The following is a 288,358-nucleotide window of genomic DNA, read 5'->3' as shown; positions in this document are numbered from 1 at the left end:
AAATGCAATACCACTCCCATAAACAATTATATTAAAGTAGTATGCAAATGGAATGTTTCATGCATTTATTCAATCAAAATATAAAAGATCAAATGTAGTGGAAAAACATCAACAAGGGAAATCAAGAAAGACTGGTATTCGGGCATTACACAAGTTATCTGGATGACCCAATGTCACCAATAACAAGAAAAATGTAAAAAGTAACCTATATAGTACAGTGGTTTGGAGGAGGCTGGCCTGGTTCGTAGTGGGTACCTATGGTACGTACACCTTATACCAGGTCCAGTTATCCCGTATTAGTGAAATGTAGGCAGTGTCTAGAAGCCAGGCTCTCTAGGGGTAGTGTGGATGAGCAGCCAAGTCCTAACTAGGAGACATGCAAACCTCATGCAATACCACTGTAGTAACACAGTACTCACACATGAAAGAAAATACTCAGTGTACAAAAATAAAGGTACTTTATTTTAGTGACACAAAGGCCAAAAATACCATAGAGACTATACTCCCTTAGGAGGTAAGTAATACACAAATTATATACACTAGTATGCAGAAATAGGCATAAAAACTGTTAGAAAACAGTGCAATTAGTGAAAATCACAATAGTTGGAAATGGGCCTGGGGGAAACACAAACCATATACTAAGAAAGTGGAATGCGAATGTCAGTTTCCCACCTGGGCAAGTGTGGTGTGTAGAGGGTCGCTGGGAGTATTAGAAAACACTAAAGGTAAGTAATAGAACCCACCTCAGAGCCCAGGAAAGCAGGTGTAAATCAAAGTAACTTTCCTAGAACACACAAGAACACGAGAAAGAAGATAATGAAAGAACCAGAAGATACTTCAAGACACAAAGGGTGGATTCCAGGACCTAAAGACCTGTGGAAGAATGGGACCAAGTCCAAGAAGCTCAGAAGAGTCCGGGGAGGACTGGAGCCCCTGCTAACCCGAATCATGGTGCAAAAGAAGAACCTCTGATGAAGAACTACAGTCAGTACTGCACCCAAGAAAATGGATGCGGGTTCCTGGTTGGTGCAGATGATATCCCACACCGGATGGATGATTGCAGTCTGGTTTGCATCGCTGGATTCCACCAACAAGCCTTGGCACACGCAAAGCTCACGGTTAGCAGAAAATGGCACTGCCCGGGACCAGGAGGGACCTGGTGGACTCTACCCAGGAGGAGGAGGAGGAGGGGGCTCTAAGCAACTCAGAGAGCCCACAGAAGACCAGCCAGTGCACACAGGAGGTCCCCAGCACGGGGACAAAGGAGTTGCAAAAGGAGGCCCACGCAGTACAAAAACAAAGGATCCCACGCTGCCAGAGAACCACTCAGGAAGCTCTGCATCACAGGAAGGAGTGCTGGGTGCCAGAGCTACATTGTGCGCAAATAATTTCATAAAAGGATGCCAACAAGCCTTGGCAACTGAAAAACACGTGGTGCACAGAGGTACTGTCTTACGTGGGAAGGCAAGCTCTTACCTCCACCAAAGTTGGACAGTAGGACGTCAAGACCGTTAGGACCACTTCAGTCCACCACCCGTGATGCAGGATCCATGCAACTCGGCAGGAGAGGGGACACACGCAGATAGTCGTAGTTGGAGAGAGGTGCCTGCTGAAGCTGACTCCTTCAGTCCAAGGGAGATTCGTTCATTCTTCTGGTGCAGGCTGAAGACAGGCTGTTCTCTGATGATGCACGATCGGGAAACAGTTGCATTTGCTGGCAAGAGCTGAAGATACAATGTTGCAGAAGTTGTCTTTGCTTCGTTGTTGCAGTTTTTGGAGTTCCTGGAGGGTACAGATGCAATTTCATCGGTGAGAAGGTGAAGTAACGGATGCAGAGTATTCCTGAGGGAGTCTTGCAATCTGAATCTGAAGAACCTCCAAAAGGACAGACCCTAAATAGCCCTGAAAAGGGAATTGGTCAGCTAAACCGATAAGCACCTATCAGGGGACGGCTCTGACACCACCTGCTGGCACTGGCTACTCAGATGCTCCCAGAGTTCGCTGCCAACTTGGAATCCAAGATGGCGAAACCCAGGGACCCTCTGGAGGAGCTCTGAGCACCACCCCTGGGGTGGTGATGGACAGGGGAGTGGTCACTCCTCTTTCCTTTATCCAGTTTTGTGCCAGAGCAGGGACTGGGGGTACCTGAACCGGTGTAGACTGGATTATGCCAGGAGGGCACCAAATGTGCCCTTCAAAGCATTTCCATTGGCCTGGGGAAGGAAGCTACCCCTCCCAAGCCTGTAACAGCTATTTCCAAAGGGAGAGGGTGTAACACCCCTCTCCCAAAGGAAATGCTTTGTTCTGCCTTCCTGGGCTTGAGCTTCTCAAGCACCAGGAGGGCAGAAACCTGTCTGAGAGGTGGCAGCAGCTGGAGCTGCCTGGAAAACCTCAGAAGGCTGGAATTGCAATACTGGGGGTCCTCGAAAGAGCCCCCAGAGAGCATGAAAACATACAACCAATGCTTGCAAAAGCCTTGGGGTATGATTCAAACATTGTTGATACCAAACATACCTATGTTCGGAGTTACCATTATGTAGCTGGGAATAGGTAGTAACCTATTTCCAGTACACGTGTAAAATGGCATCCCTGCACTCATGAAGTCTGGGAAAATGGTCCTGGAGGTCGTGGGGCCCCTCTGCTAGTGCAGGGGTGCCCTCACACACAGGTACGCTGCACCTTGCCCTCAGGGCTGGAGGGCCTGCCATAGGGGTGACTTATAAGTGACCTGGTGCAGTGTAACTGGCAGTGAAAGGGAGCATGCACCTTTTCACGCAGGCTGCAATGGCAGTCCTGCAGAAGCCTTTGCATGGGCTCCCTCTGGGTGGCAAAAGAAATGCTGCAGCCCATATGGATCTCCTTGAACCCCAATGCCCTGGGTACCTAAGTACCATATACTAGGGACTTATGAGGGGGCACCAGTATGCAAATTTTGGGTGAAATACTGGGTTACCAGTATGCAACAACCATCATTTAAGGGAAAGAGTATAACTACTGGGGTCCTGATTAGCAGGATCCCAGTAGACACACTCAAACACACTGGCAAACAGGCCAAATGTGGGGGTAACCGACCTAGAAAGAGGCTACTTTCCTACAAGGTTAGCATCCACAATAATGATTTGCAATGTCTTGTACACCGACTTTTACAAGAATGACTCAAATAGTGAATCAAGAAGTAATTAGCTCATAGTACCTATGCTTTTGCCAACTTATGTACAATATCACAAATTCAAGTCAAGGTACTTAGGCCGACGATATTTCGATCCCCTAGACAAGTATCAGGATCATCCTAAGCCTTTGTTAAGCTTGAGTTAAAAGGGTTACAGAGTGCTTGTAACCAAAACGGTGAAGAGAAATCTGACTCACGTCTCATGAGTGAGAAGGCAATCATTGGAGATCTGAATATCTAATCAAGCGCCAATGCCATAAAGTAGTAGTAGTAGAGTCGAGTAGTGTCACAGTGTAATAGAGTGTCATAGAGTGGAGTGGCAGAGTGTCGTAGAGTGGAAAGGCATAAAGAAGAGTGTACTGGAGTAGAGTGAAGTAAAGTAACGTGAACTGGCATAGAGAAAGTTGGGTAGAGTGTTGTTGAGCATAGTACATAGTTGTATAGTGGAGTGGCATAGAGGGTTGTGCAGTGGCGTTGAGTAGAGTATGATAGATTGAAGTGGCATAGAGTGGTGTGGAGTGTCATAGAGTGGAGTAAAGTGGAATGGAGTGGCGTATAGGGAGTTGTGTAGGGAGTTACAGAGTGGAGAAAGTGTTATAGTTTAATGGAATAGAGTGTCAGAGTCTAGTATCATGGAGTATAATGTCAGAGTGAAGTGTCAGAGTGGAGTTAGGTGGTCTAGAGTGAAGTGGCATAGAGTACAGTGGTGCAAAATAGATTGGTGTAGAGTGTAGTGGTATAGAGTGCATTGGTTTTGAGTAAAGTGGTGTAGAGTGCATTGGCGAAGACTGCACTGGTTTAGCGTACAGTGCAGTAGCGTAGAGTGGCGAAGAGTAGAGGGGAGCAGAGTGGAGTGGCACATCATAGATTGCAGTGGTGTGGAGTGCAGTTGGGCAGAGTGCTGTGTCATAGAATGATGCTGTGCATGGCAGAGTGGAGTGGCACAGCATGGATTGTAGTGGTTCAGAGTGCTGTGTCATAGAGTGATTCAGTGCATGGTAGAGTGGAGTGGTGCAAGGTAGAGTAGACTGGTGTAGAGTGCATTGGTGGAGTGCAGTGATGCAGAGTGGCATAGAGTGTAGTGGCGTATAGTACATTGGTGTAGAGTGCAGTAGAGTGGCATATAGTGGAGCGGTTCAGAGTAGAGTGCCGTGGTGCAGAGTAGAGCCTAGTATAGTTCAGTGGCAGAGTGCAGTGTTGCAGAGTAGAGTGTCATAAAGGGCAGTGGTGTAGAGTGGCATAGAATGCATTGGTGTAGAGTGCAGTGATGTAGAGTGATTCAGAGTAGAGAAGAGTGGCTTAGAGTACAGTGGTGCAGAGTAGAATAGAGTTGCATAGAGTGACGTGGCATAGAGTAGATTGCTGCAGAGTACAGTATAGTGGTGAAGAGTAGATTGTTGCAGAGTGGAGCATAGTGATGTAGAGTGCAGTAGCATAGAGCAGTGCAGAGCAGATTGGAGTGGCGCAGGGTACATTGGAGTGGTGCAGGGTAGATTAGACTGGCATAGCATAGAGTGGAGTTGCGTTGATTGCAGTGGCATAGAGGAGATGATTTCAAAGTAGAGTGAAGTGTCCTACAGTGGAGTGGTGTAGAGTAGATTAGAGTGCAGTGGTGCAGAAGAGAGTGCAGTGGGACAGAGTACAGTGGCATTGAGTGCAGTGGTGCAGAGTAGAGTGGCGTGGAGTTCAGTGGCAGAGAATGCAATGTTGTAGGGTTGTAAAGTACAGTGGTGTATTGTAGAGGGGCATAGAGTGCTGTGGCGCAGAGTACAGTGGCAATAAAAGCAGTGGAATAGAGTGCTGTGGTGCAGAGTAGATTGGCATAGAGTGCAGTGGCATAGAATGCATTGGTTTTGAGTAAAGTGGTGAAGAGTGCACTGGCAGAGTGCAGGGGTGTAGTGTACAATGGTTAGAGTAGAAAGCATAGATTGCAGTGGTGTAGTGTAGAGTGCTGCAGAGTAGAGTGGAGTGGTACAGCATAGATTTCAGTGGCGTAGAGTAGCACAGAGTGGAGAAAAGTGGTGTAGGATGCAGTGGCATAGGGTAGATTGTTTCAGAGAAGAGTGAAGAAAAGATAGAGAAAAGATAATATACTTCAATATGCTGAAGTATGTAAAAATAACAAAAACATAAATAATAACTAGGCATAATTGCCCAAAATGAAATATGGCTTCTCCCTGTTAGCCACGCTGTAATCAAGCCCTTCATTACCTAGATAACAAAACGTTAAACATAAATGTTAGAAAAATAAACCCTTCTAATAGCTAAATTGCTGTGTGAAAAGGTAAAATCTGGGCTCAATCTCGACTTCACTGTTTCACCAACTGGTGTGATCTTAGGCAAATACAAATATTGTGTTTAGCAGAGTCTCCTTTCTAGCCTGCAGGCACCAGGCTGAGTGGGACTCTGCTTCCTCTTTAGATCTTCCTCATTGTTCTGCAGCTCCTCTTGAAGGCGTCCTCCAGTGCTCCTCTTCAAGGCGGCAGCAGGTGATGCAGACAGTAATCATCCAAAACTCCTTCTCCTCCTTGTGCCCTTTGTTCTTATGAGCACCCTTAATGCCCACAGCTGTGAGCAGGACAAACAAAAGGGCAGAGGGCGCAGGGGGCCTCTGGACTCACCTTCATTCTGTTCCCATCAGATTGGAGGATTGTCCGTACAGGGCTATTTTAAGTAGCGCTTTTGTGCGCTAATGGCCCTCTGAATAATAGATGTGAGAGGGGAAATAATTTTGTCCCCTTGTCCCCCCCACCTTCGTCCCCCGTGTCCCCCCCTCCAAAATCTGGGGGGGATACATCCCCCGCATCCCCCACACTTCCTACGCCCATGGATACAGGAACGGTTCAGTGGGGAAACATTTGGTGACCTCTCGGAGGGGGAAAGAATGGAGGGAAGTCTACCTTGATAAAAACAAAGGAATAGGCAACTCCTGGAGTCCAGGAAAACCCACTGGACATTAGCGAGAATGCAAGGTGGGCTGGTTTAGACCCAGGGGAAGGTCGGGAGTAATCTTTCTTGATTTATTCACAAAAACAACTACAGGTGAGATGATGGTGTAAATGTCAGCGGAGATTCCTAGATGAAAGACAAAGAACCAACATCAATCATAGAGGGAGGAACAAAGAGACGGACACTGCAGGAATCACAACTTAAAACCTGAAGTATTACTCATATCTCACTGTAAAAATAGTAAACTTCACCATTCTGAAACATATGCAGCCTCTTTGCTGTTTTTCTGCCCTAGCCTCCTACAGGTCTGCTTTAAAATATTTTATGAAGAGCTTTTGGAAGGAGATTTTTGATTGGTCCATTCTAAATGCTACAGTTTGGTTAATTGAAGGTGAATGCTGATGAGTTAGCAAATTTTGCTGTTAGAGGGAGAGTAGTTTCTGGGCAGAGCTTGCCCCTTTTGTCTCTCCCTAAAGGCTTTTTCAAGAAGGCTGACGAGAGCCAGGTGCAGGGAATTCATACTGTGCGTATCACAGCAAAGTCTGTATGAGCTGCTAAAAAACAGGCATTTTCTCTTATAAATATAAGCAGCGCTGACTTGCTGATACTTATCACAAAACTCATAATTTCTGTGTGCTGTAACAGGAGTTACCCCACTTTTTGAAAAACCTGGACTCCTTGTAATTAGAGCCTAGTTGTGGCATGGTAAACATGCTGATCTCATAATTATGTTTACTCTAATGTCTTCAAAATGTAAAGGGACCTGTTGAAGCATAATGTCTGAATCTGGTTATTGAAGGAGCACACACAAAAACTGATATGTGTTATCTGAACAGAAGATACCACTGATCCTTTGTCATCAAAGCATCCTCTTTGCTGCTTTGAATATTATTTACTAGCCCTGGGATTAGCGTGTTGAGTTTTGCTCCATGGAATTTCATGGAGTGCCAAAAAAGCTCTGCGAAACCCCGCAAGCAGGCAGAAGTGTGCATCTGACTGTTAGCAGTACTTTTTTACAGACAAGTAGCGCGATCTGCACTTCTCTGCTGAAAAATCAGCATGAACGCCACCATGCGCCATTTTGTTATACCTGTTTTCTGTTCCTCGTATTTTTCTGAGCCTGATTTTTTAATCCATTTGAATCCTCCCCATCCCGATCATCACCCCTCATCTATCTTTCGTTTTTATGAGTGTGTCTTTGTGTTAGTGTTCTTTACGATTTTCTATTTTCCTATTCTTTTTCTGTGGCTTTTTGTACTTTTTTGTTTTCCCTTACTTTCCTTTCTATATCGCTCTCTTTTCTTACCTCCTTTCTACTTTTTTTTACCTATTCCTTTCTTACTCCTAGCCATGTCAGAGGAGCAAGGCTAGGCTGGAAGAGGGGTGCCAGTACATTTTCTAGCCACGCACCTTGAGGCTTCTGGCACCACCAAGGGGTACCGCCCTGCCCCATTTATTCTGAGGCAGAGGTGTCCACACTTAGGAACATATTTACAAGGCCCTAGTGCCACTGGAGCATCACTTTTTGTGACGCTCCAGTGATGCTGTACACTGGCCCTTATTGCAAGGTGGCGTTAAGCCACTTTGTTTGTGGCTTATCACCACCTTGTAAATACAGCCCTGTAACATGCAGCACTTTGCATGTAAGGGGAGTGCAATGGGTGTTGTTTTGGGAGTTCCACAGCAACACCCATTTCATTTTGGCACTGTCCCAGATTTGCAAGATTTTGTAAACCTGAGGCAGTGCCAAAATCTAACGCCACCCCACAAGTTTTATTAGCATGGCACAATGAGGAGAAATGCGTTTGTTTCATCTCGTTTTTTTGCTCTTTCTATGTGTGCTGCATTCTGTAGCACCCATAGGAAGAGGAAATCTCTATTAAGACTGTTTTTATGTTGGAAGGTCTCACTTCCTGTACAAAAACAATCTCCCCTGCAATGCCGCCGTCCTTGCAACATGGTGCAAGGGTGGCTGCATTGGCACTCGGCAGCTAATTTAGCACAAGGGCAGGGAGAAACACAGGGATGCACCATAGTCTTTCAAATAGGCAAATCATTGAATTTCAGAAGTGACACAGCGGAGCGCTGCCAATTGTGGTGCAGTGGGTGTGCTGCACAACTTCCAGTAAATATGCCCCTTATTTTTTTGTATGCAGCACCACTTTCCCTCAAAGCTGGCAGCAAATGGCAGGACTAGGCTTTGAGTTATGCACTGCAGGAGTATCGGCTGGTGTGGGGGAGACTGTGCCAATGTGCGTGCTGGAGCACTGGGGTCCAGCACCCTCAGCAGCAGCGGATGCACCGCTGGGCTGACATTATCAATTTTCGAACAGGACCTGCCCGAACAGCGGGATGGTTGCGGGGCTCGCTGAGTAATTATTTATTTTTTGTTTTCTAAAATGCTAATATATTTGTTTTTAAACAGAATGCTGCTGACACTTAGAGGTAAGATAAGGTACCAATATTATGTGATGCAGCTTAAGCTAGCCAGGTGCTCAGCACTACCTAATCGTACTTGTTGGCGCTCGATGACTAAGAAGTCATGCAGAGGCCGCTGCCAATGGATCTACGAGCCTCAGTAAGTCCTGTTGTTATTTATTTCCATAACTTTTACTTCTCTACATTTAGAATAGTTTTGCCATGTTTATTTTTTTTACACATTCTCCTTTTTTGTCAACTCCTCATCTATCTAATATTTGTTAAATTCTTGTAATCCAAGCATTATCCTTTTTTTTCAGTAGCTGACTTCCTTCTGTCCGAACTAGTCTGTAGCTTTTTTCTGACTTTACTAAGCTTTCCCTCTCCCCTTATATACCTTGTGGACCAGTACTGTAAGACTAAGAGAAGAGAGTTTAGGTGCTCTACTAAGTAAGCTGTTTTTCTCTAAGCATGTTTATTGGGAAGGCTTTCTTTTCTTGCTCATGCTTATACAGTAGACAAGAGAGTGGCCATGGTGGATCCCCCCAATGCTGTGTTGTGTTTGCATTCATTTTATACGAGTAGTTTCCAGGACCGTGCAACATGGCAGGAAAGTAGTATGAGGCCAACCAAGGCCATATGTCCTTCCTTGATCAATTTATTCCATCCCTTCATTTTATTTCAACAGCTCAGGGTCATCACCTCTGCCCCTCCATTATGAAAAGTTCTTAATTGGCTTGACTACCCAGCTTTTCTAACATTGTCAACCAACAAAATGCACAAAGTGACATTTTATATAGCAGTTACTGCTAATCGAACTGTAGTGATGTATTGTGGATGTATTTTGGTAGAAAAATAATAAGGGGAGGTATATCTGGCACCTATTATGTGTCATGGTCTTTCGAGCAGAACAGACAACCAGTGCCAGTGGCAGTGCCAGTGCAAAAGACGTGGCAGTGGAGGTGGTTGAAGGGGGAGTACCAGCGATGGCAGGGATGGGTGGGGGCAAGTCACATTTCTTGTCTATTGACAACAATTATTAGTATATACTCACTGTATTTGTTAAGCGAGGCAACTATATATCACACCCATCATCATTCATCACCTTCCTGCCCATGCCTTTTTGCTATTCAGGACTCAACAGCAGCATGGTTCAATTCAGCACTGCAGTGATGGCTGTGCAATGTGCGTCTGCTTCAGTTAATGTAGCATCAACGTTTTCAATCCATTGCAAACTGAAAACAAGGCAGGTTTCTCTCCCAGTGCCCAGTCAGTCACCTCCTAGTACTTTACTTATTTATTCTTAACTAAGTTCTGTCCCAGCCTATCAAAAAAATTGAAATATCCATTCTTAACATGCACCACAATTTTCTTTCTAAGTCATTTATGTACGTATATTTCATGGCTTCCAATACAGATTTATGCCTGTTCAATTTTTTCCATTTCGAGTTTTGACATTCGTCATTACATCAATTGACTAAGCCAAAGCCTTTACTAAGCCAAAGCTTAGCGCATGATGATCAGTGACACCACACTATTCTATAACAAAAACTCTACCTACCAGGCTTAATCCCTCTAACTTACCCTGCAGTAGAGTAAGTAAAGATTCCTTTCCTTACTGCCAAGCAAATGTGTTTGTTGAAAATACTTGGCAGTGGAGTGTGGGGCCAGGGAGTAAAGTGGGGCTAAGTGTTTGATTCTGAGTTTTGCAGATGGGATACTCTGTGTCAAACATGACAAATAAAATCTGATACTTTTCCTTTCCGTGTACTGCAGCACTGATGTGTGTGACGTAGCATATCATTATTATTCATCTACTTCTTTGAAGGCAGGGTAGAATTGAAAGGCATTTGGGAAAGAGCAGGGCCTTTGGAATTAAAGTAAGATAATTGTCCATTACAGCTGCCCCAGCTGCAGTCTACAGAGAGTAGCAAAGTATCTGACGTGCTAGCATACCTCCATTACTTTAGCACAACCTTAATTGCTAATGAGAGGTAATTTATTTTTATTTTTGCACACAAGGTGCCTTCTTACTTTTTTACTTGGAAATCATTCAGAAGAAAAAAAACGCTTTGTTTTTAATCTAGTGGTATTATATTCTGGATTAATTCTTTGCAGTCAGTCAGTGCTTTTATGCGAGGCATGTGTGGGTAAAAATGTCCTTGTGAGTCCTAATCACATCAAATTCCAATGGCCCTGAAGGGGGCAGACATGTACTGCTACTGTACCAATATGAAGTTTTATTTTAAACAGCTGTTTGCACAGAGCACTGTTTAAAATCTGGCTTTTTTATGTATTTTTACTTTTTTGATATAGCTACTCCTGCTGGTCCACCAGCACCATCTGTGCATTGGGAGATAGCAGCTTGGCTGCGGCAGGAGAGGATGGTGGCCAACCAGGAAGGATACTGCCACCTGGTGGATCTGGGGGAGGAGGTTGCTGAATGGCCATTAGACACTGCTAGCTCCCCAGTTACTCCAGCCAGCCACCAGGACCTCCATCCCGGGCTCAACATTACCAGTGCTGCTAGCAGCTGAGAGTCACCCAAACCACCAGTGCTGCCCCCTCATATGCAGACCAATTCCAACCGGTATGCTGTACGAGCTGGTGCTACTTCATCAGCAAGTGGCAAGCCTTGAGCAGGAGGTGGGAAGACCCTGGGCCCACATTGATGATGACCTCTTCTGAAGCCTTTTTTTTGTTTTTTGTTTTTGTTTTCTTTTGGTGTGATAGACTTTTGTTGTGAGTGGAGAGAATGGAAATTCGGAAGGGACTGGGACTTTGGAAGTTTTGTGAGACTACTTTTCTTTGGACATTTTGTTTGGACATTGGGTGGGGAGAGGGTGATTTATTTGGGGATAGCGGTGGGCCTGTTGTGGGTGGAGACAGTGAGATTTTTTTAATTTATATTGTTGAACTTCAAACTAAAAAGTAAAAGGAAAAATTATTCTTCTACTTTATGCCTGGAAGGGTTTTTGAGTTTTACCTTTAGTTTCCACCACTGCCTTTTTGTGGAGCATTTTTTAAATCGGCTTTTAAAGGTGCATACCAGTTAGTTATAGTCAGTTATATCATTGTCCTACTACCCTCTGTAACTATATTGACAAGTGAGGGATATGGGGTCATTGCCTATATTGCCTACAACAACCTAAATAGCAAAAACGTCTGCAGTAAAAGTTAGCTACTTACTAACTAAGCAAGTTCATTTCACCCCATTGTTCTATTACCAGAATAGATAATAAAGTGATGACTGCTACCTCTCTCAATCTTCCAAAATCTTACTGCAGGGTTTTGCAAGGTGCTTTCTTAATGGTGGTGGTAGTAGTAGCACACTAATGGGGAAGGCATCACAAGCAAGGTCCCAGTCCCACCTACGTGAAATCCAACTGTAGAAAGAATCACAAGGATTATCTATCTCAGGGAACTTGTTTGAAAGAAAACAGTTAGTGGGTTATATTTACATCATAACTCTACAAAGACTGTGACCAGACTACCACCACGACACAACAAAGACCTTATATTGCAAAACAAACTAGCAATAGTAACTTTTTGTGAACAATGGTGTGTTAGTATTTAATTGAAACTAAGCTCACAACATCCTCAGGCCAGGATATAAGGACTCAGAGTTAGGAGTCATGGGCAAAGCTAAGCATTTACACAGGCCAAGGCTGATGATGTTGGTGAGTCACAAATGGTGTTATATATCTAAAATATGGATCCCTTTCATGTTTGGGTAGTAAAGTGCAGCTGGTGTGAGCTATTGCTCAGAAAATAGAAGTCCCTGAAGTGAGTTGGTGTTGCTTTCACCATATGCACCCCACCAAGTGAGTGATCCATTTATGTTATATATTAAGTCACACCTCAATAAATATCACACAGCTAGGGGAAAAATGATTAGAGGTTTAATGAAGGGTTGGGAAAGGGGGGGGTAATGCTGTGGCAAAGACAAACACTACACAACAACAATATTCATCAGGGCGATGAGCAGCACATCGTCAATCTATTGTGAAACGAAATTAAGGAATAACACAGTTCAGTTAAATACATTGCAAACACTCCTTCAGCTACAGAGACCCAAATTATATCTAAACATTATTTCACCTAGGTTTGAAAACTACAAATTATGGAGGACTGAACAATCATAGTTCTAAAAATGATGATTGTTAAAAGAAAGATGATACTGTAAATGCCAAATTGGGCAGTGCACCTGCTTTCTTCTTGGAATATCCTTCTTGGGTGCCTGGCTGAATCAGTCCAGTAAGGTAAGCAGGAGTGTTATGGAGCTTTCACTTTTTATGCAGGAGAAGGGAAGACATGTGCATTGTAAAACAGAAACAATATTGTAGGGTTAAGAAGGGTAGAAGGTAAGCTTCCTGAGGAGTGTTCCAAGACTCAGAGGCAGGGCAAGAGCATAGGCTGCTGCAGTCATCTATTTTATGACTTCTGTACGATTGATTAACTGAGAAGTGAGAACAATTTATCACCAATCAATGCATGTACTTGTCTGATCACTTGTCTGATCACTCTCACAGCTGTCATCATAACATTTAGCCAAGTGTGTGCATCATGTGATGATGATGTGGCATCACAAGTCTGTCTCCTATTACAAGCAATTGCCTTCCCGACCACAGCCACATGAGAGGAGTTGCACATTTGAGCCAGCACATACACTTAGCAGCATTTTCCAAATCAGCATACCTCCAGTCCACAGAGGTGAGTAGGCCTCAAAGTCTTTATCATGTTGGTTGGTTTCCCTTTGAAATCGATAATGTCCTTCTTCCAACCTATCCTAAATCCTTGCTTCCTCCTCCTGACTCCGAGTAATGAATCAGTCCAGCTCAGTCCAAATCCGAGTGAGATAGACCTGTTGTGCACTGCTGTTAAAGAGCAGGAAGAGAAACTGCATTTTAGTATTTTGTGTAGATATGTGTTTGTAAACTAGTGATGGTGTGGCCCCTGAAGAACCAGAATCAAGGAGTGGACCCTGCAAATAAATCTCACTTAGCATGAATGAGCCAATCAGCATCAGGAAAAAAATTATCACCCATCGGAGCCAAGCAGTGCAAATCATCAAAATCAAGCTTACAAATTAGTGGAACACCCGTCCTCATTGCCTGCACCAAATAGATCATCACCCACAATCACGGAATAATAATATATCACTCATTGGTCCAATAGTTACCTGTTCCAATACAAGCCTAGTAGTATACAATTGTATATACTCCTTGATGTAAGCAAGTACCACATTGGAATTTGGCAGTCTTGTAAGTCAAAAGATCTTTACTAGGGCAGACCTGTTAGGGGATGAAAAAAGCATAGGTAGGCATTATCTCTAATGTCCTTGAAGGGAATGGGGAGGGACTGGTCCAACTCCAATCTGGCCATACATGTGCCTACAAATGGTGGGTCTGCATAAGTCAGATGCAAATAAAATAAATAATGTTCCTCTAGCTATAACCATTTTTTTGGTAAAGTACTAAGCAGTTTGATGATAAATAATTAAAAGGTTCTATGGTGGCCTACTCAGTCAGGAAAGAAGAATGTCAAGCACTGACCTGTTTGTCCCTAATTCTACCTAAAAATTGTTTGTCTCCCGCGTAAATACACATGATCGGCACCGCAACATCCCGGGGGGAGAAAGGAGTGGATGAAAGAAGGAGAGAGACACTGGATGATGGTTCTTGAGGAGCCAGTCTTTATTATGATAAATTATACATCAGTCAAATAACTAATAACTCATAATCCCATGTATACTGTTCAACTATGATGTGTAAGCTAGATGTACCTGTTGGGGTCCCCATTCCCGCTTTTGGTGGCTCTCCCTCTCTCTAAGAATGTTTGGAAACTATTTGGATTACCTGTAACTAAATAAGAGTCTTGAACCTCCAGTACAGTCTATAATTACTCCCACTGTGATTCCAGATTAGTCCCTCGTCACCTCAGTTAAGCCTACCTAGATGTTCCTTGACACTCAGTGGATATCTTGCATGTTTGACATTGATGAGGTTTCCCACGGTGCAGACTCACTTGACTCATAGACATTTACATAGGCAACAGTAATAAGAACAAACTCTCAGAGAATTAGATTATCTAGATATTCATGGGTTAATCATTGCACTGTGCTAGTATTGCGAGGAACACACGTCAGTGTTTAAATCACACTGAAAACCTAGGGTTAATATCAAGGGTTATGGTTCATATTGTATTACTACGAAAACATTGGGTTAATCAATAGCGTTCAACTTCATGAACAACCAGCTTATCACTATTACATCACAGCGTAATTTTGGGCAAGGATAAGCTTCAACTTTGTTTAGGCGCCAATCACAGAATGTTCTGCATCACCAGCAACAATTTGAAATAATGCAAATGCTACTTTGAACTGAGCAATAATAACCATTTTCACAGTACATTGTATTGCTAACACCATTAGTAATGTCACATTAAACTCAGCGATAAATAACATATTCAGAGTATATTGTTTTTATAATAATTGTTCAATACAGGACTCCTTTCTGTGGTATTATGCAAGCAAATTCAATAAGCATTATAGCATGACAAGCGGCGAAGACCCCAATGACCTTAAAACTCAAAGATGTGCCCTTTTAGGGGCATCGCATCCTGGAACATTAGATTACGTACAGCACGTTATAACCTTTTTAAAGGTTAATTCCCTTGGTCTCTTCTTCTCCAAGAAGCAGCCTCGAAGATACTGGACAGAACAGAACATGAAGATCAAAAGCGGAGGAGCAGAGTTCCTTCTCTGCAGCCGGTGACCTTTACTGCAAACAATTCACTCAGGCCACGTCTGGTTTAAATACCTGCCGCATCCGGCCTCATCCAGTCTGAGTCACAGGGAGCCACACCAAGTCTGAGTCATAGGGATGCTGGAGGCTTGTGCAACACATGTTTCCCAAACAATCATTACTCTCTAACAAGCATTAGATCCAACAAGCATTGATCTCTGCAAACAGTGATTGGTCTCTGTAAACAAGAATTGGCCCCTGCAAAGGCAAATGATAAACTCAGAAGTTTTTTACTGGGGCATATTTGGCTTTGCAGGCCCAACATAGAGTTCATCCTCAATCTCAGGGGGTTCAACCAGAAGTTGGTCAGCTAATGCACTTGAGTCTGATCAATCACCATCATCTTCCTCCTCCTCCTGTGGTGTTTCAGGAACAGTGTAATCTTGAGGTATGATGTGTTGGTTCATTTTGATCATGGTCATCAGCACTACCCTCGCTGTAGGTTGTCTCTCGCTTGCTCAACAATCCATGACTTGTGCAGTGAAACATACACTTCTGAAAAAGGAATTAAAGTGTCCAGTATTTGTTTGTAGTGTGGATCAAGTATTCTGGCACAGATGTACACTCTGGAGGACACAATGGGGGTCATTACAACATTGCCAATAAAAGCCGCTTACCACCGTGCAGAAGACCGCCAACACACCGCCGTGGCTGCGGAATTCCGCCACGGTCATTATGACCCACTGCTCGGAATCCGCCAAAATTGAGACACCCACACAAGTCCGCCACACCAAAGGTCAGTGATACACTGGCGAAAACAAAACCTCCACCATCACGCCAACAGAAATACACCCACACTATCACGACCCACGAATCCAGGTGGCGGTCTTTCAACTGCGGTATTCCATTGGCAGTACACGCAGCCACGCTCAAAATACACACACATTGACAAAACACTGCCACATTGGACAATTCAAAATACACACACCTGATACACATACACACGCCACTCCCACACACTCAATACAATATAAAACACACACCCACATCACCCACAAACCCCTACGACCAAAATACCGAAAGAAGGCCAGAGAGAGACACTACAAACTACTACCAAGCATCCCCAGGCACACAATACCATCACCCACATAACTTCCACGCACCTCACACAATACACCACTAAATATCACCCCACTTATCACTACACACACCACCCCACACATCACCCACACCACCCCATGGCACGGCAAAGACACCCCAGGTTCTCTGAGGAGGAGCTCTGGGCCATGGTGGAGGAAATCAGGAAATTGTCCAGGTAGAGCCACAGCTATTCGGATCACAGGTGCATCACACCTCCATAGCTAAGAAAATGGAGCTAAGGCGAAGAATAGTGGACAGGGTTAACGCAGTGGGACAGCACCCAAGAAATAGGGATGACATCAGGAAGAGGTGGAACGACCTACAGGGGAAGGTGCGTTCCGTGGTCTCAAGACACCACCTTGCGGTTCAGCGGACTGGCGGCAGACCTCCACCTCCTCCCCCACAACTAACAACATGGGAGGTGCAAGTCTTGGCGATTCTGCATCCTGAGGGCCTCGCAGGAGTAGATGGAGGAATGGACTCTGGTAAGGCAATGCGTTACTACTATATCCCCCACCATACCATACCTGCATGCCATCACATGCCCCCACCCTCGCCCTCACCCCCATCACTCCAACTCCTCACAAATGTCCCAGTATCACAAACCACACATCCCAACACCAAGCCCTGCATGCAACAACAAAGCATGGGCACCCATCACCAAACCATGGCCACTGCACATACTCATAAACCCCCCTAAACCAACATCACACAAGGTCCCACACAGGAATGCAAGCACTGGGGTACACGGTCACCCAGCCATTGCACACCATGGCACACACAGATGCAATAAACATCCTTTTATATCCCTGCAGGACCCCTACACAACGTCACCGAACAGGAGGGTCCACACATGTCCACACCACCAACAGAAGAGGCCCACAGTGATGATAGCAGCTCTGTCCAACTGGATCAAGATGACCAGCCCGGCCCATCTGGGACCTCAGGACAGTCGGTTCCCCTGACACAGTCACAGGCCACCACAGAGCTTCCCCCCTCTGGAAACACCAGCACAGCACCCACCCAGTGGGCCCATATGTCTGTCCCCAGGACACGTCAATCAGCAGTGTGTCCACCACTACAGGGAACCCAGACTAACCCACCACCCCAACGAGAACAGGGACCTGGAGGCAGTGGCAGTGGGCACACGGTCCAGGGGGCAGAGGCCCAGGAACACAGGGCAACTGGGAGGGCTGCTGTGCGACAGGGGGAGGACAGGCCCAGGGAACCCACTCTCCACGAGGCCCTCTCCAACATCATGGGAGCCTACCACCATTCCCAGGAGACAATGGCAACAGTACGGGCCAAGTTTCAGAAGACCCAGTGCCTGCAGGAGGAACAGTGTTTGGGCTTCAGGGAGGAACTCAGATCCATCAATTCCACCCTGGGCACCATCGTAGGGGTGCTGAAGGAAGTACTGAACACCAGGAGGGACACTGTGGCACAACAAGGGGCCCCTGACAATAGCCTGGACGATGAACTGCCCATCACCTCCACCGGTGTGAGTGGACAGGAGGCATCGATCGCCACAGGACCACCACACCAGCACCCCACCCCCTGCAGAGGGAGAACCACCCCACAAATGGTCCCTGAGATCCAGGACAAAGACAGAGTACGATACCAAGACCCCGCCAAGAAATGAGACCACCTGATTGTCATCCATCTGTCCCACCTTGTCACCCTGTCCATCCTCACACTGCCCCAGCTCCACTTCCTATACCCAATATGGCAATGCACCTGTGAGACTAATAGACTGGACTCTGCCATGGACATTCCTCCACCATCACCCCTCACCATTTTACAGCACCCTCCAATATTGAGCACTTAAATAAACACCCTTAAAGCACAAAACAATCTGGAGTCTGTCTGTGATTTCGAAATAGTGTATTAGCAATTACAGTGTCAAAATGCTCTTTCAATTGTAATGTCAACATACCTATGTCACACAGCTCTAGTCCATGAGCAAACAAAGCAGATGTCACACAGTGGGACCCACATCTGTGAAATCACATGGGAAAGTAGTGTTAAAGTACATGTAGTAGGCAGGTTAGTATTCTTACCTGTGTCTCACAGGAAGTATTGCAGGATCACCGAGTTCCTGTTTTTGGTGTCCTCTTCTTCTGCTTCCTCGTCTTCACTGCCCACAGGCTCCACAGCTGCCACAACACCTCCATCTGGACCATCCTCCTGCAGGAAAGGCACCTGTTGTCACAAAGCTAAGTTGTGAAGCATACTTCAGACCACGATGATCTGGCACACCTGCTTTGATGAGTAGAATAGGGATCCACCTGTCATATGGAGGCACCTGAACCTGGCCTTCAGGAGGCCGAAGGTCCGCTCTATAATCCTCCGAGTTCGCCCATGGGCCTCATTGTAGCGTTCCTCTGCCCTTGTCCTGGGATTCCTCACTGGGTTCAGTAGCCATGACAGGTTGGGGTAACCAGAGTCACCTGCAAGTGGCGAGGGACAACTGTTAGATACACACTAACATGTAGGGATATCCCCAGACCCAGACAACTATTCCCACTGACTTGCTTCCAGGTGCTCACCTAATAGCCACACACGGTGTCTCTGGAGTTGCCCCATCACATAAGGGATACGCTATTCCGCAGGATGTAAGCGTCATGCACTGAGCCAGGGAATTTGGCATTCACATGGGAGATGTACTGGTCTGCCAAACACACCATCTGCACATTCATCGAATGATAACTCTTCCGGTTTCTGTACACCTGTTCACTCCTGCTGGGGGGGTACCAAAGCCACATCAATGGCACCTATGATGTTGGGGATATGTCCCAGGGCATAGAAATCACCTTTCACTGTAGGGAAATCCTCCACCTGAGGGAAAAAAAAATGTAGCTCCGCATGTGTTTTAGCAGGGCAGACAACACTCTGCACAACACGTTGGAAAACATAGACTGGGACATCCCTGATGCTATGGCCACTGTTGTTTGAAAAGACCCACTTGCCAGGAAATGGAGTACTGACAGCACCTGCACTAGAGGGGGGATTCCTGTGGGATGGCGGATAGCTGACATTAGGTCTGGCTCCAACTGGGCACACAGTTCCAGGATTGTGGCACGATCAAGCCTGTAGGTGATGATCGCATGTCTTTCCTCCATTGTCGACAGGTCCACCAGCGGTCTGTACCCCGGAGGATGCCGCCATCTCCTCACATGTCCCAGCGGACGGTGCCTATGAAGGACAACAGCGAGCACAGAGTCAACCAACTCAGAGGTACGTACCCACAGCTTACACAGAACACGATTCATAATCTGAATTTTGCATGTATGAGTGTTGAGGCAAGGCCTAGGTATGTGTGCCGCAGTTAAAAATTAAGCCATGCGGGCCCCTGAAATGGCGGCTGCCTGACCTGTAAAGTGGGACAATGGGATGTGAGGTAACTCTGTGGCGGTATGCGGTCGAAGACCGTGGCGCAATTCTGCATTGGTTAACATTGGACCCTATGGGTCCCAGGATCCAATGACGATGTACGCCGGCGGTGACGGTATGCACCGCCGCGGACGTGACCGCCATTTTCTATCTGTTCAATCACTCGATACCTGATCTTCGAAAGGAGAGGACCTACACTGCAAGTGCTGCTGTGACCTCAGTCTGGAAGAGACAATGGCTCGTGCGTCTGGGGAAAGGGCCTCTGCCTTCACATCGGAGGACTTGGACAAACTAGTGGATGGGGTCCTCCCCCAGTACACGCTACTCTACGGTCCTCCAGACAAACAGGTAAGTACACTGGGAGCATGCTGTATGGGCTATGCCTGTGTGGAGTGGGGTGGATGAAAGATGTGGGGGGGAGATCGAGGCGTGCATGAAACAACGGTGAGTGCATGTGCATCATGGCAAGGGTAGGGATGGGGGCCAATGACTGTGACAGTGCAGTTGGTAATAACTTTTCTTTTTCCCCTGTACAATTCATGTAGGTCAGCGTCCACCAGAAGAAGGACATCTGGCGTGCCATCGCCAAGGACGTCCAGACCCTGGGGGTCTATCACAGATGGAGCACCCACTGCCGTAAGAGATGAGAGGACATTCGACGCTGGAGCAAGAAGATGGCGGAGGCCCAGCTGGGGATGGCCTCCCAACGTGGGAGGGGTGCCCGTCGCACAATGACCCCCCTGATGTTCAGGATCCTGGCAGTGGCATACCCGGAGTTGGATGGGCGCTTGAGGGCATCACAGCAGCCACAAGGGGGTGAGTACACTCTCATTCAGCTGATTCAGCACGCAGTGGAGGTGTCTGGTGGGGGAGGTGGGCTGTTGGTTTCCCTAGGCCAGGGCGAGTGTGCTAGTTAGGTCCCCTTCTTCTGGCAGACCCTGTGGCACCCCACCCCACCTGTGTACAGTGCCAACTACACCTAGTCAGGCTCCTGTGACATCCATGTGTGCAGATGTCGGCCATAGCCTTGTAGGCCATGTCCCAGGGATTGAACAGTGGACCCCAAGTGCGCGGAGTAGTGCAGGAGGCTTCTGTGTCTGTTGTGTCCGCCAACGGTAGTGGTAATTCATGCACTCAACATGTCTTTCTTCTGTCGTCCCCCCCCTTTTTGTGGTCTCCCTGTTCTTGTGTGCATTAGCATCATCAGGCGGAGGAGCAGTGGCACTGGAGCAGGAGGGAGCTGTATCCCACATGGTCCTGGAGGGTGAGACTACAGACTCGGAATTCACCAGTGGGACAGAGGGCGAGGGGAGTTCCACAGCGGGGACAGGAGCTGACACCAGTGATACGGACTCGTCCTCTGATGGGAGCTCCCTTGTGGTGGCAGCCACATCTGTGCCCCCCGCATCTACAGGTACAGCAGCCACCCCCCCCTACCAGCACCACCCTCCCGCAGCCCCTCAGCCTTTGCCCCGTGCCCGCTCATTCAGGAGGGTGGGCATCACCTTCGCCTCAGGCACCTCAGGCCCTGCCCCAGTCACCCCTGCTGCTCTCAGTGAGGAGGCCATTGACCTCCTCAGGTCCCTCACTGTTGGGCAGTCTACCATTTTGAATGCCATCCAAGGTGTAGAGAGGCAGTTGCAACATACAAATGCATTCCTGGAGGGCATTCATTCTGGTCAGGCAGCCCTTCAGCGAGCTTTTCAGACTCTGGCCTCAGCACTGATGGCAGCTATTGTCCCTGTCTCTAGCCTCCCCCCTCCAACTTCCTCCACCCAGACCCACACCCCTGTACCTCAGCCTACCCCAAGCACACCATCAGACCAGCATGCACACACCTCAACACACAAGGGAAGCTCTGGCAAACATAAGCACCACACATCCCACAGGCACTCACACAAGCATCACACACATGCAGACACACCAACATCCACTGCCTCCACTGTGTCCCCCTCCTCCTCATCTCCCTTCTCCCTCCCAGTCTCATCTCCACTCACACCTGCATGCACTACATCTACAGCCACTACTTCCATCACCAGCACACACACCACCACACCCCGCTCACGTGCAGTCACCACCCCCACTACCATTCACACGTCTCCTCTGTCCTCTCCCAGTGTCTGTGACGCCACCTCCCAAGATGCACAAACGCAGACACACACCCACTCAACAGCCATCCACCTTACAACAGCCTCCAGCGCATGCTCCTCCACCCAAAGTCACCAAACGAACAACTCCTACAACCACAACCTCTTCCTCCACTCCCAAACCCCCTCCAGCTACCTGTCCCAGTGTTCCCAAGAAACTTTCCCTGTCCACCCTTGACCTCTTTCCCTCACCCCGTCAGTCTCCTAGGGCCGGACTCTCCAGGTCCCAAACTAGCACCTCAGCCACAACATCTCCGGGACCAGTGGTGCCAGTAGTCACTGGATTCTGGAGTGAACCATGCAGCAGGGCAGCCAGTGTGGCAAGGAGCCACAGCATGGACAGTCCCCACCTTTCAAGCATCAAAAGTTGGCCAGTGCCCGGCGGGAGAGGGGGAAGACTCCAGCCACCAAAGCCGCTCCCAGGTATACAGGTGGGAGTGTGGAGTCAGCTGCAACACCTTCCAAGGTGGGGAAGGGGCACAAGAAACCCGGCAAGTCTGGGAAAAGCATCCCAGCGGAGAAGACCGCCATCATCCCCGCTGCCCAGGAGGCCACCGTTATCATCCCCCCTGCCCAGCCAGGAGGCCACCGCCATCATCCCTGCTGCCCAGGAGGCCACCGCCATCAGCCCCGCTGCCCAGGAGGCCACCGCTGCCCAGGAGGCCACCGCCATCATCCCCGCTGCCCAGGAGGCCACCGCCATTAGCCCCGCTGCCCAGGAGGCCACCGCCATCAGCCCTGCTGGGCCAGACAGGACTGCCAGCACCAGCCCCACTGGGCCACACAGCACCACCAGCACCAGCCCCGCTGGGCCAGACAGGACCACCAGCACCAGCCCCGCTGGGCCAGACAGGACTGCCAGCAGCTTAGTCACTGCTAAGGACCCCGCCGCAACAAGCACCGCGGAATAGGACACCGCTGCCACAAGCACCGCTGAACAGGACACTGCCGCCACAAGCACCGCTGAACAAGACACCGCCGCCACAAGCACCGCTGCCAAGGACACCCCCACCACAAGCACTGCTGAACAGGACACCGCCGCCACAAGCACCGCTGGCCCATGAGCGCCAAGGGCACTGACGCTACTGAGTCCGCCACGAGCAGGATGGAGCACTCTGGGCACAAAGCCCCCTCCAGAACCAGTGGAGAAAGGCATCCACTCACACCGTCCTTGGCAGGATGAAGCACTCTGAGCACAAAGCCCCCTCCAGAACCAGTGGAGAGATACATCCACTACCTCTGTTCTTGGCAGGAAGAAGCACTCTGGGCACAAAGTCCCCTCCAGAACGAGTGGAGACTGTTATCCACTTGTGAGACTGTGGCTTTGCACTCCCCAGGATTGAACAGTGGGCAACCCACCCACTGTAGAGACTTGAGAGACTGTGGCTTTGCACTCCCCAGGATTGAACAGTGGGCATGGGGCCCCCTCGTTGATTTGCCATTGTGCACTCAAACGGCTGAGGTGCCCCCCCTTTCCCTTCCCCCTGAGGTTCCTGTTTTATTGCTATCTGATGCCCCTGCAGTGTTCGCTCCGTCATGTTCGGGTATTGAGTGTGGGCCTCGGCCATGCCGTGTGGGCCCAGTGTTCCACGGACTTCAATGGAGCAATACCTCCACTACTATTCTTGGTGTATATATTTGTTTATAGTGTATATATATTTTTGCGTACTGGATTTTAATATATTACAATGGTCACACTCATTTCCTTTTGTCTTTGCATTCTTCCGGGGGGTTTAGGGGGTGTAACTGTAATGTATCAACATGTATTAGTGTGTGTGTTGTAGTGGGTGAGGGTGGGGGTGGGGGTGTTGCGTGTGTGTCCCTGTTTTTTCCCTCCCCCCTCCCCTGTGTCATAGGGGCAGTAGTCACTGTGGTCTTCGCCGCTGGCATTTGTGCTCCTAGTAGAGGAGCAAGAAGATAAGGGCCGGGAAAATGTGAAGCTCTGGTTCCATGGCATCCTGGTTCCTCGTGGGGTGTGTAGAGGTGAGCGTTTTCCCTTCGAAGTCCTGTTTCCGCTGTGTTTTTGTTTGCTGTGAATCCACCCCGGAAAAGGTGGCGGATTGGTAGGTTGTGATACTGTGGGCGGTACATTGCCCTCCGTCTGTCTGTTGGTGGTGACCGCCATGCTGTTTGTTTGTACCGCCGTGGTGCTCAGAGTGTTAAAGTGGCTGTCTTTGTTGGCGGTTTCCGCCACGGTCGTAATTCCATTTTGTTTTTCCGCCAGCCTGTTGGCGGTCTTACTGCCGCTTTAACACCATCCGCCAGGGTTGTAATGACCACCAATGTCTCTTTGAAGCCTTGAATTAACAGGATTAAGCTCTCAACCCTCCCATGCTCTTCTCTGTTGCTGTTCACAGTGAAGAAACTTTGCAACACTTTTTTTAACTGGTCTTGTAGCAGATGCAGGATTGCTTGGCTCATTGTGCGGTCCTGTTTGCTGACTTCCCATGTGAAAACCTCGGAAGGCAGTAGCATCTGTGTCACGCATTTGACTATGCCCCATTTGTCTACATCCATGTTCATGTTTGGCCAATTGCATCTCCTCCTCTTTGAATGAAATAGTAACTGATTGGTGTGTGCTGCTCAAAGACGTTGCAACATGTAATAGGTTGAGTTTCAATGGGTTGGCACCTCCTGTATGAGGGCTTTAATTGGTATGCTATTCACATGCTGAATGATCCTCACCTGCTTCTGGGCTTTAAAAGAATGGCTGAAATGAGTGCTAATTCTTCTGCAGGTGGACAGCATGTTGCTGACTATGGCCCTCATTATGACATTGGTGGTAAATCCCACTTACCGCCATGCCGACTGCCACCAACATACCGCCTCAGCAACAGATATCCGCTAACCATATTATGACACACACACACCAATCTGTCACTATTCAGACACACACACAAATCCGCCAGCCCAAAGGTCAGTGATAAAGTGGCAGTACAAAACCCACACTGTTACGTCAACAGAACAACGCCCACAACATTATGACCCACGAATCACCACGGTGGACATTCAATGGCGGTAAGCTATTGGCGGTACATACCGCTGCACACTGACACCCATACACACACCACATCCACACACACCACTATAAAATACACACCCAGAGTACCCACAAACATTTACGACTACAAACCATTGCCAACAGACTGACATCACGACTACTGACAAGACCAGACCCATACAACACCATCACCTATATACCACCCATGCACCTTACAACACACACCCCAACACATCACCCTACACACCCTCACACACACCACTCACACTACACTGATGGCACCACAACGACACCCCAGATTCTCTGAGGAGGAGCTCAGGGTTATGGTGGAGGAAATCATCCGGGTGGAACCACAGCTATTTGTAGCACAGGTGCAGCAGATATCCATTGCTAGGAAGATGGAGCTATGACGGAGAACCGTGGACAGGGTCAACGCTGTGGCACAGCACCCCAGGACAAGGGATATTAGGAAGAGGTGGAACGACAAATGGGGGAAGGTACGTTCCATTGCAGCAAGACACCAACTCGCTGTACAGAGGACTGGCGGTGGACCCCCACCTCCTCCCCCACAACTAACAACATGGGAGGAGCAAGTCTTGGCAATCATGCATCCTGAGGGCCTGGCAGGAGAAGCAGGAGGATTGGACTCTGGTAAGTCAATTCTCCATTTCTATCGACCCCCTACCTGTATGCCATCACATACCCCCACCCTCACCCTCACTTCCATCACTCAACCACTTCCCACACACCCCACCATCACATCTCACTCATCCTAATGCTAAGCCCTGCATGCTCTACCAATGCCTGGACACCCCTCACAGCCCTGCATGGACACCCATCACTAATGCATGCACACTTGAGATAATCAGCTAGCCCACCACATAACAACTCACACAAGGCAAAGCTGCCAGGGCAATAACAACCATAGAGGGCAACTTACCCATGCACAAGATGTCACACACCGAAACAATAACACTGAATTTACATCCCCACAAGTATCCCACCCTCACTCCCATCACTCCACCACTTCCCACACACCCCACCATCACATCTCACTCATCCCAATGCCAAGCCCTGCATGCTCTACCAATGCATGGACACCCCTCACAGCCCTGCATGGACACCCATCACTAAAGAATGCACACAAGAGACAATCAGCTAGCCCACCAAATAACAGCTCACACAAGGCAAAGCTGCCAGGGCAATAACAACCATAGAGGGCAACCCACCCATGCACAAGAAGTCACACACCGAAACAATAACACTGCATTTACATCCCCACAGGTATCCCACCCTCACTCCCATCACTCCACCACTTCTCACACACCCCACCATCACATCTCACTCATCCCAATGCCAAGCCCTGCATGCTCTACCAATGCATGGACACCCTTCACAGCCCTGCATGGACACCCATCACTAAAGCATGCACACAAGAGACAATCAGCTAGCTCACCAAATAACAACTCACACAAGGCAAAGCTGCCAGGGCAATAACAACCATAGAGGGCAACCCACCCATGCACAAGAAGTCACACACCAAAACAATAACACTGCATTTACATCCCCACAGGTATCCCATCCAATGTCACCGGAGAAGAGGTGCCAGCAACATCCAGTCCCCCACAAATGAGGCCCACAGTGATGACAGCAGCTCTGCTCGCCTGGATCTGAATGACCAACCTGGCCCATCAGGGACCTCCGGACAGTCGGTTACCCAGCCACAGTCTTACACCACCACTGATCCTCCCCCCTCAGGAAACACCACTACAGCACCAACCCAGCGGGCCCATACCTCTGTCCCCAGGACACGTCAATCAGCTGTGTGTCCACCACTACAGAGACCCCAGGGCACTCCACAAACCCAGGACAAGCAGGGACCTGGAGTCAGTGGCAGTGAGCACACGGTTCAGGGGACAGAGGCACAGAACAACAGGGAAGCTGGGAGGACTGCTGTGTGACAGGGGGAGGACAGGCCCAGGGAACCGACCCTCCAGGAGGCACTCATGTGATCCTGGGAGCCTACCAACATTCCCAGGATATGCTGGGCCAGATTCTGGACAAGATGCAGGAGAACATGTGGCTGCAGGAGGTACAGTACCTGGGGATCAGGGAGGACTTGAAGTCATTTAACACCACCCTGGTCTCCATTGCAGGGGTGCTGGCAGACATGGCAACAGTATGAGGGAGGCAGTGACACACCACCAGGCCCCTGACACTAGTCTGACTACTGAACAGCCCTCCACCTCTGCTGCCGCTAGTGGACAGGAGGCCCCGCCACAGGACCAGCAGGTCACCAGCACCACCCCAAAGAAGGTGAACCACCCCACAAACATTCCCTGTAATCCAAGCATAAGCAAGAGACTATTGCCAAGACTCCCACCAGGAATTAAGACTCTCCTGATTTTCTCCCTTGTGTCCCACTCTGTCACCCTGTCCACCTTGAACTGCCATTGCGTCCCTTCCTATGCCCCCTTGGACCCTGCACCTGTGATTCAAATGGACTGGACTGTACCCTGGACTTTCCTCCATCATCAACCCAGCCCATTGCACTACCCCCTCTTCTTCAGAGCACTGCAATAAACACACTTTGAAAAAAAACAAGTATGGTATATGTCAAATGATTTCAAAATGTATTTGTTTAACAAGGTTCAAACATTGCAATTCAACTGTACAGTAATGTTTACATAGGAAAGACCTGTAGTTGGTTGCATTGAACGCACCAGGAGCAATAATGGGGCACCAATTTCTGCAAACAGAGATCTCAAAGGGTACAGTGAGTGGGCATAGAAGTAGGAATTCAAAGCCTGCAAATGACAATGTTAGACATCAAACTGTAAATGAATTGTGAAGTTACACAGTCTTACCTGTGTGTCATTGGAAGTATTGACGAATGACTGCATTTCTGTTGTCCTCATCCTCATCCTCTGCCTTCTCATCTTCACTGTCCACAGGGTCCACTGCTGCCACACGGCCATCTTCAGCCTCCTCCTGAGGCAAGGTTGTGCAACATACAGCATGCCACGATGATCTGCCAGACCTTCTTGGGTGACTAGCACAGGGATGTACCTGTTAGATGGAGGCAATGAAACCTGGCCTTCAGTAGGCTGAATGTCCTTTCTATTATCCTTCTTGCTCACCCATGTGCCTGTGGGAGGCTGGCCAGGCTTATAGTGGGTACCTGATGGTACTTACACCTTGTGCCAGGTCCAGTTATCCCTTATTAGTAGTGTTCTAGCAGTTTAGGCCGATAGAGGTAAGGTAAGGTAAAAAAACCACAAGTTTATTAGTTAATTAAAACCATAAATCTTTCCTTCCACATAAACATTTAACAGAACAATGTTAGTGCAAAAAGGCAATTACAGTTCTTTAGCTTAAGGTGAAGTGGTTAGTGAGTTTTTCTTCTATATACAGATTTTAAGAAAGGAACATACTGGTGCTATGAGTATTAATAATGAGACAACAGAACAATCTTTCTTTTTTTTTATGTAAAATGAATACAACGCCGGATAAAATCCTATGTTTAAAATGAAAAGCTATATGAGATATCGTTCCCCCGAGATATTTAACGAAAACAGTGGCAGACAACTGAGACATTGGTAAAAATAAGACAAAGTTGGGGGAGGCCTTCCATCGATTTTATCTACCCCTACTTACGTCTGATTGTTGAAGCCGGACTTTATTATGACACGAGCTAAGCAACTCTGTGAACTACATAGGAGCCTTCCCTTCTTTAGGATATACAAAGCAGATTATATGAATTTCGCTATCGTTTCTGCTCTCCCTCTATCTGGACATTTCGAGAGGTCTTGGTTTTATGAGTGAAAATTTCCAGAAATTGAACCAGCCTAATGTTCAATATAGTATTTTGAGGGTTAAAGGCTGCAATTAGTGCTTGTCTGCAGGATCTAATTCTTAAGACGTTAAATTATTTTTTCAGCAAGAGTCTCCTTTCGGCCGCCAGGGCTGGACAAATGCAGACCACATGCATCAGGTTTTCATCTGCTAGATGGCAGAGACGGCACTCCTGGGAGTCTGCTTGCCGCTTCTTCAACCATTTTGGCATGAGGTCTAAGGTAGGGACCTCACCCAGCCTAAGTCTGAGAAAGGATTGCTTGATTTTCCGTGAGTACGGGCCCGCCATAAGTGGTGATTCTTTAAATGTTTTGTAGGAGTTAAGGATCAACCAACTATGTCCCCTTTGGGACAATGAGGTCTTGTCTTCTAGCCGGCTCTGTAATTTACTCGCTTTATTCACTACTTTATTGAAAATGGGGATGGGTAAGGACCTGTTCCATACCTCATCTAATTTCAGAAGACTCTTACTCTCTTCTAGGAATTTTATGTAGTTGGAGTTCCCTCTTTCTAGGATCATTTCCTGCCAGACTAGATTGGCTAAAGACCCCTTTGAAGCGCGGCTCAATTTGTAGCAGCATTTAATGTATGCCGCCGGACGGGCTAACGATTGTTTGACCAGCATGAATTCCAGTCTGACCTGGGCTGGCGATGCATGCCCAGGTAGCCGAAAAACACGTTTATAGGTTTTTATCAGAAGCTTTTCCAGAAGACCTACTTCCATCACCCTCATTATTTCGGTCCCATAGGTGATAGTTGGAAGAAGCTTCGCTCTCATTACAGCTGTTAATGGGTTCAGAGCATGACCACAGATTGAAATTGCTAGCTTACAAAAGGCGTAAGTAAGGGCCTGCGTTTTGTTTTTTATTGCTTCTTTTTGTGCCGTGTAATTACCTCTAGCATCCACCACCAATCCTAGGTATCTGTATGATGTTACTTCCTCTAGGGTTTTCCCATTCATATGCCATTTACCTTGGGTGGATGGCCTGCGGTTGAAGGTAATCATTTCAGATTTTTTTATGATTAATTTCTAAATCATTGGAGCCTGAGTATTCTTCTAATGCCTTTAACAATTTCTGCATTCCTATTCTGGTATTACGGATTAGTAATAGGTCATCTGCATATAGTAGGTTGGATACTTGTTGGCCGCCCAGTGAGGGAGAGTGAGATGAGTGACCATTTAACTTGGTGGGGAGGTCTGCTATGTACAGGTTAAAGAGTGTTGGGGCCAATACACAGCCTTGCATCACCCCCACTGTTGTTTTGACTGCCCTGGATAGGTGAGAGCCATCCCCAAGTTTAACCTTCACCCAAGTATCAGAGTATATCATTATGATGGCATTTAAAATAGAATGTGGCAGCCCCCACTGAAGTAGTTTGGCCCACAATTTGCCGCGGGAGACGCAGTCAAAAGCAGCTTTAAAATCAACAAAACATAAATAGGTTGGAGTCCCCTTTGCTTTTGCTCTGTTTATAATCAAGCCTAGCCCCATAAGATTTGTTAATGTTCCTTGGTACTTGGTGAAACCGGTTTGATTGAAGGGTAGAATATTGTTATCTGTGATCCAGGCTTCTAGATGTTTTAGCACACAGCAGGAAAAGTATTGTAGGTCAACGTCTAAAAGAGAGATTAGTCTGTAGTTGTTTGGGGAGAGCACGCACCCACCCTTATATATGGGGTGGATTACTGAGCCTTTCCAGGATGCCGGGACGTTGCCTGTTGTGATCACGTCATTAAACATTGCTGCCAGGAAATTGGCCCATCTTTCTGTTTCTTGTTTAAATAGTGCTTGCGGTAGGCCATTTGGGCCGGGAGCGCAGTCCATTCGTGACTTCCCAATGATTTTTAGTAATTCTGGTGCCGTAAATTTCAAAGGTTCCGGGATGTTGGGATCCCAGCTAATCATGTGCGACTGAATTTGAGGGCCTTCTTCGATGATCCGTTCTTTTAGGTGGGACTTTAAATGGGATACCCATACTTCCTCTGTTATGTTTGTGTTATTGCCTGCTTTTGCGCCATTGTCTATTATATTGATGATTTTCCAAAATCTTTTGGAATCAGATGTTTAGTCGCAAAATGTAGTTTGGCCCACAAGACCTCCTTTTGGGCTTTTTTAAAGGTCCATAGATCCCTTTTGTACAATTTCCTTTGCTCTCTCAGGGCAGTTAGTATTGATACATTATCTGGGGATTTATGTAGAGACCTTAGTAATTTACCTACAGCTGCTTTCCTTTTGCGCACTGGCAGCGGTAGAAGTGAACTTTGGCGATGATTCAATTGCGCTCCCTTTCTTGTGTTACATAAGGAATCTTTTTTAGTGAGATCTAGGGCAAAGTTCTCCCAGACTGTTGTCAGCTTTGCCCCACTTGTGGTATTTGATTCTAGGTTTCGTAGGGCCTCTTCTGCCTGGGTGTTGATGGTGTCTGAGGACCATTTGAGTCGCTTTAGGTTTTCGGTGCCTAGTGTCCCGTTTAGGGTTGCCACTTTCTCCGGTTTTTGCGGTGATGCACAGATCCCCAATACCTGTGGCTTATGGTCGCTTTCCGTACGGTCTATGATGGTGAAGGTGTTTACTAACTTATATAAAGCAGGGAACACTAAAGTGTAGTCTAGATAGGAGACTGATTTCCGGGAGAATCTTGTCCATGCCGGTGGGATATCGGGGCATTTCCGTCCGTTTAGCGCGAAGAGGCCTACTAATTCACAGTTTTTTGGGGAGGGTTTGGCTAGGCATTCTTGCCACTGTTTGGGTGTGATCCTCACTGGGGATGTGAAATAAGTCGAGATTGAAATCGCCCGATATTAACCAGAATGCTGATTTTACTGTACCTTTTATCCTTAATAGTTGCGTTAAAAATGTATTTGCTTCGATGTTTTTATTTTTAGGATTGATGTATGTGTTGACCAGAATCAATGGCTCCTGTGTGTTTTTCCCCCAATCGTCTAGCTGGAGAAATTGGAAAGGTTGGTTTTCCTCCTTACGCTCAGAGATTTTTACTAAAAGGCTGGTACTAATGTAGATGGCAAGGCCTCCCTTTGGTCTACGGGCCTATTTGTTTTCGTTGCTGGGTTATGATATCCCATGAATCCGATTATCTGTATTGTTTCCATTGCCCAGGATTCCTGTATGAGTAAGATGTCAAAAGTGCTGAAAAAATGTATTACTGCGGGATCCTCCAGTTTTGACCGAAGGCCACCGATATTCCAGGAGCAGATGGATAAAATGCCATGTGCGGGTAGATCCTTACCAATTCAATTGTTGCCCATCGGTCTTGGGGGTAAAACCGTCGCTACGCGTTCCCTTTCTGGGTACTTTTGTTGACCCAAAACCACTCTTTCCCTCCCTTCTTCTCTCCATACTTGGACTGTCAGCGGGTGTGTAGGTGGGTTCTCCTCACTGCACCTTTCTTCGATGGGTCTGCTGGCCTGATGTACTCCTTTCAGAACCGACCATGTGCCTTTGGAGGTTCCCAGGTATTGTGGGGCTAGTAACGGGGTTGGATAGCGGTCTCCTTTGTAGATGGTTACCTCAATGCCCCAGTCTTTCAAAAGGTCCTTTTTTTTCATGATCCGCTTTGGGATATCTGGAGCCGAGAAGATGGTAAGTGTTGGATCTGTGTGTTGGTTGCCTCTTGCTTGAATACATTTTATAGCTGTGAGGTCCTTCGAGGCCACAAACTGAAGATCCGGTAAGGCTTTTATGATTCTTAAGATAGAAGATCGATTAAGAACATCTGTGGAGGACCTGGAGGTGAATTCTGGAATCCAGAGTAACTGGAGGGTATTTGTGTCTGTTATAAGTGACTGATTTTGCTCCATGTGCCGGTCTTGAACCTTATAGTCATCTTCTCTCTGACTAATTGCAGTCTTGCTGTCCACATTGACCAGTGTTAATTGGGGGGACAGCGCAGGCGCAATTGGTTTTAATTTTTTGCTCTGCTGACCCCTTGTGGGGCTAGGTCTTACGTTTGTTGTAGTGCCAATTGTTTCGTGTGGTCTCGGGGGGAACTTTGTTAAGTGGGTAGTGTCTGCTGAGGCGGGGAATGTTATCCCATCTACTATTGTGTTAGAGTTTGTACTTATGTGGGTGATAATGTCTCTATTGTACCCACCATTTGACGTCGCCTGGTCTTTAGGTGGATCCTTTGACGAGTTGAGTTGATAAAGTTGGGCGGACTTCCTTCCCTTCCTTGCGCGCTTTCGTTCTCTTTTTGAGAGGGTCCGGGTTGTGGTAGACTCAGGATTCCTGGGCTTATTGATGGACTGTAGCGGAGGATGATTCACCATAGGTTCCATTCGAGCGCTTGCTATTTGGCGGCTGTCAGCCAAAGTTCTCTCCTCACTTAAAATTGATGGAGCGGGCGCCAGGGAGGGAAGGGGCTGCTGCTCTTTTTGTTTCGGCTCCCTCGGGGTGGGTTTCAGAATGGTGGCGAGCGGTTTAATACATGTATATTCATCCTTCCTGGTGGAGCGGATTTCTTGAAGTATTCCCTCTAAGATTTGCGGCAGTTGGGATATCTTTTCTACTACCTCTTTACAGGAGCAGATTGTAAAGTCATTGGAGTGATTGACTTGCGCCCTTGTTATAAGTGCGTTTAATTTTTCCAACTTACTGTCGATCCCAGAGACAAATACTGCCAGGGTGTTTAGCAGGTCAACTTGAATGTCCATTTTATTTGAATGAAATTGCAGCGCCATGACCGTTGCTTGCATTGAATTTAGGATTGCAGCCCACATTTCTTCTGATCTGACTGCCCCTGGGGCTCGGGATTTTGAGTCGGGTTCTTGATTATCACTTGGTAGTACTTTGTTTGATGTTGTTTTATGGGGGGCTTTCTGTGCGGCTGTCACTGTTTCTGCTTTTGCTGGTCCGTTTATGGGTACCTGTTCTATATCCCAGAGGTCCTGTTCTTCTTTTTCACTGTTGGACGTTGGAAATGAGTGAAGTTTTGGACTTTGACAGAATGGGCCACCTTCCTGAGATTCTTGTTCTAAATGTTCTGCGATTGCTACCAGTTCTGAGTCCAGGATGGGTAGTATCGCTGGGCTAGATGTCCATTGGTACTTAGTGGCGTCTAGGGGGTTATTAAATAGAGTTATGTCTTGCCTAGGATTGAAGACGAATGCTGGTGTAGGAGTTGGTGGTACCACATTGTCCTGGACTATACATGATGCGTATAGTTTCGTGGTGTGATTTTTCCTGATCACTACTGTTGGCGATAGGGGGAGGTGAGGGGGTGAATTCATTCTGAGTTTCTTTTCACTGCTTCCTTGCTGTTGCCAGTCTTGGCATGGTGAGGTTATTTCCCCAAAACTTGTTTGGGATGGACCCAGGGAGTCGATCCTTTTTCTGGTGGTGTTGGTGCCAGTAGTAGTGAAATAGTCAGTTATCTTGTGATGTTTGTGAGAGACTACGGACTCTGGAGCCCCCTCCTGCGGGGTCGCTTCCTTCCAAAAGCCGGGTTCTCTCCAGATCGTTTCTTCCATGCTGGAATTTTGTTCGCCTCCCCCGAGTGTGCCCTTTGTTAGGTTTTGCCTCCTGCATGGGAGGGGGAGATCCTGTTCGCTGCTTGCTCTCCTTTTTGGGGTTGCTTCATCCGGAGCCAGGTCTCCTTTCCTTTTTCTCTTTCCTTGTTTTGCTGGACGGTTTGTAATACTGCCTCGTGCGTTGCCTGATCTCATGGTCGGTAGGTTTTGCTGCCTTTAGAGCGGGGTGATTTTGAGCAGGCTGTTGGGGTGAGGGAAAGAGCCTTGTTGTTTTTTTTTTTTGTTTTTTTTGTGCCCTTTTGTTGTTTAGAGGCAGTTAAGGGTGCCGTCCTTCAAAAAGAAACTTTAATGGACGTTTAAATTCTGAGTGTGTGATCACCACCGGGGGGGTTAGGAGCTTTTGAGGGCCTGGGTCCTGGGGAGGTGCAGAGAGTACAGAGTTGCTGGACCGTGCCAGTCCTTGGTGGACCGTGATGGTGGTTGTGGTGGTGGTCCCTTCCGCTCCGCTCCTGGGCCCGGCTACCCTGGGGAAGGTGCCGGGTGCGGGGTGCGGGTGCGGGGGCGTGCGGGGGGAGCAGGGCAAAGGGGGGATGGGGTGAGGCAACGAGCTGCCTGGTGGGAGTACCGGGGGTGTGTCAGGGGTGTGTCAGGGTGAGGAGTGCTGCACGCCCTGGCGGGGAATCGGTGCCAGACCCTGGTACGGCCACCCCCCCCTGTTGCCCTCCTGTTGCCCTCCTTGACTCCCCTTAGCCCCTTTCTGGCCTCTGTTGCTCACCGCACACTTGCCTCCTTCTGGGGGTCACGTCGCGGGCAGCACCTGGAGCAGAGGGCCGGAACCTGGTGGCCCGAAGCCTGGCGTCGTCCTCGGAGGGGCCCTCCTCTCTTGCCACCAGAAATTTGTGGCCCCTAGCCCCTACCTCCTAAGCCCCACCGCAAGCCGCACCCGCGATCGGGCCGCTTCCGCGGGGGTCCGCAGAGGGGGGGGGAGGGGCACCGGCAGCTCGGGTGGTGCAGACCCCCGTGCTAGGAGGGGCAGGAGCGCTGGGTTGCTCCGCTCTGTGCTCTGCGCTCCGGCGCGCTGATCCGTGCTGTCAACCGCTGTTGACCCGGAACCGAAATTCGAGAAAGTGCCGCAATACCTCCGTGAACGATAGAGGTAGCTATAGCAGAGCAGCTTAGGCTGAACTAGGAGACATGCAAAGCTCCTACCATACCAGTTATATCATACAGCTCTATGGCCCTCATTACAACCCTTGCGGTAAATGCCGCTTACCGCCGTGCAGAAGATTGCCAACATACCGCTGCGCCCGCGGAATTCCGCTACAGCTATTACGACCCACAGCTCAGAATCCACCATAATACAGACACCCACACAAGTCCGCCACACCAAAGGCCAGTGATAAACTGGTAATAACAAAACAACACCGTCATGCCAACAGGAATACACCCACACTATCATGACCCACGAATCCACACGTTGAAAGACCACAGTATTCCACTGGCAGTACACACCGCCGCGCTCAAAATACACACACATTTACAAAGCACAACCACATTGGACAATTCAAAATACACACACCTGATACACATACACACACCACAAACAGACACCCAATCCAATATAAAACACACACCCTGGGGACTGGGCTGCCCAGACCCCAGGAGGGCAGAAACCTGTCTGAGGGTTGGAAGCAGCGGTAGCTGCAGAGAAAACCCAACAGAGATAGTTTGGCAGTACCCGAGGTCCATGCTGGAGCCCCGGGGATGCATGAATTGGCAACCCAATACCAGATTTGACATGGGGGGACAATTCCATGATCCTAGACATGTTACATGGCCATGTTCAGAGTTATCATTGTGAAGCTACATATAGGTATTGACCCATATGTAGTGCACGCATGTAATGGTGTCCCGGTACTCACAAAATCCGGGGAAATTGCCCTGAACAATGTGTGGACACCTTGGCTAGTGCCAGGGTGCCCTCACACTTAGTAACTTTGCACCTAACCTTCACTAAGTGAGGGTTAGACATGTAGGTGACTTATAAGTTACTTAAGTGCAGTGTAAAATGGCTGTGAAATAACGTGGACGTTATTTCAATCAGGCTGCGGTGGCAGTCCTGTGTAAGAATTGTCTGAGCTCCCTATGGGTGGCAAAAGAAATGCTGCAGCCCATAGGGATCTCCTGGAACCCCAGTACCCTGGGTACCTAGGTACCATATACTGGGGAATTATAAGGGTGTTCCAGTGTGCCAATTAGAATTGGTGAAAATAGTCACTAGCCTGCAGTGACAATTTTAAAAGCAGAGAGAGCATAAACACTGAGGTTCTGGTTAGCAGAGCCTCAGTGATACAGTTAGGCTCCACACAGGGAACACATATAGGCCACAAACTATGAACATTGGGGTCCTGGCTAGAAGGATCCCATCCCAGTGACACAGGCAAAAACAAACTGAAACGCAAGTAAAAATGGGGGTAACATGCCAGGCAAGATGACACTTTCCTACAGAGCCTCATTGTAACGTTCCTCTGCTTTTGTTGGATTCCTCACAGGGGTCAGTAACCATGGGAGGTTGGGATAACCTGCAAATATCGAGGGACAACTGTTAGCCACACACTCACCCTTAGGGCCGACAACTTAACCATACACCAACATCCAATGGGTAAGAACCAGGGCTCACCTATTAGCCACATACTGTGCCCCTGGAGTTGGCCCATCACATTTGGGATGCTGCTGTTCCTCAGGATAAAGGCATCATGCAGAGACCCAGGATACTTAGCATTGACGTGGGAGATGTACTGGTCCGCCAGGCACACCATCTGAACATTCATGGAGTGAAAACTCTTTCAATTTCTGAAGATCTGTTCATTCTGCCGGGGGGGGACAAATGCAATATGTGTTTTATAATTTGCCCCAATGATGTTGAGGATATGTCCCATTGTATAGAAGTCAGCTTTCACTATGGCCAAATTCTCCACCTGGGGGAAAACGATGTAGCTGCACATGTGTTTAATCAGGGCAGCCAACACTCTGGTCAAAACTATTCAGAACTTTGGCTGTGACATTCCTGCTGCAAGCCCACTGTCACTTGGAAAGAACAAGTTGCCAGGAAATGGAGCACAAATGGCACTTGCACAAGAGGGGGATCCCGTTGGGGTGATGGATAGCAGATAGTAGGTCAGGCTGCAATTGGGCACACTGCTCTGTGATTGTGGCCCTGTCAAGTCTATAGGTGAGGATAATGTGCCTGTCCTCCATTGTTGCCAAGTCCACCAGGGGTCTGAACACGGGGGATGTCTCCATCTCCTATTCATCTGCAGCAGTTGCAATCTATGTGGGAAAAGAGTGAGCAGCTGGTCATTATTTGCACATAGCAACCACTACAGTTCTATGCAGATTGTGATTGTTACATTATTTAGGTGTGATAGGTCCAAAATGCAAATTTGTGTAATGTGACGCAGTTAGGATCCATGGCCTGCACCCCCCCTTAAATGGCGTCCACCCGTCCAGTATGGAGGGACAGGTGGAAGTGAGGTAATTCCGCTGACGTTGTGCACCATTACGGAGGTGGTCGAGAACCGCCGTGCAACTCCTCATTAGTTATCATTGGACCCTATGGGGTACAGTGGCCAATGGTGATGTATGCCGGCAGTGACGGTATGCACCGCCACGGTCGTGACCGCCAATTTCTATCTGTTCACTTACTTACCTTCAACAGTAGAAGGCTACACTGCATGTGCTGATGTGTCCTGTGTCTGGAACCGACCATGGCTCGTGTGACTGGGGAAAGGGCCCCTGCCTTCACCTCGGCTGAGTTCGAGAGACTGATGGATGGGGTCCTACCTCAGTACCGATTGCTGTATGGACCTCCAGACCAACAGGTGAGTACACCGTGAGTACAATGCATGGGCTATTAATGCATGGAGTGCTGTGTGTGAAGGCCTCGTGTAGGAGGGGTTGATGGATGGGCCCTGGGCAGCGTGCAGCATGTATGCTGGGGCATGTCTGTGCTAATGGGTATGGGAAGGGACATGGTGGGCCTTAAGTGTTACAGGCAGGACGGTCAGACTAATACCTTTCCCTGTGTGTATTTCCCTGCAGGTCAGCAGCCATCAAAAGAAGGGTATATTGCGTGCCATCGCCAACGAAGTGCGAACCCTGGCGTTCTACGGCAGGTGGAGAACCCACTGTCAGAAACGGTGGGAGGACCTGAGATGCTGGGCACGGAAGACGGATGAGGCCCAGCTGGGGGTGCCCTCCAAATGAGGAAGGGGTGCCTGTCGAACCCTGACCCCCCCCTCATGGCCCGCATACTGACGTTGGCCTATCCGGAGCTGGAAGGGCACTTGGGGGCATCACAGCAGCAACAAAGGGGTAAGTACAGTGCCCTTCATTACAAATTACGCCTGGTGGGGTGGTATCCCGGTGGGGGGTGTGGCCCATGTGGGTGCCCCTAGGCCGGGCCTGACATTGCAGAGTAGGTCCCATGTTGAGCAGAGTTCTGATTTGAAGGTTCTCCAAGCAAGCTACTAGGCATCCACTACTGGGCAGGGGTCTGTGGGTCTCAGGTATGCTGCAATTGGCTTTAGGTGTCCCTATCTATGGGCTGGTGACTAGCATTCTGACTGGTAGTGCATTGCCCAGTACGTAGGGCTGTTCCCTGTGTGTTGTGTATGCCAACGGTGGTGTTGGTGCTGGCATTGACCAAGTGTATCCTTTGTCTCTTCCCCCCCTTTTTGTTTTGTCACCCTGTCCTTATGTGCATTAGCATCATCTGGCGGAGGACCAGAGGCACCGGCGACAGAGGGAGCTGCATCCCACAAGACCCAGGAGGCCGAATCCACCGACGGTGAGGGCACCAGTGGGACGAAGGGCGAGGGGAGCACCACAGCGGAGACTGGAGGGGGCAGTTCGGGCACGGATACTTCCTTTGATGGAAGCTCCCTGGTGGTGGCGGACACCTCTGTGTGCACCCCAGCTACAGGTACAACCACCACCCCGTACCAGCACTGCCCTCCCAGCAGCCCCTCAGTGAGTTGCCTGTGCCCGCTCACCCAGGAGCATGGGCATCTCCTTCGCCCCGGCACCTCAGACCCTGCCATAGTCAGCCCTGCTGCCCTGAGTGAGGAGGCTATTGACCTCCTTCGATCCATCTCTGTTGGGCAGTCAATCATTGTGAATGCCATCCAGGGGCTGGCAGCCCAAATGCAACAGACCAATGCATTTCTGGAGGGCATTCACACTGGCTTGGCGGCCCAACAGAGATCCATCCAGGCTCTGGCCTCTTCTCTGATGGCAGCCATTGTCCCTGTTTCTACTGTTCCCCCCTCCAACTTCCTCCACCCAATCCCATTCCCCTCAACCCCAACCTATCCCAAGCACACCGGCAGACGAGCATGCACACAGGACAACACACAAGAGTGGACATGGCAAACACAAGCACCACACTTCATCCCACAGGCACTCACACAAACACAATCCAGATTCAGACATACCAACCTCCACTGCCTCCACTGTGGCCCCCTCCTCATCATCATCCACCTCCCTCCCAGTAGCGTCTCCACTCACACCTGCATGCACTACATCCTCATCCATTACCACCATCACCACCACACCTATTAGTACACACCCCTCACTGGCAGTCACCACCCCCACATCCATGCACACATCCCCTGTGTCTTCTCCTACTGTGTCTGTGCCCTCTCCTCCCAAAGCACACAAACGCAAGCACTCAGACACCCAACAGCCATCCACCTCACAACAGCAACCAGCCCATGCACCTGCACCCAAACACACCAGACTGACCCCTCCTACAACCACTCCCTCTTCCTTCACTCCCAAACCTTCTCCTTCTTCCTGCCCCAATGTCCCTAAGAAGCTTTTCCTCTCCAACACTGACCTCTTCCCTACCCCTCCCCCCGTCACTCACGTCAGGCCAGGTTTGTCAAAACCCAGGCAAGCACCTCAGCCACCCAGTCCATGGACACAGTAGTGTCCCTAGCAACTCCGGGTGGGAAGGGATCCCGGCCATTAGCCAGCAAGACGGAAAGGGTGCCTGCCCCAAGTGTTTCAAGGAAGGGCAAGGAGCCAGCCCCAGCTGCAGGAAGGAAGGGAAAGGAGCCAGCTGCAGGAAGCAAGGGCAAGGAGCCACCCCCAGCTGCAGGAAGGAAGGGCAAGGAGACAGCCCCATCTGCTGCCAAAAGGGGCAAGGAGCCATCCTCAGCTGCTGCCAGGAAGGGCAAGGGGCCTGCACCAGCAGGCAGTAAGGACAAGGGCCCCAGTGCTGGGACTTAGTCAGAGCCCCCACCACCAACCATGGTGGTGCAGCCATCCGAGGCTGCAGGGGATGAGCTGGAGCCTGCCCCCACCACCACTAGCAGCACCGCCACCACCACCACCAGCAGCCCCAGTGGGCAGCCGTCCAAGGCTGCAGTGGATGGGTTGGAGTCTCCATCCACCAGCAGCAGCACCGCCATCACCACCAGCAGCAGCAGCCCCAGTTGGCAGCCGTCTGAGGCTGCAGGGGATGGGCTGGAGCCTCCCTTCACCACTACCAGCAGCAGCACCACCACTGCCACCACTGAACAGCCATCTCTGGCGGCAGGCAGTGTGTAGTCCGGCATCCATAGGCTTTTGTGCGGCCTGGCCACTGCAAATCATGTGGGTATGACACCCAGCTGAAAGACTGTGACTCACCCCATCCTCCCAAGGAATAAAGCTCACTGGGCACAATGCCCCCTCCAGAAGCAGTGGAGAAGCCATCCACTCGAGAAACTGTGGCGTTGCAGTCCCCACGACAGAGTAATGGGCATGTTGCCCCCTTCAAAGCCAGTGGAGAAGTCATCCACTCGAGAGACTGGGGCCTTGCACTCCCCAGGACAGAGCACAGGGCATGCAGTCCCCTCCAGAGCCAGTGGAGAGGTCATCCAGTCGAGAGACTGTGGCCTTGCACTCCCCAGGACAGAGCACAGGGCATGCTGCCCCCTCCAGGAACAGTGGCATTGTACCATCTTCCGGCTGAGGTGCTCCCTGTCTCTGTCCCTCTAAGGTGCCTGTCTATTTTCGACCTAATGCCCCTGCAGTATTGTCTCCATGTTGTTGCAGGGGTGAGGTGGGGCCTGGGACTTTGTGATGTGATCCTGTTGCCCACGAACATTGAGGACTGGGCAGTGTCCCTTGATTTGTACATATGTATATACTTTTTTATTTGGATGTATACATTACTACTTTATTTATCTTATTTGTAGGAGGCTGGCCTGGCTTGTAGTGGGTACCTTATGGTACTTACACCTTGTGCCTGGTCCAGTTATCCCTTATTAGTGGATTAGTAGTGTTCTAGCAGCTTAGGCTGATAGAGGTAGCTATAGCAGAGCAGCTTAGGCTGAATTAGGAGAATTGCAAACCTCCTACTATACCACTCCTATCATATAGCACTATGGGGGTCATTCCAACCCTGGCGGTAGGTGTTAAAGCGCCGGCCAACCCGCCAACAGGCAGGCGGTCCAAAAAATGGAATTCTGACCCTGGCGGGAACCGCCAACACAGCCCGCCACTTTAACACTCCGACCGCCACGGCAGGACAGACAAACAGCGCGGCGGTCACCGCCAACAGGCAGGCGGCAGACAATGTACCGCCCACCCTATCACAACTCACCAATCCGCCTCCTTTTCCGGGGCGGGAGCCCCGCCGATAAAAACACGGCGGAAACAGACTACGAACGGGAAAACGCTCACCTCTATACACTCCACGAGGAAGGAGGACAGCATGGAACCCGAATTAAACATCCTACCAGCTATTGTCTACCTGCTCATCTACCAGGAGTACGAACGCCGGCGCAGACGACAACGGTGAGTACTGCACCTACGACACAGGGGAGGGGGGAGGAGGAAAGCTTACGGGCACACACATACGCCATACACCCACCCCCCCACCCCAAATACCTACACCCCAAAGCAGAGCAACAAGTCAGAGTGACACCCCTCAAACCCCCCGGAATAATGCAAAGACATAATTAAAATGATCTGTAAAATTTATGTATAATATAGCTCTATTGAAGTTATGGGAAATATGCAATATGAAAGATACAAAATAAAGAATGAACATAGTGAAAAATATATACATAGGAAATAAGTCCTGCACATTTTGTCAAAGTTCCATAGTCCGTGGGCCAATGTGCACAAACACATGGGTAAAGCCCACACAGGAGACCAGATACCATTGGAGAGAACACTGCTGGGGCATCAGATGATAAAACTACAGGCACCTCAGGAGGAAGGGAAGGGGGGGCACCTCAGCCACATGAGTCCCCAACGCCAGATCCACGAGGGGCCTCCATGCCCACTGTACCATCCTGGGGAGTGCAAAGCCACAGTCTCACAAGTCTCTACAGTGGGAGGGTTGCCCACTGGACCATCCTGGGGAGTGCAAAGCCACAGTCTCACAAGTCTCTACAGTGGGAGGGTTGCCCACTGGACCATCCTGGGGAGTGCAAAGCCACAGTCTCACAAGTCTCTACAGTGGGAGGGTTGCCCACTGTGCCATCCTGGGGAGTGCAAAGCCACAGTCTCTCAAGTCTCTACAGTGGGAGGATTGCCCACTGGACCATCCTGGGGAGTGCAAAGCCACAGTCTCTCAAGTCTCTACAGTGGGAGGGTTGCCCACTGGACCATCCTGGGGAGTGCAAAGCCACAGTCCATCAGATGGATTACCGACTCCACTGGTAATGGAGGAGGCATGGTGCCCAGAGTGCTTCGTGAAGCCCTGCTCGACACAGAACCGGCACTGTCAATGGGCCAGCAGTGCTTGAGACGGCGGTGCCCAGCGGAGTGGTGCTTGACAGGAAGGGCCCAGCGGAGCGGTGCTTGAGACGGCGGTGCCCAGCGTAGCGGTGCATGACAGAAAGGGCCCAGCGGAGCGGTGCTTGAGACGGCAGTGCCCAGCGGAGCGGTGCTTGACAGGAAGGGCCCAGCGGAGCGGTGCTTGACAGGAAGGGCCCAGCGGAGCGGTGCTTGACAGGAAGGGCCCAGCGGAGCGGTGCTTGACAGGAAGGGCCCAGCGGAGCGGTGCTTGAGACGGCGGTGCCCAGCGGAGCGGTGCTTGACAGGAAGGGCCCAGCGGAGCGGTGCTTGAGACGGCGGTGCCCAGCGGAGTGGTGCTTGACAGGAAGGGCCCAGCGGAGCGGTGCTTGACAGGAAGGGCCCAGCGGAGCGGTGCTTGACAGGAAGGGCCCAGCGGAGCGGTGCTTGTCACGGCGGTGCCCAGCAGAGCGGTGCTTGACAGGAAGGGCCCAGCGGAACGGTGCTTGACAGGAAGGGCCCAGCGGAGCGGTGCTTGACAGGAAGGGCCCAGCGGAGCGGTGCTTGAGGCGGCGGTGCCCAGCGGAGCGGTGCTTGACAGGAAGGGCCCAGCGGAGCGGTGCTTGAGACGGCGGTGCCCAGCGGAGCAGTGCTTGACAGGAAAGGCCCAGCAGAGCGGTGCTTGACAGGAAGGGCCCAGCGGAGCGGTGCTTGTCTTGGCGGGGCCCTGTTCAGCGGTGCTTGTCACGGTGGGGCCCTGTTCAGCGGTTCCTGTCACGGCGGGGCCCTGTTCAGCGGTGCTTCTCACGGCGGGCCCTGTTCAGCGGTTCTTGTCACGGCGGGGCCCTGTTCAGCGGTGCTTCTCACGGCGGGGCCCTGTTCAGCGGTGCTTGTCACGGCGGGGCCCTGTTCAGCGGTTCTTGTCACGGCGGGGCCCTATTCAGCGGTGCTTGTCTTGGCGGGGCCCTGTTCAGCGGTGCTTGTCTTGGCGGGGCCCTGTTCAGCGGTGCTTGTCTTGGCGGGGCCCTGTTCAGCGGTGCTTCTCACGCCGGGGCCCTGTTCAGCGGTGCTTGTCCTGTGTTTCTAGGGAGCCAGACCTGGCCAAGACTTCCCGCTCAGTCGCCATCCGACCTTGCGGTCGCGGGGCCCTCCTGTGATGGAGTCCTGGGCCCGTGGGTGTCGTCCGTCACACCCGGAATGGGGCTGGTGGGGCCCTCTTCGTCAGCTCGCCTGCTGCCTGACTTCTCCGCCCTGCTGCCCTTGCCCTCCTTCGCTGAAGCTCTGTGGCCCTTGCCTCCCTTTGATGATGTGGCAGGTGACGGGGCAAGGCTACTGTCCTTGGTGGCAGCCGTCTCAGGCTTGTCGCGCCGGCCCTTAGTTTTTTTTGTCCTCTTCCCAGGGGGTGGGCTGGCTGTCCCCTTGCTGCTGGCCGATGTTCCTGCCCTAGGAGCTGGTGGACTCCAATAGCCCTGCACTATGGTCCTAGTGGATGCAGGGCTGGTGGTGGCTGAGGTGCTCTTTGGACTCTTACCAGATGGAGGGGGTGGGTAGGTGGTTGGAAAGAGGTCAAGGTTGGAAAGGAAAAGCAATTTGGAAAGACAGGGACGGGTAGGTGTAGTGGGTATGGGAGTGGAGGAAGAGGATGTGGTTGTAGGAGAGTCAAGTGTGCTGTATTTGGGTGCTAGTGCTTGTGACGGAGGCTGTCGTGAGGTGGATGGCTGTTGGGTGGGTGGCTGCCTGCGTTTGTGTGGTTTGGAAGAGGGGGTGACAGACACAGTGGGAGAGGACACGGGACGTGTAAATGGCAGTGGGGATGGTGAATGCACGTGTGCGGACTGTACTGGAGGGTGTGCTAGTGATGGAAGTACTGGCTGATGGTGGTGTGCATGCAGGTGTGAGTGGAGACGTCACAGGGAGGGAGGAGGGAGACGAGGAGGTGGGGGACACAGAGGTGGTAGTGACTGTTGGCATGTCTGCATCTGGATGTTGCTTGGGTGAATGCTTGTGTGATCTGTGGTGCTTATGTCTGGATGAGCTGCCCTTGGGTGTTGAGGTGTGTGCAGGCTGGTCTGATGGTGTGGATGGGATAGGCAGAGGAACAGGAGACTGGGACTGGGTGGAGGGAGTTAGAAGAGGGAGGCTGGAGACAGGGACAATGGCTGCCGTCAGTGCTGAGGGGCAGCCTGACCCGAATGAATGCCCTCCAGGTATGCATTGCTCCGATGCACCTCCCTTTCTACACCCTGGATGGCATTCAAAAGGGTAGACTGCCCAACAATGATGGTCCTCAGGAGGTCAATGATCTCCTCACTGAGGGCAGCAGGGGTAACTGGGGCAGGGCCTGAGGTGCCTGGGGCGAAGGAGATGGCCGGCTTCCTGGCCAAGCGGGCACGGGCCGAACGCTGAGGGGCTGCTGGGAGGGCGGGGATGGTGCGCTGGGTGGCGGCTGTACCTGTTGTGGCGGTGGGCACGGATGTTGCCGCCACCGCAAGGGAGCTCCCTTCCGAGGACGTGTCGGTGTCGTTGACGTCTCCACGGGTCCCCGTTGTGGAGCTCCCCTCGCCCTCCGTCTCACTGGTGTACTCGGAGTCTGTTGCATGGCCCTCCGGGGCCATGTGAGCTGCAGCTCCCTCGTGCGCCGATGCCACTTCTCCTCCGCCTGATGATGCTAATGCACACATGAACAGGAAGACAAAGAAAATGGGGGGGGGGAAATGAAGACAGGTTGAGTGCATGCATTGGCAACACCGTTGTCGGAGAGGACAGACACAGAAGCCCCCAGCACTAGGCCTCGCAATCGGGGTACACTACTCAGTTATTGTGACTAGGCCTACAGGTCTATGGACGACAAATGCACACATGGGTGAGGCCGGACCATGGATAGCTGTACTTGGCACCCTACAGAGGTGGGGGCACAGGGCCATGCCTAACGGAGGGGCCTAGCCTACAGAATGCACCCTGGCCTAGAGATACCCACAGCCCTCCTCCCCCACCCAGACACCTCCACTGCGCGCAAAGATAGCAGAATGTGCTGATACTCACCCCCTTGTGTCTGCTGTGATGTCCTCACACGCCCATCCAAATCGGGGTAGGCCACCGCCAGGATCCGGGACATCAGGGGGGTCAATTGGCGGCTGGCACCCCTCCTACGTTGGGAGGCCATCCCCAGCAGAGACTCAGCGGTCTTTCTGGTCCCGCGGCGGATGTCCTCCCACCTCTTTCGGCAGTGGGTGCCCCGTCTGTTGTGGACCCCCAGGGCCCGGACGTCCTTGGCGATGGCACGCCAAATTTCGATCTTCTGATGGGCGCTGACCTATGTGACATGCACAGGGTGGGAAAGGAAATATCATCACTTTTCTGCCTGGTCAATGTGAGTGGCCCCCCCTCCCCAACCTTGCCATGTGGCACATGCTCTCATCTGTCGTGCGTTGCACTCCTCATTCGCTCACCTCCCCACCATCTTACATCCACGCCACTCAACACAGGCATAGCCCATTCAACGTGCACCCTGTGTACTAACCTGTTGGTCTGGAGGACCGTAGAGTAGCGCATACTGGGGGAGGACCCCATCAACAAGTTTCTCCAATTCTTCTGAAGTGAAGGCAGGGGCCCTTTCCCCAGTCGCAGCAGCCATTGTATCTCCCAGACCGAGGTCACAGCAGCACTTGCAGTATAGGTCCTCTCCTGTGAATGATCAGGTCTCGAGTGATTAATCAGATAGACAATGGCGGTCACGCCCGCGGCGGTGCGTACCGCCGCGGTGCGTACCGCGACCGCCGGCGCACGTTGTCATTGGCTACTGAAACCCATAGGGTGCAATGTTAACCAATGCGGCTTAGCACCGCGGTCTTCGACCGCCTACCGCCACGGTGTGCCACGCCAGCGCATTGACCTCACATCCCACTGTCACACTTCACAGGTCAGGCAGCCGCCATTTCAAGGGCCCACATGGCATAATTTCTACTGCGTCACACAGGCCTAGGCCTTGTATTGCCACTCATACAAGCCTTTCAATGCATAGCAATTCGTGTACTGTGCAAGCTGTGTGAACGAACCTGTGGGTTGCTTGACTCTGTGCTCCATGTTGTCCTTCCTAGGCACCGTCCGCTGGGACTTGCGAGGAGAAGGATGAATCCTCCCGTGTACCGACCGCTGGTGGACCTGTCGACAATGGAAGAACGACATATCATACTTAGATACAGGCTTGACAGAGCCACTATACATGAACTGTGTGCCCAGCTGGAGCCAGACCTCATGTCCCCCATCCGCCAAACCACAGGGATTCCCCCTCTGGTGCAGGTTCTGTCAGTACTCCATTTTTTGGCAAGTGGGTCTTTTCAGACAACAGTGGCCATGTCATCTGGGATGTCTCAGCCTATGTTTTCTAAGGTTTTGTCCAGAGTGTTGTCTGCCCTGATGAAATACATGCGGAGCTACATTGTTTTCCCTGAGGTGGGCAATTTGGCTACAGTGAAGGGTGATTTCTATGCCCTTGGACATATCCCCAACATCATTGGTGCCATTGATGGGACCCATGTGGCTTTGGTTCCCCCCAAAGAAAGTGAGCAGGTGTACAGAAACAGAAAAAGTTATCATTCGATGAATGTCCAGGTGGTCTGTTTGGCTGACCAGTACATCTCCCATGTAAATGCCAAGTTCACTGGGTCAGTGCACGACGCGTATGTCATGCGAAATAGCAGCATCCCTTATGTGATGGGACAGCTACAGAGACACCGTGTGTGGCTATTAGGTGACTCTGGTTACCCCAACCTGTCGTGGCTACTGACCCCAGTGAGGAATCCCCGGACCAGGGCAGAGGAACGGTACAATGAGGCCGATGGGCGAACTAGGAGGATCATAGAAAGGACCTTCGGGCTCCTGAAGGCCAGGTTTAGGGGCCTGCATATGACAGGTGGATCCCTAATGTACTCACCAAAGAAGGTGTGCCATATCATCGTGGCCTGCTGTATGCTTCACAATCTTGCTTTACGACGCCAGGTGCCTTTTCTGCAGGAGGATGGTCCAGATGGTGGTGTTGTAGCAGCTGTGGAGCCTGTGGAGAGTGAAGAGGAGGAAGACGACGGGGACGACACGGACAACAGGGATACAGTCATACAACAATATTTTCAGTAGCACACAGGTAAGAATCACCCACGCCATTTTACATTTACTTAAGGCCTCATGCGTCTCTACTGTCTATGTTTCCCCCCAGTTCCTGTTAACTGATTTGTGACTTTCCCTTTTCAGAGCTGTATGACCCACTGCGTGACTTCTGCTTTGTTTGTCCATGGACTAAAGCTTATTGACATTGGTATGTTGTCATCACAATGTAACTGAACATTATTGCACCGTTATGTGTAATACATTTGTTAAGAATACAAGCAGACTCCTTGTATTTTAAGTGCAAAAAGTGATTTATTTCAAGTGCTACATATAGGTACATGATTGTAAAACGGTGATGGGTGGGGGTGGAGTAATGTCCATGGCAGAGTCCAATTCTCAGTCTCACAGGTGCATTGTCCATATGCCTGTGGAAGGATGGAGCAGGGGCAGTTAAAGGTTGGACAGGGTGACAATGTGGGACAGTGGGATGACATCAGGGGGTATCTTATGCTGGCGGGGGTCTTGGCATCCTACTCTGTCTTCTTGTGAGATCTCAGGTTCCGCTTGCGGGGTGGTTCTTCTTCAGCAGGAGGTGGGGTTCTGGTGGCCTGTTGTTGTGTGGGGGCCTCCTGTCCACTAGCGCCGGCGGAGGTGGTTGCCTGTTCCTGGTCTAGGCTAGTGACAGGGGCCCTTTGGGGGGCCACATGGTCCCGCAATGTGGTGACTATCTGGTTAAGGGCCACGACGATGGTCCCCATTGCGGAACCAATGTTCCTCAGTTCCTCTCTGAACCCCATGTACTGTTCCTCCTGCTGTGCCTGGATCTCCTGGAACCTGGCCAGTACCGTAGCCATCGTCTCCTGGGAGTGGTGGTATGCTCCCATGATGGAGGAGAGGGCCTCTTGGAGAGTGGGTTCCCTGGGCCTGTCCCCCCCGTCGCACAGCAGCCATCCCAGTTCCCCTGTGTTCCTGGGCCTCTGTCCCCTGGACAGTGTGCCCACTACCACTGCCCCCAGGTCCCTGTTGTTGTTGGGGTGGTGGGTCAACCTGGGTGCCCTGTAGTGGCAGACACTCCGCTGATTGACGTGTCCTGGAGACAGAGGCATGGGCCCGCTGGGTGGGAGCTGTGCTGCTGTTCCCAGAGGGGGTTAGGTCTGCTGTAGCCTGTGGCTGTCTGTGGGGAACCGACTGTCCAGAGGTCCCCGATGGGCCGGGCTGGTCATCTGGGTCCAGGGAGACAGAGCTGCTGTCATCGCTGGGGGCCTCTTCTGGGGGTGGGATGGACATCTCTGTACCCTCCGTGGCGGTGTGGTGGCGTTCGGGTCCTGCAGGGGTATAAGGGTATGGTTATTGCTTCTGTGTGTGGCATTTCGTGTGATGGGTGGGTGGCCGTGTACCCAAGTGCAAGCATTCCCTTGTGGGGGCTTTTGTGAGGGTGGCTTGTGGGGGTGATGTGTGTGTGCAGTGGGCATGCTTTGGTGATGGGTGTCCATGCTTTGTGGTTGCATGCAGGGCTTGGTGTTGGGATGGGTGGGTTGTGATGGTGAGACTTTTGCAAGGAGTTGTTGTGATGGGGGTGGGGGTGGGGGTATGTGCTGGCATGCAGGTGGGGTGGGGGTGGCAAGAAGTAGTTAAGAATTGACTTACCAGAGTCCATTCCTCTGCCTACTCCTGCGAGGCCCTCAGGATGCAGGATGTGCAAGACTTCCTCCTCCCATGTTGTAAATTCTGGGGGAGTAGGTGGGGGTCCGCCGCCAGTCTTCTGCACCGCAATGTTGTGCCTTGATACCATGGAACGCACCTTCCCCCGTAGGTCGTTCCATCGCTTCCTGATGTCATCCCAATTGCGTGGATGCTGTCCCACCGCGTTGACCCTGTCCACTATCCTTTGCCATAGCTCCATCTTCCTAGCAATTGTGGTGTGCTGCACCTGTGCCCGGAAGAGCTGGGGCTCTACACGAACTATTTCCTCCACCATGACCCTGAGTTCTGCGTCAGAGAACCTGGAGTGTCTTTGGGGTGCCATGGGGTGGTGTGGATGAGGTGAGGGATGTTGTATGTGTTGTAGAGTGTGATGTGTGTGGTGGTGTTTGGTGTTTTGTGCGTGGTAATTGTGTGGGTGATGTTGTGATTTGCCTCTGTGTGATGGTCTACTCTAAGCAGTGCTGTCTCTCTCTGTCCTTAATTCGCAATTGTGGTCGTAGGGGTTTGTGGGTGATGTGGGTGTGTGTTTTATATTGTATTGGGTGTGTGGGAGTGTTGTGTGTATGTGTATCAGGTGTGTGTATTTCAAATTGTCCAATGTGGTTGTGTTTTGTAAGGGTGTGTGTATTTTGACCGCGGCGGTGTGTACCGCCAATAGAATACGGCGGTTGAAAGACCGCCGCGTGGATTCGTGGGTCGGAATGGCATGGGCGTATTTCTGTTGGCGTGATGGTGTAGGTTTGGTCATCGCCATTTTTTCGCTGACCTTTGGTGTGGCGGACTTTTGTGGATGTCGGGTTTTTGGAGGTTTTCAAGTAGCGGGTCAGAATGACCGTGGCGGTTTACCGCGACCGCTGCGGTGTTATGGCGGTCTTCTGACCGGCAGTAAGCGCCTTTTACCGCCGAGGTCAGAATGACCCCCTATATAATAAGAAGCACAATACTCAGAGTTACTAAAACTAAAGGTACTTTATTTTTGTGACAACATGCCAAAAGTATCTCAGAGGATATACTCCCTTAGGAGGTAAGTAAAATACACAAAATATACACACAAACCAAAATCAGGTAAGTAATACACTTAGAAAAGTAGTGCAAACACTGTAGAACACACTAGAATGCTATAAGAGACAATAGGCCTGGGGGCAACACAAACCATATACTCCAAAGGACGAATGCGAACGACAAATGGACCCCAGGCCTAGTGTAGTGCGTAGAGGGTCACTGGGAGTGTAAGAAAACACTAAGGGTGTCCAAGATACCCCACCCCAAGACCCTGAAAAGTAGGAGTAAAGTTACCCTACTTCCCCAGAAAGACAGTAAAGTTGAGATAGGGGATTTTGCAAGGGCAACAACTGACTGCAAAGCACTGAAGGTGGATTCCTGGACCTGAGGACCTGTAAAGGAAGGGGATCAAGTCCAAGAGTCACGCAAGTGTCCGGGGGGGCAGGAGCCCACTAAACCCCGGATGAAGGTACAAAAGGGCTGCCTCTGGGTAGAAGAAGCCAAAGATTCTGCAACAACAAAAGGTGTCAGGAACTTCTCCTTTGGTAAGAAGATGTCCCTCGGTGGGCTAGAGGATGCAGAGTTGTTTCCATGCAGAAAAGCCACAAACAAGGCTTGCTAGCTGCAAGAGTCACTGTTGAAGATAATGGGTGCTGCCCAGGCCCAGGAAGGACCAGGAAAACGCCCCTTGGAGGAGGAGACAGGGGTAATGCTCAGCAATAGAGAGAGCCCACGCAGAAGCAGGCAACACCCGCAGAAGCACTTGAACAGATGTTCAAGAAATCTGAGCACAGTGGTCATCTCAGCACAACAAAAGAGGGTCCCATGAAGCTGGAGGTCAACTCAGTGAGTTGGGAAATGCAAGACAGAGTGCTGGGAACCTGGGCTGTGCTGTGCACAAAGGAAGTCTTGCAAAAGTGCACAGAAGCCCCAGCAGCTGCAGATCACACAGTACACAGAATTACTGTCTGGCGTGGGGAGGCAAGGACTTACCTCCATCAAATTTGGACAGTTGGACCACTGGACTGTCACGGTCACTGGGATCCAGCTCCTGTGTTCCAGGGACCACGCTCATCAAGATGAGAGGGGACCCAAGGACCGGTGATACAGAAGTTTGGTGCCTGTGGTAGCAGGGGAAAGATTCCATTGACCCACAGGAGACTTCCAGTGCAGGGTGAAGGCAGACAGCCGTCAGAGCATGCACCACCAGAAAACAGTTGAGAAAGCTGGCAGGATTTGGTGCTACAATGTTGCTGGTAGTCTTCTTGCTACTTTGTTGCGGTTTTGCAGGCGTCCTGGAGCAGTCAGCGGTCAATCCTTGGCAGACGTCGAAGAGAGAAGTGCAGCAGAACTCTGGTGAAGTCCTGTATTTGTTATCTGAAGAGAAACCCACAGAAGTGACCCTAAATAGCCCTCAGAGGAGGATTGGCTACCTAACCAGGTAAGAGCCTATCTGGAGGGGTCTCTGACATCACCTGCTGGCACTGGCCACTTAGAGGTCTCCATTGTGCCCTCACACCTCTGTATTTAAGATGGCAGAGGTCTGGGACACACTGGAGGAGCTCTGGGCACCACCCCTGGGGTGGTGATGGACAGGGGAGTGGTCACTCCCCTCTCCTTTGTCCAGTTTCACACCAGAGCAGGGGCTGGGGGATCCCTGAACCGGTGTAGATTGGTTTACGCAAGGAGGGCACCATCTGTGCCTTTCAAAGCATTCCCAGAGGCCAGGAGAGGCTACTCCTCTCAGGCCCTTAACAACTATTTCCAAAGGGAGAGGGTGTAACACCCTCTCTCAGAGGAAATCCTTTGTTCTGCCTTCCTGTGATTCAGCTGCCAAGACCCCAGGAGGGCAGAAACCTGTCTGAGGGTTGGCAGCAGCAAAGAAAATTTGGCTTGGTGGGGCAAATCCATGATCTTAGACATGTTACATGGCCATGTTCGGAGTTACCATTGTGAAGCTACACATAGGTATTGACCTTTATGTAGTTCACGCGTGTAATGGTGTCCCCGCACTCACAAAGTCTGGGTAAATTGCCCTCAACAATGTGGGGGCACCTTGGCTAGTGAGGGTTAGACATATAGGTGACTTAAAAGTTACTTAAGTGCAGTGTAAAATGGCTGTGAAATAGCGTCGACATTATTTCACTCAGGCTGTAGTGGCAGTCCTGTGTAAGAATTGTCTGAGCTCTCTATGGGTGGCAAAAGAAATGCTGCAGCCCATAGGGATCTCCTGGAACCCCAATACCCTGTGTACCTAGGTACCATATACTAGGGAATTATAAGGGTGTTCCAGTATGCTAATCAGAATTGGTAAAATTAGTCACTAGCCTGCAGTGAAAATTTTGAAAGCAGAGAGCAGAAACTCTGAGGTTCTGGTTAGCAGAGTCTCAGTGATACAGTTAGGCACCACACAGGGAACACTATAGAGGCCACAAATTATGAGCACTGGGGTCCTGGCTAGCAGGATCCCAGTGCCACAGGCAAAAACAAACATACACACAAGTAAAAATGGAGGTAACATATCAGGCAAGATGGTACTTTCCTACATTATTACACTCACTTTAATCTATTGGAGTTGTCCTTGCATTATTCCTGAGGGGTACAGGGTCAATATGTTATGTTACTGCATCTGCTTGTGTGTATGGTGTTGGGAGTGGGGGTGTTGCGTGTTGCATGTCTATGTCACTCTCTTTTGCCTCCCCCCTCCCCTGTGTGCTAGGTGGCTGTACTCACCATGGTCATCTTCGCCGTCTCTGGTGTTCGTAGTGGAGCAGCACATAGAAGAGCATGGGAAAGGCATGCAACTCAGGTGCCATAGCGACGTGGTTGTTCCCAGAGTCTCCACAGGTGAGTTGTTTCCCTTCTGTGCAGTATTTCCGCCAGGCTTTTGATGTCGTTGGTACCACCCCAGAAAAGGTGGCAGATTGGCATGTCTTAATACAGTGGGAGGAACATTGTCTTCCGCCTGGCTGTAGGCGTTACCGCCGTGGTGCCTGTTGTTTCTGCCCTGGCAGTTGGTGTGTTATAGTGGCTGTCTGTCTGAGCTGTTTCCGCAGTGGTCAGAACTTGGCGCTAATTACCGCCGGCCTGTTGGCAGTATTAAAGCCACTTTATCACTGACCGCCAGGGTTGTAATGAGGGCCTATGTCTTCTTTTTTGAGAAATTCCTGCACAACCTGGTTGATGCAAAGCACCAAACACAGGACCCTCAAATAGCCACCATCTGCCATGGCCTTAACTATATTACTACCATTGTCCATGGCAAAAAATCCACTTGTCAGATCTCAGGGTCCCAACCATTTACACACCTTGCTGTTTCTCAATAGAGAATATAGCTACTGCTGCATTCCACTCAACACCCTTAAAAGTTTCTTTAGTGCTGAGACCTGTAGATAGCTATTGCCTAACCACCACAAAAGTGATCCAGTGTACACTGAGACACATGTAATCAGTTGCTTCACAACTGGTCCACATGACTGTTGTCAGGTGGATAGTGTGAATAGCACTCTGCTGCAAAGCTTGTCCAACCAATTGCAGCACACATTGATGGAGCGTTGGAATCCAACTCTGGCAAAATAGGTCTGACTTGGAATATTTCATTTTGGGGAGATATCTGCCATAAATTCATAAACTCCCAGGCCTTCAGCAAAAGAAAAAGGGAGGAGGTCCAGCATTAACATTTTAGCCAGCTCCCATTGTGCAAACATGGTATTGAGTGGTTGCATTCACAGGGCCCCTCCTGCCTAAACATATCCGTAATAGTAGCCTGGATTTTTTTATTTTCTGGTCCCATTTATGCAGGTGAGTTACAAGAACTGGGAGATGGTAGACTCAACGTGTGTCGTGGGGCAGTCACTCTTTACTGTGGTGCTCCTCTTACTTTTGTGCCTTTTCGAGTTTGCTGAGGTCGGTGATACTGGTGCACTGCTGGAGACAGGCTGATATGTGTAAAGCTGTCACTCCCTTCTTGCTCATCAACTTCACTTCCCACTACGGGCAGAGCTGATTCCCCTCTTTCATCACCACCACCATTTACAGCATTTTTTCAGGTGCTTCTCCCACCGGATTGAGTGATGTTTTTTCATATGAGTCATTTGGCCTCCGGTGCCATAGTGTGAACCAGACTTACCTCAATGAACACTTGTGTGGCAAATGGGGCATATTGTAATGTTATCCTCCTGCTTGCTAAAAGTAAAGAAATTCCCAACTGGGGAGGAGAACTTTTTTAGTGGGTCACTGGCACCACTGCCAATGCTCACAGAATTGGAGGTAGGCGGGTGTGTTGACGGTTGCCTCTCTGTGGTGCATACTACAACTGAGGTAGTGGTGGATTCAGGTCTCAGCAGGGGCTTACAAACATATAGGCTGGCAGTGGTCAGGGTACCAGTGCCGCGTCCCTCAGAGCAGGTTAAATAGGAGGGTAATGTTGGTATCCTCTGAGCCAGCTTCCATGACAATAACTGGCTTGCCCACATCACCTGCCATAACTGTAAGGCTTTCAAAAGCTTACCTTTTCCCTTGTCTCTTGTGGCAGGTCTTAGGTTCAGCTGGATTTCAGTCCATGTCCAAATCATCAGAAGAGAGGCTAGGAGAAGATGGTGCCCTTCCTTTTTCTTGCTTGAGATCAGGAAGCCAATGGTTCCAGAAGAGGTAAGCTCAATCTCTTGTTGTTCTCCTACATCAGGAAGGTCTACTATTGCTGGCTGAGGCTCCTGTTGTCCGCTCAGTTTCCTGCAATGATTGGGTACTAGTTTGCAGTTGAGCCAACTTCAATTCAGACTCAATGCTAGTCACCATAATTGCAGTGGCCGCCTCACTAAGAGACATGGCCTTGGGCTTAGGTTGCGATGGTGCTGTTGATGCAAGAGTGCTGTTCCCAGCTTCCTGGCTGGAGGGCGGTGTGGCAGTCTACTAAAAACGGTTTGTGGTGGCAAGCCAGTAGTGGGAATCTGCTTCTTCTTCTCTTTCTGTCTTTCTTTGGGGCCTTCTTCAAGCTATGTTATTTAACAGTGGCACTTAGCTGCACAAGCAAAAGAGACTGGAGGACTCACGTGTTATGGTCACAACACTTTGTGCCAGCCTTCCATCCGGCAGTAGTTTGTGGGTGTTATCTCTTGTGCACCTCAAAGCAAACAAGCAAGAAAAACATTTAGTAAAATGTGGTATTTTTGCACTTTTCCTTTAATTATTCATAGTACAGACAATATAGTTTAGTGTAGTTAATGTATCCATTCCAAAGTCAAACCAAACTGCATCACCATAACGTATTTAATTTTCAATCAAGATAACAACATACAGATGTAATGTTTTTCTTTAGGTGCATCTAAAGGGAGATATCTATGGCAGGCAGGGGGTTCAGGGGAAACTGGAATAATCCTTAAAAATTAATGCTGATGTGTGTGCGACTGTGCGCCTATGGCAAGCAGCGGGTCCAATGGAAAATGAGTAATACTAATCCTTAAAAAATGAATACCCATGTGTGACAGGCACACAGGGGAGGCAGAGGGTGGATGGAGGACATTTTTGTTTTTAAAAAAATAATAAAAAAGGTTAAAAACTGTAAAAAATAAATAAATAATTAAAAATATTTTTTTAAAGTAAGAAAGAAAGAAATACTTTAGAAAAATAAAAGTTGCTGATGTACTAGGGGACTATGAGGAATCAATTGGGATTTGGGATGCAAGGAGGTGCAGGTGCAAAATATGAAAAAATGCATAAAACATTAAACATTGCTCAAACATGTACTAAAATGATCCTCAACCATATTAATTGAACTGATATAAGAATACATGCAGGCCTACAGCAAAAGCACATCTGCTGCCTACACAGAATAAGGACAAGAAAGAAGAACACATGCAGGCCTATGGCAAAAACACATTGGCTGGCTGTTCAAAATGGCCTCCGGCCACATGGTCAAATAACATGCAAGGAGGCACGGACAACAAAGGAGAACACATGCATGCATATGACAAAAGCACGCTGGCTGGCCACTCAAAATGGCCATCAGCCACATGGTCAAACAACAAGCAAGGCGGCATGGACAACAAACATGGACACATGCAGGCCTATGGCAAAAGCACACTGATGGCTCCACAAAGTGGCCCTGACCACATGGGCAAACAACATCAACAACAGCAAGCAAGGAGGCACTGGAGAACAAGGACACATGCAGGACTATGGCAAAAGCACAATGACTGCCTATACAAAGTGACCGCCAGCCACATGGTCAAACATCAAGCAAGGACTCAGGCTTGGGTAACAAAGAATACATGCAGGCTCATGGATAAAGCACACTGGCTGGCTTCACAAAATGGCCACAAGCCACATGGTCAAACAACAAGCAAGGAGGCATGGCCAACCAAGAAAAACACAGCAGACCTATGTCAAAAGCACATTGGCTGGCTGCGTAAAATGACAGCTGGCCACATGATCAAACAGCAATAACAGCAAGCAAGGAAACCTATGGAACAAAGAAGACATGCAGGCCTATGAAGAAAGTACACTGACTGCACAAAATGGCCGCCGGCCACATGGTCAAACAACAACAACAAGAGCAATCAAAGAGGCATTGGAGAACAAAGAACACATACAGGCCTCTGGCAAAAACACACAGACAGCCTACACAAAATGGCTAACAGCCACACTGTAAAACGACAGCAAGTAAGGGGGCATGGATAACAAAGTAAACATGCAGGCCTATGGACACGAACTACACAAAATGGCCTCTGGTCACATGGCATGGAGAACAAACAAAGACAAATGATGGTCTATAGTAAACACACACACACAGACACACACACCTACGCACACACACACACATGCACACACTGGCCAGTAATAGGAGGCGTGACAGCAATAAAGAGAGCACTGCCATTAATTCAGCAATGCTAAAAATGAAAATTAAGGGCCAGGTGTATGATCATGGCCCATTGCGATTCGGTAATAGCGATTTTTAAGAAATCGCTATTACCGACTCGCAAAGGGCCATATATCACATTTGCGAATCGGTAATAGCGATTTCTTAAAAATCGCAAATGCTATTACCGAATCGCAAATTGCGATATCGGCCCCATTCGCAGCTATGGGCCTGTTGGCCCATAGTTGCAAATTTTTTGCATTTCCAAAATTGCGATTTCTGAACCAGAAATCGCAATTTTGGAAATGCGAAAGGCCGGGGTGCTGGGGCCTAAGGCCCCCTTTCCTGCACCCCAATTTTTTTTTTTAACATGTAAGGTACACACATGCCAAAAGGGCATATGTGCTTTACATGTTCAATTTAAAAATGCAGTTTTACTGCATTTTCAAATTTTGCACCAGGTTACCACCTGGTTGCAGATCATGGTATTTTGCATGTGCAAAATACCATTCTGTGAAAAATCGCAATTTGCGATTTTTTGCAGCATTGCCTTGTGACCTGGATTTTGCGAATTGCGATTCGCGAAATCCAGGTCGCAACGCAAAAAATCACAATTTTTGCGATTTCTTCTTTGTGGTCTGCGAATGCCTTTCATGCATTGCAGACCACTATTTTGCACTCGCAAACGGCCGATTTTACCGTTTGCGAGTGCAAAATATTTTCATACATCTGGCCCTAAGTGAGCTATACAACTTTTACAACATGCATCCTCTCAAAGCACCAAACACAGTCCCACCAATGTACACTTTTTACAGAAAAAATTTGAAATACAAAAAAAAAACATTTTTCATTCAATGTAATCCCTGGCCTAATTGATGTTTTAAAAAAAATATACCACTAAAACAATTGTTGCAGGTACCAATAACCAGTACTGGCTGTATGGCCCACAATAAATGAATAGTGCAAAGTTAACAAACATGGAGAAAATTTACTGAACTGTGCCACTCTTTTCCCTTACAAAAGATAAAAAATTAAATGCAAAATAATAACTAGGGGCCAGATGTAGGAAGGCATTAGCACCTCGCAAATGGCAAAAAACGCCGTTTGTGAGGCGCAAATGCCCTCACGCGATGCAGAAACACATATTGCGAGTTGGTACCGACTCGCAAAATGTGTTTCAGACTCGCAAATAGGAAGGGGTGTTCCCTTCCTATTTGCGAGTCGCACCGCGATGTAGAGTTGATTTGTGACCGCGAAAGCGGTCGCAAATCAACTCGCAGTTACCATCCACTTGAAGTGGATGGTAACTCATTCGCAAACGGGAAGGGGTCCCCATGGGACCCCTTCCCCTTTGTGAATGCTCACAATAATATTTTTTCAGAGCAGGCAGTGGTCCTATGGACCACTGCCTGCTCTGAAAAAAACCGAAACTAAAAGGTTTCGGTATTTTTTCTATTTGCAGCTCGTTTTCCTTTAAGGAAAACGGGCTGCAAAGAAAAAAAAAAAAACAGCTTTATTGAAAAGCAGTCACGGACATGGTGGTCTGCTGTCTCCAGCAGGCCACCATCCCGTGAGTGCCTAGACTCGCTATGGGGTCTCAAACTGCGACCCACCTCATAAATATTTATGAGGTGGGTCTTTGCGACCCCATAGCGAGTCGCAGAAGGTGTCTGAGACACCTTTCTGCATTTCCTTTTGCGAGGTGCAAATTGCGAGTCGCTGGGACTCGCAATTTGCACCTCGCAAAAGGAAACCTACCTACATCTGGCCCTAGGCCCCTATTGTTACTCCAGGCCACCCACCACAACCACAATCAACTTTAAAAATTGAATAAAAATACAAATAAATACTCTTGCATGCTCTTTATGAAACACACAACACCCTTATGCAAACCTTTTTCAACTTACTTGTGATATCGCAAAAATAAAGTCCAATGGTTTATATGCCACAGGAATCACATGCAGGGAGAGAGATACTTCCACCTCAAAATCTAAGTGAAAAGTGACCAGGAGATGGACAAAGTACTGGGAGGAGCCTGCTGGACAGGAAGTTGGAGTCTTTGGGGCACTTCCTTCCTGTTGAAAGAAAAAAGTAAAATTAAAAAATGCTTTTTTCACTAAAAGCAAACTGAATGGTCCATTGGAAAGAAAAGTCACTCGACAATGCTTTTTCAATTAGATGAAGCTGCTTCTTAAGTGGAAAATCTGCTCAGGATGCAGCTATAGTGTCTTGCGCTCCCTATCATCATGAAAATGATGCAAGCGGCCAGAAAATCCTGAGTGTGGTTTCTAATGGCTGGGAAATATCCTACCGCTTACCACAGCACACCTACACAACTGCTGTGCACACAAGTGGAAAAACATTGTGCCACACGCAGGATTACAGAATTTAGTGGGAACTCCGCATTACACCTATAATTCGGAGTTCCCGAATCTCATTAACTCTGCCTGCGGAGTGGAAATTTTCACCTACTTCTAATGTTTCCTATACCAGTACACATGCATGTTCATGTAAATGTGTATAGATAGATAGATAGATAGATAGATAGATAGATAGATAGATAGATAGACAGATAGATAGATAGATAGATAGATAGATAGATAGATAGATAGATAGATAGATAGATAGATAGATAGATAGATAGATAGATAGATAGATTTCTAATAATTAAATGCTTTGAGTTTATTTCAACTGTATAGAAATGTGTTTTGTTTGTGCAAAACAGCATTAATTCCAACAAATTTGTATGGCTTTAAAAAAACATTATGGCACTAAACAGCACTTTGGCACAATTAAACACCACTGCTTATGTTTTCAAGTCCAGTATGTGCATACTGATAATTTGAATTTACCATAAGGAGTAAGCTTAATAGAGCACACAATCAAAGACATTATTCAGTCTGTGAAATTATTATTTCACATGCCCCTACCTAGATGATTTCTCAAGCAGCATTCTGAAAATGTTTGACACAGTTTCGACCCAGATGGCAGCTAAACGTCCAGTTAGGAGTCTGAAAAAGAAGCAACAAAAACATACATGTAGAGGATGGACATCAAGGTCTGTAACTGTTCTTTTCTCCATCTGTGCTAGCAACACACTGCACAGATTAATAAAAAGAGGTCAGTCATCCCTTCCTTCCCTAAAACATTATAGTTACTCATGAAGTACTTAGGCAGGTTGAGACATGATATGAGAGAAGTGATTATAGAGGGGAACGATTACAGCTAATACTGGTCTCAACATCGTAGTTACACTAGGCTGTTTAAGAGGCATAAGCATAAGGAAGCATGCATAGTGCCGAGGAGACACTGTTTTAAGAGCATATACATAAGAGACTGCTCTACAGGGAAGACTTTGCTGAAAGCAATTGTAACAATATAGGTGGTCGTTACAACATTGGCGGTAAAAGGCGCTTACCGCCGTGCAGAAGACCGCCAATACACCGCTGCGGAGGCGGCATTCCACCACAGCTATTATGACACACATCTTGGAATCTGCTGAAATTCAGACACCCACACAACACCGCCACACCAAAGGTCAGTGATAAACTGCCGGAAACAAATCCTCCACCTCCACGCCAACAGAAACACGCCCATGCTATTACAACCCACAAATCCACGCTGCAGTCTTTCATCCGCGGTATCCAATCAGCAGTACACACCGACGTACTCAAAATACACACACATCTCCAAAACACCGCCACATTGGACAATTACAAATGATACACCTACAAACAACACTCCCACACACCCAATACAATATAAAACATACACCCACATCACCCACAAACCCCTACGACCAAAAATTAGAGACGAAGGCGACAGAGAGAGCACAGAATAAACAACCCCACTACACAAAGGTGCACAACACCATCACCCACACAACATCCACGCACAAAACACCACACACCACTACACTCACTACAACCATCACCACATACACCACCCCACACATCACCCACACCACCCCATGGCACGACAAAGACACCCCCGCTTCGCCGAGGAGGAGCTCAGGGTCATGGTGGAGGAAATCGTACGGGTAGAGTCACAGCTATTTGGCTCACAGGTACAGCACACATCAATAGCCAGGAAGATGGAGTTATGGCGCAGAATAGTGGACAGGGTCAACGCTGTGGGACAGCACCCAAGAAATAGGGAGGACATCAGGAAGAGGTGGAACGACCTACAGGGGAAGGTGCATTCAACGGTCTCCAGGCACAACATTGCGGTACAGTGGACTGGCGGCGGACCCCCACCTCCTCCCCCACAACTAACAACATGGGAGGAGCAAGTCTTGACCGTCTTGCATCCTGAGGGCCTCGCAGGAGTTGGTGGAGGATGGGACACTGGTAAGTCAAATCTTAACTATCATATCCCCCACCCTATCACCCAAACTCCTGACTAATGTACTAATAACACAAACCACCCATCCCAACACCAATCCCTGCATGACACAACTAAGCATGGACACCCATCACTAAAGCATGCCCACTGCACATACCCAGTACACCCCCCCAACCATTACCACACAACCCTACACACAGGAATGCTTGCACTGGGGTACACAAACACCCACCCATTGCACATCATTACACACACATATGCAATAATCACGCTCCTATGCCCCTGCAGGAACCCGAAGGACCATCACCACACCAGAGGGTCCAGACAACACCACTCCACCCCGAGAAGAGCCCCACATTGACGACAGCAGCTCTGCCCTACTGGATCCTGATGACCAGCCCGGACCATTGTGGGCCTCGGGACAGTCGGTTCCCCTTGCACAGGTACAGCCCAACACCGACCTTCCATCCTCTGGTAACACCAGCACAGCACCCACCCAGCGGGCCCAAACCTCCCTACCCAGGACAGGTCAATCAGCGGTGTGTCCACCACTACAGGGCACCCAGGGTAACCCACCACCCCAACAACAACAAGGACCTGGGGGCAGTGGTAGTGGGTACACGGTCCAGGGGACGGAGGACAAGGAACACAGGGGAACTGGGAGGGTTGCTGTGCGACAGGGGGCGGACAGGCCAAGGGAACCCACTCTCCACGAGGCCCTCTCCTCCATCATGGGAGCATACCACCACTCCCAGGAGACGATGACCACGGTCCTGGACAAGTTGCAGGAGACCCTGCGCCTGCAGGACGAACTGTATTTGGGGTTCAGGGAGGAGCTCAGGACCATCCGCTCCGCCCTGGGCACCATCGTTGGGGTGCTGAAGGACATACAGCAGACCTTGAGGGACACCGTGGCACTCCAAGGGGCCCCTGACACTAGCCAAGACGATGAACAGCCCACCACCTCCGCCGGCGCTAGTGGACAGGACGCCCCACCACAGGACCAACACACCAGCACCCCACCCCCTGCAGACGGACAACCACCACTCAAGCGGTCCCTGAGATCCAGGAACAGGACAGAGCAAGATGGCAAGACCCCCGCCAGAAAGTGAGGCCACCCTGATTGTCCTCCCACTGTCCCACTTTGTTAGCCTGTCCATACTTTAATTGCCCCAGCTCCACTTCCTATGCCCATATGGGCAGTGCACCTGTGAGACTAATAGACTGGACTCTGCCATGGACATTCCTCCGCCATCACCTATCACCATTTTACAACCCCCTCCCATTTCTGAGCACTTCAATAAACACCCTTGAAACACAAAACAATCTGGAGTCAGTCTGTGATTTAGTAAAAATGTATTATCAATGACAGTGTCATAATGGGTGTACCATTATAAGGCTAACATACCTATGTCACACATCACAAGCCCTTGAAGGATGCAAGCAGTTGACACGTAGGTAACCACACCTGTGAAACCGTAATGGAAGGGTACAACTCAGTTACCAAACAGTGATTTCAACCGAAAAACAGGAGTAGACCTGTGAAAGTTAATGTAATGCTAAAAATGAAAATGTTCTCACCTGTGTCTCACTGGAAATATTGTATGTCTTCTTCATCAGCTTCATCCTCATCACTGTCCACAGGTGCCACAGGTTCCACAGCTGCTACAACACCGTCATCTGGATCATCCTCCTGCAGAAAAGGCACCTGGCGTCTCAAAGCCAAATTATGGAGCATGGAGCAGGCGATGATGATGTCGCACACCTTCTTCGGTGAGTAGAATAGGGATTCACCTGTCATATGGAGGGACCTGAACCTAGCCTTCAGGAGGCCGAAGGTGCGTTCGATCACCCTCCTAGTCCGTCCATGGGCCTCATTGTACCGTTCTTCTGCCCTGGTCCTGGGATTCCTCACTGGGGTCAATAGCCAGGAAAGGTTGGGGTAACCAGAGTCCCCCAATAGCCATACACGGTGTCTCTGGAGTTGACCCATCATATCAGGGATGCTGCTATTCCGCAGGATGTAGGCGTCATGCACTGAGCCAGGGAACATAGCATTTACCTGCGAGATGTACTGGTCTGCCAAACAGACCATCTGGACATTCATGGAATGCTAACTCTTCCTGTTCCTGTACACATGTTCACTCCTGTAGGGGGGGACCAGAGCAACATGGGTCCCATCAATTGCACCTATGACGTTGGGGATATGTCCCATGGCCTAGAAGTCACCTTTAACTGTAGGCAAATCCTCCACCTGAGGGAAAATGATGTATCTCCTTACGTGTTTCAGCAGGGCAGACAACACTCTGGACAACACGTTGGAAAACATAGGCTGGGACATCCCTGATGCCATGGCCACAGTTGTCTGAAAAGACCCACTTGCAAGGAAATGGAACACTGACAGCACCTGCACGTCAGGGGGGATTCCAGTCGGATGGCGGATTGGTGACATCAGGTCTGGCTCCAACTGGGTACATAGTTCCTGGGTTGTGGCACGGTCAAACCGGTAGGTTACTATGACATGTCTCTCTTCCATTGTCAACAGGTCCACCAGCGGTCGGTACACCGGAGGATTCCGCCATCTCCTGAAATGTCCCAGCTGACGGTGCCTAGGAAGGACAACAGCGAAGAACCAGTCATTTTTCCTCCAGGTATGTACCCACACTTGCACACAAGACTACACCACTCACAAAATCCTTCCTGTATGTGTGGTGAGTGTAGGCCTAGCTATGTGTGACGCAGTAGTAAATGAAGCCATGTGGGCCCCTGAAATGGCGGCTGCCTGACCTCTAAACTGGGACAATGGGATTGTGGGGTAACAGCGCTGGCGTTACACACCGTGGCGGTAGGCGGTCGTAGACCGCGGCGCAATGCTGCATTGGTTAACATTGGACCCTATGGGTCACAGGAGCCAATGAACAGGTGCGCCGGAGGTGATGATGCGCACCGCTGCGGACATCACCGCCGCGGACGTCACCGCCATTTTCTATCTGTTCATTCACTAGATACCTGACCTTCGACAGGAGAGGACATGTACTGCAAGTGCTGCTGTGACCTCGGTCTGGAAGCGACGATGGCTGCTGCGTCTGGGGAAAGGGCCCCTGCCTTCACTGCACAGGAGTTGGAGAAGCTAGTAGACGGGGTACTCCCCCAGTACACGCTACTCTACGGTCCTCCAGACCAACATGTTAGTACACAGGGAGCACGTTGTATGGGCTAGGCCTGGGTGGAGAGGGCTGGTTGCAAGAGGGAAGGGGGCAGAGTTCATAGAACATTTATGCATGGGAATGAATGGGCCACATGGCCAGAGTACGGAGGGGGCCACTCACAATGACGGTGCAGTTGGTAATGACTGTTTCTCTTTCCTTGTGCATGTCATGTAGGTCAGCGCCCACCATAAGAGGGACATTTGGCGTGCCATCGCCAAGGAGGTCCGGACCCTGGGGGCCCACCAGAGACGGGGCACCCACTGCCGTAAGAGATGGGAGGACATTCGCCGCTGCAGCAAGAAGATGCCGGAGGTTCAGCTGGGGATGGCCTCCCAACGTGGGAGGGGTGCCCGTTGCACCATGACCCCCCTGATGTTCCGGATCCTGGCGGTGGCCTACCCAGAGTTGGATGGGCGTTTGAGGGCATCACAGCAGACACAAGGGGGTGAGTACAACCTCATTCTGTGGACTTTGCGTGCAGTGGAGGTGTCTGGGTGGGGGAGGTGGGCTGTGGGTTCCCCTAGGTCAGGGCGAGTTAGGTAGGCAAGGCCCCTCCGTAATGTAGGCCATGTGGCACTGTACCCCACCTCAGCAGAGTGCCAAGTCGAGGTATAGTTGCCCCTGTGGCATCCATGTGCGCCGATGTCCACCATTGTCATCTAGGCCATATCCCAGAAATTGCATGTGCAGAGGGCAGGAGCACGGCGTAATGCTGGGCGCAGCTGCGTTTGTCTTGTCCGCCAACGGAAGCGGTATGCCATGCACTAAAACCCTCTTTCTTCTGTCTCCCCCCCTTTTTCTGCTCTCCCTGTCCTTTTGTACATCAGCATCAACAGGCGGAGGTAGAGTGGCACCGGAGCACGAGGGAGCTGCATCCCACATGCCATGGAGGGCCACACCACGGACTCTGAATGCACCAGTGGGACGGAGGGCGAGGGGAGCTTCACGTCGGCCACCGGATCACCAGCCAGGACACGGACTCGTTCGACGATGTGGGCTCCCCTACCAGCACCGCCCTCCCAGCAGCCCCTCAGCATTTGCCCCGTGCCCGCTCACCCAGGAGGGTGGGCATCACCTTCGCCCCAGGCACCTCAGGCCCTGCCCCAGTCACCCCTGCTGCCCTCAGTGAGGAGGCCATTACCTCCTCAGGTCACTCACTGTTGGGCAGTCTACCATTGTGAATGCCATCCAGGGTGTAGAACGAGAGTTGCAACACAGTAATGCATTCCTGGAGGGCATTCATTCTGGTCAGGCTGCCCTTCAGCGAACCCTGCAATCTTTGGCCTCAGCACTGATGGCAGCAATTGTCCCTGTGTCTAGCCTCCCCCCTCCAACTTCCTCCACCCAGACCCAATCTCCTGTACCCCAGCCCATCCCAAGCACACCTACAGACCAGCATGCACACAAGTCAACACACACAAGTAGCTCAAGCAAACATAGGCACCACACACACCACAGGCACTCACGCAAGCCTCACCCACTTACAGACACAACAACATCCACTGCCTCCACTGTGTCCCCCTCCTCCTCTTCTCCCTCCTCCCTCCCAGTCTCGTCTACACACACACCTGCATGCACCACATCTACAGGCACCATGAATCGCACAAGGACACCCAGCACCACACGCCGCTCACCTGCACTCAACACCTCCACTGCCATTTACACGTCCCCTGTGTCCTCTCCCAGTGTGTCTGTGACCCCCCCTCCCAAAGTACACAAACGCCGGCAATCACTCACCCAACATCCATCCACCTCACGACAGCCTCCAGTACCTGCACCCAAAATACCTAAAGTGACACCTCCGACAACCACCTCCTCTTTCTCCACTCCCAGACCCCCTCCAGCTACCCATCCCAGTGTTCGTCAAAAACTGTCCCTGTGTAAAGTTGACCTTTTTGCCCCCACCCCCCCTCCAATTCATCAGTCCCGTCGTAGCGCCTCCTCCAATACCAGTGGTGCCAGTGGTTCAAGGTTTTTGGAGTGCACTGGCCACCAGGGCAGGCAGTAGGACCCGGAGCCAAGGCACTGGCAGCCCACCCCCTGTAAAGGCTCTAAAATTGGAGAGTGGACAACGGGACCCTGTGAAGTCTCCTGGTGGGAAAAAAACTGACATGGGTTCCAAGGGGATTGGAGAGTCAGCTGTGACTCCACCAAAGGTGGGGAAGGGCCAGAGGAAGTCTCCCCAGCCTGTTGTGAGTGTCACGGCGGAGAAGTGCGCCATCATTTCCGGCGGTCGAGACACAACCACCAGCACCGTCGTTACTGTTCCAGAGACCACCGCCATAGTCACAGCCCAGGAGGGCCCCACTATTGTCAGTGGTCCAGAGACCACCGCCAGAGTCACAGCCCAGGAGGGCCCCACTATCGTCACTGGTCAGGAGACCACCGCCACAGCCGGAATCATAGCCCTGGAGGGCCCAAGTATCGCCACTGGTCAGGAGACCACCGCCGGAGTAAGTGCCCAGGAGGGCCCAAGTATCGTCACTGGTCAGGAGACCACCGCCGGAGTCAGTGCCCTGGAGGGCCCCGGCTGCCACAGCCCCGCTGGGCAATGATGATACGTCATGCCACACACCAATGTCCTTATCAGAATCGCCATGTCAAATCACCGCTGAACAGTCCTGAACCCTCCATGGCAAAGCACCACTGAACAGTCCTGAACCGCCATGGCAAAGCACCGCTGAACAGGGCAAAGACCGCCATGTCAAAGCACCACTGAACAGGGCAAAGACCGCAATGGCAAAGCACTGCTGAACAGTCCTGAACCGCCATGGCAAAGCACTGCTGAACAGGGCAATGCACCGGGTAGATATGAATGGACCGCCACATCAGGCATCCTTATCCCATGTGCAGCTGGGACAGTGACAGGACACGACCTTTCATGGGGAGACTCATCTAGTCTGGGCACCAGTCCCCCCCAGTACCAGTAGAGCCCTGCATCAACTTGAGAGACTGTGGCTTTGCACTCCCCAGGATGGCACAGTGGGCAACCCACCCACTGTATAGACTTGTGAGACTGTGGCTTTGCACTCCCCAGGATGGCACAGTGGGCAACCCACCCACTGTATAGACTTGTGAGACTGTGGCTTTGCACTCCCCAGGATACATCAATGGGCATGGAGCCCCGTCGTGGATCTGGCTTTGCAGTCATCCGGCTGAGGTGCGCCCCCTTTTCTTCCCCCTGAGGTGCCTGTAGTATTTCTATCTGATGCCCCAGCAGTGTTCTCTCCGATTGTGGTCAGGTATCGTTTGTGGGCCTCGCCCATGCATTTTTGGACTGATGGTGCACAGACATTGTTATGTACATATCTGCACTACTTCTCGTATTGTATCTAATTATGACTGATTTTCAAATATATATCTGTATATTTTTGTATGACATGTATATTGGCACATTACATTGTTTGACCGATTTTCACTTTGTGTTTTCATTCTTCCGGAGGGTTTGTGGGTTGTTACTGTGATTTTTGTGGATGCATTGGTGTGTATGTTGTAATATGCGAGGGTGGGGGTGTTTGGTGTGTGTCCCTCTGCTTGGGGCATGCATGGTGCAGATGGGCTTGCCCTTGGAGCAGATTTGGCTCTGATACACTAATAAGCAACTAACTCTTGTAGCCCGCAATAGCACCAGGGCATGGCTAACTCCGTTATGTAATGGCGACTTGGTCAGTGAGCTTGGGACAGTAGGTCTGGCTATTAGTCATGCCTTGCACCCCACACCCCATAGTCATTTGGCCTCAATTATGCAAGGCCTTTGGCTGTACACATTGGGGGTCAGCCATAGGACCCGACCTGCAGATAACCCACCATTGGCAACCAATTTTCTCATCTTTGTTCCTTTGTTTGCTTTGGTAATGCCCTTATGTTGGTGCATTGATTGAGAGAAGCTTAATATTGTCACTTTAGGTCATGCTCAGTGGGTCCATCCAGGTGGTGGTCAACTGATTGGAGGGAAGTTGGACCTGGTGCCACCTTAAGCTCAGTGCAATGGGGACTCCTCAGTCAGTGAAGCTGGGCCTGGTGGTGTTCCTTGTGATTGATGGCAGCTTGAGGGGGCCCATATTAAGCACAGAGCAACAAGGACGGAAGATATGCTCAATTGGGCCCTGATAGGCAGAAGCCCTTCAGTGAGTGAAACTCAGCCTAGTGCTGGTCAATCAGTTAGATGGAGCCCTTCTTTACATAAAGCTCGGCCTGGTTTTGGTCTAGGTTAGCTGGAAGCTTGATATAGTATTGCAGCGGACCCAACACAGTAAGGTCCCTTCATTCAGTGAAGCACAGCCTGTGTTGTAGTCAATTCAGTCTTCAGTCATTGCATCTGAACCTGGTGGTTTTCTACCGATTGGTGGGAAGTTTAGTGTGGTTCCACCTTAGGTCTGCTGCAGCTGGGGTCCTTCGGTCCCCGAAACTTTGCCTGGAGATGGTCTGTCATGCAGCTGGAAGCTTGGCACAGTACTGCCCTAGATCGATCACAGGAGGATCCAATCAATTGGTGAGGCTGCCAGGTGGGTGGAAGATTGGTGCAGTACCACCTTGGGCCAGGCGTAGTCGGTGAGGCTTGGTGTGGTATTGCCTTGGGCCAAGGGCGGCATGCGTCATTCCGTCAGTAAGGCTCGTCCTGGTCAGTTGTATGATGAAAGAACCCATTCCGTTGCAATGCATGCCATCACCACACATGCATTACAACGTAAATGCCATTACCACACATAACTTTTACCATGCATTTTTTACAATGAAGATGTCTTTACCACACATGCCTTTACAATGAATTTCGTTGTAAAAACATGAATGTTAAAGGCATATGCACAGTAAAGGTTTTCCCTGCCCTAAAAGCAGGCCTGTGGTGCGACCCTCCCCTCGGCCCCCAGCCCTTCTAAAAAATACCAGTCCCCTGCCCTGAGCCCTAAAACCAGACCCCTGCCAACCCCCTGCCCACAACCCTTAAAAAAAATACTAAACCCATTCCCTGAGCTCTCAGCCAAACCCCAGCATCACCCCTCCGACCCCCACCCCTTCCAGGAAATACCCGACCCCTGTCCAGAGCTCTAAAGCCGGACCTCAGCACAACCTCCAGCCCTTCTAAAATATACTCATGCCCTGCCTTGAGCCCTAAAACTGCCTCCCTGTCCCCACCCCAAGCCCTAAAACTGTACCCTTCAGCACTGCCCTAAAATCATACCCACGCCCCAGGTCCTAAAACCGTACCCCTGCCTTAAAACTTTAAAGCCCAGATCCCAACCCCAAGCCCTAAAACCTCGCCCCCTTCCCCCATTAAACCTTACCCCACCCCAAGCCCTAAAACCATACCCCAGCCCTAAAACCGTATCCCGCCCTAAAATCGTAACCCAGCATGACCCCCCAAACCCCCAGCTGTTGTAAAAAATACCTGACCCCTGTCCTGAGCCCCAAAACCGGAACCCAGTGCGACCCCCTGGCCTCAGCCCTGGTAACCTACCCTTCCCTGAGCCATAAAACTGTCCTCTCAACCCACCCCCTGCTCTAAAACTGTACCCCCGCCTCAAGTCCTAAAACCATAGTCCCACCCTAAAACCGTAAAGCTCCCCCAGCCCCCACCCCAAGCCCTAAAACCGTACCTCTCCTGTGCCCATAAAACTGTACCTCCCACCCTAATCCCTAAAACCGTATCCCCTGTCCCCACCCCAAGCCCTTACCTCACTCATCACGACAACAAGCCAGCTCTTCTGAGGCACAGCTCAGGTTGTAAAGAGGAAACGGAAGGGTCTCTCCGTTTCCTGTAATCACGCCAATAGCTTTTACCTCGTCGGTGTCTTTACCTTGCATAACCCTTACCACCAGTACAATGCATATGCCCTTACTATTCACGCTTTTACAACGAAATTCATTGCAAAGGCATACATAGTAAAGGCATGTGTGCTGTAACAAATTGAGTGGTAAAGACCATGCATGGTGCATGTGTAGTAAAACATTTGTGGTAAAGGTTATGCGTCGTAACTGCTGCATTATAATGGCTATGTCCCATCCTGGTCATGGTCTGAGAGGTGGCTGTAAGCTTGGCACAAAGCACCATGGATCTGGTGTACCAGGGGCCCTAAAGTCATTGAATCTCAGCCTGGCAGTGGCCTACCAGGTCAGATGGAAGCGCGGCACAATACCCACTTGAGCCTTGGCATGCAAGGTTAAATGAAAGCTCGGCTCTTTACCAACTTGGGCCCTGTTCCTTACGTCTCAGATGTTCGGCCTGGCAGTTGTCTGCTGGGCGGATGGAAGCCTGACAACCATAACACCTTAGGCCCGGTGCAGCGGGGGCACTTCTGCCCCTGAAGCTCAACCTGGCAGTTGTCTGTTGGGCGGATGAAAGTTCGAAGCAGGACCACCTTGACAGATGGATGTAAGGATGGATAGATAGATGGATGAATGGATGAACAGGTTGATGGAAAGAATGTGAAAGACCTTTCAAGTAAGCAATTGCTAAAGGGAGCTACCTGAACAAGCAAATGGCGGAAGGGGGTTGAGCCAATGCCCTACTCTCTATGTATTTGTGTGTGTTTATCACCATGTTACTAAAGCTATCTACTGCTAGACCTAAACAAACGGTGCACTGTGAAGATCATGTACTATCTCTTTTGATGGAGTGTTGGAGGTGGCACATTCTTGTTGGCTGAGGCAAGGCCTTAGCCAGACAGAACCCACCATTCTCATCAGGGGTGGGTGATTACACTCAATTTATAACCCTTGGGTAGCTTGGCACATAGACATCTGGCTTATGACAGAGGGAATGTGTAATGTGTGGATGTATTGCGCTTTGGCACAATACATCCACACAATAAGAACACCGAGCATCACAAACAAGACTTCACACGAGGTGTGTGTAAATAAAGTTTGCACTCAAAACACACATGAATTAACACCATGTAAACACCATGTAAATTGGAGCATAAATCACATTCAGAAAGATCACTAGTAGTACAAGGCTCAACATGCTTAATAAAACATCAGCAGTATGTACACATGAGAATAACAATACTTTCCCTCCTTGCACCCACATGAGGTACTACCGCTTTGGTAGCTTGAGACCCACCCCAGCGATCATCTCAATTCAATATAAAATAGTTGTAGGATGCATTCCAGTTGCCAATTATAGCAGCAATGCATATTGCATTCAGAGGACTATAGCACTTTAGAAATACCTCTGAGGCCTAGATCGCACAAGTAAACGTCAATGTCAACCAGTAATTTAAACAGTGTGCACAGCAACACCACTGTATAGTGAAATCAAGCTCAGACACGCTCACACTCTCACTCTGCACCACAATGGTATCAGTCACACAATCACGCTAATGCGGTGCTCTGACAGCCAGCGGGGGGGTGTAAATGAGTTTGCAGACCCCTCTTGGGCCTAAACCTTCCTCCAGCCTCCAACCTATTCCTGCTCCTTTAGAATCAAAAATGAAGCAACCTTTCCCCAGATATTAGGCTGCTTGCAGCTGGTGGTTATACTTAGTCGGGATCCCAGGGCAAAGGAATGGAAGATGAACGAGAGAATGGCTGATCAGGCAACAGTCAGCAAATGGAGGTTTGGGCCCCACTCGGGAAGTTCACTCAGAGGTCTCCACACTGGCCTTCCGGTTCCCGCCCCGTTCAGCAAAGCACTAGGGGATGGTTGCCATGGCACATGCTGTTCACAGTGGTGCCCAGACAAGCCAGACACTCCACTTCAAAGATAGTTAACAATTCGGTACCTCCCAGGACAGGCAGCACTAGGTCTGGGGCATGATGACTTGAATCGCTAAAGGGGGCCCAGTTACACACGAAGAGATTACCAAATTCTGTGCCTTCCTAGTATGGGCAGAAGATCTGATTCACGTTTACCTGAGTCACATCAGACACTTCTGAATGCACATGCTAAGTGCTCAACGCAGGGCCTCCCGGAGGTGAGACCCAGCATCTGGTGCACAATGGCTTGAGTTGCATCAGACATTCTGGCTTCACATGAAAAGTGAGAGAGAGATTGCTGGAGCTCAGTTTGTGTTTTACTTTTTGCCCCTTTGTTTTGGTGAATTCAAGGTGGCTTTGCATTTGCTGAGGCTGGTCACACCCATCACCATGCTCCCATACTAGACTTTTTAGTTGACTGACTAGTGAGTCTGCCCAGCATTCTCTAGAAAGAGCAATCTTAGCGCATTTGTTATCCTTGTCATAGGCCACCATCGGGCCCTTTTTGGAGGTGCCTGGCTTTCTGGTTTTGTAACGCTCCACAACGGGTAATCACCCCATTTTAGATTCCTTTGATGTTTTCCTTTTCTCACGCTTCTGTTAATTATAGTTTGATTTTCTGTTCTCAGTGGAGCCTGTACAGGGGAGGGAAGGGCTGCTGGACCCCAGTTTTTGTTTTACTTTTCACTCCTTTTTTTTGCCACCTTCAAGTAGTCTGTGCATTTGCTGAGGCTTGCCACACCCATGGCTATGCCTCCTATGCCAGCCCTTTCAGGTGACACATGCAGCAGGTGTGTCTCTCGGTCACTGAACTTGCACCAAAGGCAAGCCCGTCTGTGCCTGTCCACGGCTGGATCGCGCCAAGGGCCAGAACCCCTGCCCATTTTTTGTCTTATGCCTGGAGGAACTTTTGGGACCTCGAATGCAGAGGAGAATGTATTGGTTGTGAAATTTGTAAATGCACTGATATTTCTGACCTATGTAAATGCCATAATTGTGATTATGTTTTAAATCATTCGCCCTCAGGAAGTAGTAATGGCAAAACTCACTTTAACTTCATAGGTAGTTCTCAAGGGGTACTCTACTGGGGGGCGTCTTAGCTGTGTGTTATTGAATGTGAGATCCCTGCTAAAGAAATACTTTTATGGGGTACTTTTGTCCTGATTTAGTCTTCATTACAGAAACCTGGACGAACTCTTCATCAGACCATGATTTGGAAGCTGTTATTCCAGAAGGGTATGAAATTCACAGTGTAGATAGGCAAGGTGAACATGGAGGGGTGACTGTTATTTATCACAACTATATTAAGGCAACTTTTAGTTCTATCATACATCTTGACAGTGAAGTATTGTTATTTACTTGTAAATTTAACAATGCAACTGTTTTTGAGGACGCTTTACTTTATCGGCCACCTTTACCGAAAGCCAGCTTCATGTCACCCGTTCAGGCATTTATGGATTCCAGTACTGAGTTGTTTAACTTCACTATCCTAGGAAATTTTTATTTTCATTAAGAGCTCAGTGAGAATTGGGATACCAGGCTCCATATTGACTGACTCTGCAGTTTCGACATGCATCAGATAGTCCCTCAACTAACTCACAGTGCCAACAACAAGTTGGATGGATTTTGTATGAGTAATTCTGCGCTCTCTTTTAACAAAGTTATCCCCCTAATCTGGACAGATCACAGGGCAATCTTTTTTAATCTCAAGTTCCTGTGGAGAGCCACAGCTATTGCAATTGTCTAAAGTTATCAAAACTTCCTTGTGGTGTAGAACAGACAGCTCACAGTTTGAGGAGCTGCTGAGTAATAAAAGGTCAACCTTAGAATTTAATGTTGAAGAGACCACAGCTAACTTCACATGTTGGTTAGATAACATGCCTAAGAAGCTAGCATCTGAAAAAACCTTAAAAAGCTTTAGGAAAAATCCCTCTGCCCTCTGGAATACTCCAGAATTAAAATCACTTAAGCAGAAGTACATAACTCAAGAAAGGAGATGGAGAATAGACCACTGCAAAGAGGAAAAAAGTCAATATAAATTAGTTCTTGAACAATAGAACAGATTGTCTTGGAGAAATCCAGATATTTTACAGAAAAACATTTGTGCAGCTAAAGCTTCTAACAAAGAACCTTTTAATACAGTTATCTCTCTTGCTAATTGCAATACTACGCAAGTATTTGTTCCTACCCAAATATTTTGTAATATGCTGGCAGAGTTCTTTCAGGAAAAGGTAATTAGTGTCTTTGAAGAATTCTCCTCAATTTGTACGACTAATAATCTGTGCAATATTTTTCCCCTCTTGTCACCACCTCAGAAACCACAAAAGGAGGTTTGATGTAGTCAGATTATTCTGGATAGCTTTGCCCCTTTCACTGAGGAGAGAACAATCAGATTTCCTGAGACAACTAAATCAGGTTAACCACCCAATCCATGTCCACCTTTTGTTTTTCATATGGTCTCTAAGACATCTGATAGGCAATTTACTGCACTCCTTAATATGATTTTGTCCGCATATTAATTCCCAGCAGAATGGAAGTGGGCATCCATTTGCCCATTACTGTAAAAACCCTCTTTGCATCCTAAGAACACTAAAACCAATTGCCCTATATCTGGACTACCTTTTTCTGCTAAAATTCTGGAGAAGGCACTCAATGAGGATCTTATGTCATTCTTAAATACTCATAATATCCTTGATCCGTCTCAGCATGGTTTCAAGCAATTGCACTGCATGGAATCTGCATTAACAGTGGCTACCAAAGATATTCACAGGCAGGAGGACTCAGGAAGTAGAGCTGTATTGATTGTCCTCAATCTCTCTGCCACATTCGACACTGTGAACCATTATCTGCTTGTCAACCAGTTAGAGAGTATTGGGATTGGGGGTGCAGTCCTTACCATCCTTAGTTCCTTTCTCTCAGGTAGAGAACAAAGGGTGGCTTTCAGAGATTTTATCTCTGATCCTTTCCTTCTACCCTGTGGAGTGCCTCAGGGCTTATCATTGTCCCCCACGTCATATAACATTCACGTCATCCCGTTTGCTAAACTCATGGGGTCCTACGACTTTGAAGCAGTGGCCTATGCTGATGACACACAAATAGTGGCATCGCATCCATCTCATCAGATGTGTCTGAAGTAGCTAGTCAATTTACAAGCTGTGAAGGTAATCTTCTTCTTCATATGCAAGATATCTGTCTAAAACTAAACTCAGAAAAGACAGAGGTCATCTTATTTGGCTCTGATACCTCTTTTTGGAACATGCCTTGGTGGCCTTCTAACATCCGCCCTCTTCCATGTCCGGTGCAGAAAGTAAAAAACTTAGGAGTGCTGTTCGATGGACAGCTCTGTTTTTCCAGTCAAATAAATCAGGTCACATTCTCCTGTTTACATCTTCTTAGGGTACAAAGGAAAGTGTTTCAATTCATCCCCTTGGAATTGCAAAAAATGTAATCATTGGTTTAGTACTATCTATAAACGACTATTGCAATACACTCTATCTGGGGATCCAGAAATTATATTCATTAAAGCTCCAGTCCCTTCAAAATGTGGCTGCTCGTTTGCTGCTTAAAGTTCCCAAATATATTTTGATATCTAAAGGTTTGCAGGACCTACATTTGTTGCCAATCAGTGAAAGAGTGGAATTTAAGGCCCTCTGTGTGGTCCATAGAACTCTAAATGGGGAAGGCCCATCCTACTTCTAAAAAAAACGTTTCTTGGCATGTTCCCTCTCGTAAACTAAGGTCAAGCACCACCAGGCTGGTGGCTGTCCCCAATATAAAGAGAGGTAGATAGGAAGAAAGAAGTTTCTCTTTTTTAACATGCAGACTCTAGAACACCATGCCTTTTGCTCTCAGATCTCATTCTAATGGAGCAACTTTTAGAAAAATGCTTAAAAAATGGCTCTTTTCCAAGCTCAGTAATTAGTTAACAGCCGACTTTGTAGAGAACACTAGCGCTAAGACGCCTCAGCAATTGCGCGCTTTATAAGAGTTTTACTTACTTACTCTCCAGATGACACAGTAGAAGGTGCAGGACCCTCGCTGGAAGTCCTTGATATCCCTGAGACCTCCCCACAGAACAAGGGCCAAGCCAACAGGTTTTTGGAGAGCCCACTTCAGAGTGTCACACTGCAGCAAACATTGAGCCCAGGTCAGCCACGATGCAGGAAGGGTGCGCAATCCCTACCCAGGACAGTAAATACTCCTGTGCACAGCAGATTCCTCTGGCAGCGTGCACCACACAGTTCAGGGACTCTGTACTACATTTCTGCAAGTGCATCTCTAAATTGCTGAAGAGTGGTATCCCTAGTTATACTCAAGTGTGCTTTTAAAGTTGGGGGTGGTTCAGAGGGTTACCCTTTGAACCATAGATATCTTCCCTAAATTTCAGACCTGTCTGTCATGGGGCCATGGAATGTGATCTTTACCTTTAGTGATGCCTTGATCTCACTCTGAGATGCCAAGTGTCAAAGCCTCTCCCTCCAAATTACACAGCAAGGTCCTCAATTGACAGAGGTCTAACCTTTCAGTTGCCAAAGTTTTATAGCTGTTGCTGGGGAATGCACAGATGTGGTTTCCCCAGCACCTGTGGAATGAAGCTTGAATTAAAAAGGCTTACAAAAGGAATTTTAGAACATGGAAATGCCTATTTTCTAGAAGTGGCATTTCCAAGGTATTACTGACAAAACCACCTTTACCATTGGAAAGAGTTGGTCCTTAGGAATCTAATGACAGTAAACATTATGAGGTTGTTCCACTGCAATGCACTATTGCAGCTAGGATTAATTATAAACTTTACCCCATCTTAACCTATTGGCAGAGCAGCTCTCAATGGTAGTGAAAACACACACGATCATTCTTCACTCCGTGAGCACATGTGCCCTGGTGCATGGACACGCCAGCAGTGGCAAGCTGAATGCCACCTTTGAGAACAACACAAGGGTGCAAGTGCGCCCATACAGTCCTGCTGTGATGGGCTCAGTATACACATGAAAACACCAATGTGCAAGTGTACACATACTGGCAGGAGCCATTTCCTATCAGATGTAGGAAGGTCTCATGCACTTTCACACTGTAATCACAGTGGGAAAGTGTCCAGGGCCCAAGAGCAACTCAAACAGATTCAGCACAGCCTCTTAGAAAAAAACAAAAAAGTTGGGGTAACAACTAGACTTCTCAGGTCTTCTAATATGAAGTCTGCTGGTAATCAAAGAGGCAGTCCACTGTGAGATCAGCCATCAATACTTTGTATTGCACAAGGTAATTGTCAGGTCAGAATGACACACAAGCTATTTGCTGCGGAGAGTAAGCCTCATTAGAACTTGGTGTGATAGCACACCACAAACACTTATCTCAGAAAGATAAGTTGCCACTTTTAACCCCCAAACTTTTCCATGATTATTAGCTGGAGATGTTTTCTGTACATGTACCACAGAAAAAGTACAACAGCACAGGTAAACTTTTGTAAAAGCTTTTTGAGATAGTGTTGCTAAACCTTTTTCACACACTACTTTTATGATTTATACCTTTTCACATAAAACTGTGTTAGCGCAGTTTTGCGTGAAAAAGTATAGCGCAGCTAGTGCCATTCCAAGATGCCGGCTGGATGCCATATTTATGGAATGGCACTATCCGGCGCTAATGCCCTGTGAGCGTCCTTGCAAACAGGGAGGGGGGGTGTAGGGGAAACTGGAGCTTGTGCGCTGAATTATGGCGTTACACTATTTAGAGGCAAATAAATGCCTCTAAACTGTGTAGCGCCATTTTCTGGCGCACAACCCCTATGGACATGGGTAAAGACAGGAGGCATGCCCACCACCCCAATGGCCATGCCCAGAGGACAGGTGCCCCTGGGCATGGCCATTGGGGCCAGCGCCATGCCATCCAGGGCCCCCTGATGTGAAAAAAATATATGTATATATACTTACCGGGACTTACTTGGTAAGGGTCCCCCATACGGTGGTGTCCCTCTGGTGTGGGTGAGGGTGCGTGGGGGTGTCGGTAGGGCCAGGGAAGGGCACCTACAGGTCTCCTAACACCTGCCCATACCCAGGCATTAAATAATGGTGCTAAGCAAGCATAACGTCCTTTTTGGATGGGAATGCCTACCTTGCATCTCATTGACTCAAGGTAGGTTTTCACGTCCAGAAAATGACATTAACTCCATTACTTTGTCGCTAGAAGTGTCTAGCGCCAACGTATAAATATGGAGTTAGATTTGCGCTGAATTAGCGTACAAAAATGACGCTAATTTAACGCAAACTGAGTATAAATATGGGCCTAAGTCTATTGAGTCCAATAGGGTTGGTCCTTGTTTCCACAGAGTAGGGCACTGTGACAATGCAGTGCATTTTATTGTTCAGCGGCCATGTAAGTAACACGGAAGCGTGAAAGGTATGTCATGAAACAACATCATACACCCACACGCCCTACGCCAACCCCTACATGCCTCACAATGCCAGCGCACTCACCAGCAACAACAATACCACTACCCACAACACCTACACCCCCCACAACAACACCATCATGCACCACAACAACACCAAAAACACCCACACACCCCATGCCACCCCCAACAAGCCCCACAACAACACTAGCACGCTTTACAACAACACTAGCACAACACACATCAACACCAACACCCCCTCATAACACCATCATGCACCACCACAACATCAGCCCCCGCAACCACCTCAACTGCATGCTCCTAAACACCCGCTCCATACACAAACATGCTATCAAACTCTGAGACCTGATCACATCACACTCCCCCGACATTGCCTTCCTCACGGAAACTTGGATGAATCCCTCATCCGAGCCCGACATAGCCTTAGCCATCCCAGACAGCTACAAAATCCATTGTTGAGATTGTCTAAACAAACCAGGAGGTGGCATTGCCATTGTACATAAAAAGACCATAAAGATCACCACCAACACACTCGACACCCTTGACAGCGCAGAACACCTACACTTTCTCATTCACATAAATGCCAACACCACCCTCAGAGGTACCCTCATTTACAGACCACCGGGACCTCGCCCCTCCTCTGTGACACCATCGCTGACACCATCAACCCCCACACCCTCAGCTCCACAGACTACATTCTCCTTGGTGACATCAACTTCCACCTGGAGAACCACCACAACCACAACTCCACATCCCTTCTAGACAATCTCACAAACCTAGGACTCAAGCAATTAGTCACATCACCCACCCACTTAGCAGGACACACGCTAGATGCGATCTTCACTTCCAGCAACCACATAACCTTCACACACACCACTGAACTCCACTGGACCGACCACCACTGCGTCCACTTCTCTTTCTCAAAACCTCCCACACACCACCACCACCACACCACAACCTACCGCATGTGGGACAAGATCCCCACAGAACACCTGAACGCCCAGCTCTCACAAAACGCTTCCCCTAACACCAACGACCCCAACATTGCTGCCCATAACCTCACACAATGGATCACAACCTGCGTAGACTCCCTCGCCCCTCTTAGAAGAAACATCACCACCTGCAACCATCAAGTACGCCCGTTGGTTCACCATTGAACTCCAAGTATCCAAACACGAATGTCACAAAACAGAAAAAGCTTGACACCAGGAACCCTCCATGACCAACTTCTCCACCCTCAAAACCACCATGCGCAAACACCACCAATTCATAAGGAGCACCAAAAGGGCTTACTACAAGGAACGCATAGACAGTAATTCACATAACAGCAAAGAACTCTTTACCATCATCAAAGAACTCACCAAACCCAAATCCTGCAACATCGACCCCACTCACACACAGAACCTCTGCAACTCCCTCTCCAAACACTTCCACTCCAAAATCCTAGACATACACAACAGTTTCACAACACCAGCACCCACCACATCCTTCACTGACACGGCCAACAACAACACACCTCCCCTCCTCAACACACTACACACCTGGGCCCCCACCAGCGATGAAGAAACCGAAGCATAAATGAACTCCATCCACTCAGGCTCCCCCTCAGACCTCTGCCCTCACCGCATTTTCAACAAGGCCAGCCCAACCATCGCTCCCAAACTTTGTGCCATAATCAACAGCTCCTTCAATGCCGCCACCTTCCCTGACTCATGGAAGCACGCAAAAGTAACCGCTCTCCTCAAAAAACCCAAAGCAAACCCTGATGACCTCATGAACTACCGCCCTATCTCCCTTCTCCCCTTCCCCGCCAAGGTTGCCGACAAGTTAGTGAACGCCCGCCTGTCTCACTTCCTAGAGGAAAACAATGCACTCAACGCCTCCCAGTCTGGGTTCTGCAAGAACCACAGCACCGAGACCTCCGTCATCGCCTGCACCAACGACATCAGAACCAGAGTCGACAAAGGCGAGACCATCGCACTCATCCTCCTGGACCTCTCCGCAGCCTTCGACACTGTCTGCCACCAAATACTCCGCACACGCCTCTACAACGCAGCAATCCAACACACGGCCCTGGACTGGCTTGCCTCCTTCCTCGCGGAAAGGACCCAGAGAGTCCGCCTCCCTCTCTTCCAATCTCCAGCAACCAACATCATCTGCAGAGTTTCCTAAGGGTCCTCCCTCAGCCCCACCCTCTTCAACATTTACATGGACCCGCTCACCAACATCCTCCGCCCACGCGGAATCACCATCATATCCTATGCAGACGACACCCAGCTCGTCATCTCCCTCACCAGGAACCCCACCACCTCCAAGACCAACCTCCATGCCGGACTCCTAGACACTGCCAACTGGATGACAGCAAGCCACCTCAAACTAAACTCCTACAAGACCGAAATCATCATCTTCGGCCCCAACAAATCAATATGGGACGACTCCTGGTGGCCCACCACCCTAGTACCTCCTCCAATACCTGCCACCCACGCATGCAACCTCGGAGTCATCTTAGATTCTTCCCTCTCCATGACCCAACAAATCAACTCGATCACCTCCTCCTGCTTCAACACCCTCCGCATACTGCGAAAAACCTTCAAATGGATACCCATACAAACTAGAAAGACAGTCACCCAGGCACTCATCAGCAGCTGGCTAGACTACGGAAATGCCCCCTACACCAGCACCACAGTCAAGCTTCGGCAGAAACTCCAGAGGATCCAAAACGCAGCTGCACGCCTCATCCTGAACCTCCCATGCCATGAACACATCTCTACCCAACTCAGATCCCTCCACTGGCTTCCTATTGACAAAAGGGTCATCTTCAAAGTCCTCATCCACGCACACAAATCCCTCCACAACAATGGACCAGCCTACCTCAATGAAAGAGTGAACTTCCACACTCCCACCCGCCACCTTCGCTCCGCCGACCTCGCCCTTGCCACAGTTCCTCGCATCCAACGCACCACCTCAGGAGGCAGATCCTTCTCCTACCTCGCACCCAAAACCTGGAACTCCCTCCCCACTGACCTCCGCAACACCCAGGACCTCATGTCTTTCCAAAAGCTCCTCAAGACATGGCTCTTTGAACAGTAAATCGGCCCCCTCCCCCCCTCCCCAGCGCCTTGAGACCCTCACGGGTGAATACCGCGCTTTATACATTTTTTTGATTGATTGATTGATTGACTACTTTTATGATTTATACTTTTTCACAAAAAACGGTGTTAGCGCAGTTTTGCATGAAAAAGTATAGGGCGGCTAGCGCCATTCCAAGACTCCAGCCGGGTGCCATATTTATGGAATGGCACTATCCGGCACTAATGCCCTGTTAGCGTCCTTGCAAACAGGGTGGGGGAGGCGTAGGGGAAACTGGAGCTTGTGCACTGAATTATGGCTCTACACTGTTAAGAGGCAAATAAATGCCCCTAAGCAGTGTAGCACCATTTTCTGTTGCATAACCCCCATGGACATGGGTAAAGACAGAAGGCATGCCAACCACCCCAATGGCCATGCCAGGAGGACAGGTGTCCCCTGGACATGGCCATTGGGGCCAGCGCCATGCCATCCAGGGCCCCCTGATGTGAAAAAATATATATATTTATATATATATATATATACTTACCGGGACTTACTTGGTAAGGGTCCCCAATCCTACAGGTCCCCTAACGCCTGTCCATACCCAAGTTTTAAATAATGGTGCTAAGCAAGCTTAGCGCCATTATTTAAGGCCCCAATTCCCCCGTTATGGATTTTAGCATGGGGATAAATATGGCGCTAAGGCCATATCGTCCTTTCTGGATGGGAACGCCTACCTTGCATGTCATTGACGCAAGGTAGGTTTTCACGTCCAGAAAATGACGTTAACTCCATTACTTTGGCGCTAGAAGTGTCTAGCGCCAACGTATAAATATAGAGTTAGATTTGCACTGAATTAGCGTAAAAAATGACACTAATTCAACGCAAACCGAGTATAATTATGGGCCTAAGTCTATTGAGTCCATTATGGTTGGTCCTTGTTTCCACAGAGGAGGGCACTGTGACAATCCGATGCGTTTTATTGTTCTGCGGTCATGTAAGTAACACGGAAGCGTTTTGGACAGACGAAACAGAAGTGACGTTTGTTTTACTAAAATGTGTGATGTCTGTAACCTTAACGTACATGCCCCGTTTTTCATGCTTCCTGTCTAGGCAGTGGTGAGTGTGTTTCTAATTGCTACAAAAACAAACAAACAATAAATCGTGCAGCAGTCCCCCTCGGAATATGAAATAATATTTAGAGTGTTTCCAAAGTCGTGGCCCTGTTACGGTTGCAAGCAGCTCAAATGAAATGTCAATTCGTCTCTACTTCCAAGTTCAGAGGTCTCTGTCAATCTATTGAGACTTTTAAAAATACAAAAGCATCACATCCGTGCCTAGGGACTGGTGATCAGTGCATGATCCTGTAGGTCACAGGGTAAAGAAATGCACTGTCGGTTCACCCAGGCGGCCCATCGATCATTCGAAATGTGACCCAGGTGGCTAGTTGTTCAAGGTCATGGCATTTGGAGGATGTTTTGAGGGCTCTCATTAAACAACTGGACAATTTCTTCTGGGAGGCACTAGGTGGGCACTGCTGTCAATAACAACATTATCACTGTTGTCAAATGTGTTAAGTCTTAGCTGATGTTACAAAGATTGACTGATTTCCTGTTCTCGCCTTTAGCCCTTCAAATACCAGTGTTTTAGTATTTCTGTAAATGAGCAATATTTATTTTAAAAAATGGCATTATGTTCTACTACAGTTATAGTCTGTTGTTTATGTTCATTCTCAAGCACCACGTGGTACTGATGAAGCAGAAAATGAAGGTTTTGAGTTATTAACGCATAAACGTAGTGTGAAATAATCATGTGTGACTTTAACCGAACTAATAAAGATTGTACGGGGACAAAATGTGCCCTCAGATTAGTTTGCCAACATTTATAAGCGTGCTTTATATAACGTGGTGTATTAGAATTGCACTAATCCGACATAATCGTAAACGTGTGCTATGATTTGCTCGTTTGAAATGTTTTAGCTTAGCATTACTTTAGTGCAGGCTTCGGCCTAGTGGCCTGGTCTCACGGTTTAGATGCTCGTATTTTTCCAATGTGCTATTAAACGTGTATTTCTGCTTGAAGCTGTACTTTTCCACAGAAACTGTTCACATGCTTATCTTAAAGTTTCGTGCCAGCCTGGCATATTTTCACTTTACTTCAAGGTCGACTTGCAGGTGCGGACAATGGAGGCTCTGAAAGTGAGTTAATTGGTAGACAATGTTGCAACTTGCGTACCCATCTCCAAGGATAATGTATGCTTAAGTAAAAGCTTGAGAACTGTCGTTTTTGATTGGACAATTTGAAGCTAACCTATGAACCCTCCAATGGAGACCCTACTGGATTCGAACTGTTGTCTATAAAAACCAGGTGCACGAGAAGAAGGTAGCCATTGCGCTATTAGCGGCCATTACCCGGACACTACGCCATTTTGTAGACTTCGTAGCTATTATGGCCCACTTTGCTGCGACGCCATTTTGAGAGACTTTGATGCTTTCTCTAATCGAGAGAAAGAGACTTTAAATGATTCTGGCCCTAGAGACTTTAACTTTGATTTGTCCCTTTGCATGAAGTGGTAGTTTTACTTCGCCGCCGTGAGGCAATTGTCCCGTCCACCCTGCCCCTTTGTCCCGTCCCATGCTGATCGAGAAACGGTACCTGTGAGACGAAGACTTCCTTGTATGCTGATCGTAATTGGTAAATATGAAAGGAAATTGTAAAATTGCATTGTGTTTCTTTTAGGTAACCAACTGCTGATTTGATAAGAGCCCTAGCTAGGAGTTTTTCTAAATTAATGTTGCTAAATTGTTTTTGCATGAAGTCCCACATGCCGATGCTAATTTGAGGTTAGATGAGGATTCCATATGTCGCACGATGCAATTTGAGATCTTGTTATGCTGACTAAATGTATGCAATTAGTTCATTACAGATTATCGTATTAGTGCTTTGCATTGCCATTATCGAATGCCTTGTGATTCAAATGCTACATAGATTACACTTGTTTCGCCGTTATGGACAGCTATTAATGTTCATTTATGTTTATCATTTGGTGTTGAGACACATATATATTGTGCTAGCTTTGTTAATATAGGGAAATAAATTCACTAACTATGCAATAAACTGGTGTGGTTATTCCTGACTGAAAGGTCAGGGTTCGCCGAAATGTATTCTGGACTAATTGTTAAGTGTTATGTTGATCAAGGTATTGCTTATGTTCGTTATTGATTATTGATTTTAATGGAATTGATTGATTAAGAGTACAGAGAGTTCCCACTTAGTCAAAAGATTCATCGGCCTAAAGAGCGTCCGAACACAGGTAAATTATTACTACGGACCGCTCTATCAGTAGATGGTAGCAGAGGACGGTTTCGTCTTTTGGGACCCTGTACTCTTAAAGTACATGGTGTTGAATTAACGGTTACGCATTTTGAGACCCCACTCGAGAAGTTGAATTAGATTTTTTCTTGGATTAAACTGATTGACAGAATGATGATGGGCTAGGTCCACCGCGACTTTCCCGGGATCTCGGAGCTTGCGAATGGAGAGAACGGAGGTGTGGAAACAGCGTTGGCGGTACTAGTGATGGTATGAGTGAAGTTAGGGTTTTGCGCTTGCACAGCTTATTGCCGCAGGGTGTGTGAAAAGGGTGCGAGGGATTTTTTTCTTTAAAGGATAGCGGAGGTGCGACTCCGAGTGTAGAAGTAGAGAAGTCGTCGAACTTCATAGAAATAGCGGAGGTGCGGCTCCGGGTGTGAGAGTAGGGAAGTCGTCGAACTTCATGTGCGTGTGGCGCTTTGTGCATAAAAAGGTCCACGTGGTTGTTGTTGTTGAGACGGGCCCTGCGAGGTCAAGAGACTCCGGAGTATGTTGATCCATGTTGTGGTCTGGGCGGTTTAGTAGGTTGATCGGGCGTGGTCAACAAGTCGGTACGTGTGTTAGGGAGTGAAAGAAACTTCGACTTCGGGCTTTGACAAGATTCTAAGTGCACTAGAATAGATCATTGACAAGTTGAGAGTAGGTCTGCAGGTCAGATTTGCTTGCGAACGTGGGGACCGAGAAAGACGGAATAGCGGCCGAGGCTGGTGAAAGGTCCCTAAGGTCCTGAAGCGACTGTGTTACCCTTCCTGTAGTAAACCGACAGATCTGTTTTATTTTTGGTAGCTCGCAATATATGCAAGAAGTTGTTACGAAAAGAGGTGAGTGAAGGAAGACTAGCCGCGAGGCTTTGTCAGCCGCAGTGTGTGTGAGTGTGATGTCACTAGGAGCCGCGCTGGGATAGGTTGGTTGGAGAGAAGGGTCGCGCACGGTTTGGACGCAGTCCGTGGGGCTCGATTGCAAGGGGAAAGGCAGGCGAAGAGTATTCCGGGAATTAAAGTCACCTATTGATTACAAATTTTGTGGAATAAAAGTGACCTATTGATTATAAACTTTGTGAAATAAAAGACGAGAAAATGAAATTCCTTAAAGCATTTAGGAGTGCGATGAAGGGGGAGTCTTACATCAAAGCGAGCGTAGGAGAGGAGACGCCGCCCGAGGGCACACCAGCTTACATTGTAATGGAGGAAAAAGGGGTAGCTCCGTGTCTTTGGCTAAAGCAATGGCACAAACTGACAGAGAAACATGGGAGCGAAGCGTTCCCGATACATGGGACATTCAATATAAGGATCCTAGAGAATTTGAGATTCACGATGTATGACATGAAGGTGCCTCCGAGGCCAGCCCAGTTTGAGGCTCTAGCGATCTGGGAATTAATGGCTAGACAGCAACAGAAAAATAAGTTTGAAACAAGGATGAGGAAGGTAGAAAAGACACTAGCGGATGCTAGGTGGGATAATGCGCAGAAGGTGTGGAGGTCAGATGTATTGCAGGGGATAAAATTGTTTCCCGCAATTACTAAGGAAGAAGAGGAGACAGGTAAGAAAGCTACCTGTAAGACAGACAGGAAGTGTTCCAAGGATAGAGAGGACGAGGAAAAATTGAGAAGAGAAGAGGAGTTAGAGGATGAGGAGTTAATAATGCAATTGCTGAACGACCGTCCACCACCTTATGCAGAGAATGGACAAGGTCCAAGTACCAGTTCTGCCCCTCCGGCATCGGTACGGAACAGTGAAACTCAGAGTTCAGGAGCGTCATCGGGATCTAAGGACCCGAGTTTACTGTTTACCCCGCAGATACCGCAGGTTAGGAGAATATATCCAGATGTGCCCATGTTGAAATCAGCAGAAAATTATCAACCGCAGATGCCAGGGTACTACAGCAGTGACAATAGTGGAGGAATGGTTCTAGAACAAACCGTAAGGGGAGTACAGAATGGTCACAATCCAACAATGACACAGGCTGAATCAACTCAGTTTATGATGCCTCAAAAGCAGATGCAGGGAGGAAACGCACATGCTCAGATGACGGGGAGTCAGATGGGCATGCCGGCAATGATGACCCATAGTATGGGAATGAACATGCCTCAGAACATGGGAAATGGACAGAACCCAGATGCGATAACACTACCCATTACTGTAGGTCCACCGGTACCTCTGTACAGTCAGCCTAACTTAGGTATGAGCGGTCAGGGATCAATACTGCAGAATGGGACAGAAAGGAGGTGCATAGAGAACACTCCAGGGATAACTCCTATAGTGGCTCAGCCAAATGGATCTGGATCATTGATGGAGTTTAGTCCCATATGTGCTCAGTCTACACTGGTGAGGTCGAGTCCCCCACTGATAATACCTCTAACATCGAATACTGAAAAGTTGCCGCAACCATCAATGGCAGTCGATGTGAATGCTACACTGATGGGGGTAAATGCGCAACAGCTGACACAGTGGTTCAACAGTTCAAATTCCACACAAAGTTCAGCCAGTGGGAAAGGAGAAGACTATATGAATAGGGTCAGGTTGAACATGGAAGCACAAGAATTGGTGGAAGGGACTATGGGTGTAAATAGGTTAGAGTCCTACACGGAAGAAGAGCTGAGGTATCTATGTCCCAGGATTACGAAGGAAGTGAACAAGGTACATAAGAGCTTGCAGGAAGCAGCTGACAGAAACGGGGTTGACATAGACAAGATGAAACACTTGAGCAGAAGCTACAGGTTGGATTTTGGGACCACAGATTTTGAACACATGAGGTCAGCAGGCATGAAGACACACCTCAGAGAATTGCTACAGAGTGCACAAGTGTGGAGGTGCTTAGACAAGTGGGAAAGCAGATGGGTAAAGAGGAAGGAAAAGAGGAGGGACAGTGCTACAGAGCATAATGAGAAAAGACCACAAGCAGCGAGACAGTAACCATGTTACCAATGAGGGAGACAGCAGGGGGAAAATTAATACATGTACCATGGCACAGAAGCGACATTCAGTCATTATCGGATGATTTTCCCAAACTGAGAGAGAAGCCGATTGAATGGTATCAACAGACTGATAGGTTTGTGAAGCTTGCAAAATGCCTCTGGGAAGACCTGAATACTCTCTTTGAGATTGTGGTTCCAGCAGATTTGTGGGAGGATTGCAAAAGAGCTGTAGGTTGGCCGACAAGTGAACCAGAGAGAGACAGGGAGACGGGTGCACCATCACCTATGGTGATGAGCTTGTACTATAAGGTGATTGAGCATTTGAAGACGAAGGTAGCCGCGAAAAATGTGGATTGGCAGAAGATTGATCGAACTGCCCAAGAGGCTAAAGAATCGATTCATAGTTACTATGAGAGGTTGTTGAAGGCGTTCAAGAATTACAGTGGCACGGAAACAATCGAGGCGAAGGATATGCTTCATTTTGTGTTCAGATTTGTGGAAGGGTTGAGACCAGAGATAAGTCAGATGATAAAGTCGCATTTGATTTGCTGGCAGTCGAAACCGATTGATGAGGTCTTGAATTATGCGAAATACTGTAGCGACGAGATTGAGGTGAAACAGAAAAAGCTGAAAGAGAAGGTGATGATGATGCAGCTTAAGGCAGCTCAGACAGGTCTGCAGGGTCTGCAAGGGATGCAAGGATTCCAACAACAGGTACCGCAACCGCAGCCGCAGTTGCAGGGAAACATGCCGTTTCAGTCACAGCCTAGAGGCAGAGGCAGAGGAGGTTTTGTGAATAATGGTCCGGATTTGAACACTGTTGTGACGGGTGTGCAGGCAATGAAGAAGGTGATGCCGTGTCACGTGTGCGGAATTGTCGGTCATTGGAAACGCGAGTGCCCGATGGTGGTGCAGGAAGGTGCAGGTGCAGGTGCAGGTGTAGGTGTTGGTCAGCAAAACAATGATGTCAATACATTTCAGACAATGAGGGGACCGAAAATGAGAGGTCCAAACCCAAATTTTCAGACCATAAATCAATTGCAGGGATTACAACCTATGCAGCCGCAGCAGATGCAGATGCCTCGTATGCAGATGACGCAAATGCAGCCGATGCAACAGCAGTTACCCATGGTACCTAATCAGCAAATGCAAATACCTTTGGCACCAATGAGTCAGCAGCAAGTGATGGTTCCTCCACAGGTCTCGGGTCAGGTAATGAGTACAAATGGCACCGTACAACAGTTCCCATTACACAGTGAGAGTGGAATAAACAATGTATGGGAGAGTGAAAGTTCAGAAGAAGAAGGAGATTGTGTGCTTGCAGCATCCTTGGAAGTTGATCAAAAGGGTCCGTACGTAGAGGGAAGAGTAATGGGTCATCGTGTTTCATTCTTGGTGGACACGGGAGCCACACGTTCAACTGTTAAGAGCAGTGAAGTACCAAATTTGCCACTCTCAGGGAGGACAGTTCAAGTGGTGGGAGTAGCAAACAGGCACCTGACGAACCCAATAACAGATCCGGTACCAGTCAGCATCGGTAACTATCAAGGGGTACATCAGTTTGTGATATGTGACTCAAGCCCGATAGCACTGTTAGGGAGAGACCTATTGTGCAAATTGGGTTGTTCGATTATGTGTTCGAACGAAGGAATAACGATACAGACGAGCAGTGATGGGGAAGAAGAGGATAGTGTAGAGGGGGATGAGATGGAAACGGTAGATGAAGAATATCCTCTGATTTGTCTTTTCCCGATGATAACTGAAGAAGATATTCCAGCTGAATTACGGGAAACAGTCAGAAAGGAGGTGTGGGACATGACAGGGAAAGAGGTGGGATTGATGAAAGGAGTGGAACCAGTGAAAGTGACTGTAAAGCCCAATGCAATCTTTCCCCAGACCCCACAATACCACATGCCACAAGATACCCTCATGAAAGTTGCCCAACTCATTGACGAATTTGTAAAACAAGGAGTACTGAAAGAGGTGTTAAGCAGTCCATGTAATTCACCAATAATGGGACTAATAAAGCCAAGTGGGAAGGTCCGACTTGTGCAGGACTTGAGGAAAATAAATGACATCATAGTCAAATGCTGCCCAGTAGTACCGAATCCAGCTGTGATAATGTTTCAAATTCCTTGTGATGCCGAATGGTTCTCGGTCATCGATTTGTCACAAGCATTCTTTTCTGTGCCTCTTCATGAGGACAGCCAATTTCTCTTTTGTTTCAAGTTCCTAGACAGAGTGTACAGTTGGTGTCGAATTCCTCAAGGGTTTTCTGAGTCACCGTCAATCTTCAATCAGATTCTAAAGAAAGACTTGGAAGAGTTAGAATTGCCATTCGAGTCAACCCTAGTACAGTACATTGACGACTAACTGGTTGCATCAAAGACAGAAAGTGGCTGCACGGCCGATACCATTGCTCTGTTGAACCATTTGGGAAGGAATGGACACAAGGTGTCTCCTTCCAAATTGCAGTTCTGTCAGAAGAAAGTGAAATACTTGGGTCACCAGATAGAGAAGGGGTCACGGAGAATAATGAAGGAAAGAATAACGAGTGTACTTCAAATGAGTCCACCAAAGACAAGGAGGGAAGTGAGGAAGTTTTTGGGAATGGTGGGCTACTGTCGCCAGTGGATTCCCAACTTCTCGACTCTAGCAAAGCCTTTACTGAAGCTGACCCAGAAGGATGCCTTGGATCAAATTGAGCTGAAAGGAGATGAGATGGATGCTTTTGTTGAACTGAAAGAATGCATGTGCAGGGCTCCAGCTTTAGGTATGCCTGACTACACAAAGCCTTTCACATTGTTTTGCCATGAACGTGATGCATGTTCTTTGTCTGTCTTGACTCAAGCCCATGGTGGCGTAAACAGACCAGTAGCGTATTTTTCAGCTACTTTGGATCCGGTCGCAGCAGCACTCCCAGGGTGTTTGCGCGCTGTAGCAGCAGTTGGTATCAGCCTCACTCAGAGTGAAGGAATAGTGATGGGACACCCAGTAACAGTCATGGTCCCTCACTCAGTTGAGATACTTTTGACCCGCTCCCGAACGCAACACATGACTGGAGCAAGACTCACAAGGTATGAAACGATTATTCTGGGCTCACCGAATGTGCAGCTGAAAAGGTGCACTACGTTGAATCCAGCAACCTTGCTTCCTGGAGAAAATGCTGAAATTGAGAACGCTGAAGACGTCGAGCATGACTGCCTTCAGGTGACTGAATTTTGCACAAAACCTCGACCGGACATTAAGGATACTAAACTTGATGAAAATGACCAAATTCTTTTTGTTGATGGTTCATGTCTAAGAGACGGGATGGGGATTTTGAAAGCAGGATACGCTGTATGCACTGTAACAGGGGTCTTGGAAGCGGGATGGCTTCAAGGAGTCTATTCTGCACAAGTAGCAGAACTTGTAGCCCTTACCAGAGCATGTCAACTGTCTGCATTGATGAAAGTCACCATTTACACTGATAGTCAATATGGATTTGGGATTGTGCATGACTTTGGACAACTATGGTCACAGAGGGGGTTCCTGACTTCTTCAGGATCCCCAGTGAAGAACGGGGAGAGGATAAGGGAATTATTACATGCCATTCAAGTGCCAGCCGAAGTTGCAGTGGTAAAGTGTAGTGCTCACACGAAAGGACAGGACTATGTTTCTCTGGGAAATGCATATGCGGATCAGGTCGCAAGATTTTGTGCCCTGAACTGTATATTACTCAGAGATGAATGGAATTCAATAAGTGAGCCAGAACTCGAACCAGCTGAAGCATTTGCCTTGAAGGTCGTAGATACAATAGAGGAACTAAAAGCACTACAGAATAATGTCAGGGAGGATGAAAGAGATTCCTGGATTAAATCACAATGTATAAAGAGACCAGACGAGTTGTGGGTTTCAAATGAGGGAAAATTTGTTTTGCCAAATAGTCTCTTATCACAGCTTGCGCGGTTCTATCATGGGCAAGCTCACCTAGGGAGAGATGCCATGATAAGATTGTTCAAAACTGATTGGTTTAACCCCAGATTTCGTCAAGCTGCAGAAGCAGTTTGCCATCGATGTGTCACTTGCCAGCAGATGAACCCAGGAAAGGGAACGGTTGGGAACGCGAGTCACATTGGTAGGGCAAGCGGGCCTTTTAGTCGAATGCAGATGGACTTCATTGAGATGCCTGTGCATGGAGGTCTGAAATATGTGTTGGTGATTGTGTGCATTTTTAGTCACTGGATAGAGGCATACCCAACACGTAGAAATGACAGCCTTACAGTTGCAAAGTTATTGTTGAGAGAGTTAATACCACGTTTCGGATTCCCGATCTCTTTAGAATCAGATAGGGGAAGTCACTTCAATAACGAGGTGATAAAGTTACTTTGCGAAGCGCTGAACATTGAGCAGAAACTGCATTGTAGCTATCGCCCTGAAGCATCAGGACTGGTGGAGCAGATGAATGGTACATTGAAATCAAGAATGGCGAAAATATGTGCATCGACAAATTTGAAATGGCCTGACGCATTACCCTTAGTGCTAATGTCAATGAGAAACACCCCTGATAGAAAGACTGGATTGTCTCCGCACAAAATTCTCATGGGCAGGGCTATGAGACTTCCTGCAGTTCCCGCAAACGCGCTTTTGAATATTACAGATGATATGGTGTTAGACTACTGCAAGGGTCTGGCTGACGTGGTTCGCTCTTTCTCTCACCAGGTGGAAGCAACCACCTTGCCACCGATCCAAGGTCCAGGACACGCACTGAAAGCAGGTGACTGGGTCGTGGTAAAGAAGCACGTGAGGAAATCGTGTCTGGAACCCCGTTGGAAAGGCCCTTTCCAAGTGATCCTGACGACAACTACCGCTGTGAAGTGTGCGGGGGTTCCCAACTGGATTCACGCCAGTCACACAAAGAAGGTGTTGTGTCCCACAGATGAGGAAGTTGAAGCGCTGAAACTGCCAGTGCCTGATAAAACAGTGCTCAGTGCTGAAACAGCACAAAACTGAACTGAAAGCGAACAGGCAGAAGCAGGAGAGAAAGAGATATTATTGGAGGACGAAGAGTCCGACTCACTTGGAGAAGACCAAGGAGAAAGTTCAGACAGCGACGAAGAAGCTACAGGTGACAAAGAACCTGAAGCAGCTGAGGGTAGCAAAGAGCCTGAAGCAGCTGAGGGTGAAAAAGAACCTGAATAAGCTGAAAGTGATACTGAGCCTGACGAAGGTAACGGTGACGAAGGGCTCGAAAAAGGTGAAAAAGCAGGAGAGCCTGATCAGAGGAGGGCTTTCCCAGAAACAGACGATACAGAAAAAGAAAAAGAGAACGTGATCGATTCCCCTGAAGGAGGGGACAAGGCAGAGCAGAACGAAAAAGTTCAAACCTCTACAGAAAAGGTCGCAGGTCCATCAAATGGACATGGTGCAAAGAGGAGACTAAGTATATCACCAGTAAAACAAAGGTCCGGAGAAGGTTTGAACGACGGAGAAAGGCCAAAAGTAAAAGAGAAAAGAAAAGAAGTGTCTGTCGTGGTACCAACCTCGAGTGAAGAAAAAGACTTGACAAAAGAGGAAAGTACCAGCGAGGCAGAATCGAAAAGAGAAGCAAAATTGAAAAGGAAAAGGATACCGAACAGAAGGTATTCCGGTCCAGAATGGGCATATGCAGTCAATGACGATTGGACTGACGAGTTTGTATCTCTAAGCATCGAGAACGAAGAAGAGGAAGAGATACCAATAGAAAAGAAAAGTTTTATGGACAGTGTTGATTGAAGGGGTGATAAATGATATTGCTTGCTACAATCTAAAGTGAAATAGACAACCAGCTGAGACATTGCTAAACCGGATGAGACATTTGCTAAACCGATAAAGACTGAGTTATTGCCGAATTGAGACAAGTGCTGCTAACCGATAAGTGACTGGCCTCTTGAAGAAGACGGTGTGAACATTGCGCTCGCTCAGCTTTGTAACAGAATTGCTAAATAAGTTTCATTTATAAGTGCTTCTAGCTCTCTGATTCTATACAGATCATGACGCAAAACAATAGAAAGAAATATTGTAAATATGTGTGTATAGGCTTGGTAATTACATGTGTACTAATAGTAATGGCAATTATGCTTGGAATACGTGGTAAAACTGAGAATGAGAGAATTGAGGCTTCTACTTTTGCTCCTGTTACTGTCACTGAACTAACCGCATTGAAAAGGCTAGCGCTGGATGAAAGACTCTTGCATGATAGGAAAGAGCTTTCGTATAATGTTTTCTATCGCTTACTAACGGAATATGTTGAGACAATGGATGCGAAAGATTGTTATGTGTGTACCCAGATACCGACATCAGTGAAGGAAGGGGTGACATATCACCACATGCCTCTTACATACGGGATTACATGTAGTATAGTAATGTCTAGATTTTATGGTCAAACTAACATACAGTATTTTTACTCAAATTATGATGTTACCTTTGCTTATGTTCCTATAATAGCGCAGCTAAGCCAGACTGCAAAAGATTGGGATGCAAAAATTATGAGGGAATTTTTCGAGCCAATGCAACCTTTTGAAACGGCTCACGCTCATAGGGAAAATCTTACCTGCTCGCTCTCTGCAGTAGAAATAAGCTTTTTAGATCGCACAGATGATAGAAGGGCTCAAATGAAGGCGAAATTAGAAAAGGAGTTACATAAGAGGACTTCAGTAGATAATTATGATTTTGCTGCAATAAAGACACAAGGGAAAATTGCTTTAGATGCTTGGCATGTAGGGAAGTTTTGTATATATCGAGGTGAATCTTATTATGACAACATTTTTGTAGGAGCGAGTGAGTGTAAACACACGTTTATCTTTAAGGCCAAATGGACATTCATGATGGACGGACTTGACCCTGTCATTCCAGGTGTATATTACATTTGTGGGTATAATGCCTATTATCGTCTTCCGAAGGGATGGTGGGGGAGATGTTATTTGGGTATAGTGTTCCCAAAGGTTTATCAGCTGGATGACCTATCGATGATTCAAAAGACATCTGGATCCCATCGTATCCAGAAAAGAGAGACCGCAGCTGCTGTGGTAGGTGATATATTTGGAGCCATGATTCCTTCATTGGGAGTTGTGCTGAATTCCATCAAAATAAGAAAGTTGTCTACTATAGTGGATAACATGCTGACAAAGTTTTCAGGCGCTATAATCCTGATAGATGCTGAACTTGCAGCGGAAAGAGCTATGACTCTTCAAAATAGGCTTGCTTTAGATATTCTTTTAGCAAAGGATGGCGGTGTTTGCAAAATGCTTGGTGCACGACACTGTTGTACCTATATACCTGACAATAGTGTGAAAATTAAAACTATGCTTGCTAATCTAACAAAAGAAAGTGCAGATTTGAAGGAACTGAAAGAACCAGGAGTGTGGGAGAAGGTTGGAAAAGGACTTGCTTCAGTGGGACATTGGATTGGGGGAATTTGGAATGGAATATTGTTAAAAATAATAGAGGGAATTTTAATAGTGATAATTTGTGTATTTGGAATTTGGGGAATAAAAAGGGGAATAATAATGATTATGGAAAGAATAAAAAGAAGAAAGGAGGAGAAAATTATGAAAAGAATGGCAGAAGAATACAAAGCGCAAACTAGGGGAACTAAAAGGAAAAGAGAACTGACAGAATTTTAATGGAATAAAATTTGTGGGGTTAATTTGTGTGATGACAAGTAGTCATCAGAGGAGGGATTGATGAAGCAGAAAATGAAGGTTTTGAGTTATTAACGCATAAACGTAGTGTGAAATAATCATGTGTGACTTTAACCGAACTAATAAAGATTGTACGGGGACAAAATGTGCCCTCAGAGTAGTTTGCCAACATTTATAAGCGTGCTTTATATAACGTGGTGTATTAGAATTGCACTAATCCGACATAATCGTAAACGTGTGCTATGATTTGCTCGTTTGAAATGTTTTAGCTTAGCATTACTTTAGTGCAGGCTTCGGCCTAGTGGCCTGGTCTCACGGTTTAGATGCTCGTATTTTTCCAATGTGCTATTAAACGTGTATTTCTGCTTGAAGCTGTACTTTTCCACAGAAACTGTTCACATGCTTATCTTAAAGTTTCGTGCCAGCCTGGCATATTTTCACTTTACTTCAAGGTCGACTTGCAGGTGCGGACAATGGAGGCTCTGAAAGTGAGTTAATTGGTAGACAATGTTGCAACTTGCGTACCCATCTCCAAGGATAATGTATGCTTAAGTAAAAGCTTGAGAACTGTCGTTTTTGATTGGACAATTTGAAGCTAACCTATGAACCCTCCAATGGAGACCCTACTGGATTCGAACTGTTGTCTATAAAAACCAGGTGCACGAGAAGAAGGTAGCCATTGCGCTATTAGCGGCCATTACCCGGACACTACGCCATTTTGTAGACTTCGTAGCTATTATGGCCCACTTTGCTGCGACGCCATTTTGAGAGACTTTGATGCTTTCTCTAATCGAGAGAAAGAGACTTTAAATGATTCTGGCCCTAGAGACTTTAACTTTGATTTGTCCCTTTGCATGAAGTGGTAGTTTTACTTCGCCGCCGTGAGGCAATTGTCCCGTCCACCCTGCCCCTTTGTCCCGTCCCATGCTGATCGAGAAACGGTACCTGTGAGACGAAGACTTCCTTGTATGCTGATCGTAATTGGTAAATATGAAAGGAAATTGTAAAATTGCATTGTGTTTCTTTTAGGTAACCAACTGCTGATTTGATAAGAGCCCTAGCTAGGAGTTTTTCTAAATTAATGTTGCTAAATTGTTTTTGCATGAAGTCCCACATGCCGATGCTAATTTGAGGTTAGATGAGGATTCCATATGTCGCACGATGCAATTTGAGATCTTGTTATGCTGACTAAATGTATGCAATTAGTTCATTACAGATTATCGTATTAGTGCTTTGCATTGCCATTATCGAATGCCTTGTGATTCAAATGCTACATAGATTACACTTGTTTCGCCGTTATGGACAGCTATTAATGTTCATTTATGTTTATCATTTGGTGTTGAGACACATATATATTGTGCTAGCTTTGTTAATATAGGGAAATAAATTCACTAACTATGCAATAAACTGGTGTGGTTATTCCTGACTGAAAGGTCAGGGTTCGCCGAAATGTATTCTGGACTAATTGTTAAGTGTTATGTTGATCAAGGTATTGCTTATGTTCGTTATTGATTATTGATTTTAATGGAATTGATTGATTAAGAGTACAGAGAGTTCCCACTTAGTCAAAAGATTCATCGGCCTAAAGAGCGTCCGAACACAGGTAAATTATTACTACGGACCGCTCTATCAGTACAAATACCGAGATTACCAGTGACTAGGATCGAAAGCATTAAAGCCGTTTCAGAATACTGGTCACATCCTGCTTATATTAATGGGAAGTTCACAGGTTTGAGTGCCTGTCTCACAATGCCAAGACTCCAAGGCTTGCTCTGAATTGAATGGCAAAATGATATAACTATTCAAATAGTTCTGTTTCACTACTATTTATGACAATAAGGAGATTTACCTTAGACAAACGATTACCTACTGCAAAACATCACAATGGAAAAGGCACCGCACATCAGATGGATGAAGGGAGGGACGAGCCGACAGATGGATTACTTCGGATGGTTGGAGTAAACCTATTTAGATTGAGCCATCTTTATACGCAACCATGAAAAATATATGACTGGGAGTCCCCCAATCACGTTTTCATTCCGCTTAGCAGTCATTCAGTACAGTACGGCCAGTCTGTCAGTATTAGGCGTTTGCCACATAAATGCTAGTGAAGTTGGCCAATGAAAGTACTCAGGAATGAGGCAGACTAAAATTAGGGTGCGATTGACAAAACTGTGAAAACATTTAATTAGAGAAAAGTGCAAATATGTTATTTTGATATTTTTTACATTCGTCTGGTTATTAGGTGCTATGAAGTGAACATATTAAATGTGTATCACAATCTTCATTGTGCCTTTTTAGACGTGTGGGTTGTAAGCGAAATGTACCTGATTTCTAAATGAATATGTTTGCCCTGCACGTTAACTCTTAGTGTAGGGAGGGGTAGCACTTTTGCATCTGATTTCACATATTGCTTCCTGTAACTACTGTCCTGACGTTCTTATAATGCAAACATTAGTAAGTGTGTTGTCCAGTAAGGAATTGCCAGCGTCTGCCTAAAAGGCAAGACTTCTCAACTGTGACACGAACGCACATTCTGCTTGTGAGAACAAATTAGAACAGCTGAATGGTCACAGGCAGCAACCTCACAAAGTAAAGAAGTGGCAATTGCCTCTTCCTCATATAGTGTAGTTGTGTTGTAAGACTTTCCAATGCGCATCGCGGTGGGTAGCGCGCCGCAGAACTGATACGACTGCCAATTAGATCTCATGTCACATGGGACTTGAAATTTCACGTTCCTATGTAAAGTTTACAGAGCTATAGTTCATACCACGCTTGCTGGTTTTGGCAGGATAAATGAGGAAACGCAGACAAGTCAGCCTGATAACATGGAGCTAGTTAGCGGCTATGTGCAGGCCTCTCTCCAGTTGACCAACACTCCCATTAGCGGCTTCTGCATTGTCCACTTAACATGGACATCTAGTGAGGGCTGCGCGATGCAACAGACCACATTCATTATAGCCAAGCAGACCAGACTGATTGATACTTGTAAATCCACAATATCTTAAAAAAAATAAATGTTAATTTTTAAAGTGCCCTTCTGTCCAGGACAACTGCTTGCTTTAAAAGTATTACAGCTACATAGCTTCATTAATACCATCGCTCCTGCTCCTTCAAAGTGCTCGATACAGCACGGAATTGTCCTTCAACATCTGGATAAATTGGATCTCCTGTACTCACATCTGGATCTGGTTCTGTAGCGTGTTAGCAATAACCCAGCTGGCTGACAGGTCACGACATAGATTCCAAACTCCTTCTTACACCAAACCACATGTTATAGCACATTGAGCCTTGTTTCTTTCTTAGCCCTACCTCCAAAATACCTTCATCAATAATTTCATCACATCACAGTCATTTAATTGTCCATTTCGTTTAAATAATACAATATTTCTTTAGGTCGATGTCCTTGCAGTAAGTATGCAGCATGCATTATTGAGTATTATTCCCCTCTCCTCTCTTAAAGTTATTCCAACTGAGAGCACAGTCTAGCACCTGCTAGGAGCTTGATATTTGTTAGAGTGATCATTCACACTTGATTGTCTTTATACCCAGAACAAAATGAACTCTTGTTTGCGATTGTACCTAGAATACATCTATATAAACACGCGCTGGAAAAGTCAATAGATCTGACCTTTTTATGGGCGAGCACAAAGTGCTCCGTCCATTCTGTAATCTCTCATTGGGCTTGAAACCACGTCCATGCCACGTCAATCACTTACATTGGTTCGTGGCTTTGCCTTTTAAAATCAGCTTGCTTTCATTTGTGAAAGGCATGCATACGTCATGCCTTTTCCGGTGTTTAGCCCACCTACACAGCACTGGTAAAGTACCAAAAACACAAGAGGTTCGATGTTTTTAGCCTGGAGTCCGGGCTACTTTATCTATTTATTTTCCACGCAGTGCGATCGTGCTGCATTTTACATAGCGCGATTGCACTGCATTTTGTTTTTGCTTTACAACACTAATAGCTCTAACTCTAACAAATGCGAGACCCGTTGCATTGAAAATGCTTGTTACGATTGATAGCAAACACAGAATTTCTCTCATACACGCCAACATAACCTTACACCCACAGAGTACCACCAAATGAACAGTGCTCTTACACACATAAACACATGAGAATATTGGATTGTGGTAGTGCTGGTAATAGTGGTATTAGAAGGATTGATAGTGGGGATAGTATTGGTGGTTTATTAGTAGTACTAGCTCTAGTTCTGCCATAGGTGATGATAGTGCTGGTGATACTAGTGGTGCAGCTATCAGTTTTGGTGGTGATGATAGTGATGGCAATGTGAGTGGCTGTGGTGGCAGTAATGGTGATTGTGAGGGTAATATTGCTATTTGTGTCTGATGTGGGGATGGTAATTATGTTTACTTTAATGTTAGTGGTATCAGTGGTGTGAGGAAAAGCATTCAATAATTGCTTCTTTTCTTATCTGGGTAGTGTAAAAGTAAACCTCCCAATGCACTTTTCAGAAAGCTCCTTCAGAACGGATGGTTTGATTTGCATTATTTCCTCCTTTATTGCAGCTATCACTTCTACATTTACAGAAGAGCCCTTACTATTGATTCCATTCTCGCTTCTTCACAGTTATTACTCACAAGTAGCGTGTCCTCTTATTCGCGTGCATAAATTTGCATTAATATTTGATAATATAAACTTGCATCTTCCACCAAAGAACTGCAGCAAAATTACTATCTTTTGCATGATGTCTCCCAAGATATTTCCCCTAACTGTACCCTGCTAACCAGTGATAAAGTGCCTGTGCTCCTCCTTTCAAAATGCTGAAATTGGCATACACCTTACTGGCATATTTAATGTACTTACGTCTTGCATCCTACTCAGTAAATAAAGTGAATACCATTAACATGGGTAATAGTACTAACTGCTAATTACTGTGCTTAGACATACCACAGTTCTGAAGTTCCACATACAGAAAAAGTTATTATTACCACAGTGTCTGGGGCAGTTCTCTATTTTGTATTTGTGTCCTTGGGAGACTAGATCTGAAGGACCTCATTACGAGTGTGGCAGTCCGAGGACCACCACACTTTCACTGACATCGGACCGCTGCACTCCGGGCAGTCCAAACGCCCAATTACGACTGATAGGCTGATGGCGGTATTGGTTGTGGTCAGCCAGGGCGGTGCTGCACTCAGCGCCACCTGGCTGATTACAACCTTGTTCTCTGCCAGCCTTTTCATGACAGCTTCCCCACCATGAAAAGGCTGGTGAAGAACAAGTGCTGGGGGCCACAGCAGGGCCCTTGCACTGCCCATGCCATAGCATGAGTAGTTCTAGGGCCCTCTGCCCAGGACAGTCACAATGCACACTGTCTTCTTTGCAGACAGTGCACATTCCGAGGGTGCTGGACGGTCCCCTCTGTACTGCAATATAGCACTCAGCTCCCTTAAATGAGCCGAGTACTGTATCATAGCACAGTTCCCACTGGACTGACCAGCAGGAATGCATATTGCAATGTTCCCACCGGTTGGCCCAGCCAGATCATTGTAATACGCTCAAGGGTGATGTCACAGCCATGGCGGTAGCAAGCTCCCCGCAAGTTTTGCAGTCCTGTGGTGGGATCACCAAACTCGTACTGAGGGACTATGTCTCTCTCAGGCTTTCCTCTACGTACATTCTGTTGCTGCTGGGTAAGCATCAGAGGTGAGGAGACCTGTTTATATCCAAACATGTGGGAAACAGTCCTGTAAAATCTTCTCATATAATATGTATTCTTCCAAAAAATTCAGTAGCAAATGTACAACAATACCAGTCAAATAATTACAAGAAGAGAAAAAAATTAAAACTAGGATGCAAATAGTGGTCTAAATATGTAGTCTTTGAAAAGTATTAGGAGCAAATCTGCAATAATTTCAAGAACAGCCAAAATGAAAACCAGGATGCAAGCGCAAGTCTAATTTTAAAGCCTGAAAATAAGCTTAGAAACAAATATTAGTTATACAAATATTAGAGGATTTGTGTTTTAAAAAAGACATTGTTTTAGGATTTATGTGATTGGGTATCTTGACTAGGATTTAGAGCAGCTGAAAATGCCTGAGCAAAAGAAAAGATTCATAGTATTTAGAGAAGCTAGGGATGTCCTACTGTCCCCACCAGCAAACCTAATTTCTAGTAAATTAGAAGAGTTGGCATGTACATCATCATGCTTGTCAAACCAATCATTTGTCTCTGTATGGAGATTGCCAAAGGAAAGAAAAATAAGTGGGTGTACTTCTTTAGTGTCTACCTTCCACTGGGAATTAGTCCAATCTTTCCAGTCAAATTACCTGATCTGGCCATGTCTGAATGAAATTATACATTTTCTACAATCTAAAATCCAAGATGAAGATGATGATGATGATGGGTATTATTATTTTTATTATTGTTTTTATTATTATGATGATGATTAGAGAGTAAGAAAGCCTTCACAAGTGTGTAATCTGTGATATAAAATTAACCATAAACACAGTTGTGGTGAAGTTTCATATTGAAATTAAGTCCTTTTTGTTTATTCTGTGAGATTGTGATAATGTGTCAGTTTACTTTAGGGCAACCATTTTACCGATCTAAGGGCTAGATGTACGACCTTTTGTTTTGCGACTCGCAATTTGCAATCCATTTGCGAATCGCAAATTGCGAGTCGCAAAACAAGGGGCCAGATGTATCAAAGTACTGTTTTGCATTTCTTAAATAGCAAATTTTAAGAAATCACTATTTAGGAAATGCAAAATGGCACGTATGAAAATAATGATTCCCTAATAGCAATTCCCACAGAGTCACAATTGCAATTAGGGAATCACTATTAAGAAATGCAACTCTATTCATTCCTATGGGCCTTGGCCCATAGGTGCGAAAGCTTGAGCATTTCCTAATTTGCAATTCCTTATTAGGGAATCACAAATTAGGAAATGCAAAACCAAGGGTGCCGAGGGTCTAAGGCCCACTTTGAGGCTCCCCAAATTTTAACTTTGCACAAGTGAAGTGCACACATGCCCTAGGGGCATGTGTGATCTACATGGCTCCTTTAAAAATGCATTCTTAATGCATTTTTAAAAATTGCACATGGTTACCACCAACGTAGAGTTGGTGATAATTGCATTTCCTGAATGCCCAGTTTGCATTTAGGAAATGCTTTATATATGTGCATAGAAAATCGCAAATAGGAATTCTCTATTTGTGATTTCCTATTCAGGGAATTGAAAATTGTGATTCCCTATTCGGAGTTGCAATTTTAGGGAATCGCTAAGAAGTGTGATTCTCTAAAATTGAGCTTCAATGCCTTTCATAAATCGTGAAAGGCCATTTTGCATTTGCAAACGGTGGAAACTTATGACTCACACTATTTGCAAATGCAAAATGTCTTGAGACATCTGGCCCAAAATGTACAACAGAGTGAACCACACTGTTTGCGATTCCCAAATGAGTCGCAAGGGACCTGCCTCATTAATATTCAAGAAGCAGGTTGCAATTTGTGACACATTTGGGAATGGCCACATTCAAAGGGGCTGCAGCCTGCTGTGCTCAGCAGACCACCATGTCTTTGACTACTTTTCAATAAAGCAGTTTTTTCTTGTTTGAAATGCAGCTGTTGGCCTTAAAGGAAAACGGGATGCATTTCAAAAAGAAAAATGAAAACCTTTTGTTTCATTTTTACAGAGTAGGCAGTGGTCCGTGGGACCACTGGCGGCTCTCAAAAAACATTCTTGCTACTATTTACAAAGAGAAATGGGTCCCGTGGGGACCCCTTCTCATTTGTGAATGGGTAACACCAATTTGAAATTAATGTTAGCATTCACGGTCACAAAACAAACATATATACCCCTGCGACTTGCAGTTCAGAAGGGACGCCTTCCTAATTATGAGCTGCAATAATTATTTTGCAAATCGGTAACTGCGTACCGACTCACAAAAAAGGGATGGCACATCCAACGAGGCAATTTTGGGGTCACAAACTGCTATTTTCAACTTTTCGACCACAAAATGGCATTGCACATTGGGCCCTAATTGTTTAGGCATATCATTGGTCCTAGGGCTACTTTCTGTGAAGTTCTTTGTATCAAAGGCCCTGTGAAGGCTCTTCTGCTGACATCATCAGAGTCTAAGGGGGTGTAATGTCACTTATTGTGATCTCATCAATTCTGCTAAATATATTATACCATACATGTTTAGTCTGGGTGGACTAAGCTCTGAAACAGCTTCTGAGCCATTCCAACACAAGAGGCACCATCTATGCATCCATTGTGTTTCCTTATGTAGCCCCTTCACTCTCCCCTTTATGCTATGCACTAGTTTCTCTGCTTGATGTCTGGATTTAGACCCCAAAAGTAAAACCTCTGCCGATCAGCTATTGTGTATGCAAGACTCCAGCTAACATTCATTTATCCCCCCTAGCCAGTCTCTCACGGACACCTTCAACCCTCTACGTCAGGCCATACCTGCTGAGAACGGCCACCACAAGAGTTGCAAACACAGTGTGCAGTTCACTTGCTAAGAGCAACTCTCCACCATGCTATGCCTGCTGTCTTTAATGGAATCATTCTGGTCGTCTACCTGGAACCTGCACTGCTACTGCACACGCTGCAGTTCTACTATGTGAGGAATATAATCCTCACAAGTGGATAATATGCTTTGAATGCATTTGGAGGCATCAGTTTGCTTGTACCACTTGCTGATATCCCTGCAACCTGTGTGTTGCTCCTAGCGTGTTTGGTGCAGTAAGAAGCAAAAGCATTTTCCTGCCTTTGATCCTGTTGCTTAGACTCCATACCCACAGTGCAGCTTGTTTTTGCACCCTGAATTGCAGTTTTGCACCCTGCACCACTCCTTGAACCATGTACTGCTCCTGTCTCTAGTGCACCTTAAACCTGGCATTGCAGTTCAAACCTGCTTCACCCTCATCCACAATGCACCTCTCCTCTTGCACCGTGCCTGCTCTCCTCCTCTACAACCAACATTCCTTCCACGTATCACTGGTTCTCTACACTCCTCTACTAGTGCTACTGATTGTCAGGGTCAGACTGGAAAAAAAAATAGGCCCTGGAACCAAAATAAAAGTAGCCCTCATTAGCAAAGCAGATAGCTAAAAGGTGATAACATAGGGGAAACAAACTGTAAAAGCCGACCGCCTTGCTATTGAGAGAGCGTAATTTAAATATTACATGTTATAGACGTGAAAAGCTTATGTTTAACAATGCTGCATTAATAATTGAAATGTATTCATAAACGTAGAGAATTGTTCACCTGTGTAAAACTAATGTTAACTAGAAGAAATAATCATTTACAACTGAGCACATTAACACGTATAAAACCGCATTCATTAGAACTCGTATATCTTAAGTTAGCGTGAGTTGAAAATTAGCTGTGTAACTCTCATATTGAAGCATATTTTTCTGTTTCTCCAGTATGCTGACTTGCAAAAGACCATGACCCAGCGATTGTTCTTTCTTCTTATTTATTCGCAACAATACCCAACTCTCTCATCCGCATGCTAGTAGCTTTATTATAAAATTTATAGGCTTTGCAACAAACATGGACACTTTCAAGAACAATAAAGCGAGGAGAAGAGAACTCTTGACCCGAAGTGTGTGCCAAGGAAATGAAGTAACCCCGGATATGCCACCTACGAAAAACGTCAATTATGAAGACCAATTAGGTTTTAGAGAAATATCGAGAAATGACAAATGCATTACTTAATGTATAATTTGATTGGTTACCAATAGTGGGGTATAGTGACTGACCAATAGAAATTTGGGGGAAGGTATCCTCAAAAAGGGATAAAAACCCATGACACGGGAGACTCGTGAGACCTAGGGAGGGAATGATATCGATTGCATCCAGAAACTCTGTCACTCTGTTTGCTGACTTGAGACTTAATGAACCATCCTTGCCCATAGACTGCCCTGTTGCACTTTTCCCCCTTAAGGGGAGAGTGTCCCTTGCTTTTAACTTAGATAGACTGATGGCGATCTAACTGATGTCCTGAAGACGAAGACTAATCCTGTATGCTGACCTATTTCGAGGAGGGTAACTATCATTAATGAAATCTATTTTGCCTTTTCTTTCTAGGTGCCAACTGCTGTATAATTTTGTTTGGAGACCTTAGCTAGATGTTTTCCAAATTGGTGTTCTAAATTGTTTTTGCATGAAGCCCAACATGCCGATGCTAATTAGTGGGTAGATGAGGCATTCATCTTGACTGACAAAACTGACAAAACTGACTTGATGTTATGCTGAACTAAATACTTACGAGGCTTTACGCATTAGATTTGTTAATCTTTTCATGTTACTATCCTCTGTTGGAGATCTTTGCATTATTGTCGCAATCATGTTTATGCCTTTGTTTCTTGATTATTCCATTTGCTATTAGATTGTAATCAATAGGGAATAAAATTCACAAAACTTCAATAAGGTGCGGTTATTCATGACTGAAAGGTCATGGTTGCGTCGAAAGGTTTAACTAATGTGTAAAGTGAACTATATTGTGGTGTCATATGTTGAAAATGTTATCAATGTATTGATTGGTATATTGATCAGTTATCTCGTCTTACGGTGTCTCACCACTGGGTCCAAAGATTCATCGGCCTAAAACGAGTCCCGATGTGTATAAATTAACACGGACGACATGTTAACACTATAAAATCAACCCACAACCTCTAAAACAAGCATTTGCAGTGCAATGGGTCTAGCTTTTGCTCATGTTAGAGCTATCAGCGTTGTAAATTCCTAACTGAACTTTTCGTGCCACATAAATTGAAAATGAAAAGTAAAACAGTTGACATAAGCAGCCGAATCAAAGCGCCACAGCCGCCATGAGCACGAAGGTGAGACATGAACGGAAAAAGAAGTTTGTTCGCAGTTAAAAACATCAGTAAATGTGCAATTATCCATATAACAGGGTCGGTGTCCTAGGCGGTAACAAAACTGCCCCAATGTGGGACAAACGTAAAGCCTTTTCCACTGAAAATAATAGATTCTTGAAAGGCAAGTCAATGAACGAGTGATAGTGATGAGCGTGCGGTGAGCATGGGTAAAAGCCCACAGATGGATTACAACAGGTCAAAGCGCTTGCGCGCTCGATCTAAAAACGTCCCACACTCTGATTAGTCAGCCCGATAGGCCAATCTGGCTCTGCTGATTGCGGCTTTTATATAGTGAAAGTATATTCATCAGCTTTCATTAACAAATAACACAAGGACTCTATGGCTAGCAGCTGTGCGGTATTCCCTCACAAAACAATAGACACAGAATATACAGCTGCATTCTGTGCTTCCTCATGCTAGGGGCAGGTGAAAAGGAAAACATCAATGGTTAAAAAAAACCTTAGGAAATTGGTTCAAAAAGAAGACAAACTGCTCAGGGAGAGAAGAAGAAAGCATGGAGGACAGGGACTGCCTACAGGCAAGGAATGCAGAGGCTGAAACTACTCCTGAGTTAGTAAGCAAAGCAAAAACTGGCGAGTCATAAAAAAATCAGTCAAAGCTGTAACTATTCACAAAGAGAGAGAAATAGGAAAGCAGAGACGGAAGTACTTTCACAGCAGGAATGGCAAAAGAAGGGAAAGCGAGGGACTTTTCATACAGAAAATATTAGGTGTCAAACAGTTAAAGGAAGGAGAGGAGAGCATAATAACACACTCTAATAATTCTGGGGAGTAGAGAGAGTACAGTATTTCAGACTAACATAAATTAGCTGGCCATGTCAACAATGCAAGCTTCTATAATAATTAGCGTCAGAATTGTGTAGTTTAACAATTAAACGGCGTCTATACGTGTTAACATAAAAAAATAGTACACAATGATCTGACCAACTTTCCATTAAAATACAGATAACCAAATGGATTTGTAGGAAGGATACGATAAAAAATAGTTGAAAAATCTCTCGCACAGACCAAAAGACGCTCAAGCACCCATGCATATAGACCAAAACCCCCCTACACAGACGAACTGAGTTTTTACCCACTCACACAGACCAAGAGGCACGTGCTTTAAGTTGGTTACTTCTATGCAGTTGCAAGAGTCCCTAAGAGATGCAACAAAAGAGTAGGAAGGAGTAGAGGGTAAAGAGGAAATGAATTTGTGCCTCCTGGACCGAATGTTCTTCTCCAAAACTGAATGTTAGTTGCCTTGGAACCTTTGTCATCTGGAAAGCAGGGGAAAACATTTTGCGGGGGATTGGGAGAGAGGTTGAGGAGTCCGGAGACAGTGGTGTAACATAAAATGATGCCTCCTCCCCGTGCAGAATGTGAACAGGGCATGGAGGTCAATTCACCAAAATGCCGGGGGTAGCAGAAGTAATCACGGGCCCTTTGACCTCCAATTTCACTCTCAGACACTTGCACACACTTTCACACTACACACACACAGTCTCTCACATAAACACACTCACACCTGCAAGCACACATACACCATACATTTAAAAGCATGTTTACTTTCCTCAGATGCCAACTGCTTAGAAAATGAAGTAATATTAACAGATTAGGTCCCCATCTTTCATTATTGACTCAGTGGGTGGTCCCCGGATTCCAATAATGATTCATTTGGGGTCCCTGGGTTCCAGTAATGATAAGGTTGGGGTCCACAGAAGTCAAAAGTTTGAGAACCACTGCTCTATAGCATTTGACTAGATGATTATTTTGAATGATTACGTCATGAGATAGAAACTCTGACAATTTATATGTTGTTCACCACACGTTTTAAATTTAAAGATTGGCATTGCTGGATTATTTGTGAAACAGCACCCTGCACTGAGTGTAGCCAACATCTACATATGAAAAGGCTGAAACATGCGACTAATTTATTGAATAAGAAAACAAAAGTATATTTTTTATAAAAAGCAGGGAGATGGCATGGGTGATAAATATTTTTTCTGAGATGTTGGCACTGCATCTGAGTTATCAGGAACATTTGTAATGAGTTCTGCATAATGAGTGCTTGCATTGTGAATATCTGACAATGCATGTCAGTAGAGGGGATGTTTACATATTTACAAATCTTCCCACTTCAAATGTCTATTTTTCTACCAAAGTTTTTTAGAACTGGAGCTCCCCCAAGACTCCCTCGAGCCTCTCCAGGACCCAACTATCCAGATATACAAATATTTTTGAACCTTAATTTCCCAATAAATAATGGACGGATTTATCCCAAATCACAAAAAGCACAAACTGCGTACCACGATATAGCATTGTGCCAAAATTGGTGGCATTTCGTTCAGAAGTTTCTGCAACAGGACTTTTTAAAGAAGTCTATGAAAAATGCATGGGGATTTGGTGTTTACAGACCCACTTCTTTTCTTGACTCCCGCTTGACAGGTCACCCCAAAACTTTCCATGCATAAACTATTCTAAAAGTAACATCCTTTTGGAACATTTTGTGAGGATTTGTCAAATAGAGCCAAAGTTGCTAGCAATACAATAAACACTTTTCCTATGAAAGAGCTGACCTAACCCCTAAATAGTCAGTGGTGATTGTCACTGGGAGATATATGTGTGTGTGTGTGTAGAGAGATAGATAGATAGATAGATAGATAGATAGATAGATAGATAGATAGATAGACACACTCGCACATATATATGCACATATACATGTATATGTGTATATATATATATATGTACATACTTAAACTGCAGTTAAAACAGTACAAATTCTAAAGTTAAAATCATACCTTAATTTTGTAACTTATGCACCACTTTTGAATTTCTTCTCAGTCACCTCCGTCACAGTGTAGTCAGTATGTTAGCCACACTACATGAAATATTACTCGCCACTCTACCTTGCACAGTGTTCACATAAAAGATTGTATTAGACATGTCATGAGTCTTGTTAATCCCTTAGCTGCTAGGCTTTTCCCCAATGCTGAGCCCTTTTTTGACTATTTGGGGTAGTTCACGTTTAGGCCTTCATAACTTTTTGTCCACATAAGCTATCCATGCCAAATTTGCCTCTTTTTTTTCCAAAATGCTAGGGATTCTAAAGGTACCCAGAGTTTGCAGGTTCCCCAGGAGGAGACCAAAAATTAGCCAAAATACAGCAAAATGTTAGTTTTGTTCAGAAAAATGGAAAAAAAGGGCTGCAGAAGAATGCATGTGTTTTTTTCCCTTACAATGGCATCAACAAAGGCTCTGTGGTGCTAAAATCACCAACTTCCTAGCTTTCAGGAACAGGCAGACTTGAATCAGAAAAACACATTTTCAACACAATTTTGGCATTTTACCAGGAGATACCCCATTTTTATATTTTTTGTGTGCTTTTAGCCTCCTTCAAGTTAGTCACAGAAATGGGTATGAAACGAATGCTGGATCCTGGACAGCTAAACAATTCTGAAAAGTAGACAAAATTACGAATTCAGCAAGGGGTTATTTGCTCAGATACTACAAGGTTTTCCTACAGAAAAAAACAGGTGAAAAGAAATATTGAAATTGAGGTGAAAAAAGAGCCATTTCTCTCCACGTTTTACTCTGTAACATTTTCCTGTGATGTCAGATTGTCAAAAGCAATAAACCGTTATGTCTGCTGGACTCTTCTGTTTGCAGACCTATGTAGGGCTTGTAGGTTCATCAAGAACCCTAGGTATACAGAGCCAATAAAGGAGCTGCACCTTGTAATGGGTTTCCATTATATACCAGGTAAACAGCAATTCATTTGACTTCTTTTTTACACACTGTCTTACATTTGGAAGAAAGAAATGTAGAGAAAGACAAGGGGCAATAACACTTGTTCTTCTATTCTGTGTTCCCCCAAGTCTCCCGATAAAAATGGTACCTCACTTGTGTGGGTAGGCCTAGTGCCCGCGACAGGAAACCAACATGGACACATCACATTTTTACATTGAAATCTGACGTGTTTTGGGGAAAATGCCTAGCTGTGGATTTTGGCCTCTAGCTCAGCCGGTACCTATGAAAACCCACCAAACCTGTGTATTTTCCAAAACTAGACACCTAGGGGAATCCAGGATGGGGTGACTTGCAGGGCTCTCTCCATATTCTGTTACCCAGAATCCTTTGCATACCTCAAAATTTGGCAAAAAACAATTTTCCCTCAGATTTTGGTGCTGCAAAGTTCTGGAATCTGAGAGGAGCCACAAACTTCCTTTAATCCAGCATTCCCCCAAGTCTCCGGATGAAAATGGTACCTCACTTGTGTGGATAGGACTAGTGTCTTCAACAAGAAATGCCACAAAACACAACGTGGGCATATCACATTTTCCCAAAGAAAACTGACCTGTTTTGTGCAAAGTGCCTACCTGTGGATTCTGGCTTCTAGCTCAGCCGGCACCAAGGAAAACTTAGCAAACCTGGACATTTCTGAAATCTAGGCACATAGGAGAATTCAGAATGAGGTGACTTGTGGGGCTCTCACCAAGTTCTATTACCCAGAATCCTTTGCAAACCTCAAAATTTGACAAAAAAAACCTTTCCCTCACATTTCGGTGACAGAAAGTTCTCGAATCTGAGAGGAGCCACAAAGTTCCTTCCACCCAGCATTCCCCAAAGTCTCCCGATAAAAATGGTACCTCACTTGTGTGGGAAGGCCTAGTGGCTGTGTCAGGAATGCATCAGACAATGGTCAATGTTAGTCCTTACATGAGGGCATCTGTTGACCCTGGGGTGATCCATTCCTGATACAGGCACTAGGTACAGGCACTCAAGTGGGGTAGTATTTTTATAAGGACAGGTGGGGAAACACTGGGTGGTAGGAATTTTGTTGATCCCAGCATATTCCTGTAGTTTGTGTGACAGAAATGCAAAAAATAAATTAGAGTTTTTATTCAACATTTTACCTTTGCAGGGTATTCTGGGTAAGAAGAACTTCAGGAATTCACACAAGTCACACCTCTGTGGACTCCACCCGGGTGTCTAGTTTCCAGAAATGTCTGGGTTTGGTAGGTTTTCCATAAGGGCATTGAGGCCGAGACCAAAAATGCAGGTGCCTGCCTTACAAAACAAGGTTGTTTTGTGATAGATAATTTTGATGTCTCCACAATATGATTTGGGCAGTGGAATTTGGGTCTGAACTAAATTGGGAAGCTCCCAAGAAAGCACTCTCTCTGTGCTTGCCGCCACATGCACCTGCTTCCTGGGTTGAGCTAACAAGCTATTGTCCCGCTGCACAGACTGTGCTTGCAAAGGGACAGCAGGACTGTCCTCATCATCTCCCTCAGAATCACTGGAAGAGGAGTTGTCAGAAAAATCACTCCCAGAGTCTGTGCCATTGTCTTATCTCTCAGATGCTGTCTCAGTGTCTGTTGTCTCAGTCTCTGATCCTACGTCAGAGCTGTCCTCTATAACCCGAGTCAGGACTTGAGCAGCAGTCATCCAACAAGACGCCATCTCTGCTACAGGCTAAACTGTCGCTCTAAAACACTAGCCTATGTAGACAGTCACAAAATTGCTGGTGGGTGTGTGTGAGATGCGTGCAACATTAAAGGTCAATCACCTTACCTTTGCTTCTTCCTTCAATCAGCATGTTCTCTCAAGACATTTAAAAACACAAAAAAGACACACTATTACTTCACCTTGTCACATACCAATCGCCAAAGTCTTTAGCGCCTCTGGTGCCCAGTCCAACAATCATTATTGGCGCTCCCACAACCTCCTGCTTGGATTCCCTCACTACCACCCAGCAAAAGTGCCCTTCATCTCACCCCCCCTCGCACATACATTTCATTTGTATTATAGCGAAGGTGATGGCTGGCTTTACTAATCCACTCAGCTATTCACATAAAATACAGATTTGATCTTTGCAGTAGGCATCTAAACCCTCTGTGCTACATATATACATATATACATATCTATATATATATATATATCAAATAAATATATATATTCTCCACCAAATGACACCAGGTGGTGTTTGGGCTACTGTTTTTTTCTGATGAAAGAATAGAAATGAAACAAAAGGATTCCTGTGAGTGCCGTAAACGACTTTGTGTCATTTGGTGGAGAATTGATTACAGGGCTGGCCCGTCCCTGACACGAGCACAACTTAATGGAGCGCGCCCAGACATGGGCCATTTGGAGAAAGATACATATATATATATATATATGTGTCTATACATAGATCTATAGAAATTTATAGATCTATATCTTTTTTTTATAGCTGTAGGGTTTCCCTGGGGCCCACTGTCCATTTCACTTAAAAAAAAAAAAAAAACATTTTTTAACATCTGGGGGTGGGGCGCAATCGTGCCCCTCCCCCCAACCAGGGTAAACTTAAAAAAAAAAAAAAAGTATGCCCCTGTGGGGGTGGCCCATTTCCATAGGGGGCAGACCCCCACAAGTGAATTCCCTGGTGTCTAGTAGGGTTTCTTGGCCCTTTGAAAGGGGAAAAACTCCCCTTTTAAACAAGGCTTTCCCTAACAGTGGGGAGGCCTGTTTGGGACTGTTTTCCTCACCGGAGCAGGAAGCGGCCTTACCTGCTGCTTCCTGCTCCGGTGGGGAAAACAAGTGTGATGTCAGCATGCCTCGGGCGTGCTGACTTCACAGAGAGGTGGGTGGGGGGACTTGGGAGACACAGATGCTCTTCCGTGTCTCCCGGGGTTTTTTAACTAAAAAGAAAATCCTCCGGTGCAACACATCACCCCCTCCTTGGTGTTGGCCACTGGTCATGACCAACACCAGATGGGTTAAAAATGCTCTCATTGAAATGCTAAAAGTGATGTAATATGAAAAGGTTTAAGCAGTGCATGTAGAAGGCATGATTTGTAGTAAACCTAGCAAGTTGATAATACTGTGAACGAGGTGCTTGGGTTATAGTAATTTAAAGGTGGTGTATAAATTATAATATTAAGGTTAACTATAACTTTAACATTTTTAATGTTTGTATAGTTTAAGTTTGGTTTGTATTGAAAGAATAAATAAAGTGATAGTAATTTGAAGGTGGTGTGTAAATTATGGCTATCCCATTGATTAGTTTACCTTGCATTTATTTTCTATTGGAGGGGTAAGTTATTTGGAGGGCATAGCCAAGATGGTGGTGTGTGCAGATATGCCATGTTGAGCCCCCATGAAGCCAACTAGGCCTCGGTCAAGCAACCTGACTCTTTACCTATTGTTTACCAAGTGTCCTGCACCAGAGTGTGGTCCTTCTCATTGCAAGTGCACTACCGACAGCCCAGACTGGTTACACACCACAATGGTGGCCAGAGAGGAGGTTCGGGACCAGCACTGATGGGAAAGCAGTGACAGGATCCTGAGGATGATAGAGGTGACTTGGGAGGAGTGGTCTGATCAGGGCTGCATCCAAGGGTGAATGGAAAACACCTGATTGCACCTGAAGGCACCCATCATGCTGCTGCTTGGTGGCCCCTGAGGATGATTGGGGTCTAGTTTTGACCACTAGGGAGGACTGAGACACCAGTGAGAAGAGGGCCCTACAGGAGATACCACAACCAACTCTCAGGAGTTCTGCAGGGCCCAACCTGCTGGTAGTGGACTGGCTGAAAATTGGACCAGGAGCAAGATTGTGATCAGAGTGGTACTAGAGGATGGGCCAAACAGGGGCCCTGGCAGCCCATACCAGCAGACAGAGTAGGTGAGTATGCTGCCGACTGATGATGGCCTTAGCCTGGGAGTAGGACTCTGCGCTAAGGTAGTGTAGCTGGCACTGACAGTTGAAGGGCAACAACACACAGATCTCACTAGACTACACCTGGAAGTAAGTGCATGTGCCAGCCTGCGGTTGGGTTGGCAATGCTGTCGCTGCAGACATGGAGTACCGTTGTTGAGCCAGGCCTGTAATTGCACTGAAGGCACCAATAGGTGAGTGGTGTCTATAGCAGGCAAAGTGGGCCCTGAGAGGGGTTATTGAGGGTCATCACACTAAGGAGAGATTGGCCCTGACCTTGGAAGCTGGTCTTTCACCCTTCACCCACCAGTGAGGTTCTGCAGTGCCCTGTGGTGCCCTTACTGGCTAACTTCCTACAACAGGCTTGCTCCAAGCATCACAGGCAAAAGTAAACCAGCCAGACAGGTGCAGGAAAGACATGGTGGGGGCCTCCCCTTCTGAGAAACAAGGTGCGCAGCTTGCTGCAATCCACAATGGTCTGGCATGCTGACAAGTTTACCTACATCATGCAAGCCATCCCTGATGTCAAACCTTTCTGGAAGCTAAAATAGATCTGGTTGCCCTGGGTGTTAAACTTTTGAGGGTGGACTATAAAATAAATTACAGACGGGGTGATGATACTGAATCCTCATTTACAGTAATGTAGCCTACACTGCAGGTGCTGCAAACACAAGTTAACCAGTTACAGGATGAGACTGCCACCCTTCAACAAGTTGAAGATGCAGAGGGGCGCTAAAGACACATTAATATGTTAATTACTGGGATTCCAGGATGAGAGGTATGCCTCAGCATGACTAAATTGTAAATTTAAGACTGGCTAACGCAGGTGATGCTGCATGGTAAGATCACAAAATTATTTTTGGGTGGAAGAGACGCCCCCACCGAGGGCACCCCTTCTCCTGATTGTAGCCCACCTCTTCACTTCAGAGACATATTACTCCAGACCACCTGCACCAAGGTCCCTAGTGCACAGGTGGATAAGAGGAAAACATATGGCCTTATCATATGACAGCTGTGCAGCTCTCCACAATGTCTGGGATCAATTGGCACCTGTGAGAGTTAGGTGTCTAGCATTCATTGATGTACCTGACAAAACTTCGAGTCATGGATAATTGTAAAGTTCTCTTCTTCACAACACGCAATGATGCACAGGAGTGGTTGCAGACGAATGGTATCAGCATACCTCCGGCGCAGGACACTAACATTGACTGGTGTCACTGGTGGCAGGCGTACTCGTGTCTCCAGAGGGCATCCCACTCAAGAAAACGCTGCAGAGTTCAGGGCACAGGTGATGGCAGATGTACTGAAGCAGGCCACTAGCATTACCAGGCCGACAGCTTCAGGGCAGCTGGGCATTAGGTCCCAAAACCTTGTCAATGGATGGCCTGCAAGGGCCAGGTCTGACTCCATAGGCAGCAGATAACATCATTTGGTGATCTGATATGGGGACTGCCTGGAAACCTTTTTAGAGAGGGTAGGTTGCCCATGCTTAAGACACTTGTCTGGGCTGCTGCACTAGATACCGGTAAGAGTTGGCATGGCAGACTGAGAGGGAGGGACCTGGAGTAATGGCCTTCCATGCTATGATCAGTAACCTACCACACCCAATCACTCTAGCTTGGATCCCAGAAGGACGTCTACAGTGATATATGTTTGGCATTGAATTGGATAGAGATTGCACATTTGGGGTATCCACCTGGGGGAGGGAGTTGTGTTTGGTGTGTATTAGTTGGTTGACCCTGTGTGAACTATTCAAACTATTGCTACTGTGGGATACTAGGTCTCAGAAAGGATCCTGGAGTGGGGTAGGAAGGACATTTGCTTCTGTCCCAACACCCTTGAAACAAATTCTAACATATGACATCATGCTGTAACTTTTTAACCTAGAATGTCCGGAGTTTGGCAACTCCTCAGAAGAGACATGGGTTCCACGCCTTTCTCAAAAGGCACCAGAGATGTAGTTTGCCTGCAAGATCTAAGAAACACATCTCACTGGTGTTGAGCTTCAGAAGGTGGGTAGGTGATGGAGAGGACAAGTAGTTGGGACACCATATTCTACTTATGCCTGTTGGGGTGTTGATGCTGGTGGTCATAGGTGTCCCCTTCTCTGCGCAATGCATGTTTTGTTGGCGGGCCTGCAAGGGAGTTATACTACAGTAGACAGTCTGCTGGAGAGCAGGCCCCTTTCCATTGAGGTAATTTATGCACCCAACTTGCAGAAGGGAGACTTTCTGGATACTCTGATGTTGATTCCACTCTGTAACCAAGAAACGCCCAATTGGTGGGGAGGCGAACTTTAACTGTGTGCGAGCTCTCAACTGGGACAGCACCCACAGATTGGCTTGTCATTTTGATGAGTGGCTGACAATTAGACACTTGACATATGTTTAGAGACTTTATGCACCCAGAAACTAGATAATACTTCTTTTACTCCCTCATACACCTCCTGCACTCAAGACTGTACTATTAGTGGTGCCCTCTGGACATAAACCCCACGATTCTGGATACAGAGTAGTTGGGTGCATTCTTTCTGACAACAATCCACTGAAACTTGTACCATCCTGGAGATACAACTGATCTAGAGGTCTCACATAGAGACTTAGGGCAGAGGCTCTGGCAGACGACCTTTACCATGAACAAAGTGGTATACACATATCCCAATATTTTACTTATAACAAATGGGTGGCATCAGATGGCACAGTCAAGTGGGATACCTTTAATGTTGTCATTCAGGAGCATTGCATTAAGACTACCTGGGGTGTCCAAAGGGCTCTAAGCACAGAGCTGCTTGACCATGAGGGGGACATCCAGCATGCTAAAGTGAAGGTGACAACAACCCCAGACATGGCCTTCAGGCTCTTAGAAATGAGGAGGTGAGATTTTGAAGTGAGGGGAGGGCTATCTGTCTGTCATACAGATCTTTTGTGGCAACCCGCAGAGGGGGAAGGTCTGGGTGGGTGCTGCAATGGTTCCTTCAGTCAGAGACAGTCAGACCCAAGATAGGTGCGATCAGGGGGCAGGATAACATGGTGATTAAATTTTAAGAAGCCATTTGTGAAACCTATGCAGATTTATCACATCCTTGATAAAGTCCATGACACCAAGACGTCAAATACTTTGCAGGGGGATGGACAGTGGATCTCCATCCGTGTCTTCGATTAGTTACAGAGGCTCAAACTGCATGAGTCCTTGCAAACCGATGAGGCGGGAGCGATGATTATGCACATTGCTCGCAACAAGACACCCCAGGTCGGGTGGCTTTCCTGCAGAGTTTTACATTACATATTAAACACCCTAGCCAGCATATTGTTCTCGGTGTATAGAGGCCCTGGAGAAAGGGGAGCTCTGTAAGCAGAAGGAAGCCCTCATTGTGGTGTTTCCAAAGCAGTCAAAGGATCTGCTGGACCTGCACCCCATTGGCTGAGCCAGCAGATGAAAAATAAAACAATACCTTGCTATCGTTTTATTTTTCATTTTTCATCTGCTGGCTCAGCCAGCTGGTGCAGGGAGGGGCAGGGCTGAGCCGTGGGGAGGTGGGAAGGGGTTGAGGGGAGAGTGCACTAAGGGCCAGATGTAGCAAAAAATAGCGAGTCGCAAAAGGGCCGATTCGCAATTTGCGACAATGCAAATTCGGAAATGGGATTCAAAAACCCCATTTCCGACTTGCAAAAAGCGATGGGAGCCGTTTGCGAGTCGCAACAGTTGCGACCCCATTTTGCGACCCGCAAATAGCAAGTCGCAATTTGCGAGTCGCAAAGCATATGCAATTGCAACTCGCAAATTGCGACTAGTCGCAAAAAGCCCAGTTTGCATGTCCCATTTACCACTAACTCAGAGCAGGTGGTAACCATAACCAAAGCATAAAAGGAGACCCAGAAAGCATCTGGGTTACTCAAGATGGCGGAGATATACCTGATAGCAGTGAGGAGGAGAGTCCACGCCGCACAGCAGAGGAGGAGGAGGGGCCACAGACAGGAGAAGATATATAGAACAAGGCAGACTCTTTTCCAGCAAACTGAGGATGAGATATACCATAAATACCGCCTTAGCAGCGCAGCCATACTAGAATTAATTGAATTACTGAAACCACAGCTAGAACACCAGACTCTGCGTGGCTGCACCATCCCTACGCATATGCAAGTGCTATGCTCACTGCACCTCTTGGCCTCAGGGAGCTATCAGGGGGTCATTGCTGTGGCAGGTGGGGTATCCCAAAGTGCAGTGTCAAGGTTCCTCAGGGCATTCCTAGATGCCTTAGTCACACACGTCTCACTTCATATACCTACCAAGGAATGAGGCAGAAATAAACAGCACCAAGCTGGACTTTTACCGCATTGCCAACTTTCCACAAGTCATAGGATGTGTAGATGGGACACACATTCAAATATGCCCCCATGCAAACCTGGAACATATTTTCCGCAACAGAAAGTGTACCCACTCACTCAATATTCAGGTTGTTTGTGACGCCCATTATGTCATCACTGACATTGTAGCTAAGTTTCCAGGCAGTACCCATGACTCATACATTTTTAGGCATAGTGGGATACATCAACGCCTGGAACGTGGGGAATTTGGAGACGGATACCTCCTAGGTAGAGCTACATACACCTTGCAGACATACACACAGGTCACTGTGCACAACAATAAGGACTTCCTAACAGTGTACTTTTTGTGCCCAACAGGCGACAGTGCATATGCTCTAAGGCCATGGATTATGACTTCGTTTTTAACACCCAGCAATGAATGTGAGAGGCGATACAACAATGCACATAAGAGGACCAGGAACATGATAGAGCGCACCTTCGGACTCCTGAAAGCAAGATTCAGATGCATCCACCGCAGTGGAGGTGCCCTCCAGTATACCCCCATTACAGCATTCCAAATTGTGGTCGCATGCGCCATCCTCCACAACATAGCCACCCGATGTGGGCTACCTCTCACCCCTGCAGACCCAGATCCTGATGATGAAGAACAAGAACAACCACACCGCCATCATGGGGATCGGAGTATAGCTAATCAAGGCAGACTGAGACGGGAACACATCGCAACACAATACTTTGGAAGGTACGTGTCAACTCCAACCATACTCACCTATTTACCAAAAACACCATTTGTTAAGTGGAACAAAAATAACTATTTTATTAGTGCAGAAATTTAACTATATACAAGTAATGAATGTCCATGGGCATGAAAATGCTAACCAGGCATGTGGCACATTGACGTTGTGTGCCACTTCTACAGGACCAGGGTAATCTCTATGATCTTCTGCCCCTCCTGCCAGCCTGGCTGGTCCCTGGTGCTTCCGAGGTGCTCTGCCTGGTACTCCTGAGCACCCTGCTGTCAGTGGCAGAGACACTGCTCACTGTCGAGCCCTCCTCACTGTCCTGGGGTGTTTCCCCTGTGCCCCAGGACATATTCTGTGCCTCCATCAAGTCAATGATGTGGGTGAGACGTTCCAGGCCCCTAGCCACATCCCCAGCGAAATGGCCCATTTCCACCTGCAGCCCAACTGTCCTCCTCGACAGGCCTGTGGTGTTCATGGCGAGCCTGTCGATGGATGTGGCCATCCTGTCTAGTCTGTGCAGGAGCTGACGGTCCCTGCGCCGCCCACCCTCGGCCTGGGCCAGTAGTCCTCCCGCCAGTTCCCTCATGGCTAGGGCAAGGTCCCCAGTGTTCGTGCATATCATGTCCATCCTGGAGTTCAGTTGCTGCATGCTGGCCTGGTTATTGCGCACGAAGCGGTGCAGCACTCCACTAATCCTCCCTAAAATTCTATTTTGTAGGCGCTGACCATGCAGCAGCTGTGCCTCACTGGTGCTGGGAGGTAGTTGCAGGATGCAGACTGCAGCCCTGATGTCCTGGACCTGCGACACCTGCGCAGCGGTGGCTGCCCTGTGATTTCCACTGTCTCATCCCTGCCTGTTGCTGGGGCTGCCTCTTGGGATACAGTTGCAGCAGGTGTGGATACTGCCGGGATGATGTTGGCGGTGCAGGTGGGAGTGCTGGCGGGTCCTGAGGTGTCCTCCTGGGGCTGGCTGATTGGAGTAGTGGTGGTGTCTTGTTGGAGACCTGTGGGACATGGGGAACAGACTGTCAGTGTCTACTATCTGTTGCACACTTCCTAATAAACATTTGCCTATGAACTGCCTACTTGACTACATTTCCCATAATGCATCATTCTGGCGTTTGCTACCCTGAAATGGAGCTATCTTGGTTGAGCATGGCCCTGTGTACATGGTGGGTGGGGGTATGGCATTGATAGGGGTACAGGCATGTCACATGGTACTCACCGGTTGATGTGCTGGGCTGTGAGGTGTCCAGGTCCCCAAATCCAGAGACTGCCTCCTGCTCCAGGGTTTCCTCAACCCTTTCTTCCAGGGGTGTGGGTGGTGGCACAGACAATGGTTCCCCCTCCTGTGCCTCTCATTTCCCGGAGCCTTTCAGCCACCCTCTCCTTGGTCCGGGAGTGGAGGTCATACCACCTTTTTTTGATGTCATCAATGCTCCTGTGGCTCACCCCCAGGGAATTTATTTTGTCCTGGATATCCTGCCACAGCTGTTTCTTGGTGGCTTCAGGAACATTTAGGGCTGATTTTCCAAATAATTGGTCATAGTGCTGACAGCATTCGTCTGTCAGCACCTCCAGCTCCCTCTCAGAGAACTTCAGCTTCCTCTTCCTTGGAGTTCCTTCCATGGCAGCTGCTGTTTCTCCTGTGTGCAGTTCAGCAGTTATAAAAGGGTGTGGTCCTCCCTCCTCCCAGGTGTATTTGTAAACTTCCTGGCTGTGATGTCATCATCATGTGCCAGTAAGTGTTTCAGAGTGTTCTGGAGTGGTTACTGGAGTGTTCTGCAGCACCTGTAATCAATTAACAAGCTAATCGCAATTTGCGACACACACTCGCTAATTGCGAGTTCGTTTTTTGCACAGTCGCAAAAAGCGACCTCGCAATCGGCAGACTCGCACACTGCGTTGCGAGTCCGGGTGCGAGTCGCAAATTCGGCACTGTTGTTTTGCCTGCATTCCGAATTGCGACTCGCATTTTGTGAGTCGCACGGACTCGCAAATTGCGAGTCGCAATTTTTTTGTTTGCTACATCTGGCCCTAAGTGTTCATGTATGTTTGGCTGGCTGTCTGAGGCCGGCCAAACTCACATGCGCACTTTGGTTTCTCCAACCCGGCTGTATACACAGCCGGGCTAGCAAAACAGCACAGACCCCAGGCTATTTTTAGCATGTAAGCAGTAACAGGATTGCTGGGGAGCCTAACTGGTGTCCCAGCAAATGCTGGGACACCACAAGAGCGGCGAGGCAGCAGGAGATGGTGGCAAGAGACGGGCGGCGGAGGTAAGTGTTTCCTTTAAAAAAACAAAGTTTCTCTCATCATCCCCCGTCGTCCCCTCCCTTCACATATGCGGCAGCCGCTGCTGTCCTTGTCACTTTGAACCAAGACAATAAAATACTTATTCGTATCCTAGCCAACTGGTTCTTACCATTGCTACCCATTTTGATACAGTCAGATCAAAACAGTTTCATTCCAATGTGCAACACTTATTGGAACATGCACAGACTGCTTATAGCAATGGACACAATGGGGCCCATAGGAGATGAGGAAGTGGTGGTGCCATTAGTTATTGAGAAAGCATTTAATACTCTTGGCTGGCCATACCTTAAGACAATATTAGAGAAAATGATACAACTAGTTAAACACAACATTTGACCCTGTGCCCTCCTTATTGAAAGGAGATGCATCAGCAGGAGGTTGTGTAAGATCATCACCTTTCATCTTATCATCTCTGCCCTGACATGCCCATGCAGTCTGCCCCATCCTCTGTAGTTTGCTACATGGGCCAGCTGTGTCACCCCCTTTTCTGCCAATACTGCCCGGGAGGAGGGAGGGGTCAGCCCTTCAATCATGTTTGGATACCCAGTCCATCCTATGAGAACCTCAAGTGTATGACTACTGTGCTTGCCCCATTTAGGCCCAGTTAGTGCTGTGCTTAGGGCGATCTGTCATCTTACGCAGCCTCTACCTTCAGGACATAAGTATCCCAGAATGTTATGCATGTCTCCCCACCTATCTGCATTCTGTTTGAATGACAATCTTTTCAGCCACTCCCCATTTCTGTAGGTCAGCAGGCCAGTGTGTAGCCAGTGGTGGCTCAGTGTCCTTCCACACCATTGCAATACATCATTTGTACAAGGTCAGCCCCAGGTCATTCAAGCAGCATTCTGACTTGTTCTTATACCTGCACATTCATCCAAGAAGGCAGAGACCTGAATCAGGGAGGAGCTCCCCACCCACCAAGGCCAATAGATGCATCACAATACCTGTTCAGGAACATGCAGTACTCGGGCATTCCCACACTATGTGGTAAAAAACAGCATCTGCCTCGTCACACATGGGACAAACTGCCAAAAGGTTCGGGAACATTCAGGCTATAAGGATGGAGGATAAGCAAGCTTGGTGTAAGTAGTTAAACTGTAGTCATATGAACATGGCTTTGCCAGAGACCTTTTTGGTATACCTTGTCAATCTCGCCCATTGGCTGTCCTTTATCTCAGATTGAAGGCACTGCTCCCATTTATTCCTGACATCATTGCACGGCTTCGCAAAATGCTCCTGCAGGGCCTTATGTAGTTCTGTGAGGGCTTTACTTCTGCAAATGTGCATCGGGACACACTGTCGGGTGAAGCTGCAGTACAGCATTTGCCTGCAGTTTCGTCCGACTCCATATTGCCTCCCACTGTGAAAGATGCTAATAACTGACTTATGTGACAATACCTGTGAAAAAGTAAATCCAAATGAAGAGTTAAAAAAAAAAAAAAGTGTGAGTTATTTAATATGCCACAGAATTGTTATAGAAAATTCTGTTCTTCTTAGCCAGGTCTTTGACCCTGCCCCCCACGTTCAATGACCCTGCCTTCATTGCACTCAGGATCACAGGTCCCATACTTTTTGTAATACACTTGGACAGCTGTATTCAGTGCTTAATTTGTGCTTAGTGTTTTCGGTGCTGAGCACCGGCACTTATTTTTGAGGGCCAGGGCTTATTCTTCTGCCTCAAGCATTTACTGCGAGCAAAAGACACAAATGGGAAAGACGCAGGAAGAGAAAAATGAAAATGTGTCACAATGGAGAAAGCAGAAAGATGCAAGAGTGAGCTGAAGGGGCAAGGAGTGGCTGTAAATGGATTGAAGAGGCCCAAGGTGGCTTCAGGATTACGCTGCCTCAGTATTCCGTGCTCGCACATGTAAATGCAGCAGCCGCATGTTTAAGAGGAAGGCTTTGGGCACCGGCACCTTTTAATTTACAAATTAAGCACTGGCTGTATTCAATTAACTTATGAATAACATTTCAATTTGAAACAATGTGAGTGAAACTTTAATGCGAGTGAAGCAAGGCTGTTATGTCCACTTGATGAGATTCATTTCAAGAAAATGACTTACATTTCTGTATGAAGAGGTCTCAAACGAGCCACAGCATTACTAAAGTGCTTGTTCAAGCTACAGGGGTTATTACGACCCTGGCGGACAGTGGAACACTGGCGGTAATACTGCCAACAGGCTGGTGGTGTTCCGCCAGTGTGTTATTACCATGGCGCATTACACCGGCCATAACACCGGCCCCTCCACTATACCGCCAGGCTTCCGCCGGGTGGTCATGATCCCCAGGGCAGCGCTGCCCTAGGGATTATGAGTCCCCAACCACCAGCCTATCCATGGCGGTAAACATTGCCATGGAAAGACTGGCAGTAAGGGGGACTTGGGGGCCGCTGGGGGCCCCTGCACTGCCCATGCACCTGGCATGGGCAATGCAGGGGCCCCCAGGCACAGCCCCATAGTGCTTTTCACTGCCCGAATTACGGGCAGTGAAATGCACAACAGGTGCTGCTGCACCCACTGCACATCAACATTGCCGCCGGCTCTATAATGAGCCGGCTTCAATGTTGATGTTACTTTTCTGCTGGGCCAGCGGACGGAAACGCTGTTTCCGTCCGCTGGCCTAGGGAAATGTCATAATAGGGGGCCAGCCATACCGCCAGCACTGGCGGTATGTTGGATCCCGCGCTTCGCGGTCTTTTTCAAAGACTGCTGAAGTCGTAATGAGGACCTTAATATTGACACTGCTCAGATGGAGCAGATCATCGCTGCAGTGTAGCACACAGGCATTACATTCATATAGTAGCAACTAATACACAGGTGAATAGCCCATAAGCCTATCAGTGCTACAGAGACTGATGGGTCTTAGATAGACATTGTAGCATTTCAGATCAGTAAGGCTCAAAATCTGGCATCTGGTAGCAAGACCTACAGAGTATAGTTTGACAGCTTAATACTAGAATCCTGCCGTAAGACAAGCTGCTCCTGCGTTCTCCACTGTAACCAGGATTGAGTGTCCAGCATAAGGGAATAGTTTAGAGTGGCCATTTTGGACAAAATGACACTGAAAGTGTATAGGGTTATTTTCCATTTACCATCATGCAGTTCACCAGCCCAAGTAAGTCTAAAGTTTGGTATTGCTAAACAATCACTGGCATGGAAAGCAGATTTTACAAATTGCTCTGACAGGCTAAAGTTAGTGCCAGATGGCTCTTCGGGTCATTATATTTGGTCCAAAATTGAAGACAACTACAACTCTCGATCTTATTTAGATCAGGTTTTAGTTACTTTTGGGCTATCTTGTGTCAGGACTTATTCATTGGCCACATGGAGTTCAAACAAGCATTTGCAATGCAACGGGTCTCACGTTTACTTGAGTTAAAGCTATTAACATTGAAAACTCCAAACCGGACTTTTCTTGTCACATAAACTGAAAAGTAAAAGAGTTTCACATAAGAGAGCTGATGGCTGCCATGAGCGCAAGTCAAACACACAAAAGAAAACAGAAGTTTGCTCGCAGTGAAACATATTGGCAAAAGTGTAACTATCCATGTAACCAGCAAAAATGCAATTATCCATGTCACCATCAGAAGTGCAAATATCGATGTAACAGGGTCGATATCATGCAAAGCGCTCTACTACTGCCAGGTGAGATCTTGCTGCCTATGAAGCAAAGAGAAAAAATAGTGCAGAAACATACTGAAAACGTGGAGCCTCGTATGTTTTCAGTAGTGTGCTCGAGGCAGGCTAAACATCGGAAAATGCATGTCTTTCACTAATTAAATCAAGCTAATTTTAAAAGGCAAGCCTACAAACCACCCAAACTGATGGGATTGACATGGGTGTGGTTAAAATCCCACAGAGAGATTACACCAGGGACGGAGCGCTTTGCACTGGACCCTAAAAACAGTCCAAGTCGACCACTCAATTACTATCTGCGTTTGAGAATAAAGCGAGCTTGTCACAAGGCTGCTACCCCAGGCTTAAATAACAGTGTTGTCTAAGTGAAATTTACAGTAATCTTGTCAAGGAACAGTTTATGGAATATAGGCTGGGGATATCAGTTTTATGACATTATCCTTCATGATGAGAATGGAAGGTCAGGAGATCTGTCTGCTTTGTGGCCAAGGGTCAGATGATATTGTCCACTCTGTACTGTGTCTCTGCCAGTCTGTTATGGGGTAACAGTGCCTGCTGTTGCACAGGAAATGGATGGATTGTAGAATAGGATTATGCAGGGAGGCGGTGATGGCCTGCTTTGAACCAACCAACCCTAGACCGAACTGTGCAACGGTGAATAATTTCAGAGAACTGCAAAGAGATCTGTGGCCAAGGACCGTGGGGAAGAAAGGTAGATGGGAATAGGCTCAATTAAATAAGTTTACCTTGCTAGCATCAGCTGCAGGATTGGGGGTTTATTCCTCATAACAGGCAGATACAGGTATTATTTGGTGCCCCTTGTTTCCGCATCTGAAATGGCTCATTTGAAAATTTGCTTTGTAACCCTTTAGATCTTGTGAGGAGCATCAGCAGTTTATTGTTTGATCTCTATTACTGCAGTACAATTGCTATACTTGTAAGCAGACCGTTGTCTGTCAAATACCCAGAATCAACTAAGTTCCCTACTTGGTCTCTGAGGAAGGTCTTTCCTGACAGCTTGTTTGCAGCCATCTAAGATCTTCCAGTAAATACCTATAGACCTTCCCAGGCATTTTAAACAGTCACATTAGCCCTTTAAACCATTGCATTAGCATTTAAAATTGTACCTTCTGTTCCCATTTCTGAAAGCTTTGTTGCAGCCATAGATGATCTTCCAATGAGTACCTGCAGGCTGTCCCAGGCATTTTACACCAACATAGTAGCACTTTAAACCATTGCATTAGCATTTACAAGCTTACCTCCTGATCCCATTTCTGGAAGGGTTTGTTTGAATATTGCCTTGCACCCTTAGTTTTTGCGAGGAGCATCTGCATTTTATTGCTTGATTATTTGTTGTTCTAAAATAGCCATACTGTATTCAAATTGTAGTCTGTCTAATACCCTCACTGTCTGAAGTATCACATTTGGGCCCAGATTTAAGAGTGCCTAGTGCAACTTTAGCGCCACATTAGTATCATTTGTTTTATGCTAAGGTGGCGCTAAGGCGTCCTATTCCTCACTCCATAATTACAAAGTGATGCAATGCATGCTTTGTGCTACATCATGCTTGTGCGAGGCATAATGTATTCAAAGAAGGCGTTCCCCCATTAGGGGGACAAAAAAAATGGCACAAAGAAATCTAAAAGATTTCTTTGTGAATTTTTTGTTTTGCCACTTTTAATGCCTGCTCAGGGTAGGCATTAAAAGGCGGCACACCATTGTTTACAAGGGGCCCCTATACACTGTTCAGGGTTAGCGCCAACATTTTGGCACTAACCCTTAACAGTACATCAATAGTGTCAAAAATGTTGACGCTATTGCCCCTACTCTGTGCCATGGTGCACCGTATCTTAGATAAGGAGCACAAGTAGTGACAGTAGGGGTGCTAAGGGGTGCAAGGAAAGTGGCGCTGCACTGGGTGCAGTGCCACTTTCATTAAACCTGCCCCTTGATTTCTTAGGAAGGTCTTTCAAAAGCTGGGATTGTAGCAATCCCAGATCTTCAAATGGGCATTTGCAGTCTGTCCAGTGCAATTTAAACCATCACATTGGTACTTAAAATCTTCGAGCCACCCCACCCAGATCTAGAGAGGAGTGTTTGTACTTTTTCTGTTGCACTAGCACATAAAACTCTAGGTAGCCCAAGGAATTTTTAAACCATCACTTTAGCACTTTAAATCAGTGCATGAACATTCCAAACCTTAGCTCATGTTCCTGTAAGTGTTCATTTTAATATTGCCTTTCAGACGAGAGTCTTCATAAAGAGCACCTGCACTTTATTATTCTGAATGTTTAATGCTCAATAATAGTAAAACTATATTCTGACTGTAGTCTGTCCAATGTACACATTGTCCTAAGAATCCTACTCGGTTTTCTCAGCGAGCTTCTCCTCTCCTTGGTCAAATACTAGATTGTATTAAGCACTAGCACTTTTGTTCTCACATTGCCTCAGTGAACCCAATCGGTGGACTCGTATTTTAACATTAGTACTAAAAGTTCTGTATGTACGCGGCGAGAGGTGGGCACACATGCTGAGGAAGACTTACGCTCTCTAAAACAGCCCTCCTTGAATCTTTTAATGAAAAATTACTGTAGAACAACCATTCAGCGGATAATTTCCAAATTAATAAACTTACATACCCTTTTTTAGTGATTTTACAGGGTTAGAAGAGTCAGATAGGCTTCTCCCTTAGCTCCGTAAAAAAGGATAAAAGGAGTATACGTTTTGCTCATGCTATTTCAAATTGAGTAACTGCTGGGAATGTTTCATGTAATTTTAACACTGACAAACTTGGATGTGATTTTTTTGCTTTTATTGTGTTTTACAAACATTTCTTGGCGTATTATATTGCAATAGGTTTTATTTATCAAGCAATAAAGATTATTTGTATAGTTTAGAGTGGCTGCAATGTTCATCCTCTTTACCGGCAGCAGTCTTACCACCCTCCTCACCAGACGTCCCAAGTGAACCAGTGTGTGTTAGTGAAATACCCTATGCCACTCCACTCTGACCTTATAGTTGGGCCATGTGATCCACCCTCATGTCTACTTACAATCTAATACCTTTACATATGGTAAAAAAAAACACTGCAAGTAAACAAGTCCAAAGTTAAAAAACATAAAACTGGATGAAATACACAAAGCATGCAGCAACTTGAGAGCTTGCACTGCACTAAAGAGTTAAGAAACTGCTGAAGAATGTGCAGCCAGGTGTTGATTTTTCTACGTAAATGAGTTCGCACCGTTCTACAATGACAGACAATAAATCTTTAAAAACTGGTTTACAGTGTAAACTTATATATAACAAACAGCTTGAATGTGTTTGTGCCACTGAAGAAGCTACCGGTTTCCCTGTGAAGACAGTACTGATGAAATGTAAGCGAGGAGTAGGGGAACAATAGCCAGGTTAACCTTTATATGTGTGTCCTTTGTGAATAACAATTTCATTCTGTGCAAAGAATACGTGCTGTTGACATTTGCTTGTGAAAAAGGGGCGAGAATAGGGGACAATGAAGAGGTGATCCTCTGTGAGATGGAGGAGAGAGGGAAACAGTGACACAGAAAGAGTTTATCTCAACCTAAACTATTTAAAATATGTACCTCTTTTAATAGGGCTGTGAAGGGCAGGATGATGTTAGCCTACATGTCTTTAATTACATCTTGATTATTCATTTCAAATGGAGAATCACCATTTAATTTCAAGACCGGAGGCTACCATTGTGCATGTTGAAAGTCCTTGACCATGTTTTATTGGCCTAAAGTAATGTCTTGCAAACATATTAGCATTCGACCAATCAGTCACTTTAAGAATCTCTTCCAAACATCTTCCAGACATATACATTTTGCTTGCCATACCACCTCTTCAACCTGTTTACATCAACACCTACTTGTTTCGGAATGTCTCTTACCCATCTGGCAGTTGTGGCAGTACTAACCGCACCATATGGCTTAACATAATAAATTAACAATTGGTTTTCTCCATGCCTTCTATATTCCATCATTCAGTTATCATATTTAATCAAACAATCTACTGCATATTTATTCTCATTTGAGTATTTCTGATAAAACACAGACTTTGGCATGGTCTTTGCCTTCCTCCATATCTCCAAATATACCTCACCTGGACCATAAACCTTGCTACTTATCGCCAAAGCCTTCACATCAGAAGCTGTTCTGCATGAAATCAAACATGAAAGAGTAGCTAGTTTTTCTGCAAGTTTCTTCAAATCTAAATACTTAGTCATAGGCCATGAAACAAATAATGACAAAGTCATGTTTATATCCCATTAAAAAATTATACTTCGCCCTAGGAGGTCTCTTCAATCTCATACTTTTCAGAATCCTACATACTAACATATTCCTACCTACCGGCTTACCATTTACAGGAACAAGACCATCCAAAATTGCAGATCTGTAACAATTCATAGTTCTATATCTCAAACCTTTCTCAAATTGTTCCACTAAAAACTGTATTGCTCTATGATAGGAGCCTCCATGGGATTCAAACTCGTCTCCATGCACTAACATGCCCAAATGTTCCAAATTCCTTTCATCTCCTCAAAGTAAGGTGCCCAGGACTCCTCGAGTAATTCTGCAGCCCTGCTCGAATGCCCCGTGAAGCATTCAGATCTCCTGATACCTTCCAAACAAGAAGGTTCAACACCCTGTTAATGCCTCAGTAAACCGTTTCTTGCTGGTATCCAATAATGCACAGTGCATGCCAGCTCTATCAATGTTCAGAACCAAACAATCTGACATTTCTCTGCTCTCACCTTCAATGCATAGGCTCTCCTCCCTTTCCAAACTTGTTGAAACTCATCTTCCGCAGACATCCCTCGATCTGGGATCCAGCTGAAGTAATTCTGTATTTGGAAAGTTAGCCTGCTCGCGAATAGATATACCTCCAGTGGACCCCAAATCTCTTCTATCCTGCAAAACACCTCTGATCCAAGCTCCAATCTCTGCAATCCCCCAATCTGCAGTCGAATTAATCTCTCCTGGCTAATACTCCTCTTTCACTGATATCTTGTGTTCCAAAAGAAATACCAAAACCCCTTTGACAACTCCGATAATCCACAGGATCTGCTCTTTCCTAACCTGCTGATATACGCTACAGCCAATACATTGTCCATCTTCATCAACACTGACTTTCCTCTCAGATTCCTCTGAAACTTTACAGAGCATTAAGCCCATCTGTTAATTCCAGACAATTTATATGCCTCAACTTCTCCTTCTCTGACCAAGTTCTACGTGTTTGTTGTTCTCCTAACCATGCCCCCTATCCTCTCAGGCTTGCATCTGTCTCCAGAACATAATCTGGAGCATAGCCAAAAACGGCACGGCTATCCCATACCTCCATGTTGTTTAACCACCAATGCAACTCCTCCCTCGCCGCTGCATTCAGTGCCACCTTGTCTCCATACCTTAATCTTTTCCTCAAAGCTTTTCCTTTCAACCTCAGCAAAGCATGATAATGTAGGGGATCAGGAAAAATAGCCTGAATTAAAGACAACTATCCTACTGTGGCAGGCCGAACGGTATACACCAGACAGAGATCCGATATTATGGTAAGTAAAGGTTTATTTTATAGGCGTTATCTTTTGTTCATTCAAGTTTACATAGTGAAATATGGCGTAGCCCCGTTAAATGTCTCTTCTTTAACTTGGTCTTCTTTCTTTCTCTTTTCTTCCTTTCTCAGGTTTCTCGAGTGACGTGGTAAGGCTCCAGGGAGGTACCGACAAGAAAACAGAAGAAGGCTTGGTATTTACTGGGGCTCTCTATAGTGCAGAAAGACTAGGGAATGGGCAAGTAGGGGAATAGGAGAAAAAGTGCGTTCACCCGTGAACTGTGCCAAAGCATATCACTATCTGTGCTTCAGGTAAGTCATAAGGTGCACCCGAGAGGTTTAGGTATTCTTAGTCAGACTGTGCCCTTTCTTTATCCCTCTCCCCTCTTACTCCTCCCCACTTCCCTTTCCCAGTGTAGATTTAGGGTTCCTGCCCCTTGTCCCTAGGAGGGACCGTACCTTTGTGAGCCACGACCCTCCAGGGTCGTGGCTAGGCTCCTTCGTCTGTCTGTCCTGCTCTCCGGGGCTGTTCGGCTCCTGGTGCCTGGTGGTCTGCTCCTTCGTGGATTCACCGGTGTCCGTCCTCCTCTCACTCCCGCCCGTCTTCTCTTCGTCGTGGTTCTTCCTCTTCTGCCGATCCGCGGCCTTTTTCAATCCGAGCGTTTTCCCGGGAACGGGGAAACGCAGCTGCGGCGAGTTACGTGTCCCCATGGCAACATGGGGATGCGGAAATGACGTATCGGGTTCGCCCGATACGTCAGTTCCCATGGCTGCTGTCACCATGATCGGGTTCGCCCGATCACATACCCCTTCCCAAGAACGGTCTTGTTCGAGGACCGGAGTAGGGCAAGGAAACCTGGATAGGTAATCCGCAGGACCCTGTTGCGTTCCAGGAACATGACAAACCTGAAAGGAAAATGGCTGAAGCTCAAGAAACCATCGGAGAATTCTAGAGTTGGAATCCTTATGGGAAGCAAGCCTGGTAAGCGGAGCATGATCAGTATACAGTACAAAAGGTCGACCCAGAAGATAATACTGTAAAGTCTCCACAGCCCATTTAATGGCCAAACACTCCTTCTCAATCGTGTGGTAATGGCATTCCCGGGGAAACAACTTCCGGCTAATAAAGACAATCGGGTGATCTCCACAACCCGCATCCGTTTGAGCGAGCACTGCCCCAATGCCCACATTCGAAGCATCTGTGTACACATGAAAAGGTTGGGAGAAATTAGGACATCGCAAAACTGGTTCTGAGGTAAGGGCGGATTTTAACTGGTCAAAACTGTTTCTCTGATTGTCCGAAAAAGGGACCAATTTGTTGGGGTGTTTTTTTGATAATAGGTCAGTAAGTTGCGCCGCCACAGTGGAATACCCCGGGATAAACCTACGATAGTAACCCACGAGCCCAAGAAAGGAACGCAAATCTCTCTTTGTCTTTGGGGTTGGGGCGTTTTGAATCGCTTCTACTTTAGTCATTTGGGGTTTTAGCATACCACTGCCTATCTTATAGCCGAGATACGATATGTCAGTCTTCCCCAAGACACATTTCTTTGGATTGGGAGTCAACCCGGCGTCTGTGAGAGTAGTTAAAACTTGGTGTAGATGGTACAGATGGTCAAGCCACGTATTGCTAAAGATCACAACGTCATCAAGATAAGCGGCAGAGAATGAATGAAAGGGTTTTAACAATCTATCCATCAACCTTTGAAAGGTTGCCGGCGCCCCATGAAGACCAAAAGGTAATACAGTGAATTGATATAAACCAGATTGAGTCGAGAAGGCTGTTTTTTCTTTATCTTCGGGGAAAAGGGGTATCGGCCAGTATCCTTTAGTGAGGTCTAAAGTAGACATATACTTAGCTGTCCCTAGCTTCTCGAGAACATCATCCACCCGGGGAATAGGATATGAGTCAAATACAGAGATGGCATTGAGTTGGCGGAAGTCAATACAAAAACGAACTGTTCCGTCAGGTTTGGGAACCAGAACTACGGGTGAGCACCATGGGCTGACAGAAGGCTCAATAACTCCCATGTGTATCATCTTTTCTATTTCGGTTTCGATTATATGTTTCCTAGCCTCGGGAATACGATAGGGCCGTAATCGAATAATCTGCCCTGGGGTTGTTCTTATTCTGTGCTGGATTAGGGATGTTCTGCCTGGTGTATCTGAAAATACTCCTGAGTGCTGAGTTAATAGGGCAGCTAACTGATCCTTCTGTGATTTTGTCAACGAGGTGTTGACAATGGGCAAGTTTACCTCTTGTGGATTCCCCGAGGGAAACAACTGTGAGAAGGTAGCCTCTTTCTAGCCTTGTTACCCCCACTTTTGGCCTGGTTGTGAGTGTATGTCAGGGTGTTTGTCACTGTTTTCACTGTCTCACTGGGATCCTGATAGCCAGGCCTCAGTGCTCATAGTGAAAACACTATGTTTTCAGTATGGTTGTTATGTGTCACTGGGATCCTGCTGGTCAGGACCCCAGTGCTCATAGGTTTGTGGCCTATATGTATGTGTCACTGGGACCCTGTCACACAGGGCCCCAGTGCTCATAGGTGTGCATGTATATGTTCCCTGTGTGGTGCCTAACTGTCTCACTGAGGCTCTGCTAACCAGAACCTCAGTGGTTATGCTCTCTCATTACTTTCAAATTGTCACTAACAGGCTAGTGACCAATTTTACCAATTTACATTGGCTTACTGGAACACCCTTATAATTCCCTAGTATATGGTACTGAGGTACCCAGGGTATTGGGGTTCCAGGAGATCCCTATGGGCTGCAGCATTTCTTTTGCCACCCATAGGGAGCTCTGACAATTCTTACACAGGCCTGCCACTGCAGCCTGAGTGAAATAACGTCCACGTTATTTCACAGCCATTTTACACTGCACTTAAGTAACTTATAAGTCACCTATATGTCTAACCTTTACCTGGTAAAGGTTAGGTGCAAAGTTACTTAGTGTGAGGGCACCCTGGCACTAGCCAAGGTGCCCCCACATTGTTCAGAGCCAATTCACTGAACTTTGTGAGTGCGGGGACACCATTACACGCGTGCACTACATATAGGTCACTACCTATATGTAGCTTCACCATGGTAACTCCGAATATGGCCATGTAACATGTCTATGATCATGGAATTGCCCCCTCTATGCCATCCTGGCATTGTTGGTACAATTCCATGATCCCAGTGGTCTGTAGCACAGACCCTGGTACTGCCAGACTGCCCTTCCTGGGGTTTCACTGCAGCTGCTGCTGCTGCCAACCCCTCAGACAGGCAGCTGCCCTCCTGGGGTCCAGCCAGGCCTGGCCCAGGATGGCAGAACAAAGAACTTCCTCTGAGAGAGGGTGTGACACCCTCTCCCTTTGGAAAATGGTGTGAAGGCAGGGGAGGAGTAGCCTCCCCCAGCCTCTGGAAATGCTTTCTTGGGCACAGATGTGCCCAATTCTGCATAAGCCAGTCTACACCGGTTCAGGGACCCCTTAGCCCCTGCTCTGGCGCGAAACTGGACAAAGGAAAGGGGAGTGACCACTCCCCTGACCTGCACCTCCCCTGGGAGGTGTCCAGAGCTCCTCCAGTGTGCTCCAGACCTCTGCCATCTTGGAAACAGAGGTGCTGCTGGCACACTGGACTGCTCTGAGTGGCCAGTGCCACCAGGTGACGTCAGAGACTCCTGCTGATAGGCTCCTTCAGGTGTTAGTAGCCTTTCCTCTCTCCTAGGTAGCCAAACCCTCTTTTCTGGCTATTTAGGGTCTCTGTCTCTGGGGAAACTTTAGATAACGAATGCATGAGCTCAGCCGAGTTCCTCTGCATCTCCCTCTTCACCTTCTGATAAGGAATCGACCGCTGACCGCGCTGGAAGCCTGCAAACCTGCAACATAGTAGCAAAGACGACTACTGCAACTCTGTAACGCTGATCCTGCCGCCTTCTCGACTGTTTTCCTGCTTGTGCATGCTGTGGGGGTAGTCTGCCTCCTCTCTGCACCAGAAGCTCCGAAGAAATCTCCCGTGGGTCGACGGAATCTTCCCCCTGCAACCGCAGGCACCAAAAAGCTGCATTACCGGTCCCTTGGGTCTCCTCTCAGCATGACGAGCGAGGTCCCTCGAATCCAGCGACACTGTCCAAGTGACCCCCACAGTCCAGTGACTCTTCAGCCCAAGTTTGGTGGAGGTAAGTCCTTGCCTCACCTCGCTGGGCTGCATTGCTGGGAACCGCGACTTTGCAAGCTACTCCGGCCCCTGTGCACTTCCGGCAGAAATCCTTCGTGCACAGCCAAGCCTGGGTCCACGGCACTCTAACCTGCATTGCACGACCTTCTAAGTTGGTCTCCGGCGATGTGGGACTCCTTTGTGCAACTTCGGCGAGCACCGTTTCACGCATCCTCGTAGTGCCTGTTTCTGGCACTTCTCCGGGTGATACCTGCTTCAGTGAGGGCTCTTTGTCTTGCTCGACGTCCCCTCTCTCTGCAGGTCCAATTTGCGACCTCCTGGTCCCTCCTGGGCCCCAGCAGCGTCCAAAAACGCCAAACGCACGATTTGCGTGTAGCAAGGCTTGTTGGCGTCCATCCGGCGGGAAAACACTTCTGCACGACTCTCCAAGGCGTGGGGGATCCATCCTCCAAAGGGGAAGTCTCTAGCCCTTGTCGTTCCTGCAGTATTCACAGTTCTTCAGCCTAGTAAGAGCTTCTTTGCACCAACCGCTGGCATTTCTTGGGCATCTGCCCATCTCCGAGTGGCTTGTGACTTTTGGACTTGGTCCCCTTGTTCCACAGGTACCCTCAGTCAGGAATCCATCGTTGTTGCATTACTGATTTGTGTTTTCCTTGCATTTTCCCTCTAACACGACTATTTTGTCCTTAGGGGAACTTTAGTGCACTTTGCACTCACTTTTCAGGGTCTTGGGGAGGGTTATTTTGCTAACTCTCACTATTTTCTAATAGTCCCAGCGACCCTCTACAAGGTCACATAGGTTTGGGGTCCATTCGTGGTTCGCATTCCACTTCTGGAGTATATGGTTTGTGTTGCCCCTATCCCTATGTTTCCCCATTGCATCCTCTTGTAACTATACATTGTTTGCACTGTTTTCTAAGACTATACTGCATATTTTTGCTATTGTGTATATATATCTTGTGTATATTTCCTATCCTCTCACTGAGGGTACACTCTAAGATACTTTGGCATATTGTCATAAAAATAAAGTACCTTTATTTTTAGTATAACTGTGTATTGTGTTTTCTTATGATATTGTGCATATGACACTAGGTGGTACTGTAGTAGCTTCACATGTCTCCTAGTTCAGCCTAAGCTGCTCTGCTAAGCTACCATTATCTATCAGCCTAAGCTGCTAGACACCCTATACACTAATAAGGGATAACTGGGCCTGGTGCAAGGTGCAAGTACCCCTTGGTACTCACTACAAGCCAGTCCAGCCTCCTACATTGGTTGTGCAGTGGTGGGATAAGTGCTTGAGACTACTTACCACTCTTGTCATTGTACTTTTCATAAGAGAAAAATATACAAAACAAGGTCAGTGTATATACACATAGCCAAAAAGTTTTGCATTTCCTCTTTTCACTCTTTTCTAAGTGCTGAAAAGTACTTCTAAACTTTCAAAAAGTTCTTAAAAGTTTACAAAGTTTTTTTCTGTCTTTCCAAAAAGTTCTGAAAACTTTTTTATCTTTTTCTATCACTTTAACTCTCTCTAAAAAATGTCTGGCACAGGAAAAAATGTTGAACTGTCCAAACTTGCATATGATCACCTTAGCTGGAAAGGAGCAAGGAGTCTCTGCATAGAGAGAGGGTTGAGTGTAGTGAAGAATCCTTCCTTAGAACTGTTAATTAATATGCTTAGAGTACAGGATAAGGCCATAAGTGCCCAATCTGTAGAAAAAGTAGCTAATGGTTCTCAATCTGATCCAGGGACTCCCCCAGGAAAAGGTTCAGGAAAGAAACTTCTCAGCCTGCCCATTACTAGACAGTCTAGCATAGTTGGTACAGAGGTTGAATCACACCATACTGATGGTGTGCTCTCACATTATGCTGGTAGCCAAGCTGTTAGGGTGCCCTCTGTAAGGGACAGGTCTCCTTCTGTTCATTCCCATCATACCTCTGTATCTAGAAATGTCCCTCCCACCCACCCTGATGACAGATTGTTGGAAAGGGAGCTCAATAGATTGAGAGTGGAACAAACCAGACTGAAGCTCACGAAGCAACAGCTGGATTTGGATAGACAGTCTTTAGAAATAGAGAGGGAAAGACAGAAGTTGGGTTTAGATACCCATGGTGGCAACAGCAGTATTCCCCATAGTCATCCTGCAAAAGAGCATGATTCCAGGAATCTGCACAAGATAGTTCCCCCTTATAAGGAGGGGGATGACATTAACAAGTGGTTTGCTGCACTTGAGAGGGCCTGTGCTGTACAGGATGTCCCTAAAAGCAGTGGGCTGCTATCCTATGGCTATCATTTAGTGGAAAAGGTAGGGATAGGCTCCTTACTGTGAAAGAAAATGATGCCAATAATTTCCAAGTTCTTAAGAATGCACTCCTGGATGGTTATGGCTTAACCACTGAACAATACAGGATAAAGTTCAGAGAGACCAAAAATGAGTCTTCACAAGACTGGGTTGATTTCATTGACCATTCAGTGAAGGCCTTGGAGGGGTGGTTACATGGCAGTAAAGTTACTGATTATGAAAGCCTGTATAACACAATCCTGAGAGAGCATATACTTAATAATTGTGTGTCTGATTTGTTGCACCAGTACCTGGTAGACTCTGATCTGACCTCTCCCCAAGAATTGGGAAAGAAGGCAGACAAATGGGTCAGAACAAGGGTGAACAGAAAAGTTCATACAGGGGGTGACAAAGATGGCAATAAGAAGAAAGATGGTGAAAAATCTCAAGATAAGCATGGGGATAAGGGTAAAACCAAAGATCCCACTTCAAATCTTAAACACTCTTCAGAGGGTGGGGATAAAACAAATTCTTCCTCTTCTTCCCAACCTGCACACATTAAAAAGCCTTGGGGCCATATTTATACTCCGTTTGCGCCGAAATTGCGTCGTTTTTTTTGACGCAATTTCGACGCAAAACTAACGCCAACTAACGCCATATTTATACTATGGCGTTAGAGGCGAATAGCGCCAAAGTTCCCGGAATGTGCGTCATTTTTTAGCGTGAACCCCTTCCTTGCGTTAATGATATGCAAGGGAGGCGTTCCCGTCTAAAAAATGACTCCCAGGACTTTACGTGGTATTTATACTCCCGGGCAAAAGAGACGCCCGGGAGTTGGCGTGGCTAAAAACGGCGCTTTTGCGCCACTTTTTAACGCCTGCTCAGGGCAGGCGTTAAGGGGCCTGTGGGCTCAAAATGAGCCCACAGGTGCCCTCCCATGCCCCAGGGACCCCCCCTGCCACCCTTGCCCACCCCAGGAGGACCCCCAAGGATGGAGGGACCCACCCCAGGGACATTCAGGTAAGTTCAGGTAAGTATAATTTTTTTTTTTTTATATTTTGTTTTGGTGGCATAGGGGGGCCTTATTTGTGCCCCCCTACATGCCACTATGCCCAATGACCATGCCCAGGGGACAGAAGTCCCCTGGGCATGGCCATTGGGCAAGGGGGCATGACTCCTATCTTTACAATGATAGGAGTCATGTTGATGGGGGATGGGCGTCGTTAAAAAATGGCGCAAGTCGGGTTAAGACGATTTTTTCGACGTAACCTGACTTGCCCCATTTTAAGACGCCCATGCGCCATTTTCCCCCTACGCCGGCGCTGTCTGGTCTACGTGGTTTTTTCCCACGCAAACCAGGCAGCGCCGGTCTGATTGCGCCGTCTAACGCCATTCCATAAATACGGCGCCCGCATGGCGCTTCAGAATGGCGTTAGACGGCGCAAAACTTTTTGACGCTAAACTGCGTTAGCGCAGTTTAGCGTCAAAAAGTATAAATATGGGCCTTGGTGCTTTGTGTGTAAAAACAGAGGCCATAGGCCAGGGGATAAGTCCTGTCCAGGTAAACCCCCTGAGCCTACCACCACTAATACATCAAGCTCTAGTGCCCCTAGCAGTAGTGGTACTAGTGGTGGGACTGCTGGCAACAGTCAAGCAAAGGGTGTAGTTGGGTTCACTTATGGGTCCATAGTGGAAACTGATGTCATCAGTCCCAAGACAGTTTCTGTCACACCTAGTGGCATTGGCCTTGCCACACTGGCTGCTTGTCCCCTTACAATGGATAAGTACAGGCAGACAGTTTCAATAAATGGTGTTGAGGCCTTGGCCTACAGGGACACAGGTGCCAGTTTCACTTTGGTGACTGACAACCTAGTGCACCCTGATCAACACATCATTGGACAACAGTATAAGATTATTGATGTCCATAACTCCACTAAGTTTCTTCCCTTAGCTATAATTCAGTTTAGTTGGGGTGGAGTTACTGGCCCTAAGCAGGTGGTGGTATCACCTAGCTTACCTGTAGACTGTCTCTTAGGTAATGACCTAGAGGCCTCAGGTTGGGCTGATGTAGAGTTTTATGCCCATGCAGCCATGCTGGGCATCCCTGAGGAATTGTTCCCTCTCATTTCAAGTGAAATGAAAAAGCAAAGGAGAGAAGGCCTGAAAACTCAGGATCCCTCTCCATCAACAGGTAAAAAGGGTATCACAGTATCCCCTAACCACCCTACCATTCAGGATACTATTCCTGTGGTGGGAGAAACCTCTCCTGGGGTGGCACCTGTTCCAAGGAAATCATCAGCTGGCAAAGCTGGACTCCCTGAGGTGGAAGTACCTCTCTGTGGGATAACTAACATTGGTGAGAAAAACAGCACCATTTTAGTTAACATGGAGCATCCCTCCAACCCTCCCAGAGAAACTTTAGTGCAGAAACCCTGCACTACCTCACAACACTTAGGACAGCATCCCTGCCCTAGTGTGGAGCTCATAGGACAGCATCCCTGCCCTGCTCCAACTCAAGAGAAACAGCATCCCTGTTCTCTCTTCCAGCCAGATGGACAAAGTTTTTGCCCAGCTATGGCTTTTCTGAGACAGCATCCCTGTCTGGCATTTCCATCACTACAAATAGGTTCAGTGGACAATTCCCACTGCTCTAAACTAAAACTTACTGATAGAAACTCTGAAAATACATCTTCACATTGTTGCTTAGCTAAAAAACTTCAAACAGGGTGGTTTACATCCCCACAGGGAAGTAACCATATAGTGGATGATAAAGGGAGTAACCAGTCTATTGCAGAGCTACTCTCTACTTATCACCACTTAGACAATAAAGTCTCAACTGGCCAAGGTTAGCCTTATTGTCCTTCGTTTGGGGGGGGTTGTGTGAGAAGGTAGCCTCTTTCTAGCCTTGTTACCCCCACTTTTGGCCTGGTTGTGAGTGTATGTCAGGGTGTTTGTCACTGTTTTCACTGTCTCACTGGGATCCTGATAGCCAGGCCTCAGTGCTCATAGTGAAAACACTATGTTTTCAGTATGGTTGTTATGTGTCACTGGGATCCTGCTGGTCAGGACCCCAGTGCTCATAGGTTTGTGGCCTATATGTATGTGTCACTGGGACCCTGTCACACAGGGCCCCAGTGCTCATAGGTGTGCATGTATATGTTCCCTGTGTGGTGCCTAACTGTCTCACTGAGGCTCTGCTAACCAGAACCTCAGTGGTTATGCTCTCTCATTACTTTCAAATTGTCACTAACAGGCTAGTGACCAATTTTACCAATTTACATTGGCTTACTGGAACACCCTTATAATTCCCTAGTATATGGTACTGAGGTACCCAGGGTATTGGGGTTCCAGGAGATCCCTATGGGCTGCAGCATTTCTTTTGCCACCCATAGGGAGCTCTGACAATTCTTACACAGGCCTGCCACTGCAGCCTGAGTGAAATAACGTCCACGTTATTTCACAGCCATTTTACACTGCACTTAAGTAACTTATAAGTCACCTATATGTCTAACCTTTACCTGGTAAAGGTTAGGTGCAAAGATACTTAGTGTGAGGGCACCCTGGCACTAGCCAAGGTGCCCCCACATTGTTCAGAGCCAATTCACTGAACTTTGTGAGTGCGGGGACACCATTACACGCGTGCACTACATATAGGTCACTACCTATATGTAGCTTCACCATGGTAACTCCGAATATGGCCATGTAACATGTCTATGATCATGGAATTGCCCCCTCTATGCCATCCTGGCATTGTTGGTACAATTCCATGATCCCAGTGGTCTGTAGCACAGACCCTGGTACTGCCAGACTGCCCTTCCTGGGGTTTCACTGCAGCTGCTGCTGCCAACCCCTCAGACAGGCAGCTGCCCTCCTGGGGTCCAGCCAGGCCTGGCCCAGGATGGCAGAACAAAGAACTTCCTCTGAGAGAGGGTGTGACACCCTCTCCCTTTGGAAAATGGTGTGAAGGCAGGGGAGGAGTAGCCTCCCCCAGCCTCTGGAAATGCTTTCTTGGGCACAGATGTGCCCAATTCTGCATAAGCCAGTCTACACCGGTTCAGGGACCCCTTAGCCCCTGCTCTGGCGCGAAACTGGACAAAGGAAAGGGTAGTGACCACTCCCCTGACCTGCACCTCCCCTGGGAGGTGTCCAGAGCTCCTCCAGTGTGCTCCAGACCTCTGCCATCTTGGAAACAGAGGTGCTGCTGGCACACTGGACTGCTCTGAGTGGCCAGTGCCACCAGGTGACGTCAGAGACTCCTGCTGATAGGCTCCTTCAGGTGTTAGTAGCCTTTCCTCTCTCCTAGGTAGCCAAACCCTCTTTTCTGGCTATTTAGGGTCTCTGTCTCTGGGGAAACTTTAGATAACGAATGCATGAGCTCAGCCGAGTTCCTCTGCATCTCCCTCTTCACCTTCTGATAAGGAATCGACCGCTGACCGCGCTGGAAGCCTGCAAACCTGCAACATAGTAGCAAAGACGACTACTGCAACTCTGTAACGCTGATCCTGCCGCCTTCTCGACTGTTTTCCTGCTTGTGCATGCTGTGGGGGTAGTCTGCCTCCTCTCTGCACCAGAAGCTCCGAAGAAATCTCCCGTGGGTCGACGGAATCTTCCCCCTGCAACCGCAGGCACCAAAAAGCTGCATTACCGGTCCCTTGGGTCTCCTCTCAGCACGACGAGCGAGGTCCCTCGAATCCAGCGACACCGTCCAAGTGACCCCCACAGTCCAGTGACTCTTCAGCCCAAGTTTGGTGGAGGTAAGTCCTTGCCTCACCTCGCTGGGCTGCATTGCTGGGAACCGCGACTTTGCAAGCTACTCCGGCCCCTGTGCACATCCGGTGGAAATCCTTCGTGCACAGCCAAGCCTGGGTCCACGGCACTCTAACCTGCATTGCACGACCTTCTAAGTTGGTCTCCGGCGACGTGGGACTCCTTTGTGCAACTTCGGCGAGCACCGTTTCACGCATCCTCGTAGTGCCTGTTTCTGGCACTTCTCCGGGTGCTACCTGCTTCAGTGAGGGCTCTTTGTCTTGCTCGACGTCCCCTCTCTCTGCAGGTCCAATTTGCGACCTCCTGGCCCCTCCTGGGCCCCAGCAGCGTCCAAAAACGCCAAACGCACGATTTGCGTGTAGCAAGGCTTGTTGGCGTCCATCCGGCGGGAAAACACTTCTGCACGACTTTCCAAGGCGTGGGGGATCCATCCTCCAAAAGGGAAGTCTCTAGCCCTTGTCGTTCCTGCAGTATTCACAGTTCTTCAGCCTAGTAAGAGCTTCTTTGCACCAACCGCTGGCATTTCTTGGGCATCTGCCCATCTCCGAGTGGCTTGTGACTTTTGGACTTGGTCCCCTTGTTCCACAGGTACCCTCAGTCAGGAATCCATCGTTGTTGCATTACTGATTTGTGTTTTCCTTGCATTTTCGCTCTAACACGACTATTTTGTCCTTAGGGGAACTTTAGTGCACTTTGCACTCACTTTTCAGGGTCTTGGGGAGGGTTATTTTGCTAACTCTCACTATTTTCTAATAGTCCCAGCGACCCTCTACAAGGTCACATAGGTTTGGGGTCCATTCGTGGTTCGCATTCCACTTCTGGAGTATATGGTTTGTGTTGCCCCTATCCCTATGTTTCCCCATTGCATCCTCTTGTAACTATACATTGTTTGCACTGTTTTCTAAGACTATACTGCATATTTTTGCTATTGTGTATATATATCTTGTGTATATTTCCTATCCTCTCACTGAGGGTACACTCTAAGATACTTTGGCATATTGTCATAAAAATAAAGTACCTTTATTTTTAGTATAACTGTGTATTGTGTTTTCTTATGATATTGTGCATATGACACTAGGTGGTACTGTAGTAGCTTCACATGTCTCCTAGTTCAGCCTAAGCTGCTCTGCTAAGCTACCATTATCTATCAGCCTAAGCTGCTAGACACCCTATACACTAATAAGGGATAACTGGGCCTGGTGCAAGGTGCAAGTACCCCTTGGTACTCACTACAAGCCAGTCCAGCCTCCTACAACAACTCTATCTCTACTTCCTTAACGGGGGATAAGAGACAACTCGCTGCTACTCTCTCGCTGACCTCTGGTTCCGCTTCCCATTTCTTGAGAAGATTCACATGATAAATTTGTGTTTTATTGGGGTTGACACTTAACTCGATGAGATAGGTGACAGGGGAGATTGCTCGAACAATCCTATATGGCCCTTGCCATCTAGCTAACAATTTTTGATCAGATGTGGGTCTCATAATCAACACCTGGTCATTAGGAAGGAACGTACGGAGTTTACTTCCCTTGTCGTAATAGTGTTTCTGCGACTCTTGGGCCTTTTCCATATGTTGTCTTACATTCTCCCATAAATCCTGTAAATGCGATTTCAACTTCTGCACGTATTCTAACACTGGTCTCCCCTCCTCTTCTTCCTCTTCCTCCCAGGTTTCGACTGCCATATCTAAAAGGGAACGAGGTTGCCTCCCGAAGACCAGTTCGAATGGACTATGCCCTGTAGAGGACTGTTCGTGGTTGCGAATGGCATATAACACTAAGGGTAGTTTCTGATCCCAATCTCTCCCAGTCTCATCTACTATTTTCTTTAAGAGAGTTTTAATAGTCCTATTGTAGCGTTCTACCAGTCCGTCTGTCTGTGGATGATAAACTGAAGTTTTAATCTGAGTAATGCCAAGTGTTTTACAGATTTGCTTCATAAGGTTGGACATGAAGGGTGTACCCTGGTCCGTAAGAATTTCTTGGGGAAACCCGGTCCGCGTGAATACTGTTATCATTGCCTGTGCTACCGTTTTAGTCGTCATACTGGAAAGAGGTATGGCTTCGGGATACCGGGTTGCATAGTCTACTATCACCAGTATATATGTGTGTCCCTTCATTGAGGGAAGTAAGGGTCCAATTAAATCCATTCCCACCCTACTGAATGGGATATCAATGATGGGAAGAGGTAAGAGAGGTGCTTTCCGGGGCCGGCCTGGTTCGGTGAGCTGACACCTAGGACATTGTGAGCAATATCTTCGAATATGAGCAAAAACCCCTGGCCAGTAGAATCTTAGGAGGAGATATTCTTCAGTTTTGTCTCTGCCAAAATGGCCCCCACCCGGTTGATTGTGGGCTAGAAAAAGTACTTGGTCTCTATATGTCTCGGGGATTACTAATTGGAATTTGCGTTCCCCTGCCCTAGTAGTGGTCACCCTATACAGAAGATTGCGTTGTACAAAAAAATAGGGACCCACCTCGTCAGTTTCTTCTGTTTTTGCTGTTCCCCAAGCATGAGTGAGAGTAGGGTCCTCACCTCTGATGCTGCCGGAAACTGATGGGGTCCCTGTGATTCTCCACTATAACTCTTATAGGTTGAGGTTGGTTATTAGTTGCTCGAAACTGGGCCTTGCCTTCCCTCTTTTCCCGGCGAGAAAGTTTTCTACGATATGGGGGACAGTCAATTTCGCTATCAGGGAAAGGAGCCTCTGCCCACCATTCGAAGTTCTCCTTGTGGGTACTATTTAATAATTGTTGGAAGTGTACGTAATCTGTTACCACAATATATTCCTCTATTAGTTGTTCCATGACCCCCATGGGGAGAAAGTCTCTGTGATTTCCCCACTCTATTTCTACTGTATAGAGAGGATATTGTGCCTTATCGCCGTGTATACAGCAAATAGTTACTCTTTGGCAGGTGTTTTCATCTACTGGATCTATTAAATCTTGTTGTATTACTGACTGAGTACAACCCGAGTCTATGAGGGCAAAGAGGAGATGCCCATTAATTCGGAGTGTCTGTTTAAATTTGTTATCCCCTGTTCCTGTACATAAGACTCTGCGTCGGGTTACTCCTATTTCCATAGGTTCTGTCGCCTCTGGTTTTCTGGGACATACGCGAGCAATATGTCCCCATTCTCCACAGTTAAAACATTGGGGTCCGGACATTGGATGGGCCTCCCCTGGTTTACGCGACATAGGGTCTTCTACAGGATATCTCTGGATGGGCTGTGTTGGAGGGGGAATGGGTTTGGGATTGGGCCGAGGTGAAGTTGATCTTAAGTCCGTGGATCTATGATACGCACAAGCCAGATCAATAGCCATGTCCGTATCCACATTAGGATGTTGTCTTATCCAGCTTTTTGTACCTGTGGGTAATGAGTCCAAATATTGCTCGAAGATAACTGTTTTAATAACATCCTCTCGACTATTGCCTATAGGACCTAGTCATTTGAGCGCCAAATCCTTAACCCTAAAGTAAAAGGTCCGAGGGTCCTCATTTTGGCTCCATCTAACCTTACGGAACCTTACTCGGTAATACTCAGTGTCGTGACCAATCCGTTCCAAAATGCTCTTTTTAATGTCTTTATAAGGTGTAGTTCCATCGGGGTTGGCCGCCTGATAGGCTGCCTGTATAAGACCGGTGAGTAAGGGTGCGATGTATTGTCCCCATCGGTCTTCGGGCCACTGAGCCGAAGAGGCGACCCGCTCAAAGTTAGTAAAGAACGAATCAGGATCTTCCCCTTCCTGATACCGTTGAAGAACCGAACTGGGGACATTCGGGTGCACTTTACTAGCAGCTTTGGTCTCAGTTAACTTTTTCATGGCCGTCTCGTGAACCAGCTGATTGTTTGCCAATATAGTGGCTTGGCTCTTTAGAGCGGACTGTAAGGCTTCCCTATCTTCTTTGACCTCGCGCTGGTGAGCCTCCCAGACCAGCTGTAAATGTCGCTGGCCTTCCGCTAGTTGTTTAATCATGTCCTCAAGGCTCGGATGTTCACTCATGGTTATACCGTTCCTCAGCCGCCGGGACACACAGATCCCACTTCTGACACCACTGTGGCAGGCCAAACGGTATACACCAGACAGAGATCCGATATTATGGTAAGTAAAGGTTTATTTTATAGGCGTTATCTTTTGTTCATTCAAGTTTACATAGTGAAATATGGCGTAGCCCCGTTAAATGTCTCTTCTTTAACTTGGTCTTCTTTCTTTCTCTTTTCTTCCTTTCTCAGGTTTCTCGAGTGACGTGGTAAGGCTCCAGGGAGGTACCGACAAGAAAACAGAAGAAGGCTTGGTATTTACTGGGGCTCTCTATAGTGCAGAAAGACTAGGGAATGGGTAAGTAGGGGAATAGGAGAAAAAGTGCGTCCACCCGTGAACTGTGCCAAAGCATATCACTATCTGTGCTTCAGGTAAGTCATAAGGTGCACCCGAGAGGTTTAGGTATTCTTAGTCAGACTGTGCCCTTTCTTTATCCCTCTCCCCTCTTACCCCTCCCCACTTCCCTTTCCCAGCGTAGATTTAGGGTTCCTGCCCCTTGTCCCTAGGAGGGACCGTACCTTTGTGAGCCACGACCCTCCAGGGTCGTGGCTAGGCTCCTTCGTCTGTCTGTCCTGCTCTCCGGGGCTGTTCGGCTCCTGGTGCCTGGTGGTCTGCTCCTTCGTGGATTCACCGGTGTCCGTCCTCCTCTCACTCCCGCCCGTCTTCTCTTCGTCGTGGTTCTTCCTCTTCTGCCGATCCGCGGCCTTTTTCAATCCGAGCGTTTTCCCGGGAACCGGGAAACGCAGCTGCGGCGAGTTACGCGTCCCCATGGCAACATGGGGACGTGGAAATGACGTATCGGGTTCGCCCGATATGTCAGTTCCCATGGCTGCTGTCACCATGATCGGGTTCGCCCGATCACACCTACTATCCTATCCAGATTCCTTAACAACAATGGGCCAGATTTACAAGGCCCTAGTGCCTCCTTGTGCCACATTAGCATCATTTCTTTTACACTAATGTGGCTCAACGAGGCAAAAATAACTGCACCATATTTACAATGTGACACAATGCATGCATTGCGCCACTTTGCGATCCCTTGCTTCACATTATGCCTGCTCCAGGCATGATGTCTGCAAGAGGGCATTCTGGCGTTAGGAGGCCCGCAAAAATGGTGCAATGAAATCTCCAAGATTTAATTGCGCCATTTTTTGCATCATTTTTAATGCCTGCTCAAAGCAGGCGTTAGAAGGACGCACCCATTGAAATCAATGGGCCTCCTTGCACTTTGCTCCACTAGCGTCAATGTTTTTGACGCTATTGGAGCAAAGCTCCCCAATAGCATCCAAATACGTTGACGCTATTGGCCTAACGTGTGCTGTGGTGCTCTGTATTGTAAATACGGTGCACCCATGGTGTCGTTAGGTGGCATTGGGAGGGGTGCAAGAAATCTGGCACATCAGTACTGATTGTAAATTTGAGCCAATATCTTGTTTCTCAACACACGTATAATCTCTTTCCTTATTAATTTCACATTTTCCTTGGGAAGATGTAACATAAACCACTGTATCTACTTGGAATCATAAAAACTCTGGCCCTCATTCTGACCTCGGCGGTCTTTTCGCAAGACCGCCGAGTTACCGCCGCGGTGAAGACCGCCGACCGCGGCGGTATGCCGCTGTGCGCATTCCGACCGCTGGGAGCGTTCCGCCGGGAAACCGCCGGCAGCCAGACTGGCGGTCGGCGGGAAAGTGGAGACTGGTCAACCTCCACCGCCACGCCAGCAGAACACCGCCCCCAGAATTACGACCCACATTTCTGTGTGGCGGTCTTCTGTTGGCGGTGTGCTGTCGGCGGTCACGTCCCTATGGCTCCCGTCGCCTCCCGGCGGACCAACGCACAAGGTAAGTTGATCGTCCGTGAGGGGAGGGGGTGGGGAGGTGTTGTGTGATGTGTGCGTGCATGGGGGTGTGCAGATGTGCATGTTGGGGTGCGTGCATGTCGGGGTGCGTGTATGTGCATTTCGGGGTGGGGGTGGGGAGGGGGTTCGTACCACCTCTGGGGGGTGGCAGGGGGGTGGAGGGGGTGGGGGGAGGACTCGGGGGGGCAGTGGGGGGTGGGGGGGGACCCCTATCAGTGCCAGGGAAGGAATTCCCGGGCCCCGATAGTGCCTACCGCCATGGTTCGCATGGCGGTTCCCGACCGCCAGAAACCGCGGCGGTAAGCAGGATCATGATACGGGTGGCGGTCTTGGGGCGACCGCCGGGCCGGAGTGCGCAAACTCCAGCCCGTCGGTCATGACCGCCGTGGCGGTCGGAGTGGGGAAGTGGCGGTCGGTCGCGGCGGTGACCGCCGCGGTCAGAATGCCATTTTTTGGACCGCCGGTCTGTTCGCGGTCCGACCGCCGCCTCTCCGCCGACCGCCAAGGTCAGAATGAGGGCCTCTGTCTTCTGCCAAGGTATTAAAACAGATGACTCCCTGTTTATCAAAAAACCTAAACTCACCAACATGTTCACCATCTCTGCTAACTCCTTCTGGAGGACCTGCAAATTTTGTGACATGATCAATATATTGTCCAGATATACTATAATTCCCACACCGCTCTCTTGAAAATATGCCAACACTACTTTCATTACTTTCATGAAACATCATGGTGCTGAAGAAAGAACAAAAGGAAGACACTAAAACTGATACAGATGCGTTCTCCGTCTGAATTGCAAATACATCTGACTTTCCTTCTCCATAGGAATAGTGAAATATCCATCCTTTAGATCCAATTTCACTAGCCAATTGTTTCTCAAAAACAGATCTCTGTTAGGCTATCACATGTAATCTTTTTGCAGGAGTGAATTGAACCACAATGAATATTCCCAACTTCCCTGCAAGACAAGAAGTCCCTACAAAAGTCAAACCCTAACTTGACCCACCTGGAAGAGGAGAAGAAAGGAGACAGGTATGGTCACAAAGGTTGCTACTTCTGGGTCCTCTGAATTGCTCACACTCTCTCCTCCTAGAATAAAATAACAGTAATTGGTATAGGTTAATACTGCTAGAGATTTGTCTGTGACCTATGCGGTATGTGAATATAATACAAGTACTTGGTATCCGCTCCGTCCATCAGATAGTATTGAGTCGCTCAACAATGCAGGCACTCTATCTATAACATAAGAAAAGACTCTTGTAATTGTAGGTGTGCCTTAATAATGTTAAGTACACATTTTGTAATGTTTTAACTTTAGCATACCTAAACTGTTGAGTGCGCAGGTCCTAAAATGTTCTAAGGAACTTTCAGAGATCCAAATAACAAAAATGCATTCACATTTCAGTAGATAGATGCATACACTTGTGCATTCATTCAACATAAACAAACGCCTTAGCTGCTTTTAAATATTCAGGCTCAAATAATGTGTGTTAGCCTAGAATCAGGGATTTCAGTTCATCAAAAAAATATTACAAAATAAATCCAATTTAAGACTAAGTGACAAAACTACATGAATTACTAAACAAACTTTCTTTTTGTGTTTTTAAGATTGTCAGTTGAGAACTATGTTTACTACCACAATCACAAGGATGTCACAATCAGATAAGTGTGAACAGAAATATATTTGTACTCCCAGCATGTTACCCCAGGAAGAAAGTTGCAGGCTTTTTAATTTGTTGTCTCTATTTGTGTTTCTTTTTTAGCTCACGGAAGTATCCCTCAAAGAAGATGCTGCAACTGACGCTGATGCCAAAATGAGATGGATGCGTTGTAATCCATGGAATGCCAGGGAGACTGCAGGATGTAGGAACAATCAAGAGATCACAGGACCACAAGTGAGGCTCCAAGCCGCCAAACAGGAAATCCTTCACGATGAGCGACTTCCAGTGGTGCATCAGTCTTTAAGGCTACGCACTCCACCCCTTAAAGAAACCCCACATCTTTGAGCCCACATTTGGGAAATCCTGACAATCTCTTAAACATCTTGAAGTGTCTGTATATCAAGTATTTCTTCAGTTCCCTGAGATTTATGACTGACCTCCATCCTTTGTCTTCTTTCTGCAGCATAAAGATTGTGCTCACAAAGTACTTCGCTTTCTTTGCTATGTGTTTTATTGACCGTTTTTGAATCATGGATTCTATCCCTGAATCCACTACTGACTTTTGCTCTTCTATTACCATTATTTCTCTTGGTTCTCTCTTCTGATAAAAAGATCCACAAATTCTATTACAAATTCATGCACAGTTTCCAATACCCAGGGGTCCTGCATTGTCTTTTCCCATTCTCTTACAAAATATATACTCACCTTGGGATCCTGCTTAGCACAGGCCTCGACCACATGCAAACCTTCCTCTTCTTGTTCTTCCAGCTCTTCCTCTCATTTGATAAAAACCTAAAGAGGGTTGATATCCTCGTCCTCTGTGTTGATTATTGTAGTGGGCCATTTTACACTCTCCGTAAGTAGTAAGTCCCCTTCTACTGGCTAATCCAAAAACAGTACCTCAGAAATCTTTTTTCATAATAACTTGCACCTTATCTAAAGCCATAAACGTGGCCACATACTTTCCAAGGCTCTTGATTAGCCCCTCTCTGAATAATAAACCCTTATCATCTTTGCTAGGTTTTTTTGTGCCATGTCTCCCAACTTGGGATCAATTTTCATCAAGATGGCCTTTCTTCCTCCATCAATCCGGCATTTGGGTTTCCCAACAACACAATAGCTGTTTGACTCTATCCCTGGAGTAATTTCAAATTCACTGGAGTCTCATTAGTATTTGCCTCCTCAGCCATATTTGGAATCCTAGCCAGAAGACCCATGACATCTAATACTTTATCCTGACACATCTTAAACAAATTTTCTAGTCCTTTCCTAGTGTCTCGGCCTAAATGAAACAGAAAACATATTGACTCCAGGTCCAAATTAGGTGTATTATGCCTCTTTTCATGAATGTGTGGTCTAGGACACTCAACTCTCATTACTCTTCTCACCCCCTTATCAAGAGGTTTCCAAATACACTTCCTAATAAACCTACACACATGCTTCCTGGGCCAGCAGTCACCACTTCTTGGGTACCTAGTACTATACTGAGAGAACATCTCCTCCCCTAGGGTATCTCTTAGCATCGTTGAATAACATGCACCCTCTGTATTCCAGGAGTCATCATTGAATTCATTATCTTGAAACACGTCCAAAACAGGTTTATCATAGTCCTTACCATCCTCTTGCTGGGAAATCTGGTCCAGCTCACAGTACTCATCTACCTGTGTGCCACTAAGAACACTTTTCCCTTGTGTGTTGGTAAGCACAGCCATTCTCTGACTGCCGCTAGGGACACCCAAACGCTGCATGTCTCTATGGCCACCTTTCCTCTTGATGGTATTCAATCCATCTTTACCTATTTTTGACATAGAAATGTCTTCCAAGTGTTTTCAATTTCTAACTTTCTTTCCTCATTTCATACCTCTTATTTCTTCCTCCTGTGACAAGGAATAAAACTCCTCTCCTGACTCTAAGTACTCTCACTCTAAAGTGCAAACATTCTTTTGCAATTGCAGATGCTCATGTATTAACGCCCAGCTGATTATAACATTCACGTGCCCCACGGCAGCGTGAGTCTCCAATCTGCCGATATACAAGGCAGGCTGAGCACTAAAACCCTCACAGGTGAGTAGTGTGCTTTAAAAATCCCTGATTGATTGATTGACCCAAAATTTGTTCACAAAAACCTGAAAATGCTCACCATTGGCCTAGAATCTGAGCAACAATAAAACCTATAGCTCTCAAACAAAAACAAAAATCACTATCTGTACTTATAATGATCGTATGGTTCTTAAGCAAATCATATCTTGCTAAGAAATAAAAATAAATTCCCTAATACATACCCTGCGTCCATAAATTAGAAGTGTTTAGTCAAAAAATGTAACATAATAATATGAAAATCTGACATTCCTTTTATTTTATATCACAAACAATATAACTGAAAAGAAATACACTTATCTCTTCCAGAATCAGCAGTTAAAAGAGTAAGAGAGTTCCGAGAAGGAGCCTTTATGGACTACACTGTTCTAAGTTCTAGATTGATGTTACTGTTTAGAAGCTCTTTGAAGATGCTGCAGGAGTGGCATTAAGATGTTATACATAAGGGTAGCCTTCAGTCTGGTACTGAAATCCATAACTTGGATATCCTCTTCACCATCTCCACCACTGACTGTGCTCAAAAGCAGAAACCCAGTGAGAAGAATGGGATGATTGGTAGTCAGCTAAGGAACTGCACGCATAAGGTTTCCTGCCTACTCAGACAATGAGCTCAGTTTTGCAGTAAGCAATTTATCGGTATAACAGAACATTGAGAATTGCACTACTTGTAAGGAATTCTTAGTTTCACTGGTGTGCTAAGCCAGTATCAACATGTCATGATGCAGGCAAACAAACATTGGTTGTTCCCAGAGTCATTTAACTCCCTGCACCACTACTTATGGATGCTCCCAACTGCCTTGAATCTGCTGCTTGCCTGTGTTGTACTTACTACAGCTGCTCATTTGAAATCTTACTGCCAGCTCTAAGGAAACTAGTCTGAGATTAAAAGATATGTCACTTAGGGACGTCATGCCGGGATGGGATTTATTTTGTTGTTGGCACATAGCTGACAGCATCTGTGATAGCATATTCAGGTAGCTGTTAAGAATGGTGGATCATCAGTGATTTTCTCTCTCCTCAAGAACACAGTAACACTCAGGGATCCCAGTGGCATCCGTGCGATCCATCTAGCTGACTGGACTCCTACAGTAAAAGGCATGACACTCTGGCCCAAGGGGAATGGCTCACCAGCACTTAAGATGGCTAACCAATGCTGAACCTCAACCTTTTTCCTCTCAGCCCTCATTTTAGCAGTACATTTTCAGTCCCTATTGAACAATAGTTTATCTGGCCAGCTAAATCCTTGCTGACACAGGAATTCAAAACACAGGGATTTTTGCACTCTTACAGGGCTTTAAGAATAGCCATCTTCATTCACATATCTGCTGTAATATCATTCACATTTTGCTTCTGCCTAATACAGCATGGGACACATAGTCAGTCAACTTCTTGCATTAGCTTATCTGACTGAGTTATGCCATTCTAATCTTGCACAATGTTATAGTTAGGTGTTACATTTACTCATACAAAACCATAGAAAATCACCTGTTTTGGTTTGAGGTATCTAAAGTAACTATAGCTCATGTCCTAAGGTAACTGTAACTCACGCCTTTGCCATGCACTGCTCATTACCCCACAAATTACAGCACTCCTGGCATCTATGATAACATAGACACTGTAACATCTGCAGTAAAATTATTGATCACATACCTGTGCTTGGCGGGGGCGATATATATGTGATATGTGTAATTGAATGTCCATGCAACTTAAAGTACATTGGCAGCACAATTTGTGAATTAAAAAAAAAGCAGATCCTGGAACATATTAGAGCCACTAAGAACAAGGACAGGAGCATTGCATGGGCAAAACATATGGAGATATTTCACAACAGTGATTTGAAACAATTAAAAGTGCATGCCATTGGCCATATAGAGAAATCAGAATGTGTGGCAACAAGGAGCGGACTAAAGGGAGTTGAGATATATTATGGTGATGAGGACCTTAAGCCCCCATGAATTGAATCAAGATGAGGAGCCCATAAACCTATAAAGATATATTTAAGTACATGGGAGAACCTGATAAACTGAGCACTAGGGTTAGATAAGGTACAGCCCACTAGAGGGAAAAATGCAATTAAGAACTTTAAGTTGATTTCATTATGAATTTGAAAACAACAATGGTTTAATTTATTAATGATGCCACATTTAAGCCCACTGGAGGGCAAAAATGCAATTAAGAACTTTAAATTGTTGTCATTATGAATTTGAAAACAATGATGGTTTAATTTATCAATGATGGCAAGACTGAAAGGCAGTATAATCTTGTTGACAACAATGGCTTAACTCATGTGCAATGATGAGTATAGGTGTATTAATTAGAGAGGTAACAATAAGGGACAAAAGTTGGCAATGGATATCTGCACAAATGTTTAATGTGACCATCCTTGCTTCTCTGATTAACAAAAATGATGTTTTTCATTTTAAATAGGTTTCTGATTTGGGAAGGGTACTATTGTGAGAATAATTGAAGGAAAATCAATGACATTACATTAGCAGAGATGGCTAAAACTACATATTGCAGTGTCGGACAACAGGAAATTACACAGTCAAGGTTTAAAAAGAATTGTGGTGGGATTGGTTACAATTATTTGTTAACAGGTCCGTGTGAACCAAAACGCATTGGTTTGGTTTTTTGTCATGTGCTAACAACAAGGAAGAACACCCTACAAACTGCAGAGCTGAAGTGAGAGTGTCAGTGATCAAGGTTGCAGTGTCAACTGAAAAGTGTTTGACAGCAGACACGGAATAAAAACTTTATGAGCACTAAGCAAAGTGTCAGAGCCTTTGTGTATACAAAACAAACCATTTGGGAAGATATTATATGAGGTCATAAGCAGTACGGGAGCGCAAGTTATAGTTAGCTCAGGTAACTATAAATGCTGAATTTGTACGGTTTTGTATGAGTAAATTCAGAACTTTACCTCCATGTAATATTTGTTTTTTTAAGTGAATTTCTAAGGATTTTTAAATTCTATTTCCTTACTATAAGTCACTGTAGCCTTTGTTTTATTCAGTGAATTTCTATGTTTTTTTATGTATAGTAAGTTTCATTACTATACCTTAATCCATCCACAGCCACTTACGGACTTTGGCCATGACCAGTGGTGGTCGGCCACAGGGCCTGGCCGTAGGCAGGGGACAGAGATGAAAGCTCTGCTGTTTGACAGCTGGACCTGCTTTAAAGGTCCTGCTGTCAAACAAAAAGTGTTTGCTGTGGCTTGCCTGCAGCACTGCAGGCAAGCCACAGCAAACAGCTATGCAGGACATAGCAGGAGCAGGCCCTGGGGGGGCGATCCCCAGGGCCATCAATGGCTCCAGGAATAGCCGTAGGGGATGGTTATCCAGGGGGCTTTTTTTTCAAATATTTGCTCGGGGTGGTCCCTAGGACAGCGGGGGAGTGCCACGCACCACCAACAATAAATAGCTTTTTGCCCGTGGGGGTGTTGGTCCCGGGGCATCGGGGGCCATAGGACCCCCATATTAATTAGTTTTATAGCACCAGGGAGGTGGTGGTCCCCAGACTGTGGGGAAGGCCATTGGCTATTGGTGGTCTCCGGATCACGAGAGTCGCAGACCCCTGCTCTTATTTAGACCTTCGCCCCGGGGAGGTGGTAGTCCCTGGATTTTATTAAGGCCCAAGGAGGGTTTCCCCATGCAGTCCCCCTCCTCTATGATGCCCCTGTGACATGGCCCACCCGGGGGCAATTAAAAAAAAAAGTGTGCAGACCGTGGAAATCCCGTAAAAATATGGTGATCCATCCGTTAATTTTTCCAGTTTAAAAAAACAAAATAACATTTTTTTTAGCCCTGGTGGGTCCCTCAGGGACACCAGCACCAGGGCTAATGGGTCAGGGTGACTCTACCCTGGCCCCTTTTCTTTTTTGTTTGTCTTTCGTTCTGGGACTCTGCTTCCAACCAAGTCCCGAGATGGCTGCCAACATTGCCATGCTGAAGTGTTGGCAGCCAATCAGATATCAGCAAGTTGGATCTGCTGAGGAGCGGCATCCCTAAATATCTATATTTTTTGGTCTTTAATTACTCCAAAACTACTAACCGGTTTCTCATGAATGACAAAATGTGTGATCTGTGTAACAGAATCTAGCTTTGTGCCAAATTACGTGTAATTCCCTTCAGTGGTTCGGGCTGTAGGCGTGCCTAAAGGTCTTATGTAATGTAAAAATGAATGGAGAAAATGTGTTTTGGGACCCCCCCTTTTGCGAACCCTGCTTGACAGATCACCCCTGAACTTTCAAGACAGAATCAGAACCTAGCAAAGTGTACATTTTGAAAATTTTGTGAAGATTCGTCAAGCGGCGCCAAAGTGATTGGCAAAATAAAAAACACTCTTTCTATAGAAAGTAGATCCTACCTATATACATATATGCAAAAAAGAATAGAGAACTCTGGGGAGTTTAGGTGAAGAGCAGCTCTAGTAAGGAGCACTCTGCAACACCAGCGACACTCTAGATTTGCTCACCTCAAATGTCTGTTTATCTAGCAACGTTGTTAAGCATTGAATCAGCACAGTGCTATCCACACCGAGCTAGATAGTGACAAAGTCTTTAAGCATAGGTTTGACACAGTGTCAACCTTGCCGAGCTGTAAAATGACAAAAGCCATTTACCACTCTAGGCACAGTATTACAGCTTTGGACTGGTAAAATACCATCCAAGCCAACCTGGAATGAGTAAAAGCAACCCCTGACACATGTTTCGCTCTCATTAGAGCTCATCAGAGAGGTTTAGCTTTAAATTTGGCTAGCAAAGGTGAACCTTTTGGTGTCTTATTATTCCACCACTATCAGTAATGCCACTGTTGAATTTGAGCTTGTTACATATCCTACTATGTTAAGGAGGATATTACTATAACAAATACCATAGCACAAGCATTAAACAATGTCAACAAAGAGAATATTCATATAAATACATTTTCAAGTTTGTGAAGCCAAATATGACTCAGCAATAAAGTCCAAGAATCAATTATTTCAATTATAAGAATTTATGTCAAACATTAATCCACCCAGTAGATATGCAAAACAGTAATACAAATTTAGAAGTTATAAACTGAAAGGTGCCAGTAAATTAATTTGTAATAAAATGAGATACAGGATAGTAACAGCCACAATGCAAGAAGAGAGTTTATCACAATCAGGAGTTCTATAAAGAAGCTTTCCTTTTCTAATTTAAACATAGGTCAAGACCAAGTTTCTATAAAGCTGATGTCTAAAGAGGAGCAGAGAAGGTGTCATCATTAAGTCATATGAAGAGTGCTCAGTATGAAGCTTACACTTAGGAAAACCCACCAAGGAGATTTGTTCACTCTCAAATCACAAAAACAGCAGTCTAAGTAACTATGAAACACCAATTAAAACACAGACAGTAATTTCCAGAACATTCAGATCTCACTCCCACCACTGAGAGCCAATCTGGTAGCCTCGTTTCAGGGGAGTCAACTTTCTCTTTAAGTTCCCATCTCCATGTAATTAGGTACGCAGCTGTTGCATCTTCCTGGTTTACCAAGGAAAGGAGGCCTTCTCTCACAGTCATCCCCCTTAAAATTTGTTGTTAACTTTCTCCTCACAGGACGCACTAGTAGTAGTCTACTACAGAACATGAAGCCTTTCACTTGCTAATCAAAATCAGGATAACGCACCTGTAGAAGAAAGAAACATCATACTGGCAACGTTGAAGAAACAGTCTCAATCAAGGCATAATTCAAGCAAAGTTAATTCAAGAACCAAAATGCATGTCACGGTATTATTAACCAATCGTAGTGAGCAATCATGGTTAAACACAAATATGTAATTAATATGCATTTACAATGGTTGCGGCAACCTACTAGTCAATGTGATAGACTTAATGAGGGTAACCCTTCAGTAAATGAACAATTTCATACTATTAAATTGTTTAAATGTTCCACACATGTTAATGAAGTTAGACCACACTTTGAATATAGATGTTGTATATAGGTACATAAACGTATATACATAATGTATACCGGATGGACCCTTAATTACGCTGCTCCAGCCCTGCGCCTGTGATGGCTTAAACAGCCATCACAATATCACATGAATCTTAGTTTGAGAACAACTCAAAACCTAGATGTCTTCAAGATCTTAAGCCTTCTGTTTTCCAGGAGCTTCATTTCATCATAAAGTCAACATTAACTCTCCTCTAATTCTACAAACCTTCTCTTCCTTTTGATTCTCTTCCATGTTCTTCTCCTTTCCTTAATTTCAGGCACTTGTACCCATTTGTACATAAGCAAATCACACATATGGTGATGACTAAGATAGTTCTCAACATAGCACCAAAGATCCCACTACCTAAATGTGAGAAAGTAGCCTCTTTCTAGCCTTCTTACCCCCACTTTTGGCCTGTTTGTGAGTATATGTCAGGGTGTTTTCACTGTCTCACTGGGACCCTGCTAGCCAGGACCCCAGTGCTCATACGTTTGTGGCCTATATGTATGTGTTCCCTGTGTGATGCCTAACTGTCTCACTGAGGCTCTGCTAACCAGAACCTCAGTGGTTATGCTCTCTCTTTACAAATTGTCACTAACAGGCTAGTGACCAATTTCACCAATTCACATTGGCATACTGGAACACCCTTATAATTACCTAGTATATGGTAGTGAGGTACCCAGGGTATTGGGGTTCCAGGAGATCCCTATGGGTTGCAGCATTTCTTTTTCCACCCATAGGGAGCTCTGACAATTCTTACACAGGCCTGCCACTGCAGCCTGAGTGAAATAACATCCACGTTATTTCACAGCCATTTACCACTGCACTTAAGTAACTTATAAGTCACCTATATGTCTAACCTTTACCTGGTAAAGGTTGGGTGCTAAGTTACTTAGTGTGTGGGCACCCTGGCACTAGCCAAGGTGCCCCCACATCGTTCAGGGCAAATTCCCCGGTCTTTGTGAGTGCGGGGACACCATTACACGTGTGCACTATACATAGGTCACTACCTATGTATAGCGTCACAATGGTAACTCCGAACATGGCCATGTAACATGTCTAAGATCATGGAATTGTCACCCCAATGCCATTCTGGCATTGGGGAGACAATTCCATGATCCCCCGAGTCTCTAGCACAGACCCGGGTACTGCCAAACTACCTTTCCCGGGGTTTCACTGCAGCTGCTGCTGCTGCCAATCCCTCAGACAGGTTTCTGCCCTCCTGGGGTCCAGCCAGGCTTGGCCCAGGAAGGCAGAAGAAAGGACTTCCTCAGAGAGAGGGTGTTACACCCTCTCCCTTTGGAAAAAGGTGTCAAGGCTGGGGAGGAGTAGCCTCCCCTAGCCTCCAGAAATGTTTTGATGGGCTCAGATGGTGCCCATCTCTGCATAAGCCAGTCTACACCAGTTCAGGGATCCCCCAGCCCTGCTCTGGCGCAGAACTGGACAAAGGAAAGGGGAGTGACCACTCCCCTGACCTGCACCTCCCCTCCAGTGTGCTCCAGACCTCTGCTATCTTGGAAACAGAGGTGCTGCTGGCACACTGGACTGCTCTGAGTGGCCAGAGCCAGCAGGTGACATCAGAGACTCCTTCTGATAGGCTCTTACCTGTGTTGCTAGCCTATCCTCCTTCCTAAGTAGCCAAACCTCCTTTTCTGGCTATTTAGGGTCTCTGCTTTGGGGAATTCTTTAGATAACGAATGCAAGAGCTCATCAGAGTTCCTCTGCATCTCTCTCTTCACCTTCTGCCAAGGAATCGACCGCTGATTGCTCTGGACGCCTGCAAAACCGCAACAAAGTAGCAAAGACGACTACTGCAACCTTGTATCGCTGATCCAGCCGCCTTCTCGACTGTTTTCCTGGTGGTGCATGCTGTGGGGGTAGTCTGCCTCCTCTCTGCACTAGAAGCTCCGAAGAAATCTCCCGTGGGTCGACGGAATCTTCCCCCTGCAACCGCAGGCACCAAAAGACTGCATCACCGGTCCTCTGGGTCCCCTCTCAGCATGACGAGCGTGGTCCCTGGAACTCAGCAACTCTGTCCAAGTGACTCTTCAGTCCAAGTTTGCTGGAGGTAAGTCCTTGCCTCACCACGCTAAACTGCATTGCTGGGTACTGCGTGATTTGCAGCTGCTCCGGATCCTGTGCACTCTTCCAGGATTTCCTTTGTGCACAGCCAAGCCTGGGTCCCCGACACTCTAACCTGCAGTGCACGACCTCCTGAGTTGTCCTCCGGCATCGTGGGACCTTCTTTTGTGACTTCGGGTGAGCTCCGGTTCACTCTTCTTCGTAGTGCCTTTTCCGGCACTTCTGTGGGTGCTGCTTGCTTCTGAGTGGGCTCCTTGTCTTGCTGGGCGCCCCCTCTGTCTCCTCACTCAATTGCCGACATCCTGGTGCCTCCTGGGCCACAGCAGCATCCAAAAACCCTAACCGCAACCCTTGCAGCTAGCAAGGCTTGTTTGCGGTCTTTCTGCGTGGGAACACCTCTTCTTCACGACGTGGGACATCCATCCTCCAAAAGGATGTTCCTAGTCCTCTTCGTTCTTGCAGAATCCACAGCTTCTACCATCCGGTGGCAGCTTCTTTGCATCCACAGCTGGCATTTCCTGGGCATCTGCCCACTCCCGACTTGAGTGTGACTCTTGGACTTGGTCCCCTTGTTCCACAGGTACTCTCGTCTGGAAATCCATCGTTGTTGCATTGCTGGTGTTGGTCTTCCTTGCAGAATTCCCCTATCACGACTTCTGTGCTCTCTGGGGAACTTAGGTGCACTATACACCTACTTTTCAGGGTCTTGGGATGGGCTATTTTTCTAACCCTCACTGTTTTCGTACAGTCCCAGCGACCCTCTACAAGCTCACATAGGTTTGGGGTCCATTCATGGTTCACATTCCACTTTTGGAGTATATGGTTTGTGTTGCCCCTATGCCTATGTGCTCTCATTGCAATTTATTTATTGTGACTGTACATTGCTTGCATTGCTTTCTATTGCTATTACTGCATATTTTTGGTATGGTGTACATTTATCTTGTGTATATTTGCTATCCTCATACTGAGGGTACTCACTGAGATACTTTTGGCATATTGTCATAAAAATAAAGTACCTTTATTTTTAGTATACCTGTGTATTGTGTTTTCTTATGATATTGTGCATATGACACTAGTGGTATAGTAGGAGCTTTGCATGTCTCCTAGTTCAGCCTAAGCTGCTCTGCTAAGCTACCTTTTCTATCAGCCTAAGCTGCTAGACACCTCTTCTACACTAATAAGGGATAACTGGACCTGGTGCAGAGTATAAGTACCCCTTGGTACTCACTACAAACCAGGCCAGCCTCCTACACTAAATTCCCAAATCAACTGCCTACAGCAGCTGATCCCTTCCCAATTGCTTCCCATGCGCCTGTAGCTTCTAACCCTCCTAAATACTCCTTAAAATGCAGTAATGTTCCTAATTAATGTAGTTATCTGCTTGCTCTTGTCAGGTATGTAGGTACAACCTTGTTGGACATTCAACATCTTACAGAAGCTGCCTCCCTTCACATGAAGGATATTTAAGGCAAGATAGTTTTGCAGAACCATTTACCTAATAGCTATCATCTCAGTATTATTAGCTAAACATGATCCAGCCATACTAGATGCTAATTTGTCTACTATAGAAAAGTTTATAATCTTAAAATCATTCAGAACTACTCCGGCAGAAGGGATCATTGCACCAAAGATATCCCTTGCTATCTCCAAGGCATTACTATTGTATTTTGCTCTACCAGAAAATACCCACTCATGATCATCCAAATGTTCCACCTGAAAAAAGACTATAGCCAAATATCAAGTGCCATGCCAATTTCTATCTATTGAAAAATAAGCATGCTCTCTGCACACATAATCAACTCCAGGAATAACGGGATAATTTCTCCAGTGTTTCCTCACAACTCAAAGATGGGCTCACAGTCACTCTTTCCCATAAGTTTACTGTGGAATGCAGTTTTAACTCTATGTAACATAACTTGATTTTATGTTGCCAATCTAAAGTCAATATGGGTTGTACTCCTAGCTCCTTATGTTCTAATTCTTCCTTGGCCCATTTAGTTTTCCCTCGATCTTGCCCTGTTTACTCTCTCTCCTCAATCACCCTTCTCCTAATTGCCCACTCTTCTATAATTTTCTTCCCAACATCAGTCAGAGAACAAGTCAAATTCTGTCCATGGGCATAAGCAGTGTCAAGCTTCCTTATAGGCTGGAAAAAGTGCCAAAGAGTGTAAATCTCTTTACCATTGGGTGTGGATTCAATTATTTGTACACTGGGACTTCTGAGAAAACTAAATCATAATTTGAAAAATAATATCCAAAATGACCTTGTTGATACAAAAGTCTAAGCAAAATTCTACAGGAAATACTATATGTGAGAGGAATATCATCATAGGTAATTTCCTCAGCTACTGAAGCAGGTAATTGTGTAGAGATATTGCAATTTTTAGAAACCATACTGTCAATATACTCATAAAGTAATCTCAAATAAGGACTGGAAGACGAATCTTCCTTTGAAGCATCAGTGCAGCAACTTATAATTATAGGTAAACAAATATCCTGCAGCAGAAGCAGGGGTGCTAGAGGTAGGTCTAGGTTTAGATCTAGTAGACACTGAAGGGGTTAGTGAGTGGAAACCTACAAGCAAAATAATTAGTACTACAACAACTGCTACTAATACACTAGCTACTATAAATCTATGCTTCTTTGGGTTACAGGATTCATTTACTTCACTGCAATCAGATTATTTTAACATAAATAGCAACAAGTAGATTTTCTTTGTATGCTTCTACTTTTGTAAATGGCAAAACTGAATTCTACAAGGAGATGACATTGATTTATTGACAGTAAACTTCATGAGTCATCCCTATCCCTATTCCATCTTCTAAAATGCCACCATTACACTCCTTCTACAGCCTCAGGCATAGGGAATCTTCTTAATTCTTCAAGCAAAGTTCATTAGATTGTCATAGTTGAAAAAATATAAAAAATAATTTAAGAGATTTAAGCAAAGACAAAGTTCAGTTCATTAGCAACACTGCACAATAGGTTCAAATTCACAGAAGTTCACTGGACACTGCACTGTCATCATCGTCATCAGATCATCGACAGATCATAAAATACACTGTCTCTATTACGTGTCACAAAATAAGTCTACTGAGGGGCTGAGGACCCCTGACAAGACACCTGCACTCTTTTTGAGCTCTGAGTGTGGGCTGTTTGTCTTCACTACCACTTAAATAATTTTTTCCAGGTTCTTCTGTGACAGCATATGGTACACATTCAGCATACAGTCTCACACTCTCTTATCTTTTTGAACATTCATCTCCAGCTCCAACTCGGCTTGTCGCCCCACCCAGCCCTTTTACGGGGCCGAGTGGGGTTTAAGGTTGACTTCCACCTGAGCCGACGGCCAAGACCCTTCGTCTGTCGCGACTGTAGATGCCGACACATCAAGATCCCCCTCTGGCCGAGGGGATGCTACTACAGGCTCTTGGACTGTCAATGAGCTTTAAGACTCTTGTTCGACTTCTGAGCCCCCCTGTGGTTGTTCTTGGTGCTTTGCAGTGTGGTCGGCTTTTCAGGGAGAGGCACCAATACATGTTTGAGATGGTACTCCATTCTCTGGGTGTGTGAGGTGTGTACCCACTTGGGTAAGCCTCCACAATTAACAACAGTATTAATACCTAAAATTACCTGAATGGGGCCCTTCCAATAAGTTTCCAAGCATGTTTCCCATATGTGTTTCTTCACCAAGACCAAGTCTCAGGAACTGAGGTCATGGCACTGCTCCTGATATAGGGGAGCAGTGGCAGGTCCAAACTGGTAAGACACAGAATGCACCACATCATCCAGCAATTTTCAGTAGTCAAAAATCATATAATCTGTAAGATTCACAAGCATGTCTGGAGGCACTGCAGGCAACCTTATTGCTCGCCCCATAATAATCTTATGGGGAAACAGTCCTGCCCTTCGATCGGGGATCCTGCAGAGACTCATCAGCTGTAGTACACCCATTGTATGTATCAGAGTTGAATCAGTCTCAGTTTCATGGAGAAAGAGGACTCTGGGGTCAGTCTTTGCTCCTACCAAGTACTATTCCCTCAAATTGCTCACATCACCCTCCCAGCGCTTTCTCAATACTATTATGGAATGCAGGATATTGTTCACTAGTTATCTTTATGTTGTCAAGATCCATTTTCTACCATAGGTGCCCTCGTAACATGGACCTTTGAGAGGGTTACAGTCTGGGACAGCCCATAGAATGTCATGCTTCTGCCCTAGAATGTCAAGATGCTACACAATAGAATTGTTTGAGTTGTTGGAATGTACGTATGGAATTGCCCTCCCAAATGTCTCCCTGCTTGGAAATTCCTATTTTATCAGAGGCCTGAAAGCCTGTCACACACAAAGCCAGCAGGTTATTGATGTCTCAGTACCTAGGGGGAGATAAGCTCATTTAGCTGGCTCATAAAAAAGGCTCATCAGGTTGTGTTGCTCAAGGTGACATATTTGTATTGCTATTGCTCCTGTTAAGGGTATGTATGCAGATTTGGACCATTTCACCATGAGGCCAGAGGCATCCCTATCTATTTGGAGCAGTTATATCAAGCGGGGCAGAGAGATTTCAGGATTACTTACATAAACTAGGACGTCATTTGCATAGAGTGAGATTCTGTCTTCCACCTCCCTGGGCCTCCGGAAGCCAATGAGTTGTGCATTACATCTAATCTTTTCTACCAATGGCTCCATGACCAGGGCAAACAGGAATGGGGACAGGGGGCATCCCTGCTGTGTTCTCCTTGCAATGGCAAATGCGGTAGGCAGTTCTCCTTTCACCCTAACTCTTGCTCATGGTTAGAACAGAATATTGCTTTGAAGTGTCTGAAGCAAGGACAAAGGGTTGTTTGTCTAGTACCTTGAACATAAAGTCCCATCAAATGGAATTGAAGGCATTCTCAAAATCTTTGGATTCAAGTACCCTGTGGTCCTGTGTTCCCTTAGATGGGGCCATTGCTGTATGGAGGCGTCTCAGACAATAGCGGGTGCTACTTTGTGGCATATACCCATTCTGGTCTGGGTGTAAGACTACACTAATGACAATCAGAAACATGTTTGCTAGAATCTTAGGAAGAAGCTTCATCTCTAAATTGATTAGAGAGATCGGTTTATAGGATGTTCAATGGCTAGGTGATTTCCTGTGTTTCAGAATCACCAAGATGGTGGCACCCCGCAGGTCATGCAGAAGTTCACCTGAAACAAAGGCTTTGCTTTACATAACCGTTAGCAGCAATCTCAGAAGTTAAGCATATTTTTTAAAGGAATCAAGTGGATACCCATTTCGGCCGGGAATTTTCCTTGCTGGGAGTGATTGAATCACTAGTCTGACCTCTTCCTCCAAACAATGGGACCACCAGTCCCTGTCTATCTGTATTTGAGAGTTTATGTATTATGAGATAGTTTACTATGGGATGGTTGCGTTCAGCCAGTGGCAGTAGTTGCTTCGCCTAAAGGTGGATACAATACATTGCAAATTTATGGGCTATCTGGACTGGGTCTGTAAGCGCTGCACCCGTCAGCAAGGTTATGCTTGCAAAGAAATGGGATTCTAGTTCTCTATTTGCTAGCCAGTTCAGTAGATTCCCATCCTTGTCTCACATTTCGTATATATCCTATATTGTTTTTCTAACTGGGAGAGAGTTGCAGTGACCATCAATTTCTGCCAGAGCGACAGCCTTTGCATGTCTATTTTTCTTCATGATTTTTTGGTTCCTGGGTTTCGCATTCTCCCCCTGTGCATCACATAGAGCTTCCTTGAGATGTGTGATATCCTGTAATGGTATGAGATGGCTTACCCTCTGATGACTGTCTTCATTGCTTTCCAGAGCAGCATCTGGGAATTCATCGAGCCCTTATTAAGTTCAGTATAGTCAGTGATCTGCTACCTGAGGAAGTTTACAAAAGAGATCCCCACTGCCACCATGCATTTAGGTTCCATAGTCCATATTTCAAAGTTGTGCAATGCGGGCGCATGGTCTGTCAATACATGTTGTAGGATTGGTACCTCTGCTACTTTTAGTATCTGCGGAGCTCAAAAAAAGTAATCAATCCTGGAGGAGGAGCTATATAGGTGAGAATAGTATGTGTGTTCTTTGGTATATGGGTGAAATAAGAGACATATATTGATAAGGGCAATAGAGCTTTCCCAGGCACTCAGAATGATAGACATGCGAAGTTGGGTGGTGTCAGTGTCTAGGGTAGGATTCATGACAGCGTTAAAGTCTCCCCTCACCACCGCCTGCCCTGCTAGGGATTACAACAGCACACATGTAAGTGCCTGGAGTAGATACTTTCCCAAGGTAGGAGAGCATATACTGATGCCAGAGTCTGCCCAAACTGTTATAGTGTGTTTTTGTAACATGCAGTGGGATTTACTTGTGAAGGAGACTGGCTGGAGGTAGTGGTGTAACCTGTATAGTATATTCTTGTACAGTGGCCTCAACTCAGGAAGGGGCACCTTTTGCCCAGTAAGTGGGTCTCCTGCAATGGTAGAACTGGTGGAAAATATAATTTAAAATACTCATATATTGTACCTCTCTTAATTTTATTATTCAAGCCATTAACCTTCCACAGACCAATTTGAAATGTGTAGTGTGTGATTGTCATGATGGTTTGTGATGCTTCCAGATTGGGAGGGTGTGGCCCATTTTCCTTGATTTGTTGTGTGAACCTGAACTCACATGAACTAAACTAAACAATAACTCAACACCCCCTACACTTCTAAACTTGAAGTATCTGTCACCCACCCCTAACTTCTGTGTGTGTACTCTATGGGGTGTGTAGCTCTTGCGAGGCTATGAACCATGTATATGTATGAAATGATATATTGCACAGCTGACCCAGCTGAATTTTATTATGGCTGCCAAGGAATTCGTCACAGAACCTCCCCGTCCCTGAGGATTCCCTTCACAGTAATCTTAGTACATATTTAAAAAATATATATTTATGTGTATCAGCAGGCTTCATGGTCCATCGCCTGTGGCAGATCTTTTCTGGGGTCAGAGTCAGCAGGGGAACAGCCCTCACCACTCTCGTCCTTGCTGTGAAGTTGTGGAGAGCGACCTCTGTTTCCCTCTTTCTGGGTGTGCAGCCTCTGTTGTGATTTCCTGGATTAGCTCTTTCATGGTACACATTGAGTATCATCTTTGTGGCCCCTCAAGTCTCCAGCGTGGTGGTCCGTAGGGTCAGTATGCTATTTTGGGTTCCATGTTTCCAGCCAAACCCATATCATTATGTATGACTTTTCATATGGCTGGAAAAAATAACATGTACGTCAACTACTTCGCTATGAGTTTTTGCTGAACAGCCAAGCAGGATCTTCTCCTTTGTTGCACTTGGAGAGTATAGTCTGTGTAGATACTGATATGGGTGTCAAGTTGTAGGGCAGATGTTATCGGGCTTGGCAGAGTATAGTGTCTCTATCTGTGTAGTTAACAAATCATGCGATCATTGGCCTTGGGGGTGACCTGGGGGGGTCTTTGCTTATAAAGACCAGGGTGACATGAACTCCGAAGGCAGCCATAACCTCAGCCCGGTGGTCTGGAAGGCCTCCACACTCGGCCGTTCTACAACCTCTGGGATGCCAAAGAAGGGCTAGTTGTTCCTGCAAGACCTATCCTCTGCATCCTCCACCCTGTGTTCTAACTAGGACACTCTGGCACTCATTACAATCCTGGTGGTCGGTGTTAAAGCGGCGGTAATACCGCCAACAGGCTGGCGGACCAAAAAACAGAATTACATCCATGGCGGAAACCGCCAACACAGACAGCCACTTTAACACTCCGAGCGCCACAGCGGTAGAAACAAACACCGCGGCGGTAACTGGCAACAGACAGGTGGAAGACAATGTATCGCCCACAATATTACAAGGCACCAATCTGCCAGCTTTTCTGGGGTGGTAGCATCGACATTAAAAGCATGGCAGAAACAGAACACAGAAGGGAAACCACTCACCTCTCGACACCCAAGCAAGAACCAGGACGCCATGGAGCCCGAATTGCAGATACTGCCGATGCTCGTCTACCTCCTCACCTACCAGGAGCACCAAAGACGGCGGCGACAACGACAGTGACTACTGCACCTAGCACACCAGGGAGGGGAGGAGGGAAAAGAGAGTGACACACACACGCAACCCTTCCACCCCCAACAACACACAAATACACACACACATATTCAATCACATCACACATACACCCCGTCACCCCCTGGAAGAACGCAAGGACAAAATGAAATGAGTACAACTAGTGTAATATTGGAACAATCTGATAGTCCAAGATTACTTCATCAGTATACACAAATATTAACAGCAAGTACAGGCCGTACACTGTCCCATTAAATGTCCGTGGACCGATGGTCACAAAAATCATGGGCCAAGCCCACACATCCACACCACTCCATACATTCATGTCCCACGCATCATGCTCACAGTGTACTCAACTGTTTGTCTGGAGGACCATAGAGTAGCGTGTACTGGGGAGGACCCCATCCACTAGTCTCTCCGATCCCTCCACATTGAAGGCAGGGGCCCTTTCCCCAGACACATGAGCCATTGTCGCTTCCAGACTGAGGTCACAGCAGCACTTGCAGTGTAGGTCCTCTCCTGTTGAAGGTCAGGTATCAAGTGAGTGAACAGATAGAAAATGGCGGTCACGCCCACGGCAGTGCGTACCGTCACCGTCAGCGAACATTGTCATTGGCTCCTGGAACCCATAGGGCCCAATGATAACCAATGCTGAATTGGGAGGCGGTCTTTGACCGCCTACCGTGACGCAGCACAACACAAACGCAGTTACCTCATTTCCCCTTGTACCTCCTTACAGGTCAGGCAGCCGCCATTTCAGGGTGGCACATGGCAGGGCACCTAACTGCGTCACAGCACATTTGGGCACAAATACGGAGATACAACGCCACACACACCGATTATATCACATCAGTGCAAAAACCCTTGTGCAACCTATGTGGCATATGACCCTCTGCTCACCATTCTCCTCCATAGGGCCCATCCTCTGGGGCAGATGATGAGATAGTGTCATCCTCCGGTGTACTGACCCCTGGTGGACTTGTCGACAATGGAAGACAGACACATCATTATCACCTACAGACTTGATCGTGTTACCATCCAAGAACTGTGTGCTCAATTTGAGCCAGACCTGATGTCAGCTATCCGCCAGCCCAAATGTATCCCCCCTCTAGTGCAGGTCCTGTCCGTACTCCATTTCCTGGCCATTGGTTCCTTTCAAACAACAGTGGCCATGGCATCTGGGATGTCGCAGCCAATGTTTTCTAACGTGTTGAACAGAGTGTTGTCTGCCCTGCTGAAACACATGCGCAGCTACATCGTGTTTCCCCAGGTGGAGGATTTGCCTTCAGTGAAAGCTGACTTCTGTGCCCTGGGCCATATCCCCAATATCATTGGTGCCACTGATGGTACACATGTGGCATTTGCCCCCCCTGCAGAACTGAACAAGTGTACAGAAACTGAAAAAGCTACCATTCAGTGAATGTCCACATTGTGTGTTTGGCAGACCAGTACATTTCTCATGTGAATGCCACGTATCCTGGCTCTGTGCATGACGCTTAGATTTTGAGGAATAGCAGCATCCCTTATGTGATGGGCCAACTCCAGAGGCACCGTTTGTGGCTAATAGGTGAGCCCAAGGTCCCCACACAGTATGAATAGGTGTCTGGGTATGCGGTAGTCCCTAAGGGTTGGTGTATGTCTAACAGATATCCCTCGACATTTGTAGGTGACTCTGGTTATCCCAACCTTTCATGGCTACTGACCCCATTGAGGAATGCCAGGGCAAGGGCAGAGGATCACTACAAAGAGGCACATGGGCGAACAAGGAGGATTATAGAGCGAACCTTCGGCCTCCTGAAGGCCAGATTCCGGTGCCTCCATCTAACAGGTGGCTCCCTATACTACTCACTGAAGAAGGTGTGCCAGATAATCGTGGCATGCTGCATGTTGCACAACCTTGCATTGCGACGCCAGGTGCCTTTTCTGCAGGAGGATCGGCTTGATGATGGTCTTGTGGCAGCGGTGCAGCCTGTGGACAGTGAGGAAGAGGAGGCAGAGGAAGAAGAGAATGACAACCAAAACAACATCATCATGCAGTACTTCCAGTGAGACACAGGTAGGAAGCTGGCACAGCTCATCTCATATGTGACTACTGTAGGACATTGTATAACTCTGCCTTTTTACCCCTGTGTATGGATCCTGACAGTTCACTTTGGCTTTCCTTTTCACAGATCGGGGTAGCACATTCTGCCTTTTGCTATGTTTACTGCTGCCCAATAACTGTCATTCTTTGGTATGTGCAAATGAACATATACATTGATATTTGAATACGAGGTTGTAATAATACATTGGTGAAAGTACAGACTGACCCCAGATTGTTTTGTGATTCAAGGGTGTTTATTTGAGTGCTAATGAGTGAAGGGGGATGTACAATGGGCTGGGGTGATGGTGGAGGAATTTCCATGGTAGAGTCCAGTCTCTTGGTATCACAGGTGCATTGTCCAATGGGGCATAGGAAGGGAAGTAATGGCATTTCAATGTTGACAGGGTGCAATAGTGGGACAGAGGGTGACAATCAGGAGGGTCCTATTTCCTGATGGGGGTCTTTGCAATGTTCTCTGTCTTGTGCCTTGATCGCAGGGACCGTTTGTGGGGTGGTTCTCCTTCTGCAGAGGGTGGGGTGCTGGTGTCCTGTTGGCCCTGTGGCGGGGCCTCCTGTTCACTAGCTCCAGTGGAGGTGGAAGGCTGTTCATCGGTTTGACTAGTGTTAGGGGCCCTTTCTTGTGCCACTGCCTCCCTCATGGTGGTGGCTATGTCAGCTAGCACCCCTGCAATGGAGACCAGGGTGTGTTGCTGTCCTTCAAGTCCTCCCTGATCCCCAGGTACTGTCCCTCCTGCAGCCGCTGAGTCTCCTGCAGCTTGGCCAGTACTGTGCCCATGGTCTCCTGGGAATGGTGACATGCTCCCATGATGTTTGATAGTTCCTCGTGGAGGGTCGGTTCCCTGGGCCTGTCCTCCCCCTGTTGCACAGCAGTCCTCCCAGTTTCCCTGATCGTCCTGTGTTAGTGGGGTTGCCTGGGGTCCCTGTAGTGGTGGACACACTGCTGATTGACGTGTCCTGGGGATAGTGGCATGGGCCCGCTGGGTGGGTGCTGTGCTGGTGTTTCCTGAGGGGGGAGGTTCTGTGGTGGTGTGGGACTGTGGCAGAGTAACCAACTGTCCAGAGGTCCCAGATGGGCCGGGCTTGTCATCTTGATCCCGGCATGCAGAGCTGCTGTTGTCACTGTGGGCCTGTTCTGTGGGGGGACTGGATATGGCTGGCACCTCCTGTCCGGTGATGTTGACTAGGGGTCCTGTTGGGGTGTAAATGCATTGTTATTTGTTCTGTGTGTGGCATTTTGTGCAATAGGTGTGTTTTCCTCTATTACTGTGCTTGCACTATCGCGTTGGCCCGTCTGTGAGTGGTGATTGTGTGCCCTGGGTGAGTCTCTCTATTGGACATGCTTTGGTGATGGATTTCCATGAATGTCTGTGATGGATGTCCATGCATTGTTGTTGCATGCATGCAGGGCTTGGTTGTGGGAGTGGTGGGGCGTGATGGTGCGGTGTGTGAGAGATGGTGGAGTGATGGGGTGAGAGTGAGGGTGGGAGTATGTGATGGCATGCAGGGGATATTTTAGTAAACATTAGACTTACCAGAGTCCATTCCTCCTGCTACTCCTGCGAGGCCCTCAGGATGCATTTTTGCCAAGACTTGCTCCTCCCCTGTTGTTAGTTGTGGGAGAGGAGGTGGGGGACCACCGCCAGTCCTTATTACGGCTACCTGGTGTCTGGATACCACGGAATGCACTTTCTCCCGTAGGTCGTTCCACCTCTTCCTGATGTCATCCCATGTTCTTGGATGCTGTCCCACTGCGTTGACCCTGTTGACAATTCTCCGCCATAGCTCCATCTTCCTTGCAATGGACCACTGCTTCACCTGTGATCCGAATAGCTGTGGCTCAACGTGGATGATTTCTTCCACCATGACCTTGAGCTGCCCCTCAGAGAACCTGGGGTGTCTTTGAGGTGCCATGATGTGGTGGGAGTGATGTGTGAGGTGATGGTTGATGTGATGTGTGGGGTGATGTGTTGGGGTGTGTGGTATGATGTGTGTGGATGGGGTATGAGTGATGATGTTGTGTGCCTCTGGATGCTTGTGTGGTCTTTGCTTTTCTCTCTCTTTGCTTCTTCAGAATTTGACATTGTAAGGGGTTGTGGGTAATGTGGGTGTGTGTTTTATAGTGGTGTGGGTTTGTGGGTGTGGTGTGTGTATGTGTGTTGTCGTAGTTTGGACTCTTGCTCTGAGCAAGACTGCGGGTCTCAGGATGACAGTACTTTCGTTTGTAGGCGACTAAGGTGGTCATTACAACCCTGGCGGACGGTGTTAAAGGTGCGGTAATACCGCAAACAGGCCGGCGGACCACTGCAGGGGCATCAGCTAGAAATACAACAGGCACCTCAGGGGGAAGGGAAAGGGGGGCACCTCACCCGGATGACTGCACCACGCAAGATCCACGACGGGGCTCCATGCCCATTGATGTACCCTGGGAAGTGCAAAGCCACAGTCTCTCAAGTCTCTACAGTGGGTGGGTTGCCCACTGTACCATCCTGGGGAGTGCAAAGCCACAGTCTCTCAAGTCTCTACATTGGGTGGGTTGCCCACTGTACCATCCTGGGGAGTGCAAAGCCACAGTCTCTCAAGTCTCTACAGTGAGTGGGTTGCCCACTGTTCAGTCCTGGGGAGTGCAAAGCCACAGTCTCTAAAGTCTCTACAGTGGGTGGCTTGCCCACTGTACCATCCTGGGGAGTGCAAAGCCACAGTCTCTCAAGTTTCTACAGTGGGTGGGTTGCCCACTGTTCAATCCTGGGGAGTGCAAAGCCACAGTCTCTCAAGTCTCTACAGTGGGTGGCTTGCCCACTGTACCATCCTGGGGAGTGCAAAGCCACAGTCTCTCAAGTGGATAACAGTCTCCACTGGTTCTGGAGGGGGACTGCATCTGGCTCCCCGTGACGGTTCCTGTTCCGTCACTGTCCCAGCTGCACATGGGCTAACGATGCTTGATTTGGCATTTATTTCCCTGTCCAGCGGTGCTTTGTCATGTCGGTCTTTGCCTTGTTCAGCGGTGCATTGCCCTGTTCAGCAGTCTTCACCATGGCGGTCTTTTCCCTGTTCAGCGGTCTTTTGCCCTGTTCAGCGGTCTTCACCATGTCGTCTGTGCCCTGTTCAGCGGTGCTTTGCCATGGCGGTCTGTGCCCTGTTCAGCGGTGCTTTGCCCTGTTCAGCGGTCTTCACCATAGCGGTCTTTTCCCTGTTCAGCGGTGCTTTGCGCTGTTCAGCGGTCTTCACCATGGCGGTCTTTTCCCTGTTCAGTGGTGCTTTGCCATGGCGGTCTCTGATCTGTTCAGCGGTGCTTGCCTTTGCTGTCTGACCTGTGCATTGGTGTGTGGCATGGCGGTCCCTCATTGCCCAGCGGGGCTGTGGCTGCCGGGGCCCTCCAGGGCACTGACTCTGGCGGTGGTCTCCAGACCAGTGACGATTGTGCTGCCCTCCTGGGCACTGACTCTGGCGGTGGTCTCCGGACCAGTGACGATTGTGTTGCCCTCCTGGGCACTGACTCTGGTGGTGGTCTCCGGACCAGTGACGACAGTGCTGGTGGTGGCGTCCCGGCTGCTGGGGAGGATGGCGCCCTTCTCCGCCGTGCTGCTCTTCCCAGACTGTGCAGACTTCTTCTGGCCCTTCACCGCCTTTGGAGGAGTCACAGCTGACTCAGCACTCCCCCTGGGAACCTTGTGAGCAGTTTTGCTGCCAGGAGTCTTCACCCTGTCCCGTCGGCCACTTTCCAACTTAAGGTGCTTTACAGGGGGTGGACTGGCAGTGCTTTGGTTCCGTGTCACACTGGCTGCCCTGGTGGCCGGTTCTCTCCACACACCTTTAACACGCACCACTGGTACTGGACTTTTTTGGCTGAGGTGTTACTACGGGACCTATCAATTGGAGGGGTGGGGGTAGGGGCAAAGAGGTCAACGTTGCTGAGGAAGAGTCGCTGACGAAGACTGGGATGGGTAGCTGGAGGGGGTCTGGGAGTGGAGGGAGAGGAGGTTGTTGTAGGAGGTGTAACTTTATGTGATTTGGGTGCAGGTGCAGGTACTGGAGGCTGTCGTGAGGTGGATGGATGTTTTGGTTTGTGGGTGCCCGCGTTTGTGTACTTTGGGAGGGGGCGTCACAGACACACTGGGAGTGGACACAGGAGACGTGTAAATGATAGTGGGGGTGGTGAGTGCAGGTGAGCGGGGTGTGGTGCTGGGTGTTCTGGTGCGAGTCCTAGTGCCTGTAGATGTAGTGCATACAGGTGAGAGTGTAGACGACACTGGGAGGGAGGAGGGAAACGACGAGGAGGGGGACACAGTGGAGGCAGTGGATGTTGTTGTGTCTGTATGTGGATGATGCTTGTTTGAGTGCCTGTGGGTTGTGTGGTGCTTATGTTTGCCTGAGCTACTTTTGGGTGTTGAGGTGTATGCATGCTTGTCTGATGGTGTGCTTGGGATAGGCTGGGGTACAGGGGACTGGGTCTGGGTGGAGGAAGTTGGAGGGGGAGGCTAGACACAGGGACAATGGCTGCCATCAGTGCTGCGGCCAGAGATTGCAGGGTTCGATGAAGGGCAGCCTGACCAGAATGAATGCCCTCCAGGAATGCATTACCGTGTTGCAACTCCCTTTCTACACCCTGGATGGCATTCACAATGGTAGACTGCCCAACAGTGAGTGACCTGAGGAGGTCAATGGCCTCCTCACTGAGGGCAGCAGGGGTGACTGGGGCAGGGCCTGAGGTGCCTGGGGCGAAGGTGATACCCACCCTCCTGGGTGAGCGGGCACGGGGCAAAGGCTGAGGGGCTGCTGGGAGGGCGGTGCTGGTAGGGGAGGTGGTGGCTGTACCTGTAGAAGTGGGGGGCACAGATGGTGCCGCCACCACTAGGGAGCTCCCATTGGCGGACGAGTCTGTGTCGCTGTTTGGTGATCCGGTGACCGACGTGAAGCTCCCCTCGCCCTCCGTCCCACTGGTGTATTCAGAGTCTGTGGTGTGGCCCTCCATGGCCATGTGGGATGCAGCTCCCTCGTGCTCCGGTGCCACTGTACCTCTGCGTGATGATGCTGATGCACAGAAAAACAGGTAGAGCACAAAAAGGGGGGGGGGACGACAGAAGAAAGACAGGTTGAGTGCATGGCTTACCGCTACGGTTGGCGGACAATACAGACACAGCAGCCCCCTGCACTTCGCCGTGCTCTTGGACTCTACAGATGCAATTCCTGGGATCTGGCCTACATGGCTATAGTGGACATCTGCACACATAGATGGTACTGGGGCATGTATACCTGTACTTATGGGGTGAAGTGCCACATGGCCTGCATTGCGGAGGGGCCTAGCCTACGGAACTCGCCCTGGCCTAGGGAAACCCACAGCCCTCCTCCCCCACCCAGACCCCTCCACTGCGCGCAAAGTCCGCGGAAGGAGAGTGTACTCACCCCCTTGTGTCTGCTGTGATGCCCTCAAGCGCCCATCCAACTCAGGGTAGGCCACCGCCAGGATCCGGAACATCAGGGGGGTCATGGTGCGACGGGCACCCCTCCCACGTTAGGAGGCCATCCCCAGCTGAGCCTTCTTGCTCCAGCGGCGAATGTCCTCCCATCTTTTCCGGCAGTGGGTGCCCCGTCTCTGGTGGACCCCCAGGGTCCGGACGTCCTTGGCGATGGCACGCCAAATGTCCTTCTTCTGGTGGGCGCTGACCTATATGACATGTACAGGGGAAGAATAGAAGTCATTACCAACTGCACCGTCGATGTGAGTGGCCCCCATCCTTACCCTTGCCATGTGGCACATGCATTCACAGTTCTTCATGTTCCCTGAACTCTGCCCCCTTCCAACTAACATCCAGCCCTCTCCACCCAGGCATAGCCCATACAACGTGCTCCCTGTGTATTTACCTGTTGGTCTGGAGGACCGTAGAGTAGCGTGTACTGGGGGAGGACCCCGTCAACGAGCTTCTCCAACTCCTGAGCAGTGAAGGCAGGGGCCCTTTCCCCAGACGCAGCAGCCATTGTCTCTTCCAGACCGAGGTCACAGCAGCACTTGCAGTGTAGGTCCTCTCCTGTCGAAGATAAGGTATTGAGTGATTCAACAGATAGAAAATGGCGGTCACGTCTGCGGCGGTGACGTCCGCGGCGGTGCGTCTCATCACCGCCGGCGCACTTCATCATTGGCTCCCGGGACCCATAGGGTCCAATGTTAACCAATGCAACATTGCGCCGCGGTCTACGACCGCCTACCGCAACAGTGTACAACGCCAGCGCAGATACCTCACATCCCATTGTCCCACTTTAGAGGTCAGGCAGCCGCCATTTCAGGGGCCCACATGGCTTCATTTACTACTGCGTCACACATACCTAGGCCTACACTCAACACACATACAGGAAGAGTTTTGTGTTTGGTGTCGTGTTCTGTGTATCTGTGGGTACATACCTGGGAATATGTTGACTCTGTGGTCGCTGTTGTCCTTCGTAGGCACCGTCAGCTGGGACATTTGAGAAGATGGCGGAATCCTCCGGTGTACCGACCGCTGGTGGACCTGTTGACAATGGAGGAGCGACATTTAATCATCACCTACAGGTTTGACCGTGCCACTATCCAGGAACTGTGTACCCAGTTGGAGCCAGACCTGATGTCACCAATCCGCCATCCCACAGGAATACCCCCTGACGTGCAGGTGCTGTCAGTGCTCCATTTCCGTGCAAGTGGGTCTTTTCAGACAACAATGGCCATGGCATCAGGGATGTCCCAGCCTATGTTGAGAGTGTTGTCTGCCCTGCTGAAACACGTAAGGAGCTGCATGGTTTTCCCTTAGGTGGATGATTTGGCTACAGTGAAAGGTGACTTCTATGCCCTTGGACATATCCCCAACATCATAGGTGCTATTGATGGTACCCATGTAGCTCTGGTCCCCCCCGCAGGAGGGAACAGGTGTACAGGAACCGGAAGAGTTATCATTCTATGAATGTACAGATGGTATGTTTGGCAGACCAGTACATCTCCCAGGTAAATGCTATGTTCCCTGGCTCTGTGCATGATGCCTACATCCTGCGGAATAGCAGTATCCCGTATGTGATGGGTCAACTCTAGAGGCACCGTGTGTGGCTATTAGGGGACTCTGGTTACCCTAACCTGTCATGGCTATTGACCCCAGTTAGGAATACTAGGGCAGAGGAACTCTACAATGAGGCCCATGGGCGGACTAGGAGGGTGATCAAACGCACCTTCGGCCTCCTGAAGGCCAGGTTCAGGTGCCTCCATATGACAGGTGGTTCCCTATTCTACTCATCAAAGAAGGTGTGCCAGATCATCATCGCCTGCTCGATGCTTCGCAATCTTGCTTTGCGACGCCAGGTGCCTTTTCTGCAGGAGGATGGTCCAGATGGCGGTGTTGTGGCAGCTGTGTAGCCTGTGGACAGTGATGAGGAGGAAGCTGAGGAAGAAGACATAGACAACAGGGAGTCAGTCATACAGCAATATTTCTAGTGGCACACAAGCGAGAACATTTTTTTTTACTATTACATTCACTTTCACGCTTTTACCTCTATCCTGTCTGTCATTTAGTAGCAGTATTTGGTAACTGAGTTGTACCTTTCCATTACGGTTTCACAGGTGTGGTTACCAATGTGTGTCATCTGCTTGCATCCTTCATGGACTTGTGATGTGTGACATAGGTACGTTGGCATTACAATTGAAAATGCATTTTGACACTGTCATTGATAATACAAATTTACCAAATCACAGACTGACTCCAGATTGTTTTGTGCTTCAAGGGTGTTTATTTAAGTGCTCAAAAATGGAGGGGGGTTGTAAAATGGTGATGGGGGATGGTGGAGGAATGTCCATGGCAGAGTCCAGTCTATTGGTCACACAGGTGCACTGCCCATATGGGCATAGGAAGTGAGCTGGGGCAGTTTAAGTATGGACAGGGTAACAAAGTGGGACAGTGGGAGGACAATCAGGGTGGTCTCATTTCCTGGCGGGGGTCTTGCCATCTTTCTCTGTCCTGTTCCTGGATCTCAGAGATCGCTTGCGGGGTGGTTCTCCGTCTGCAGGGGGTGGGGTGCCGGTGTGGTGGTCCTGTGGCGGGCGTCCTGTCCAATAGCGCCGGCGGAGGTGGTGGGCAGTTCATCGTCCATGCTAGTGTCAGGGGCCCCTTGGAGTGCCATGGTGTCCCTCATGGTGTTCTGTATGTCCTTCAGCACCCCTACGGTGGTGCCCAGGGCGGAGCTGATGGTTCTGAGCTCCTCCCTGAACCCCAAATACTGCTCCGCCTGCAGGCGCTGGGTCTCCTGAAACTTGGCCAGGACCGTTGCCATCGTCTCCTGGGAGTGGTGGTATGCCCCCATGATGGAGGAGAGGGCCTCGTGGAGAGTGGGTTCCCTTGGCCTGTCCGCCCCCTTTCACACAGCAGCCCTCCCAGTTCCCCTGTGTTCCTGTGCCTCCGTCCCCTGGACCGTGTGCCCACTACCACTGCCCCCAGGTCCCTGTTGTTGTTGGGGTGGTGGGTTATCCTGGGTTCACTGTAGTGGTGGACACACCGCTGATTGACGTGTCCTGGGTATGGAGGTATGGGCCCGCTGGGTGGGTGCTGTGCTGGTGTTACCAGAGGGTGGAAGGTCAGTGTTGGGCTATGCCTGTGCAAGGGGAACCGACTGTCCCGAGGCCCACGATGGTCCGGGCTGGTCATCAGGATCCATTTGGCCAGAGCTGCTGTCGTCACTGTGGGCCTCTTCTGTGAGTGGAGTGGAGATGTCTGGACCCTCCTGTGTGGTGATGTTCCGTAGTGGTCCTGCAGGGACATAAGAGCATGATTATTGCATGTGTGTGTGTAATGGTGTGCAATGGGTGGGTGTGCGTGTACCCCAGTGCAAGCATTCCTGTGTGTGGGTTTGTGTGATGATGGTTAGGGGGTTGTTATGGGTATGTGCAGTGAGCATGCTTTGGTGAGGGGTGACCATGCTTAGTTGTGTCATGCAGGGCTTGGTGTTGGGATGTGTGGTTTTTGTTATTAGTACATTAGTGAGGATTTGGAGTGATAGGGGAGGGGGTGAGGGTGGGGGTGTGTGATAGCATGCAGGTAGGGTGGGGGATATGATAGTTAAGATTTGACTTACCAGTATCTATTCCTCCACCGACTCCTCGAGGCCCTCTGGATGCATGATGGTCAAGACTTGCTCCTCCCATGTTGTTAGTTGTGGGAGAGAAGGTGGGGGTCCGCCGCCAGTCCGCTGTACCGCAATGTTGTGCCTGGAGACCACAGAACGCACCTTCCCCCGTAGGTCGTTCCACCTCTTCCTGATGTCCTCCCGATTTCTTGGATGCAGTCCCACAGCATTGACCCTGTCCACGATTCTGCGCCATAGCTCCATCTTCCTGGCTATGGAGGTCTGCTGCACCTGTGAGCCAAATAGCTGTGGCTCTACCCGTAGGATTTCCTCCACCATGACCCTGAGCTCCTCCTCGGAAAACCTGGGATGTCTTTGGCGTGACATGGGGTAGTGTGGGTGATGTGTGGGGTGGTGTATGTGTTGATGTGTGTGGTGATGTGTAGTGGTGTGTGGTGTTTTGTGCGTGGAATGTTGTATGGGTGATGGTGTAGTGTGCCTCTGTGTGGTGGGGTTCTCAATTGCTGTGCTCTCTGTCTCTCGGCTTCCTCAAAATTTCTGGTTGTAGGGGTTTGTGGGTGATGTGGGTGTGTGTTTTATATTGTGTTGGGTGGGTGGGTGGGAGTGGTGTTTGTATGTGTATCAGGTGTGTGTATTTTGAATTGTCCAATGTGGCCTGTGTTTTGGAGATGTGTGTGTATTTTGAGCACAGCAGTGTGTACCGCCAATGGAATACCGCGGTTGAAAGACAGCCGTGTGGATTCATGGGTTGTGATAGCATGGGCGTGTTTCTGTTGGTGTGACGGTGGAGGAATTGTTTTTGCCAGTTTAACACTGACCTTTGGTGTGGCGGACTTGTGTGGGTGTCTGAATTTCGGCGGACTCCGAGATGTGTGCCAAAATGCTGTGGCGGAATTCCGCGGCTGCGGTGGTGTATTAGCGGTTTTCTGCACGGTGGTAAGCGGCTTTTACCGCCAATGTTGTAATGACCCCCTAAGTCTTTTCCTACAACTAGTTGCAACTGTTGTCCAAACCTTACCTGCTGTCGTGGTAAAACGGAGATTACCCTTTTCTCACAGATATATTATGTCTCATACAAACAGAGGCAATAACACAGATGCAGTAAAGTTATAATAGTTTTTATTTAACATAACTGCTATTTGCGATACGTTGCATGAACTGCAATGATTAGGATAATGAATATACCAAGCAACAGTATTGTGAAGAAGAGAGTCATTGTTATGAAGACCCCCACCATTTTGCAAAATATGAAAGAAATATATATATGTATATATAAGATGGAATATGCCCTAATACCCTAATGAGAATAGGCCTAACCTCCTACCTAAAGGAGAGCTGGGTTTGCTAAACCTAATCTGCCAAAGCCGTGTCCATGAGAGGAGCCCCCAACCCTCGTTACCTTGGAATGAGGTCTCTATCTCAGACTCCGCAGGGACACGAAGACTGTGTCAGCGTCAAGATGACTGCAGCATCGGTATCAGCAATGGTGGCGATGCCCTCTGGTCGGAATCCCTCTGATTATCTGTCTAAAGTGTGATGTATTTATACAGATCTACAAGGTCCCCTGATGTAGGTGTATTCCAAAACAATAGATAACAGGCATGCTTGGGACGGCAATTAATATCAACAATCCCTCGAAAGTATAGAGAGGGAAAATCCCTAAGTGTGAACACCTACTGTTTGTTTCTCTTTTGTGCTTGATCTTGACGCCGTGGCGCAGTGACACTGATAATAAAACTCATAACAAGTGGCCTAACTATAAACAAGGCAGCCATCTTAGAGAAAATAAATAATTAAATGGGCTAAGACAGAGCAAGCTAAGTAGGTTAAAAGTCACTAGGTGACGAGGGCACGAGTCTACAAGCCAACGCCTCAGCTAACTCCTGCTATCCCATTAAAACAAAGTAGGATTCACTACACCCTCCCCATTGCCGTAACAGGTATGATGAAGGTACAGAAACCCAAATGCTAAAAAGCTGCTTCTGAACTAAAAGCTAAAGGCAAAAAAAATAAGCTAATAAAACAAGCTAATAATAAAAAAAATCGCTGTGTGTGAAAACACGTTAAAACAAATCTGTCTAAACATACATACAGAGATTTGAATATCAACTATGACAAGTACAGCAAACGTCTATTATAATTGCATAATTTGGAATCAGGAATGGTAAGTAAATTCATCAAATTATGTGTTATACGAATGATCTTGAAGAATGTCATCGAAGTCACCAGTCAAGGACCTAAAAAATGAGTCAACATCGTCCGAAGTGAAGTCTAGTGCTGGGCGGACAAACGGATCCACAGAGCAGAAGTGAGCCATATTTCCCGGTGCATCGATACTTGCTGCAGTGTCCTCATGCATGTTAAATCTTATAACGGAAGGCTCATAGGTGGCCTCGCGGAGCAACCTCAGTCTCAAGGGGCATGACCGTGTATGAACCCTCATCGGGGACATCAGCAGTTCGTGGTCCACAGGAGATGTCGGTGCAACAGCAAGACAGACCATAGGCAGATGCTCAAAGAGACACCATATGCAGCGGAAGACCGGTTGTACACACCAGATAAGTGGCCGGAATGACAACGACCAGTCAAGCTCCAGTTCCACCAGCAAAGGTGTACCGAAGATCCGAACCATGCGCTCACGGCACAGTGGAGTTGGCGTGAGCGGCTCCATTGCTCTGCGTTGCTGGAAAGAAACAACCACCCCGATTTAGCAGAAATAGTAGTAGTAGTTTGCCAATTAAAGGCAAAATAATTGGAAAGCCACCAAACACACTTGAAAAGAGAGAATGGATGGCTGATAGGATGACTCCAAAGACAGTCTGGAAGATGGACACGAAACCAGACCCGACAGCCTTAAAGAAATGAACAATCCCAGGGGTGCTTGAAGCATTGAATATTCTGGATACCAGCTCACCAAAGTGTTTGGGGAAATCGGTATTTAAAAGGGATTGTATCTCGGCTGATGATCTCGCAATCTGGAGAGCATACGTCTCTTTTGCAGATGTCAAGGCGACCTGTTTCTGAAACAATAGCGCCTTTAGTCTACTCACCTTGTCATAGTTCACATTAATTGTATCTATGTGGGGCCACATGTCGGATACTTTTATCTCTCGAGTGGGGGGAAACAAAACATGTCCACAACACGTAACGACCTTCATGACTGAGATTGCGTAGGCAATTCCAGGTCGCAGGCCGCAACAGCTTTGATCGTTCAGTACCACATAACTGCCATTGGAAAGTACATGAAATACTGGACGAATCAAGGGGATGAGACTACCCTTCAGAAAACAGGCCAAATTCGCGACCCCCGCATTGCAAAGACCGTGAAGAGACACCTGTTTGCATATCATAGAATGACGAACAGCAGTCTCACATTCACTTCCGCTAAGAAAGACCTCCTGTTCGCCGTGCAGACATCTATAGTCAAAGGGCAACTCCCACTCTTCCTTAATAAAGCTATCTCCTAGCTGCTCATATCGTCCCACTGCAAGATGTTTCAGGCAGCTCGAGAAATGAAACGTTGAAATCGGTAAATTAATAATGCCGTGCAAGAGACAGATAGTTGAAGGGCTCTCTGCAACTGTGATGGGCAACTTATCTAACTTTTCTACTTGAAGCAGGGTGAAACTAGCCTCCCTGTTAGCCATTGTCTCTTGTTCCCTGGAAAAATTAAAAGCAGTGAATAGTTCACTCCCATTAATGTACCTCCATGGAATGTGGCCACTTTTCAGTGTCTGTAATGTCCAACCCAGCTGCATGATGGAACGTAACTGTGTCTGCCCATGATATAACCGGGACAAGTCTGTCTGAGTGATATCAATAGCAGACAACACTATGGGGGTCATTCTGACCCTGGCGGCCGGTGGCCGCCAGGGCCACCGGCCACGGGAGCACCGCCAACAGGCTGGCGGTGCTCCCACGAGCATTCTGACCGCGGCGGTTCAGCCTTGGTCAGAAGCGGAAAGTCGTCGGTCTCCCGCCGACTTCCCACTGCTCGGGGGAATCCTCCATGGCGGCGGAGCGCGCTCCGCCGCCATGGGGCTTCTGACACCCCCTACCGCCATCCTGTTCCTGGCGGGTCTCCCGCCAGGAACAGGATGGCGGTAGGGGTGCCACGGGGCCCCTGGGGGCCCCTGCAATGCCCATGCCAATGGCATGGGCACTGCAGGGGCCCCCGTAAGAGGGCCCCACTGTGTATTTCAGTGTCTGCAATGCAGACACTGAAATACGCGACGGGTGCAAACTGCACCTGTCGCACCCCTGCAACTACGCCGGCTCAATTCTGAGCCGGCGTCCTCGTTGCAGGGGCATTTCCTCTGGGCCGGCGGGCGCTCTTTTGGAGAGCGCCCGCCGGCCCAGATGAAATGTCTGAATGGCCGCCGCGGTCTTTTGACTGCGGTGCGGTAATTTGGCGGCTCCCTCCAGGCGGGCGGCTCCCGCCGCCCGCCGGGCTCAGAATGAGCCCCTATATTTGATAGTGAATAAATCCTGTTGGACAGCGTATTCATGCCATTGTCGACAACAGCTAATGTTATTTCCAAATTCTCCTTATCTAGTTGCCTTAAACGTGCAGCAGCCTCAATCTGTGAAAGTTTCCAAATTTCATTGTACATAGCATATGAAAACCGTTTTGAGCGCTGTTTTCTAGGACCTAACAGGAAATCCTGTAAGTCTATACTGTCAGAAAGAGTGTTCAGGTGTTTTTTAACCGCTGTTAACATGTTTGTCTGCACCCATTGCTGGCACAGCTTATCCACACTGTATGTTGTAATTATACCTGTATGTTGACCTGATAGAAAGCGAGGGTCAGGCCTGTTAATTGAAAAATCCCCTGAAGAGTTCAAGAAACGCTTTTGACACTCATTAGTGTCGGAGGGCCAAACCAACCACCCGCCGGGACGGGAAAGTGAAGAATTATAGGTACCAGCCTTAACCGTTGCATCTAGCCTGTCTTCTGAGACATTAAGAAAGTGTTGCCAATCTCTAAATTTGGTCGGAGTAGGGATACTGGGCGTGTTAAGGTCTTTAATTTTTGCTAACCCTAGGCAGGATGTCTGCTCTATAGTGTCATTTAAGAAAATCATTTGCACAGGAATCAGGCATGCCCGAAACAAAGCCTCTTTACCCTGTATCTGCCAATCTTGTGTTCCCCATACACTTTTCAAATCAATAGTGTTTTTCCAATATTCGTAACCCTCAAGTGAGAGCCGGGAAACAAAGGGATCTGAATAAATCAGCTTTGTATCTGTTAGCAAAAGCTTTCTAATTTGTGCCGGAGGTATTTTAAAATAATACAACTCTGCTTTGTTTGTATCATGCCCAGAAAAGTATGTAAATTTATCGCTGTAATACTTTGGACTCCCCACCTGCGGTGTTGAACAGTGTTCCCACTGTGTGTGGTTCAAGAGAGGCCTATATCTAGATGCACAGTGTAGTTAGTGATGTCGCCAATTGTTATAGCAGAACATTTCCCCATAATTCATTGTATAATCATATACATCTTCATTTCCAAAAGCGGAATAGTCCTTCATTTCAGCTAGCATGGAATCAACTGTTTGGACATCCCAATCATCAGAGACAACATTAGGTGTAATAACATCAGACATTGAAATTTTGAACATGTATGGTATTTGAATTATCTCTGTAGGCCCGTATATATCGAATGGAACTTTGTCCCACACAATCCCATCAGTAATTGGTATAGCTGTAATATTTACAGGGGACAAATCTCATCGGACCTTATGTGAAGAATGATGTGGTGTTAAAATTTCATCAACAGGCTCCACAGAGGAGCGATCAGGAATATAGTGACCATTAATCAGCAAAAAGAAAACGGTCACAAAACCAATCCATAAAAATAATGCAATAAATGTCAAACAGAACCATAGATAGTTCAATGGGTATATTAAATAGTTATTTTTAAGCCATCGATACGGCTCACTACTTTTTGAAACTTTGTCAGTCACAGTTGAGGATGAATCCGAAGAAAAATCATCAATGTCTATGAAATAGCCAGAGGAAGTCTCTGCAAACACAGGACCCGCTGAATTCTGATCCACCACTCGTGGAGGTTCTTCATAGACAACGTCATGAGTCGTGGAAGTGTTCGTATAAAATACAGCCAAATCTTGAAGCGGGGTGGTAACTGAAGATGTGACTGGAACCAACAAAAGTTCATTTTCTGCCCTCCCCATGGTCGAGGAAGTGTCTGGAACAGCAGTTGACATAGTTGCATAGTCAGTAGCAGTGATGTTCATTCTACTATGTAGATGGATGTCCTGTTGGGTAGTGAGAGGGGATCGGGAACCACCCAAGGGACCTCCTGGTCTACTGTGAAGAATCGGCCACATGGTGTAATTTGACGTCATCAATGGAGATGAATCTATTCGATTTAGAACCGGACAATGGTGGTAGGATGATAGTCCTGGTGCCTTTTATCCCCAAGACCAGTACAGGTACTCTGTATGATGGACTGAACTCCTTTTTCACAGCGATCTTCTCACGAACCAGATCCCCAACATTAGGAATCAAGCCAGTCAAAGTTTTCACCAATTCCCTTATTCCTAAGGTGGCAGCACTTGCAGATGATTTATCATCACAAAATTGTTGAAGCTCCTGTAAAACAGTGAGACGATCTTTTATGTCAAATGGTGTTTCTGCTGCCACCATACCAGGGTCATCAAGATCGGGGACATATATAGGTATCCCAAAGAGAACCTGATATGGAGACTTTCCCCCCAAGGACCGTCTTGCCAGATTATTCAGTGCTCTCTGGACCCAATATAGGTGGTGTAACCAACTGCGGCCTGAACCTAATACTCGAGCTGTTAAGGACTGCTTTAGATCACGATTCTGCCTCTCCACGACTGAATTTCCCTCGGGATGGTATGGTGAGGAGTAATGGAGTTCAACACCCATCGTCCCCATGGTGTCCCTGAATGCTTTAGAGGCAAATGCAGGGCCCTGGTCCGAATGGAATGCTGCAATCGCATGTGTACCGATAAAGATGAGCAAATCTTTTATAACAGTCCGGGCGTCAGCCGACCACTGTGGCCATACCCACAGGAATCTAGAACAGGAATCCACAGCCACTAAAATGTATTTGTATGCACCATCAGGCTGTAAGGGACCACACTGGTCTAGGTACACACACTAGAGTGGCTTGTCTGACACTAAGAGGGACGTCTGAGCAGGGCGTTTGATATTAGAGCCCTTAATCTGCTGCCAAATGTCACAGCAAAGGACATACTGTTTAGTCCGTCTGCATAGACCAGGCCACCAGTATCGTTGCTGTAGAATTGTTATCGTGGCCTGTATACCACCATGTGCAGAAGCGACACCCTCATGTGCGGCTGTAATCAGCTCTAATCTCTGGTCTTCATTGGGGATCACTCGATCTCCAACCCCAGGAATTGTTGCATAAGCAACATTCTGTGCACTGATATGGTAAGTATAGTTTGTAGGGTATCCTTTCGGAAGGGTCTTGCCTGCAGCCGAAGCTTTAATGGCAATCAGTATTTTATTATCCAATCTCGTCCGAGAACGAGTCACTGCAGCCACAGAAGCCGTAGCTACTGATGCTTTGGCCGCTTCATCAGCCAATGTATTGCCGGCAACGTGTATTCTTACACGTTGGTGTCCTAATGTATGAACTACATGGACACATGGTAGCTTATCCTTAAGATCAGCCACCCTCCCCCACAACATTTTGGCGGTCATTCTGACCTCGGCGGTAAAAGGCGCTTACCGCCGGTCAGAAGACCGCCACAACACCGCCGCGGTCGCGGTAAACCGCCACGGTCATTCTGACCCGCAACTGGCAAACCGCAAAAACCCGAAATCCACACAAGTCCGCCACACCAAAGGTCAGCGAAAAAATGGCGATGACCAAACCTCCACCGCCAGGCCAACAGAAATACGCCCATGCCATTACGACCCATGAATCCACGTGGCGGTCTTTCAACCGCGGTATTCCATTGGCGGTACACACCGCCGCGCTCAAAATACACACATCCTTACAAAACACAACCACATTGGACAATTTGAAATACACACACCTGATACACATACACACACCACTCCCACACACCCAATACAATATAAAACACACACCCACATCACCCACAATCCCCTACGACAACAATTGCGATTCAAGGACAGAGAGAGACTGCACAGCTTAGACCAGACCATAACACAGAGGCTATACACAACATCACCCACACATTTACAACGCACAAAACACCATACACCACCACACACATCACACTCCACAACACATACAACATCCCTCACCTCATCCACACCACCCCATGGCACCCCAAAGACACCCCAAGTTCTCAGAGGCAGAACTCAGGGTCATGGTGGAGGAAATAGTACGTGTAGAGCCCCAGCTATTCGGGGCACAGGTGCAGCACACCAGCATTGCCAGGAAGATGGAGCTATGGCAAAGGATAGTCGACAGGGTCAACGCTGTGGGACAGCCTCCACGCAATCGGGACGACATCAGGAAGAGATGGAACGACCTACGGGGGAAGGTGCGTTCCATGGTATCAAGGCACAACATCGCGGTGCAGAAGACTGGCAGCGGACCCCCACCTACTCCCCCAGAATTCACTGCATGGGAGAAGGAAGTCTTGCACATCCTGCATCCTGACGGCCTCACAGGAGTAGCTGGAGGAATGGACTCTGGTAAGTCAAATCTTAACTACTACTTCCCACCCCCACCCCACCTGCATGCCAGCACATACCCCCACCCTCACCCCCACCCCATCACACCAACTCCTTGCAAATGTCCCACCATCACAAGCCACCCATCCCAAAACCTAGCCCTGCATGCGTCCCCAAAGCATGGAGCCCCATCACCAAAGCATGCCCACTGCACATACACATCACCCCCACAAGCCACCCTCACCAAAGCCCCCACAAGGGAATGCCTGCACTTGGGTACACGGACACCCACCCATCACACGAAATGCCACACACAGAAGCTATAATCATACCCTTATACCCCTGCAGGACCCGAACGCCACCACACCGCCACAGAGGGTACAGAGATGTCCATCCCACCCCCAGAAGAGGCCCCCAGAGATGACAGCAGCTCTGTCTCCCTGGACCCAGATGACCAGTCCGGACCATCGGGGACCTCTGGACAGTCGGTTCCCCACACACAGCCACAGGCCACAGCAGACCTAACCCCCTCTAGGAATACCAGCACAGCTCCCACCCAGCGGGCCCATGCCTCTGTCTCCAGGACACGTCAATCAGCGGTGTGTCCGCCACTACAGGGCACCCAGGTTGACCCACCACGCCAACAACAACAGGGACCTGGGGGCAGTGGTAGTGGGCACACCGTCCAGGGGACAGAGGCCCGGGGAAACAGGGGAACTGGGAGGGCTGCTGTGCGACAGGGGGGGGACAGGCCCAGGGAACCCACTTTCCAAGAAGCCCTCACCACCATCATGGGAGCATACCACCACTCCCAGGAGACAATGGCGACGGTACTGGCCAGGTTCCAGGAGATCCAGGCACAGCAGGAGGAACGGTACATGGGGTTCAGAGACGAACTCAGGAACATCGGTTCCGCAATGGGGACCATAGTCCTGGCCCTCAACCAGATAGTCACCACATTGCGGGAGCATGTGGCACCCCAAAGGGCCCCTGTCACTAGCCAGGACCAGGAACAGCCTACCACCTCCGCCAGCGCTAGTGGACAGGAGGCCCCCACACAACGACAGGCCACCAGAACCCCACCTCCTGCTGAAGAACAACCACCCTGCAAGCGGAACCTGAGATCTCACAAGAAGACAGAGTAGGATGCCAAGACCCCCGCCAGCATAAGATACCCCCTGATGTCATCCCACTGTCCCACATTGTCACCCTGTCCAACCTTAAACAGCCCCTGCTCCATCCTTCCACAGGCATATGGACAATGCACCTGTCAGACTGAGAACTGGACTCTGCCATGGACATTACTCCACCCCCACCCATCACCGTTTTACTATCATGTACCTATATGTAGCACTTCAAATAAATCACTTATTGCACGTACAATAACAGGAGTCTGCTTATATTTTACTATTATGTATCACACATAACTGTGCTATTATGTACTGTGACATTGTGATGACAACATACCAATGACAACAAGGTGTAGTTCATGGGCAAACAAAGCAGAAGTCACGCAGTTGGTGGAACAGCTCTGAAAAGTGAATTGAAAGTAACAATTCAGTTAAAAGGAAATGGTGGGGAACACAGAAAGTAGAGATGCAGGAGGCCAGAAGTAAATGTAAAATGGCGTGGGTGATTCTTACCTGTGTGCTACTGAAAATACTGTTGTATAACTGAGTCCCTGTTGTCTGTGTCGTCCCCGTCGTCTTCCTCCTCTTCACTCTCCACAGGATCCACAGCTGCTACAACACCACCATCTGGACCATCCTCCTGCAGGAAAGGCACCTGGCGTCGCAATGCAAGATTGTGAAGCATACAGCAGGCCACGATGATGTGGCACACCTTCTTTGGTGAGTACATTAGGGATCCACCTGTCATATGCAGGCACCTAAACCTGGCCTTCAGGACCCCGAAGGTCCTTTCTATTATCCTCCTAGTTCGCCCATGGGCCTCATTGTACCGTTCCTCTGCCCTGGTCCGGGGATTCCTCACTGGGGTCAATAGCCAAGGCAGGTTGAGGTAACCAGAGTCACCAATTAGCCACACACGCTGTCTCTGTAGCTGTTCCATCACATAAGGTATGCTGCTATTTCGCATAACATACGCATCATGCACTGACCCAGGGAACTTGGCATTTACATGGGAGATGTACTGGTCCGCCACACAGACCACCTGGACATTCATCGAATGATAACTTTTTCTGTTTCTGTACACCTGCTCATTGTCTTTTGGGGGGACCAAAGCCACATGAGTCCCATCAATGGCACCAATTATGTTGGGGATATGTCCAAGGGCATAGAAATCACCCTTCACTGTAGCCAAATCATCCTCCTCAGGGAAAACAATGTAGCTCTGCATGTATTTCATCAGGGCAGACAACACTCTGGACAAAACCTTAGAAAGCATAGGCTGAGACATCCCTGATGACATGGACACTGTTGTCTGAAAAGACCCACTTGCCAAAAAATGGAGTACTGACAGAACCTGCACCAGAGGGGGAATTCCTGTGGGTTGGCGGATGGGGGACATCAGGTCTGGCTCCAGCTGGGCACACAGTTCATGTATAGTGGCTCTGTCAAGTCGGTATCGAAGTATAATATGTCGTTCTTCCATTGTCGACAGGTCCACCAGCGGTCGGTACACGGGAGGATTCATCCTTCTCCTCGCAAGTCCCAGCGGACGGTGCCTAGGAAGGACAACATGGAGTACAGAGTCAAGCAACACACAGGTTCGTTCACACAGCTTGCACAGTAATTGAATCGCAATGCAGTGAGAGGCTTGTATGAGTGGCAGTGCAAGGCCTAGGACTGTGTGACGCAGTAGAAATTAAGTCATGTGGGCCCTTGAAATGGCGGCTGCCTGACCTGAGAAGTGTGACAGTGGGATGTGAGGTCAATGCGCTGGCGTGGCACACCGTGGCGGTAGGCGGTCGAAGACCGCAGTGCGAAGGCGCATTGGTTAACATTGAACCCTATGGGTTTCATTAGCCAATGAGGAAGTGCGCCGGCGGTCGCTGTACGCACCGCCGTGGTACGCACCGCCGCGGGCGTGACCGCCATTTTCTAGCTGCTTAATCACTCAAGACCTGATCATCCACAGGAGAGGACCTATACTGCAAGTGCTGCTGTGACCTCGGTCTGGAAGATACAATGGCTGCTGCGACTGGGGAAAGGGCCCCTGCCTTCACTTCAGAAGAATTGGAGAAACTTGTTGATGGGTTCCTGCCCCAGTATGCGCTACTCTACGGTCCTCCAGACCAACAGGTAAGTACACTGGGTGCACGTTGAATGGGCAATGCCTGGGTTGAGTATGGTGGATGTAAGATGGTGGGGAGGGGAGCGAATGAGGAGTGCAACGCACGACAGATGAGAGCATGTGCCACATGGCAAGGTTGGGGAGGGGGGGCCAATCACATCTAACATGCAGAAAAATGATGATATTTGTTTTCCCACCCTGTACATGTCAAATAGGTCAGCGCCCATCAGAAAGTCGACATTTGGCGTGCCATCGCCAAGGACGTCTGGGCCCCGGGGGTCCACAACAGACGGGGCACCCACTGCCGAAAGAGGTGGGAGGACATCCGCCGCGGGACCAGGAAGACCGCCGAGTCACAGCTGGGGATGGCCTCCCAACGTAGGAGGGGTGCCAGTCGTACCTTGACCCCCCTGATGTCCCGGATCCTGGCGGTGGCCTACCCCGATTTGGATGGGCGCGTGAGGACATCACAGCAGACACAAGGGGGTGAGTATCAGCACATTCTGCTATCTTTGCGCGCAGTGGAGGTGTCTGGGTTGGGGAGGAGGGCTGTGGGTGACTTTAGGCCAGGGTGCTTTCTGTAGTGTAGTCCCCTCCTTTAGGCATGGCCCTGTGCCCACGCCCCCCACCTCTGTAGGGTGCCAAGTACAGCAATCCATGGTCCAGCATCATCCATGTGTGCATTTGTTGTCCATAGACCTGTAGGCCTAGTCACAAGTACTGAGTAGTGTACCCCGATTGCGCGGCGTAGTGCAGGAGGCTCCTGTGTCTGTCCTCTCCGACAACGGTGTTGACAATGCATGCACTCAACCTGTCTTTATTTCTCCCCCCACCCTTGTTCTTTATCTTCTTGTGCATGTGTGCATTAGCATCATCAGGCGGAGGAGAATTGGCATTGGAGCACGAGGGAGCTGCAACTCACATGGCCCCGGTGGGCCATGCTACAGACACCGAGGTCACCAGTGATACGGAGGGTGAGGGGAGCTCCACAACGGGGACCCGTGGAGACGTCAGCGACACCGACACGTCCTCGGAAGGGAGCTCCCTTGCGGTGGCGGCAACATCCGTGCCCCCCGCCACAACAGGTACAGCCGCCACCCAGCGCACCAGTCTCGCCCTCCCAGCAGCCCCTCAGCCTTCACTCCGTGCCCGCTCGCCCAAGAAGGCGGGCATCTCCTTCGCCCCAGGCACCTCAGGCCCTGCCCCAGTTACCCCTGCTGCCCTCAGTGAGGAGGTCATTGACCTCCACGAGACCATCATTGTTGGGCAGTCTACCCTTTTGAATGCCATCCAGGGTGTAGAAAGGGATGTGCATCGGAGCAATGCATACCTGGAGGGCATTCATTCGGTCAGGCTGCCCATCAACGATCGTTCAATGCTCTGGCCTCAGCACTGACGGCAGCCATTGTCCCTGTTTCCAGCCTCCCTCTTCTAACTGCCTCCACCCTGTCATAGTCTCCTGTTCCTCAGCCTATCCCATCCACACCATCTGACCAGCCTGCACACACCTCAACACCCAAGGGCAGCTCATCCAGACATAAGCACCACAGATCCCACAAGCATTCACCCAAGCAACATCCAGATGCAGACATGGCAACAGTCACTACCACCTCTATGTCCCCCTCCTCCTCGTTTCCCTCCTCCCTCCCTGTGACGTCTCCACTCACACCTGCATGCACACCACCATCAGCCAGTACTTCCATCACCAGCACACCCTCCAGTACAGTCCGCACATGTGCAGTCACCACCCCCACTGCCATTTACACGTCCCCTGTGTCCTCTCCCACTGTGTCTGTCACCCCCTCTTCCAAAACACACAAACGCAGGCAGCCACCCACCCAACAGCCAACCACCTCACGACAGCCTACGTCACAAGCACCTGCACCCAAAGACACCACACCTGACTCTCCTACAACCACATCCTCTTCCTCCACTCCCATACCCACTGCACCTACCCTTCCCATTGCTCCTAAAAAACTTTTCCTCTCCAAAATTAACCTCTTTGCACCACCTGACCCACCCCCTCCATCTGGTAAGAGTCCGAAGAGCACCTCAGCCACCACCAGCCCTGCATCAAGTCTGACCATTGTGCACGGGTTTTGGAGTCCACCTTTTCCCAGTGCAGATACATCGGCCAGCAGCAGGGGACGGCCAGCCCACCCCCTGGAAAGAGAACCCGAAAAACCAAGGGCCGCCGCGAGAAGGCTGACACGGCTGCCACGAAGGAGCAAAGTCGTGGGCCGTCACCTGCCACAACATCAAGGGGAGGCAAGGGCCAGAGAGCCTCATCGAAGGAGGGCAAGGGCAGCAGGGCGGAGAAGTCAGCCAGCAGGCGCGCGGACCAGGAGGGCCCCACAAGCCCCATCCCGGGTGTGACGGAGGACACCCATGGGCCCAGGACTCCGTCACAGGAGGGTCCAACAACCGCACGGTCGGAGGGCGACTAAGCAGGGAGTCCTGGCCAGGTCTGGCTCCCTTGAAAGACAAGATAGGCACCGCTGAACAGGGCCCCGCCGTGAAGAAAGGCACCGCTGAACAGGGCCCCGCCGTGAAGAAAGGCACCGCTGAACAGGGCCCCGCCGTGAAGAAAGGCACCGCTCCGCTGGGCCCCGCCGTGCAAAAAGGCACCGCTGAACAGGGCCCCACCGTGAAGAAAGGCACCGCTGAACAGGGCCCCGCCGTGAAGAAAGGCCCCGCTGAACAGGGCCCGCCGTGAAGAAATGCAACGCTGAACAGGGCCCCGCTGTGAAGAAAGGCACTGCTGAACAGGGCCCCGCCGTGAAGAAAGGCACCTCTCCGCTGGGCCCCGCCGTGCAAAAAGGCACCGCTGAACAGGGCCCCGCCGTGAAGAAAGGCACCGCTCCGCTGGGCCCTTCCTGTCAAGCACCGCTCCGATGGGCCCTTCCTGTCAAGCACCGCTCCGCTGGGCCCCGCCGTCTCATGCACCGCTCCGCTGGGCCCCGCCGTCTCATGCACCGCTCCGCTGGGCCCCGCCGTCTCAAGCACCGCTCCGCTGGGCCCTTCCTGTCAAGCACCGCTCCGCTGGGCCCCGCAGTCTCAAGCACCGCTCCGCTGGGCCCTTCCTGTCAAGCACCGCTCCGCTGGGCCCCGCCGTCTCAAGCACCGCTCCGCTAGGCCCTTCCTGTCAAGCACCGCTCCGCTGGGCCCCGCCGTCTCAAGCACTGCTCCGCTGGGCCCTTCATGTCAAGCACCGCTCCACTGGGCCCTTCCTGTCAAGCACCGCTCCGCTGGGCCCTTCCTGTCAAGCACCGCTCCGCTGGGCCCCGCCGTCTCACGCACCGCTCCGCTGGGCCCTTCATGTCAAGCACCGCTCCGCTGGGCCCCGCCTGTCAAGCACCGCTCCGCTTGGCCCCGCCGTCTCAAGCACCGCTCCGCTGGGCCCTTCCTGTCAAGCCCCGTCATCTCAAGCACCGCTCCGCTGGGCCCTTCATGTCAAGCACCGCTGGCCCATTGACAGTGCCGGTTCTGTGTCGAGCTGGTGTTAACGCTGCACTCTGGGCACCCTGCCTCCTCCAATACCAGTGGAGTCGGGTATCCATCCGATGGACTGTGGCTTTGCACTCCCCAAAATGGCACAGTGGTCAATCCACCCACTGTATAGACTTGAGAGACTGTGGCTTTGCACTCCCCAGGATGGCACAGTGGGCAAGCCACCCACTGTAGAGACTTGAGAGACTGTGGCTTTGCACTCCCCAGGATGGCACAGTGGGCAAGCCACCCACTGTATAGACTTGAGAGACTGTGGCTTTGCACTCCCCAGGATGGCACAGTGGGCAACCCACCCACTGTAGAGACTTGCGAGACTGTGGCTTTGCACTCCCCAGGATGGCACAGTGGGCAAGCCACCCACTGTAGAGACTTGAGAGACTGTGGCTTTGCACTCCCTAGGATGGCACAGTGGGCAACCCACCCACTGTATAGACTTGAGAGACTGTGGCTTTGCACTCCCCAGGATGGCACAGTGGGCATGGAGGCCCTTCGTGGATCTGGCGTTGTGGACTCATGTGGCTGAGGTGCCCCCCCTTCCCTTCCCCCTGAGGTACCTGTAGTTTTCTCATCTGATGCCCCAGCAGTGTTCTCTCCAACGGAATCAGGTCTCCTGTGTGGGCTTTGCCCATGTGTTTGCTGGACATTGGCCTACGGACTGTGGAAATTTGACAAACTAAGCAGGACTTTTTTCTTTTATATTTCATATCGATAATTTGCCATGACTTCAATGAACCTATTTTATACATAAATTTAAATTATCATTTTTATTATGTCTTTGCATTTTTCTGGGGGCTTTGGGGGGTGTCACTCTGAGTTGTTGCTCTGCATTGGTGTGTTGATAGTTGGTGGGGGTGGGGGGGGGCGTATGAGTGTGCCCGTAACCTTTTCTCCTCCCCCCTCCCCTGTGTCGTAGGTGCAGTACTCACTGTTGTCTTCTGCGCCAGCGTTCGTACTCGTGGTAGATGAGCAGGTAGACAATAGCTGGTAGGATGTTCAATTCGGGTTCCATGCTGTCCTCCGTCCTCGTGGAGTGTGTAGAGGTGAGCGTTTTCCCGTTCGTAGTCTGTTTCCGCTGTGTTTTTATCGGCGGGGCTCCCGCCCCGGAAAAGGTGGCGGATTGGTGAGTTGTGATAGGGTGGGCGGTACTTTGTCTGCCGCCTGCCTGTTGGCGGTGACCGCCGTGCTGTTTGTCTGTCCCGCCGTGGCGGTCGGAGTGTTAAAGTGGCAGGCTGTGTTGGCGGTTCCCGCCAGGGTCAGAATTCTTTTTTTTTTACCGCCTGCCTGTTGGCGGGTTGGCCGCCGCTTTATCACCGACCGCCAGGGTTGGAATCACCCCCTTTGTGTTTAATGGTGTTTCCTTTAGAATCCCTAAACCCGTTCAGTTTCCAATGATTGAGATATTCATTGTATGACTGGACGCAGTAATATGAATCACAGACTATCAAAGTCTGGCTTCCTGCCTCAGTATGTTCGAGCGCTAGAAGAAGAGCCTTAAGCTCGGCCAACTGGGCTGTGCAGTCCCCGAAGGTCTGCATGTAGGTATTGTGAGGGTGGAAAACTCCATTTTCCATCACTCCGCACACGGCTGCGAAAGCTGCCGAGTATTGATGTTTAGTACCTACAGCCTGTTGTGCTGATCCGTCAGTATATATGTTAGTATTATAACTGTCTAGTGGCAAGATATTTAGAGGTGCGGGGTACTCCTGTTCATACTGGAGAAATTCTTGTGTCTGAAGTCTTGGGTCAAATACATAATCAACATCAGTGGCGGTCAGAGACGTTGCCCATTGAATCCAGCATGGATGTAATGCTTTAGCGTCTGGAACGCTCGCTTTGGTGACAGCCTCTAAGGCCGGCACCGGGGAGACAACAATAATGCGATTCCCCTGGGCAAGTGGCCTCTCTTTTATGACGGCCATCTGAACCGCTGTCAGAATCTTTTCTGTAGGTGCAAAACGTCTTTCAGTATTTGAATATAAATGCGATTTATATGCTATCAGCACTGTGGGGGTCATTACAACCCTGGCGGACGGTGTTAAAGCGGCGGTAAGACCGCCAACAGGCTGGCGGTCTTATTTTTGGAATTATGACCATGGCGGTTACCGCCATGGTCATCCGCTGCTTGCCAGGGCGGAGACGACCGGTGGGCTGGAGACCTGGGTCTCCAGCCCGGCGGCCGTGACAATACCGCCGCCGGTATTTTGACCCGGCTTACCGCCGTGGATTTCCAGCGGTAGGAACTGCCATGAAATCCATGGCACTGATAGGGGTCTCCCCCACCGGACTCCCTCCACTACACCCCCCACCACTCCTGCCAGCCACCAAAGGTGGCAGGGCCCCCCTTCCCTCCCCTCCCCACCCCGACCCCCGACATTACCTTACACACACACACACCCGACACGCACGCCGGCACCACCAACACACATACACATACACAAACACACACCGACACACATGCCAACATCCACACACACAGTCAGACACGTACACCCACATTCACACATTCATGCACACATCCACACAGACATACCTACAGACATACACGCACTCATTCCCAAAAGACGCAACACCCCCGCAAGCATACACGCACTCACACCCCCCCTACATACACAGACGCACACCCCCATGCACCCACACAACACCCCCTCACCCCCCCGTAACGGACGATCGACTTACCTGTTCCGTCGATCCGCCAGGAGGGGACGGGAGCCATGGGGGCAGCTCCGCCGACACCACACCGCCAACAGAACACCGCCGCGCAGAACCACAGGACGTGATTAGCTGGGCGGTGTTCTGTTGGCGTGGCGGTGGAGCAACCTCCACTTCCCCGCCGCCCGCAAGTATGGCTGTTGGCGTCTCTCCGTCCGAAAAATGGCGGTCTTCCACACGACGGTCCCTCAGCGGTCTTATTAAAAGACCGCCGAGGTTGTAATGACCATCTGTGTCATCCTCATTAAAGGTGACATAAGTAAATCCAAGGGCACCAGCAATTATTCTGATGACCAAATTTGTTTTATTGTCACGTGTGTGTAAGTGTTTAGCTTCCAGCATGTCCCATTGCATATCCCTAAGGATGTGTGTGTGTTCAATCGTCGATCGTCTGCTAGAAAAATTGGGCTGAATTAAGTCATAAAGTGGCTTAATGCGTTCTGCATAATCTGGAATGTATGTTCTGCCAAAATTGAAGAAACCCAGTAATGACTGTAATTTCTTAAGTGTGTTCGGAGGCTGTAGTTGAGCACACTTTTCTAGGAAGTGCGGGGCCAGGCTCTTCCCCTCGTTCGATAGCTCATATCCCAGGAACAATACACTAAGAAAGGCTATCTTGCTCTTCTTAAAATTAAATTTATTACGAGGTCTGCAAATCCCAAAATTATCCGATCGACCCTCGCAAGATGAATGTCGAGGGCGTCGTCAGTGAGATAGATATCATCCACATAGGACAATGCATCAGAATCAAGCTCGTGCAAAATTTATGTTACACAGGCTGAAAACAGGCCTGGGCTATTTTTATAGCCTCTGAGAGCCAAATGAAAATGTACTTAGGTCCCTACTTTCATGCGCTAAATTCTGGCAGAAAAATCCATTAGATATATCCAATGTAATTTTATATTTTTTACGCACTATATTGTTTATCAGTGCTGTGCTGTGTGAATTTTCCATAGCATATGTGCGTGTATGACTATTTAAGTGTCTATAATCAACCACTATTCTATATGAATGATCTGGCTTTGCAACGGGGAATAGTGGATTATTCATTGCCGATGTACAGGGCTCAATTACTCTCTGGTACTCAAGTTGTGATAGTATCTCCTTCACTGGAGCTTTCCCCTCATGTTTAACAGGGTATTGAGGCTGTGGTTAGGGTGTAGACCTAACGGGAATAACATGACAAGGAGAGTCCTTGTCCCACCCTACATGATTACGGTATAGTGCAGGTGTCTGTGCTAAAGCCCATTCAGCAGCATAGGCTTCTTTGGCTGCTTCTGCAACAAGACCGGGGAAAGAAGGCAAAATGACATCTTCCCCATGCGGGAGCTTGCGGACGTGTTAAGGTGGCCAGTCTCTCTCGGCCAACAGGATATCACTAGTAAGTTCATCCCAAAATATTCGACTAATAATACGTTCCACGTCTCCCTCTATCTGAATTGTTAAATCATAAACCCTATCGGGTGGGAGAACGCGGCCATCCGCTGTCTCAACCGCAATGTAATCGCTAGTTGCTGTCGCATCCAGATGATCTTTCAGACTCTGGCGACATATCGTGACCTCTGCCGCGCTGTCCAACAGAGTCACGACCCACTTCTTGTTCCTCAACAGTGTTCTCAATACTACTGGCATTTTAACTGTCAGTGCTGCCACCTTCTTCTTTTTAAACTGCGGCTTTTGCTGAGGATTCTTTTCTTCTTTTTTAATGGCAGACTGTGGTGAGTCTTTCTTTTCTTTCACGTATTCCGGACGTCGATCTTGACGGCCCCCTCTCTCGCTACGTTTATCCGGTGCGTCCTGAAAGGAACGAGAGGGACGTGAATCAGTATATCTGTCTGGAGTTCTAATGTGCTCCCTATTTCTGAGATTATACCTCCTTTCGGAGTACTCCGGATGTGGAGAATCAGCTCTCTTATTTATTTTTTCTTTTAAATCTTTTTGTTTGTCCCAGCACTTTTTAGAGCCCTCTTGTGCCTGCTTCGTACCTTCCTTATGGGTGGTACATGGTAATTCCATTTTTTTAGGTTTGGATCCCAAACTATCCCGTCCTATACTAGTATAGGTATCAGAAATTATTTTCGGTAGCTGTCTCTCTTGTTCCAGATTTGGAGTTTCCCGGAGACGCTGGCGTATTGCCAGTGCCACCGCTTCCCCTTTAATATTACTCAGTATTATCAAGGAGACGGCGTCAAAGTTACGCATCAATTTCATCCCCAGATCAAGGGCCGGTGCAGCCCCATGTTCATTTTGTATTTGTTTTAACACTTCCGGTAAATTGGCAAGTGTCGGGGTACCATGTGTGGTAGTAAAAACGGCAGCGAAGACTGTACCCCAAGTGGCACAGTCTTCCACCGAGGGAACCATCCCAAACGGCAAGCACATAGTGAGCAGTCTATGTTTTTCCTGTGGTCCCGTATGGGGAAACACAGCTTTCAGCTGATTAGTTTTCTGGGCTATCCAGAACGGTATTTTTTCCCGTTCCATGGGCACTTTACCCATAATAGTTTGCACTGTTTGTGGATTAATCCCAGTAGCCAATTGATAACCACCAGCTACTGGTGGTGCTGGACGCGCTGGTGTCAACGTTCGCATTACGAACTGAACCAATCGTCTATATAATGCCACTAATTCATTATATAATACTCGTAAATCTGCAATCAACTTATTCTGTATGCCTGGGTGAGGTGAATATGTGGCAAACATAGGCCATGTAGGTCCCTAATTACTTAAAGGACCTAGCCTCACTCTTCGTAGTACATGTGGTAGAGCGGCTTCAAACCAGAGGGTGCTCTTGATATGTGAGCGATATTTCATGATACTGGTATGCTTCGTACCGTACAGGTACATTCACAATTTCATATGTGTGAAATGTGTGCGTTCTTTGGTCAGCCTCAGGAAAGGTGACCCAACAGTAAAATGTTTCTGTTTGGTATGTTTCAGTTGCTTCTATAATAAGAGTAACATCCCCGCCCTCGTCTGTAAGGTCATGCGCTAATAAATGTTGTGTAAGGGCATGTCTAGCATTTGCAGGAATATCTATGGTATTAGCCATAGTTGTTTAGGGAAACGGAACACCAGATGGGGAAAGTTTTTCCTTTTTATGATTTCGAGCTCAAACAACCTACAGCTTAATTAGGTGTTACCTGTTCAGCTGAGGAGGATTCTCCCAAAGACCACGGACGTCTCTGTATAATGGTACTTAGGGTACCTGTTGTCTGTGAGACTGTGATAGTCAGGGTCTCCGTAAATTAGTGCCTAAACACCATAGTTGGTGGCGCCATGTCGTAGTATGGACTCTTGCTCTGAGCAAGACTGCTGGTCCCAGGATGACAGTACTTTCGTTTTTAGGTGACTAAGGGGGTCATTACAACCTCTGCAGTCTTTTTACAAGACTGCCGAGGGACCGCCGTGCTGAAGACCGCCAGTGGTGGTGGTTTTCCGCTCAGCGTATTATGACTGTTGGCAGCTCTACGTAGTTTTTCAGACGGAGAGCCGCCAACAGCCATAGTGACGGGCGGCAGGGAAGTGGAGGTTGCTCCACCTCCACCACCACGGCAACAGAACACCGCCCAGCAAATCACGTCCTGTGATTCTGCACGGCGGTGTTCTGTTAGCGGTGTGGTGTCGGCGGAGCTGCCCCCATGGCTCCCGCCCCCTCCCGGAGGAGCATGCCCCTACTAAGACATCGGGGGTGCCATCATGTGCAAAGCAGGTTTCTGTTCCAATGCCCTGAATATGGTTTGGCCGTTATCTGAAACTATCCATCCAAAGGGGTTTACGCCCACAGGCCCGTCTTAACATTTATACTGCCAACCAAGATTCTTACATTAGAGATCTTTTGAAGGAACAGCTGAAAAAACGAGAAGGGTGACCTTGTGTTGGGTGGAGACCTAAACCTTATGTGGGATCCCGAGCTCGATTGTAGTGCTGCATCCTTCCAGGGTACAGGGGCGATGTTTGCCACACTCAAGCGTGACCTTACTGATCTAGGGTTAGTGGATGTGTGGCGCTACAGATGCCCTGAAACATGAGAATATTCTTTTTACTCACACATTCATGTCTAATACTCCCACATTGACTATCTTTTTTACACCCACTCTGCTTCATAGCCTAGAAACTATGGCTATCTCAGTCATCTCTGTCTTGGACCATGTCGACGTAGAACTAGTGTGGGCCCAGGGCAGTATCTTGGGATGGGCTCTGCACCCTGGTGCTTACCCCGCAGTTCCTCAGAGACCCAGTTAATGTCACTGTGATGCAAAAGGGAATCACAGACTATTTCAACCTTAATACTTTCGGAGGTTATCTCGTTCATTGTTATCACGCATGTGAGGGAGTCTAGCTTTGTAGAGACAGGCATGTTGGCTAAAATCAAGGCCCTCGAGCTCCTTGGCCAGTCCTCTCCTTCCAAGTGCATAAAACAACAGTTAGCTATTCTGTGGGGTCAGCTGAGGGCACATAGGACCAACAAGGCTGAGCAGTCCCTCCTGGCTCGGCAACAAAAGTATTATGATGGGGGTGAATGAGGTTGGCACACTTCTCAATCGTAAACTGTCACACATAGAGGGTATGCACCTAAGCCAGGCAGTACCCATCCACTCAATTCAGGGCAAGGAAGTTACACGTCCAAGATAACCCCTGCTCACCCGTTGGTAGCTTGGCTCGAGCAGTCAGGCCTTACCCACAGGCAATGTGTGAAGCGTTTGCATAACAAACACAACACACGTGAAGCAATTTGTACACCATAAAGTAAACACAACACCGAGTTATGTAAAAATAAACTGTATTGCACAAAGCATAATTAGACCAAGCATGACATGTCAGAAATACCCTGCTCCCTTAGCAGTTGTCAGAACATTACACATGTCACTAATACTCCGAAAGAATAGATAGTAGTCATAATAGAACACATAGGTATTCAGAATTCTGCAACATAAGCAGCTGTCAGGAATCACATGAAGAAAGAAATGCACTAGTCATAAAAGTATCATAAATGCCTAAATCAGGAACATCATAAAGCCCTACGGCAAGTAATCAACACATGACAGCATGTCCGGCCCCTAAAAGGCACAACAGCATGTAGATGGTGCAAAAAGACCCAGGCTAACATAATTAATCCACCATGTACATATTAGGAACATGGGTAGTCATATGTTCTGGGAGAGTACCTGTTTTACGGCTGCCAAGGCACCTCTAGTGCCACGATGTGGACACAGGGAGGCCCAGGCACTCCCTCCGTGAAACGGGAGCCATGTGTTGATCCTGGGGAAGGGGGTGGCATGCACCCCCTCTGGTTTGGTGTCGGGCCCCTCCTGGGGCCTGTGCCTAAATGAGTGCTGACAATTATGGGGGCTGCCCCCATGGGTTGCGACTGACCCTCCTTGGGGGGGCCTAAGTAAGGCTAATGAGGCTGTGGCGTCCGAGCCCCTAGGGCAGTGGCCAGGGTGAAAGGAACTCCCTCTCTGCCCGAGCCCTGTGGTCCTGCAGGCAGCCACCCGTATCCTCGAGGTGGGTGCCAGATAAACGGGGAAGAGGCCAACACCTGTCCCTTGCAGCCGCACTCCACCTGGAGACGGCTGGGGGGAATCTCTGGCGGGCCGCTCCTCTCTCCCCAGGTCAGGACAGTGATTGGACCTCAGTAGGAGCCGGGGTGTGCCCCAGGGGCACCTCTGAGCCAACTGGGTCCCCGGAGGCACTAACAGGATCGTGCCGGCTCCAATCTCCGTCGTAGTGGTGCCCTGTGGGCATCTTCGAGAGTGCGCCACCAACACGCTCAACGTTATCAGAGCATCCAGTTCGTGGTGTTGATTCCGGGATCAGCAATGCACTCTCCCCAGCGATAGGGCAACTTTAATGAGCACGGGTTGTGGCGGCAAATCTCCTCCACGGCACTGCGCTAAGATGTGCAGGGAGGCACAGAGAAGCGCTCTGCAGGTAGTGTACAGTAAAAAGAGAAGCACTCCTCGTGCTGGTTAATTGCAGGGGTCAGGGGCCACAGCACCCTGTCCCTGGAAACAGAAGAGAGGGGGAAGCACAGGGCTAGCAGGCCCAACAACAGGCCAGCAGAAGGGATGCAGATGATGGCAGAGCCTCCTAGTGACCTTGCAGGTCACAGGTCAGCACAGCACAGCAGCAGCAGTCCAAGGTGGGTCCTGGTGACTCCATTCAGCAGCGCTCCGTGTCCAGTTCCAGAAGTGGCTCTGGTGTCCCAAGAATGTCTAAATTGTGGGGAAAACTCCCCTGTACTTATACTCAGGTTTACAGTGTGTTTCACAAAGAAGGGGAGAGGAGGTTCCAACCAGTTACAACTGGTTCTGGGAGTGCCCCCTCTCTCCAGCACAGGCTCCAAACATCAGTTGGGGGTAAACAACACTCTTGTGTGAGGCCAGGGCACAGCCTTTACAGATGTAGGTGTGCCCCGCCTCTCCCTTCTCTCAGCCCAGGAAGACTATTCAGTATGCAGATGCACCTCTGTGACACCTCCACCCTCCCTGAGTACAGGCTGTCTGAAAAGTATGCGCAAAGCCCAACTGTCACTCTGCCCAGATGTGGATTGTAGTCAAGCTGCAAAACACCAGAGTCATAAGCACAGAGAAATTCTCACTCTCTCGAAGTGGCATTTCTGTAAAAATAATTAAAAAAATCCAGTTACACCAGTAAGCAGCATTTCTCCCTACCATTACAACCATACCAAACATGCCTACCCTGGCCCTCATAAATCAGACAATACCCCCTACATGTAAGGCAGGGTATTTTTAATTGAATCCTATGAGAAGGCAGCATTCACAGCAGAGAGAAACCAAAATAGGCTTTTGTCACTACCAGGACAGGCCACGCTACCAGGCACATGTCCTGCCTTCTACATACATAGCACCCTGCCCATAGGGCTAGCTAGGGCCTACCTTAGGGGTGATTTACATGTAGTAAAAGGGGAGTTCTGGGCCTGGCAAGTAAATTTACATGCTAGGCCCCTGTGGCAGAAAACTACACATGTAGGCCCTGTGCTAGCAGGCCTGCGACAGGTTTGAATGGCTACTTCAGTGGGTGGCGCAAGCAGCGCTGCAGGCCCACTAGTAGCATTTAATTTACAGGCCCTGGGTATAGAGATATCATTTTACTAAGGACTTATAGGTAAATTAAATATGCCAATTAGGTATAAGCCAATCATACCAATGTTTACAGGATGGCACATGCACTTTCGCACTTATTGGCAGTGGTAAAGTGCCCAGAGCCATAATGTCAGACAAAAAGGGTCAGAGAAGGAGAAGACAAAAAGTTTGGGGAATGACCCTGTAAAAAGGTCCAGGTCCAACAACTACATATTGGCAAGAGAGTCTTGGTCATTTCAAAGGCAAGGTGGGTTTCCCCCTTCCTGATTTCTACATTACGAACATTCTGGGCATCTGGCCCCTTGAACTGGAGGCGATGACTCACAGTGACTGGCGCCTCATTAGTCACATGCTAAGAGCTGCAAAACAGCTCATAGCATTTCACTGGAAGAAACCTGATGCTCCACACATACCCAATGGTTCACGCACCTTTGGCATGTCATGACAATGGAGCTTCTGTCCCATAAGACAGCACATACTGATGCTAAATTCATCTGCATTTGGCTGCCATTGATTGACTATTATACTCTTGTGGAATACTCCTGCCTCACAGTGCCCCAGCTCAGAACTCTACAACTCTTTGACTAGGTAACCTCATAGTGAAACAGACACACTGGGGCTGATATCCTGTTCGTCTTGTACCCTATCCATTAAGTGTCTATAATCAACCACTATTCTATATGAATGATCTGGCTTTGCAACGGGGAATAGTCGAATAGTGGATTATTCATTGCCGATGTACAGGGCTCAATTACTCTCTGGTACTCAAGTTGTGATAGTATCTCCTTCACTGGAGCTTTCGCCTCATGTTTAACAGGGTATTGAGGCTGTGGTTGGGGTGTAGACCTAACGGGAATAACATGACAAGGAGAGTCCTTGTCCCACCCTACATGATTACGGTATAGTGCAGGTGCCTGCGCAAAAGCCCATTCAGCAGCATAGGCTTCTTTGGCTGCTTCTGGAACAAGACCAGAGAAAGAAGGCAAAATGACATCTTCCCCATGCGGGAGCTTGCGGACGTGTTCAGGTGGCCAGTCTCTCTCGGCCAACAGGATATCACTAGTAAGTTCATCCCAAAATATTCGACTAATAATACGTTCCACGTCTCCCTCTATCTGAATTGTTAAATCATAAACCCTATCGGGTGGGAGAACGTGGCCATCCGCTGTCTCAACCGTGATGTAATCGCTAGTTGCTGTCGCATCCAGATGATCTTTCAGACTCTGGCGACATATCGTGACCTCTGCCGCGCTGTCCAACAGAGTCACAACCCACTTCTTGTTCCTCAACAGTGTTCTCAATACTACTGGCATTTTTAACTGTCAGTGCTGCCACCTTCTTCTTTTTAAACTGCGGCTTTTGCTGAGGAGTCTTTTCTTCTTTTTTAATGGCAGACTGCGGTGAGTCTTTCTTTTCTTTCACGTATTCCGGATGTCGATCTTGACGGCCCCCTCTCTTGCTACGTTTATCTGGTGCGCCCTGAAAGGAACGAGAGGGACGTGAATCAGTATATCTGTCTGGAGTTCTAATGTGCTCCCTATTTCTGAGATTATACCTCCTTTCGGAGTACTCCGGATGTGGAGAATCAGCTCTCTTATTTCTTTTTTCTTTTAAATCTTTTTGTTTGTCCCAGCGCTTTTTAGAGCCCTCTTGTGCCTGCTTCGTACCTTCCTTATGGGTGGTACATGGTAATTCAATTTTTTTAGGTTTGGATCCCAAACTATCCCGTCCTATACTAGTATAGGTATCAGAAATTATTTTCGGTAGCTGTCTCTCTTGTTCCAGATTTGGAGTTTCCCGGAGACGCTGGCGTATTGCCAGTGCCATCGCTTCCCCTTTAATATTACTCAGTATTATCAAGGAGACGGCGTCAAAGTTACGCATCAATTTCATCCCCAGATCCAGGGCCGGTGCAGCCCCATGTTCATTTTGTATTTGTTTTAACACTTCCGGTAAATTGGCAAGTGTCGGGGTACCATGTGTGGTAGTATAAACGGCAGCGAAGACTGTACCCCAAGTCGCACAGTCTTCCACCGAGGGAACCATCCCAAACGGCAAGCACATAGGGAGCAGTCTATGTTTTTCCTGTGGTCCCGTATGGGGAAACACAGCTTCCAGCTGATTAGTTTTCTGGGCTATCCAGAACGGTATTTTTTCCCGTTCCATGGGCACTTTACCCATAATAGTATGCACTGTTTGTGGATTGATCCCAGTAGCCAATTGATAACCACCAGCTACTGGTGGTGCTGGACGCGCTGGTGTAGTGTTCAACGTTCGCATTACGAACTGAACCAATCTTCTATATAATGCCACTAATTCATTATATAATACTCGTAAATCTGCAATCGACTTATTCTGTATGCTTGGGTGAGGTGAATATGTGGCAAACATAGGCCATGTAGGTCCCTCATTACTTAAAGGACCTAGCCTCACTCTTCGTAGTACATGTGGTAGAGTGCCTTCAAACCAGAGGGCGCTCTTGATATGTGAGCGATATTTCATGATACTGGTATGCTTCGTACCGTACAGGTACATTCGCAATTTCATATGTGTGAAATGTGTGCGTTCTTTGGTCAGCCTCAGGAAAGGTGACCCAACAGTAAAATGTTTCTGTTTGGTATGCTTCAGTTGCTTCTATAATAAGAGTAACATCCCCGCCCTCGTCTGTAAGGTCATGCGCTAATAAATGTTGTGTAAGGGCATGTCTAGCATTTGCAGGAATATCTATGGTATTAGCCATAGTTGTTTAGGAAAACGGAACACCAGATGGGGAAAGTTTTTCCTTTTTATGATTTCGAGCTCAAACAACCTACAGCTTAATTAGGTGTTACCTGTTCAGCTGAGGAGGATTCTCCCAAAGACCACGGACGTCTCTGTATAATGGTACTTAGGGTACCTGTTGTCTGTGAGACTGTGATAGTCAGGGTCTCCGTAAATTAGTGCCTAAACACCATCGTTGGTGGCGCCATGTCGTAGTTTGGATTCTTGCTCTGAGCAAGACTGCTGGTCCCAGGATGACAGTACTTTCGTTTGTAGGTGACTAAGGGGGTCATTACAACCTCTGCAGTCTTTTTACAAGACTGCCGAGGGACCGCCGTGCTGAAGACCGCCAGTGGTGGTGGTTTTCCGCTCAGCGTATTATGACTGTTGGCAGCTCTACGTAGTTTTTCAGACGGAGAGCCGCCAACAGCCATAGTGACGGGCGGCAGGGAATTGGAGGTTGCTCCACCTCCACCACCACGGCAACAGAACACCGCCCAGCGAATCACGTCCTGTGATTCTGCGCGGCGGTGTTCTGTTAGCGGTGTGGTGTCGGCGGGGCTGCCCCCATGGCTCCCGCCCCCTCCCGGAGGATCGACGGAACAGGTAAGTCGATCGTCCGTTAGGGGAGAGGGGTGGGAGGGTGTTATGTGTTGTGTGCGTGCATGAGGGTGTGTGTGGGTGTATGTAGAGGGGGTGTGTGAGTGCGTGCATGCTTGCGGGGGTGTTGCGTGTTTTGGGAATGAGTGTGTGTATGTCTGTGGGTACGTCTGTATGGATGTGTGCATGTATGTTTGAATGTGGGTGTGCGTGTCAGACTGTGTGTTTGGATGTTGGCATGTGTGTCAGTGTGTGTGCGTTTATGTGTGTTGGTGGTGCCTGCGTGCGTGTCGGGAGTGTATGAGTAAGGTAATGTCGGGGGTCGGGGTGGGGGTCCTGCCACCCTTGGGGGGTGGCAGGGGTGGTGGGGGGTGTAGGAGAGGGAGTCGGGGTGGGGGTGGGGGAGACCCCTATCAGTGCCAGGGAAGGAATTCTCTGGCACTGATAGTGCTTAACGCCATGGATTTCATGGCGGTTCCTACCGCTGGAAATCCACGGCGGTAAGCCGGGTCACAATACCGGCAGCGGAATTGTCACGGCCGCCGGGCTGGAGACCCAGGTCTCCAGCCCAGCGGTCGTCTACGCCCTGGCGGGCGGAACGGAGAAGTGGCGGATGACCATGGCGGTAACCGCCATGGTCATAAATCCAAAAAAAAGACCGCCAGCCTGTTGGCGATCTTACCGCCGCGTTAACAGCGTCCACCAGGGTTGTAATAACCCCCTAAGTCTTTTCCTACAACTAGTTGCAACTGTTGTCCAAACCTTACCAGCTCACTAGCAGTACCTCACCAGAAACACTATCGTAAAAGGTGATTTATGGCAGTCGTTTACGCATGGACTCAAAAATAAGATATCCCAAGGAATGTCATGGTTAAACGGAGATTACCCTTTTCTCACGGATATATTATGTCTCATACAAACAAAGGCAATAACACAGATGCAGTGAAGTTATAATAGTTTTTATTTAACATAACTGCAATTTGCGATAAGTTGCATGAACTGCAATGATTAGGATAATGAATATACCAAGCAACAGTATTGTGAAGAAGAGAGTCATTGTTATGAAGACCCCCACCATTTTGCAATATATGAAAGAAATATATATATATGTATATATAAGATGGAATATGCCCTAATACCCTAATGAGAATAGGCCTAACCTCCTACCTAAAGGAGAGCTGGGTTTGCTAAACCTAATCTGCCAAAGCCGTGTCCATGAGAGGAGCCCCCAACCCTCGTTACCTTGGAATGAGGTCTCTATCTCAGACTCCGCATGGACACGAAGACTGGGTCAGCGTCAAGATGACTGCAGCATCGGCATCAGCGATGGTGGCGATGCCCTCTGGTCGGAATCCCTCTGATTATCTGTCTAAAGTGTGATGTATTTATACAGATCTACAAGGTCCCCTGACGTAGGTGTATTCCAAAACAATAGATAACAGACATGCTTGGGACGGCAATTAATATCAACAATCCCTCGAAATTATAGAGAGGGAAAATCCCTAAGTGGGAACACCTACTGTTTGTTTGTCTTTTGTGCTTGATCTTGACGCCTTGGCGCAGTGACACTGATAATAAAACTCATAACAAGTGGCCTAACTATAAACAGGGCAGCCATCTTAGAGAAAATAAATAATTAAATGGGCTAAGACAGAGCAAGCTAAGTAGGTTAAAAGTCACTAGGTGACGGGGGCACGAGTCTACAAGCCAACGGCTAAGCTAACTCCTGCTATCCCATTACAACGAACTAGTATTCACTACAGTGTCAAGTGGGTGTGTTTTGAATTGTCCAATGTGGTGTTGATTTGTAAATAATTGTATCACCAATGGTTTACTGCGGTTGAAAGACAGCTGCATAGATTCGTGGGTCATGATACTGTGGGCATATTTCTATTGGCGAAACAGTGTGGGTTTTGGTACTGCCAGTTTATCACTGACCTTTGGTGTGGCGGACTTGTGTGGGTGTCTGTATAGTGGAGGATTTCTAAGTGTGGGTCATAAAACCCGTGGCGGATTTCCACAGCGGACACAGTATTTTTGGCGGCCGCCGGCACAGCGGTCAGTGGGATTTACAACCAGGGTTGTAATGAGGGCCTCTGTCTTGAAGGATAGCCACAGTTGAAGTAAGGGTAGTTACAATGTCAACTGTGGCAGAAATGTACTTTTCTGCTTCTGTGACTGTCTGCAAATTTCAACACATCTTGGTTGAGCAGTGCAACATCTGCCCTGAGTCCTCCAATCATTTTCTTCATGTCAGTGCCGAGTTTGCGGATGGCTTGGAAAATAGGTTCAGGAGTGACTGGTGTTGCTGTTATTTCCCAAGACAAGGTTACATCTTTGGATGGCTTGGCAGTGATGGTAGCATACTTGACAGTTTTGGTCTGTTGTGCGGTATATGCCTGTCGTTTTTTTTATCTTTTGGAAAGTAAGTGGGGCACACAAGGTTGAGGTGCAGGAACCCTTGTCTGTTTTTCTTCCCCAGGTTCCCTACCCCTTCATGCCACAAAAATAGTGCGGAGTAGTGCTGTATCACCGGAAGCTGCAGGTGTGTGGATGGCCCAAATTAGCAAAGGCCACCAATATGATGGCCATGTTGGATGTTCCCTGGGGTATAATCACACAGGCCCGGGAACCAGTCTCTGGTCGGCGAGCCAAGGTTGCCTGGTCTTTGTACCACTATTGCGAGGCCCACCTCGCCTCTTGCCAGGTGCTAGGCGGCCTTATGTCTTGTCGGTTCTCTAGGACACAGGCTGCCACCTTAAGTAGTCCAGCAATATATCAAATAATGCGTTCATTCAGGAAGATTAAAACAAGAGAAACAAAAAAGGTAAACCAAAATACGATAAATTCCCTTCCTAAATAACTAAATGCATGCAGAAATAGGTTAAAGAAGAACATTCAAATGCACAAATCAAAGTAAAAAAACAATTACAATGATGAAATAAAATAAAAAATGTAACCACCAATTAAACAAAAATTAAAGACATTTGTGTGTGTTAGAAATGGGGCTTCTGGTTGGCTAGGGTATATACCTAAGCCAAGCAGAACCCACCACTCTAGTCAGGGTGAGGGACTTATACAACCAAGATATCCCCTTCTCACCCCCTTGGTAGCTTGGCACAAGCAGTCAGGCTTATCCCAGATGACACAGGCTGGCTGGGGTCCTATCAGAGCTGGGGTCCTATCGAAACCCAGTGACAGCGAACAGGACCGATGACACAGGGCTATCTATAAGTCCTGACCCCACCTGCCATAAGACATTGGCTGAATTATGACAGCCTCTGTGGTGTGACTGCTGCTGGGAACTGCAGTTCTCCTGAGAACTGACTCGCATGCTGCTGCCACTGAGGGGAACATACAGCAAATCCACAGCAGAAGACTACTTAATTCTGGTGGAGATACCTGGCGACACAGGTGTATCCTCCTGACCCAACCCTGCTTATGGCCGGGATGTCTGAGTGCCCTCTATGGAGTGCAGGCCAGTGAGTAGACTACCAACTTGAGGGAAGTGTGATGCAGCCAATGTGGCCTGTTATCTACAGCCCCTCTCGTGGGAGCAGCCGGGCAAACGGGGGCAGCAGTGACCACTGAGGGTGCTGGAGAGAACCTGCATCTATAAATTCCTGCCCCACTGCAGACTTCCCTGCTGAAAAGCTGCTTCCCCAGACCCAATTCAGACCAGTGAGTGGAATAGGCACACTTAACACAGATTGCAAATTCAGTCTCCAAGATATTTGGCACGACATCTCTGAGGTAGGAGGGCCTATGGATGACCTGGAATAAATAGTCGATGTTCGCTTGAAGAGCCGGAGGTGCTCTAGCGCAGGGTGGCGGCACTCAAAGAACAGCAAATTGAACTGCAAATGAAGCAAGCAGACTTGGAAAATAGAAGCTGTCAGAACAACATCTACATCAGGGGTATACCTGGTGGGGCAGAGGGCACCAACATAATGTCCTTCGCGGCTAAGCTTTTGCAGACGATCCGTGGCGATGAAGATGCCCCTTCCTGGTGTAGGAAAGGGCCCATCCTGTGACTTCTACCCGGTGGCACACTACTTCTTTACAAACAAAGGAGCTATCATGTGGGCTTCTAGGAGCAAAGCTCACCTAGTTTTCCATGGCCACACTATCCAGGTATTTCAAGATTCCTCCTCTGTTTCCATGTGCCACCACCAGGACTTTAAGCCCATCACCGATAAAATGTGAGAGCTGAACCTTCGCTAACAATGGGTTCATCCTTTTGCCCTCTTGTTTACCTGCGAGGGCAGGCAATCCAGTCCTTGACAGAGGTGAAGCATCTCCAGGGCTGCTAGCAGAGCTTCAAGACTTATCACTGCCCTGCTAACCAACTAGGGAAGCACTAAGTGCCATCTGGACCATGGTACAGCCCGACAGCTTGGATGAACACTGCAAGGAAGCTGCCTCCCAGTAGACGATATGTGACCTTATACAGCATCTTCAAAATATGGGGATGGGCTCCTCCCCAGTCTCACCCACTGCTGGCACCTTGTAAGCCTGAGTCTCTCCTGTAATATCGCCTTCACCAGGAGAACAGAAGGCAAGGGCATCATGGACTTTACAGCTGAAATGCTCTGGGTGTCGCAACAAGCTTTCTGCAGTACCTGCTTTTCAAGAGGCTGAATTAGTTATCATTACTCAACTACAAAATATAGAAAAGAAATCATTCCCATATGCTGACAGTGATACAACAAACAGCAGTTTCCTTGACAAGAGAAAATGTAGACATCCGCCTGACTTGTCTTCAACCATCCTTGGTGCTAGACCCTGGCCCATGCTGGTCATGGGGTTCTGGAGGGCCTAGATGACTTTGCTAACATGACTGCCCACCTGGCCTGACAGGCGGCGCATCCTCTCTAGTTAGCCTGACGAACATTCCTGATGACCCTTTACCTCAATTCATCCTTTAGGAGGGTGACTCCCACAACGGGACCAATGCGCCTGTGAGTCAACCCTACCAGGACATGAATGGAGAGGAATGGAGTTGTTAGGCCCTGTTGGACTTTTGTTGTTTGATTCTTTCCCTTGCCTCCCAAATTCACTTGGTCAGGTGTCTCTCCAGGGGAGGCCTACTCACTCCCCTCTGGTCCATGCTGCACACTACCATATGTTAGTGAGCTCGATGTCGACACTGAGGCTCTCCAATTGATGCGTCCATCAGTTACTGATGCTCTCATCTCATCGACTGGCCCTTATATGGGAAAGGGACACTTTCCCACTGAGACACTAGGGATATACCCTTCTGGGCATCTCCATTCACACATAAAATGACACAGCAACTGCATCCACTTGCCTGCCTTATGACCTCTATACACCACAATAAATTACTCTCTCTTAGCACTCGGGTCTGAACCCACCTAACAAGCTAAAGCAGGTCATGCGTTATCTCTTTCTGCAAGACTCTGATTTAATCTTTCTCCAGGAGACACACCTCCTGCGGGAGGATTGCCATGGTATGTCACATCCAAAATATCCACTTCATTTTTGGGTGCATGCCCCTACTAAAACATCGGGGGTGCCATCATGTGCAAAGCAGGTTTCTGTTCCAATGCCCTGAATATGGTTTGGCCGTTATCTGAAACTATCCATCCAAAGGGGTTTACGCCCACAGGCTCTTCTTAAAATTTATACCGCCAACCAAGATTCTTACATTAGAGATCTTTTGAAGGAACAGCTGAAAAAACGAGAAGGGTGACCTTGTGTTGGGTGGAGACCTAAACCTTATGTGGGATCCCGAGCTCGATCGTAGTGCTGCATCCTTCCAGGGTACAGGGGCGATGTTTGCCACACTCAAGCGTGACCTTACTGATCTAGGGTTAGTGGATGTGTGGCGCTACAGATGCCCTGAAACATGAGAATATTCTTTTTACTCACACATTCATGTCTAATACTCCCACATTGACTATCTTTTTTACACCCACTCTGCTTCATAGCCTAGAAACTATGGCTATCTCAGTCATCTCTGTCTTGGACCATGTCGACGTAGAACTAGTGTGGGCCCAGGGCAGTAGCTTGGGATGGGCTCTGCACCCTGGTGCTTACCCCGCAGTTACTCAGAGACCCAGTTAATGTCACTGTGATGCAAAAGGGAATCACAGACTATTTCAACCTCAATACTTTCGGAGGTTATCTCGTTCATTGTTATCACGCATGTGAGGGAGTCTAGCTTTGTAAAGACAGGCATGTTGGCTAAAACCAAGGCCCTCGAGCTCCTTGGCCAGTCCTCTCCTTCCAAGTGCATAAAACAACAGTTAGCTATTCTGTGGGGTTAGCTGAGGGCACATAGGACCAACAAGGCTGAGCAGTCCCTCCTGGCTCGGCAACAAAAGTATTATGATGGGGGTGAATGAGGTTGGCACACTTCTCAATCGTAAACTGTCACACACAGAGGGTATGCACCTAAGCCAGGCACTAAATTCAGGGCAAGGAAGTAACACGTCCAAGATAACCCCTGCTCACCCGTTGGTAGCTTGGCTCGAGCAGTCAGGCCTTACCCACAGGCAATGTGTAAAGCGTTTGCATAACAAACACAACACACATGAAGCAATTTGTACACCATAAAGTAAACACAACACCGAGTTATGTAAAAATAAACTGTATTGCACAAAGCATAATTAGACCAAACATGACATGTCAGAAATACCCTGCTCCCTTAGCAGTTGTCAGAACATTACACATGTCACTAATACTCCGAAAGAATAGGTAGTAGTCATAATAGAACACATAGGTATTCAGAATTCTGCAACATAAGCAGCAGTCAGGAATCACATGAAGAAAGAAATGCACTAGTCATAAAAGTATCATAAATGCCTAAATCAGGAACATCATAAAGCCCTACGGCAAGTAATCAACACATGACAGCATGTCCGGCCCCTAAAAGGCACAACAGCATGTAGATGGTGCAAAAAGACACAGGCTAACATAATTAATCCACCATGTACATATTAGGAACATGGGTAGTCATATGTTCTGGGAGAGTACCTGTTTTACGGCTGCCAAGGCACCTCTAGTGCCACGATGTGGACACAGGGAGGCCCAGGCACTCCCTGCGTGAAACGGGAGCCATGTGTTGATCCTGGGGAAGGGGGTGGCATGCACCCCCTCTGGTTTGGTGTCGGGCCCCTCCTGGGGCCTGTGCCTAAATGAGTGCTGACAATTATGGGGGCTACCCCCATGGGTTGCGACTGACCCTCCTTGGGGGGGCCTAAGTAAGGCTAATGAGGCTGTGGCGTCCGAGCCCCTAGGGCAGTGGCCAGGGTGAAAGGAACTCCCTCTCTGCCCGAGCCCTGTGGTCCTGCAGGCAGCCACCCGTATCCTCGAGGTGGGTGCCAGATAAACGGGGAAGAGGACAACACCTGTCCCTTGCAGCCGCACTCCACCTGGAGACGGCTGGGGGGAATCTCTGGCAGGCCGCTCCTCTCTCCCCAGGTCAGGACAGTGATTGGGCCTCAGTACGAGCCGGGGTGTGCCCCAGGGGCACCTCTGAGCCAAATGGGTCCCCGGAGGCACTAACAGGATCGTGCCGGCTCCAATCTCTGTCGTAGTGGTGCCCCGGGGGCATCTTCGAGAGTGCGCCACCAACACGCTCAACGTTATCAGAGCATCCAGTTCGTGGTGTTGATTCCGGGCATCAGCAATGCACTCTCCCCAGCAATAGGGCAACTTTAATGAGCACGGGTTTTGGCGGCAAATCTCCTCCACGGCACTGCGCTAAGATGTGCAGGGAGGCACAGAGAAGCGCTCTGCAGGTAGTGTACAGTAAAAAGAGAAGCACTCCTCGTGCTGGTTAATTGCAGGGGTCAGGGGCCACAGCACCCTGTCCCTGGAAACAGAAGAGAGGGGGAAGCACAGGGCTAGCAGGCCCAACAACAGGCCAGCAGAAGGGATGCAGATGGTGGCAGAACCTCCTAGTGACCTAGCAGATCACAGGTCAGCACAGCAGCAGCAGTCCAAGGTGGGTCCTGGTGACTCCATTCAGCACCGCTCCGTGTCCAGTTCCAGAAGTGGCTCTGGTGTCCCAAGAATGTCTAAATTGTGGGGAAAACTCCCCTGTACTTATACTCAGGTTTACAGTGGGTTTCACAAAGAAGGGGAGAGGAGGTTCCAACCAGTTACAACTGGTTCTGGGAGTGCCCCCTCTCTCCAGCACAGGCTCCAAACATCAGTTGGGGGTAAACAACACTCTTGTGTGAGGCCAGGGCACAGCCTTTACAGATGTAGGTGTGTCCCCCCTCTCCCTTCTCTCAGCCCAGGAAGACTATTCTGTATGCAGATGCACCTCTGTGACACCTCCACCCTCCCTGAGTACAGGCTGTCTGAAAAGTATGCGCAAAGCCCAACTGTCACTCTGCCCAGATGTGGATTGTAGTCAAGCTGCAAAACACCAGAGTCATAAGCACAGAGAAATTCTCACTCTCTCGAAGTGGCATTTCTGTAAAAATAATAAAAAAAATCTAGTTACACCAGTAAGCAGCATTTCTCCCTATCATTACAACCATACCAAACATGCCTACCCTGGCCCTCATAAATCAGACAATACCCCCTACATGTAAGGCAGGGTATTTTTAATTCAATCCTATGAGAAGGCAGCGCTCACAGCAGAGAGAAACCAAAATAGGCTTTTGTCACTACCAGGACAGGCTTTGACAAGCATTTATTACACAACATAAATCCAACATTGACACTGCTCTCACAACCACAAAAACCAACACTACACATTCATCTACACAAACACACACACGTCGCAACAACAACTGCTACACAACACCATTCACCTGAATGTCAGACGCAGCAACATATTACAACACACATAACAACATCAATGCCACTTGCAACTGGCACAAATACTAACACACCATATCACCCACTCCAGCTCCATCCATCTCAGGCACCCAGTAGCACACACACAACTCACAGACACGTAGTGACTCACACACACACAACTCGCAGTACAATATTACAGGTCCCTGGGCAATGTGCACACATGGACACAGTTGACAGGTGTGAATGGACTGTCATTGTGGTGCCTCCATTAATTTGCCAATGAATACTAGCACCATAATGACAGTTGTGTATGCGTGCAATATGTGTTGTGTACCAGTGCTTCCCCACCTGTCTGCCACACTCATGCCGCTGACATATGCATGTCACAGTAACTTTAACAAATTACTGTGAAATGTATATGTCTTCAGTGGTCCTGTGATCATGTGCAGTGACCCCCCCAATGCACACAGCCAATGTGGGTCCCTACCTTCGTGTCCACTGACAAGGGGGTTCTGTTTTCTCCATGGTCCCATGGCAGCCATGATGGAGGGTGTAGTCCAGTCGTGTCCAGTCGAAAATGGGAGTGGAATGGGGAAAAGGGGTTGTTTTTCACTTCCTTTCCCCCTAATCAGCCAACACAGACTTGAAGGTCGAACTGCCACTTTTCCCTTGGTGGAAGGGCAGATCCAAATCTGCTTGATGGTAGATGTAGCTGGAGTCCCACCGTCAGCCACTGTTCCCTATGGTACCGTCGATGGCGGATGGGATTCATTGGCAGAAACTGTGAGACTTGGGGGAGCTTAAATCTTGGATTGCAAATATCTATATCTCGTGGTTGACCGCCAAGGTAGTGGGTGGGTTTTTAGTCAGGAAACCGATGGCAGGAGTGTTACCGGCAAGATTTAAATCAGGCCATGAGGGTTTGCAATAGACAACATTTAATCATAATACACAGGGTTATAGTCAGTATGGGGGGTTAAACATCTTCAGGCAAAAATTAAAGAATTAGTAGTCACACATATGGATTTAAGGGACCACAGTCGAAAAGACAATATTTTCTTGCTTTCAGTATGACAGAAAGTCTGGAAGGAGATGACTGTAGTAACTCTCACACCTTCGATTAATCTGTGTTTTACTGCAGTAGGTGGCTACTCCACCATCCTTGATTCTGTCGTCCACCCAAAGTTATCTTTTGAAATTATCACTCTTCCTCTCATACGTTCTAAAGGGCTATGTCCAATCGAGTTACAAGGAGAGATCCTATGGACCCATACCATGCGCATAACCTCATTCTCCCAATTTAAGCCTGCATTGATGGCTAGCTGTATAGTACCCTCTAAAACACTGTGGAACCTTTCAACTGTGCCATTACCTGCAGTGTGATATACTGATGTAGTTTTATGTGTAATGCCATTTCCTTCAACAAAAGCATTAATTACATTAGACATGAAGTGCTGCTTATTGTCACTATGTATAGTCTTTGGTAATCCTTCGTGTAATAAGACTCTATCAATAAATTTTACAATCTTTTCCAAATCAGTCTTGGGGAAAAAATCAGTTTCTGGCCATTTTGAGGAATTATCAATTATGACTACAATAAACTTTTGTGTACCTTTGCCTTTCATGGAGCCCATGACGTCTATGCCTATTTTCCCCAAGGCTTGTTTGGTGTACTCACATGACACAAAGGTTTTTTTTGTTAATCTTGACCTTATCAGTTTCATTGCATGACATACATTCACTTACTACAATCTCAATGTCTTTTCCATACCTGGCCACCAGTGTCAGTGTTTCATTTTCAGTTTGGTTTTCACTATCCTTAAGTGGCCCTCATGGCACATTTAAAGGAGTCTCTTCCTGAGAGCACATGGTGGTACTAGTCTACCATTTCTTAGTAACTTTCCTTGTGACAGGGAGAGTTTTTGTCCCTCTTCCCAAAACGTGTGATCATCTTTACTCGGCAACATTTTCTCAGTTCATCTTCGACCATCCACTTTTCCACCTCTTTCAAATGAAGATTGTTATTCTGCATACTCATTCATTCTTCTTGTGATATACCTGTAATCTCCTTATTCACATCAGAAGCACAATATTCCTCCTGTTCTCTCATATCTATTTCCTTCAGTGGTAAAGGAAAAAGGTTAAAAAAATCCCCTGTGCTGTTTTTAACCCACAGTACACATTGGGCTGTGAAATTATATCCTAACAGCCTTAACGAAAAACACGCTAATCTTGGGAAAGCACTAACCAACCACTTTGTGGTTAGGGCCTTTGGGAGGGGTTTATGATCACTCTGTAATGGCACACAGTTGCCCCACACATACTGCCTAAAATGTTCAAGATCCCACATACTACAACAGAGTACTTTTCCTTTGCTGGAGACCATGCACGTGATCGAAAAGCAATCACTGCTTCCCTGCAATTGACGTCAATCTGCATTAGCACTGCTCCCAATCCATTACTACGGGTGTCTGTAGTGACTATACTTTTCAAATTTGAATTAATCCTTGTAAGGATGGAGCTCCACAAATATTCTCCTTCAAATCTCGGAATGCTCTTTGACATTCATCTGACCATTCAAACCTTGTGGTTCCTTTTAGGCTTTAGTAGTTGTCTAATTGGGTATGTTTTGCTGGAAAGGTTACTGACAAATTAAGAAAAGTACACCACTAGGCCTAAAAACATTCTTTCTTTATCTTTGTTTTTAGGCAAGAGGGAGTTCCTGATGGTTTTCCCTAATTCAGTTTTAGATTTTATACCCTCTCTGCTCACCGCATGACCAAGGTATGTAACATTTTCTCTTCCTTTATTTCCTCTGTAAGACCTTTCTCTTCCAAAATTTGTAAGACTTGCTTCAACCTCTTGTGAAGGAGTAACTAGTCAGTCAAGATCTGAATGGGGCCCTAAGTTTGGTTTTAAAACTATGGACCTCATTATGAGGCTGGCAGTCATCAGACCGGCAGCCTTGCTGTGGCAGTCTTACCACTGCAGACTAGCCGGTAAAGACTGCTACATCACGAGTTGTGGGGCTTGGCAGATGCCACACCTCCACAATGGCGCCTGGCCCACCAATGCAGTTGCGCTGGCACGAAAACCCTGGAGGTCACGCACCTGGCAACAGGAATCCCCATTTCTGCCACCGGCACACTCACATGCACACACCTCCACCCATCACACTCTTACAAACACCCCCCTCTCCCTTCATGCACGCATGCATTTATATAAACACCCCTCGGCATACGCATACATCCACACAGACACCCCCACTCACTTGCAAACATGCAGACACACACCCCCACTCGCTTGCACATGCACTCATATAGGTGCACATACATGCACACACACATTCACATTCAATTGTATGCACGCACGTATTCACCACCTCCCTGCCCCCTCTGCATACACACACTCACACTACACCCCATCCACATACATGCATACATGCACCCACACACCATCAGACACCCACCCCCCTTTTGGACACCCACTTACCTTCTCCATCGAGGAGGTCATCTGGTAGGGGATGGGTCCTGGTCTTGCATCTCCAGCACCACCACGCCAGCAGGACTCTGCCAAGCCATATTATGGCTTGTAATTCAGCAGGTGGAGTCTTTCTGGCATGGTGGTGCTGGCAATGTAACCACCTCTTCAGTGTCAGACTTCCTTCCATAAATGTGTGTCCTCCAAAGACTCCTAATAAGGCAGGCAACAGACCTCCAGCACTGGCAGTCTGTTGCCTGCAGCGGCTTTGGTGGTCTAACAAAAAGACCGCCAGAGTCGTAATGAGGCCCTTTGTGTGCTCAGCACACACACAAAATATTCTCAGTGTATTTCTCCTAATATATTTGTTACAAAATGCCTAATCGGAGGATAATATTTTTCTATGTTGTCGTTTCCCAAATCACAATGGCTACTCCAGGAAATTGTTCTAAAAACAAAATGGCGGCACCTTTGTCTTATGACTGTGCTACACTTGAATGTTACTTTTACAAAATGTCCACTTCCGAAGCTTTACTTTATCAACACAAATGGCCACTCAAAGACCTGCATACAGTCTACTTTGGCCTCATGACCTTCCTGTAATGGCGTAGGTCCTCCAGATATCTAGAATGGCATAGGCTAACTTTGCAATGATAGCATGTCCCGTCTACTGGACTACTCTATCGCTTCAATTTGGAGTTGATATGCTGCGTTTCTCTCCATCTAACTCGGTTGGTTGGCTTCAGCCAATACACAAATAATAGTGCGTTGCCTACAGTCTGCTCATTTACTATGTACAGCTCTGTTGCTTCTGCTTCATCCTGGCTCAGTTTCTTGAAACAAATGGAAGCACAGCTCTCCGGCACACCTGAATATACAAGTCTTCTCCTCAGAAGTGACGATTTAGCTTCTTTTCTGCAGATGCCGCTGCTTTGGCATAGGTTGGTGAACACTGGTCCTTGTGCCAGGTAAGACCATCGCCAATTTCTTTTGTAATAACTCTCCCCCTTTGTTAGTTGAAATGTAATTTTATTGAGAGTTACCTGCCACAGTAATTGACAATGCAACTCTCGCAGCCTCTTGCTTCATTACATGTCACAGCTGTTAAATCCTGTTTCTTGTGATATCAGGTTTTAAAAGGCGTGATAATGGTGGCGCGCATGAGCCATGGACCAAGATGGGCGCCTAATTACAGAGCTCTGCGCATCGTCGGGTGAGTTTTTACCGCCGGAGCTGTTTTTTCCCCTCTTTTTAATGATGCTTCTACAATAACAGCTATGGGATGTTTTGGTGAGCATTTTCATCATTTTTAGGGCTGCCTAGCTTATTTTCCGACTCTTTAATTACGTTTTTTTATTTCTCTTCATGCATGCAGCCATTTTGACTACTTTTGCTCACCATTACATCATACTTCTTTGAATATTTGATTGTTCGGCTTGCATTTGTTTTGCAAAAGCCTGGTAATTTATTTTTGCTGTCTAGTTAACATATGTTTGGAGTTCCTGTGTCACTCGTTTCCTTATTGAAGGCTTTTATTTTTATATGGGCAAACTGAAGAAAATAAAATCTCTGTTGCATCAGTCCTCCTCAGCTGACAAACTTTCACAGTTTTTACAATTGGACACTTCTGTTGTAGTGTCTTCTTCTTCCATGTCCAAGATGTCTTCTTCATCTTCTTCTTTGCCTAAAGTTTCACTCAATATTCAGGTGGTATGTGATGCCCATTATGTCATCACTGACATGGTAGCTAAATATCCAGGCAGTACTCATGACTCCTACATTTTTAGGCACAGTGGGATACACCAACGCCTAGAACGTGGGGAGTTTGGATACGGATACCTCCTAGGTAGAGCTGAAAACACCTTGCAGACATACACACAGGTCAATGTGGAAACCACCCATGCCAAGCTAACATTGTACTTTTTGTGCCAAACAGGTGACAGTGCATATGCACTACGACCATGGATCCTTACTCAGTACTTGACACCTAGCAATGAGTCAGAGAGGCCATACAACAGTGCACATAAGAGGACCAGGAACATCATCGAACATACCTTTGGACTGCTGAAAGCAAGGTTCAGATGCCTCCACAGAAGTGGAGGTGCCCTCCAGTATACCCCAATAACAGCTTTCAAAATCATTGTCGCATGCTCTATACTGCACAACATTGCCACCAGACATGGGCTACCTCTCACCCCTGAAGACCCTGATTCTGAGGATGAAGAGCAAGAGCTACCACATCGCCATCATGGGGATTGGAGCATCGCAAATCAAGGCAGACTGAGACGGGAACACATTGCAAACCAATACTTTGGAAGGTACGTGCTAACTTTTACCATACTCACCAATGTCACACACAAAGAGTCCATGTGTTAAGTAGAAAGAACAAGTGGTTTATTAAGTGCAAACAAAAAATCTATATACAATTGGAACAGTTCAGGGGCTTTAATAGTCCACCTGGCATGGGACACATTGACGTCATGTGCCCCAACCCCAGGACTGTGTGGAGCTCAAACCCTACGCCGGGCTCGGCCAGCATGGCTGGTACTAGGGGGGTCAGCAGTGCCCTGCCTTGTGCTTCCACTGCGAAGCACCCTGGTGTCACCGCCAGAGACACTGCTGACAGTGGAGCCCTCTTCAGTATCCTGTGGCGTGTCGCCTGTGCCCCTGGCCACCTGCCGTGCCTCCATTATGTCTACTGCGTGGCTGAGACAGCCCAGTCCATGTGCCACGTCACTGGCAAAGTGGCCCATGTCCACTTGGAGGCTGACAGTGCGCCTAGAAAGACCCGTTGTGTTCACGGCCAGCCTTACAATTGAGGAGGACATCCTGTCTAGGCGGTTCAGCAGCTGGCGGTCCCGACGCTGTGCATTCTCTGTCTGCGTTAGCAGTCCTGCCACTAGTTGACGCATGGAGAGTGCAAGGTCGCCAATGTGTGAACTGATCAGTTGCAACTCTGAATGTACTTGCTGCATGCTGTTTCCATGTTTGTGCTCCATGCGCTGCAATGCCCCGGTAATCCTCCTGATTTCCTGTGTCTGCAGGCGCTGACCCCGTAGGAGTGCTGCCTCAGTTTGTGAAATGGAGGCATCCCCTGACTCTGCCTGCCACTATAAGGATGGAGTTCCACGTCGCCTGCGACGCGGTGGAGGCCCTGTGACATCTCCCGTGGAACTTTGGCTGGTGTTTCGTGAGGGGACATGGTGTAGGTGGTGCAGGTCGCAGTGGTGGCTGGTCCTGTTCCCTCGTGTGTCTGCTGGGTGACCAGTGGCCCCTGGCTGCTTGGGCTGGTTGGGGTGTCTTGTGGCAGACCTGTGGGACATAGGGAACACACTGTCAGTATCTACTATCTGTTATCAACTTCCTAATAAACTGTTGCCTATGAACTGCCTACTTGACTACATTGCCCATAATGTACCATTCTGGTGTTTGCTACTCTGAAATGGAACTATTTTGGTTGTGCATGCTCCTGTGTACAAGGTGAGTGGGGGTATGGCATTAATGAGGGTACATGCTTGTCACATGGTACTCACCGGTTGATGGTCCTGGCTCAGATGTGTCCAGATCTCCCATCTTGCATACAGCCTCAGGCTCAAGGGTCTCTCTACCCTTTCCTCCAAGGGTGTGGGTGGTGGTACTGTTGATGGTCCCCCTCCTGTGCCTCTCATCTCCCGGAGCCGCTCTGCCACCCTCTCCTTGGTCCGGGAGCACAGGTCGCACCACCTTTTCTTGAGTTCCTCAATACTCCAGTGGCTGACTCCCAGGGAGTTGACTTTTTCCTGGATCTCCATCCACAGTCTCCTTTACTCTGTCTCTGGCACGGTGAGGGCTGCCCTGCCAAACAACTGGTCATGGTGCTGACAACACGCATCAGTCAACACCTCCAACTCTTTTTCTGCAAACTTCAGTTTCCTCTTCCTTGGGGTCTCTGCCGTGGTTGCTGGAGCTCTGTGTGTTTGCAGTGCTGCAGTTGAAATGGGTGTGGTCCTCCCTCCTCCCAGGTGTATTTGTAAACTTCCTGGCTGTGATGTCATCATCATGTGCCAGGAAGTGTTTTCCAGAGTGTTCTGCAGCACCTGCATTCAATTTTCAGCACAGTCGCAAATAGCGACACCCACTCGCAAATTGCGTGTCCGTTTTTTGCGCGGTCGCAAAAAGCGACCTCGCAAACAGCGGACTCGCTATCTGAGGTACGACTCCATTTGCGAGTCGCAAATTGTCCTCGCGTTTTCTTCCAGCATTGCAGTTGGCGAGTCGGAAATTGCGAGTCGCAAAGAGTCGCATTTTGCGAGTCGCTAATTTTTCCCTACCTACATCTGGCCCTAATTCTCGGATACAAAATCTTGATTTTAAGTGGTCTCAAATGGAAGTAAGAGTCTCTGCTTTGGAACAAAGAGTCAGCGACGTGCAGGATGAAACACATAAAATTATTAGTTTGGAGAAGGAAGAGGCAACTTTGAAGATAGTTGTGGAGGATTTGGAAAACAGAAATAGAACCAATAAACTTCGCCTTTATGGATTACTGGAGGATTTGAAGGGTGTGACCCTATTTCATTTTTTGCCTCATTTTTTCCACAGTTGGTGGGCTTACCGTCTTCTACAGTATTGAACACTCAAAGAGCGCACCGCATTGGTCATCGTTCTCCGCATTCCTAAACATCTAAACCAAGAGGCGTGATTATTTTCTTTCTTGAATTTACTGATTTATTGAGAATTCTTAACGATGCGAAAGTCGAAAAACAAATCTCTTGGCAGGGAAGTAAATTTTTCATCTCACAGGATGTGTCCAAAGCTACAGCAAACAGGAGGAAAGAGTTTTTGGATCTTTGTCCACAGCTTCATGACTTGGGAGCTCGTTTTGGATCATTCCATCCGTGTTTGTTCAAAGTGACATATCAAAACAAGTCCACTTCATATACCCCTCCTGCAGTTCTTCGTGACTTTCTATGACTACACTCTACAAATTCTATGGAAACAGCTGGTCCTTCTACACATTGACTATATATGTTTCTCAATTGATTATGCCCTTTCATTACTACTGCAATATAATTGATGGTCCTTCATATGCAGTTTATACAGTGTACTACATTGACGTGACTACAGACCCTTTTTGTTAATGTATTGTTTTCTTTTCACAGGTTCCTGGTGTTCTATAATCATTATTTTTGCTTGTAACCTTTGTCCGTTGATGTGTTCCGTTCCCTTGCTGTGCAGTCTTAAGTCTGTGCTGTCACCACCCCTCCCCTATTGTTCATTTATCTCAGGTATGTTTTTGCAGTCGTCTTTATTTGACATGTACTGTCTCTTCTTTTTTTCTTGAATATTTTCCATCCTTTTTCCTACTGTTTTCCCTTTACTCTTCTCTCTTTTTGTTTTTTCTGTTTTCCTTTCCCTTATATGTACTTTCAGTTATTTATGGTACAAGGCCTTTCGTGTATATATATGGTTATGTGTGAGAAGGTAGCCTCTTTCTAGCCTTGTTACCCCCACTTTTGGCCTGTTTGTGAGTGTATGTCAGGGTGTTTTCACTGTCTGTATGTGTCACTGGGACCCTGTCACACAGGGCCCCAGTGCTCAGAGGTGTGCATGTATATGTTCCCTGTGTGGTGCCTAACTGTCTCACTGAGGCTCTGCTAACCAGAACCTCAGTGGTTATGCTCTCTCATTACTTTTAAATTGTCACTAACAGGCTAGTGACCATTTTTACCAATTTACATTGGCTTACTGGAACACCCTTATAATTCCCTAGTATATGGTACTGAGGTACCCAGGGTATTGGGGTTCCAGGAGATCCCTATGGGCTGCAGCATTTCTTTTGCCAGCCATAGGGAGCTCTGACAATTCTTACACAGGCCTGCCACTGCAGCCTGAGTGAAATAACGTCCACGTTATTTCACAGCCATTTTACACTGCACTTAAGTAACTTATAAGTCACCTATATGTCTAACCTTTACCTGGTAAAGGTTAGGTGCAAAGTTACTTAGTGTGAGGGCACCCTGGCACTAGCCAAGGTGCCCCCACATTGTTCAGAGCCAATTCACTGAACTTTGTGAGTGCGGGGACACCATTACACGCGTGCACTACATATAGGTCACTACCTATATGTAGCTTCACCATGGTAACTCCGAATATGGCCATGTAACATGTCTATGATCATGGAATTGCCCCCTCTATGCCATCCTGGCATTGTTGGTACAATTCCATGATCCCAGTGGTCTGTAGCACAGTCCCTGGTACTGCCAGACTGCCCTTCCTGGGGTTTCACTGCAGCTGCTGCTGCTGCCAACCCCTCAGACAGGCAGCTGCCCTCCTGGGGTCCAGCCAGGCCTGGCCCAGGATGGCAGAACAAAGAACTTCCTCTGAGAGAGGGTGTGACACTCTCTCCCTTTGGAAAATGGTGTGAAGGCAGGGGAGGAGTAGCCTCCCCCAGCCTCTGGAAATGCTTTGTTGGGCACAGATGTGCCCAATTCTGCATAAGCCAGTCTACACCGGTTCAGGGACCCCTTAGCCCCTGCTCTGGCGCGAAACTGGACAAAGGAAAGGGGAGTGACCACTCCCCTGACCTGCACCTCCCCTGGGAGGTGTCCAGAGCTCCTCCAGTGTGCTCCAGACCTCTGCCATCTTGGAAACAGAGGTGCTGCTGGCACACTGGACTGCTCTGAGTGGCCAGTGCCACCAGGTGACGTCAGAGACTCCTGCTGATAGGCTCCTTCAGGTGTTAGTAGCCTTTCCTCTCTCCTAGGTAGCCAAACCCTCTTTTCTGGCTATTTAGGGTCTCTGTCTCTGGGGAAACTTTAGATAACGAATGCATGAGCTCAGCCGAGTTCCTCTGCATCTCTCTCTTCACCTTCTGATAAGGAATCGACCGCTGACCGCGCTGGAAGCCTGCAAACCTGCAACATAGTAGCAAAGACGACTACTGCAACTCTGTAACGCTGATCCTGCCGCCTTCTCGACTGTTTTCCTGCTTGTGCATGCTGTGGGGGTAGCCTGCCTCCTCTCTGCACCAGAAGCTCCGAAGAAATCTCCCGTGGGTCGACGGAATCTTCCCCCTGCAACCGCAGGCACCAAAAAGCTGCATTACCGGTCCCTTGGGTCTCCTCTCAGCACGACGAGCGAGGTCCCTCGAATCCAGCGACTCTGTCCAAGTGACCCCCACAGTCCAGTGACTCTTCAGCCCAAGTTTGGTGGAGGTAAGTCCTTGCCTCACCTCGCTGGGCTGCATTGCTGGGAACCGCGACTTTGCAAGCTACTCCGGCCCCTGTGCACTTCCGGCGGAAATCCTTCGTGCACAGCCAAGCCTGGGTCCACGGCACTCTAACCTGCATTGCACGACTTTCTAAGTTGGTCTCCGGCGACGTGGGACTCCTTTGTGCAACTTCGGCGAGCACCGTTTCACGCATCCTCGTAGTGCCTGTTTCTGGCACTTCTCCGGGTGCTACCTGCTTCAGTGAGGGCACTTTGTCTTGCTCGACGTCCCTTCTCTCTGCAGGTCCAATTTGCGACCTCCTGGTCCCTCCTGGGCCCCAGCAGCGTCTCAAAACGTCAAAAGCACGATTTGCGTGTAGCAAGGCTTGTTGGCGTCCTTCCGGCGGGAAAACACTTCTGCACGACTCTCCAAGGCGAGAGGGATCCGTCCACCAAAGGGGAAGTCTCTAGCCCTTTTCGTTCTTGCAGAAACCTCAGCTTCTTCTGTCCAGTCAAAGCTTCTTTGCACCCGCAGCTGGCATTTCCTGGGCATCTGCCCATCTCCGACTTGCTTGTGACTTTTGGACTTGGTCCCCTTGTTCCACAGGTACCCTAGATTGGAAATCCACAGTTGTTGCATTGCTGGTTTGTGTCTTTCCTGCATTATTCCTCTAACACGACTCTTTTGTCCTTAGGGGAACTTTAGTGCACTTTGCACTCACTTCTCAGGGTCTTGGGGAGGGTTATTTCTCTAACTCTCACTATTTTCTAATAGTCCCAGCGACCCTCTACAAGGTCACATAGGTTTGGGGTCCATTCGTGGTTCGCATTCCACTTCTGGAGTATATGGTTTGTGTTGCCCCTATCCCTATGTTTCCCCATTGCATCCTATTGTAACTATACATTGTTTGCACTGTTTTCTAAGACTATACTGCATATTTTTGCTATTGTGTACATATATCTTGTGTATATTTCTTATCCTCATACTGAGGGTACTCACTGAGATACTTTTGGCATATTGTCATAAAAATAAAGTACCTTTATTTTTAGTATAACTGTGTATTGTGTTTTCTTATGATATTGTGCATAATCATTTGTGGTACTGTAGTAGCTTCACACGTCTCCTAGTTCAGCCTAAGCTGCTCTGCTAAGCTACCATTATCTATCAGCCTAAGCTGCTAGACACCCTATACACTAATAAGGGATAACTGGGCCTGGTGCAAGGTGCAAGTACCCCTTGGTACTCACTACAAGCCAGTCCAGCCTCCTACATTGGTTGTGCAGTGGTGGGATAAGTGCTTGAGACTACTTACCACTCTTGTCATTGTACTTTTCATAAGAGAAAAATATACAAAACAAGGTCAGTGTATATACACATAGCCAAAAAGTTTTGCATTTCCTCTTTTCACTCTTTTCTAAGTGCTGAAAAGTACTTCTAAACTTTCAAAAAGTTCTTAAAAGTTTAAAAAGTTTTTTCTGTCTTTCCAAAAAGTTCTGAAAACTTTTTTCTCTTTGTCTATCACTTTAACTCTCTCTAAAAAATGTCTGGCACAGGAAAAAATGTTGAACTGTCCAAACTTGCATATGATCACCTTAGCTGGAAAGGAGCAAGGAGTCTCTGCATAGAGAGAGGTTTGAGTGTAGGGAAGAATCCTTCCTTAGAACTGTTAATTAATATGCTTAGAGTACAGGATAAGGCCATAAGTGCCCAATCTGTAGAAAAAGTAGCTAATGGTTCTCAATCTGATCCAGGGACTCCCCCAGGAAAAGGTTCAGGAAAGAAACTTCTCAGCCTGCCCATTACTAGACAGTCTAGCATAGTTGGTACAGAGGTTGAATCACACCATACTGATGGTGTGCTCTCACATTATACTGGTAGCCAAGCTGTTAGGGTGCCCTCTGTAAGGGACAGGTCTCCTTCTGTTCATTCCCATCATACCTCTGTATCTAGAAATGTCCCTCCTACCCACCCTGATGACAGATTGTTAGAAAGGGAGCTCAATAGATTGAGAGTGGAACAAACCAGACTGAAGCTCAAGAAGCAACAGCTGGATTTGGATAGACAGTCTTTAGAATTAGAGAAGGAAAGACAGAAGTTGGGTTTAGATACCCATGGTGGCAGCAGCAGTATTCCCCATAGTCATCCTGCAAAAGAGCATGATTCCAGGAATCTGCACAAGATAGTTCCCCCTTATAAGGAGAGGGATGACATTAACAAGTGGTTTGCTGCACTTGAGAGGGCCTGTGCTGTACAGGATGTCCCTCAAAAGCAGTGGGCTGCTATCCTATGGCTATCATTTAGTGGAAAGGGTAGGGATAGACTCCTTACTGTGAAAGAAAATGATGCCAATAATTTTACAGTTCTTAAGAATGCACTCCTGGATGGTCATGGCTTAACCACTGAACAGTACAGGATAAAGTTCAGAGAGACCAAAAAGGAGTCTTCACAAGACTGGGTTGATTTCATTGACCAGGCAGTGAAGGCCTTGGAGGGGTGGTTACATGGCAGTAAAGTTACTGATTATGAAAGCCTGTATAACACAATCCTGAGAGAGCATATACTTAATAATTGTGTGTCTGATTTGTTGCACCAGTACCTGGTAGACTCTGATCTGACCTCTCCCCAAGAATTGGGAAAGAAGGCAGACAAATGGGTCAGAACAAGGGTGAACAGAAAAGTTCATACAGGGGGTGACAAAGATGGCAATAAGAAGAAAGATGGTGAAAAATCTCAAGATAAGCATGGGGATAAGGGTAAAACCAAAGATCCCACTTCAAATCTTAAACACTCTTCAGAGGGTGGGGATAAAACAAATTCTTCCTCTTCTTCCCAACCTGCACACATTAAAAAGCCTTGTGCTTTGTGTGTAAAAATAGAGGCCATAGGCCAGGGGATAAGTCCTGTCCAGGTAAACCCCCTGAGCCTACCACCACTAATACATCAAGCTCTAGTGCCCCTAGCAGTAGTGGTACTAGTGGTGGGACTGCTGGCAACAGTCAAGCAAAGGGTGTAGTTGGGTTCACTTATGGGTCCATAGTGGAAACTGATGTAATCAGTCCCAAGACAGTTTCTGTCACACCTAGTGGCACTGGCCTTGCCACACTGGCTGCTTGTCCCCTTACAATGGATAAGTACAGGCAGACAGTTTCAATAAATGGTGTTGAGGCCTTGGCCTACAGGGACACAGGTGCCAGTTTCACTTTGGTGACTGAAAACCTAGTGCCTCCTGAACAACACATCATTGGACAACAGTATAAGATTATTGATGTCCATAACTCCACTAAGTTTCTTCCCTTAGCTATAATTCAGTTTAGTTGGGGTGGAGTTACTGGCCCTAAGCAGGTGGTGGTATCACCTAGCTTACCTGTAGACTGTCTCTTAGGTAATGACCTAGAGGCCTCAGGTTGGGCTGATGTAGAGTTTTATGCCCATGCAGCCATGCTGGGCATCCCTGAGGAATTGTTCCCTCTCATTTCAAGTGAAATGAAAAAGCAAAGGAGAGAAGGCCTGAAAACTCAGGATCCCTCTCCATCAACAGGTAAAAAGGGTATCACAGTATCCCCTAACCACCCTACCATTCAGGATACTATTCCTGTGGTGGGAGAAACCTCTCCTGGGGTGGCACCTGTTCCAAGGGAATCATCAGCTGGCAAAGCTGGACTCCCTGAGGTGGAAGTACCTCTCTGTGGGATAACTAACATTGGTGAGAAAAACAGCACCATTTTAGTTAACATGGAGCATCCCTCCAACCCTCCCAGAGAAACTTTAGTGCAGAAACCCTGCACTACCTCACAACACTTAGGACAGCATCCCTGCCCTAGTGTGGAGCTCATAGGACAGCATCCCTGTCCTGCTCCAACTCAAGAGAAACAGCATCCCTGTTCTCTCTTCCAGCCAGATGGACAAAGTTGTTGCCCAGCTATGGCTTTACTGAGACAGCATCCCTGTCTGGCATTTCCATCACTACAAATAGGTTCAGTGGACAATTCCCACTGCTCTAAACTAAAACTTACTGATAGAAACTCTGAAAATACATCTTCACATTGTTGCTTAGCTAAAAAACTTCAAACAGGGTGGTTTACATCCCCACAGGGAAGTAACCATATAGTGGATGATAAAGGGAGTAACCAGTCTATTGCAGAGCTACTCTCTACTTATCACCACTTAGACAATAAAGTCTCAACTGGCCAAGGTTAGCCTTATTGTCCTTCGTTTGGGGGGGGGTTGTGTGAGAAGGTAGCCTCTTTCTAGCCTTGTTACCCCCACTTTTGGCCTGTTTGTGAGTGTATGTCAGGGTGTTTGTCACTGTTTTCACTGTCTCACTGGGATCCTGATAGCCAGGCCTCAGTGCTCATAGTGAAAACACCATGTTTTCAGTATGGTTGTTATGTGTCACTGGGATCCTGCTGGTCAGGACCCCAGTGCTCATAGGTTTGTGGCCTATATGTATGTGTCACTGGGACCCTGTCACACAGGGCCCCAGTGCTCAGAGGTGTGCATGTATATGTTCCCTGTGTGGTGCCTAACTGTCTCACTGAGGCTCTGCTAACCAGAACCTCAGTGGTTATGCTCTCTCATTACTTTTAAATTGTCACTAACAGGCTAGTGACCATTTTTACCAATTTACATTGGCTTACTGGAACACCCTTATAATTCCCTAGTATATGGTACTGAGGTACCCAGGGTATTGGGGTTCCAGGAGATCCCTATGGGCTGCAGCATTTCTTTTGCCACCCATAGGGAGCTCTGACAATTCTTACACAGGCCTGCCACTGCAGCCTGAGTGAAATAACGTCCACGTTATTTCACAGCCATTTTACACTGCACTTAAGTAACTTATAAGTCACCTATATGTCTAACCTTTACCTGGTAAAGGTTAGGTGCAAAGTTACTTAGTGTGAGGGCACCCTGGCACTAGCCAAGGTGCCCCCACATTGTTCAGAGCCAATTCACTGAACTTTGTGAGTGCGGGGACACCATTACACGCGTGCACTACATATAGGTCACTACCTATATGTAGCTTCACCATGGTAACTCCGAATATGGCCATGTAACATGTCTATGATCATGGAATTGCCCCCTCTATGCCATCCTGGCATTGTTGGTACAATTCCATGATCCCAGTGGTCTGTAGCACAGACCCTGGTACTGCCAGACTACCCTTCCTGGGGTTTCACTGCAGCTGCTGCTGCTGCCAACCCCTCAGACAGGCAGCTGCCCTCCTGGGGTCCAGCCAGGCCTGGCCCAGGATGGCAGAACAAAGAACTTCCTCTGAGAGAGGGTGTGACACTCTCTCCCTTTGGAAAATGGTGTGAAGGCAGGGGAGGAGTAGCCTCCCCCAGCCTCTGGAAATGCTTTGTTGGGCACAGATGTGCCCAATTCTGCATAAGCCAGTCTACACCGGTTCAGGGACCCCTTAGCCCCTGCTCTGGTGCGAAACTGGACAAAGGAAAGGGGAGTGACCACTCCCCTGACCTGCACCTCCCCTGGGAGGTGTCCAGAGCTCCTCCAGTGTGCTCCAGACCTCTGCCATCTTGGAAACAGAGGTGCTGCTGGCACACTGGACTGCTCTGAGTGGCCAGTGCCACCAGGTGACGTCAGAGACTCCTGCTGATAGGCTCCTTCAGGTGTTAGTAGCCTTTCCTCTCTCCTAGGTAGCCAAACCCTCTTTTCTGGCTATTTAGGGTCTCTGTCTCTGGGGAAACTTTAGATAACGAATGCATGAGCTCAGCCGAGTTCCTCTGCATCTCTCTCTTCACCTTCTGATAAGGAATCGACCGCTGACCGCGCTGGAAGCCTGCAAACCTGCAACATAGTAGCAAAGACGACTACTGCAACTCTGTAACGCTGATCCTGCCGCCTTCTTGACTGTTTTCCTGCTTGTGCATGCTGTGGGGGTAGCCTGCCTCCTCTCTGCACCAGAAGCTCCGAAGAAATCTCCCGTGGGTCGACGGAATCTTCCCCCTGCAACCGCAGGCACCAAAAAGCTGCATTACCGGTCCCTTGGGTCTCCTCTCAGCACGACGAGCGAGGTCCCTTGAATCCAGCGACTCTGTCCAAGTGACCCCCACAGTCCAGTGACTCTTCAGCCCAAGTTTGGTGGAGGTAAGTCCTTGCCTCACCTCGCTGGGCTGCATTGCTGGGAACCGCGACTTTGCAAGCTACTCAGGCCCCTGTGCACTTCCGGCGGAAATCCTTCATGCACAGCCAAGCCTGGGTCCACGGCACTCTAACCTGCATTGCACGACTTTCTAAGTTGGTCTCCGGCGACGTGGGACTCCTTTGTGCAACTTCGGCGAGCACCGTTTCACGCATCCTCGTAGTGCCTGTTTCTGGCACTTCTCCGGGTGCTACCTGCTTCAGTGAGGGCACTTTGTCTTGCTCGACGTCCCTTCTCTCTGCAGGTACAATTTGCGACCTCCTGGTCCCTCCTGGGCCCCAGCAGCGTCCAAAAACATCAAACGCACGATTTGCGTGTAGCAAGGCTTGTTGGCGTCCTTCCGGCGGGAAAACACTTCTGCACGACTCTCCAAGACGAGAGGGATCCGTCCACCAAAGGGAAAATCTCAAGCCCTTTTCGTTCTTGCAGAAACCTCAGCTTCTTCTGTCCAGTCGAAGCTTCTTTGCACCCGCAGCTGGCATTTCCTGGGCATCTGCCCATCTCCGACTTGCTTGTGACTTTTGGACTTGGTCCCCTTGTTCCACAGGTACCCTAGATTCGAAATCCACAGTTGTTGCATTGCTGGTTTGTGTCTTTCCTGCATTATTCCTCTAACACGACTCTTTTGTCCTTAGGGGAACTTTAGTGCACTTTGCACTCACTTCTCAGGGTCTTGGGGAGGGTTATTTCTCTAACTCTCACTATTTTCTAATAGTCCCAGCGACCCTCTACAAGGTCACATAGGTTTGGGGTCCATTCGTGGTTCGCATTCCACTTCTGGAGTATATGGTTTGTGTTGCCCCTATCCCTATGTTTCCCCATTGCATCCTATTGTAACTATACATTGTTTGCACTGTTTTCTAAGACTATACTGCATATTTTTGCTATTGTGTACATATATCTTGTGTATATTTCTTATCCTCATACTGAGGGTACTCACTGAGATACTTTTGGCATATTGTCATCAAAAAAAAGTACCTTTATTTTTAGTATAACTGTGTATTGTGTTTTCTTATGATATTGTGCATAATCATTTGTGGTACTGTAGTAGCTTCACACGTCTCCTAGTTCAGCCTAAGCTGCTCTGCTAAGCTACCATTATCTATCAGCCTAAGCTGCTAGACACCCTATACACTAATAAGAGATAACTGGGCCTGGTGCAAGGTGCAAGTACCCCTTGGTACTCACTACAAGCCAGTCCAGCCTCCTACATTATGTGACATAAATTCAGAGTTATTTCTTGGAATGTCAAAGGATTTATTAACCCAATTAAAAGGCAGAGAATTTTATCCCACCAATCTAAATATAATCCATACTTGGTTCTTCTAGAAGAGACCCATTTGACGTATTCTGAAGCTCTGAAACTTATAAAAGGTTGGGTAGGCAATGTTTTTACTTCACCTTCGTCTACAAAGAAAAATGGTGTAATTGTGCTCTGCCATAAAGAATATCAGTTAATGTTATTTCGCAAGACTCGGATTCTGATGGTAGATGGCTCTTTGTGAGGCTCAGAATTAACGGAATTACAATGATTATTGGTGATATTTATGGTTCTAATATTACTAAACAATGTTTGCATTATAATGATGAATTTCTTCTTATTGGAGGGGATTGCAATCAAATTCTTGATCCCTTTATAGATAGGCAATCTGTAATTAAATTTTCTCCCCATAAAATGCATAAACAATTTAAGGCATTTTTCTCACAATGTAATTTAATCGACTCATGAAGAACCTGCTATCCTGATAATAGGGATTTTTCGTTTTGTTCTCCACCACATGGCTCCTTATCTAGACTTGACCATATTTTTGTTTCTAAATCATTATCCCAAAATCTTATTAACTGCTCCATTGGACCTATGGTAATATCTGATCATGCTCCAGTCATTACAGATTTTGACTTGCTCCTGGTGCATCCCAAATCCAATAGGTGGCGATATAATAATTCTTTGTTACTTGACTCTAAATTTTCCACTTCCTTTGTTGCCTTTGCGGACAAATTTTTTCAATTTAATGAAGATTCTCACATTTCTCCACAATTGTTATGGGATTCGTTTAAGGCAGCGGCTCGTGGTCATATAATACATTTTGTCTCTAATAAAAAGAAAACTTTTAATGCTCAGCATCAAGCACTGCTTCTCAAAATGAAACGGTTAGAACATCAATATTATTGTTCCTCCTCCAATTTTAATATACAAGAACTTATTCAGGCAAAATTACAATTTAACAAAATCTCAATGGATAATGCTTCCTCTTTTCTTCTACATAGTAGTGCCCGTTATTATGGAGGTCAAAATAGAGCAGGGAAGCTTTTGGCTAATTATTTAAAAGTTCGAAAGCAACGCCATAGTGTGAAGTCTATAGTTTCTGATACTGGTGAGTCCCTTTTCAAGGATGAAGATATTTTAGCTGAATTTGTTAATTATTACCAAACACTTTATACTCCTGAGTTAGTCCCGACCTCCTTACAGATTGATGATTATTTAAAGAATATTCCAAACCCTGATAAGACACTGGTTGATGCTACTTCACTTGAAACAGATATTACTTCGTTAGAATTTTTTAAAGCTCTTCAATCTCTAAAAAAAGGTAAAACTCCTGATCCAGATGGATTTACAGTGGAATTCTTTTTACATTTTTCTGACATGTTACTTCCCAAACTTTTTCAGCTTTTTCAATTCTTCATGGATTCTGGTTGTACAGGGGGCACATTTCAGGAAGCTTCGATTTGCCTAATTCCAAATGACGGTAAGGATCATACTGTAAAAATTTTTAGACCAATCTTTCTTCTCAATATAGATTATAAAATCTTTGCTAAATTATTAGCCCTATGTCTTGATACCCTTTTACCTGCGCTAATAAGTAAGGAACAAACGGGTTTTCTCAAAGGTAGACTTGCTTCTGACAATTCTAGAACATTCCTTAATGTACTTAGCAAAGCTACCGCTCTGTTGTATTATTTAGCGGCAATTTCCGAAGATGCTGAGAAAGCGTTTGACTGGTTAGCCTGGTCTTTACTTTTAAAAGCTTTAGCCTGGCATGGTTTAGTGCCTTATTTCATTCCATTTATATCTTTGCTTTATCAATCCCCAATGGCATTGATATTGGTAAATGGAAAATTGTCCAGATATTTTGTATTACCCGAGGTATACGTCAAGGGTGTCCACTCTCTCAACTCCTATTTATTCTAGCTCTAGAGCCCTTTCTATCCAGTATTAGAAATAACATTAAAATTGAAGGTTTCCAGTATGGCGAGAAACATTTAAAATTAATGGCGTATGCAGATGATATACTTTTATATATCTCAAACCCTGAGCTCTCGATTCTGTTTCTACTTCGGGAAATTGAGGATTTTTCTTTGATTTCGGGTTATAAGATAAATGAAGATAAAATTGAAATCTTCCCTCTAACAAACATTTTTTTAGAGCATCGTTTGATATTACTGGTTTTCACTGGAATTCTTCCAAGATTTAATATTTAGGTATTTGGTTCACCTCATCGATTAAAAAGTCCATTGAAGGAAATATTTCAGATGCTTCAGAGAAAGTTGATAGATCGATTCTGGCATGAAATCCCTTATTTTTATCTTGGTGGGGTTGTCTTGACTCTATTAAAATGATGATTTCTCCTAACATTCTGTATCTCCTATCCATGATTCTGCTTCCTTTACCTGGTACTTTTTTTTACACAATTGGACTCCAGATCGTCTAAATTCCTCTGGAACAATAAGAAATCTAGAATTTCTCTTAGTCATCTTCGTCATTCTAAACAGGAGGGAGGAGTCAATTTTCCTGATTTCAGATTGTATCACAAATCCTTTTGTTTGCGTCAAGCTTCAGGTGGGTCCCCCTGTTTTCCAACGTGTTGTCCAGAGTGTTGTCTGCCCTGGTGAAACACATGTGGAGCTACATCGTTTTCCCTCAGGTGGAGGATTTGCCTACAGTGAAAGGTGACTTCTATGCCCTGGGACATATCCCCAACATAATAGGTGCCATTGATGGGACACATGTGGCTTTGGTACTCCCCGCAGGAGTGAACAAGTGTACAGAAACCAGAAGAGTTATCATTCCATGAATGTGCAGATGGTGTGTTTGTCAGACCAGTACATCTCCCATGTTAATGCAATATTCCCTGACTCAGTGCATGATGCTTACATCCTGCGGAATAGCATCATCCCTTATGTGCTGGGTCAACTCCAGAGACACTGTGTGTGGCTATTAGGTGAGCACCTGGAAGCAAGGCAGTCGGAATGGTTGTCTGGGTATGGGGATATCCCTACAGGTTAGTGTGTGTCTAACAGTTGCCCCTCGCCATTTGCAGGTGACTCTGGTTACCCCAACCTGTCATGGCTACTGACCCCAGTGAGAAATCCCAGGACAAGGGCAGAGGAACACTACAATGAGGCCCATGGGCGAACTCGGCGGATTATAGAGTGGACCTTCGGCCTCCTGAAAGCCAGGTTCAGGTGCCTTCATATGACAGGTGGATCCCTATTCTACTCACCAAAGAAGGTGTGCCAGATCATTATGGCCTGCTGTATGCTTCACAACTTAGCTTTGCGATGACAGGTGCCTTTTCTGCAGGAGGATGTTCTAGATGGCAGTGTTGTTGCAGCTGTGGAGCCTGTGGACAGTTAAGACGAGGAGGCAGAAGAAGAGGACATCGACAACAGGAACTCAGTGATCCTGCAATATTTCCAGTGAGACACAGGTAAGAATACAAACCTGCTTACTACATGTACTTTAACACTACGACCTCTCTACTGTTTATTGTTTTCACCCAGTGTATGGTCACTGAGTTGTCTGTCACTTTCCCTTACGATTTCACAGATGTGGGTCCCACTGTGTGACATCTGCTTTGTTTCCTCATGGACTAGAGCTGTGTGACATAGGTATGTTGACATTATTTGAAAGAGCATTTTGACATTGTAATTGCTAATACACTATTTCAAAATAACAGACTGACTCCAGATTGTTTTGTGCTTCAAGGGTGTTTATTTAAGTGCTCAATATTGGAGGGGTTGTAAAATGGTGAGGGGTGATGGTGGAGGAATGTCCATGGCATAGACCAGTCTATTAGTCTCACAGGTGCATTGCCCAAATGGGCATAGGAAGTGGAGCTGGGGCAGTTTGAGGATGGACAGGGTGAGAAAGTGGGACAGGATGACATTCAGGGTGGTCTCATTTCTTGGAGGTGGTCTTGGCATCGTTCTCTGTCTTTGTCCTGGATCTCAAGGACCATTTGCGGGGTGGTTCTTCCTCTGCAGGGGGTGAGGTGCTGTTGTGGTGGTCCTGTGGCGGTGCCTCCTGTCCACTAGTGCCGGCGGAGGTGGTGGGCAGTTCATCATCCAGGCTACTGTCAGGGGCCCCTTGTGCCACAGTGTCCCTCCTGGTTTTGAGGACTTCCTTCAGCACCCCTACGATGGTGCCCAGGGTGGAATTGATGGATCTGAGTTCCTCCCTGAAGCCCAAATACTGTTCCTCGTGCAGCCGCTGGGTCTCCTGAAATTGGCCCAGTACCGTTAACATCGTCTCCTGGGAATAGTGGTCTGCTCCCATGATGTTGGAGAGGGCCTCGTGGAGAGTGGGTTCCCTTGGCCTGTCCTCCCCCTGTCACACAGCAGCCCTCCCAGTTCCTCTGTGTTCCTGGGCCTCCGTCCCCTGGGCCGTGTGCCCACTGCCACTGCCCCCAGGTCCCTGTTGTTGTTGGGGTGGTGGGTTAGCCTGGGTTCCCTGTAGTGGTGGACACACTGCTGATTGACGTGTCCTGGGGACAGAGGTATGGGCCCACTGGATGGGTGCTGTGCTGGTGTTTCCAGAGGGGGGAAGCTCTGTGGTGGCCTGTGACTGTGTGAGGGGAACCGATTGTCCAGAGGTCCCCGATGGGCCGGGCTGGTCATCTAGATCCAGTTGGACAGAGGTGCTGTCATCAATGTGGACCTCTTCTGTTGGTGGTGTGGACATGTGTGGACCCTCTTGTCCGGTGACGTTGGGTAGGGGTCCTGTAGGGGTATGAAAGGATGTTTGTTACATCTGTGTGTGCCATGGTGTGCAATGGGTGGGTGACCGTGTACCCCAGTGCTTGCATTCCTGTGTGGGTCCTTGTGTGATGGTGGTTTAGGGGGGTGTATGGGTATGTGCAGTGGCCATGCTTTGGTGATGGGTGTCCATGCTTTGTTGTTGCATGCACGGCTTGGTGTTAGGATGTGTGGTTTGTGATGTTGGGACATTTGTGAGGAGTTGAGTGATGGGGGTGGGGGTATGTGATATCATGCAAGTAGGGTGGGGGATGAAGTAGTTAAAGCTTTGACTTACCAGAGTCCATACCTCCATCTACTCCTGCGAGGCCCTCAGGATGCAGAATCACCAAGACCTGCTCCTCCCATGTCGTTAGTTGTGGGGGAGGAGGTGGGGGTCTGCCACCAGTCCGCTGAACCGCAAGGTGGTGTCTTGAGACCACGGAACGCACCTTCCCCCGTAGGTTGTTCCACCTCTTCCTGATGTCATCCCTATTTCTTGGGTGCTGTCGCACTGCGTTGACCCTGTCCACTATTCTTCGCCATAGCTACATCTTCCTAGCTATGGAGGTGTGCTGCACCTGTGATCCGAATAGCTGTGGCTGTACCCGGACGATTTCCTCTACCATGACTCTGAGCTCCTCCTCAGAGAACCTGGGGTGTCTTTGTCGAGCTATGGGGTGGTGTGGGTGATGTGTGGGGTGGTGTGTGTAGTGATAAGTGGGGTGATATGTAGTGGTGTGTTGTGTGAGGTGCATGGAAGTAATGTGGGTGATGGTATTGTGTGCCTGTGGATGCTTGGTAGTTGCTTGTAGTGTCTCTCTCTGGCCTTCATCACATTTTTGGGTCGTAAGGGTTTGTGGGTAATGTGGGTGTGTGTTTTATATTGTATTGGGTGTGTGGAAGTGGTTTGTGTATGTGTATCCGGTGTGTGTATTTGGAATTGTCCAATGTGGTAGTGTTTTGTAAATGTGTGTGTATTTTGAGCGCAGTGGTGTGTACCGCCAATGGAATGCCACAGTTGAAAGACCGCCACGTGGATTCATGTGTTGTGATAGTGTGGGCGTATTTCTGTTGGCGTGACAGTGGCGGTTTTGTTTTCGCCAGTTTATCACTGACCTTTGGTGTGGCGGACTTGTGGTGGTGTCTGAATTTGGGCGGATTCCGAGCAGTGGGTCATAATGACCGTGGCGGAAGTCCGCTGCCGCTGCGGTGTATTGCCGGTCTTCTGCATGGCGGTAAGCGGCTTTTACCGCCAATGTTGTAATGACCCCCTAAGTGTTTTCTGTCATATGTGTAAGTATGTGTGACTACAGTGGTATTGCGTGAGCTTCGCATGTCTCCTAGATAAGCCTTGTCTGCTCATCCACAGCTACCTCTAGAGAGCCTGGCGTCTAGACACTGCCTACACTACACTAATAAGGTACATATGGACCTGTTATAAGGGGTTAGTACCATAGGTACCCACTACACATCAGGCCAGCCTTCTAGAACCGCCCTATGAATGAAAGTCAAAACTAACATCACATGTATCTCTGTCATCCAAATATGGGTGGCCTATAATAAGCTCCAACTGAACTCTGAGAAGACAAAGCTTCTGATATGGGGTCCCAGATCCCATTAGAGAACTAATCTCTGGCCAGCTGGTATCCGATTTCCTCTCATAGAACTAGAGGTAGTGCAGGGCTTAGGTTTTAATATGGATAACAAGCAATCACTTAAGGTTTTGACCATGCAAATGGTGTTTTCTTGTTCTTATCAGCTTAGATTCTTGAGGATGACCTTGATGGCGATTTCACCTACAGACAGGCAGTAAATGCTGTAATTTACTCCAAGATTGACTATGCTAATGCCTATTATATGGGATTACATGTTCAACTACTGAATGTATTGCAACTTATTCAGAATACCATGGTGAGTAAGTCACTTTGTCTCGTTCACAAGGCCTTAAAGGGAGAGGGAGCTCCTGCTCTCAAGTTCCGTATCAAAAAACATATCCCAAACAGGTCCTTTTGTTTCATCTAAAAAAAATGCCTATGGTCTGTAAGATCAGAAAAACACTTTTGGAGGAAAGGTCTTGTAAGTGGTTCCCACAAAATCTTGGGTCTTACTCCCTACAAACCTGCAGTCCTTTCCTGGCAATTGCACTTTTCGTAGAAAAACAGTTTATTTAATTTTGTTTGTCTAAAGCAGTCCAAAAAGGCTACAGGTGTTGCATAACACTGCGGCCAGGACCATTTATAAAATACCTAAAGGGCCCTTAGTTAAGCTCTAACCTCCTTATATTGGCTTCCACTGGAACATAGAATCAAATTTAAAGTGCTCTTTATGACTCATATGGCAATACATGGTAAAGGACCCAGTATGGTTAGAGCCCTTCTGACAGTACACAATCTGAGTGGAACCCTAAGATCCTCCAATATAGGGGCCTTTTATCTGTCCCCCGTATTCAGAAGGCCAAATGGGATGGAAGATCCTTCTCTTATCTTGCTCCAAAACTTGGGGATACACTACCAACCACTTTGAGAATAGAGTCGGATCGAGTCAAATTTAAGAAAAGGCTCAAAACCTGTCTCTATTATAACTAGCTGAACTGACTCACAGTGCTGGGAAGCCTTAAAGTAGCCATACAGTTGATAAGATAAGATAAGTTAAGATAATGGCTTTATAAATGCCTTCTCATTTATTGGCTTAACCTTATCTTGCAATCAACCAGCACCATGTCATTTAGTGTACATTGAAATTTATAGGTGCCCTCCTTCTTTCCTTCTGTGTGTATGGACTTCTAAAATGAGTGCATTGATTAGGTGACAGGTAAACATCACAACATCTCCAGAGTATAACAGCAGATAACTTATGCCCATTAAGACAAACAGATCTAATGTGACCAGATAGGGTCATAAAGTACATTGTTCTCAGTATAATGCTGAATAATAACAAGGAGCTAAAGAGGGAGAACGCTGAATTACAATGCACCATCCCCAGAAGGAAACACATTCACTGCATTCTCCAATAATGACCAATCTCTGAAGACGATTTTGCATGTTTCTTAAAACATGTTGTGCTATTAAAGCATGCTTGTTTCTTTTGCCATCTGTCTTCATTGCTCAGAACTCAAAAGCAGTTCTCTTTTTCAGGTCTAAAAGGGTGCTGTAGTTAAATAATGTTCTGCCAAATAGGATCACTTAAGAAGAGACGATAACCAATATTGTCCTAGGAGCCTTTCCTTTCTTGACGTGACTCACATGTTTTTGTTTTGTTTGGTCCATGACTCCCTGCTGTGCAGATCGATGCAATCAGACTGCCCTGGGAGTTGTTCAGAGGAAAGTCTAAAGTTTTGAAAACGAAGAACATCTTCTGCTGACTTTACCGATGACTCTAAGAAATAGTACCAGTTCAACAAAAGTTAATCATATGATTCCAGTCAGTGAATTTACAAAGAAGGTGCCTTGAATCCAAAATGACTTCAGAAAAAAGGGCAGAATACAGACTTTTGCCTATCATTTTCACTTTTGGTTTACCATCCAGGTTTGTAGATGAACCTTTCAATGCCTGTCATACATGTGTGGTGTTGCCTTTTATCTTTCAAGATTTAGGGGCTGATTACGAGTTTGGCGGTCAGAAAAGCGTGACAACCAAACTCCCGATAAGGAGACCGCAACGGTGCTTGTGGTCTCCCTACCGACCCCATTATAAGTTTTCCACTGGGCTTACTGGTGGAAACCAAGGTTTCAACTGGTCAGCCCAGTGGAAAATGTGCAGCAGAATTGAAGTCAGCTCCACATGGAGCCGAGTTCAATGACGTCACACAGGAGGCCTCCCTAGCACACTCGGAATGCGCACTGTCTGGTTGAACTGCCATGAAAAGGCTGGCAGCCAATTATTTTGAGGAGAAACTAAGGGACCTGTTCAGGATAAGGCTAGCAGAGAACATGGTTGTAATCAGACGGTGATGCTAACTTCAGTGCCTACGTGGCTGATACAACTATGACCTCCGTCATTCCCTCAAGATCGAAGGTCCTGGCCAAGACGGCAGTATTTTGATGGTCCAACTGCCAGGGTCGTATTGTGGTGGTAGGACTGCCACATCGGTGACAGTCCAACCACCACTGCAAGTCTGGCTGTTTTGTGACCACCGGACTCATAATAGGGCCCTAATTGCTATCACTGTTCACTTTGCATGGCTTGTTGAAGTGCTTTCCCATTCACCTGGTGAAAATGAGGCTGGAGCAGCTGATCTTTCTAGTGTTAATAACATTACGTTATGTGGTTGATGGAAAGTGTAAATGAAGAAACATGGCCATTTTAATCCCTTCGCTGCTATGCCTCTTCTCTCTTGTGCTAAGCCTTTGTTGGCTATTTGGGGTAGTTCACACTTAGGCCTCCATACCTTTTTGTCCACATAAGGTATCAACACCAAATTTGCACCCTTTTTTACCAACATCCTTGGGATTCTGAAGGTACTCAGCGTTTGTGGATTCCTATGAAGGGGACCTACAAATTAGTAAAAGGTTTATTCTAAAAAAATGGGAAAAAAGTGCTGCAGAAGAAAGCACCAGTTTTTTCCCTTTAAATGGCATCAACAAATGGTTTCTGGTGTTCAAATCACCATCTTCCCAGCTTTCAGGAACAGGTAGACCTGAGTCAGAAAACCACATTTCTCAACACAGGTTTGGCATTTTACTAAGACATAGTCCATTTTTCCAATGTTGTGTGCTTTCAACCTCCTTTCAGTTGTGATAGAAATGGGTATAAAACCAATGGTGGATCCCGGGAAGCTATACATTTCTGAAAAGTATACACAATTTTGAATTCAGCAAGGGGCTATTTGTGTAGATCCTTAAAGGCTTTCATAGAGAAAGCAAGAGTTGAAATTAACAAATATTAAAATTGAGTTGAAAAATTGCCTACGTTTTCATCTGTAACTTCTTCTGACTATGGCAGATTTTTGGAAGCAACATGCTGTTACCTTTGCTGGACCCTGCTGGTTGCATGTCTATATAAGGCTTGTAGTTCACTAAGAACCCGAGGTACCCAAAGTCAATAACTGATGTGCACCTTGCACTGGTTTGTCATTGTGCACCAGGAATACAGCAATTCATTTGGTAAAATATAAAGAGTGGAAAAATAAGTATCAAGGAAAACTATACAAGATATGGAATTTAGTAGCAGTGGTTATTTGCACATCTCTGGATTTGTGGGTACCCATACTAGCATGTGAAACGGGGCATTTCTCAAAATTACTTATTTTTACACACTATCTTAGATTTGGAGGGAGCAAGTGCAGACAAAGCCAATTGATAATAACATGTGTTCTACTATTCTGTGTTCCTTTAAATCTCCCAATAAAAATGGTACCTCACTTGTGTGGGTAAGCCTAATGCCCGTGACAGGAAAATGGCCCAAAACGCAAAGTGGACACATCACATTGTTCCACTGAAAACCGGTCCTTTATTTACAATGTGCCTAGCTGTGGATTTTGGGCCCTCGCTCAGCCGGCACCTCAGCAAACCTAGCAAACCTGTACATTTTTAAAAACTAGACACACAGATGAATCCAGGATGGGGTGACGTGTGTGTCTCTCACCAGGTGTTATCCAGAATTCCTTGCAAACCTCAAAACTTGTCTAAAAAACAAATTTCCTTACATTTCAGTGATTGAAAGTTCTGGAATCTGAGGGTAGCCACAAACTTCCTTCTAGCCATCATTCACCCAAGTATCCAGATAAAAAAGGTACCTCACTTGTGTGGGTAGGCCTGTGACAGGAAATGGCCTCCAACACAATTTGTGCACATCACACTTTTCCACTGAAAATTGACCCTTTTTTTACAATGTGTCTAGCTGCGGATTTCAAGCCCTAACTCAGCTGGCACCTAGGGAAACCTAGCAAATTTGTACATTTTTGAAAATTAGACTTGCAGGGGAATCTAGAATTGGGTGACTTTTGTGGCTCTCACAAAGTGCTGTTACCCAGAATCCCTTGCAAATCTCAAAATTTGTTTAAAAACACTTTCCCTCACATTTCTGTGATGGAAAGTTCTGGAATCTGAGGGGAGCCACAAATTATCTTACAACCAGTATTCCCCTATGTCTCCCTATGAAAATGGAACCCCACTTGTGTGGCTAGGCCTAGTGCCCATGATAGGAAACATCCCAAAAAGCAACATGTGCACATCACAATTTTTCCACTAAAAACAGCCCCTTTTTTGCAATGTTCCCAGCTGTGGATTTTGGACCCTAGCTACGACATAAACGTCCTTACAGTCAGCATTTTTCGACTCTCAACAGGCCAGGTTCTGTTACCCAGAATCCCTTGAAAACCTCAACATTTGTTTAAGAAAAGCACATTTTCCTCACATTGCTGTGATAGAAAGTTTTGTAATCTGAGGGGAGACATAAACTTTCTTCCACCCAGCATTCCCTAAAGTCTCCTGATAGAAATGTTCTCTCACTTGTGTGGGTAGACCTAGTGCCCATGACAGGAAATGGCCCAAAACGTATTGTGGAGACATCAAAATTATCTTTCACAAAACAACTTGGTTTTGTGAAAGGGTAGCCTGCGTTCTTTGGTCCCAGGCTCGGTGGTCATCTAAGGAAACCTACCAAACCACACATTTCTGACAACTAGACACCCGGGAGAGTCCAAGGAGGTGTGACTTGCATAGATCCTCCAACAGCCATTTGTCTGTTATATTGTCATTCACAATTTGCTTCCATTCAACACAGCTTACAGCATGGTACAGTGGGTTAGCCCTCTTTACACATTATTCAGATGCACATAAACATAGTTCCTTTCTCTTCAGGGACAAACCACAGAATCCCCTGCAAACCTCAAATTTAGCTAAATTACATTGGGGGATCCACTCAAACCAAAGCTCCCTGGACTCCCCCAGGTGTCTAGTTTTCAGAAATGCATAGGTTTCGTAGGTTTCCCTAGATGGCCGCTAAGCCCAGAATAGAAGTGAGGGCTGCCCAGAATGGGCTTGGCAATGCCCCCACCCTTTTAAAAAAATTACTACAGTCTTTCTGCCTCCCGTGGGAGTTACATGGGTCAATAGCTTCCAATCTGCTCCCTCAGGGAGGCAGAAAGCCCACTTGGCGCCAGTGAGTATTTATTTTAGCCAGCTCCCTATTTAACCCCTAGGGTGCCTTGGACAAGGTGACCTCGTCCAAGGCACTGGTTCCCAGGTGCCTTGGACGAGGTCACCTCGTCCTACACCCGGGAACTGGGGGGAGCGCTAGCACTCTCCCCATGTGCACCCCACCCACCCCCCCAAGGTAGGGATGGAAGGGGAAGCCCTTCCCCTTCCATCCCCGACCCCCCCCCCCGGCAATCTGATGACGTCAGCGCACGCACAGCGCGCCAACGTCATCAAGTATTGCCGGGATGCGCTGGAAGCCATTTGCTTCCACCGCGTCGAGGGAAGAGGACTTCCTTTGGGTAAGTCCTTCCCTTTTTGGGGGTTTGGGGGGAAACAGACACTGGGGGAAAAGAAAGGGTTTTTCCTTCCCCCCTGTGCCTGTTTTCACTGGATTCCTGCTCCACGATCGCGGGCAGGGCCCGCGATCATGAAGCAGGAATCTCCACTAGACACCAGGGATTTTTTGTTTTATTACTTTTTGGGAGCGACCCCTTGGACAAGGGTCGCTCCCCTGGGGGGCTTTTTTATTTTGTATTTCGCCCCCCCGGGGGCAGATCGGCCGAATTTTCAGGCCGATCTGCTCCCGGGGGGTTGGGGGGAGTCGAAATTCTCTAGACACCAGGGATTTCGTTTTGTATGTTTAGTTTGGGGGTGACCCCTTGGGCAAGGGTCGCTCCCCTGGGGGGCTATTTTGTTTAGTATTTCACCCCCCGGGGGCAGATCGCTGATCTTTTGGCCTATCTGCCCCCTGGGGGGGTGAAATCCACTAGACACCAGGGATTTTGTTTTATAAGTTTATTTTGGGGGCGACCCCTTGGGTAAGGGTCGCCCCCCCAAAGTGGGGAAATTTTGTATTGGCCATCTCTGGGCCTATTTTTGTAGGCCCATCTGCCCCCAAGGAGGGCAGAAACCACCAATACGCCAGGGATTTTTTTTTCCCTTTTTTTGTTTTGTGCTGGGGGTGCCCACTTTGGGAAGGGTCACCCCCTAAAGGGGACACAGAGCTGTTGCCTATTTCTGCCCCCCTTGGGGGCAGATTGGCCAATTTTTTTTATGCCCATCTGCCCCCAATGGGGGTGGGGGGGGGGCAGAATCCATTTAGGCACCAGGGACAATTTCTAAGTTCTTGGTGGTGGGGTGTTTGTCAACTGGCGAAGTATTTGTATTTGTGATTATAACAATTTATTTCTTCTTTTTGTTCTAGTTCAAAACTTTAGCTTCCTTTGCTGTGGATCCTTGCGGTTTTGGCAGTAGTTGTCCTGCGGTTTTCATAGTTGCATGTTTTAGGTAAGTGAAAGCAAGTTACTCCAAAGGAGTATTGTTGGCATGCATGAAGGACATGTTTGTAGGTGGTGTACTAAATGCAGTATTGTGTGTAAAATTGTCCTTAGATTTGAGCACAATGATATTTGTGTTGTCATATGTCTAATTTGCTTTTTTCTTTTTTCTTTTTAGTGGGATATCATTGGTGATTGTTGTGTCTGTGCAGAGTAGTTGCTTGGTGAGTAGCTTTTTCAGGCAAGTGAGTGGTATAGTTTTTTAGTACATAACTCTTTGTGATAAAGCTACACTTTGTTTATTACTTATTTTAGTGCTAGTTGTTGTTGCCAATCCATTTGTTGTTAGCTAGCAGCAGAGTGACCGCTCAGCAGGTTGTTGGCATGCTCTTTGAGTCATCTTCAGACCATGATTACGAGACTGACTCTGCATCTGAGGCAGAGGAGGAAGTGAGAGACTCTGGTAGTGAGTTTTCTGTCCGAGAGTATTCTTCTGATGAGGAAGCTACTCTTAGTGCATATAAAGGGCCTGTTGTAGAGGAGTACATTGATGGGCCAAGAGTGCAGCAGCCTGGGGCTGAAGGGTTTCCCAATAGAAGACCTGACACCTGGATTGCCCCAAACATGGAGCAGCCACAGTTACCTGCATTTACTGGTCTCCCAGGGTGTAGAGTCAATACGGAAAACTTTTTGTCTGTCCATTTCTTTCACTTGTTTAAGGACGATGTATTTTTGGAAGAGATTGTGGAGCAGACTAATTTGTATGCAGAGCAATATTTGAGGGACAACGCTGCCAGACTTAAGCCTCAGTCTAGAGCTACTCAGTGGGTTCCCACATATCTGGAAGAGATAAAAAAGTTTTTAGGTTTGACTTTTTTGATGAGGTTGATCAGGAAGCCGTCACTGGCTTCTTATTGGTCTACTAGTCCCTTGATGGCAACAGCTATATTTCCTGCAACTATGACACGTAATCGCTATTTGCTTCTTCTTCGAATGCTGCATTTTGTAGACAATGCTTTAGCCTTGCCACAAGATCACCCTGATTGTGACCGTCTTTTTAAGATTAGGCCTGTCCTTGATCATTTTGTAGATCGGATTTCAGAGGTCTATGTTCCAGGCAAAGAGATAAGTGTGGATGAGTCTTTGGTCCTTTTCAAGGGGCGTTTAGTTTTTAAGCAGTACATTCCTAGTAAGAGAGCACGGTATGGGATTAAATTGTATATGCTGTCAGAAAGCAGTACAGGATATGTGTATAATTTCCGGGTCTACACTGGTAGGGATTCCAGTATTGACCCTCCTGGTTGTCCAGCCACTTTTGGAGTTAGCAAAAAAATTGTGTGGGAACTTGGTAGACGACTGTTTAAAAAAGGTCCCTATTTGTACGTAGATAAGTTCTACACTGGAGTGCAGTTGTTCAAGGAGTTGTTTAGAGTGGACACTGTTGCTTGTGGCACAATCCGTTCTAACCGGAAAGGCTATCCAAGGGAGCTTGTCTGTAAACATTTGAGAGGGGACAGTGCAGTTCCTTGCGGAATAATGAGCTGCTAGCTCTGAAATTTTCAGACAGGAGGGATGTGTACATGCTGTGTACCCCGATGATGAAGCATGCCACCAACTTGGTTGGTGGGTGAGGGGTCTTTTTCACATAACCTAAGTGCGTTTCTTTTCACAATTTTAGTGTTTGGCACATCACAGACGTATGTGGACACATCGAAAGTATATATTACAAAACTACCTGTGTTTGGGGTGGAGGGGCCACCTATGTTTTTGGTCCTGGGTGCGGCCTTCATCTAGGGAAACCTACCAAACCCAGACATTTTTGAAAACTAGACACCCCAAGGAGTGCAAGGAGATGTGGCTTGCGTGGATCCCCCAACATTTTCTTACCCAGACTCCTCTGCAAACCTCAAAATTTGCTTAAAAAGCATATTTTCCTGACTTTCGTTTGTACGATCACCGCTCCAGCACAAAATTCCTACTCCCCAGCGTTCCCCTCAGTCTCCCAAGTAAAATGACACCTCACTTGTGTGGGTCCCCAAAGCAGAGTCAGCCTAAAGATGTATAAAAGAAGAATATGTCCTTATCAACTTGCTGTGCTATCCCCTCTATCTCTACAGGCTTTTGGCCTTATTCTGTTGCAGGCACCTGGCCCACCCACACAAGTGAGGTATAATTTTTAGCGGGAGACTTGGGGGAACGCTTGCTGGAAGGAAATTTGTGGTTCCTCTTAGATTCCACAACTTTCTGTCACCGAAATGTGAGGAAAATGTGTTTTTTAGCCAAATTTTGAGGTTTGCAAAGGATTCTGCGTAACAGAACCTGGTCAGAGCCACACAAGTCACCCCATCTTGGATTTCCCTAGGTCTCTAGTTTTAAAAAATGCACAGGTTCTGTGGATTTCCCTAGGTGCCGGCTGAGCTAGAGGCCAAAATCTACAAGTAGGTACTTTGCAAAAAACACCTCTGTTTTCTTTAAAAAAATGTGATGTGTCCACGTTGCGTTTTGGGGCATTTCCTGTCGCGGGCACTAGGCCTACCCACACAAGTGAGGTATCATTTTTATCAGGAGACATGGGGGAGTGCTGGGTGGAAGGAAATTTGTGGCTCCTCTCTGATTCCAGAACTTTCTGTCACCAAAATGTGAGGAAAACGTGTTTTTTTAGCCCAATTTTGAGGTTTGCAAAGGATTCTGGGTAACAGAACCTGGTCAGAGCCCCACAAGTCACCCCATCCTGGATTCCCCTAGGTCTCTAGTTTTCAAAAATGCACAGGTTTGGTAGGTTTACTAGGTGCCGGCTGAGCTAGAGGCAAAATCTACAGGTGGGCACTTTGCAAAAAACACCTCTGTTTTCTGTCAAAAAATGTGGGGGCATATTTATACTCCGTTTGCGCCGAATGTGCGTCAAAAATTTTGACGCACTTTCAGCGCAAACGTTGCCCCATATTTAAACCCTGACGCCCGAGCCGGCGCACAAGGAAAATGGCGCTATGTGCGCCAGTGTTTGGAAGCGGCACCCCGCCCTGCGTTAATGACATGCCGGGTAGGCGTTCCCGTCCAAAAACCGACGCACACAGCGGTGCGTCGTATTTATGCTTCCGGGCAAAAATCACTCCCGCGCGGCAGGCGGCGCAAAAAAATCACGCAAAGCACGAATATCGTGAAATTTTAACACCTGGGTCAGGGCAGGCGTTAAAATGGGGCAAACACACCTGTACTTAATCAGAACACACAGAACAAACAACAGAGCAGCAGAGCAGCAGAGCAGCAACAGGGAGACATGGAGGTGCTTTTTCTTCAGCGTGCACGGAGACGCAGAGCCCTGCAGCAACAACAGCAGCTACAACAACAACAGCAGGGACCCCAAAGACAGCGCAGAAGGCAGGAGAGGATATTCCGCCCAAGAACAACCCTGCATGGCCTCAGGGAACAAGACATCATCCAGAGGTACCGGTTGAACTGGCAGGCCATTCAGCAGCTGCTGACAAATATTGAACAGCAATTGGCCCCCACTTTAGTGACTCCACGTACTATCCCAACAGAAACTAAGCTGCTTGCCGTACTTCACATGCTGGCAAGTGGCTCCTTTCAGACAACTGGTGCCCTGGTTGGTGGAATATCACAACCATCTTTCTCCGCATTCCTGCCTAAAGTACTGGATGCCATCATTGGACTCACACCCCGCCACATCTGCTTCCCTAACACACTGCAGAAGCAGCAGGAAACCAAACAGGGGTTCTACGCCATCAGTGGCTTCCCGCACGTCCTTGGTGCAATCGACTGCACACACGTACGCCTTGTGCCACCTGCTGCGACTGAACACCTCTACCGCAACAGGAAGCACACACATTCCATCAACGTGCAGGCCATAGTCGATCACCAAGGATTGATCAGCAACATTGTGGCTAAATATCCTGGAAGTGTACATGACGCATTCATCTTCCGTCACTGCACCATCAACCAACACTTCCAGGATGGACGGTATGGCAATGGACTACTTGTTGGTAAGGACAAAAATCTACTTATATACTCACTGCACAGAAACCCTCTAGGACACACAACACATACACCACAATAGCAACACCTAGACAGGAACACACTGAGGTACTCACATCACTAGCCATGTTTCACAAGTCACCATTGAACCTCTCACACATTGGAATTTACTCTACAGCTTAGTGTGAAGACATTAATGACTGTGGTTGCCTAAATGTCACCTTGCAAATTTGAAGGCTCACAATAACCTGTACACTAATACAATGCATAAGTTTAAGGGATGGGATGGCCTGGGTATGTTCATATGAACGTTTCTAATACACTTTCATGTTTCAACTCTGCATGGAACTATCATCACACCCCCAGTGAGGACACACGGACACCTGTGTCACATGTCACAATGCAAGGGAGGGCACACTGTACTTGAGAAACCAATACATCCTGCTGACAAACAGTTAGCCAACAAACATCTGCTCAGCCAAGGAAAAAAAACAATGCCAAAGTATTCACCAACAACCATAGGTTGTCACATTAGTACACAAAATAGTCACAGACAACACAACACAACACAACTACTGCCATCAAAGATACGTACAACAGTGCCTCCTACATCTAATTGATCCCATTCTGTGTTTCTCTTTCAGCTGATCAGGGGTATGGCATCCAGCCTTGGATAATGACACCATATGGGAACCCAAATACTGCTGCTGAGCGGGCATACAATGACGCCCACAAGAGGACACGCAGCATTGTGGAGCGGACCTTTGGGATCCTAAAGTCAAGGTTCCGCTGCCTTGACATCACTGGCGGTAGCCTACTCTATTCCCCAGAGATGGTCTGTAAGATCATACTCACTTGTACCATATTACACAATATTTGTGTGAAAAGGAACATTCCCCTCCTTGAACCGGACCCAGACATGCCTGAGGATGATGACGAGGAGGATGCTGGCCTGCAACAGGAGGGGGAACAACTTAACACGGCTGCAGGAGTGCGTAGGCGCCAACAGCTTGTCAACAATTTTTTTACTTAAGTTATTATAATCACTTGTATTCCACACTTGTAAATAAACACAGATAACAAACACCACATCATGCTTTGGCCTATTCATTTCTGACCACCTTTAGTTTGAAATTGCTGAAGATGAATGTCGTCTCATTGATCAAGAATGCTATAACATTCATCACACCAAAAATAAACATCTCAAATGTATGCACAGAGGGTAGGATGTGACATGATACATTACCATACACAGAGTCCAACAAGAGTACAAATGTGACAATTACAGATGCCGGATCCAAACAACTGAAACAGTCTCTCATCCAGCCCAAAATTGGAGATCATTTCAAAGTCACATCACACGTGTTCAGAGACAGGGTGGGACCATCCATGTGTACGTGACCATGTCATCAATGGCTTCTCTCAAGTGTGTGATATGAGCAATACACAATTGATACAACATCAGCTGACACTAACTCAGGAGGAGACCTTGAAGTTACAGTGACAACATACACCCAGACAGGTGAAAGTGGATCCACATTCCCACACACATGTACACATATGTCATACAATCAACCTAATATTTGAAAGTAGACCATCACAGTTGTGTCCCAGTTTGAACCTAGCAGGAAGATTGTAACATGACACTAAACCAGTTAATGCATAAAGGGACACAGACAACAAAAAAAATACTCTCATTATCACATCGGGAACGCTGAGAGTCTTGCAAACATAGTCATTGGAAAATGGTATGCAAGTTAGCTCCAATTCATCATTGCTGCAAACGTCAAATGGGCTAATGAGATGAATGAATGGTCAACAGTCATTCATACCATATGGCCTTACATTAGCCTGCTGCTGCAGGTTTGCCATGATATAATAAATATACTCCATGGATACAGTAGCTATTCTGGATGGTCAAATCCTAGGGTGCTGGGGGCCTAAGTCCACCTCTACCGCCCCCAAAACATACAAGAATCATGTACTTGTGAACTAAACACATGCATAAGGCACATGTGTGGCCTCCATGTCATAAGTCCAACACAAATCTGAAACACAAAATCTTAATGGGACATTGTTAGCCCCATAAAAACTGTATGTGACTCTTCCACTCCCTGTTAGGACTACAGATAAAAGCATCACCATCATAAATGTGGACACATTTTGGAGAAGGAATACATCATGGTATCCCATCCATCATTTCAAAATAGCCATCAGCAATTACACCAAATATGTCGTCAAATATGGTCAATACATTAGTTAACGTATCCCAAACATTACAGTGTGAATACCTTCTATACATAAAACAACGGACATGTGTCATATCCAAACACAAATGTGTATCACATCGCACCGTTTGACCATGACAAGTCACCTTTCCAAAGGTAAAAACATGAAGACATAAGGATGAATTTGCTACATATTCTACGCATACAGCATGGGCGTCATAATTTGTTCACGTACATGAGTGCACACAATGCAGAGTCAAAGACAAATGTATCCAAAAGTGTCTTAATATTTCGCCTTCAAAGTATAATTTACATCCACAATATTTTTGACTCTGCATCATGTGCACTACTGTACGTGTAAAAAAAAATGACGCCCATGATGTATGCGTGGTAAAATTGTCACTACATGGACAATATGTTGGTCATCTCATGTACATTAAAAATTATTAATATTCATATCATATTTTTTCACTCCGCATCATGTGCACTACTGTACGTGTAAAAAAATTGACTCCCATGATGTATGCGTGGTAAAATTGACGCTACATGGACAATATGTTGGTCATCTCATGTACATTAAAAATTATTAATATTCATATCATATTTTTTCACTCCGCATCATGTGCACTACTGTACGTGTAAAAAAAATTACGCCCATGATGTATGCGTGGTAAAATTTACGCAACATGGACAATATGTTGGTCATCTCATGTACATTAAAAATTATTAATATTCATATCATGTTTTTTCACTCCGCATCATGTGCACTACTGTACGTGTAAAAAAATTGACGCCCATGATGTATGCGTGGTAAAATTGACGCAACATGGACAATATGTTGGTCATCTCATGTACATTAAAAATTATTAATATTCATATCATATTTTTTCACTCCGCATCATGTGCACTGTAATGCGTCAAAAAAAATGTCGCACAACTGTGTATGCGTGAAAATATGACGCATAACGGGAAAATAAAAACGGCGGCCATTTTATGCAGGAAGTGATGTAATAGGATATCCTGTTTACCAAATCTGTACTGGGAGTTAACTTTCACTTTCACTTTGCAGTCTCAGATTTATCTAGACTGTGTGGTTGTGTGAAAGGTGTTGTCCTGTGTTTTACTGCTTTAGTGTCCTGTGTGCCTTGTATTTTGTCTTAGTGTCAATCTATTATTGTTGTATAACATTGTCTCAGTCTGTTTAGTGTTATTTTGTCTATACCTGTGATAGCTTGTATTGTCTGTGGGAGTCTGTTGTGGGTAGCATAGTTTGGGGGGTTAGTTGGGCTATTTTTCTCCTTCTTCTTTTTCTTTCACACCTCTACCTTTCCCCATTTCCCATTTTTACTTTCATATTTCTTTTGTCCATTTTTAGTCCTCCCAATATGTCAGGTAGGCCTCGCCTGTCCAGGATGGGTGAAGACGAATTGGGGGGGTTCATATGGCTAGTAAGCCATTTCCTCCCACTAATACTGGAAGCTGGGGGCCGTGTGATACAGGGGTATCACACGGAGGCGAGGAAAATCCGGTGGGAGAAGGTGTGCCATCACCTGGTCCGGGTCTACGGGAGTCTGCGAAATGTCCACCAACTCAAGCACCGCTGGGCAGATCTGATCACCAGGGAACAGGACCTGCTGGACCACCTGGGACTCCAGATTGGTGGCCATGTTGGTGAGTACAAATCAATTAAATGGGAATAATAGAAATCTGTGTGTGAACATGTGATGATTGTTAGCCAATCTGCAAAATAAGTAGCTGACTGTGTGTAATGCTAGGGAAACCTAGGCCCATGGTTATACACATAAATCCCCATTTTTGCAACACATGTACACGCAATAACAGCATTAAAATCCAACATCTATTTGTATTTTGCAAAGTCGCCCCCTCTCTGCGTCACAAAATGTTGCAAATGCTGCACTACAAAGGTATACATATGTGTCCTAATGTGTATTTGTTGCCGTATGTGTATGAAGACCTATGCCACCAGTCCGATGGCTCATTTTTGCAACACATACCAGATGCCTGGAGCTGCATGTAATGTAGTGTTGCATTTGTGTCAGAAAAGCAACACGTGAACTGCTCTATTTGTACTCTACTGGTCATAATGGCCAGTGAGTACGTCATGTAGAAACAACATACCTACATATGTAGACGCCATAGCTAGACAGAAAATTGGAAACACATGATGATGCTATACATGTGTGTTGCCTTCACGTCACATGAAGTTAGTCATGTTGTTCACACATATGTCACATGTGTGTCTGGTTGCTGTGTGTTGAACCTGTCCACATAGCCTGTTTGATTGTGAGTGGTCATGCAGTCCTCATGGAACCAGTTTTGGAATGTCTCTCTGGGATGCACATGCTGAGATGTATGGATAACATTATTGTTGGGGCATATTAATGGAGGATTAACTTGGACGACACATGACTGTCCTGGCCACTGCATGAGTGTAGTAGGGTGTGACACTGGAGCAGGAGACTCATCCAATGATAATGTTGAATACAAAGTCATCCATGCAGGATGAGCATGTGTGAAAGTCTATCATTACCATGTCATATTCACATAGTGTCATTGTAACAGAAATTATTTGTCCGTTCACCCAGTCTGAGTATATTCTTTGTTTCATGCTTTACAGGTGGACCAGCCCCGTACACCGTGGGAGAGGTGGCCCATTTTGACGACCCCGATACCTACAGTGAGTGTCGCCTGAGTGCTATTTTCATTGTTTGGTAATGAAACATGATGGATTACTGTGTGTTCAAGAGAATTCATGATTTGATGTGCTGGCCGTTCATTGGCTTTGTTGTTTTAGTGTGATATCAAATTGGAATAATGTTTCTGTAAAGCAATACCTAGTCATCTCTCAGATTGAGGGGCTGTAGCCCATTCAATTAGGGCGGCAATTGGGAATGGTATGACTCATTTGGAATACACTGGTCAATGTTAGACTTGGTCAGGGACTTGCCATCAACTGAGTCTGCATATCAGACTGACAGTCTCCCAGATAGCTTAGGCACATGGCTTTGATGACAAGTGTTTCTTCCTAGTTGAGGATGGACTGTGTACACTGTAGGTCGGATCTTCCGGGGGCATGTACTTCCACAAGATGAACTCGAAGTGTGTGTGACTTGAGTGCAATGGCCTAGGTGTTCAGTTGAATCATGTGAATGGGTGTTCTACCTCCTCTGTGTGTGTTGTAAAACATGCCTCACTAATAGTATGTTATGTTGGGCTAAGTCATATCATTTTGACATGTGTGGACCTTGGATGTGACAAGGTTGGGCTGACTACAACGTGTTGCTAGCCCTTCATAGGTGTTGTGTGTGAAGGCACATACTTGTTGAACTTTCTGTACACTCCTGGGTGTGCACTGAACATGGGATTGTTGGTTGTTCTTCCCACACCACCCACAAAGACTGGGATGTTACTGTGAAACAGGGTACCTAGGACTGTAGCAACCAGTATGTTACACGTACTTAACACCTTTTGTGACTTGAGTTAGTACCTAGGGCCAGAGGGAGAAAAATGTCTACACGTTGCAAATGGCATAAATATATGTTTGTGAGTTGCAAACGTCTGTTTCCTATTCCAAAATGTATTTGGTGGTCATGTACATATTAGGAAAATGCTTTTCAAAATGCATATAATAAAGGGGTTTACCAGACCTACTTGCAAATCACAGTGGTAGGCAATCCCATTTGCAACTGAGTACGTGGTTGCAAAGTGAGTAGCTGTTATCATCCACTTGAAGTGGATGGTAACCAACTTGCTGACTGGAAGGGGTCCTCATTGTAAACCTTCACCTTTGTGAGTGGACCAAAATAATCCTGCGCAAAACAGCCAGTGGTCTAAGGGACCAATAATTACAGTGAAAATTTCCAAGTTGAATTGTTGTGATTTTTAAATAATTGCAGCTCATTTTCCTTTCAGGTAAACGGCCTACACTTGGGGAAAAATAACTTGCTTTATTTAAAAGCAGTCACGTCTATGGAGTTCTGCTGGTCCCAGCAGGCCTCCATCCCCGTGAGTGCCCATAGTTGCTAAGGTGGGGCAACTTGGAACCCACATCATTGATGTTCATGAGGTGGGTTTTAGGGACCCCATAGCGACTCGCAGACGGTGTCAGAGACACCGTTCTGCTTTGCAAATTGCTAGTTGTTTTTTCAAAATTCCTACATCTGACCCCTAGTGTGGACATATGATTCTGGGCCAGGGGTTCAATCTTAGCACACAACTAATTCCAAATGCCATTGAGTGAGGAGTGTGATTGTTATCACATACAATGACATATGTAGTGAAGTCAGTATGCGGAAGAGCTGGTGCCATAATGTCTCATGCCTTAGGTATGATTTGGATGGGTAGTTTAGGGTGATGTCATCCATCATGTAGAGACATGGATATGCTAGGTGTGATATGCCCTTAGGTATGCATGATTCACATGTACTTCCTCTGAGCCTTTCCGTGAACTATGTTGTAACAATTGCTGCAAACAATACATTTCTAGTAATGGACAAATGACCCATTGTGGTATTCAACCCACTGTAAATTCAATGCTCAATATTTCCCTTTTCTCTTCACAGCTGCAAACCTGAGTGCCGCAGAGCGCAACCATTTCGAGCACCGTGCGATGAGGTACAGGCACATCCTGCAGGTGCAGTGTGGGTATCGGAGGATGGCCCGCAGATATAATTCAGATCAGGCCTCTGGGGCGTGGTATGCCACACCACAGGCTCCCCCAACGGTGCCACCAACAACCACCGCCACTACATCCACCAGGTCTGCCCAAGGGGACCCAGCAACGGACCAGGCATCTTCCTCCAGACCTGGACCCAGCCGTGTGTTGGGAGCAGGGCTGTCCCGTGGCCACTCCACTCCAGCAACAACATCCACCTCCACTGGCACGCAGACCAGCACTGACCCTCCTATCGACCCTGCGGCCTTCCAGGCATTGTCCCGAAAATTGGACAGGTTGATTCGCAAGGTTGACAACCTGACGGAGGACATGAATGAGGTCAAGAAGAAGGTGCGCTCCATCCGGCGCACACTACGGAGGGCAAATCTGTAGTCATTTTGCCCTCTTGAACTTTTACCCCTCCCCTCTCACCTCTTTCCTATTTCATACTGTTAGTTGGGTTTGGGGGGTTAGTTATAGGATAAGTATAGGGAATTAGCTTAGTTAGTGTTAGGGAAGAGGGTGGGGGGTCCTTATTCTTTCTATATAATATTTTTGTGTGGGTGGGTGGGGGGCAATGTTGGGATTCCTGTTTAAATAAAAAAAATAAAAAATAAAAAAAATAAAAATACAAAAAAATATATGTTTGTTTAGGATAGTATAGTATGTGTGTAGGTTGGTAAGTGTTGTCCTGCATGTGTCTTGTCTCTTCATGGTGGGTGGGGGGTTGATGTTTAGATCATTTCGTTACATGTGTAGAGTAAGTTTAGCTTAGGTTAGTTAGGGACAGTTGTGGGTTAGTAGTAGTCAGGTTAGATTAGTGTAGGTTTACCTTTCCCCTAGTTGCCTCTTTTATTACTACTTTGAAATAAAAAATTTGTTAACCCTTTACCTGATGCGTTAGGTGCTACCTTTTCATGGCCTTGACATCAGTGTAGCAGAAAGTTTTAGTATGACATTTGTGTTCCATGCTCGCTATCCCCAGGCTAGTGAGGTTTAACATGCCAGCTACCCGTGTGCTAACTTGGTAAGTATCCACCATGTGGGAGAGCCACCATTGGTAGTGTGCATTGATCATCAAGGTTTGGGGTTGGTATGTATCCTACTTCACAAAGAGTGCTTCCAGACTTGTTATTGTAGGTAAATAGATAGGTCGGACAGCATTGTGAAGTTCAGGGAGAGCTTTGTAGATGAGGATTTGTTCACACTCTTGTCTTGTTGCTGTCATTGCTGACCTACATCATGTGTGTACTGATTCAGCATGACTTTCCTTCATGGAATTATACGCCGTAAGGGTGATTGATGCAGTGTAATTTGTTTATCATTCCTTTCATTTTACAGCATAATTTCAAATTTTAGTATCGCATGGTGCCTACATTTCTCAGCCACCATTAGTTGTCTAGAATAGCTATAGATGGTGCATCATTCTGTCCAACACAGCATGATTGTGTGTGCTTAGTCCCTTCATCAGTTATTTTCCTCAGTATAGTTAAGCTATGATGCAATCCTGGCCACTGCACAGATGTTTCAGTATACATGAAATCAGGACAGTAGTATAGAGAATCGACATGGTTGCCACACAGCCACTTTGGAGTTATGTACTGCACAGTTGAAGTGTGAAATGACACAGAGACACAATAGGTGTGCAAGTGATATTTATTTTTAGGTGGTGTAGTGCAAAATGTCCATTCACAATGTTAGCTGAGTCCGTTCTGGTGCATTCTTACATGGTGATCCTACAGACGGGGTGTGGATGATGCTCCTGACATGCTGGGGTGATGTCACAGACGGTGCAGAGGAACAGGAATTGCCAAATGATAGGAGAGAAACATTCACTGCCAATGGGGACAAGTCATACAGTGGATTGCCGAACAGTCATTGAGGGTAGTTGTAGTGAGACTGGCATGTGTCAAAACGTAGGACCTTGGTCAGAGTAGGCCATGGTGCAGGGACTAGGGCTTCCGGGTACTCTTGCGTGTGAGCGTTATCTGTTCCATGTCTTCTTCTTCTGATGTGTGTGTTGCCTGGTGTATCCTTGTTGTTGTTGGTTGTGAAGGGGCAACACACACCTCAGTGTCAGAAGACATGGAGGCAGACATCCCGGGGGCTGATCCCTGTCGAGTATTGAAGGGCAGTACTGCAGCAAGGAGGGCCTGCTGGTTTTTCAGAATGGCAGCCACATCCTGATGGTAGGCAGCCAGGTCGGCCCTGAGGGGTTCTATGTTGCATTCGTGCACACGTTGACTGGCTTGCAGTTGGAGTTGTTGTGTCAACTGGATGACAGCTGTGCAGATTTCCTTCTGTTTTTTTAAAAGTTCCTCCAAGAGCGATGTTCTGGCTTGCATTGCAGCTGCCTGATCAGCAGTTGACAACATGCACGAACGCACCCCCTCAAGGCTGGCTGCCATAGTTTGCATCCCCACCCGCACCTCCTTGGCCAGCTCCCGCTGGACCCCAACGACAGTTCTTTCGAAGCTGGTGCCAGTGTCGTCAGAGTCCTCAGCTGTGTTGGAGCTGGCAGGTCTTACAATTGGGGTGGCGGGTGGTTCTACTGTGGTGGCTGCTTCTTCTGTGCTCCTCCTTGTGACTGAAGGTGAGGTTTGGAGGCTTTCAAGGACCATGTCAATGGTCTCTTGTGGGAGGTTGATGGTCTCGTCATCCATGTCATCAGGGAACTCATGGACAGGCATATCAGCAGGAGATCCGTGTTCCTCTGCAATGAAACAGGGTACAATTAGTGTGTCTATGTTGTGACAATTTTGCACTAAGATACAAGCCTTTGGATGCCTTAACTTTGTACTCTGTGTTTGTCTTGGTATCTGCTGTCCGTCATAGGGCATTGTTGTAGGCCTATGGCCCACCTGTGTGTCACATGTATGATATGGATCTTTCAGACATGTCTGCCAGGTCTCCTCTAGGTGTTGCTTTGTAATTATTTAGGAATAGGCGTTTTTTTGTCCTACTCCTCACTCGGTGTTTCACTATTGTTATGGAGGGACATTTTGTTGGGTGGGCTCTCATTATCCTACATGTGATTCTTGGCTTTCTAGGCAGCAGGATAGCTAATGGTGTGGGGGACTAAGTTTGACCCACTTGTAAATAACTCTGTCACCCAGATATTCAATTTAGCTCAGACTAACTAGCAGTGCCTCTGGTCTCCCACATCAAAGGAATGTTTAGACATCCGAGCGCATGACATCTTTGGAACACCTCAGGGAAGTGGTGGTCACTCAGGTCCTACACAATTCTATCTTTTCCGGTATGTTCCCATACACAAATGACAAAGACAGTATTTGTTTGATATGAAGTTTCATTGTACAACTGACTTGTAGGAATTTAGGTGTGAGCCCCAATAACCCAAACAATACTAACTGTTAGAATTGAAATAGTCCGCAGGAGAGTAATACATTAGTACACAGCTATCATGGTGCCTAACAGTTTCTACTCTCCCTCTGCTTGTTCTATGTATAGCACAGCATGATAAGTTTGGAGCTTGCCTGTCTGAATCACAGGGGAGACATCATCCCTCATATCAGAGGAATGGGCTGGGATCTGGTTGTGCATCAGCAGCAAGGCAGGCAGCATCTAGTTGTGATTTTCTGTTTGGAAACTCCCCCATGCGTGTCTTGGGACGAGGAAGTGAATTTAAAAGACATATGTCATGGTGATGACAAAGTTTCCCTACGCAGGAATGCCAAACCTTAACCCCTACCACATCTATCAGCAACGTACCAGACGGTATCCTTGACTGGGGCCCAGAGTGAAAATGTTCTGGCAAACTCCAGTGCAGAAGTAGGCAAAACAGGGTGATTTGACTAATTGACAACACCTTAGGACTGACTATTTGCTACATTAACTGATAGGAAGGGCAATGAGAATCATTTAGTGCAAAGTGCTCTGAGGCACTTAGATGTGAGCAAATGAGTATAAGTACATTCAGGGTAAGATGCACAAAGGCCTCCAGCCTGAGGCTAATGCGCAAAGTATACGTTTCACTTGCCACACTACACTTTGACTGACTGTGGGTGTTGTGACTGCCCTGCCAGCACACTTGCCTCTCAGGCCCTGCCCCATACACTTTTTATTCACATTGCATGATCTGTACATGTTACGTGGCATTACCTATGCATGTCAATGTTAGGATGTGGTATGGATGTAAACATTGTTGATGTTTGTATATGATGGGGTATCATGTGTGTCTTACTGTATTGGCCTGTTTATCGTATGAATGTCCTATTTTGTTGTAAGACTGTGCAGATGTGTTTCAGTGACCAGTTGCCTGTGTCCCCTCCTCAATGTTGTTGTCTGAGCAGTATGACATTAGTGATGTAGCCTTGTTAGGCAGGCACGTGAGGGACCCTGACGTATGCAGCATGTGTGTGTCGTTAGTGCTGTGTGGCTCCTATTGCTGTTTACTTAGGCTTATGTCTGTGTCAGGTATGGACATTCGGCATTTGAGTGTACTGGTACCTTTGTCTTATTTCTAGGAGTAATTGCAGATGTCATCCTCACCCCCTAATTTAGGTATGTATGTTCCAGGGTGGGGTTCCTGCCATTTGGTACTATAGCTGCACAGAGATTAGAGGTGTTATTGTCAACTGTGGTGGCAGTTAAGTTGCAGTTGTTGTATTTGCTACTGCATTACAGGTAGGGACCTAGTTGATGGGGAATAGATTTTGCAATACAAGTGCCTGGATGTGGATTTGAGGTAGTGTCCTTCCCACCTGTCACTGCTTTCCCTTGGCTCTCTTGTTGTAATTACAGGATGTCCCCGTGGGACTGTTGTTGTTGCTGTATTTTGTCGTGCCCCAGCTTCGGTCAGTACTGGGCATGCCCCCCTGCCGTGCCCCTTTCCCCATGCCACTTCATATATGTGCTGACTTACATGCATTGTGTAGTAGGTATCCCCCCCTGCTTACAGTCCCCATTATTGCATTTGAATTCCCCATGCGACTTACCCTGCATGTGCGTAGTGTCGTGGTAGTCTGCGCTGTCCAGTCCTTGAATCCCTGTGACGATCTCCTCCGGGATGATGGCTGCGACCATCTCCTCCATGTGGTCCAGGGCCTCCTGTTGTGCTGGACTCTCCCCTCCAGTCTGCATTGCTGCCTTCCTGTTCCTGGCCATTTTCTCTTTGGTCCTACGTTTGCAGTCATGCCAGCGTTTCTTACACTCAGTGACTGTCCGGCGTTCTTCAGCCACACTGTTAATCTTGTCCACAATTTGTTTCCAGATGGCCTCTCTCCTACTGAGTGGCAATTTAGAGGAGATGAAAAGTTGGTGCTGGTGTTCCGTCACCTCTTTCACCAGGATTTCCTGCTCCTCTGCACTGAAGCGACACTTTCTTTTTTTTTTATATGTCCTGGTTCCTGTATGCTTCCTCCTGGCTGGTTCCTGGTCTGCTCTCATCCTCCTGGGGTCTGTTGGGGCATCTGGGATCCATTTTGGGTCTCCTCTCCTGAAAGGGCAGTTTTCGCGCAAAAATTTCACGCAATAGCGTGAAAAAAAACGGCGTTTTCACGATTGCGCTGTCGTAAATCGACCCACAGTGATGTGCGTCGCATTTACGTTGGTTTCCTTTACGACAGACCGACGCTGTGTGCGTCACGAAATAATGACTCCCACCTGTTGGTTGCGCCGCCGTACGTCAAAGTATAAATTTGACGCCCGCATGGCGCTTCCAAATGGCGTTAGACGGCGCAAATTTTTTGGACGCAAAACTGCGTTAGCGCAGTTTTGCATCAAAAAGTATAAATATGGCCCGTGATGTGTCCACGTTGCGATTTGGGGCATTTGCTGTCACAGGCACTAGGCCTACCCACACAAGTGAGGTATCATTTTTATTGGGAGACTTGGGGGAACGCTGGGTGGAAGGAAATTTGTGGCTCCTCCCAGATTCCAGAACTTTCTGTCACCAAAATGTGAGGAAAACGTGTTTTTTTAGCCAACTTTTGAGGTTTGCAAAGGATTCTGGGTAACAGAACCTTGTCAGAGCCCCACAAGTCACCCTATCTTGGATTCCCCTAGGTCTCTAGTTTTCAAAAATGCACAGGTTTGGAAGGTTTCCCTTGCTGTCGGCTGAGCTAGAGGCCAAAATCTACAGGTAGGCACTTTGCAAAAAACACCTCTGTTTTCTTTAAAAAATGTGATGTGTCCACATTGCGTTTTGGGGCATTTCCTGTCACGGGCGCTAGTCCTACCCACACAAGTGAGGTATCATTTTTATCGGGAGACTTAGGGGAACGCTGGGTGGAAGGAAATGTGTGGCTCCTCTCAGATTCCAGAACTTTCTGTCACCAAAATGTGAGGAAAACGTGTTTTTTTAGCCAAATTTTGAGGTTTGCAAAGGATTCTGGGTAACAGAACCTGGTCAGAGCCCCACAAGTCACCCTATCTTGAATTCCCCTAGGTCTCTAGTTTTCAAAAATGCACAGGTTTGGAAGGTTTCCCTTGCTGCCGGCTGAGCTAGAGGCCAAAATCTCAGGTAGGCACTTTGCAAAAAACACCTCTCTTTTCTTTCAAAAAATGTGATGTGTCCACGTTGCGATTTGGGGCATTTCCTGTCACGGGCACTAGGCCTACCCACACAAGTGAGGTATCATTTTTATTGGGAGACTTGGGGGAACGCTGGGTGGAAGGAAATTTGTGGCTCCTCTCAGATTCCAGAACTTTCTGTCACCAAAATGTGAGGAAAACGTATTTTTTTAGCCAAATTTTGAGGTTTGCAAAGGATTCTGGGTAACAGAACCTTGTCAGAGCCCCTTAAGTCACCCTATCTTGGATTCCCCTAGGTCTCTAGTTTTCAAAAATGCACAGGTTTGGAAGGTTTCCCTTGCCGCCGGCTGAGCTAGAGGCCAAAATCTACAGGTAGGCACTTTGCAAAAAACACCTCTGTTTTCTTTAAAAAAATGTGATGTGTCCACATTGCGTTTTGGGGCATTTCCTGTCACGGGCGCTAGTCCTAACCTCACAAATGAGGTATCATTTTTATCGGGAGACTTGGGGGAACGCTGGGTGGAAGGAAATTTGTGGCTCCTCTCAGATTACAGAACTTTCTGTCACCGAAATGTGAGGAAAACTTGTTTTTTTAGCCAAATTTTGAGGTTTGCAAAGGATTCTGTGTAACAGAACCTGGTCAGAACCCCACAAGTCACCCCATCTTGGATACCCCTAGGTCTCTAGTTTTCAAAAATGCACAGGTTTGGTAGGTTTACCTAGGTGCCGGCTGAGCTAGAGGCCAAAATCGACAGGTAGGCACTTTGCAAAAAACACCTCTGTTTTCTTTCAAAAAATGTGATGTGTCCACGTTGCGATTTGGGGCATTTCCTGTCACGGGCACTAAGCCTACCCACACAAGTGAGGTATCATTTTTATTGGGAGACTTGGGGGAACGCTGGGTGGAAGGAAATTTGTGGCTCCTCTCTGATTCCAGAACTTTCTGTCACCAAAATGTGAGGAAAACTTGTTTTTTTAACCACATTTTGAGGTTTGCAAAGGATTCTGGGTAACAGAACCTTGTCAGAGCCCCACAAGTCACCCTATCTTGGATTCCCCTAGGTCTCTAGTTTTAAAAAATGTACAGGTTTGGAAGGTTTCCCTTGCTGCCGGCTGAGCTAGAGGCCAAAATCTACAGGTAGGCACTTTGCAAAAAACACCTCTGTTTTCTTTCAAAAAATGTGATGTGTCCACATTGCGTTTTGGGGCATTTCCTGTCACGGGCGCTAGTCCTACCCACACAAGTGAGGTATCATTTTTATCGGGAGACTTGGGGGAACGCTGGGTGGAAGGAAATTTGTGGCTCCTCTCAGATTACAGAACTTTCTGTCACCAAAACGTGAGGAAAACGTGTTTCTTTAGCCAAATTTTGAGGTTTGCAAAGGATTCTTGGTAACAGAACCTGGTCAGAGCCCCACAAGTCACCCCATCTTGGATTCCCCTAGGTCTCTAGTTTTCATAAATGCACTGGTTTGGTAGGTTTCCCTAGGTGCTGGCTGAGCTGCAGGCCAAAATCTACAGGTAGGCACTTTGCAAAAACACCTCTGTTTTCTGTCAAAAATTGTGATGTGGCCACGTTGCGTTTTGGGTCATTTCCTGTCGCGGGCGCTAGGCCTACTCACACAAGTGAGGTATCATTTTTATCGGGAGACTTGGGGAATGCTGGGTGGAAGGAAATTTGTGGCTCCTCTCAGATTCCAGAACTTTCTGTCACCGAAATGTGAGGAAAACGTGTTTTTTTAGCCAGATTTTGAGGTTTGTAAAGGATTCTGGGTAACAGAACCTGGTCAGAACCCCACAAGTCACCCCATCTTGGATACCCCTAGGTCTCTAGTTTTCAAAAATGCACAGGTTTGGTAGGTTTCCCTAGGTGCCGGCTGAGCTAGAGGCCAAAATCGACAGGTAGGCACTTTGCAAAAAACACCTCTGTTTTCTTTCAAAAAATGTGATGTGTCCATGTTGCGATTTGGGGCATTTCCTGTCACGGGCACTAGGCCTACCCACACAAGTGAGGTATCATTTTTATTGGGAGACTTGGGGGAACGCTGGGTGGAAGGAAATTTGTGGCTCCTCTCAGATTCCAGAACTTTCTGTCACCGAAATGTGAGGAAAACGTGTTTTTTTAGCCAAATTTTGAGGTTTGCAAAGGATTCTGTGTAACAGAACCTGGTCAGAACCCCACAAGTCACCCCATCTTGGATACCCCTAGGTCTCTAGTTTTCAAAAATGCACAGGTTTGGTAGGTTTCCCTAGGTGCCGGCTGAGCTAGAGGCCAAAATCTACAGGTAGGCACTTTGCAAAAAACACCTCTGTTTTCTTTCAAAAAATGTGATGTGTCCACGTTGCGTTTTGGGGCATTTCCTATCACGGGCGCTAGGCCTACCCACACAAGTAAGGTATCATTTTTATCGGGAGACTTGGGGAAACGCTGGGTGGAAGGAAATTTGTGGCTCCTCTCAGATTCCAGAACTTTCTGTCACCAAAATGTGAGGAAAACGTGGTTTTTTAGCCAAATTCTGAGGTTTGCAAAGGATTCTGGGTAACAGTACCTGGTCAGAGCCACACAAGTCACCCTATCTTAGATTCCCCTAGGTCTCTAGTTTTAAAAAATGCACAGGTTTGATAGGTTTCCCTAGGTGCCGACTGAGCAAGAGGCCAAATTCTACAGGTAGGCACTTTGCAAAAAACACCTCTGTTTTCTGTCAAAAATTGTGATGTGTCCACGTTGTGTTTTGGGGCATTTCCTGTCGCGGGCGCTAGGCCTACCCACACAAGTGAGGTATCATTTTTATCGGGAGACTTGGGGGAACATAGAATAGCAAAACAAGTGTTATTGCCCCTTGTCTTTCTCTACATTTTTTCCTTCCAAATATAGGAAAGTGTGTAAAAAAGACGTCTATTTGAGAAATGCCCTGTAATTCACATGCTAGTATGGTCTCCCCGGAATTCAGAGATGTGCAAATAACCACTGCTCCTCAACAGCTTATCTTGTGCCCATTTTGGAAATACAAAGGTTTTCTTGAAAGCTATTTTTCACTCTTTATATTTCAGCAAATTAATTACTGTATACCCGGTATAGAATGAAAACGCACTGCAGGGTGCAGCTCATTTATTGGCTCTGGGTACCTAGGGTTCTTGATGAACCTACAAGCCCTATATATACCCCCAAACAGATGTAACGGTATATTGCTTTAAAAAATCTGACATTGCAGGAAAAAGTTACAGAGTAAAACGTATAGAAAGATTGCTGTTTTTTTCACCTCAGTTTCAATATTTTTCTTTTTCAGTTGTTATTATCTGTAGGAAACCCTTGTAGGATCTACACAAATCACCCCTTGCTGAATTCAGAATTTTGTCTACTTTTCAGAACTGGTTAGGTGTCTGGGATCCAGCATTGGTTTCATGCCCATTTCTGTCACTGACTGGAAGGAGGCTGAAAGCACAAAAATCATAAAAATGGGGTATGTCCCAGTAAAATACCAAATTTGAGTTGAAAAATTGGGTTTTCTGATTCAGGTCTGCCTGTTCCTGAAAGCTGGGAAGCTGGTGATTTTAGCACCACAAACCCTTTGTTGAAGCCATTTTCAGGGACAAAACCACAAGCCTTCTTCTGCAGCCACTTTTTCCCATTTATTTGAAAAAAAACGAAATTTACACTGTATTTTGGCTAATTTCTTGGCCACCTTCAGGGGAATCCACAAAGTCTGTGTACCACTAGAATCCCTAGGATGTTGGAAAAAAAGGACGCAAATTTGGCGTGTCTAGCTTATGTGGACAAAATTTTATGAGGGCCTAAGCGCGAACTGCCCCAAATAGCCAAAAAAGGCCTGGCACAGGAGGGGGAAAAGTCCTGGCAGCGAAGGGGTTAAAGAAAAGGAGATCTGTGAGTACTTTATTTATTTTGTCAGTACACTCACACAAACAGATGCGTGAGCACACCCAGATGTGGTTTGAAAGATTTAATTTAAGACATACAACAAATATTTAATAGGATTCTCAGTCGGAGTGAGGTTTTTAGGGGCATAGTTCATAAAATAAGCGCTGGAAGTGCTATGTTAAGAAACAGTCTGGTTGGTGTCTTATATAGATGAAGATCTGGAGCAGTCTTATTTTACCACCGTAGGTAGTGGTAAATGGCTGCTTCTCACTGGATCTTTCATAGCATATGCTGCTTTTGGCTGAAAACATAGAAACATCTATTTAAATGTCTAAAGTAAATAACAGAACATAACACAACAGCATACTGTTATATCCTAGTTCCGGGTTGGGAGCGCGAGAAGGTGAGTGTTAGAATGTCTGGTGGTGTGTGCGCGAGGAGATGAATGAGAATGGTGAGCGAGAGGAGAATGGAGAGGAGTGGTAAATGACGGTTGGGAGAGAGACGGAGGTCGGGATGTTTTCGCTACGAAAGAACTGGATTTATGAATAAAGAAAGCGAGTTACCTTTGAAGTTGTGTCCTGGTTTCACATGCCTACGTTCTCACACTGGCGACGAGAGGCTTTTCCCACGCCAACTTCGGAAAGCATCCTGACTTGAGAAAACATATACGGAAGGAAAAGGAGAGGTCAATGAACTTGCGTGAACTGTAACCGTAAGCTGCCTACTAGGCCTTCATGGTTTTCTTTGTTTTCAAACGTGTTTCGTTCGTCTTTCACATTTTTGATATGAGCGCAGATTGCGCTCTTGAACTCACTGTTACCAAGTCAACTGAAGTGCTTGCTGATGTCAGGGCGATTCTCATGCTGATGCCAGCGCATATCTAGCCTGTTTTTAAAGCAACTTTCATGCTTTAAAAAAAAACTCAAATCCTTCAGTGTTTCCCATTTCCAGGATAATTCTGTTTCTTATCGTTGAAAGTCATATGAAGTGCTAATTTCGGAGTTCATTGCCATCACGCAGTTTTTTGCCGTTCCTTCTTGCGTGCCGTCTCTCCTGCGACTGCCTCACAAGGTTGTCAGAAACAAATCTTTTCGTCTAGTTTTTCACTAGCTAATTATATATATATATATATATATAAATTTTTTTTTTTCTTTCTCCATACACAATGCAGAATGTTGCTGCTCCACCTTTTTTTTCTCTCCACTCCTGGAGATCCTCCAATAAAGTGGAGCAAATGGAAGAAGGTATTTGAAAGATATTCTAGAGTTTGTGGTACATCACTTAGTACTGAAAGGAGGACTGCTTTGTTACTTCACTGCCTAGGTACGGAAGGTCAAGAGATTTTTGACCATCTTCCAGATATTCCTGACACTGATTCTATTGCCTTAAATGAATATGAAATTTGTATTAAAAATTAGACTTACATTATCTACCGAAAATCAGCACAATTTTGGAGAGGTGCTATTTTGGTAGGAGACTACAAGTTGAAGGAGAAACAGTTGAGAATTACTTAACAGACTTGAGACGTTTGGCCTCCTCATGCAAGTTTGGCTCTACTTTGGATGAACGAATTCGTGATCAATTCATGCTAGGATGCAAAATGGATAAAGTACGTGACAAACTATGGTTGTTAGATGATCCACATCTAGATGAGGTCATCTTACTTGCAAAGAGAATTGAACACTCGGTAAAGTGTGTTGATGTCATGAAGAAACAAGAGTACAAGGAAGTGTCTGTAGTGCGGAAAGACAATAGACCCAATAACTCCTTTCAAGGGTCTGCTAACAATAAAAGATGTTTTAGATGTGGCAAAGAAGGACATTTTGCCAATGATAAATCATGTCCGGCTGCTAAAGCTTACTGCTCGTACTGCAAGAAGAAGGGTCATTTGTTTGCGGTATGCAACCAAAGGAAGTTTAAGAAGTCTGTCGCCTCCATTGATATTGACCTTGATGAAACTCAGAGGCTTGATGACTTTCAGTGTGGTCAGATTGTTTTACAGATTTCTGACTGCAGAGTTAAGGGTCCAGTAGATTACGTAATAGTGGAAGGGGCAAGAACCATAATGCTTTTTGACTCTGGCGCCAAAATAACGATAATATCTAATCAACTGTATCAAGAACATCTAGAAGGGAAAGTTCAACTTTTCGAACCTGACATCAGACCATGCGCTTATGGTGGAGAACCCATAGAACTACATGGTTATTTCATAGGTTTACTGGAATATGCTCAACGATTTGCTACGGGGAAGGTGTATGTTTCAAAAAAAGGGGATAGCATAATTAGCTGGTGGCATCAAAAAGATTTGGGAGTGATGCTTGACCCCAACAGTTCTCCTTCTATTGTTCTTAAGGAACTGCCGGGTGTGAGAGAAGTAAATAACAGTGATGTGGTTCCAGATTTCATTTCCACTCTTCGTCAAGACTTCAGAAATCTATTTAGTGATAAGATAGGTTGCATGCGAGGTTATTCACACAAAATCAAATTGTTTCCTGGTTCTGTTCCTTTTTGCAGCAAAGTACGGAGCGTACCTTTTTCCATAAGGGATGATCTTCAAACTGAGTTAATGAAACTAAAGGATCAAGGAATAATCGAAGAAGTGGAGGGCACAGAATGGTTGGCCCCTATTGTTATTGCAAGGAAAGCGAATGGCCAGATCAGACTTTGTGTGGATCTCCGCAAGCTTAACAAGTGTGTTGTTGTGGATAGGTATCCGCTTCCTAACATTACGGAATTGCTGTCTACAGTCTCAGGAGCTAAGTTTTTTTCTACAATAGATCTCACGTCGGCTTATCATCAAGTCGAACTAGATGAATCATGTAGAAACTACACAGCTTTCATTACTCCATATGGCACCTTCAGATTTGTACGATTACCTTTTGGTCTGATCTCTGCTGCTTCTGTTTTTCAAAGGTTGATGGAACGTGTGTTGAAAGGTTTGTGTGGAGTATGTATATATCAAGATGACATACTTGTTTATGGTAAGAAGGCCATTGATTATCTAGGGCACACTATTTCTGGTGGGGGTGTTTTACCCAAGAAAGAACTGGTTGACTCTATTCGGTGTTTGTCTTCTCCCACTTCGAAGGAGGAACTAGTGCGATTCCTGGGTATGGCTGAATTTTACGGTAAATTTGTCAGGAATTTTGCCAGTTCATGTTTCAACATGAGAAGTTTGCTAAAAAAGGGTACTGATTTCAAGTGGGATGATGAGTGTGAGAGGGAATTTAGTAGTATCAAGAATTCTCTGGTGATAGCGCCTGCACTCAAGAATTTTAATCCCAATATGCGTTCTATTTTGACGACCGATGCCAGTAACAAAGGGTTGGGAGCAGTTTTACAACAAGGTGGTTTAAATCCTGAAAATACCATTGTCTTCATTTCTAGGAGTCTTAGAGGTGCTGAGAGCAAATATTCTGTGATCGAGAGGGAGGCACTGGCAGTTTTTTGGGCAATTAAGAAGTTAAAAAAGTTTTTGTGGGGAGGTTCTTTTGTCGTGCGGACTGATCACAAACCTTTATGTCAAGTTTTCTACTCTAAGGGAATTGATTCTGTCTCTAGTAGGATCACTAAGTGGATTGTTGGATTACAGGAATACGATTTTATTGTAGAATATGTCCCTGGTTCTCATAACTTGTCGGCTGATGTTTTATCTAGATTAGTTTCTACAGAAAGTAGGAACTATGAGAGTGAAGGTCTGGAGGGTGATGATACAGAATGTTTTGATCAAGTGTGTGAAGTCAGTTTTGAAATAATCCCTGAGGTCAAATGGCGTGAAGAAACCTCAAGAGATGTGGTGCTACAGGAAGTCATCAAGTTGATACAAGAGGATTGGAGGATTAAAAATAAAAGTTGTGGGGGAAGTGCTGAATTTTGGAATGTGAGAAATGAATTGGTTTGTGTTGATGGGTTGTTATTGAGAGGTACGAGGTTGGTACCTCCTAGAAGTGTGAGGAGTCAATTAGTAAATCAGGCTCACGATAGTCACATGGGCATATCTAAAACCAAAGAGAGGTTGCGTTCCTCCTATTGGTGGCCAGGAATGGACATGCAAGCTGAAAGGGTTGTTAGAGATTGTCTACAGTGTGCGGTGAGTGAAAAAGCTTTGAAACCTCGTGTTCAACCCATGATCACTAAGGAAACTCCAAAAGGGCCGTGGCATGATATTGCACTTGATATCTTAGGACCCATTCAGAGTGGTGGTATGACTGAATACGTGATTGTGGTTATTGATATGTTTTCAAGGTGGCCTGAGGTAAATTTTACTGGGAGTATCGAAACTAACAAGGTGATAAAATTTATCAAGAAGTTAATAATTCAAGAAGGCTTACCCACTACCATTCTCGCAGATAATGGAGTGCAGTTAGTTTCAGGAGAAATGAATGAGTTTTTGCATGGGTGTGGTGTCAAACACAAACTCTGTTCGTTGTATCATCCCGAGGGTAATGGTATGGTGGAACGTTTCAATCGGGTTCTCAAAGAAACTATCTCAATTGCAAAAGATAACCAATTGAATTGGAAGGAAGAAGTGCTAAAAAAGGTTTATCTCTATAGACATACCCCTCACACGTCTACAGGAGAAACACCTTTTACTCTGTTTCGAGGTAGGCGTGGAAATTCTGAATTGGAACCTTCTTGGGTTAATAATTTACTTGATGGCAGGGGTAGGATGATGGTGAATGATGAGTGGAGGTCCAGGGAGTGTGCAAAGAAGATGAAGAGTAAAATTAATTTTGATAAGACTCATGCTGTGAAGAAAACGGAAGTTCATGTTGGTGATTATGTTCTTATCAAAAATCCTTTGATAAAAAAAAAACTCTCTGGTCCCATGAAGGTTGGGAAGTTGTTTACTAATGCTGTGAAAACAGATGATAATAGAGTTTGGAATTTGAATAGAATTGTTAGATTTAAAGGAAATCTCAATTCCTTGTGTAGGAATGTGTCTCATAAGAAGGCCATTGGAGTCTCCACACAGAACTCAGACTCTAGTGGTCGGAAGGATGCACGGAACTCAGACTCAAGTAGTTGGAAGGATATCGCGGAAGAGTTGCCGTGCAGTTCACATGTGAGGAGATCGAACAGATCTGTCAAACCTCCGTCATATCTCAAAGACTATAACTTGTTGTGAAGTATCTATTTTACAAAATACCGTAGTTAGTTGTAATTAGTTTGCATGTTAAAAAAAAAAAAAATGTTTATGTTCTGTTACTGTTGTTTTGTTTAAAGAAGGGAGAAGTGTTATATCCTAGTTCCGGGTTGGGAGCGCGAGAAGGTGAGTGTTAGAATGTCTGGTGGTGTGTGCGCGAGGAGATGAATGAGAATGGTGAGCGAGAGGAGAATGGAGAGGAGTGGTAAATGACGGTTGGGAGAGAGACGGAGGTCGGGATGTTTTCGCTACGAAAGAACTGGATTTATGAATAAAGAAAGCGAGTTACTTTTGAAGTTGTGTCCTGGTTTCACATGCCTACGTTCTTACACATACATAAAGCAGCATAACCAAACAATAAAAAGCTAACGCAGCTCATCACAACAAAAGGGTCAAAACAGAATGCAATACTTAAACTTCAGTACAACACATCAAAGTCAGATTTCAATAATGCTGCACAAATACAAAGCTGCATAAAAATCAACATAACACATCACTACTACAACAAAATGTCACATGACAAACATACTCAACCTTTCTTGTCACACTTTAACATCTCCAGAATCCTGTTTTCATAATACGGAGGTAAAAGATATTTGAAGCAAGAAGCCTTAATGTACCTACCCCCCAGGGCATGAAATACCACAGGCAGATAATGTTTTGAAATTTGAACATATGCTGCATAAAAGGCAAAATAGCCTTCTTGAACAGTGCCAATGCACTAAACAAATCCATAAATTAGTCTGTAGGACACCAGCACTCATTTCTGGTGACACAGATTTTCTTTCATCATCAGACTGATTCATTCCAAAAATGAGAAATCAGAAAAGAAACATGAAGGAGGGGAAAGACAGGAAAACTGTGACAAAGGGACAATGCATGAATACAACAAAACCTGCAAAAGTGAGATAAAGACAGAACATGATTAGTGGTCGAAGAAGGAGGCATGAGTTGAAATTAAAGGTACACAGTCTTGGTATTCTTAAATGGCGTACCTGTGGAGTATACTTAAGCAAAACAAGTATTGATAAAACTATTAGGTGTGAAATGCTGGTGTGATTATTAGGTCTAGACTTTGAGACAAATTTTGCTTTATCTCCTGACGATTGTATTTTTTGTAAATAGCGAATATACATACTTGAAGGGGCTTTGGTCAGCAAGCTTGAGCCATATATTGTCATTCACAATTTGTTTCCACTCGCCACAGGAACAGCAAGATACAATGGGTTAGCCCACTTTACACATTGGCTCCCTTCACTTTAAGTGACTGTACAAAACCTGTGCACATTGTTCAGATGAGCATAAATGTAGTTCCTTTCTCTTCAGGGGCAAACCAAGATCCAATTGAGCATTTTCATTTTAGTTATTGTTTTTTATATTAAATCTAATTAGTGGTTATTTAATTTTCTTACCATTTGGGTGCACAGTTAGATAGTGATTCATTTTCTAACTCTTTTTTAAAGTTATGATGTGTTTAGATGACGCTGTAACATTGTACCGATCTGAGACTTGAGTACTTGGTTACTTGGTGATTTATTCTTGCTTCTTTCACAAATAACAGTAGGGTGCGTGGCACAACAAAAAGACCTTCATATTAAAAAAAATCCTCACTATTTAAACAACCACATCAGCAAATGTTTTGACATTTTAATTTTTAAATACAAGCTCATGGCTTTCATGTTTAGGTGGCCACATGTTCTCTTTTTTATTTTTGTGCTACATTCTTACAATAAAGAATGTAAAAGAAAAAAGAAATGACCCATCTATTAGCCTGCCGAGTTCATAATAAAGAAGAAATACATAAAACATTCTCCGGCTTAAATGTGTCAGGCACATGCTTGCAAAAAAATGTTCACTAGAAAAATACTAGCACAGGTGTTTCTTAGCAGGCAGGAATGCTTAGAACATGTATAAAACAACTTTTAGGTTTGAATGCATATCACAGGAAAATTTGCTTCTTTGTTCAGCAAAGAAAAGGTACTATTGGCTTTGAATTACTGTCAGTTGAGGACATTGGGTCTAATTTAGACCTTGGAAGATGAGATAATCTGTCAAAATGTATTTAATATCCCATCTGCCATACTACAAGTCATATGCACTTGTAACACACTGTGTAGAATAGTTGCCATATTATTCCATCTGCCAAACTCTAAATAAGGCCCATAGTTTTCACCCAGAAGGATGACTGGCAATTTGTGTGTTTCACACTCAGTGGAAAAGGGGGCGGATGCCCTACAGTACTGTATTACTTGTACACACCACTGTCAAACATGGGCTCTAAAGAATTTAAGACTGGTAGCACATAGGAATATCAACTCTCAAGGCAGGATGGTATTGTTTTCAGGGAAGATGGAGAGTCTGTGGGAAACTCCGGTAGTTACAAGTTCTGAGTTGTACTATATACTTTTGCTATTTCCTGAGACAGTCACCTGTATGGAGGCTTACTTCCTCGTTTGCTGCAACAGTGCTGTAATAGCTGGTGAGAGAGGAATCTAGTCCATTAACAATACATTGTACGATAACTAAACATCTCAAGCGGAATGTGGTCTGGAACATTTCCAAGGCTGACATTTCTTTCTCTTTCCCTCTTCTAGATGATACATCAGGTGGAGGTGAAGCATAAGGTGATAAAAGGAGGAGCAAGCAGACACGGAAACTCCCCCTTGTCATTAACTCTCATTTTCTATGGAAACAGGAAAAAAAACACCCAGTCCCTATCCCTAGGCAAGGAATGAGCATGGCCAAGAAGGCAATGAGTTTATACAAGTTGCCCATTTAAGTAGCCAAATCCTACAAAGATGAATTGGACAGGAAGATGTATCTTTGACTCTCTAGTACCACTTGCAGAGTATAAAGAGCTCACTGCTCAGACAAACCGACATACATTTGGATAGGGTCATGAGAATATGTCCTTGAATTGAGTAACATGGAATACGTTAAATGTCATTAACACTATAGCTGCTGGTATAATCATCTTGTGTTTTTTAAAAGAAAGAACCAACAAGTGTTGTGTGATAATCAAACCATTTCACGCCATGAAAAATGTGATCCATCAACTGGCACCTGGCCTGCAGCAATTAAATCAGCAGCAGATGTAAGAGGACATACAGATATTTTAGCAGCCTCTATACCTGCAAGGTTCTAATCATCTGGCTGTCATTGAGATACACAAAGACACCTTATTTCAGTTCACTGACATCATTCCAGCTAAGAAAGTATACTTTACTGTCCCATCCTCCTTTGTATGGAAGCATACTGAAAAGGGTGACCCAAAGTTTTTCTTTATAGTGCCACTCTTAGGTAGGGAGATGATAAAAAGTATCAATCTATCAAGCTAGAAAGAACAAGTAATATGGAGATGTGAATAAAGGAAACTAGAGAGGTTGCATGATGAAGAGGCTTGTCAATATCACTTCCATTCTATCCACCAGAACATCTATGAAACACCATGTCAGTTTTAAAATCCCATATAGCTTTATTTATACATTAAATAATGATCATACCAGCAGATACATTTCACAATCACACAATTCATAGTAACATGATAAAAGCTAACAAAATGTTAATCAAAGTTAGAAAACAGAACAACCAACATAAAAATATAAACAAATTACCACAGTAAAAGTTACAATCGGAGTAGACCTCCTAACCTTAGTTCAAATAGCCATAGGTTTCCTGACATGGAGAACATTTAAAAAAAGGAACAAACAATAACCAAATCATTTGTGTGCTCAAGAACTACAGATACAACAAAGGTAAAGAAAAATACCCCTGCTGAGTCATTACTGGAATCCAGAGACCCAGACCTAAACAATTTTGATGATTTGAATCGCAAAACGTTACAAAAAAATACAGAAACAAGCATTCATCAAATAGACAAAGTATGTTATTTATTTCAGGAACAAATATTAAAAAAACAAAATTGTAATTTTAGTAGGAAGGTTGGAGTCTTTTTAAAATTCTATTGAGGCCACCTATTATCCAAACTAGATTCTGTTTGATGCACTTGCACTGCTTTCACAAATCAGTCTGAGGATACCAAGTTATTCTATTGCCTCCAGGTTCACTTCCTTCACACTTACAGAACATTTTTCATTTTTACATTGTGTGTCTTTATACATATGTTAATAATCTATTAATATTACATTTTCTAAACAGTTGCAGATGACCTAAGGTCCCCAGGCCGCACGTTAAGAGCATTTCTCCAAATAATGCTAGTGTACAAGCTACATTCTTCAAGCTGGAGGTTTTAAACATGATATTGCCAAAATTGAAACATTCAGGAATCCTTTTGCTGTGTTGTTTGAACCTATCATTTTCTATACAAATCATGTATATATCTACCACTATGACAAGAAGCTACTAGGACCCAGGGTCAATCATTGACCAGGGCTTTCAGCTCAACGTCTACGCAGCCATACCTGAGACTACCTTAAGGGCCTAATTATGAGTTTGGTGGACGAGAACACCCATCCCCAAAACTCCCGACAGGGTAGCAGCTGCCGTAGTGGCAACCAACCCACCGGACCCATTAAGACTTTCTCGCTAGGCTTACTGGCGGAAACCGAGGTTTCCACCAGTGAGCATAGCAGGAAAGTGGCAGCAACCATTGTCTCAGGCTCATAATCAAGCCGGCAGCAATGCTGTCACCTGCACAGCAGACAGTGAACATTGCTAGATTGCTGGGCAGGGGGACCGCTACACTTCCCATCCAAAGTGCATGGGCACTGCAGGGGCCTCCCTGAGGCCCCCTGCACCTGTTCTCCACCAACCTTTTCATGGTGGTGAAACCGTCATGAAAAGGCTGGCGGAGAACCAGGTCGTAATCAGCAGGGTAGCACCTAATCTGCACCCGCAAGATCAATCGGGATCACTGATTCCGGTGTAGACGGCAAAACCCTGGCGGTCTGATCGCCAGGGTCTTAATGTGGCAGTCAGACCACCACAGCAGCGGTGATCCTGACCGCCACTGCAATGCTGGTGGTCTCAAGACCGCCAGCCTTGTAATAAGGTCCTGAGTAAGGAAGTTGTCCGGTAAAGCAAGCTAGTAATGCTGTGTCCACATGTTGTTCTGAGTAACTCTGGAATTCTTCACCTAACACTGCAATTAAGTATGCAACAGTATGTGCAGATGCATGGACCCTTCCTTTAACACAATTAAAAGTCAAGTAATCATTATATAAACATCAATATTAGCATATTTAATAGCATAGGGTAACCCTGCTTTGACGGTTGTAGGACGTGCATTTACAGCAAATTCTATGGAGAAAACATATAAATGCTGCCAGACTAACAATTTAAGCTCATGAACACAGGATCAATGTTTCTCAACCTGAGCTAAATCATTATAGTTGAGCAACAAATGGTTTATCCAAGCATTTGACAGATCACATAGGTGGTCATTACGAGTTTGGTGGTCTTTTGCGGAGAGCGCCGTACCTGCGGCCACCAAAAGACCGCTGCATAGGCAGTAAACTGACCACCGTATTATGAGTCACAAAACAAATCCACCAGAAAACAGCCACAAATCCAAAACTGACAGGCTGAATGACGGCGGGAGAGAGGCAGTCCCACCACTCTCACCTCCACGCCAACAACATCCCACCCTCCATATTGTGACCCACAAATCAGCACAACGGTCTTTCAATGGCGGTAGACTATTGGCAGTGCGGCCCACCGTGGTAAAAATGGCACCTCCACTACAACAGAACACCACATTAGGCAATAAAAATACCCCACACCTGATACACATACATAAACACACTCCCAAACACCACTATAAAACACACACCCACACAACCCACAATCCTTTCCAACGACAAACAATTACCACACATCTCATGGCCACTTTGGAGAACGAACTGAACATAGTCTCCACAGCCACCTGTACACCCCTCACGCATCACACTTCACACAACATATTTGTACACAAACACACACATCACCATCACCATGTCCCCACAAAAGCACCCTCGTTTCACAGATGAGTTGCGGGCCATGGTGGACAAAATCGTCAGGGTATAGCCACAGCTGTTTGGTGCACAGGTCCAGCAGACATCCATTGCCAGGAAAATTAAGTTATGGTGGAGGATCATCGACAAGGTAAACTCAGTGGCAAGCCATCCACACACAATGGAAGACTTCAGGAAGAGGTGGAACGACCTTAAGGGGAAGGTGCGTTCCATGGTGTCCAGGCACCAAATTGCTGGGATGAAGACTAGCATTGGGCCCCCACCTCCTCCCCTGGAGTTTCTATCATGGGAGAAGAAGGTTTTGGCCATCCTCCACCCTGAGGGCCTCAGTGGAATCACTGGAGGACTGGAGAGTGGTAAGCCACCTATACTTCTCTGGCACTAAGTACACTTGTATCACATCCCATCCCCCTACCACTCCCCAAATCATCCCATCCGACACTGATCCCCACCCCCTAACCACCTATACGCATTCCCCTGCATGCCCACACCATCCCAACATCTGCTCTCACAAATACACGTTAAGCTTGTTGAGTATGAAGCACTACGATTACCACAATGCATCACTCTTTACTAACCTAACAATACACACTCACTCCCCTTCACATAGGTAGCCCTGCATTCTGAAGCATGCCAAATAGCATTGATTAAGCAGGTGTCAACAGCAAACCAGGAGATGGCAATGTCTGTGATGCTAAACACCTGATATGTCATCAGTAGATAATTGACAAACTCACTTCATCTGGCTCTGATAATAATGTATATTCACTACTGCCAATGCCATTCCCAGGAAGCAGCCATCCTGCACCATCTCCCTGGCTAACCAATGTTACACAGATTAGGTAGATGTAAATAACAATGTTTGCTATCAACAGGTACAATTGCTAAATCCAGCCGGCAGCAGGTGCCACGAAGACACAGTCCTCCAATAGAAGAAGGCCCCCATGATGACAGCAACTCAGGATGTCAGGAACTGGAAGGTCCCTGGGACCTCTGGTCAATCTCCCTCCACAAGCCTCACCAAGGCCATACCAGAGCACCCCAGAACTGAAGCCCAATGCCCCCAAACCAGTGTCTCCATGAAACGTCAAACTACAGTGTGCCTACCAGTACAGGGACTGGAGTCAGCACCTACCACTCAAGATGATGAATGTCCTGGTACAAGTGGGACTGGGCACACTGTGCTAGGGACACAGGCACAGGGGGCTAGGGCCAGTGGGAGGGCAACTGTGGGCCAAAGGGTGGGGCAACCAAGGGAGGCGACTGGCCAGGAGGCCATATCACAAGTCCTGGGAGCATACCACTAATCCCAAGACATGATGGACCACATTCTGGCCACGTTGCTGGAAAACCAGATGCTGCAGAGGGAACACCATCAAAAGGCCATGCAGCAGTGGCAGGCTCACAATGCCACCTTAGCCTCCAAGAAAGGGATTCTACAGGAGATGACCTCGATCCTACATGAGTCCTCCACCCACCAGCAGGGCCTTTCCACTAGGTGCAGTCCTGCCCAGCCCTCAACATCTGCTGCAGCTAGTGGAATGGAGGCCCTGCCAGATGACTCACAGGCCACTAGCATCCCTCCCCCTGTAGCTGAGGAACCCCTATGTAAATGTGGCCACAGAGCCAGACATCGTGCAGGAACTGAAGCCAAGACCAACCCCACTGCCAGGAAATGAGCCTCTACTGAACTGTCTCCCCTGTGTGCTGGCGGGTGTGGAGGCAACTCTCCTCCGTTCTAATGAGGGAGCCGCTCCTGGATTTACAAGACCTTGTAAACCTGGGGATGAGGCAAAACCTTACACCTCCCCAGGGGAGGTGCAACGAGGAGGCATATCTTTATTTATCCAAATTTTTTCCACTTTCTATGTGTGCTACGTTCTCAAGCACACATTGAAAGAGGAAAATGCCTCAGTAACATGTTCTTTTGCAAGAATGTGCCCCTTCCTGCACAAAACAAATCTTGCATGCATCAGCACTAAATTGCTGAATGGCACCAGCATGGGGGAAGGACAGTAATGTGCTGTCTGACATAGATATGGCGCATTCCTGCCCTTTCCCTGGGACACAGGACGGCACTACAAGGTAACTTGCTGTGCTGCCCTGTGCCACAAAAAACGTAAATATGGCCCTCAGTGTTTTTCGTTTTTTACACTGTCATCAGTTATTCTCACAGTTAACAATTCTTTAACAACCTAGACTTTCAGACTATTTGGGATTCCACCAAAACAAAATTAAAATTGAATATTTGAGAAAGTGCTCAGATATTCATAACCATATGTAAATTTCACAACTTAGAAAACAAGCGCAGATGGGGCATTACACTGGTACTCAAAATGAAGAGACAAAGATTGGCCAGTGATCATTGGCATGCATTAATGATTGTGTGTTTAGCAACAGTTCTGCTGTAATTATTGAAACATACATACAACTGCAACGCACAGCAATGAGGTCCTATTGTCTATTGGCAAATGCCAAAGGAAGGATATGAAATAACTGCATGCCACAATATCTGCGGCCATTAGAAAGAAAACATCATGTTCAGATATATATAAAAAAATATATATATTTAATTATTTTGTATGTTACTTTACTAGAAAGCTTCAGTATAATAATGTATTTAATGCACATGTTTGTGCAGTGGTGAGACCGTTAAAAATAGTTGCTGAACTTTTAGTGATTCAAGGCAAACTGGAGGCACATACGTGTCAAAAAGAGACCGGTATAAATGTAATACTCTATGCTCTTATCCCTCTAATTTCAAGTAAAAGGCTACTAAACGAAATTGTGATAAAAATACAAATTCAAGAACATCCAAGTTATAAATTTAACATAGGTGAGAAGAAAATATCTGATTGATGTAATTACCAAGGAAAAATCCAGGACATCTGACCACTAAAGGGGCAATCTGCCAACGTAAATTATCCTTTACTTCTATTTGACAAAGACAGAAAAGGAAAAGACTAAAGTTAAACTACTGGCAAAAAGGCATTTTGATTTTGTTTTTATATAGATGATAATATCAGGGCTTGTTTTATTTTTAATTGTGTTTTGTCAAACACAATTGAAAATATGATTCTTAGTGACTCCTACAAATCTAAGGGATTTTGCACATGCAGACAGAATGTTATGTGCCAGGTTGAAATCCGCGTAGACTAGTATTCACTCAATTCACTATTGGATTTACCCTGCATTTGACTTTGCCAATCAGTATTTCATCACAGTCTCGTTACCTATTGATGCTCTTGAAAGATGTAAGTGATTACAGAGAGGGAGCAAAAGCGGAAGGGGTCAAGGAGCATTGATGAAGGGTGGCAGAGATGGGGTGGCACACAAGCAGATGAGGAGAAATGGTAGGCATAATGAGGAAGATGGGCGGCAAATATGAACGTCCTGACTTTAGGAATTGTTTGGCCTGGGTAGTATAAGGGACAGAGAACGAATGCCCAGAGAGCAAAGTCCAAAATACACTGAGTGGCAGTCTGCCAGTGAAGCGCTCAAAGAAATGCATGCAGGATTCCCAACATGCACGATGTATAAGGAGAGGAAATATTAGGCAAAACTGCATTCACCATGTGATGAAATCACCTAAACACACGTAAATCAGTCAATGATGAGAATTCTACCAGCAATTATCATCTGAAGTAAAATGTTCACAATGGCTCAGGTATTTCTTGAAGGTTTATATGTGGGTACCAACTACCATTTTCTGACTGCATTTGGTTTAGTAGAGAAAAGTAAGAGGAAACAGGGGAGGGTTACCTGGAAGAAGCTAATTATTAATTTTTGGAGTTTCTGTAGAATGCTACTGTGTTGCCTACTTCCTGCTACAGAGGGTTTTGGTACAATCAATTCATATCATTGCAAAGAAACGTGCTACCAAGAGTAGCTATGGGTCTTCGATTCCCAGTATTTCTAGCCCTGGTCTCAGTCTATACTATGTTGAATAAGACGCAGGTATTGTGGTGTGCATAGGGGTGTTTTATTGTTGAGGACAGAGTTGAGTTTCTCTTTAGTCTTCTTTGATAACATGAACAGTACTCTGGAGAGGAACATGATTAGCTGGTACGGGCTCAGTTTTGCACCTCTGCATATCAGTCATTGGGCAAGTTGTCTTGGATGTGTGTCTCGATTTATTATAGAATAGCTGGCTTTAAGTATAGGAAGATCAAGATGTGCTTAACTTTCTTTCAAAATCCATTGATTGCCTGTAACCACAATGATTGTCCATGCTGGAAGGCTTGTCTATATAGTTTTTAGGAGTTATTTCATATGCACGTTCTTTGGTTATAATCTGAGAGTGAGGTTTGAGTTATTTCTAGATCTTAGGATCTTGCCTTTTTAATTGAGAATCAATTGGGCTGTTCAGTCTTGAACTAATTGTTGTTCGTAATGAGCTTTTTGGAGACACCCACGAAGATTACTTTGCAATAATCGTATTTCAAATCACGGAGGCTCTTGTTTTTTTGATGGGTAAGTGGGAGAAGCAGAGGAGCTTTCTAAGAATAGAGGGATGGAAGTCACTGTTGTGGACGCGCTGTTTATTAAAGGACATGAGGACTCAGAATGAAAATACAAATACATACAGGAAAAGAGATAGTGATTTGGCTAGGAGGCGATAAGATAATGGAGGAGGTAATCCGAATCGTGCAACAGAGGCAGTAGGGAGGGATTATACACATGGAACGGATATCGCTGCAGATTTAGGGCCTCATTACAAGTGTGGCAGTCCGAGGACTGCCACACTCGTGTTGACGGTCAGGGCACCACTCTCTGGGCGGTCCGACCGCCCAATTACAACCCTGGCAGGAGGACCCGCCAGTGTACAGCCGTCCCCACCGGGAACATGGTTCCCCCGGCATTAGGGCAGTCAGAGTTATACTCAACCAGGGTGGTGCTCAACTCAGCGCCGCCTGGTTGACCACAACTCCCCTCACTGCCAGCCTTTCCATGGCAGTTTCACGGACATGGAAAGGCTAGCGGTGACGGTATGCTGGGGAACACGGGCCCTGCACTGTCCATGCCCATGGCATGGGCAGTGCAGGGTCCCCCCTGACCAGCACCATCAGAATGTGCACTGTCTGCTTTGTAGACAGCGCACTTTCCGAGGGTTCTGGTCGGTCCCCTCTGTGCTATGGGATAGTACTTGGGTCCTCTAAGGAAGCAAAGTTCTATCTTGTAACACTGTTCCTGCCAATCTAACTGACGGGACTGCTTTATTGCAATGTTCGCATCGGTCAGACCGGCTGGAACATTGTATTGGGGGGGTGACCCAATCACCATGGCGTGGCGCCCTCCCTGCAGCTTTGGAAGTCCCTTTGGACTGCCAAACGTTTAAATGAGGCTCTAAGACAGATTGGGCAGGTGGAAGAGAGATCCTGGTGCAACAAGGCTGATTTTGGTAAGGAGATAGAGAAAAGGTTTTATGTGCCCACACCATTTTTATCATTCTGGTGTGCTTATTTATTGTATAAAGTGTGTTAAATAAGTCAATATGCACTTTTACGTAAATCACAGGGTATATTTTTGGTCAACCAATCAATAACTGAGAACATGCACACCAGAGCCCATTAAGTCCTAAAGGTTTGATCAAATAATCTATTGACAGCATTGCAATGTGTGTATGCAAAAGGATGATCATGTAAACCATTGTATTTTGGCACTTTTAAGAGATGTTTGTACCATAATGCATTTAAAAAACAGAAAACAGAGTGACATATCTTTTTCTGTTAGTGGTTCTGTCATTCTCTTCTGTTAAGGGTCAGACAGGGACAAAAAATAGGACCAGGCACCGAAAAACAGTGGCCTGCGTTAGCTAAAAAAGTGGTATTGTCGGGGAAATCAACAGTAAAAACTGGACCACCTAGACATAAAAACAGCACACAGCTGCTAAAATGCTGGCCCACACACTGATCTGTCAGACCAGCCTATTGGGCACTTGCCTTATTGCACTATAGGCCAAACCCACCCTGACTGCCTTAATTATAAACTACTCAATACTTTCTGTCCCTGAGTCACACCAGCATTTACGGTGAGTAGCAGTGTCCTAGTGCTATTTTCCAAGAAAATGTGACGGCGCTTGTTATAGCATTAAAAATGTCAACACTGAAATACCTTTATCTGGTGCCAATATCTGGAAGAAATGGACTTGCAAACTAATTCAATATCGACTCACTACTGAGAGGATGACTACCAGTACACTTTTTCTTTATTCTTTTTTCGGGAGTGTCTGCAATAATCTTGTAGTGTTGGAACTTTGTTACTCTATTTCAATGTATAAGACCAGTGTATATGCGTAGTGTTGGTCTCATTAGATGCAGGTAGAACATAGTTAACCGTATTCATGGTGATTCAGTAATACATTTTGAAATGACCTCTTTTAAAATTAGTCATGATTTAATCTTCAAAGATTATTTTTCTCATTTCCTCATTAGCAACCGTCTTTTTTCTATTTTTGCTGATAATACTCTGCATCAGCCACAAGCATTGGCACAGTCAAAAGGCTGCTAACACCTTTGAAAGGCAAAACCTGTTGAATAGGAGAATGCTTTTTTCCACTCAAGCAGACTTTTTACATAATGCAGTCAGAACTCAAATTGCAAGCGTGACCTATTGTCTTCTCTAAAGCTTGCTGTTGGTCAAGTGGCCATACTATTTACATGATGTGTATTAAATGAATAAAGGTACTTGGTAAGAACTGCCAACTTTATGTGAAAAAAGAAGTAAACCAAATTCTTTACTTACAAAAAGAAGTTTGTTATTGCAACAAAATAATAACCAAAGGAGTGTTAAATGAGTTAAAAGTGCAATAGGGATTATTCTTTCCCACTAAGTGAAGGGGGTGAAGAACCAATAAACTATAAGGATCTTCATTTAGGACATAATTTGTAATTACATATGTTATAGATGTTATATGTTGGGATGGAAAAATCCTCACCATGATAAGAGATGGGTACCCCGTTACGAGTGTCCAAGTGTACGCTTGTCTGGATATCTAATGCTGATTTTTTCTCATAGGCGAATGCTGATCATGCTTGCGCTCCAGGACATAAGCTTGTCTCACAGGTTGCAGGTTTGTTGGACTGGGAGAGGCGCCCGGAGGTCTAACCTCATAATGGGAAGACTACCTCATCCTCCAGGAGTAAAGCAGCACAAGCGTGGTGATGGCAGCATATCATGTAGTGATCAGCAGTAGTGAACAGGACCTTTTTACCTTGTGTCACTGGGCTGAGGCCTAGGGTATTGTACTTTGGCCAAATGCACCATTGCAGGTTGTCTCTTTCACTCTTTCTGTATTACACAGCATCTTTATAAGGGCAAGTCTGTTGATGTGCACTGAGTGGATCACTCTGTCCTGCTATCTTCCAGTTGCCACAGGTATACTAGTGTGAAGAAGGTGACATTTCAAAATGGTCCAACATTTTATATGCTGCACAGTCCATCTTGCATTTAGTATTAGAATGTAAGTATAAGAAAATTGTGATCTTGGTTGATATTCCCAGGGTAAATAGAACCTAGCATCACAACTTCAGATGTTTTACTAATAT

This window comes from Pleurodeles waltl, chromosome 8, assembly GCF_031143425.1.
Source record: "Pleurodeles waltl isolate 20211129_DDA chromosome 8, aPleWal1.hap1.20221129, whole genome shotgun sequence".
NCBI classification, from domain to species: domain Eukaryota; kingdom Metazoa; phylum Chordata; class Amphibia; order Caudata; family Salamandridae; genus Pleurodeles; species Pleurodeles waltl.
This window is presented reverse-complemented; position numbering follows the sequence as displayed.